We start from the raw sequence: 288,358 nt of genomic DNA on the forward strand, positions 1-288,358 counted from the left end.
TAGTTTTCAGATCGGCTGCTTCGCACTTATTGCGCGCGGATCCGCAGGTGTTGCCATTCGTTGCGCAATCCGGAGAGGAGAGGAGCGTCGGAGAGGAGAGGAGGAATGCCGAGAGGAGAGAGATTAGACAAAGGAGAGGAGGGGGAGGAGGATGCGCGTGCGCAGTGCGGGTGTGGGATGAGGGAGGGAGGGAGGGAGTGAGGGAGTGACATAGCCCCGACCATAAGCTGCTTCGCATCTAAAACTTCGCAGAACTAGAATTCCCGGTGTTCCAACACCAAAGAGCCGCGCAACATATGTGATGCCCCGATTTAGCCATCTTCGTCTAATGCTTGGTCGACCTGGCTTCCTGCGTCTCCCGTTCGTTGCACGCCTGATCAAGCTTCTCTGTCTTATATTTCCCATCTTCACACTTAGGACGACAACCGAAGCAGACGAGCAAGCGCGATCTGACTTCTGATATCGCTGAGTGAGTGGAAAGGGTGAGCAGAGGCAAGCTCGACGGACGCACGATAGCGACCACTTCCCGGGCTTCGCCCCATTTAAAATTCACAAAAAGAGAAATAAGAAAAATAACTTAGGATGTCCGGCAACCGCTAGGAGTGCGCAAGTTCCTTGAAGCCGAAACTAGCTTTACTTTCCGGGGGCTGACTGAAGTTCGCACCTGTGCTACCCTTACAGTTGCTTTTATATATATATATATATATATATATATATATATATATATATATATACTACAGCACTCGTCTTTGCAGCGGCGGGCATCGCAAGCTTGCTGATCTTACGAACAGTTTTAGCTTTGTGAATACGCTTTTTCGTAAGTTTTTTACTCACGCAAAAATTTGTTCGTAAGTTTGCTTAGTGAATTCTGAGCTCTTGAGGCAAAGAATTTGCACCTAGGCTGCACCTCTACTCTGTCAAGTTGCTTGTTTGCTCTTTCTCATAGAGATCTTCAAGCATGGCAAGACCTGTCAATACCCGTATGTCTGTGTTCGATGAGTTGTCTTTTTTTTTCGTGCGCTGCTGGTAATTCATGCCGTACAATATTTTCGACATAAGTACAGCATCTTCGCTTTTACAGCGTAAGCTGTTATCGGCTCACTCCGATAGCCGTTTCTGGTCGCGATGATGATGCCGCCGCCGCCCCATAGCCGCTATCGCCAGAAATGCGAAAATAATTACCCGCTCTCCGCCGGGATCGAACCCAGGCCCGCCGCGTGCGAGTCGGATACTTTGCCACTGTGCCACGCAAACGCGTGCTATCACGCAGAAGAAAAATTCTCTTTATACGCACATTGCGCCTCTGCGCCTGCGCGCATAGGCGGCACGCAGGTGCAGACGACCCGTGCCTCCGCAAGTATGGTGGCGCCATCTAGTTAACGTGCCTGCAATCGCTGCGTGCGACGAGATGCGATTCAGACGCGATGCGATTCAGACGACGCCCGCAATCAAGGCTATCCCGATGTTAAATGTGCGCCACGTATTCTGGGTAGCTATTCGGTACACGTTACGGCGTTTCCTCGCAAGGTACGAACCGCTGCTGAAGAAGCGAATAGTAGAGTTACGTGCGCGGCTACAACCAGGCATCATCGGGCTCAGCAGACTGCTGTGCAGAGAGCATTACAAGCCGCAGCTCGCCGTCGACGCCGGGCGGACAGTTCAGATCGTTCTCGTCAAAATCGAGGCGAAGACACTTTGCCGCGAAGACCTTGTTGTGCGTGATGCCGACATTGCAGCTACTCTTGCGCCGTTCAACCAGCTTACGCTGTGACTGCGCTGTGTGTGCCGTGCAGGCCTGTGACTTTTTCCACAGTGTCCGCTCGTCCACCCCCCATGATTGAGATTATTAAAGCGAAGCTCTCTATGTCTGACTGATTCGTCTATGAACGCCAAAAACGCACTGCAGGAAAGCCAACTTACACAATGAAACAATCTGCACATCTGCGCACACATAAAACAAAGGATGCGCATATGCGCACACAATAGAACAACGGTTCACGACATACGTATCGTAGAACACTACACTTTACATTCGCTGTTGTACCGATAAGAACAATGGGAAATGCAATGCCATGATACCCAGACGAGCTGCATATATCTTCATTGCATTACGCGCGTCACGCAGTATTTTTCCGGCCGTCACCATGGGTAGGCCGCGGGTGTAGCGTGCGGCAGAAGAGCCTGCCGTAGGCGAACGTAAGCGCGAGCGCGATCGTGCCCGTAAGACCAATCCCGTGTATCGGCAATGGCAGAGCCTCTGACCATCTACAACAGCGATCACAAGGCAATACTGTGCAAGTGTAGAGTCGTCCGTGAAAGTGTGAATGTGTGCGTGTAATAGACGTCTACATGATCTAAAATAAAGCTTATGCAACGTAACGAAATATGTCTTCATTTAAGTTCATCGTTCAAAAAACGCAAAAAAAATTAAATTATGGGGTTTTACGGGCCAAAACCAGTTCTGATTATGAGGCACGCCGTAGTGGGGGACACGGGAAATTTGGACCACCTGGGGGTTCTTTAACGTGCACCTAAATCTAAGTACACAGGTGCTTTCGCATTTCGCCCCCATCGAAATGCGCGTTCAAAAAATACAATCCTTAACAAGCAATCAAATCACATATGCATCGCATCGGGTCGCTCAGCATTTCTTGGGTTCGTTGCGTGGTCGTTGGCCTAGGACTTTGATTCAGTTGCATGGGAGAAAGCTTCGCGTTCAACCATGTTTCTTCAAGAAAGGGACTTTGATTTTTCGTTTCACCAGGTGTACAATTTGTGTCCAGGCGTGTCATAATTGTTTCACCCACGTGCTGGCTCTGTCGTCTTTGTCTTACACAAGCCGAGGATTCGGAGACGTTCACTTGCGGGTATACTTGTCCGGCTATGTGAAGGACAACGTGCAATCCAAGGTAGTTTTTCATTCCAGTCTTACTTCCGACGTCGATGTATGCTAACTTATCAAACTGGCTAGGAAAGCCTTCAAATTTGTCGATAGCTTGTTGCATTGTTTTTTATTTCTGTTTGAGATAGCTTTCCCATGCAGACTGTAGTACTTCATAGACTGTACTACTTCTTGTAGTATGTCTGTATTGTTGGTGTGGATGGACCAGACGTACCTCCAACTTTCACCTGTGATTTTCTCTCTTTTAAAAAAGTTACGGTTGAACTTAAGGGCTATACCACAAATTTTCTTTCTCATCGTTCCTCCTTTTAGAGTAGCATAAGGTAATGTATCAAAAGCCTTCGTCATGCCGATATCAATGGTTTGCAACATAATTGCATGTAGTGCATGAGCACATGCAAATTCAAGTTCACTAGCAACCTGGTGCTAGTAAGTTGGCCAGGGGCCTTGCATGGTTTCGGGATTGGTACTACTATACCTGTATTAATATACAGCCAGATCATTCTAACAAATATAAAGTTTGTAAGACCATTCTTGCAAACTATAATGTTGGAATGTACCTTTCACTCAAGTGTAGTGAATTATCATCTAATAATCACTTCTCTGTGGACCAGCATGGCTTCCGGTGAAACTTGCGAAACACAGTTAATCGATATTTTCACTGACTGACATTCAGTAAGTAAGGTTCACTTACTTGTGAGTAAGTACACATTCTATTGTAGACGTCTACACGCTGTATGTTTGTTGATTTTGTTAAAGCTTTCGGCAAGGCACCGCAGGAATGCTTCGTGTTTGAAAATGAAAGCAATGGTCATTGATTATTCTGTGATCACCTGGACAGTAGCGTTTCGAAGTCATACTGCGAAGTCATGAATCTAAGGAGTGGATAGCGATCAGAGACCGTGCGCGCGTCGAGCGCACGGTAGTCGCCGCACGGGCGCCTATCCCCTGGGTCACGCTTAGTTACCATGTGGAGAGCTGAAGACCAACTGCTCGACGAATGACGGATGATACCCAGTTGCCGCATGTGGTCTAATTCTCTCCTTGCGATGGCAAGGCAGTCACCAGCGAGGCGTCCGGGTCGCCAGAACACTGGAGGGCCTGTGATGACAACGTGATGCGTGACGTTGTGACATACTGGCAGATAAAGATTTAGAGGTTTGGTTATAGCTGGGAAGTCTGACAGAATTGAGGCGAACGCAGATGGTGGTATCTGTGGTACCGTTCTGGTGATTGGTATCATAGGCGCGAGGATGCCTTTTATAGGCATCCTACTCGTCTTGTCCACGAGGCGAAGAGCACGGAGGCCAGCACAAAGCGTGAAGTAGGTCAGAAAATCCGATCCCAACATGGTCATACGTACGTCTGCAACAATTAACACCGATCGGAAGGCGCGTCGGAGACCCAAGTCGATGGTAAGAGAGCGCTGGCCATATGTGTTGATAGAAGAGCTGTTGGTTGCTTGAAGGGGCGCAGTTTTTCTTATACGCGGCCGGTCTAGTCGCGCGGCCAGAACGACGCTGGCCTCAGCACCTGTGTTCACGGGAAATCGTGAACACAGGTCACGACGTCAGTGACGTGTGAAGAATCACCAGCCGCCATCACTGACTCTACGGCATGTTTCCCTGCCAGCTGCTACAGGAACGGCACTGACATGCACTGGCACCGAATTCGCTGTGATACCAGTAGTAGGCGCCAAGACGAGGTCCAGAGCGGGAGCTGGACCGAGAAGGGAATCTGGAACGGCAATCGTGGTCGTGCTGACGATGGTGGGGTGATGACTGTAGTGCAGTAATAGTCTCAGTAAGTTCGTGAATCATTTGCTCAAGACGAGACAGCCGGCCTTACAGAAACGACAGCGGAGTGGTGTGTGTGTTGCCACGGTAACTCTTGCCGAATACTCAGCGATACGGTCGGCCAGCTCTTTGTCGAGGGACATGTCTTCTGGTTCGGTAGCCAATGCTACCTACCACCAGATTCTGCGGCAGTTGCTGAAGGAACAGTTCATGCAGCAGCGGGCTGTTTGCGTTGAGCCTATATACAGTCAGTAAGAAACCACTGCAAACATAGTAGAAGTTCCGACGGTCGACGAGCTCCTCTTCGTTCAGAATCTGCTGGAGGCGCCTGTGTACAGACACGGACTTGCGTGGCATCACCGTCGTTTTGAAGTGGTCATGAGGGATGGTGTGGATCTTGACTGTTGGTTGTCGCCACGGGGTATTGCAACCTTCGAAGGGTTGCTCTGCGTGTTCTAGTGAGGTTGAGGCGTGTGATTTGCGCATGTCGGTGTGCATCAATCAGTTCTTCTAAGGTGTTGTGGGTGCCCAGGAATAGAAGTTTCGTTGTTCCCGTGCCTGGAGGAAGGCCGAGGGCATGTTTGTTCGCTTTTCGCAGTTACACGTTTATTTGGCCGTTTTCTGTTGATGTTAGGTTCAGATAAGGTGTCGTGTACGTGACTCTACTGACGATAAGGGCCTGAATCAAGCGTAGTAGGTCTTTTTCCTTCATGCCATGTCTCCGACTGGCGACTCTATTGATCATGCGAGCTACGCTGTAGGCAGTTTGTCTCAGTGCGTTTATATCGTGGTTATTGCGACCAGGTTTTTGATTGAGGTGTATTTCTATTACCTTTCTAGCTGTGATTTTTCTACTGGATTTCTAATAGAGGACGAGGAGCTCGGATTTTTCTGTGGAGCGTTCCAGGCTGCACTCTTTGACGTATTCGGTTGCAGCGTCTGCCACCACTTGTAGGGTGTCCTGCTGTTCTCCATCCAAGCCTCGAGTTGTCCAAATTGTGATGTTGTCCGCATGTATTGCGTGGCGAAGGTACGGAATCTTCTCTAGATGCTCTGGGAGGTTTTCATGGCGACATTGAAGAGAAAAGGTGATAAGACTTAAGGTGATAAGACCTAAGGAGTGCCTCTATTTGGAACTTTTTTTCTGTTTTGTTCTCAGAGCATCCACGCCTGCGGTTGCCGGGCGGTCCGTTAAGAATTCTCGAATGTAGTTGTAGATTCGTTCGCCGCAGCTCAGTTGCGATAATTGTTTTAGAATGGCCTCATGAGCTATGCTGTCGAATTCTCCTTTAAGGTCCAGCGCGAGTATGCGTCTTGCATGTGTAGTGACATGGTCAAGTACTTCTTCCTTCAATTGGAGTAGTACGTTTTGAGTCGACAAATGCGGCCTGAATGAAGCCGTACATCGTGTCAGGTAAGAAACCCGTGTCAACCACGTGAGGCTTAAGGTGATTACTTAAAGCGAAAAGTATCCCCAGGCACAACGTCAGGGATATGGGTCGCATGCTGGTGAGGCCTGGACGCCTGCCCGGTTTTGGTATAAGTACTATGTGCGCGTGCTTCCATTCCTTTGGTACTGTTTCCGCTTCCCAATGGGTATTAAAGAAAGTCGTTAGGGCTTATATTTAGTCGTTATCCAGATTTCTGAGAATTTCATTTGTGAGTCCGTCTTGTTCCAGTATTGTGTTTCGTGTTAGGGAGTGAAGCGCTGTCCAGACTTCCGGCGTTTCAAATGGCCGATGAAGGTCTTCATTTGGCTTCCCATTATAGTTTGGCATAGACGTTTGTTTCTGTGTTTGATCGCCGATGTATATTGCCTCTAGCCCTCACAGAATTTCTTCGTTCGACCCCGGTTGGTTGTGAAGTATGCGTCGGATTGTGTGCCAGGTTTGTTGCTTACTTTTGGTTGGGTCCAGTAGGTGCTTTAGGATTGCCCACGTTTTGGACGAGCAGAGCTTTCCGCTCAGGATGGTGCTCATTTGCTGCCACTTTTGGCGCACCAAGACAGTAGCGTATTCTACCGCCTGTTCTGTAAGGACTTCTGTCCGCAGTTTTAGTTTTCTATTATGTTTTTGTTTGTCCCACCTTTTCAAAAGGCCTCTACGAGCGTCCCACACACATCAGCACGATATGTGGTCCCACCCCCGGATTTTCCGTGGTTAGTTGCATCCGCTTCGAGTGTAGTCTCATCGACTCTTTGAGCTCACTCATCCATTGTTGTAGCAATGTGATATCCTCCTTCGCTTATTTTTGTTCACTGCCTCCACTGCCATGCATGGAGTTTTTGTGCATGATTATTGCGCTTACTCGCCATCGTGGGGTAATGGTGCATTCTCCATGGACCTATCCAGATCCTCAACGCTTCAGTTAACCGACGTTATGCCCACAACAACAATGTGTGGGTGTGCGAGCGAAAGATCTGAGAACCGTTCGGACCAGTAGTAGGAGCAGAAGCAGCTTTTTTCTTCTTTTTTGCTTCCCTCGTTTCTAACCTCGCAGAAAATAGCCAAAAGCAGCTCGCTGCCATGGCTTGCTTTCCGAGATAGAAGATACGAGATAGAATTTCTTTATTGGAAGGCAGAGATTTTTCCCCGCCATCATACGACTGGTGACGTGCTATTTTGCATAAGGAAGGTGGAAAGGGATTAAACTGAATCCAGAGTAGACTGGAAAAAAGTAAAATAAAGTCTGCCTGCGAGAATTGAGGCAAAGCTTCCTAGTTTCTGTTTTTTATTAGTTATTGCATAGATTAGTAGTTTCTGCGTTGACGTTATTTTTTTAGCAATAACTATCTTTCAGGATCTCTAGTTTGTTAGCTCAAAGAATAGATACCGAGAGTCGGCTGGTGTATAATTGTAAAAGATAACTGCAGGATTGCTGTCCATAAACACAGGGAACAATCCACTCGAAAATATTTTGTATTTCAGAGAAGTAAACGGATTTCTATGTTCTAACAGTTCTTCCAGGTTCCATCATTTGTTAACATAAACCGTATACCCTCAGGGCCGATAATCAACGCAGAAAAATGCAAAGATAACAAGCTCAGTGCCATCAGCCCCCACACCGTTTCAAGGAGGATGCTCGTTTAATTCATTCAATATGATTAATTACAGAGACTTTTCTTAGCAATAATTGTCTTCGGTAAGACCTCCTACGATAGGTTATATGTTACGGCACTGAAATATAATTTTGCTATACCATGTATACGATATCGACGCGCTTGCAAGGTTTCGAAGAGTTCGTTGAAGGAGTGTCACGCTCCGAAGATAAAGATCTTTGGGTTAATAGGGAGCTTGCATGTAGGCTCCCTATGGGCTATGGTCTGCTGTCGCCATCTGTCAACAGACGAGAGAACATCCTCGCTATACTTATGGATGCGCTGTGTTTCAGTACCTTTTAATGCGTAAGCATTCTTTGGCCAGTGCTCCGGCTCTGTCACGCGAAGTGTAATGCCTTGTGTCGGCACACAAATACGTAATTTGCAAAGTTAATACATTTAATTGTTATAATAGTGCAAAATTAGGTGATTGGTAGCCTTATAAGCGATAAGGAACAATCTAAACAAAAAGAAATAAATAAAAAGAGAATATCCATAGTGATACATAGGGCTCCCTTAGGAAATGCACGGGGAACCTTATACTAGGGGCTGGGCTATCCTGAAATTTGCAGTTTCTGCATTTTTTGGGGTTTTCAATTGTTTCTTATTGCTTATGAAGCTGCCAATCATCTACATTAGCATTGCAATAACGATGACATGTCTTAACTTCGCAAATTACACATTTTTGTGCAGATACAATGCGTTACACCTTTCATGTGACAGATGTTGCTGGGGTACTCGCGAAAGAATTGTTACGCATTAAAACATGTATGGCATACCGGTTTAAATCAAGCAGGCTAGCTGACAGCTTTGCACCGCCCCATTTCAAAGCATGTGCTAGTAAATCATCATCATCACAACGCATGTAATTGTTATCGCTCTAAAGTTAGCAGCAGCCTACAAACTTTTTACTGTGAAAGGCGCTGGTTGCACTGGCAGTATCCTCAGATTTAAAGTGGCAAAAGTGCGACAGCGTTTCAAAATCATATGAAGACTCCGAGAACACAAAGTGAAAGTTTAGTATGTGAGGATTGCTTGCTTACGTCATAGCGTTAACTTATCTTCGACCAAACCTTGCTGAGCTGTTATCGAATCCTCGAAATAAGGTTCGATGCACGTTTCGAAACGTAGTTCGTTGCTTTTAAAAATGCCGATATGCTCGCAGTTTAGACGGTTTGTTTTAAGAAAGTTTACAGAGAAGCTTTGTGTCACTGTAGATGCTACAAACAAACGAGTTCCACTATTAGAATGCATGTAAGATCGCCTCCAACCGCGCCATCGTGATCCGAGGAAAGTGATCTCAGTCGTTTCCTTCGGTGTCCAGAGGGAAAGCGCTAGCGAGGAGCCCCGTTGTCGCATGGCGCGTTTCTCGGCGTTCGCACGCACCAGCGCCCCCGCGCATTACGGAGGCAATGCGCAGGCCTCGCCGTGGCAGCGCTACATGACGTCGAGTGTTCTTAAGGAGGCGCGCTAGAGGAATCGTGCTGCAGTGCACGCTTCGTGCATAAATCGTTTAGACGGGGGCAATACGTCGTGTCGTTATGGTGCTTCAATGTTGCGCGCACTGCCGACGACAGTCATCGAGAGATGTCTTCTGCCACAATTTATTTTTTTAGGGGCGAAGCTCCTTATGGCGGCACCCGTTCCGTCCCCGTCGTAGTAGTAGTAGTAGTAGTAGTAGTGTGTAACCAGTCTGAGAAAAATGAGAAAAAAAAAATTCCGAAGTTGTGTCCGTAGCGCGGAATCGAACCAGGGACCCCTCGCTTCCGAGCGCGCGGCGTCAGCCCACTACGCCACGAAGCGGACATGGACAAACGCACCACGATGGCTATAAATACCCAACATTAACGAAAGGCCGCGTTTCTAGCGCGTTTCTAACGCGTTTGTGCTAGCGCGTTACGGCCCGTGTAAGAAGCTGGTGTAAGACGCTGTGGCCTCTCCACCTTCAACGCGTTTCGAACGCGCTGCCCAAAGCGGTGGCAAGTCAAGTTCAAGTCGAGGAGCGTTTATGAATACGGGGGGTATACTCTCTCAGCAGTCATGTGATGGCGTCGGCAAACGCGATGCACGTTCCGGCATGTGTAAATGGCTGCGTAAGACGCTGTGGCCGCTCCCCCTTACTAGAGAGTACTGCACGTTTCTAACGCGTTTGTGCTAGCGTCCCCTTAAGCGGGAGATCCGATGATTCCCTCCGGAGCTTCGCCCACTCATCATCATTCACCTCGTGGATCTGCTGTCATTTTTTTTTCATTTCGCCCCGATCAAAATGCGGCCGCCGTAGCCATATATCTAACCCACTATACGTTGTCCTTAGCAGCGCAATGCCTGAACAGCTAAGCCGCCCATGCCAGGTACGTCCAACTTCCTATACCAGCTCCTCTAAACGCGGGTGTCTGCTAACTGCATGCCTCAGAGAGTGGGCGTTCCTGCGTCTGACCCAATTCATCAACGCCCAGCTGGCTGTGCCATACACGCGCGCATACCGCGTTTCGCAAGCCCGATAAGCCTAAAGCCCCAGGGGCTTTAGATAAGAAGCTGGCGCCGCAGCGCTTTGCATTACAGATGGCGGCGCATGTTATCCGGAAACAAGTCTGTATTCAGATTGAGCGTACAGAAATGCAGAGAGATTAAACAAGTTGCGTATGAAATAAGAACGGGCGCTGCAGACGGATGCTTTTCTACCTTAATCCCTGCGTTCACATGCGCTGCACATGCGAGAAATACCAATGTTACCTCTGCAGGAAAGCACCTATCACGAAAATAACGAAGTTAAAAAAAGAAGGAAAGGAGCAACAGAAGGAAATCTATCGCGCGTGACAATAACACAAAAAGCTCAGCCATTGCATTTCGTAATTGCAGTCTGTCTATAGAAATGTGCGCGTTCGACGAAGGTATACCGGCGATAAAATAGTGCAGGAAAATAAGGTTCTTCTGCTCAATTAACACCGCAATGGAAAGTTATTCTGTGTCGCCCACGTGTTCAATCCCTCACGCCTTTAAATAGGGTCACTGAAACGCCAGCCCACACTTGTGCCATCCAGAAGGTGCGCCTCGCGGCTCTCGGAAAGCACGACTTAGTTGAGTCGTTCCTGAATACTGCTATTCTTCGGCACTCCGACGTACGTATTCGCAAAATTTCCTTCCTTGTTATATTCTCGCCGGTATTCCTGCATGCCTAGGAGATCCAAACTAGTTTCTGGCTGAATTCGTTTCAACGATTCTAAAGTTGTAATGCCACCAGGTCCATTTCGCACATGTGGGTATTGCCTTATATATGTGATCTGAAGATTCGTTTCTTTTTTTTTTTTCAAGCTATCGCTCAGTTAGGATCGTGATAGCATTCTTAGCGTCGATGTCTTAGTCTAGCGTCAATATCGATTCTTAATCTAGGGTCTGTAGACAAAAATGTTCTCATGCAAATAAGTGCGTTTTCGCCAACGGTTCTCACACCCACTACTATTAGATTTAGCTTGACAGGTAGCATACCGTTTGTGACGTACCGCGGAGAACCGGAAATGGACTGGCAGCGACGCCTTGTGACGCTTCATATCACCACAATGCCTTCTAGACATGTTTTATGTGCAACAAGTGTTCATGTCGGAAAAAAAAAATTAGAAAGGCAACGTGTTCACAAATCCCCGCTGCTGAAAATTTGCACCAGCAGACAAGTCCAACATACTTGATTACTGCTGTAATAGCACTGTCTTTGTCTGGTTGAGCTGTGCGCCACCAGTTGGAGCCACAAACCCGGCAGCTCACGTTTACGCCTCCGGTAACCGGGTGATCCGCAAAAGGTAAGATCATTGCGGACAAACTAAAATTGTCCCAGGACGGAGGACCGAAGAACACACTCCACAACTTGGGATGCAGCAGTTATCACGACGTTTAACTATTACGCGTCGGAGATGCGGCAAACCGACCACGCCCAAAGCGCAGATCACACTCGGGAGAAAGCTCCACAAGCGATGATGAAGAAGAACCCCAGGTGATGATGATCGTGTACAGAGGACCAATAATAGCTTAATAAAATGCCCACAATATAAATAAGATGTTGCGTTTTGTTGACTGAGGACAATGGGGACACCTACCGTGCATCTCCTAGAACGCATGAAGACAAACAGAAGTCAAGTATTCAGTAAATATTTTTTACTCTTATTATTAAACCAAAAACCTTTCACTTTCTTCACACATATCCCTAACATTGCCTTCATTGTCTGCGAATGTGAACTTGGTGTCATGTGCAATTTTAGTGGGACTCTGGTAAACATTGCTAACGACGCCTGTATAACCCTGTCAAGATCTTGGTAAAAGAATCGATCTCAAAGCGTGTATGTTACTGATGCTCCTAAAACTTTGCTCACACATATATCACTCTAAAATCGACCTTTTCTCACCTTAAAGATTCCCCCATATACCAAATATTTATCAACCTTCTGGTACAATAAGTTCTTCCAGGTCATTGCGTAAACTGGCTACGTCATTCGCAAAGTAGATTGTTAAAGCTCTGGAACGCTTTCGTAACTAACAGCCATACTCACGGACTCGCAAACCGCCTGTCGCCTGTATATCTCCGGGACGGCGCCGCGCTTAGTACTAAAAATTCTAGGGAGTCAAATTACCAGATTCCACAAGCTCACTTGGTGCCCCGCACACGAGGGCATGGAGGGCAACACAAGGGCGCACCGGCTACCTCGCATACTAAGCATCCGAGCTTCGGACCGACCCAGTGACGAGCCTCCCTCTACACCGCGCGACATCCTCGAACATCAAAGACAGGAGCGGAGGCAATATGGACGCCCTCGCCCTAAGTTAAACAGTCAATAGGCGAGGAATTGGCGCCGACTTCAAACACACACATACCCAAACCTACATACACTTAGCCGTATTCACCAAGCACGATACACTGACGAATGCCCGTGATGCGGGGACACGCCAACGTTACCGCACATCACGTGGATATGCCCAAACAGACCGAAACATATAAACTCCGCAATACTAAATACACAAGATTTTAACAGGCGGTGGGAGGCGCGGCTTGCGGACGAGGACCAGAACAGCCAACTGGCTCTCCTGGACCAAGCCCAGCGAACCGCTCGTGCCAGTGGAGCAGTGTACTAGGGGCCCCAACCATGGGACCTCAAATTTCATTTTATCCATTAAAGTTTCTCTCTCTCTCTCTCTTCCTGCAAATCTTGTAAGTAACTTACGCATTTTAGACATTTCCCGCATACATTGCCCACATGTTTCTTATTGTGACAAAATATAAATAGCGTACTCCATTAATTTCACCAAGAAGGCCAGTAACACCAAAATAATGCCTCGTACATGAGGCATGAAAGCAGAGCAAACGCGCATTCAGCGATTATAATTAAAGTGCATAGTTAACCTGCACACTTAGACCTTTTGATATGGGCCACCAAATTTAACCTGCACAGTTAGTTAACCTGGGCGCTTTAAACTTTCAGTACATGTCGCTCATAACATGGTCCCGTTTACTATAAAAAGTTGCACTTTCGCCTGAAAGGCGAATCATCATTTGCGATAGCAAATTAGTAGATAGCTATACGGAGTAAGGATAGTAGTTTTATTGGCTGTATAAACTTGGGCACATTAGCTTGCTAACGGAATTAACAAGCATGATGTCAGCGCGCACAAGCAAACGTGAATACATCACACTCGATGGCCGCACACAACCACTGTCAAAACACTTGCGTAAGCAAGCGCGCCAGCAGCAGCGTGCGCAGGTTCGTGTGGTCTATCGCTTCAACGGAAACTAAGAAGCGAAAGCACAGCGCATACAATGGTAGGAGCCGTGTTGCAGATCGCTTTCAATATACGGTGCGCGCGACCGCCCACCGCTGCGCAAAGTACGCAGTTGCTCGCAGAGCAGAAGCCGCACCTCCTCCCTCCCGCGCTGCCTTCCCGCTTTCCTCCTTTCGCCTGCGAGAATCCAGTTGCCCTTGCCCCGGTCGCAAGATACGCATTTGGTGCCGCAGCACAACGTCGCCCCCCTCCCTCCCATCCCCCCGTGGCCTTTCGCGCAACGGATGACGTCGCGTTTGCTCTCCCCCGTGCGTTCGCTTCCCGTGTACAGCGTACATACAACGCGCGGCGACGATTTCTTCGCCCTTAGACTTTATACGGAGCATCACGGTGACGACGACGACGACGACACTGACGGCAGAAATCTGCTTGGAGTGTCCATATAATTGCTATCGAAATAAAATAAAACTGCTATCATATTTGGTTATTTTAGGGCAGCAGGGGAAACTTTGTGAGCGTTTCATTTAAGTCAAATAAATTTTGGAACAGGGACCACCCTGAGTGTTTTCCCTTCAGTACCTATGAATAAATGCACGGTAGATGCAATGGCGTAAAATTTGCGCGATATTTAAGATGGCGTTCGAGGTGTACGATATATATGTTTATATGTCTTCCTTTACTTCCTACAATTACACTTGTATTATGCACTTTGGTTCACATACGGATTGTCTACTGAACAATTGTTCTTGCTTTCCCACGACGGCAGATGAGCGTAAGTGCATTGCACCTGGAAATTGTCCCAGTTGTGGCATCGGTACTAAACCAGTGCATGTGTGCCCAAGACTGCAAAAATGGCTGCAGTCATTTTATGGTGAGTACCTTTGCAGCCCTGCCGACGGTCTTATCGTTCGCTCAAGCCTTGGAGGCGCTAACGATCGATCTTAAAGAAAAGACGATGCACTTTGGGGGCACAAGGCAGATTAATTGTGAGGCAGAGAAGACGACGGGTGCAAAATGGTCCGCTCCACGAGCGGCGCAGAGCGCTGGCAGCTGTCTGTCTGTCTGTCTGTTTTTTTTTTTTTCTGTTCGTCTGTTCGTCTGTTTGTCTGTCTGTCTGTTTTTTTGTTTTTTGTTTTTTTTGTTCGTCTGTTTGTCTGTTTGTTTGTTTTTTTGTTCGTCTGTTTCTGTTTTTTTTTGTTCGTCTGTTTGTCTGTTTTTTTTTGTTTTTTTGTTCGTCTGTTTGTCTGTCTTTTTGTTTGTTTTTTTTGTTCGTCTGTTTGTCTGTTTGTCTGTTTTTCTTTGTTTTTTTTTTGTTTGTTTGTTTGTTTGTTTGTTTGTTTGTTTGTTTGTTTGTAAAGGCGTGTTCTTTAGTTTAGTTTCAGAGTTCTTGCCACCGGCTGCTGTTGGTCAGCGACTAGTACCTTCGGCTGCCGAACACGAGCTTACGGGTTTACTTTCCCGACACGCTGTCGGTGGCAGCTGCATTCCTATAGGGATGCATAGTGCAAAAAAATGATCATGTACCGGGCTTCGGGTGCACGCTTAAGATCCCCACGTAACTGAAATCAATTCGAAGTCGCTTCCTACTGTGACCGTCTTTCCCAAGCCGTGAGTTGGCCGGGGCAATGAGCCCCGCAATTTAAGTTTTGAAGCGAAGCATTCTTCTCGAACACTGCTGTTCCGAATAGTTTGCCACACTGGGGCTGCGTTCTGGGGGCGATCACTATCGTGGACAATTTCACTTCCGCAACATTTATCGGGAGTAGCTCCGGACGCATCAGCGTCTACGGGTTGCCGTGCTCCTGGCAGTGTACTAAGACAACGTGCATGGCAATGTGAGGGTAAGGCTGGTGCCTGTAACGCCTTCGTGTCCCGTGGTATACCGTTGGCACGTCATATCGTTGACATGTCTATCACATCTAAGCTAGCTCTCACACACTGTCGTAGACGTGCAAATCAAGGGAGCGCGTTTAGTTTTCTTCAAGGCAAATATTTACGAAATTTCAAGAACACGTACTTTATAAACAACGAGAGCATGGCTTGAAAGATCAGAAAATTAAATTTACAGTCAATTTGCTAGAATACCTTTTTTTCCGCACGCACTATATCTCTGTAACTATGTTCCTGACTAAGTTGAGCATTGAATCAAATTGAGTGTTCTACAATCGAACTTCATGTATGTAAGAATAGAAATGCATTGCAATTTTGTTGCTTCGTTATACCCTTTCACTTTTCTTCCTCTTTTAATGTAGTAGCTCTGTATCACTGTGTTTCAATATGCTCTGCTTTTGCGGACATTGTTCTTATTGCGTTATTTTCTCTTCTTTGCAATAGCCGTATGCGGTTCGCGTGTCACCGTGTAACACGTTGTTTAAGAAATCACAAATACAACCACCACCTTTCCCCGCCTGCTGAAATGGTTTTAGAGCAAATTCGGTATTTTGTAATAATAAAATTAATAAATAAATTCTTCGGCGTATTGGAAAATGCTACAAAATGCATCCATGAGGGAAGGCATCACACTCGATGTCTACCACTCCATCAGCCTCATTTCCTCCATTCGATTGACGCCCGCTTAAAAAGACGCCTAAACACAGGAGTTCCTATTTAAATGCGTTTAGTTAAAGATTAATTCGACGGCACCAAATTTGGTGACATTGTTTTCCATATAAAAGATTATGTTAAAATCTAGCGAATGACCAAGGTAAAAAAAAAAGAGTCATCACGCTTACAATTCTGTCACTCAGAAATAAACTCCGATAAAACAATTCCGTAAATAGAAATTATTGGTGCACATAAAGCGGAAAACAGTGAAATATTATAAAATACTCGGATAGGCTGCACTGAAATGTCAGTGGTGACTTTCTGGAAATACCCTTTAACGTTGTAGCAATGTCGGATAATCTGTCGGCTCATATATCAGGTTTGTCAGCTTCACATCCTTTAACAGATGCAATTTATGGAACTGCGATATCTGTTTTCAGCACAGAACGTACACGGCTTTGTAAACTTTCTTTTTTCAAAATTTGTTACTTCTTGATTTCTGGAACTTTAAAAGCTGCTTGTCCACGTACTAATATTCCTCTAACTGGTGGTACGAGTCAGCTTTATTTTATAGTAACTTCTGTGCTGTAATGAACCTCACTTATATAAGTTCAGCGGTTTTTCTAATGAGTGCATTTATGCGTTTCGGGTATACTCGGATTTGAAAAAATCACAGTTGGCCCTGAACTCCTCTTAAAGTAAGGACTTCTCTGGTGGGCTACCTCATCAGTGCTATATTGGTCAGAACGCCGCGTTCACCGACAGCTACTTCTGCCGCCTTGGACTTGCCATTAATACTCAGTGCGACAAATTTGGTGCCGTTTAAAATAAGGTCCACACGTGCGCTATTTATCATGCTATCGTTGTATAAAGACGAAGGCACATGGTATTTTCGTTTTATGAACCAATTTCCCGAGGAACCACTAGATCAATAACAAATACCACGTGACTTATACTTGAAAACAATGTGGAGCGTTAGGTTTATTAATTATCTTTCTTTCGCCCCATTGGCTTCACAAACCGGATCAAAAGGGTGAGTATATGTGCGTTGAATTAACTAGTTTGAATAATTAGAAATAATATTTATGTACTCTAATTTGTGATCCGCTAAAATTATATAAATATACTAGTATATTTGGGTTGTTTGCTGATGCTGTTACGCATACTTTATGTTCAACTAATTCCCCACTCCCCTCTGTAATTCCATTGGCACTGAGGGTATAATTAATTAATTAATTAATTAATTAATTAATTAATAAGATATCTCTGTCTATACCATAAAGTTTTTGGGGCTTTTTTTTCAGATACGTTGGTCATAACTTTTTTTTTTCTTTTAGCGCTCTCATACTCCTAGGGCATTTCTGCACCCTATCCATTTCCCACACTGTAAAATAATTTAGACCGTTAAAAGTGAAAAGGGTGTAAATGAGTCCATAACTCACACCCTTATACCTAAAAAACACCCTTACACCCCAAAAAAGGGTACAGGGTTGTTATAGGCACATTTACACCCATATTCGTTTTGAAGTGTGTAAAGTATTTGAGAGTACGCAGCGCACAATGTAGGCGACTACATAAGTTACAGCAGGATTCTCTTTACAATTACAACCTTTCTCTCACTCTCTGTTTCAAGTAACAAAACATCCATGACTTCTCCCCTCCACCTCCAGGCACTCGTGTTGTTCGATGTTTTTCGCCTGTAAGTCACCTCAATCCCGAATCCGAACATATTCTGCATGACGTTTTGGAGAGAAAGATATTACGAGGGGAGACGATATCCTTTACGGACACGCCTCTATCGCGCCATTTATGCGGCGAAGTACACCACGGCACAGCATGAAACAGGGTGAGTTTAAAGCGGACTTCACACAGCGTATTTTCATGCGCACCTGAAAACTGCCGGAAGGCATTCTATAAGATCTAGGAATAAGACATAATGACTTTAGTCGATAATATTCGATTAGCTTAGAGCAGACTCTTATACACCAGAGAATTCGATAACATACTTCTTTGCGCGCGTCGAAGCTACATACGGTTGCGTTCATTATAAGCGGAGAGGGTCATTATAAGCGGAGGACTCTTCACTCTGAACTGCTTGAAATTGCTGCGGGATTATGTTCGATGACGTAAGGTGAGTATAGAGCAGGTATTCATGAATTCGTTGAACTCTAGAATAACGTAGAATCAGCCCACGGAATAGAAGAGTAGCAACGATAACCCGGTAGGATTATGCGGAATTCCTCCAGGAATATGTTCAATAATGTAATATCTGGACAATAATGTATTATCTGGATATCTGGACTTTCATGAACTTTTTAAAGCTACGTTAGCGTCCCATAAGACTATAGGATAAGATTGTGGAAACGGTGACACAGCATGAATTGCGTGAAATTACTGTGCGACTACGTTCAGTAGCGTAGTTTAGAGCAAGCCTGAATGCACTTCATAAAATTGAATGATTCCATTCGCTCTGGCAAAGTTACCTTCAATTTTTAAGGCGGAGCTTTTCGTTAAGTCCGTTTCGTGCCGACAGAAAACTCGGCCCAGCTGTACGTCACCGAGCCACGCAACCTCCTCGCATCACAAACGTGCGTAGGGCGGAGTCTCGCCGCGGCATGCGTGTGCTTCGTCTTCCGTCTCCCCAGCCGAGGAGAAGCAAGTGTTCGCTTAGGCGTGACGTCACTGACATGCTAAAACGCTCTGAGCAGCCGGCGCGCCGACAGACGTGTCGCCTCTCTCGTCTAGTGAACACGCGTGCACAGCTACCATGTGGTGACCGAAGAAATGCAAGACTCCCGCGGAAGAAGTCGCCTACAAGGAAGCTCGGCGCGCGGCTCAGCGGGACGACGATGGACGAAAGAGAACCGATCCTGCCCATCGCACCGAGGCCGCCGCCGACAAACGGCGTCGCCGAGCTGAGGATCCCGAGTTTCGGGCCAGAGACGGCGAACGCTGCCGACTGAATGCTCGGCGCCGCCGGGAATCGGTTCTGGGCCTGCGCGTCACCGAGAACTTCCAACGCCAAGCGCGCAAATCTATGGGAGGGGCGAGCGGCCGGTTCCAGAGTGAATTCCTCATCATAGAGTTCGGGCACAGCTGCCGTGTCTGCGACCGGCTCTTGTTTGACATGAATCTCTCCACAGTGAGCTTGGTGCGGAACTTTGAACAGAAGAGCTCTGCCTTGCAGGTGCTTCGCGAAGCCTTCCCCGACGCCACCGACCACGACGAAATGAAGGTCTGCCGGACGTGCCGAGATTCGCTGCTGAAAGGCAAGTTACCGCAGTTCCGTATCACGAACAGTTTCGTGTACCCTCCCAAGTCTGCTTCTCCGCCGCTTCTTTTTCTTCGTGGACTACGTGAACAAGGCTGATCGCGGGATGCCCGTTCTGCACAAAGCCGTGAGCGACATGCTCGAAGAGAAGGGGGACATGACTTACCCGGACGTCGTGAAAACGCTTGGACTCAACATGCTCAAGGCGCTCCAGATGTCTTCTCATGAAGCGGCGTGGTTTCTCCTCCGAAAAGAGCCGCGGCGTGGTCTACATCCGCACGTGCGATCCCGAGGAGCGCGTTCTGGTTCGGGTTCATACGTGGCCTGGCCGTGTATGACCCCGCAAGAACTTATCGAAACTTAGCAAATATTGGCCACACTTAGTATGAGCATAGTCAAGCCATGCATAATCTCGTAAGACTTATCAAAACCTAGCAACGCTTACGAAAAGCCGGAACTAGCTCCGCTGTGACCCAGCCTTGCACTACTAGAGCAAACTGCCCACAATTTTGTTCTTAAACCTCGTTTCGTTTCCGCGGTATAATGTTTGCCCTATGGTATGTCAAAGGTATGAACAAATTTTGCAATATTCCATGGGCACTTTTTATCGCCACTGAATTTAGTACTTCTTCTTTCTGGGGGTTTACGTGCCAAAGCCAGTTCTCATTATGAGGCACGCCGTAGTGGAGCGCTCCGGATTAATTTTGACCACCTGGGGTTCTTTAACGTGCACTACAACGCAAGCACACGGGCGTTTTTGCATTTCGCCTCCATCGAAATGCGGCCGCCGCGGCCGGGATTCGATCCCGCGACCTTGTGCTCAGCAGCGCAACGCCTTAGCTGACTGAACCACCCCGGCAGGTCTGAATTTAGTATACGAAGTGTACATGTCTTCAGGGAAGGCATGCATCTTAGTTTTGCGATATGCGATGCGACTATATCGCAGAAAAATCCTTTCTCGGTGTTGGAAGAGAGCGGTGTGGTCCGCGATAAGTAAATTTTTACAATTTGAAGGACATGCAAAGATATATAACACAACGATTTCACTAACAAGATCAAAATATTGCCGGAGTTTCCCGAAAAAGTGAATAAATTTGGCAGGAACATTCGCATCACACTATAACCGAGATGCGCGCCTCCGAAAAACGCAAGGCAAGTCTGTTTTAGGTACCTAGTGGCGGCTCTCAGAGGTGCCACATGCACTTGTGCTTGAGATTTTAGACAATCCCGTGCGTTAGCTTTGAAAACGATGCGAAATACCACTTCCAGGTTTGTTTGCTAGTGTGCTTGTTTTTTTTTTTTTTATCATCGGCCCATTTGTTTTCTTTTTCTCAAAGATGAACCGTATAAGGTAGCATTCGTCTTTTTATGGGGATTCCTGAAAGAAGTACCGGCATAGTAAATCGGTGTTCAAGTCACTAATTAAAAAGATTCAGTGTAAAGCTTTTATCTAATTACTGAAAGACTCGTGTTGAAATATTGCGAACCTGAAATTGGAGTAGGGAAATGCTGTCTGCTGAGAAAAAATCCCGAGACAACCCACTTTCGAGATATCCGTTCGTCACAATTGCTAACAAATACATTAGTCTTCGACTTAATACAGGAGAGGGAAGGAGCGCATGCGCGCGCCGCGCGCATGCTCTCTTTCCCTCTCGTTAACGTCCCATGTCAAGGCAGCATGTGCAAATAGCGCGTCTTCCTCTTCACAACCACAATCTCTGTGCACGGCACGGAGAGGAGGCGAAGCACACGCCGCTCCGCGAGGTGGTTGCTAGGCAATGCAGGTGACGTCACCGCTCAGCGAGGTTTTGTTCGCTACACACGGACTGACGGTCGGCTTAAACAGCTCCGCTGTTAAAAAAAGCCTGTTTACTGACCCACAGCAGCGAAGCACAGCAGTTCACCGAACAGCTAGTTTCGCTGACCGCTTTCCGAGTCGCCCTCAGTTTTCTTGTGAACAGGCGAGAGGGACCGTTGTCGTAGCGTTTTCTATGTCGCTCAGAAGCAGTTTCTTCTTGACGCTTCTTGGGGAGACTGTGCTTTAATCATAAATCGACGCAGACCACAAACAAAAGTTTGCAAATTGGCAGCACGTGATACGGCGTCGTTTGCGAGGTTTTGGTTCTGCCTACATTTGAAAGCACACTCGGCCGTATCCGAACACAGTTATACTTTAAAGCAGCCTCATGTACTTAAAGTAGGGAATGCCATGTAGGCGGGGTTCTGCGCAATCGTGAGGGAGCATCTATGTGCAGTTGATCGCTTTGTTGAAACTCGGTGCCAGTGCAGGTGAGAGCTTGGTTTTCGAACGAGACAGACGTTTCCTATCGGTGAGTTGTCAATAAGCAAAAGAATAAGACGTCGATGGGACTAGCTATATAGGCCTGTTGGTGCGATATCTTCTACTCTGTTGTAGCGCATGCAGAATCATTCGCCTTGACACACGGAGAGACACATTGGCCAACACAAAGCGTTTTGTGTTATTTAATGTGCGTTATGTGTGTCCGGTCGTTCTGCCTGCTCTGCAACGAAGTAAAGGTTCGTCCAATCTTAGTACGAACACGGCACCGCGTGGCCGCGCTCCGCGTAGCGCATGCGCACATGGCGCGGCCGCGCATCGGAGCCGAGTGGCGCAGGCGCACAGGGGCTTGGAGGCGGGGCTTCGTGTCATCTGCTAAAGCACGGGAGCGCGCCGTGCTCCCGTGCTGACTGAAAACATATCAGCCCACGCTTTATCGTCCGCGGTCGACAAAGCGCGGACAGATATGTTTTCATGCGCTCGCCTTCCTCATTGGTCGAGGCGCCCGTAGATTTCACAGTACCGCGCGGAGCTCCTGAGAAAAAGTGTAGTTCTTTGAGACGCACGTGCCGTCGTGGGGCATCTTTTTGGTGTCTGAAGCTTTAGGGGGCTTCGATCGCAGCATGGCGCCGGGTTACTCCGGCGCTTGGGCTGACTGTTCAGCGCCGAGTTTGACGACGAAACCCGTATCGGGTCTCTTGTCGCCGAAATGTACTCTTCTTCCACTGGTAATGCACATTTCAATGAAAAGTAATTGCAAACCTATTTGGTACTACTTCCACCATTCCTAGTGGTCACTCAGTGGCCACAGCTGATGCAGTAACCTAGTTTGGTACGGAAATTTCATCGTCCTACTTTTCTTTTCCTCCTGACGTTAGAGAAGGGCCGCCACCCTTTACAGTTCAAGCTGCTTTTCTACTACGACGGTCATTGCTATGTTGTTCAGCAACTCACTGAAGGTAAATCCGGTGAGTGGTTTTATTTGGTAGTTCCTGCAAAAGAACGTGTTTGTAACATCTTGTGCAGACTGGCATGGCGTGGTACGTTATGAATCAGCTCATACGTTTTAACAGCGGCAAATAACTACCTATAGTAAAGCAACACGCTTTTCACATAACTCTCGGGTAATTTATATAAGGTGTATGTTCGAACATCGTTAGACAACGAGGTTGTAAACTATTTCTATTTCTCTCAGGCTGCGTTATTATGGGGGCTCTGGTATCGGTCACAAGCGCTTTAGGGGTTCTTCATGCAGGCTCTGGTGACTCCCTTAAGCAAGCCATCGGAGAGAGTACCTTCAAATTATCTTTGATCCTGTATTTCTGAATACTGCAAGGCATATCCCTTACAATATATTAACTAGTGTAACCCAACATCGTTTAATGAATCGGTTTTCCTCAATAGGCGCCTAATTGGGTATTTTAGTTGGGGCTTCACTTGGCATTTAATGATAGATGCAAGCACCTATAAGAGATGCGTTTTAAATGCGGTTTAAAACTAATAAAGGTACATGAATTAAATTTTGCATCCTAAACGGAAATTCCTTGAACTCTAATTTATCCAAAATTTAGCTTCCTTGAGCGTGTAGTTGCCGGGCCGTTTGCAACAGAAGTTTGCGATATTTGGCAATCTTCAAAAGCAAATTATCGGAAAAGTAGAAATTCAAGATTATTTTGCTGCGTCTAGGAAATAGATAAATATCTCCTAAAGCTACACAGCAAGCCGCAATGCAGTAAGTGCGGCAGTTTCTTCTAAATATGGTCACAACTGAGACACAGTTCGCAAAAACCATGTACCTCATGCTTGTTCTTGAACCTTTATTTCTAAATCGAATCAATCAATTTCTTTATATTACATATAGTTGTAATCTACAAGAATTAGGCCTTTTTTACGGTATATACGACAACTTTATATCCTAAGTAGAAGAGCCGCCACGGTCGCTCCAAAAGTACCGAAAACGGGGGGCTCGTGCCGCCGGAGTGGGACCGCCACTTAAACAGTTGACGAATGATAAACAGATGCGATCGCATTTCACGACGAACGCCTGCCAGGGGATTTCGGCTGGAACCATGCAGGAAGACATTTTCTGCGCACTTCCTTTGTAACCCGTGTGTTGTAAAAACTAGAATAACTTTTAGAGGAAAAGAGACAAGCTTGTTTCTCTTTCTGTTACAGAAACTGCAGCGAGAACAGCAGGAGTCTCACCGAGGCTCCCATTCCTTCGAGCAGTAGGCAGTAGCAATTGCGCTTACAGCTTACCATACTGTTCAGGATACTTGAGTGCAAACTGAAACAAAGAGTCCGTTTCTGTTAATCGTGCGTCAACTGCTGAGAAGACGCGACACTAATGTGTCAGGAGCACGCCTTCGAGCAATTTTCTGAGGTTTTGAAAGGTGGGCTGCCAGAAGTTCGAAAATCGACAGCCGTGTGAGCTAGCGCTTGTCGCTGGCTGGCATTTGGGCAGCCCGCCCTCGGAGACGCTAGTGACAGGAGTGCGGTCAACAGTGTCATTGACCCACAGAGCGCCCAATGATCCGCACTTAGTATTGCCCCCTGTCATATTTTTTTTTTCTTTTTTCTTAAATTTTTATTATTATTATTATTATTATTATTATTATTATTATTATTATTATTATTATTATTATTATTATTATTATTATTATTATTATTATTCTGTGACGTAACGGCTAGGGTGCAAAACTGGCGCCCCCCCCCCCCCCCGATACAAAGGGGAAAGCCACATCATCATCATCATTATCAGCAGCAGCAGCAGCAGCACGCGCTGCCGTGGTCCGCAATATTTTGTCCCCACTTGCACATCTCACTTCTGCAGACCATCCGCCTCGTGTGGTGTGTATTCAAGAAATAGACGCATTTTCGTGCTTGTAAATATGTGGCAATTTTTTTTTTCCTCCGCATGCCCTATATAGAGTACCACGTCTTCAGAAGCCCCATCTCGTCCAATAGTGGGTACAATCAATGTATCAAGAAGCTACAAGAATACTACGGTGGAACCGTGAGCTACGTTAACCGAGGTCAAAACTGTGATCAAGTAATAAAGATGGCGAAACCCATCCCATCAACTTGAATGGAACAACACGATTGGCATCCGTCGCACTTCGAGTAAACTTTCGACGGGAAAGCCACTAGCTACGTGTTAACAATTTATTTTCGAACGCGTCCACCATGAATAATGAATTTTCTGCGTTTCCTCTCATATACTTTGCGACCGTACAAGCAGTAGCATTCATTTGTATTACCGTCGAATAAATGATGTACTATTCATGCGTGTGCACGGGCAGGTCCTACTTTGCGGCGTGAAGTTGTGGAAAACAAACTCCAGTGCCGCCGAATTGGCGAAAGCGCCAATGTGTGGACGAACGACTTGAACAGCTTTTCTTTTTCTTGTGCTTCAGCAGGTGACACTGCAACAAATTCAGCCTTCGCGAATGTCAGGTCTCTCCATGTGGCGAGCCTAATCAGCCCTGCAGGCTGAGGGTTGGATGGTTTTGTTTTTCTTTTTTTTTTACGACACCCGAGTGTCGAACCGAAAGTTCAAAGCGAATCGTTTCTACCGAACTTTCCCGGGCTTCCTGGCCGTGGTTGCTGCGTTCCCGAATATATAGGGTGTTCCAACTATCATGCACTAAAATTTACAAATATGCAAATGCCACGTAGCTGGACAGAACTAAGGTAATGTTGTTTGCCATCGCTTGGAGACACTCAGATTATTTTTACGTTCCGCCTAATTACATAAGTAACCTACATAATTAATCAACTTCTTAAATATTATAATTGGATGAAAAGTGTGAATAAGAAAATTGTAGAGCAACATGAAAAAAAAATCACCACCCAAGCACTCTGTACAGATGGTTAACCAGCGAAGCTGAAACGTGCGGCCCCGGTGTTTATCACTGGGTTACTCTCGAGGGTTCATTAAAGTATTTCTCAATTATGAGGTTACATACACGTTCTCACGGAGAGAACGCGACGTCACTGAAAGCGCCCGCAGTCCGCCGTTGTCGCTCGCGTTCGGTGTCTCGAGTTTGCACGGCGGCGTGGTAAGCAGCATTCGCCTGCCATTGCTGCTTGCGATTCTTGCTTCAAAATTAAATCTGTCCGTTACGTAAGACAATGAATGGCTCATACCCCCGTAAACGCAGTCTCCCAATTACGACGACAGTAGAGAAGAGCGAGAGTAAAACATATTTATTATTAATATTTGAACGGAGCGAGAGGCGTGCGAGGAACCCGCAGTCCGGGGTTGAGATTCTACGCTGGAATGATGAGCGGCAACGCAGCCTTCTGCGGACAGGCGACGGGCAGACACTTTTTTCGTTTTGCCTAGCCATATAAAGCTTCGCTTTAAAACTCGCGATACAGCTTTCTGTTGCTCAATGTTTGCTACATAAAAGTGTTTTTCCGAGCTTGAAATAATTCCACAAATACACGCAAAGCGCCTCTAGCGGTCAGTCGCACGACAATAGCCGCATGGAGGGCTGCGAGTTCTGCCGACGTAGATGGAGTCATGTTTGACAATTTGAATTGAACTGTACCCTGCTCAGCTGCAACGATGAATGCGGCAGTTGAGCTGGTACGTCAGATTAAACCGTTGGTATACAGGGTGTCCCTGCTAAATGTAGTCCATGTTTTAAAAACGACGGAATGTGCTAGGAGGCTCAACCAACTCAGTGGTGTTGAGGATTGTGTGTCCTATTCTGCGGCAGTGGTTTTTTTTCGTTTTGCAAATTAATTAGTATAAACTAATTGCATAACTTTTTAAATATTGGCTTCACCAAGTAAGTGCCAACACGAAAGTTGTAGATCACATTTAAAGATGGCCGACTGAAGTGTTTGCAACTAAGTACTTACGAAAGCAAGTCGACGGTGGCGCCCCTAGAAAGAGTCCCCGTTGAAACTTTCAGGCCGGGCGCGCGCCGCCACCGGCGACTGCTGCTGCGCAGAGGGACTTTAACATGGCACTGAGGCGGAAAAAAAACAAAATATTAAGAAGTGAAAGTGCGCGCTATCATCGTCGAATCGGAGATATAGGACAGAGAGAAGCGGCGTTGATCAAAGGATGGCGGTACTTTTCCTATATAGGGACTGTTGATCCTTAGGGAGGTGTCGCTAAGGTCTGTTCAGCACCTGCCAAAATTATATATATATATATATATATATATATATATATATAATAGGCAGGTGTTTCAATCTTGTAACACAAGAAGGCGAAAAGCCTGCTGCCCATTTGGTAATACATGAAGCGATAGAATTGTGGTTAGACTTCTTTGTAAGACATATTAGTAATGCATAGGTTGCATTAATGCATTACACGTGCGGCACTAAAGCGACCGCCTAAACGCCACATACGAACACTTATCGTAGTGCCTAAAGTGCAGCATGTTAGTGCACGCACTAGGCCACACTTTTAGTCAGTGAGATGGCTGCGACGTGACCTGCGCAATCACGCACGCACTATAGACACACTATTATTCGTATTAAGCGAGAACCATAGAGCAACCGTGGTTTCAGGAAAGCGTGCTCGTCTCTGGGCCGTCCGGATGGCCGAAGACGCCGCCAGAAAGCAAGGCCTGGCCGCCGTCTGAGGAAGGGAAGGCCTGGGGGTTTAGTCTCCCAACCCCCGCCGCCCCCAGACCCCATCATGGACACAATAAAGTTTTATCTCTCTCTCTCTCTCTCTCTCTCTCTCTCTCACTCCGGTTGCCCGGGTTCGATTCCCACTCAGACCCAAATGTACCAATTTTTTTTTTCAAAGCCGTGAATTGACTTTGTTTACAGGAATCTCACTGAGAAATGTGACCTCAATGCGAGCATTTTTTTTTTTCGGTGTCGGCCGTTTTTCGTTACAGCGCATTTTCGCCAAGGGCACCGCCAACGTAGACACGTAAGGCTTTCACCTTAAAATGAAATAAATTCTGGAGCTTTACGCGCCAAAGCTATGATCTGATTAAGAGGCATGCCGCCGTGGAAGACTCCGGAATAATTTTGACCACCTGGGCTTTTGTGGCGTGCATCCTGTGCACAGTACGAGAGAATAAAGATCATTTGACTTGTGTACGGCTTTTAGTTTCCGAGCGATCTTGGATAAGAGCTCTCTTGCTCAACCTCTGAACAACCGGTGAAGCCTCTGGCATGACGTTGCAGCTAGACATCTCCAGTGCGACGTGTCGTCCTGGCCTGACGACAAGCGCCGGTTCGCGCAATTGACTTTTTCCGCATTTGGCGCCGGTTTTGCAGTCGGCATTATATTGGATGACTTATTATCGTCAAAAAAATATGATTGCGCCATGCGCGTAAGCGTTCCAGGAACCCGTTCAACTGGCGCCAAAGCGCCAAAGTGAGCTAGGAATCATGTTGCAGACAGCGGTGCATGTGAGACGGAAATAAGTCGTCCGCATTCAGATTACGCAACAACACAAACAAAAATTAGAAAAACGATACAGTCAACAGCTGCTTTTCTACCGTCAATTCCCGCGCTCGCGAACGTTGCAACAAGCTGCGCAGCTTTGCAACAAAGCTGCGCTCAATAAAAAGAAGTTGAAAAAAAAATCGAAAGAAAGGAAAATTGTCCAGAGAAGGTAAAACTAAAAAGGAAAAATACACAAAGTTCTTGCTTTCCATGCGTACTCGCGAATTCACTGAGATGTGGGTGGTGTAGCTAGATATGTCTGTCATAAAACTAACATAGCAAAACGACGCAATCAGCCTTTAAATAGCGCCGCTCGAACGCTGGCCACCACTTGAGCCGCCAGAATATCGTCTCCTTGCTGCTTCCTAAAGAACGACTTTCTTTGCGTCGTTCATCAAGACCGCTGTCCTGTGGAAGTCCAATGTAAGTGCTCGCACAATTTGCAAAGAAAAATTAATTTTACGGGTTTTACCGTACCAAAAGCACGATTAGATTATGAGGCACGCCGTAGTGAGGGGCTTCCGTATTTATATTTGACCCCCTGGGGTTCTTTTAAGTTTCACCCAGTGCACAATACGTACGGGCATTTTTGCATTTTACATTGACCGAAATGCGGCCGCCCCGGTCGGGATACGATCCCGCACCCTCGGGCAATGCCATAACCACTTCGTCACCACGACGGGTCCGACTATTTCATTCCTCGTTCTTTATTGTTTAGCATGTAACAGTGTGGACGCTGCTGAAATACGCAGGGTGTTTCATTTTAGCTGCACCAAATTTTCAAAAATTGCCTGTGGCCAGATAGCACAATGATAATCCCACATCTAAACTATACTCGATGAGGCGGCCATTACTTCCACGAGAAATCAAAACGCCTAATTGAATAATTATCATATTCATGTTAGTTAACTTTTTAATATAATTATTTTGCGGCACATCTTTCAATCTACGAATTATGGGCGCTGAAGCGTTAGCGTGGAACGAATTCTGAGGACTGAGCCAGTTTCGAGATGTTAATTTTCAATGTGTCCGACGAAACGCACGGGCGTTCCAGTTAACTTTTTGAGGAAAACCCTTTTTTTTTTTTTTGCATTGAAGCACAAAGTTAACTGGAACGCCCATGCATTTCTGGTCCGTCCGTCCGTCCGACCGTCTGTCCGTCTGACAGACGGACCGAATGAGCGTCTTTGACGCTAACTTGGGTAACTAAGTATGTGCCGCTGCAAATGTGCTGCTCAGCAATAACGAAAAAGATCGCTTAAATTTCTCCAAAGCGGAGCGCAATAGAGCCACGTCACAAGGTTTCCTCAAGAACAGCAACCCGACGCTTTGGCGCAGGCTGCGCCACAACTGCGCTGTGTTTGTCCCGCTCTTCAATGAACCTATCGCCATGTTGCTTCACCGAGTATGTTCCACTGAGTGTGCGGCAAGCTAGGGAAATTTTCTCAGTGTTCGCACGCACCCGGCGCGCCTCGCTTCTCGTCTCAGAGTGCACGCACGCGGACTTCTCGACAGTGCCGCTGGATGATGCTACGAGTCCAGAAATACGCGCGAAAGAGGAGCCCGATTTCCGCATGACGCGTTTCGCGGCCGCGGCGCTAGATGGCGCCTTGTGTTTGTTCTTAGAAAGAGAAATCCTGCAGCTGTGCACGCCTCATAAGTAACTCGCTTCGACGGTGGCAATACGCTATGTGGCTGTATTGATTCAATGCTCACGCATTAACCACCGACAGTCGTCATGAGATGGTTTCCACCGCATTTCTTGTGTTGCAGTAACGATCTTGAACGCTATTACGTTGGGCGAATAAAGCTTTTCTTACGTTGATGCTTTTTTTCTTGCCCCAATGGAGCACTGACGAAGGAATCATTGCTGCGTATACAGGATGAAGATGTGCGGAAGAGTACACCTTGTACTGGCCCTCACTGTGACAGCGGTACTGTACCGGTACACGGATGCGGGAGACTGTTCCACAGAAGACTGCAGTTATCTGCACGTGAGTATGCGTGCCAGCAATGTACAAAGTTATTCAAGCCACTCTCGGTGTGTGTTGTGGGCTCTCCCAGGACGACTCAGTGTGCTCATATAGAATTGTATAGCTGATGCTACGAGAACACTGTAGCTGTGGGCTACGAGTTAACGTATATAAGGCACTCGGTAATCTTGGAAGTATCTTAAGCCTTTGTGTTTAAATAGTTTGCCTTGCCATGTAAATTAACCCCCTGTTTTCATCCTCCATCCTCTCCTCCTCGTAACTCATCCACAAAAAATAAGCAACTCTCCTCTAGAAAGTTAGGAAGACGACGTGCACCAGCTTAGCCTAAGTGTGACGCCCCGGCGACGTAGGCCAGCTACCCATTTAAAGCCTCACCGGCGGCGTACGCTAGAGCCCGACTCTCTGTGTGACCCAAACTCCGAGGCTACGACACCCAAATCCAACAAGTCCTCCTACATGATGCAAATATATGGAACAAGGTGTGTTGCTTGAAGCCATCGGATTAAAGGGGGAACTTCTTCGTAATGCCAGCTATTAATGCGTTAGCTTTCTCAAGGTAGTTAATGCATTTTCCGGGGGTTATCTATGTCTGTATGTGTGTGTGTATTTTTGTATGTGCCGCTTTTCAATGAACGCCTTTCATGTCAACGCTTCAGCGATATGCGCCATCAATGCAATTGGTATGAGCCGTTCTTCAATGAGCCTCTCGCAAACTTGGGTCACGGAGGGTGTGCCACTGAGTAAGCGGCAAGCGAGGGTAGAATTCTCCAGCGTTTGCAGGCGCCGGCGCACCACGCTTCTAGTCTCAGAGGCCACGTGCGGACTTCTCGGCAGTGCTACTAGATGGCGCAGCGTGTCCAGATTGAAGCGCAAATCACAGGTGCCCGGTTGCCGCATGACGCGGTTTCTCAGCGTTCGCACGCATAGGTGCGTCATGCATTTCGGAGGCCACGCCTCATACATATCTCGTTTAGACGGTGGCAATACGTTGTGTCTCTATATTTATTGCTGAACGCATTATTGTAATCAGCCAACGTGAAACGCTTTCCGCCTCTTTTTTCAAGCCTTACTAAATTGTCACAGTGTTGTCCAGGGAGGTGTTTCGGAGATGTCGGTGGCCTGGAAGCTTGTGCCTATAACGCTTGCATGACATGCAACTGCTTTAGAGAACTCGCAGTCCGAGTTGATTCTCGGAAGTTGTTACGTAGGACGGTGTGAGTGCCTGGTCAGCAGGCGAAGATAAGTTCGCGCAGGTTCGCAGGACCTGTATACGCCTGTTAGGCAATCCCGTGTATCCACTACTGTGCGTTTAGTTAAGGTGCAGCATGACAAGCCAAGTCATATGCCCAGTGCTTGTGTCTCTCGGCGTCGTTGCATCAACGGCGCCGGAGAGGTCACCCAGCCACATGAGACGCACGCAAACAGCGCCAGTCCAGCGTCGCACAATGTGACCAGGCAGATTTAACCAGAAGCAGTGTGCAATGTCATTCAAGTGAACTATGAGTAATGTTCCCGATTAAGGTTTTTAAGCCCTGTTTATAGTTCTGCGGCACACACACACACACACGCACACACATTCACAGCAGCGCGCTCGATGGTACGAGCGGCTGCTTTCTCAGACGGCGCCGCCTCGCCGACGAGACACTGGCGCCACATGGTGGCACGCACGCGAAATGGTTGCTGCGGAAGTCGCTTGCAAAAGTTGCCAGCAGCGCGGCCGCAGCCATGCGCTGATTGGTCGGCGCCAAGTCGGCGCTCATCGATCCGCTTCCGGCGGCGGCGCCGGCGCCGAGATTTCTGGTGTGCCTTGAGTACGACGTTTCGGCTTGGCGCCTCCCTCAGCGTCGACGCTGAGCGGCGCCGGGTCACGAAACGCCAGGAAACGCCGGGAAAACGCCGAATGTGGTCGGGCCTTAAGGGCGCTTTAGCCACAAAACACCAATAGACATTATATATCAATGTGCAATAAACATTACACTACTTCTGTGAAGACACGTTTCACTTTCGTGTTCTATACCGATTCCTATATAAGAGGGATCAACCACATTTTTTTTCATGCCTCACTAAATTGCCACCGTGTTGTCCAGGGAGGTGTTTCGGAGATATCGGTTGCCTGGAAGCTTGCGCCTATAACGCTTGCGTGACATGCAACTGCTTTAGAGAACTCGCGGTCCAAGTTGATTCTTGGAAGTTATTATGTAGGATGGTGTGAGTGTTTGGTCAGCAGGCGAAGATAAGTTGGCGCAGGTTCGCAGGACCTGTATACGCCTGTTAGGCAATCCCGTATATCCACTACTGTGCGTTTAGTTGAGGTGCAGAATGACAAGCCAAGGCATATGCCCAGTGCTTGTGTCTGGAGGCTCCGCAGGGTGCGCAGACACGATGATCCCGTGTTCGATGGAACAGGCATGCTGTAACGTACGTAGCCTGCCAAAAAACGCCTGATGCCCTTGGAGCAGACTTGAATCAAAAGGACCCCAGTGCGCGCAAGATTCGGGTAAATACTGTTTTGTTAGAATCATGGGTCGCCAATATCTTACCGCGTTACCGTCACTCATGTGTAGCTTCAAGACCTCATCAGGTTTTCTTCTTCACTCTCTTCGCTTTTGCTAAGTCATTAACCTGTGATAAGTTACAGGGCGTCCACGTGATAGAAACATTTATGTTGATATTTATAGAAACAAACGGACTGCAGAATTGAGAAAGGCGAAGGCCTCGTATTATCGCAACATATTTTCTTATTCTATGGATGGCGCCCGAGGCAAGTTTGGAAAGCTTTCAGTCAGGCACTGAACCGCGAAACTATTCAGAATAATTTAATTGGAATAACCATTAACGGTGACAATATTTCCAGTGTACCGTTCGCCGAGCATTTCAGTGAGCACTTTTCTAATGTGGTGCAACCACTAGGAAACACTGCTTTTACTAAACTGAGTACCATAAAACTGATACGAATTTTCTCGTACCGACAGATAAACTGAAATAGCACGTACATTTCTTTCCTTAGAAAACAGTAAAGCTGTCGATGTCGATGGATGTCAGGTAGAACCGATCAATCATGTAAATGACATTCTTGCTCCTTGTCTAGCCTAAGTGTTTAACCGAATTCTTCAGTCAGGCTGTTCCCCATGTCTCATGAAAATTTGAAAAGGTTCTGTTATATTTAAAGGTGCAGACAAGAATGATGCTCATAATTATAGATCAATATCAATAATACCTATTTTCTTTAAGGGACTAGAGAAATTAATTTTCTACCGTGTAAGTAGTTTCCTTATCAAACACAATATACTTTCAGAGCATCAGCATGGCTTTCAGCGTGATAAGTCTACACCGACTGCACTGTTAGCTCGCATAGCATCGATAATTCAAGACATTAAAGGAAAAAAATGCTTGCGATTAGTGTTTTCATTCACTATAGCAAGGCATTCGATAACCTAGACCATCACATTTTACTCAGGAAGTAAAGCGCTTATGGTATACGTGGCGTGGCTAACACGCTGTTCTATTCATATTTGTTTGAGAGGAATTAATGTGTTTCAATTGCTGATTGTACTTCTTATTCTAAAACCATTTGCGGTGGTGTGCCTCAAGGAAGCATTTTGGGGCCAATGTGCTTCAATATCTACATCAATGATATTGTTAAGATAAATAATGATGCCTCATTTCTGCTGTATACGGATGACACCAGTCTTCTTGTTTCTGGACAAAATGCAACTGAAGTTGTTGCCACGACCCATAGCGTACTTCCAGATGTGCTGCAATGGTCTACTGCTGACGGCCTACGAATTATTGCGAAAAAAAAAACTGTCTTTTTTTTTCAGATCGAGAGGCACGGAGGTTAAGGTAGACCAATCATTACAGCTTGAGAGAACACCCGTTGAAATAGCGGACAGACATGAAATTCGGGGCGTAACTTCGTCTGCTGATATGACATGGACGTGTCATACTGAATCTTTCACAAAATCATTACCAGGCGCTGCTGGTTCTCTGTCACGATGTAGACACTTTCTTCCAGCACAAGCTAAGCTCCAGATTTACCACCCGCTGTTTTCTACCCATATATATTATTGACTATTAGGCTGGGGCACCACAACTGTACGTAACGTAAATACAATTCATCTATTGCAAAAGAGCGCTATATCTTCGGTATATTGCGAATGTCCTACAAACAGTAGTACGCATACATTGTTGTTTCGTTACAAAATAATTAGCATGAAATATGTGTTCGATTTTCGTTTAATGTATAGTTACTTCATTGCAAATGAATAATTTAGTGTGCCTATTCAAGATTTCTCTAACATACGCATCAACGCAGTGACCAACGCACCCGCAGCGCCGACTGGTGGCTTCTTCCTTGTCGGCGCACGGCCTATTTTCTGCAGTCGCTGAGGTTTACATCGCCGTCCTTGCTCAATAAACATGAACGAAGAGAGGTCGGCTTTGCTACGTTCACCAAAAAATAAATGCGTGAATGTTTGCTAACTCTTGCCTAAACGCTTTATAATATGATGTCCTATCACGATTAGAATGTTTATGAAATTTTAGCATTGAGTTGATTGTTATTTGCGGGGTGTGCACGCGTGTTGCTTTGCACGTTCTGACTAGGCCACTTAACTTCTATAATGCATGTTTGCATTGATTGCACTTGTTGTATTTGTACTACTCATTTCTTGTTTCCATTATTTCTTGCATTTGTTGTATTTGTACTGCTAATTTCTTTTAAGCATGAAATGTCTTTTAGCTCCCGCTGTCGGTGACCTTCAAGTGACCTTGATCCAAAAGTTAGAGCTGTTATCCGGGCACTCAACAACCGAGATCATATGGGCACTGAAACGAGAACATCCGCGCATCGTTGTGAAAACAAAACGAGATACCCGGGCAACCAGTCGAAAGTTTAAAAAAAAATGCGGTCTCTGGCCCCCATCCCTTTGTACAAGACCGCATTACAAGCGCTATTTACTGCCCAAACAGTTTACAAAAGATATTGCTTCCCATTTCTTCCTAATGGTTGTTCACAATATCACTCAAGATTTAACTTCTAGTACGCTGAATAGTTTCCATAGTATATGTCGCCCCGTTGAGGTCTGTGTGAGTATTTCGCATTGCGCGGTAGTGTGCGCCCCGATTAGTTCCTCAAGCGTGTTGTGTAGCCCCAACTCTAAGAGTTTGTCGTTGGATGTTGTGACTGGGACGCATATCGCCTGTTTTAAAGCTCGTCTAATGAAGCATTCCATCTTGGTTTTTTTTTTTCTGTCACTCCGAATGTTAGGTAAGGTGCCACATAGACGACGCGGTTGATGACGAGGGCCAGCACTAAACGAATTAGGCTGACATCCGTCATGCCGTAGTGTATATTGGCAATCCGTTTTATTAGCCTTAGTGCGCTGTGCGCTGTTCTCCAGCGCCTTGGTGGTACCGAGGTTTCTGCTTTCCACATGCAACCGGAGTCCTAGGACTTTGATCTGGTCGACGATAGGTATCGGACCCCCGTTCACCATGATGTTATTGCTCGGTGTTCCTCCGTATTGTTTCCTGGTCGTAGGGTACACCAGCAGGAGTCCGGACTTTTGCGAGGAGCAACTGAGCCCCTTCTCTGCCGCGTAGCGTTCGACGACCTCCGTGGCCTGCTGGAGGGTTTCCTCGATTTGACCTTCGCTGCCGCCTGTCACCCACAACGTTATGTCGTCGGCGTACAGGCTGTGGTTGAGGCCGCAGATCTTGCTGAGGATTTTCGGCAGGCCGATAATGGCCACGTTGAAGAGAAAGGGGGACAATACCGAGCCCTACGGCGTTCCCCTACTACTCAGTTCTATGTCATCCGACTTCATTTCTCCTATCTTGATTTGAGCTGTGCGGTTCGAGATAAAATCCCGGACGTAGGTGTAAGCCTTGCGACCTGCCCCCAGGTTCTGTAAGTTTCCTAGGACCGCCTTGTGCGTAATATTATCGAAGGCCTTGGTGAGGTCCAGCCCTAAGATGGCTTTTAGTCTCATTCCTCTGCCCCACGTGTCGAGGACTAGATGCTTGATTTGGAGCAGGACGTCCTGCGTGGACAGTTTCGGCCTGAACCCGATCATCGTGAGCTGATACAGGCCTCTGTTCTCCATGTAGTTGCTTAATCTAGAGAGAACGACGTGCTCCATCAGCTTCCCCACGCACGAGGTCAGAGAGATGGGCCTGAGGTTCTCAGTAAGTAATTTCTTACCGGGTTTGGGGATCATCATCACGTACGCAGTTTTCCACAGCCGCGGTATTGCGCCCCGCTCCCAGCACGCGTTCATGCACTTCGTGATTGTCGCGATGGATTCGTCACTTAGGTTTCGAAGAATCTTGTTCGTGATGCCATCCGGGCCCGGTGCCGACTTTGTGCGTAGCCTGAGTATTTCGGCCCTCACCTGGGCCTCCGTGACCTCCTCGTCCAATGCGGGGTTTTCCCTGCCCGTGTACGCATTCTGTGGTTCTCGCGTAATGCTTCCTATGTATATGTTCTGTATGTCGCAAATGAGTTCTTCGTCGGTGCCCGCTTAAGTGTGGGTGATCTTAATTGTTGAGGTTCTGTCTCGGTGTCGTTTTGCGGCCCTCGGGGTCTAAGAGACATCGGAGGAAGTTCCACGTTTTGCCCAGCCCGAGCTGGCCCTCCATGCTGTTGCATGTGACTCCCATTGCTGCCGGTCCCAGCGGTTCGCCTGATCCTCAATCTCCCTGTCTAAACGCTCTATTCGCCGCCGCAGGGCCCTATTCAGCAACCGGCGCCTCCGCCGTCTCTGTAGGCTGCTGCGCGATTCCCACAGGTGGAGGAGTTTCCTGTCGGCTGCTTCAAGCCCTACTGCCTCGGGAGTTTCTCGAGTAGCCTGCTTTACCGCCTTGTGTATCTGCTGTGTCCATTTATCAATGTCCGTAATAATGCTTGCAAAAACACTTTTCTGTAGCGCGTATTGAGCAACAGAAACCTGTATCGGGAGGTTTTCATGTTGCTCTGCAACTGTCTCGTTGACACTTATCATCTAATTAGAGTATTTGAGAATTTGATTATTTACTTAGGACGAATTCTGCAACTAGGCGGAATGCAAAAATAATCTGAGTATCTTCAAGCAACGGCAAACAACATTACCTTGGTTCTGTCCAGCTGCGTGGCATTTGCATATTTTTATTGCGATAGCAATTATATGGACACTCGAAGCGGATTTCTGCCGTCGCCGTCGCCGTGAGGTACCGTATAAAGTCCAAGGGCGATAAAGGTGTCGCCGCGCGCCGTATGCTGTATGTGCAAGTGAAAGCGCGCGAGGGACGTGTGGTTTCACGGAAACCGAACTCATGGCGGAGAGGGGCGATAACATTGTCGCCGCGCGCTGTATGATGTATGTGCGAGTGAAATCGCGCGAGGGACGCGTGCTTTCACGTATAGGGAACTTCCGGCGGAGAGAAAACTCGATGCCTTCCGTCATGCGAAAGGTCGTGGGGTGATGGGAGGGAGGGGAGGCGACGTTTAGCTGCGGCAACAAATCCGTATCTTGCGACCGGGCGCAAGGGGAACTGGCCACTCAATCTCCCACACGAAATGAGGAAAGTGGGAAGGCAGCGCGGGAGGGAGGGGGGGGGCGGCTTCTACTCTGCCAGCAACTGCGCACTTGTACTTTACGCGGCTCTGGGCTGTCGCGCGCACGGAGTCTCCACACGGCTCTTACCCTTGTATACGCTTTGCTTTCGCCGCTCAGTTTCCGTTGAAGCGATAGACCGCACGAACCTTCGATCGCTGCTGCTGCCGCGCTTGCTCACGCGAGCGTTCTGACAGCTCTTGTCTGCGGTCATCGAGTGGGATCTATTCATATTTCCTTGTGCGCGCTGACACCAAGCTTGTTAATTCAGTTAATAAACGAATGTGTCCAAGTTTATGCAGCCGATACAACTACTATCCTTACTCCGTATAGCTCTCTACGAATTTGCTGTCGCAATTTATGCGTCGCCTTTCGAGCGAGACTGCGACTTTTTGAAAGCTTGGCTCAAGTTACGTGGGGCAACCTACATATTTCTATCTACAGATTGTTCCTGAACTCTCTGTTTCTCTAAAAGATTAACATCTCCAAGTATATGCAATAACGTTGCAGTTATCTATGATGAAGTGTGTTCACACAGACTGAAAACGGTGCTCACGGGGCATCTGCGATGTCTTCAACTCTAGTTCCAGGTATTCGAGGATTTCAAGTTTATCATCTTGAATGCCACTTCCGACCAGCAGTTGGATCTACGCTGCTTGACTGTTAAAAAATTGCCACCAATAACGATTGATTACGAGTCCACAATTAGAAGTGCCTCCAACCCCTCCTACCAGGTCAAATACATGAAGAACGACGATGAGATACGGTGAGTTGAGGGCAAATTTTTGTGAACCTAAGCATAGTTTCTCAGATTCTTTTATTGCGATAGCAAACATAGGGACACTCCAAGCGCATTTCTGCCGTAGCCATCATCGTCTAAGTCGTCGTCGTCGTCGTCGTCGCCGCCGTGAGGTTCCCTATAAAGTCCAACGGCGATAAAATCGTCGCCGCGCGCCGTATGCTGTATGTGCGAGTGAAAGCGCGCGAGGGTCGCGCGCTTTCACGGAGAGCGAACGCCCTGCGGAGAGCAAACGCGACGTGTTCCGTCGTGCGAAAGGCCTTGGGGGGATGGGAGGGAGGGGAGGCGACGTTTAGCTGCTGCACCAAATGCGTATCTGGCGACTGGGCGCAAGGGAAACTTGTGACTGAATCTCCCACGCGAAAGGAGGAAAGCGGGAAGGCAGCGCGGGAGGGAGGGAGTGCGGCTTTTTCTCTGCGAGCAATTAACTGCGCACTTGTACTTCGCGCGGCGACGGGCGGTCGTGCGCACCGTACCTTGAAAGCGATCTTCACACGGCTCTTACCTTTGTATACGCTGTGCTTTCGCCGCTCAGTTTCCGTTGAAGCGATAGACCGCACGAACCTTCGCTCGCCGCTGCTGCCGCGCTTGCTCACGCCAGTGTTTTGACAGAGGTTGCTTGCGGTTATCGAGTGTGATCTATTCATGTTTGCTTGTGCGCGCTGGCACCATGCTTGTTAATTCAGTTAGTAAGCGAATGTGTCCAAGCTTATTCAGCCGACAAAACGTTTTACTATCCTTACGCCGTATAGCTCTCTACTAGTAAATTTGCTATCGCAATTGATGCTTCGCCTTTCGGGCGAAACTGCGACTTTATTGATAAATGGGTGATTCTGTTGGACAAGACTGTAAGAGCGATAAAGAATTGCGATGCCACACGGCCATGCAGCTGTACCCGGAGGCATGATGGAAATTGTCGTGCATTGCGAAAAATGTGACATAAGAATTCGTGCGAAATGCTTGAAGTGTTTCACTCTCAAGAATGCGTTCACTTGCCTAGCGTACTTGCTGCATGCAGGATGGCTAAAAACTCCATGTTTCAAAGCAGACCCAACCATAAACGTAATGTGCCTCATAACACACATATCCAGTAATACCACATGACATATGGAAACACACAAGTCCTTATATAAGATCTGATATGTTTCATATTGGGTTTCTTGGTAGGGAATTTTTTGTCAACGAAGTGTTCGTGTGCCTTTCTGAGCTCTCTGAAAGGTTTATTATTAAAAACGTTCTGCAGTTTGGAACTTGCCGACGTTTAGGCAGATGAGTTAAAGGCGAACTGCAGAAACATTTTGGGCCGCGAAGAAAGCCTACCTTCATACTGCATAGATATAGAGCAGCCTCGGTGCATAATTTTACGTTTGAAATGAAAGTTGATGCGTCAAATAAAATGTTGCAAAAAATGACGTTTTTCGTACGTAAATAGAAAAAAAAACGCCACGATTAAATAGATAACCGAAAATCACGCACGAACCAGACCGTTAAGAACCAGCGCAGATCGTCGGCGTGGCCTCAGAGATAAGTTGGCGACCATGGAGCACTGAAAATCCATGGGCCGTGCATCAATGGGTCGTGCATGAAATCTGAGAACCACCAGGTACGCGCGTCGTCGGCTTAGACGCTATTTGAAAGCCGGTAATAAGAAACCTTATTAGACTGGGAAGGCCTTGAATTGAGGATCAACGGCAACCTTCGGTTTGCAGGAAATATTGTCCTGTACAGCAACACTGGGGACGACTTACAACAGATGATTGAGGACCTTAAACGAAAACGTGTAACCAATGAAATGTTCAATAACCTGGCTAGGGAACAAAAATTCAGGTTCGCCAGTAGGCCTCTAGGGTCTGTACAGGAATGCGTTTATCTAGCTGGATTGCTCACAGGGTAACCTGATCATGAGAAGGAAACATACAGAATAAAATGGTTTGGAGTGCATACGGCAGGCATTGCCAAATCCAGACTAGGAGCTCACCACTGTCGTTGAAAAGAAACGTGTAGAATCATTGTATTCCAGCGGGGCTAACATATGAGGCAGAAACTTGGAGGTTAACAAAGAAGCTCTAGAACAAGTTAAGGACCGCGCAAAGAGCACTAGAACGAAAAATGTTACGCGTAACATTAAAGGACAGGAAGAGAGCTGTGTGGGTCACATCAAACTGGAATAGAAGATATTCTAGTTGACATTAAGAGAAAAAAAAAGTGGAGCTCGGCAGGCCATGTAATGCGTAGGGTAGATAACCGGTGGACCATTAGGGTTACAGAATGGATACCAAGGGAAGAGAAGCGCAGTCGAGTACGGTAGAAAACTAGGTGGGGTGATGAAGTTAGGAAATTTGCAGGCGCCAGTTGAAGTCAGCTAGCGCAAGAAAGGGGTAATTGGAGGTCGCGGGGAGAGGCCTTCATCCTGCAGTGAACTTTTTTTTTTTGAAATGTACTCATGATGGCGATAATGATGAATAGGAAACGTATACCCAATTACCATCTCTCCAGTTTTGCCAAGATTGCTTCAATAGTACATGATTATACGTATTACTCAATTACAACCAATATCGGCAAAGTAGAATCCTGTTGCATCTGGCCTTTCAAAACCTAAACCAGCGTGGCTCGTCGACATGACCTCTGAGACCAGTACACTCCCGCACCGCGCCGAGAATCCCGGAGGCGACGTTGTACTCGGAGTTGCGTCATAGCCTCTAACCATTGGCGCACGCGTCGTCTAGTTATTTCAATTAAAGGCTGGGAATTTTTTAAGAATTGATAATTACCAGCCATCTAGCTTTGACAAAATCGACTGAATAGTATGCACTATACTCATAATTATTAAAATTCGCGCAAGTGCAATTCTTGCAGTTGGTCGAAGTCTGGGAGACAGGAGGGGCTGCGTAATGCGGAAGCCGGTGGAGAAAAGAGCGCGGCGGCCCGCGCATGTTCTCCAGTATTACGGGCACCACGCTCCTACATCAAAAAGTAATATGATACCAGATAGTGGCAGCGCCATGAGCACTTGCACAATACGGCCATGGCTTAATTTTTAGAATACTCGGCTCAAAGCCAGAAGATCGCCGTTTACATTGCAGACACCTTGTTGAAACCTATTTATCACATTATATATGTAGGGCTGTGACGAATGAACGCACACGTTCGGTCCATTTCGTAGCTCAATACGGTCGTTTGCTCTATCAGAAGGCCTGGTAGCTAAGGTAGAATATCGACATCAAGAAACAACTAAGCAAGTACCTTCCCTTATTCAAAGTAAGGAAGACAACAAATTTAGACTGCGGCGAGTCAGTGCCAGTTCTCTGCCTTGACCGGCATGGTTATCCAATATAAACGCCCACGAGCTTGGTCAATCAGTTTTTATTCCTCGCGGTTTCAGATCCTCGCAAGTGCGGGTATCATTTCCTGAACGCAAGATTTCCGTAGCATGGGAAAGCGGTGAGTATTAAAACGCTCCCTGCGTTAAAGTTCATTGCGGTAGCAATTAAAGACACTCGAGAGACTTGTTCGGCGTTAGTGTCGTCATGCTGTCCCAAGAGTAAGTTGCATGAGCGCCTCTCGAGGCATGTCCTGCATGTACGCTAGCCCTGTGCACTATGATTGATGTCACGGGATCGGTGCGGGTGCGAGGGCAGCATGTGAGGGCGAGTCAAGAAGGCTCGTGGCTTGATGCGCACCACCTTCCCGCGGACTGCAATGTTGGAGGTAGAGAGAGTTATAACGGGATCTGTCCGCGCAAACCGTGCGCAGTATCTGGGAGTCACGTCATCAGCGGGTACAAGGCTCAAGGGTACGTATGCAAGAAGGAGCCCATAAGGCTCCTTCTTGAGTGGCTCAATGAAGAAGGTGGCAATGAAGGTGGCAATGAAGGTGGCAATGAAGGTGGCAATGAAGGTGGCAATGAAGGTGGCAATGAAGAAGGTGGCAATGAAGAAGGTGGCAATGAAGAAGGTGGCAATAAAGAAGGTGGCAATAAAGAAGGTGGCAATAAAGAAGGTGGCAATAAAGAAGGTGGCAATGAAGAAGGTGGCAATGAAGAAGGTGGCAATGAAGAAGGTGGCAATGAAGAAGGTGGCAATAAAGAAGGTGGCAATGAAGAAGGTGGCAATGAAGAGGGTGGCAATGAAGAAGGTGGCAATGAAGAAGGTGGCAATGAAGAAGGTGGCAATGAAGAAGGTGGCAATGAAGAAGGTGGCAATGAAGAAGGTGGCAATGAAGAAGGTGGCAATGAAGGTGGCAATGAAGAAAGTGGCAATGAAGAAAGTGGCAATGAAGAAGGTGGCTCAATGAACACGGTCTTCCCGTGAGCCCAATGTTGGATATACCGTGATTCTACCCCCATTTTCTCGACAGGGGAAGGGCTGGTTATTTTTTTTACCACTTCCTTATCCCGTCATATTTATCCACGCGTGGAAGGCAGGCAAGTATGCGCTTCCTTGTTTAAAGCGATAATTTGCCCATTACCATCACTGGTATTTGAACTGGATTTTCTACGGCAACCTTGCACTTCGAAGCCAGACGCGCTAACCAAAGCGCTATCGCGCAACATTTCCATTCGGTAAGTTGTGCAAGGTGTTGCAATCCACACAAGCTCTACGAGTGCTGGCGCCTTTGTATCTATTTCGGAGCCACAGCAGGCGATAACGTGAGGTACGAGCACCAAGTTCTGCGCAGCGCAATGTTTTCGTTCAGAAGATGCGGCTGTCACATGTGCGATCTTTTTTTTTTTTTTGACGCAGTATAGAGAGACAGAAGAAAGGGGAAAGGCAGGGAGGTTAACCAGAGGGGAACATCCGGTTTGCTACCCTACTCTGGGGAGAGAGGGGAGCGGGAGGTAAAGTGACAGGAAAGTTGAGAGAGAGAAAGAAAGAGAGGGACCCCAGATACACAATCACAATCGGTCAGTGTCACCGCATGCTATCACTGCACGGCATAGTAGCACTTGTAGCACTATAAGCATCAGTTCCAAGCTACAGCTGCTTGTCAAAGTATGCTGTCCTTAAAAACTGCAACAGTGTCCGTGTCGCCCTCCACTGCGATGGCTTGTGATGTCGGCATTCCAAAATGATCTCCTCTGTTAAAGCTATTTGGTCCAAGCGCGCTGTCGCGAAATTAGTTCAGTACCAGCCTAATCATTATGGTCTCCTAACTTTTTTTTTTCCTTTTCTATGTTTTACGACATTAGAAACGTTGCAGTTTGATCTGCGTTTCTACTACGAAAAGACCTGTTTTGTTCTTGAGAAAATCGCTCAAGGAGATTCCGGTGAGTATCCTCAATATTACTTGCACACCTCTCCCTCCCTGTCTTTCTTTCGCTCGCTGTGGAAGGCATTTTCAAGGGAAGGCAGGACAATCACGGAGTAATATTTGTAATTGTGTGTAGGCTCGTTAGCAGCAACAACAAAATTATATCTACTGCAACAGAAGGGCTACTACACAAATCTCGTATCACTCTTGCACGGCTTCAAAATGAGGTGCATTTTATACCGCATTTTTTTATATAATCATCGCCGTCGTAGCCGTCGTCATGGCTGACTGAGTCAATGAAACGAACAAATTGACTGGGTCCAGAAAAGGCGCAGGCACATAAGGCTATTCATTAGGCTCATAAGGTTCATTAGGCGAGGTTCTAAGTAGAAAAGGGTAAAAGAGACACGTAAGGTGCATCTATGGCTTAGCTGCTCTTGGAAAAAAAAAGACGTGACGTGGGAGGAACTTACTTACGGACAGGTAGTGATAGTAGAGATCGAAATAGATCATTGACAGGACTGCATTAGAAACGATTGTTGAGTTCAGAATATCAGCCCAAGTGATATTAGTAGGAGGCATTATATTCGCACATGGATGATGTTGACGGATATACTGGTTCCAACGGTTTTATAGTGCTGGATTTGTGCGAGTAGCAGAACCTTGTAGTAGTTAATAGAAGAATAAGTGTCATGGACAGGTAACGTGGCAGTGCGGAAACAGGCAGTCATTTATCAACCACGTCTATAGTCTCAGAAACGGCTTACGAATGACTAGACGAAAAGACGATATATGAACAAAGAGCAGATAGCCTAGGTAGCCATCATAAACGCATAACCTTAAAATTTGGGAGAGATAGCGACGAGGCAGCAGGTAAAAAAGAATCAGAGGCCAGTAAATTGGTTGCTACGGACGGAAACAAGTAAAAACGATGGTTATTTACAAGGATGGCAGAAAAAAAAATTAGTAAAATCTGTAGGATAAAGCAAATGGCAGCGCCTCACTATTTGAGGCCCGAGCAGGCTACCTAAGGACAAATACATAGGGGAGCAAATATTCGTAACAAGATGAGGCATGTGTCTGCTGCAGCGAAAATCCGGTTACAACTCCGCACATGCTAATGAAAGGCGAAGGTATTTACGCAGTGAGATCAGTAGGAAACGCACACCTTCCATAGACACTGTGATTTAAAGCGGCTGGAAGCATTAAGCATTCAGCAGCCGACATAAGCAAGAGACGCTTAAAGTATTAGTGGAAAAATGCAGGGAAGATTCGTAGGACCGGATCCGTTGAAGGCTTAGGTAGCAGTACAAGGTAGATTTAGATGTTTAAGGAAGAGACAAAAGATTAATAACATGTCGGCAAAAGGCTAGATTGATATGCACGTACAGCTCAAGCATTAGCTCAAGCAAGCTAGGTCACTACTTATCACCGGCCCGTTTCCAAGGGGCTTTCATTAAATAATAATAATAATAATAATAATAATAATAATAATAATAATAATAATAATAATAATAATAATAATAATAATAATAATAATAATAATAATAATAATAATCACTATCATATTCATGAACGACGGCAAGCATGGGGCGCCACCTTTTCGCCGTTTCTTTCCCCACTACTTCCTCGCGTCGCCTCACGTTTCGCGTGAAGAGTCCAATTACCAACAACTTATTTTTTTTTTCATATCCCTGTGCACCGATTCCTAAATGTAATTTCTGTGTACAACGAAGCACCACATGCGGGATGTATGTGTGTGTGTGTGTGTAAAAACTTTTTATTTACAAAAGTCCTTAGGCTCGACTATTTCAAGTCGAGGCGGGCCGCTCCCACGATGGCACCGTTAGGCCCAGCCCTTCAGCGACATCGTGGGCCCTCTGGACAGCCCGTAGCTGATCTTGAAAAGATGAACTCTCTAGCATCTTCTTCCAATGGAGCCATTCTTCTTTAGGGTTGGTGAGAGTCGCAGGGCATCCCGCGAGCATGTGTCTGATCCCGATGATGCCATTACTTATTATTACTTATTATTATATTATAGCTTGTGTATCCCTGATGTCCACTCTTCTGATGACCCCTTTGCACGTTGCATGTGGTGCCGTCTCGTATGCGTTCACCTCGTATTCCATTTCCACGATCTTGAAGGACTTGATTCTCACGTATTTCGCCGCATGTTCGGGCTTGGGTGTGCTGACTACAACGATATTCTGAGTGAAGTTAGGGCAAACAACGTCTTCGCGGGCTTGCTCCGCCGTTAGGCCTGACGCCTCAATAACTGCAGCACCAATGGCTGTGGTGCTCACCTTGTTCAAGTTAAGTCCTCCTCGTGGCCGTATGATGATTTTACTGTGCTCCTCCGGCAGCTGGGGCATCCTCGAGGCCTTGACAATCCGATTCTTGATCGCTCCGATTACGGATCCTCTGCCGCCGCCGGCGGCACTGCCATGCTCTTGCTGACTACGTGGCACTGCGCTTTTATCGTCAACGACTTTCTTGGTAGTACGGGATCTTCGGCTAGTTACAACTTGCCAGCCTAAATCCTCCTCATCATTCTCTTTGGATCCAGCAAAATCTTCGTCTTCCATGCGTATATCCGTCATGCTCATGGGGCAGGTAGGCCTACTAGGCCCAACGGGCCCTAGAGAATAAGTCCTGTATAATTGCGAAAATGCAAGTCCCACCTCGAATCTTCGTATCAGGCGATTCGCGGTGACTTCAAGGATCCGATGCAGTACTGCTTTCCGTTGTAATCACTAAATTAGCCAGCGCATGCGGGATGTAGCTCAAAATCTTTTGTCTCGTTTCTTTTTTTTTTCTCCAGGTTCAAAATACTACCTCTTCAGCAATGTTAATGCGAAGGACACCGGCTTCGAACAGTGCATGACGAAGCTGAAGGAATACTCCGGTGGAAACGTGACATTCCCGAACGAAGGTCAAAATTGCGATCGAGTGGTTGAGCAGTTTGGAAAGGACCCCCAATACTTTTGAATATCGTCTAATAAATTCTGCAGCACTCACGGACATCATCAGACTTGCCAAACGCGGATTTTAGGTTTGATCGGCTGAGAAAAAAAAAAGCGTCGGATGAAAGAGAAGGCCGATTTCTCGGAACTTCTCTAATTCCCAGTGTTCTCCGTATAGGAGTTCAGCTGGATGTCCAGGCGTGGTGATGAGTCCAGGGGCGGTATTCTGTAACAGTCCAATTAGTAGACTGTCTATTTCGGCTGTCGCTGATTGGCTGCTGCCGGATTTTCTGCGACACGGGGGGGGGGGGGGGGGGGGGGGGTGATGAAGGCACAAAAGGTTAATTCACAAGTATTCTGCTTTTTTTTACATGTTAATATACTTGTTTGGTGGTTAGTGGAATTGAATAAAAAATATACAATATTGTCTGTGAACCTCACTTTACATTCTTATCTATAAGATTTCCTTGCATATCGCCCCCAAACATTTCGTCAAAATATAAACTTCGAGAAAGATTAAGCTCGTTCAGGAAACCGTGCAAACAGGCACTTAATATTTTTAGTGCTTCTATTCGCATCAACAGCTTCACTGTAGGAACCGCAAGAAGGAGTTGTCTATTAGAGTGTTGTATGCGTAAGGCAAGCTTTATATAATTATAATCAATAACTATGTTTCAAAGCAACAGTTCGGGACTCTGACTCAGGTGCCATTGCCGGCAGTTTTTATACCGAGGACGAGTCTCCCGCCGGTCTTCACCCACCTCAATAAAATATTGGAGGACGCTTAACCTTCGCTTTTAAGAGTGGAACGCGATAGCATTCAAAGATCCCTGACTGCTTCTCACGCTTCCCGACAACTGCTGCTTAAGCAACCGTAACGGTTACCGGGAAACACTGGCGGCGAACGCTACATGCACGGAGGCGAGCTTTCTGGTATAAACGCGGCCTCTTGCGTGGGGCGATCCCGGAGATATTGCACAGCCGCGCCAAAAAAAAATTGCATAATTTTCAGGTTTGCGTTTTTGTTTCGTACTTTTAATATTTCAGCCTGAGAAGATTTAACATAAAATGCATGCGCTGTGGGTGTTTTGTTTCACGACATTTGTTCGTGGATTGTCATTCTCAAGATTACGAGGAATAGCTCTGCCAAGAATGCAAGACAAGGTATGAGCAACATTAATGATAGAATGGCGTGGCAATATAAACCGCATATACTGCAGGTCATATAAGAAGGCGTGGCATATACATGTACCTAAAAAAATTGGAGGACGCTTAAGCTTCTCCTCTAAGAGTAGAACGTGATAGCGTTATCGGGACCCGTTCGCATCGCATCGTTCGCATACGGCAAGTAGGCTTCATTCACGGCAACACGGAACGTGGGAAAGCCAGCTTACAAAGACCAAGCTTACACCGATCCCCTTAAAGTCGGCTTCACTTTTAAACTGAAATGCATTGATGGAAAGACGTTTTTCCATGGACAATATAAGTGGTCTTATATTAAAATGTGAAGGTCCCAGCACCTTTTTTTATTATTTTATTAATTGTTTGCTATTGCCCCGACGCGCGCAGGTCTGGTAGAAATGCTGGAAAAGGGGTTTGTGTTTGAGTTTCCTCGTAGCAGAATTAGGTTTTCTCGTACATTCAAATTACAATGCGACGCCGATTGGTAAACAATCCGACGGCGAATTCGACGCCGAATGGTAAAGTTGTACTTTACCACTTTTTCTTATGGATTTCACTGTGAGAAATTCAACTTTTGTTCACCAAAACCTTGCACCACGTGGAGGGCCTGCGCGGTCGCTGTGGTTGGATTATTTTCTCCGCCACCCGCGATCACACGCCGGTTGCCGACGCCGGATTTTCTGCGACACGCGGCCCTCAACGCTATCGCGTTAATATTTTCGTAGGGCCTGCTTGGTTGGGGATGAATTTTTGCGCCACCCGCCGACATCGCACGTCATCGCCGGTTGCCGACGCCGGATTTTCCGCGACACGGCGCCGGTTAAAACGACTGCGAAACTCCTCTAACACTGCCCGAACTTTTTGAGGCTTATCTGCACGTTCTTAAACGAGTCCCGACCTCGACATAACAGTACCGTTTTGCTGTGCCCATTAAAGGAAACATTTCAAGGTCAGTGTTTAAACAAATATGAATGGTATGAGCATTCCTGGCGGAACTTCACCCAGTTTGCAGTATGTTTGTCTGCCCTTTTTTTTTCACTTTGTCCGCATTTAATCTCTTTCACGTAAACTTGGATCATTGGGTATTCCGTGGCCTAATTGGTCGAGCATTGAACTGCTGTGCTGAGCAAACTGAGTCCGAAACCAACCGACTGTCCAACTTGTGCTACTTCGAATGTGACACTGGTTATGTGCCGCTCTTCAGTGAACCTATTTCACGCCAACGAGGGTTACTGCGTTTTGGACTCTTGGTATGTGAATTTCTTCAGCGAGCCTCGCTGACGTCTATCTTGGGTCACTGTGTGTGTGCAACATTGTATATCGCGCTCTTAAATTAATGTATTTGACGCTAACTTGGTTCGTTCGACGTGGGTTGTGCTAAGGGAACCGAGTTCAAAACCAACCGCCAGATCATTTTCAAAAAGTCTTGTCTGAATTTGTTTTAAAACACGCGTGACGCGCGGTTTTCGAAGTGGAGCCAATAGGTGGCGCTGCGCGTCCACGGGGAACTTAGAGAGAGGAGCCCTGAATCGCGTCACATCACCGAAGCCCGGAAACGCCGCTTATACACGATGCGGAGTTCCGCTGCATTGCTTGAAGCGTTATCGCCAGAAAGTGAATATTGATCGCGGGATTGATTCTGCTAGAATTTTTTTACGGCTTATGGTGCGGCGTTACCTTAAAGGACGCGAAGAAATTTTATTATGCCTAACCGTCGCAACTGAATTTTGCGGATACCCCGAAGGCTAATTATATAAAAGCAGACGATAACTCCAGCTTAGCCAGAGCATCCACGAAGGCTTTTTGAGATTGCGTATGCCAGCACAGCCAGTGTAGAAATGGCTCCAATGACAGTGCCGACTCGCAAGGTCACACGAATCTGACGAATCAGTGGCGGTCTACGTTCATGGAAAATGTGCAAGTTAGCGATGCCGTTCAATTTGCGTTATTCAATTTAATGGTCTGTGTGCTTTCGAGATACCAAGCGCCTAGGGTTAAGAAAACTTATGTTGCCCATAGTATGCCATGGCCGCTGGATAAAAAAAAAACGCATATCCACGGGGTGAATGATGATGAGTGGGCGAAGCTCCGGAGGGAATCATCGGTAAACCGTGAATCTTCCGTGTAATTCGCCCCGTCTCGCCGCACTAAATCGAACGATTGACTTCCGGAAACCAATGACACGCGCCATATGTGACTTCATTCCTATTTTATAACAGCGCTCTTCATTATAATTGCACCATCTCCCGCTTAAGGGGACGCTAGCACAAACGCGTTAGAAACGTGCAGTACTCTCCAGTAAGGGGGAGAGGCCACAGCGTCTTACGCAGCCGTTTACACATGCCGGAACGTGCACCGCGTTTGCCGACGCCATCACATGACTGCTGAGAGAGTATAAGCCCCGTATTCATAAACGCTCCTCGACTCGAACTTGACTTGCCACCGCCTTCAACGCGTTTCGAACGCGCTGCCCAAGGCGGTGGCAAGTCAAGTTCAAGTCGAGGAGCGTTTATGAATACGGGGGTAAGGCGGAGAGGCCACAGTGTCTTACACCAGCTTCTTACACGGGCCGTAACGCGCTAGCACAAACGCTTTAGAAACGCGCAGCCTTTCGTTAATGTTGGGTATTTATTGTCATCGTGGTGCGTGTGTCCATGTGCGCTTCGTGGCGTAGTGGTTAGCGCCGCGCGTCCCTGGTTCGATTCCGCGCTACGGACAGAACTTTTGGAACTTTTTTTTTTTCATAAAAGTAGACGTGGCTACCTACTACGACGACGACTTCTACTACTACTACTACTACTACTACAGAGGAGGGACAGACCCACACCCTAAGGAGCTTCGCCCCTAAAAGGGTGCGGCCCGTTGCGTGGCGCCGAACCGGCGACTAGTTCTCCTCGCGCCCGCTCTGGCGCCACTGCTCGGGTACAGCCGTTCACGGAGAAGCGCTTCCACAGCCGCGTTTGCACGCGCGACAGTGACTCTAATCAGGCCGTAAATAACGTTTTTTATAGTTGCACAACACAGGTTAAATATTAAAGCCGTCATTAGAAGTGCCGTTTACCCCACATATGTGAAAAGTCTGCCCTAGGAGTGCCAATCTTTTGTAGAGTGAACCTCAATGCTCTCCATGAAGGCTGCCCACTCGAGTCACATGAAATAAAAAGAAGTGCTCTATTACGAATAATCGGCAGTGTATTAACGTGTTTCTTCAAGACGACTCAAAACGATGGATCACGTTTATTTACAAGATGATGAATGCCAGCGTATCGCCCAGCGAAAACAGTGCTCGGCGCCGCACCCGATCCAGCCCAGCTTCGTTCTTCTCTTCAACCGAACTCCGCCCGCACGTTTCAATATTCTCTCGGGTGCTGGTAGTGGCACGGCCACTAGGTAGGTAGGTAGTCGGAAGAATCTTCACGCCGTATTTATAGGGGCAAGACTGCCGGCCGCTCCCATGTTGGGACGGGAAGGCCAAGCCTCACCGCCGCATCGTGGGCCTTCTGGACAGCCCGGAGTTGATCAATCCATTCGTGGCTCTGTTTACATAAAAAAATGTCACAGTTTCGCCCTAAGGGCGAAGCAATGAATGCGATAGCAACACAGCAATGTCATACGATGTAAGGTGAGCGGCTTTGGTAGCAATATAAATTGTAGTAAACATGAGCTGATTAAGTAGGCAGGTGTGCTGCGGCGTAAGTAGACCGACATGAAGAGAGACTCGATGACCACGAGAAGGCGCGTGTGAAACGGTGGTGTTGATGAGAAGCGCTTCCCGTGGGCAGCGCGTGCGCAGGGACACACCTGTAGCGCTGCACTGCCGATCCGGGCAGCATTAAATGTGTAGCGTGCGTTGGAAAATGTGGCCCGACTATTACTAACTGAATGAACAAGCGTGGTGTGAGCGTGCACAAACAAACATGAATAGATCACACTGAATGAGTGCAGACAACGACTGCCAAAACGCTGGCAGCAAGCCCATACTCTGCAGCGGGCGAAGGTACGTGCGGTCTATCGCTGCAACAGAAACTGAGCGGCGAATGCACAGTGCATAAAGGTCAGAGCCGTGTGGAGATAAGATACGGTGCGGTTGAGCGACGAGCGCGGTTGTTGGCAGAGTAGAAGTGCGCCCCCCCCCCCTCGCGCTCCCTCCGGCGCTGGCTTCCCGCTTCCTTGCTTGCGCGTGGGAAATTGAGTGCGTTCGCTCTCCGTGATAGCGCGCGTCCCCGCACGCTTCCGCTGGGGCATACGGCGCGCTGTGAAGATTTTATCTATACGGAACCTCACGGCGACGGCGACGGCGACGCCGACGGCAGAAATCCGGTTGAAGTGTCCATATAATTGCTATCGCAATAAAAAAAAGGTGCGGCCTGCTGCGTCACGTCGCTGCCAGTTGGCGAGCGCGTCTCGGTTGAGGTGACAGTAGCGCCCGTTGTTTTTCCTGGGCTTGAAAAAAAAAGTTTCCTGGGCTGCGCGTTCTTTTTTTGCATGTACGGCGGATAACCGGGAAACAAAGTCGGGACCGCAGTCGGAAGCACAAGCCCAATCTTCGTGTTCTTTTTATAGTCATTCTCAGTAAAATGTAATGAACATACCAGCGACCTGTCGCTTGGCTCTCACTTGCTTCCTTTCCCTGACGGCCCTTGGCGAGAAATATTCTTCAGCGACGCTTCCCGACGCTGTAGATCACAGAGGAATTCATGGTACTTCATAGTAGCATCTCTTCTCGCGTTCGAGTTGCACAGCGGCACACAACAGCTTCGCGGCATCACAGCGCTAAGAAAAAACCGTCTGCCACACACGCGCACACCAGAGAGCCGTACTCAAGCACAAGAAACATGAGGCCAGCTGCTCACACACATGATCACACAAAAAAAGTACACGAGAATGCGCACGAAAAAGCACATCAACACGCATAAATCCTGAGGCAACCACATTGTAGCACGAACCGGCGTCTGCCTTGCGTACCGTAGCAGTGGCGCCCTCACCAAAAAAGTTGTCGCAGTTTCACCTGAAAGGCGAAGCATCAATTGCGATAGCAAACTTGTAGAGAGCTATACGGAGTAATGATATTAGCTTTATCAGCTGTTTAAACTTGGACATGCAGCAGTATCGGCAACACGCAGAACTGTTGTCGACGCCATCGGCGTTTTGCCCGCGTTCGCTCAAAATGCGTGCGGCGTTGGTGACTGTTGCCGGAGCCTCTGATATAAATAGGCACTGCGTGCCGCAGCTAAACGTCGCCTCCCTTCACTCCCCCTCCCCCACGGCCTCTCGCTCGTCAGAGGAAGGCGCGTTTGCTCTACATACATGGTGATTGTGAAGGAGAACAGAGACGCCTACTTCTGCAGCCCTTAAGCGAGCACGGCGCAGAACGCGCGTTTGTTCTCCGCCGTGCGTTCACTCCCCGTGAAAGACGCGCCCCTCGCGCCCTTTCACTCGCACATCCAGCGTTCGGCATTTGGCGCTGAGCCGTGCTCCCTCAAGGGCTGCAGAAGATAGCGCCAACCTTTCCCTTTCCCTCAAGAACCACTTATCATCGACGATTTCTTCTCCAAATGACGTCATACGGAACCTCACGGTGACGGCGACGGCGACGGCTGCGGCGACGGCGACGCCGACGGCAGAAATCTGCTTTTGAGTGTCCATATAATTGCTATCGCAATAAAACAGCGGCCGCAACTGCCAACTTAGCCGAGACTAGGGAGCCTACCTGCAAAAACAGCGCTTGCAGGTAGGCTCCCTAGCTGAGACGCGCTCGCCCATTGGCGGCGACGCGACACAGCAGGCCGCACCTTTTTTTATTTTTATTTTCTTTAGGCTCACCGAAGCTGTATAAGCCAGCCTTAATGTGTGGTTCGTGGTGCATATCAAGAAACTATGACGAAAATAAACTTTCTTGCCGAGGCGGGATTCGGTGAGCGTTGTGTTGTAACCACTAGGCTATACAGTCACGGTGGCCTAAAGCCCGTTTCACATGGTGCGATTTTGTCTGCGAATTCGCACGTGCGAATTCGCAGCTGCGGAAAATAGGCCGCCGGACCCTTCGTGCGTGCGTTTTTATTGCGATAGCAATTATATGGACACTCAAAAGCAGATTTCTGCCGTCGGCGTCGCCGTCGCCGTCGGCGTGAGGTTCCGTATGACGTTATTTGGAGATGAAATCGTCGCCGCGCGCCGAACGCTGTATGTGCGAGTGAAAGGGCGCGAGGGGCGCGTCTTTCACGGGGAGTGAACGCACGGCGGAGAACAAACGCGCGTTCTGCGCCGTGCTCGCTTAAGGGCTGCAGAAGTAGGCGTCTCTTTTCTCCTTTACAATCACCATATATGTAGAGCAAACGCGCCTTCTTCGGACGCGCGAGAGGCCGTGGGGGAGGGGGAGGGAAGGGAGGCGACGTTTAGCTGCGGCACCAAGTGCCTATTTATATCAGAGGCTCCAGCAACAGTCACCAACGCCGCACGCATTTTGAGCTAACGCGGGCAAAACGCCGATGGCGTCGACAACAGTTCTGCGTGTTGTTGCTACCAAAGCCGCTCACCTTACTTCGTATGACATTGCTGTGTTGCTATCGCATTCATTGCTTCGCCCTTAGGGCGAAACTGTGACATTTTTTTCGATGTTCGGCGTGCTGAACTTCTCTGCGAAAAACGCAGATGCGTTGGTAGCCACTGTAGCGGTGGAAACAGACGACCAATAGGAGGCGGCTCGCTCATACGTTATCGCCAGTCAGAATGCTTAACGAGTATGCGAAAAAAAATTGTCGCAGTTTCAACCAAAAGGCGAAGCATCAATTGCGATAGCAAATTTGTAGAGAGATATACGGACTAAAGCCCGTTTCACATGGTGCGATTTTGCAGTGCGTTTTTCGCAGCTGCGATTTCCGCAGATGCGAAATTCGCAATCCCGTTTCACATGGATCTACGGCAGCTGCGTTTTTCGCATACTCGTTAAGCATTTTGACTGGCGATGACGTATGAGCGAGCCGCTTACTATTGGTCGTCTGTTTCCACCGCTACAGTGGCTACCACCGCATCTGCGTTTTTCGCAGAGAAGTTCAGCACGCCGAACATCGAAAAAACGCACGCACGAAGGGTCCGGCGGCCTATTTACCGCAGCTGCGAATTCGCACGTGCGAATTCGCAGACAAAATCGCACCATGTGAAACGGGCTTAATGATAGTAGCTTTATCAGCTGTATAAACTTGGACATGCAGCAGCACCGGCAACACGCAGAACTGTTGTCGACGCCGTCGGCGTTTTGCCCGCGTTCGCTCAAAATGCGTGCGGCGTTGGTGACTGTTGCCGGAGCCTCTGATATAAAAAGTTGTCGCAGTTTCACCTGAAAGGCGAAGCATCAATTGCGATAGCAAATTTGTAGAGAGCTATACGGAGTAATGATAGTAGCTTTATCAGGTGTATAAACTTGGACATGCAGCAGCACCGGCAACACGCACAACTGTTGTCAACGCCGTCGGCGTTTTGCCCGCGTTCGCTCAAAATGCGTGCGGCGTTGGTGACTGTTGCCGGAGCCTCTGATATAAATAGGCACTTGGTGCCGCAGCTAAACGCCGCATCCCTTCCCTCCCCCTCCCCCACAGACTCTCGCGCGTCGGAAGAAGGCGCGTTTGCTCTACATATATGGTGATTGTAAAGGAGGAAAGAGACGCCTACTTCTGCAGCCCTTAAGGGAGCACGGCGCAGAACGCGCGTTTTTTCTCCGCCATGGGTTCACTCCCCGTGAAAGCGCGCGCCCCTCGCGCCCTTTCACTCGCACATACAGCGTTCTGATACGTGCCGCCTATGCCTGCCGGTTTTGCTTCGCCCAGCCATGGCGACTCCACTCTATCCCTTCTTTCGCTCCCACTTACCCCTCCCCGTTGGCGCTGAGCCGTGCTCCCTCAAGGGCTGCAGAAGATAGCGCCAACCTTTCCCTTTCCCTCAAGAACCACTTATCATCATCATCATCGGCGACAATTTCATCACCATTGACGTCATACGGAACCTCACGGCAACGGCGACGGCGACGGCGACGCCGACGGCAGAAATCTGCTTTTGAGTGTCCATATAATTGCTATCGCAATAAAATGCAGTTCCACTCAACGTTAAAGCTGAAAAGAGTGGAGCGGTGATTCGCCGGTGTTTCCCTTGTGTTTTCTTTGTGTTTATGTTGTGTTTACTGTTCTTATCACGATGTTCGGATTAGCTTGCCTGCGCTGGCGAGCAACTTCAGCTTCTGGGGCGCGCACCGCTTGATCAGTCTTGCGTCGGCGCCATCTTTCACGGGCGAGCGCCCACTGTCGCTAAGGGCGTGCTGGCTACTCGGCGTCTATGGCGGGAAAAAGCGTCCCAGAGCACGGCAATGGCTAGACTTACTATATATGGCTCCCAGAGCATATACAGTAACTCTAGGAACGACCTTAGGAACGGCTAGGGAGCCTACATTCAAGCGCTGTCGTTGCATGTAGGCTCCCTAGGAACGGCTCTCTTTCAGCGCGCCCTAGCGGAATCTTTCCACCTGTGAGGCTGTGGAGCCCTCTCTTGACTATGTTCGGTATCAGCTTGGCGTTTTCGATCGAGTTTTCATTATTTTGGGTGATTGAATGCGTTAATTCATGATGAAGTGAAATTCTACGCTGGAATGATTAGTGGCAACGCAGCCAGCTGTAGAAGCAGACGACGACGACGAACGCTGGAGCAGGGGCACGAGCACATGCCGACCACCTGTGCATACAAAACCACGCTTTTAAAAGAGCGTATGATGAACCGACAGCGGCTGAATGGCTTTAAAAAATTACGCGTGGCTCTGCTACCGCAAACACCAGAGACCAGCGGAGCTGGGGAAATCCTAGTAAAGTAGTGGCAAACCACACACTTAGTTTCATGGCGCTCAGGATTTCTTCGCGGTGTTCCGCGTAGTATCGCGATGAATTCAACCGGCCACGTTGACAAGACTCCGGATCTTCATTTCTTCGCCCACGCGAGCTCTCGGCTTCCCTCAATCTAAACTCGGGATGTTCTCTTCTGCGACGCTTGGTTTCAGCTTCCCTAGCTCTCGCTTCACTCTTTCGGAAGGAGCTAGTGTCCAGTTGTCTGGTCGAAACCTGCCGAGCCGCCGCCAGAGGCATCGGCTGCAGTCACGTACGCCAGGCGCGTTCGGCGCGAACGCCGGGAAACGCGATCGGCGTCGGCAGCAAGCAGCTCTACGCGCCCCACTACCACATGTCTTCTCTCCTCCTCTCCACCTCGCATCTGCTATGCTGCGCGATGCTATTTTTATACCCTGCTTTCACTCCCTCTCAGCTCTCTCTCCCCAGCTCGTCGAAGCTATCGCACCGCTGGTAAGCAGTATGGAGTTTTGTGTTTACGCCAAGACATTTTCCGACCAACGAGGGGTACAGCGTCGCTGTAAAGCCGACAGCGGCTGAATCGGTTCACGTGGTGGTCTCGTAACCCTGAGGTCGGTGGTTCGAATCCGCAGCCCGACGAGCAATTTTTATTTTCGCGTGGCTTGAGAGTGAGAGTTTTTTTGCGGTCACACCTTGTGTTATGCGTGACACCCACCGACGAGTGACGTGACGACATCCCCGGCTCCTAAAGTGCTCCGCACTTACAATGTCCCACCTTTCGTTCAAGACGCAAGAGCGATGCCGATACGAAAGCAGCACAGGTTTCTTCCGCACGAGAGAGTGAAGTTAGCACGAGACCACGAGGTATTAAATTTCGCACGAGGCTTCACGGCTGCCGAAACGCACTGAAATGCAAATCGGTTGTGGCTGGGCAAGGCTTGCCCTTGCGTCGTGCATTAAAAAGCCACAGAAACATACAGTCACAACTATTCAACTTATTACATACGTAAATGTGTTTAGCCTTATTAGGAACATATTTTTAAAAGCCGAACATTGTGTGTCAACCTAATTTTTAACAAATGTTTACTACTCACGCCAGCAAGCGGCTGTGTGGAAGACTAGGCTTTCACGTGATAAGAACGCACTTCCTCAGGCCAGATTTGCCCGAGTACCCTCTCTTTTATTTTTCAATTTTTTTTCTTCTCGCTGTTACGCGAATATGATTCTCAGTGGAGCCAGATGCTTCAAACAGCTCCATAGCTCTCATTAAACAAATTCCTCCTAGCTTTCCAGGTGTGCAACCTAAAATTTCATTTATATTTTAATAAGACTTCGCGCAACCTTAACACGTAGGAACCTATGATGAGGAACTTCGTAGTTGGCGTATTCCTTTTATTCTATCATCTTGAACGCCGTCACTGTCAGACTTTGTTTTTGTTTAAACGTTGTAAGTTATAAGTTTTTGTGCTATATGTTAGGGTGCTTTTTTTTATAAGTGCGACTTCATTCCTTACTTCATATGTTCTATCTTTTTAACCTGAAAGTTTTTTATGTCGGGGTCCGCGATCAACTTGCTGTAACGCATGTGACGCGTAAAAAAATGCTCTGTCTTGACAGGGATGGCGCCACCATCTACGAGCGGTGAAGCGAAGTACTGCATCATGACAATAACGAGCGCCGTCAGAGAGCGCTTCGGTAGTGTCAGGGCAGCGGAGGCTCCAACCAGCGTTGCTCCAACGCGGTGTAAACAGTATTACAGGTGTTCTGTGGTGTGTCTTTCGCGTTGCAGAAAGCGGCGCACAAAGGCAATCACGTCGACGGGCGAATCTCGCTTTGGTCCGGCGAGAGACACGCCCGCGTGAAGCAGAACGCCTTCGCGCGTTCGCGGCGCGCGCTGCGAACTCGGCCGCTCGCATTCCTGAAGCTGAGCGCGTCGCAACTCACCTGGCTGCCCGAGACACTACGAAGCCGGACGAAGATGCTCGTACCTTCCCCGAAGCGACTTGACAGCAGGAAGCCGCTCGCCACGAAAACCTGCAACCCGGTCTCCGACCCGCAAACCGTGCGCTTTTCGCTGCAGCGGGCCGCGAGTTCACAAATCGATTTGCTAACAACCCGTTCGGTATCGCTTATACGGTTTGCGAACGCCTCTGGTTTATGGCGAGTTTGCGTAGTGCTCCGGCGCGTATACAATGCAGTGTCTCTAAGCCATGTTTCCCGGTCGCCAGTCGTTCGACACATTTCGCTTGTGTGGCAATTGAGGAGGATCCCTGTACAGTGGTAGGGTTCCGCTGGTGGCTACTTGCAACTTAATTTTTCACGTACAATGAACATGTAACAGCTTCTGTGATGACACGTTTCACTTTCGTGTTCTACCGATTGCTATGAAAGAGGGATCTGATGAAAACGCGTAACAGCGCTGAACAACGGGACGTGACTGAGACAGACCAAGCGCTGAATTTCAATAACCAATATTTTATTGTGCACACAGCAGTATATACAAAAGCTTGAATAGGCAGGGGGGCGAGAAGAACATATCATGGTAGTTATACATTGTCAGGAAGATAGTCACGTTGGAGAATCTAAAAAAAAATGCAGCCAGTTTCACGAAGTGAAATCTGTTGAAACAGCTGAACTGTGCTCGTTCTGTTTCTGCGATTTTCGTATATGTTTCTTGTTTTCGCTCTGGTAGTCTTCGTTTTAGACCGAAGGAACGACTGCATCTCTGCTGTTTCGGCCGATTTCACTTCGTGGAACTGGCTGCATTTTATTAGTGAGACATGAACTTCAAGGTAGGGTAGAAAACGCTTTTATTCGCTGTTTATTCCCTCCCATTGCTTAGGTTTTCGCAGGTGTCACGTCAGGTGTTTTTTTTTTTTTGTCCTTGAGAAGTGATCGCTGTGGTAGACGGTCAGTGGCGAGCGGCGTCCCTTGTGCGAAGAGCGCGCGGCGCAAACACCTGCTATTATACCCTGGCGCCTCTCCTCCTCCTGCCCGGCGCGTGCTCCGATTGGTCGGCTCGTCTCCTCCCGGCGACCGGGAGGAGAGGAGCTCTGCCGGGTCACGTGACATCTCCGGCTCTGCTCCTGCGTGACGGCGCCGTCATCGACGGCGCACGCTCGCCAAAGAACAGCGCCGCTGTTAAAACAGCACAACTAAATGGTCGCCATCATCCGCGAGCAATATACACGAGTTACTCCGTGAGGAGCGATATCGAAGGCACACTCACGCACATATCGCCTTTCTTGTCGGTGCCAAAGGCCTCATATATATATATATATATATATATATATATATATATATATATCACGAGCACGTGGGTCACCATAGCGCCGTAGTATTTTGCATTTGCCAAACAAGGCACGACAGCCACGGCGGCCGCATTTCGATGGGGGCGAAATGCGAAAACACCCGTGTGCTTAGATTTAGGTGCACGTTAAAGAACCCCAGGTGGTCGAAATTTCCGAAGTCCCCCACTACAGCGTGCCTCATAATCAAATCGTGGTTTTGGCACGTAATACCCCATAATCTATCTAACCACAACGGGAGCTATGCACGGCTGGGTGGCTGCCAACACACCCCTTCATTAAATTGGAATGTTCTCTGAGGTGGTCATCATTACGACGGCCAGGTTGGCCGATGTAGCATCGACCACATGAAAGGGGGATCTCGTACGCTACGTTGTGGCAGCCATCAACTGGCTATTTTTTGTGTGTTTCTTATCATACATGCGGGGTCACGTGTCTTCCCTATTCACTTTTTGGCACATATACGGGAGGATGTTTTTTGCCGAAAAAGCAACTGTAATGCCTGCTTTATGCCCCATTGTTTTCATACGATGAGACACTTAATGCAAATAAGGCATCGCCGCGGGTTTCATTGCGATAGCAATTATACGGACACACCAAGCGGATTTTTGCCGTCGGCGTCGCCATCACCTTGAGGTTCCGTATGACGTCCAACGACGATGAAATCGTCGCTGCGCGCCGTATGCTGTATGTGCGATTGAAAGCGCATGAGAGAGGGGGGGGGGGGGAGCTAAAGCACGGCGGAGAGCAAACGCGACTTCTTCCGTCGTGCGAAAGGCCGTGGGGGGACGGGAGGGAGGGAGGGGAGGCGACGTTTAGCTGCGGCACCAAATGCGTATTTATATAAAAAGGTTGCGAGGCGAGAAGGTGGTAAAGACTACCGACGCTGCTCGACATGTGTCCCGTTCTGATCTCGTCGAAAACCTCTGAGATGCCGCCAGAGGCATCGGTAACAGTCACTAACACCGCGCGCGTTCGGTGCGAACGCGGGCAAAACGCCGACGGCGTCGACACAGTTCTGCGCGTTGCTGGTTCTGCTACATGTACAAGTTTATACAGCTGATAAAACTACTATCCTTACTCCGTATAGCTATCTGCTAATTTGCTGTCGCAATTGAAGCTTCGGCTTTCGGGTGAAACTGCAACATTTCTTAATGCGAAATTTTCTCTTTTTGATTGTAGCGTTTGTCATATTTTGACTGTTTAATGTCTGCTAAAAGACATTCGGTGATGGTGAACAGTAAATTGTCCGAGTAGCCTGCCATTCGCACTCTGAACACTTGGGAATAAAAACTGCTGCGCATTGTGTGAAGGCACGACCGTGACAAGGTAGCCCCTAAACAAGATTTGGCAATCGCACACTTCGCAAATTTTGTATGCGCCGAGCTGTAAGGCAGGAAGCTCTTTTTGGAGCGGGGGGCCTACTGCCAGCACGCATGGTCTTATAAAAACAGTTCAAGGGCGAGGAACGTAACTTTGTCATTGTCGCGAAATTCAGTAGTTCTATTTTTTTCATGCAGGAATGAAACACGTCATCAATTTGTCCAGCAAAGGGCCGAGCGTCACAGGGGTCAGGTCTGTAAAAAAACTAAAAAGTTTTCTATAAATCTGAATTCTTTCACAGCGCTTGTCGGTTGCAGGCATTCCATGAAGCATCTGTCATGACCTGGTAAAAGAACGTCACTAAGGATCGGGGGGCAAGACACGAGCCTATGCATACTAGAGCACTGCACGGGCTCGGGCTTACCCGAAAGCCCGGGCCCGGCCCGGCCCGTGGGCCAGGTCGGGCCGGGTAGAGGAGTTTTTTCACGGGCCCGCGGGCCGGGCTCGGGCACGGCGTGTGCTTTTTGACCCGGTCCCGGGCCGGGCTCGGGTTTTTAGACGCGGGCCCGGGCCGGGCTCGGGCTTTCTGCGAGTTATTCTCGGGCTTGTCAACTCTGAAAAACATGTATTTTTCGGTCTCGGGCCGGGTTCGGGCCGGTTTCGAGTCGGGCTCGGGCCGGGCTCGGGCTTAAGGTAAAGGGGTGGCGGGCTTGTCGTCCGATTCTAGCGTGAGGGCTTTCGAAGTCCAGGCGAAACGTCAGCGAAGAGCCACGGACCTCGAGTTGCGGGAGCGCGATGTTGAGGCCAAACGTCAGCGAAGGGCCGCCGACCCAGAGTTTAGGGCAAACGAAGCGGAACGCCTGGCGACAGCGTCGTCTTGCCACAAGCTTCGCTTACCCCATTTTGTCGACAGGGAAGGGCTCTGATTTTGTTTGTTTGTTTTTGTGGCACACGATGTGAAAGAGCTGTTTCCTCTTATCGCGCACATGGCTGGTTCATACCTTGAGCTACCACCGCACACGGTGGACTGGGAAAGAGACGTCTCAGCTCTGAAACTTATTAAGATAAAGCTCAGAAATCGCTTCAAGGTGAAGTCATTTGGCTGCCTGATTCGTATTGCGTTTGATAGGCCTGATGTCGACAGCTACCCGTATGATACGGTAATGGAAAAGTGGGCCAAGCAGAAGAATCGGAGGTTGAACGTGTAGTATAGTATGTTCGGAATGCCGAAATAATGTCTCTTGCATTGTTGCGTTGTGCGATTGCCCTCGAACTTCTGTTGGGTTGTCATTATTCAGTGTGTGCCTGTGCCAACCCCCCCTCGTTACCGAGTCTGGGCCCGAATGGAAATTGGCGCGTGCTCTAGCTATAGTGCTATGCGCCGTGCTGCACGCGCCAGAGATCTGGCAGAGTTAGCTCGCGTTGGTGTGCGATTGTGACCTAACGGTTAGAACACAGTGCTGTTGTGCCTGGGGGTGCCGAGGCTTTATCCCTACCATCGGGCGCTTTTCTTAATAAATATTCCCATAACGAGGTGAGACAGGAATCTTCCTACCTATCGCAAAGTGCCTGGGACTAGCCAACTAAAGCTTCACATTAAAAACAAAAACTGTTTGAAATTTTATCCGAAATACTTTAGGAATTCTTCCGACTACTTATTGTCCGATTTATTTCAAATCCAATACGCGTATGGCCCACGAGTTATTTGAAATTTTCCAGAACGCTTGCACACCTCGGCAAGCTAACAGAATTGCACTTGTAAAGCTTGCTCTGTAGCAGGTCAGCAGCGTATGCGGTGGAGACTCCCTTCGTCTTCTTTGGACAGAACTTCCGTCGCAGTTCTGGGGGTGCTGCGTCATCTATCGGACGGTGGAAAAAGCGTGCTACCGAGCTTACGACCTTGTCGCAGTGAGGCGCTTTGCGCTGTTTTCTGAATTTTCTGGTAGAGATAGAGAGAATAGCTCTTCTTTATTGAAAAGCAGAGATATTTGCCGGCTGGCATACGAACTCTACATAGGGAGGGGGAGGTAATTAAACGATTCCAAAGTAGAGTGGGGAAAAAAAGAAATAAAAACTTATAGAGAGAATTGATGAAAATATTTCTAGTTTCTGCTTACTACCAGAATTACTGCATGGGATAATAGTTTCTGTAATGGAAATTACTTCATTTAGAGCAGTGTATTTCAGCACCTTGATTCGTGCTATGGTCGGGTGGATATCCGTCCCTGCATTTATGGCACTAATACTCCAGTTATCGTTATATTTGCTGAGTGTTCCCTGCATTTATGGCACCGAAACACCAGTCATCGTTTATTACTCAACACCGAACCTGGTCTGCAGTCGCCACCTGTCAACAAACACGAGAACATCCACGCTATACTTATGGCCTCGAAGATTAGTGCGCACCGGCTCGCGCAAATCCTGGAGGCCATGCTATACCCATCGTGAGACCGCGACCTACGAGCTGCGCACGCGGAAACCGGTGACGTCTTAGTACCTTATTTATTGTCTTGTGCATTCGTATTAAGGTATGCTCCTTGGCCAAACTCAGTCCATGGGACTGGATTGGAGTCTACAAAAGAAAGTCAGAGTGCCACCACAAATTTATTCATTTCCATCGCTGTTTCTGGCATAGCTTTGGATTAAACGGCTAAAAGCAGGCAGTGTGTGCCTCACAGTGACCCTGCAATATATAGATTGCTCAAATTGTTGTGGCCCTTATAAACTTTGGATATACAAGAATTAGTGACCAACACAACTGAAAGTCAAGAACAAAATGCGTTGTCCCGTAGGGTACACTGGAACAATTGCCTAATGAATGCTTTGAAAAAGCACATTCGTCTTCTATATTCTACGGCCGTAGTCGTGAGAGTCGAGTTCTATGCGCTTGTGAAGGCCGGCAAATTAGGTCCAGTACAGTGCGCTATAAAAGGCGACACCTTGCCGGTGATAAATTCAATATACCTGAAATATTCGTACTCTATAAAAAGGAAGCGATGGCTACGTATATACAGGGTGTTTCAGCGAACACTTTCAAAATTTATTTAAGGTTGCCTGTGGCAGAGAGCCCAATTCTAATTAATGAGCTGGTCTACTCGAAGAGGCGGACAACATTACTTGCACCAAAAATTGAAATGCATAATCGACTAATCAACAAAAGTTCACTAATTAAGTTTTTAGCTAATTACCTGATGGCCCATATTGCCATTTACAAATTGTAGCCGTGTAGTTCGCAGGGCGGATCCACTTGGAATTAATTCTCAGGATGACACCAGTTTCGAGATATTAATTCCCGATCTTTCCGGAGAAATGCCTTGGCGTTCCAGTTAATTTTGCGCTTCAATGCATAAAGCGACGTTTTCTTAAGATACTAACTTTGAAATAAGTCTGACTGAAATTAGCCTTTTTTTTTTTTTTAGAACTGCCAGTCCCGCCATGAACCGTAACAGGCCGGATACCTTCGTGAGACTGCAATGCACGCAACCAATATACTAACTAAAAACAAACATAAAAAATAAAATAATAAACAATAGAGGTAGGCGAATATCCACTTCTTCGAATACGAATCGAACACGAATAACAAGCATCAGGTATCGAATCGAATTGAAATCGAACGCCGAATAGTGAAACGCAGGCGTATATAGTTGAACCAGGAATACTTATTTCGGTATAATTGTGTACCACGTTTGTGCTGACTAGGGCTACAAAAAAACAGCTAACTATCGGGAAGCAAAATGTGAGTTTAAACGCAAAACCACTACAACATTGTGCTGAACTGGGCTTGTTGGTGCATTCTTAAAATGTAATCGAACAGCTTTTCAGACAAGGCCGGACTGAAGACGACGGCGCTGTGCCTGTCGTCTTTATTTCTTCCTTTCTGCTCGATTACCTTTTAACAAGACCGCGCATTATCATTAAATATACTGCACGAATAGCACATCACCATTTTTTGAGCCAGGTTGCGGACAAATTTTTCAAGAATGAATGGCTGCTCCCTGACTAGCTTTCCAAAAGCGCTAAACATATGGTTTGCCGAAAAAAAGACCAGACGTTGCGAAAATCAAGAAAAAGCAGGTAAAGGATTTGTTTGCTATATACACATGTTAAACGGCTCGTTGCCAGAAGAACATATCTGATTTCAGCACAGGAGATATATCTGCTGCATTTTTAGACTGCCAAAAGCACTGCATTATCGACTACAAAACAAAAAAATCGCAGGTTCTAATGTAGGATTCTGCTACGAAGCCATAAACAAAACTTGCATTACCCATTTTTCTTTCTGCATTGATTCGAAAACATTTGTCATTGTTTAACTCCTGATAATTTACGGTTCTTTGTTTAGAAAACGCAGAAGAGTAACCAGACTTTAAAAGTCTGCATTTGCGATGTAATTGGTTAGTTTCTATTATTCAAAAGTACCGAACAGTTCATTTTCAAATACCAATTCCAGCAATTACTGCGTAATATTGCATTCGCATTCAAAACTTCTAATATTCGCCCACCCATAAAACTATACATATATATATAATGTATGTACACAATATTAAACTTGGCACTAGCCACATAAACGTATACTGTGAACAGACAGAGAGAGAAACGTGGTGGGAAAGGCAGGGAGGTTAACCGGAAAAGATTCTGGATAGTTGGCATTATAAAATGATAGGATCAGTCGCGAGAACTATGTGATAATAATTACATTACTAATGATTATTCTTTAAAAAATACGTAGCATGTGGACGAGAACTCGATTGACAAGCCATATTGAATTATGTTGAATAATTATTCATTGTGAGGAAGCTTTAGCTTGAGATCAACTCAGACTTTCCTATTTAAATAGATGTTAAACGCAGGAATGCTGTAATGCGACGAACGCGGGTCCGATTTCAATAAAGCTTGATGTAATCGGGGGAAAACAGTAAATTCTAGTGCCATTAAGAGGCAGAATATTAATTTAGGGCTGGAATTCTTTTTAAATGAGTTCCCGAATGTCGGTAATATTAAAGATAATGAAGCACGACATTTTCAAATCCGTAACACCGCTGTGAAAACATATCTGACAGTTCTGTAAACAGCATCTGCTAGAGCATCTGAAGCGAAGAAATTTGGTAGATAATTATACAGCTGACACGAAATTATTCCAATGTTTACGAGGGTATTAATTTAAGCCTCAATTACAAATCACTCATATACGTCAAAAATGTCTATAGTACGTCAATTTTGTCCGCTTTAGATGTATTATTGGGAAGAGGTTGCAGACTTGTAATAGGTCTTTTTATTATTGAATTAGAGTTCTAAATTTCATACCGGCGTAATGTTTTTTTTTTTTCAAACCTGGCTAAAGTGAGTAGATTTCGACATTTTCTTTTAAATAGAACAAGCCTCATCAAATTCGGTGCCGTGGCTGCAGGGGAAAAAAACGAGTTCTGTGTTCTCAACGATTCTCGTGTTCTTTGTTCTCATACGATCGCCAGACGCCCGTTCGTCAGGAATATCTGGTCTGGCCAGATATTGGAGAATTTGAGCGATTCCGGTATTCTAGTATGTGCCGGCAGATTGGGCGCATTTCCGGGTGAGCGGAAGCCGTAAACGGGTAGCAGCGGGATCGGTGGCGCCACCTGGTACGCGCTCACAGTCGCGTCGGTACTCAAGGTCCTGAGCTCTGGGACGGAAGGGGATACCGGCAGGGTCGAAGCAAGAGGAAACTGGACGTTTATTAAGGCGAAAGCCGTATATATGTCTCATCGTTCAGTCGACCTTCAAAGTCATTGAGCGCAAACGCGTCGACGACACGAAAGGTACAAGAACGATCATCAGTGCACGGCCGCTGGATAAAAAAAAAAAGTACGGCCTGCTGCGTGCATCGAAAACGGTGTGATCCGCCGTAGCGCCACACGCCGGGGTCTGTTGTCTGGCATCGGCATAGCAAATGCGTCCGGAACGCGCTTGGAACGCCGTCGCGCGTGCAAGCCGACGCGTTCTATCCCCCTCAGCTAGCGCCGTTCGGCACAGCCAAGCGGCCGACAATGCAACTATGGCCGTCACGTTCGCTCCCATAGCAGCGCGCCCGACACAGCAGGCCGCACCTTTTTTTTTTTTTTTTTTTTTATCCAGCGGCCGTGATCAGTGGCTCATACGCCAGTCAGCACTCATACCCCTGTAAGCAAGCAAGATGGATGATAAAGCGAATGAAGTGGATGACTCAGGCGAGTTAAGGGCAATAGAATTAAGATTGATGACTAAGCGATTTAAGAAGATGACTAAGCGGCTTAGACTAATCTAAGATGATGAGTCAGCGAATGAAGAGGATGACTCAGCGAATGAAAATGACTAAGCGAAGTAGAGTATGCGAATTAAGGGGGATGACAAAGCGAATTAATGGATGGATGGATGGATGGATGGATGGATGGATGGATGGATGGATGGATGGATGGATGGATGGATGGATGGATGGATGGATGGACGGACGGACGGACGGACGGACGGACGGACGGACGGACGGACGGACGGACGGACGGACGGACGGACGGACGGACGGATTATTGGGAAGAGTTTGCAGACTTGTAATAGTACTTTTATTATTGAATTACAGTTCTAAATTTCATACTGACGTAATGTTTTTTTTTCAAACCTGGCTAAGGTTTGACGGACGGACGGACGGACGGACGGACGGACGGACGGACGGAAGGACTCACTAGTTTCCTAGCCCGAAGCGGGCCGCTCCCACGTTGGGACTGAAAGGCCTAGCCTTTCGGCTGCTTCGCGGGCCCGTTGGACTGCCAATAGCTGTTCATCTAATCTGAGACTGCGTATAGCTGCGTCCCACCGCTCTTCAGTGTTGTTCTTGTCGCTGGGTTGAGTAAGCGAATTAAGACAGATGACTAAGCGAAGTAGACTAAGCGAAATAAGGGGGTATGCATGTACGTCATGTGTCCGTCTTTTATGCATTGGCACTTGGGCCTTCAAGTCAAGTCGTCTTTGGGATAGCATAAGAGACCCTGGGAAACTTTGCGTGTCGAGAAAGAATGCCAGATGCGCCCGCCACCGGGACGCTGAGAGCAGAAAGAAAGTCTGGATGTGCGGGGACGACGCGTCCAAACATTCATACAGACATGTATCTGGCAGAGGAGAACCGAGCACGGGAGAGAGCACTGCAACGACAAGCTCCAGACAAATTCGAAGTTCCACTTTAAGGACAAGATGCGTCACATTCGAAATCGCACAGAACACAGCCCGGAGGAGTTCAGCGCCACATTTGAATCAGGCGCCTCCGCAGTACCCGTGCTGATGTCACGATTGTCTTAGCCAATCAGAGCCCGTTATCCACGCCGCGGCATCCCCCGCAGCCACTGCTGCTCATTTATCGCTCAAGTAAAGCCACTTGCGGTAATTTATGGTCAGTTAAACAGTTAATTTTGTATTCAGGAAGTGAATAATTATAATAACTCGCTACAAGCTAACTTTGAAAACTGCTTCAGCTTCCCTTAAAAGAAAATTTATGCTTCCAAATAAATATCGGTAAAATTTAGCTTTTAAAGCAAAGCTGTTAGCCTCTAGTTGGTCGGGGTCTTTCGCGGCGGGTCCTCGCGGAAAAAAAACAATTTTCAGCGATTAAAAAATAACCTTCAGCTACTGGAGCCAAAATTGCATACATCCTTTGGTATCACACATACAGCATAGAGCACAGCATTCGTTTCAATAAAAAACAAGCACTCAAACCACATCATTGATGATAAGGCGCTACTGATAACAATGCAAAGCACGGAGCAGCAGAAACGCCTACATTTCCCGGTAAAGATTACTGCTACGCAAGCTGCTGCAGCGACGGCAGCTTGCGACGTGGGGAGTGACGTCACTAGTCTTTCATATGTAAAAGAACTCGCGGAGCAACTGATTTCATTGTTGCTGCAGCACCGCCAAGGTCGATCCAAATTGGTTGCGAAGCTTCGGGCGAAAAGCGGTCCAGAACCAATTGTCACCGACATCAGCAGGGGTGGTTATGGGAATAGCGATTGAAGCGCGACTGTGTTAGAAGGGAACAAACATTCAGAAATAATGACCGTTTTTAATTAAAAACAGCGACAGTTCGATTTCATTTAACAGAAGTAAAATTCCTAATCAATGTTATTATATGTGTGGTGAGGACAGAAACGACAACTCTCTCTTACTTTACCATTTACAATAAATGCCGCCATAAGTACGACAATAATAAAATAAGGGGCGCGCGTGCACCTAAAGCTCATCTTTTTTATTCATTTTTGTTCTAGTTTCCTTACACAAGAAACCAAAGGGTCTGCTGGTATACGCCCTCCGCACACGTTTAGTTGTTTTGCTTGTTCACGCTAGTCTGAATTCCGGTGGCGCCGTGTCTGCGATGTTTGTTTCATCGTTGTCCAACGTGTTCAGTGAAAAGTAGTTAGCAACGACCACCAGATAATTGTTTACTTTAACTGCCTTTCTGTGGCTGTGCTGGCCGACGGGCCAGGCGTCCGACGATGCGACGAGCACTCAACACTCAAAGCCTTCTTCGGCCTGCAAAGAAATTACGTTCCTTGCACGGGTGTGGTTTTGCGGGTCATCAGAAAATACAGCTCCAACGGGAGGCCACCAAAACAAATTTGATGCCTTTGACAACAATAATGACGTCAATTTCTTCCGTTTCTAACGGTAATGGCGACACATTATTTTCTGTTCCGCCAGAAGTATTCCCTCGTCACGCAGATGGCACTAAGCCCCGTGAATTTCCGATGAGCTGCTATGTTTCGAACGTGTGGGCTTCTATGGAAGCTTCGCTACCAGATGTATTTTACCTCGGCACCGCTATGGCGGGGCACCGCATAGTTACGACTCCGACGGAGCAGCGTGAATACGAGATGCAGCAGAGGGACAAGAAACGGCAATACAGCCAACGGCGGCGTGCTGCCAAAATTACCATTACTTCCGTTACTAGCATTACTCAAAAGCAATAAAGCACTGCATACACCCACCCCCCTCTCATCAGTTCTAGTGGTGGTTTTCAACAGCTTCGCTGGACATACACTTTTGCTGGGTGGGGATGGGATGGCGACTGGGATGGCGAATCAATGTTTTCTATTAAAAGCAGCAAATTTCATTCGAATCAGTTTGAATATTGTACAATAAATTCAAGTTTCGACATGCAGCAGCTGTATGCAGCATTTGCATGTTTTATGTAGCTGGACGTGGTTAACTCAAGCAGGCTAGGTGACTACTTGTCAACACCCCCTTTCAAAGGGGATGCCAATTAATCATCATCATCGTATTGTGCCACGGACCAGGGATTGTGACATGTGCGCCGCGTAGTCTCGATACCTATGTTTACTCTTCGGTACACCTTGTGGTGCCTCCTCGCAAGGTACAAACCGCTGCTGAAGAAGCGAATCGTAGAGCTACGCCCGCGGCTGCAACCAGGCAACGTCGCGCTCAGCAGACCGCTGTGCAGAGAGCAGCACAAGCCGCAGCTCGCCGTCGAAGCCTGGTGGACAGTTCAGATCGTTCTTGTGGATACAAGGCAAAGAGACTTCGCCGCGAAGACCCTCTAGTGCGTGCCGCGGAAAATGGAGCTCCTATGGAGCCTCCAGCTTACGCTTTGACTGTGCTGCGTGTGCCGCGCAGGCCTGTGACTTTTTATTCTTCCCTTACACTTGTTTCTGAACGCATTCCGCTGCTTTCCTATGGCTTCTAGCATTCTCTTTTTTTTCTTTCATCGCATCATTACCATTGCAAAATTTGCCGTTTCTGCAGTACCGACACCAATTAAGACTCACGAGCAGCTTCTCAGTCAGGGATGCGCAGTTGAAGCTGACAAGCTCCCCGCTTCACTCTTTATTGAATTACGGGAGGGCGGGACGGAAAGAGGGGTTGCTGAATTGATGAACGGGGTCAGTGTTTTGTGCGTTTCGAATGCCAGTAAGCGCGAGCCCCAGCCTATAGTCGAGGTATACGAAAAAGAGCGTGCGCTTACGACATTTCCTGTTACCTGTACAAAGAAAAAAAACTTAGTTTCGATTATCACCGTCATTGTACGGGTATGGGCGCCGTCTCCTTTAAACCGAGTGGAAGATTTAATTACGTTCCCGTCTGTTGACTGGATCGTCTGTCGTTTTCACGCACGCTCAAGGTGTAGGAGTCATTTGTAACACAGCGAAGCTGTGAATTCTAGCGATACGATTAGTATTGACACTCGTACATTTTTCATCTTGTTTTTCGGTTACCGCCTTTTTACCGGCTAGCAACTGTTACAAACGTTAGCGCTTGGCGCAAGACGCCACTACGTGTATCTGAACTTTCCCGAATGGTTGTCTCCGATTCTATTGCAACAGAAGCTTGCCTAACCAGATTACAAGCGCGACGCGAATAAGGATGCATACTAAGGCATGCAGGTAAAGCGCAAGAAACACGGAGAGTGAAAAGAATGAGGACGTACAGAGTGCTACTTCCAACCGAATTTATTGCACAAGAAAACCCCGCATATAAGCGTTCATCATTCATAGCCACAGCGCATACTTCAGAAAACATTTCGTATCTAGATGTCTAACACCATGTTAGTCAACATGGTGTTGACTAACACCATGTCGCCGTACCAGCTAGCTCGGATACTGACCCTAGTTCAAGGGTGCATACGATCTGTAAATGCACAAGCGATTGCACTGGAATGCACGAGGAGCCAACGTGTAGGTAGCCGACGTATCTGACCCGTGAATCAGGATTGTCGGGTAACGACGGCTGCGCTCGCCGCTGTAATTGTGCCAGACTCTGCTTATGCTTTGAGGGTCAATTGTACATTTGGGCCAAAGGTCGCCTAATAAAAAATTAAATTTGTGACTCGCGGTTTCAGCACAGTCTGGTTCTTCGCTGTCATTACAACATGACTGTATCAACTTCTATCAACCGGTTTGTGTTGTCTTGTTGATTTTAGGTGTTGGAGGTAATTCGTGCATTGAATATCTGGTTGCATTCAGGCGCACGAATATTATTCTCGTTCATATTGCGTTGCGCAGTCCTTAACTGCTTCTCATAGGCTTATTTATTACCCTCCAAGTTACCGCTTAACGCACAATTAGTCACAAACATCCGACTACTTCACCATCACGCAACCGACAAGGGCACAACATTATCTACCAGTGGATACCGGGTCACTGCGGAATTTCGGGAAATCACAGTGCGGATTACGCTGCCCGATCGGCCCACGATGGTGCCCCTATTGTATCGCTACCACTGTCGAGAACAGACGCAGCCACAAAACTTCGTTCCCTCGCACACGAGCTTACGCAGACTCTGCGGAACACCAGTGACTTCAGCAACGCACGCCTCCACAGATTGGATCCACGTCTACAACTCCGTCTTCCACCAGGGTTACCACGAGCGGAAGCAACACTTCTGTGCCGCCTGTGGCTCGGCGTGGCATTCACGAACGCCTATTCCTTCCGCATTGGAATGGCTGACAGCCCTGCTTGCGAAAACTGTGGCTGCGCGGAGACAATCAAGCGCCTCCTCTGTGACTGTCCCCGCTACAATGTGGCAAGAAAAGTGCTCGCGACTGCGCTTGAAAAACTGGACAATCACCCCCTCACAGAGGAAAAAGTTTTAGGACACTAGTCTATAGACGGGCTTCGGCACTCAAGGCCTTAAGGGCTCTGCTGAAGTTCTTAAGGGCTTGTGAATTGTGCGACCGGCTTTGAACGTTGTAGCGCGTAGGGTCGCGTTATTGCGCGAATTTCTTATATCTTATATCACCTTTTATTCCCTTTACCCTTTTCCCCAGTACAGGGTAGCAAGCCGGTATTTACACTGGCTAACCCCCTTGTCTTTCTTTTCTTTTCTTTCTCTCTCTCTCCAAATTACCGCCTTATAGGTTAGTATCGGTAAAAAGTTGTGATTGAAGTCTTTTTTTTTTTACGAATACATAAGGGATAAGCTGACGGTTACAGCCCGGAAATGTTTGTCGTACGCGCCCCAACTCCATTTTTACTTCACGGAAGCTCATTCCGGATACTCCGATCCACTGCACATAATTTCTCCGGTATATTGCCACGTTATCCTGACGGTGCATGTTAAGACATTGCCAATGGCGTGAAGTAAGGAATTGACTCCTTATTCGGCAATCTTAGGCTCAGAAAAACAATTAACATCAGAACACGACAATAGCAGTGAGCATGATCGTTGGTCGCCGAAATCTGATCGATGGCTCAAGTGCGCCAGCTACTTATGCATGCCTTATTCAACTGAATTCAATTGAACTGAATTCACATGAATTCTGGGATTTTACGTGCCAAAACCACGATTTGATTATGAGTCAGGTCATATAGTGGTGGACTCCGGAATAATTTTGACCACTAGTGGATCTTTAATGTGCCTCCAATGCACAGGACACGGGTGCTTCTACATTTCACCCCTATCGAGTTACCGGTCCCTGCTGGGACCGGGATTCGATCCCGCGACCTCGTGTTTAGCAGCGCAACACCATAGCTGCTAAAGCACCGCGGCTGCTGATGACTTATCGTACATTCAAGCTTTGGTGCCCGCGTACGTTCTAGAATGTACACAAATATACAAGTCGCGCCACGCAATCCGATTACAGGCGCGATTGTCTCGCTATAGAATCACCAACAACATTCGGGAAAGTTTCGACGCATGTATGCGCTGTCTTGCGCCGAGAAATAACTTTGTAACAGATGTTAACCGGTGAAAAATGGTGCCTGGCAAAAAAATAAATAACAGTGGACGCGTGTTAATATGGGCTCTTGCACACCTACTGGAGGCTGAGTACCAATGAGAAATTCCGGTTGTCTAGCCAGGATATTGATGATGAATCAACTTTTATTGGGCCCAAAATAAATCGGTGGTGCACGCAGGCACCAGACGGGGTAGTTTCCTAGTTACGGGACCCAAATGTTCTCAGCAGCTCCTGGCCCCTGTCCGTCAGTGCGAGCTGAATCGGTTGGGCGGGGCTGGATAACAAGGTCTCCCATTGCTCAAGGGGTTGGGGATTGGAGGATATTGAACATTGACTCACCCCCGTAGGGCAGCTCAACTTGCAGCCACGATTTGAGTTGGTCAAGTCCGGCACAAGATAACGCCTCAAGTGGACGTGTCCAAGAGGTTCATTACGTTTCCTTCGACGCGATCACGTCAGGCGTTATCATGTGCCGAACTTGATCAAGACAAGTCGTGGCTTCACGTTAAGTCGCACTTCTGAATAGAGAGCTGAATGGAGAAGTCGCTTCTGAGTAGAGAAGTCGCTTCTGAATTTGCAAGCACAGGACGCTGTCAGCCGACGTAGTACAAGGATTTTCGGAGAAATTAGAACGAGTGGACATAAAATGGCATCTTGCAGTGGGCATAAAATGGCACGATGGTGATGATGACGATGATGACATTGAAGACAGAGTTCTGTAACGTAAAGTAGCTAAATACCCGCAAACTATCGCTATTATTATGTGGCCCTACAGCTCATATTTTGTACATACCAAACATTTTCGCCTTGAGACGAGTCTCCACTGCAATAAAGCAAAAAAAAAATAAAACTTAGTGCCCTTCCACTATGTGAAGGACGACCAGCGAAGCTGTTCTGCGTTGTTCTAAAATGACGGAACTATATATATGACTATATATGTGCAATAAAGCACCAAGACAAAGACACTCTAATCCGCCTTAATCCTCCTTCATCCACCTTATTCCACCTTATTACATCTTAATACACCTTAATCGACCTTAATCCGCCCTAATCCTCAATAATACATCTTAATACATCGTCAGATGCGCATACTTGAGTCAGGATGCGCACTCTCATAGTGGCAAATGTTCGGCAAGAAATGCTTCGCATTTAATATATCGTCCGTTCATACTTAGCGGCTGGACCACGCAGGCGAAATATAATTGAAAGTCGGTAGGTCATTCGAATAATATACCCATTAAGATACACGACTCGCAGTGGATTGCCGTCAGGATGCGAATAATTGAGTTAATAGCCATTTGCTCAAGCGGCAATGTCGGTCACGCGTCAAACTAACGTTACGGTTTCCGTGAGAAGTAACGACGCCATTGCGCTGCGTCACGGCGGACGTCACCGAATTCGAATAAAACGCTTGTTTGCAACGCCTGGGAGCGCTTCGAGACACCCCCGCTAGACTTCCGCCGACTAGTACCGGAAACCCGTCTGGAATCTAAAAGACGAATCATCTGTTCGTCAAAGGGGAATGGTTTGTTCATCAGTTTCGTCTGCTCTTCGTAGGTGCAGAAGAAACTGAGTTTCGTCTGCTCTTCGTAGGTCACAAATTTGCCACAAATTTGCCCCGTGCAGTTGGACAACGGTCCCAAGATTGCCGTCATCCAACATCCCAACATGACAGAAGCACGCCTCACGCACTCGTTTACAAAGAGCTAACTCAGGCTTTTTTTTATTTTTAGGTCATCATCTCTCGATGTGAATACACGGTTCGTGACTAGGATTTATAAGTCACCGTAGGTGGACGTATGACTTCAGTTTGACAAACGAGGGACTCCCAGGGTCACTCGTCGTACGGCGCGGTCTCTTGCTCTTGCCTCCGCCGCTGCAAGTGGACGGCCCGCTTGTCGGCTTCTTCCCGGCTTTCGGTGGATCCGTCTTCGGCTTCTTCTGCTGACCGTCTGACTGACGCTGCTTACCGCCTGCGCCTCTAGGTTTCTTCGTGGCTTCTTTTTCCTTCTGCGCACGCGCCATAACGGCGTCCGCCGACGACGCCCGCTTAACCTTCTTCTTCTGCCCTTTGGAACGTTTCTTCGACTCCTTCCCTTGCTCTGAAGCTGTCTGTCTCACCCCACCTTGACCAGACGTCCCTTCGGCGCTGTCTAGTTCCATCTTCAAAGCTCCTTTCCTAGTCCTAGCTCGCCCTGGTTTTTCCACAGCATCCGTAATGTTCAGGTGTTGAAGAGCCCTCACCAAGCGCTCGTACTGCCTCACTCGCTTCAGTGCCTTCTTCTTGGTCGGCGCGGCGCCGACGACGACTTGCCGATTCCCGACGACGTCCATAGGAAGAGCATCGTCGACTTCCGGTTCCGCCCAGTCCTTAGGAAACGATTTGGACAGCTTACGCTTCGGAGGATTATTCACGGCTCGCTCTGAAGTCCCGGCCCCCTTCGTCAGGTCTAAAGCTCCTGGGGAGCGTTGCAGGCTCTGGAACGACGACGACGCTGCCGCCTGGTGGCGCACTCCTTCGTCGCGTGTGTCGCGAAAGTCACGTGGGACGCTCCAGGACATCCAAGACGATGACGGCGCGCCCGCGGCTGGTCCTGAGAGCACATCGGGACCACCGTGTCGCAGTGCGACCGTACCTTGAGCTTGGTTATTTGTGTCTTTACGACTGTTAAAAGGATACAATGACGACGAATCGCCGGAAGCCATCGGCGCTTGATGAAGCGGTTGGCAGGCTTCTGCGACGATCCTGCCGCCACGCAGGACACGGGATGCCCGAGCGGGTCGCGCGAACGTGCGGCCAGCCTCGCTGCTGCTGCTGTTGTCGTCGTTTCGTCCCATGGTTAATACCCACTACGGGCAATTGGCAAAAAATCGAATGAGGAAGTGATGGGGAGACAGAAGATGATAATTAGCGTAGAGCGCGAAAGAAAGCAACAACCAACACGTAGAGTGCCGAACAGATAACTCAGCACGTGCCCCTGCCGACGCTTCTTCTTTTTCTTGGCTCGCTGTGAACGCCACCTGGCATCCAAGCAGAAGCGGGCGTCAGGATGAAATTTAAATTAGAATGGTCACCTAATTCTACCATTTATGATAATCAAGCGCCATGCGAAACGGCTAAATTGCATGTCACAGGTGATAGAAGAACGAGAACATAGCGCAACGAGTCATGGATCATGAATGGAAAACTAAAGAAAGAAAATTTTACCCGCCCGTTTCGGTTGGAATCGATAAGACTGGTACTGGACGGTGGAACAAAAACACACTGATGTTGAAACTCCTAAAGAAAAAAATTCCGAGCCCTTCCACTTCTGTAAGATGGAAGCAAGCGAAGCTGTGACTATGATGGGTGTGCCATAGTGAATATTGCTATAGTGAATTTATATATTATCATTATCGACTAAATTGAACGAATAAAAAGACATACGCTGAAATATCCCGGTGTCCATCATTTATTTTGTAACCATGGTAACCATCGCCTTGTGATCACTATGGCATACGGCGAGTGGTTTAACATAACCATCAAGCCCATACTGAGTCCAAGGGGCAACTAATGACGTCGCTGATGTCAAGAGAGAATAAGACACATCTATTCATTTGTAGACTATTACGTTTTATCACTGACGTTTCGACACGCATCGTCATCGACTAGCGTTTGGGCAGCAGCGTTCATCGCTGCGGCGCATTGGTTTTGTCTGTTTGGGTCCCACGTGTGACAAGGGTAGTTCAAGGGCGCGTTACAGGTCCCCGAGCCCACAGGGGTCTGTGCCATTGAGTTTGGACGCTTTCTGCACTATCACCAGGATCGGCCCACTTTGTTGTTCTACGCGTCGTTCTGTCTGCGGACGCGATCCGCCAGAACCTAGCCATATACAGCTTCGCTGTAAAAGAATAACATTGTAGGGACTGTCATATACAGGCAAATCAGCGAACCAGAATTGCCAATATTTCTTTTTTCTCTCGAAGCAATGAAGCGACGGCAAGACATTAAGAAGTCATACGTGTATGTTCCACATTACAAAAAAAAAGTCATGGCTTCTCCCGAAATGCGAAGCATTGATGACCCTAGCAAAGTATTACAGAACTACAAGAAGTAACGTTCGTAGTTTTATGAGCCGTATCAATCGCAGTAAACATTCGCCTGCTAAATGAATAAACAAGCAAGATGTCACGCTCGCACAGGCAAACATAAACAGATCTCATTTGATCACTGCGGACACTCGATGTCACAGCGCTGTAGCTATAAAGAGTGGCAATAGCGGCATCGATGCATCTGCTCTGTCGATTTTCGACTGCAACCGCGGACCTACAAGCTGAACCCCTGCAAAATTGGTGCTATCGGACGCCTAACATCACAAGGAATCTCTGGACACTGATTTTTCACAGGTGGGCTAATTTTCGTCACTTCCACACCAGCTTTAAGCTCCCGCCACGCCAGCGACTGAGCTAGCCCTAACGAGGGCTAAGCTCGGCGCAGCCGGCGCCGGGGATTCCCCGGGTATGGCGGCGACCAAGATCATTGGGTATGACCCGGCCGTCTTGCAATGAACTGAAATCGGCGCGAAGAACCAAAATGAAGATGTTCCACCCACCGAAAATTAGTGTTTGCAAGCCCTAGTGCGACTACGACAACGCAGGCAACAGGAGAATACGACAGCCAAGGGCCACGCCAAGGCGGCGTCGCTGACGCAGGCGGGGATTTCCAGCTCCGGGATTTCCAGCGGCGCTCGCGCTGCGCCGCAGAAGGGAAGTACGAAAACTGCACAGCTGTGGCGCCCGAAACAGACGCCACGCTTGCGCTCGCAAGACCTCATCATGGTCCTGAAGCCCCGAGGGACCCTGGATTTGAAGACGGTGTTCAAGCACGGGGATGTCGCCGCAGATGTGGGCTCCGCGGTAGCCAACTACGTGGATGACCTGGCAGACGGAGACCACAGCGTCTGGCCCGTCAGAACGTGATCGTCTGCAGCACGCAGACTGCACCCGTGGTGGACAAGCTTATTAAGGAATTGGACCTCGTGATTGAGGAACAGACCTACGCTACCCGTGGCCATCTGAAAATCAATGGTGATTGTTACAGAGGGGTCATCCGCATCCGCGAGGACGATAACCTCTGCTTCATTCAATCCCAAGCTCCGCTGGAGGGAGGCCGAAATGGCTTTCGTCAGCAAATTGGGCTCCTCAAATGTTACGGTGGTGACCTTTGTGGTCCGAAGATTACCCCTATACATCCAGTACAACTACGAGTGCGTCCCTGCGCGCGCCTACAAGTAGACAATCCCGGCGTGCTACAGATGCGGTACAATCGGCCACAGGGTGGACAACTGCCCCCACCGCGAAAGCGGACGCTGCGGATACTGCGACAAGCAAGTTGTGGTCACTACAGATGGCCTAACAGAACATGATCTGCGGAGGGGCCCACCTCACGGTTTCCATGGAGTGCACCGGAAAGTTCCGTAAGCCCCAGCGCCCGGGGGCAACGAACCAGGCAGGACGCCCAACAACACGGCGCAAGCAGCCACACCACACCACCTCCGAAGATAGGGGAGCAAAGGCAGCAACAGCGGAAACCGCTGCAACAGAAGTCTGGAGACAAGAACACGTCTCAGCATGTCTAGCCTAGACCAGGAAAGAAGCCCCCGACATTCCAGGCCGGGGTTTTCCCTCCACTTGGCAACGCTCTCAAAACAGCTGGTGAGCGGCTGGGCAGGGGTTGCCTCACAGTCCTCCTCAACCGGGCCCCCCCCCCCCTCCATATACAACATGACTGTATCAACTTTACTCAACCGCTTCCCTTTATTTCTCTTATTGCGATAGCAATTATATGGACACTCCAGGCGCATATCTGCAGTCGGCGTCGCCGTGAGGTTCGGTATAAAGTCCAAAGGCAATAAAATCGTCGCCGCGCCCCGTATGCTGGATGTGCGAATGAAAGCGTGCAAGGGTGAGCCGGTGATCGCGGCTCGATCTTGCACCCGCAAGGGAGGAAAATGGGAAGGAAGCGCGCCGCCTTCCGTCGCGCTCAAGGCTCCGAGGGGAGGATAGGGAGGGGAGGGGGCGTTCTACTACGGGCGGCGCAGGCGGTTGCGCACGCCAGCCCCAGCCACTGTATCTTGAAGCTTAATGCGACGGGGACACAGTCTGCTATGCACTGCGTTTTCGCGGCTTAGTTCGCGTTGATGCGAGAGGCAGCACGAAGATCAATTCGCTCGATGTTGCCGACGCGCTTCCTCACTCCAGCGTTTTCACAGCGAGTTTCCGCGGTCATCGTGTGAGATGTGTTCATGTTTGCTTGTGCGCCCGTGATACCATGCTTGTTAATATAGTCAGTATGCCTATGTTTACAAGTTTACACGGCTGATAGCTACTATCCACTAATTTGCTATCGCAATCCGATGCTTTGTTTTTTCTTTTGTTTTAAGTAATGGAGGTAATTCATGCACTGAATTTCTGGTTGCATTCAAGAGAGAGAACATTCTTCGTTGCGCAGTCCTTAGCTTCTTATAAGCTTATTTTTTACCCTCCAACTTACCTCCTTATAGGTTAGTATCGGTAATATGCAATGATTGCACCACTTCTTTTTTGCAAGGACATCAGGGTTAGGCTGAGGGTTACAATGTGGAAATGTTTGTGGTACGCGCCCCGACCCATTTTTACTTGCACGGAATCTCATTCCGAAGACTCTCAGGTCCCCAGTGCGTGAATTCCTCCGGCATATAACCGCATTGTCCTGACAGTGAAGATTAAGGCGCAGCCAACGGCGTGTAGTAAGGAGCTGACTCTCGATTCGGAAAGCTTGTGCCCAGCAAACCAAGTAACACTCAGAGCACGACAATAGCGGTGAGCACGATTGTCGGTCGTCGTCGAAATCTTATCGATGGGTCAAGTGCACCATCTACTTATGCCTGAATTATCGTACATTCCAGCTTTGGTGCTCGCTTACGTTCTAGAATGTACACAACTATTCAAGACGCGATATGCAATCTGATTAGAGGCACGATTCTCTCGCTATAGAATCGGCGACAACATTCGGCAAAGTTTCGATACATGCAGGCGCGTCTTGCGCCGAGCGATAACTTTGTAACAGATATTGACCGGTGAAAAACGGTACCTGGCAAAAAAAATTCAGAGTCCTTCCACTACTGTGAAGATGGAAGCCAGCCAAGCTGTGACTATGATGGATCTGCTCTAGTGAATATTGCCCCTCGAATGAGAATGGGGGTGTAGTCGTTGAGCATCACCCAACCGAACATGTCTATCATGAACGTTCCGGTTCAGAAACTCGCGTTGAAACCTGGCAGTCGCACCGTGGAAGTTGGCACTAGCGTTGCCGAGGCGTGCACCACCGTTGTCGGGTTCCTGGAGGGCAAGACGACGCTGACAGTTTGGCCTCAACATCGCGCTCCTGCAATTCGGGGTCGGCGGCTCTTCGCTGACGTTTCACCTGGGCTTCGGAAGCCCTCACGTTAAGATCGGCACGTCGATGACGAGCCCTTACCCATGCGCGTTCGCGGCGACGTTGCTCAAACGCGTTAGGACACGTCGTCACTTGCTCATGAATGGGTCATACCCCCTTAAGCAATGGCTCATACCCCCGTAAACGCGGCCTCCCCATTACGACGACAGAAGAGAAGTGGAAATGTTAGTCGCAACTGGCTTATTAATCTTCAAAACAACCGTTAGACATTGCACGTTAAATTCGTTGTTTTCAAGTCGTCACCAGCGTAGATGAACGGTAAAATGATTTTTGCGAAGCATGAATTGCTTAGGTGTTCACCGTTGTATGTAATGCACGGAGCAGATAACCGGTGGTCTGCTATTGCAGCAGAATGGGTGCCAATGCAAGGAAAATGAAGTGAAGACGAAAAAAGTCGCAGTTTCGCCCGAAAGGCGAAGCATCAATTGCGATAGAAAATAAGTAGAGAGCTATACGGGAGTAAGGATAATAGTTTTATCGGCTGCATAAAGTTGGACACATTCGCTTACTAACTTAATTAACAAGCCTGGTGTCAGCGCGCACAAGCAACCATGAATTGATCACCATCGATGACCACAGATAACCACTGTCAAAACACTGGCGTGAGCAAGCGCGGCGGCAGCAGTGAGCGAACGTTCGTGCGGTCTATCACTTCAACAAAAACTGAGCCCCGAAAGCACAGCGCATACAAAGGTAAGAGCCGTGTGGATATCACTGTCAAGATACGGTGCGCACGACAGCCCGGAGCCACGCAAAGTACAAGTACGCAGTTGCTGGCAGAGTAGAAGTCGCACCCCCTCCCTCCCGCGCTGCCTTTCCGCTTTGTTCTTTCGCGTGGGAGATTGAGTCGACCAGTTCCCCTTGCGCCCGGTCGCAAGATACGCATTTGGTGCCGCAGCTAAACGTCGCCTCCCCTCCCTCCCTCCAATCCCCCCACAGCCTTTCGTACGACGGAAGAAGCCATGTTTGCTCTCTACCGTGCGTTCGCTCTCCATGAAAGCACGCGTCCCTGGCGCGCTTTCACTCGCACCTACAGCATACGACGCTGCGGCGACGATTTTATCGCCCTTGGACTTTATAGGGAACCTCACAGCGACGGCGACGACGACGGCAGAAATCCGCTTGGAATGTCCATATAATTGCTATCGCAATAAAATGGTTAGGTTGCGCGATGAAATGAGGAAATTTGCAAGCACAGGACGCTGTCAGCCGACGCAGCACAAGCATTTTTCGGAGAGATTAGAGCGAGAAGACTTCATCTTACAATAGCTCTAAAGTGACACAATTGCTGTGATAATCACGATGACTGTAATAATAGACATTCTTCTATTTCGTGCTGTATCCTATATGACACTGTAAAAGTATAATTATTCATCACCATGCATTTAAAAGTCCTTATTTTGAGGACACAGTTATGTAACATAAAGTAGCTAAACGCCCGCAAACTATGGCAATCATTATGTGCCCCTATAGGTCAAATTTTATACATACCAAACATTTTGGCCTTTAAACGAGTCTCCGCTGCAATAAAGCAAAAAAGATGCAAACCAAGACGTCGCTGAACCATACAGAGTTTCTGCGACTGTCCTCGAATTAGAGTGGAACTCTTACCGTATTCTAGATTCTCTTAATGATTAAATGTCCTGTAACTTCTCTTTTTTTCTCTCTCTCTGCTTCTTCTCTTTAATATTCCCTGCCAGAACTTATATTTCCTTTGCTCAAGCCATGTTCATACAAAAGTATTGACATGCTGAAATGTATCGTCCGTTCATGCTTTGCGGCTGGACCACCAGGCGAGGTACAATTGAAAGTCGGTGGTCATTCGAATAATATACCCATTACGATACACAACTCGCATGTGGATTGCCGCCACGATGTGCATAATTGAGTTAATAGCCATTTGCTCAAGCAGCAATGTCGGTCGCTTGTTAGACTAACGTTAAGGTTTCCGTGAGAAGGTATGACGCCATTGCACTACGTCGAGGCTGACGTCACCGAATTCGAATAAAACGCTTCAGTTTACAACGCGTGGGAGTGCTTCGAGATATGCCCGCTTGACTTCCACCGACTATTGCCGGAACCCATCTTGAATCTAAGAGACGAATCATCTGTTCGTCAAAGCGCAATGGTTTGTTCATCAGTTTCGTCTGCTCATCGAAGCCTCCTGTCTAATTGGAAATGGTGAATTAGGCCAGCCACAAGATTGCCGTTATCCAACATCCCAGCACGACAGAAGCACGCCTCACGCACGCGCTTACAAAGCGCTAACTCAGGTTGTTGTTGTTGTTTTTTTCTAAGTCATCATCTCTCGGCGTGAATACACGTTTGGTGACTAAGGTTTATAAGTCACCGTAGGTGGACGTATGACTTCAGTTTGACAAACGAGGGACTTCCAGGGTCGCTCGACGTACGGCGCGGTCTCTTGCTCTTGCCTCCGCCGCTGCAAGTGGACGGCCCGCTTTTCTTCCCGGCTTTCGGTGGATCAGTCTTCGGCTTCTGCTGGCCGTCCGACTGACGCTGCTTACCGCCTGCGCCTCTAGGCTTCTTCTTGGCTTCTTTTTCCTTCAGCAAACGCGCCATGACGGCGTCCGCAGACGACGCCCGCTTGGCCTTCTTCTTCTGCCCTTTGGAACGTTTCTTCGACTCCTTCCCGTGTTCCGAAGCTGTCTGTCTCCCCCTGCCTTGACCAGACGGCCCTTCGGCGCAGTCCAGATCCATCTTTAAAACTCCTTTCTTTGTCCTAGCTCGCCCTGGTTCTTCTGCAGCATCCGTAATGTGCAGGCCTTGAAGAGCCCTCACCAAGCGCTCTAACTGCTTCGCTCGCTTCAACACCGTCTTCTTGGTCGGCGCGGCGCCCACGACAACTCGCCGATTCCCGACTTTCATCGGAAGAGCATCGTCCACTTCCGGTTCCGCCCAGTCCTTAGGAAACGACTTGGACAGCTTACGTTTCGGGGGATTCTTCACGGCTTGCTCGGAAGTCCCGGCTCCCATCGTCACGTCTAAAGCTCCTGGGGAGCGTTGCAGGCTCTGGGACGACGGCGACGACGCTGCCACCTGGTGGCGACCTCCTTCGTCGCGAAGGTCACGTGGGACGCCCCAGGACATCCAAGACGATGACGGTGCACCCGCGGCTGGTCCTGAGAGCACATCGGGACCACCGTGTCGCTGTGCGACCGTACCTTGATCTTGGTTATTTGTGTCTTTACATCTATTAAAAGGATACGATGACGACGAATCGCCGGAAGCCATCGGCGCTTGATGAAGCGGTTCGCAGGCTTCAGCGACGATCCTGCCGCCACGCAGGACACGGGATGCCCGAGCGGGTCGCGCGAACGTGCGGCCAGCCTCGCTGCTACTGCTGCTGTCGTCGTTTCGTCCCATGGTTAATACCCACTACGGGCAATTGGCAAAAATCTAATGAGGAAGGTATGGGGAGACACAAGATGATAATTAGCGTAGAGCACGAAAGAAAGCAACAACCAACACGTAGAGTGCCGAACAGATCACTCAGCACGTGCCCCTGCCGATGCTTCTTCTTTTTCTTGGCTCGCTGTGAACGCCACCTGGCATCCAAGCAGAAGCGGGCGTCAGGATGAAACTTAAATTAGAATGGTAACCTAATTCTACCATTTATGATAAGCAAGCGCCATGCGAAACGGCTAATTAAATGGCATGTTACATTGATAGAAGAACGAGAACAAAGTGCAGATAATCATGGATAATTAATGTCATACTAAAAAAAGAACAAATTCAATAACCCATTTGGTTGTAATCGATAAGAAGGTACTGGACGGCGGAACCGAACCTTTGATGTTGAACACGAGACTCGAAGCTCCCAAAGATAAAAAACAAAGATTGTAGGAACTGCCAGGTACAGGCCAAATCAGTGAGCGGGAATCGCCAATATTTTCTTTTTCTCTCTCAGAGCAGTGAAGCGACGGCAAGAGATAAAGAAGGCACAAGTTGTATGTTACTCATTATAAGGAAAGTCAAAATATCGCCCGGAATGCGAAGCATTGATGACCCTAGCAAAGTATTACAGATCTCCACGAAGTAAGGTTCCTAGTTTTATCGTCCGTATAAGTCGCAGTAAACATTCGCTTGCTAAATAAAGAAGCATGATATCACGCGAACACAGGCAAACATAAATAGATCTCGTTCGACGTCTTCGCACATTCGCTGTCACAGCGCTGAAGTTATGAAGAGCGGCAATAGCGGCGAGCGAACGCTTCGTTTAACCTCTTGCTTTAACGCGTCTACGAAACTTGGGAGTATACGCGAGCTACTACACTAGGCGCACGAGATCCCAGTGCACACAAAGCCAACAGCCATCTCGGCTTGCTTAAGCTTTGCACCCGCCACAGATTACGTCCAAGATACGGAGGAGGGCCACGTATGCGCTCAGTCACCCGGAATGGCTACACTGTAAAATAGTTTACACCCTTAAAAGTTATTAAGGGATGTAAATCGGTCTATAACTCACCTCCTTACTGCCAAAAAGGCAGCAAGGGTGTGAGTTATAGCCCCATTGGCACCCTTATTCACTTTTAAGGGAGAGAGAGAAATAAACCTTTTTGTTAGACCACGCTTTTTGAGCCAAAAGGTGTGGGACCTCCTCAGTCCAGGTAGCCATGGCTCGCTGCCGCATTAAATTATCTTACAGTGTAGATGAGTTGCGCACTCTCCTCTCATTGCATGAGCGGAAAGTCGGCGCGCATCAAGTCCACTACCCCCCGTCTTTCTCGGCTTTCTTAGCCCACTTTTTCGCGCCCCCACCGCACATACACATTGCACGGGGTGCTACCCTATCGCACATAGACTTTATACGGAACGTCACGGCGACGGCGGAAACTTGCCCGGAGTGTCCATATAAAGCAAAGGCACGGAAGGGAGGATACCAGAGCAGATATGCGGGCCAAATGTTCAGGGAACGAATTAGTGACGCCTACCTACTGCTGGTGTTGAAGTCGAGACAAAGCGTGCTATTCTGCACACTGAAAGTTTTTATCATATTGTCAATTTGTACTGAATCAAAGGGCAGCTACGCCCTCTCTACTTGGCTCAAAACCTCGAGATGTTGGATTCGAGAACCGTGCGAAATTTGACAGTGTCCAGAATTTTAGCCATAATGTCAGTTCTGATGGACTGACAGGGAAGTTACACCCTTTTTCGTTGGCTCAAAGCATCAGGATGTTGGAGTCAGCAACATTGCGCAATTTGAGTATCCACAATTTTTGCAATACCGTCATTTCTGATTGGCTAACAGGGCAGTTACGCCCTATCTCGTTGGCTGAAAGCGTCGAGATGTTGAATTCAACAACATTGCGCAATTACATTGCGCAATTTGAGTGAGTGAGTGAGTGAGTGAGTGAGTGAGTGAGTGAGTGAGTGAGTGAGTGAGTGAGTGAGTGAGTGAGTGAGTGAGTGAGTGAGTGAGTGAGTGAGTGAGTGAGTGAGTGAGTGAGTGAGTGAGTGAGTGAGTGAGTGAGTGAGTGAGTGAGTGAGTGAGTGAGTGAGTGAAATAACTTTATTAAGGTCCAGAGAAGATGCAGGGGACACCCCGCGCCACCCGGCTAGTCCCACGTAGGGACCGGCAAGCCGAGCTTGACGGCCCGATCGTGGGCACTCTGGGCGGCCAGGGTTTGGTCGGTCCCTAATTTTTGACATACTGTCAGTTCTCATTGGCTCACAGTGCAGCTACGCCCTCTCTGACTGATTCAAAGCGTCGATAACTTGGATTCAACAAAAATGTGAAATTTGACAGTGTCCAGAATTTTAGCCATACTGTCAGTTCTGACGGACTCACAGGGAAGTTACACCCTTTTTCGTTGGCTCAAAGCATCAAGATGTTGGAATCAGCAACATTGCGCAATTTGAGTATCCACAATTTTTGCAATACCGTCATTTCTGATTGGCTAACAGGGCAGTTACGCCCTCTCTCGTTGGCTGAAAGCGTCGAGATGGTGAATTCAACAACATTGCGCAATTTGAGTGAGTGAGTGAGTGAGTGAGTGAGTGAGTGAGTGAGTGAGTGAGTGAGTGAGTGAGTGAGTGAGTGAGTGAGTGAGTGAGTGAGTGAGTGAGTGAGTGAGTGAGTGAGTGAGTGAGTGAGTGAGTGAGTGAGTGAGTGAGTGAGTGAGTGAGTGAGTGAGTGAGTGAGTGAGTGAGTGAGTGAGTGAGTGAGTGAGTGAGTGAGTGAGTGAGTGAGTGAAATAACTTTATTAAGGTCCAGAGAAGATGCAGGGGACACCCCGCGCCACCCGGCTAGTCCCACGTAGGGACCGGCAAGCCGAGCTTGACGGCCCGATCGTGGGCACTCTGGACGGCCAGGGTTTGGTCGGTCCCTAATTTTTGACATACTGTCAGTTCTGATTGGCTCACAGTGCAGCTACGCCCTCTCTGACTGATTCAAAGCGTCGATACCTTGGATTCAACAAAAATGTGAAATTTGATAGTGTCCAGAATTTCTGCCATGCTGACAATTCGGATTGGCTGGCAGTGCAGCTCGCCCTCTCTGATTGGTTCAAAGCGCTGATGTGTTGGATTCAATAACGTTGCGAAATTTGACAGTGTCCACAATTTTGTGCATACTGTCAGTTTTGAATGGCTGACAGGGCAACCACACCCTATCTGATTGGCTCAAAAGATCAAGTCAGAATTCTACAACATTTCAGAATTCGACAGTGTCCATAATAGTACCTGCCCGTGATGGCGCCTCTACTTAAGAATACCCATAAGTCCGTATCATATGGATTTATATGGGAACATACTGGTTTTCATACAGGATCCTTGTGACCATATAGGGTTATGGATAAAGTACATGTGGGGCATGGGTTTCTTTCAATAAGGAAGATGGTGATCGATGATTATGATGATAATGGGCGTTCCCGTGACGGATACAAGTCCCATTGTCGGAACATTGGCTGCAACCTGAGACAACCGTTATTCGACCACTGTAGATTATTAATGTTCACGTGAAGTACTTCTTGTCGATGAAACAAACAGACGCCACAACAAGGTGATAAAGTGAAAACTTCAAAATGCTTTCTCTTTATTACTTTGCGTTGATACAGGTCCACTCACGCTGGCTTATTTTCCAGACAAGCTGTGCGCTCTCAAGCGACCGTCACTCCTGGCTTGCAAGTAAAACCATTCATAAGCAGTATAGCAGGGAAGCCTTTGACATGCATCCGTTTACGTTTGGCTTTCTTCAAAAACATTTCAACACTGTGTTCCCGCCTCAACCAACATAAACAACAGAAAACAAAAAATAAGTGCGTCAAACATCATAAACAGACACAAAAAATTGTACATTGTGACTCTACATAGAGCATGCAATGACACTTCGCATTGTTTGTTTTAAATTGTACTTGTGCCAGCAAGCGTTTACTAACATTCTTTAGTGTACAAATTAATAACGAAAGTACAGCTACCTAGGCAGTACTTTTGCATCATAAATGCCGTGTATGTATAACACTCTCGGATGAATGTTCAGCACTTTTAACATAGAACACGATTCATTCGATTCAGTTCAGTTCTTTATGCATGACATCAAAGACAGAGTGCGTCAGCTCCTTCGTTACGCTCTGATAATCAACAAATTTTGCATCGACAATGTTGGTCCGAAACGATCCACACTCAAGCAGATTGCATAAAAATGCGATAATGAAACGGCATTCACTAAGATCGAAGCTTTACTGATCTGCGTGTAGGCCTTAGAACTAAAGCTGCAGCGTTTTCTTTCTTTATCAGTAACGTCTTGCACTGCCTTCTTAGCCAAACACAGTGACCAAGCACCTCAGTACTAACACTTCTTCACCTGCCCGACCACATTTTGATATATACGGACCTATCCAAAGCGAGTGACATCGTTATTGCTAATTATCGTGAAAGATGAACACTTCTTCAGGGCCGGTTCGTACACACTTGTGCGAAGAAACAGCGACCAACATGAGCGCTGAAACAACCCGTGTATGTTCGCTACTCGTGTTCGGTTCGAAATCGCTGTTTCTTCGCCCAACGTCTTTAGCAATGTCGTGCAGCCCTCTTTTCTTCTTCAACCTTATCCTGGAAGCAAATAATGACTTTCATATGTTCCTCGCAACTTGCTATGGAATAGGCACCACTGTTCGTTTTAAACCTTTGCGTTGTTGAAAATTACATGGAGTGCAACAAATCCACTCGTGCAGTACTCTTCATTGAATAATTGTAGTGCTGTTTAGTCTGGTTGAAGAAGAGCACGTCTGTCCATCTTCACTGAGATTCTGTAACGTTCTGACTGCGATCGTTACTGTGGGAAAGGAAAGGTTTCTCGTAATAAGCAATGTACGATTCCTGTTTTTGTAGGCTTTTTTTTTTCATTTGATGACGCAATTGCACGTGACTCTGCTTCGCAGCCCACGCAAGTGAACCTCGCGCTTCTGTCTCGATATGACGTCACGCCTTCTCGTTACGTGTCGCTTCGGCTATACCACAGCGTGGTGATTCGGGAGCATGCCATGGCAAGAGACCTTAAGAATGCACATGGGCTTTAAAACTACGCAGAGCTCAATAAATTGCAGTTGCGCACTTAAGATATTCACCGTCATAAAGCTGTTACGCTGTCACGTATTTCACTTGTCACGTGCTATTCTTCGTACACCAACAGACTACCTTGAAAACCTTGCGCTAAATACGATAGAGTTTCATATTATGGTCACTAGAGGGAATTCCGGCGCTGCAATCACTCAGTCACTCCGGGAATTGTGGGTAGTGAATGGATTCCTCTACGATTTGGCACGTATTTGTTTATATAGCACCCTGCAACTTCTTTTATTCTTTTTGTGGTGCTGAATGCTTGTGCTGAATGCTAGCTTCACAACGTGTCTCAAAGGAGTCCTTCTGGAATTTAAGAGGTTTTACATTCTCATTTAGTCTACTTCGTTGTGTGATTTGCCCCACTTAAATCAACCACGACGCTTTTGACTATGTGTCGTTAACCTGGATGATGTCTGGCAAGTAGCACTTGCCTTAAATGAATATTTTTTAAACGTTCCAAACGATTATTCTTACTTGTAGCGCTCAGCGCTCTGATAACCGCCGAGATTAGATGCGTGAGGATAAATAAGACAAATTTATTGCACGCGTTGGATGCGATATCAAAATTAGCCTCAAGGACCTGAGTGTAACTTTTTTCACAAAGGTTGTTCGAAGCCAGATTGAAGATGTATGGGCAAGTTCATTCGCTGTCCATCATTCCCATATTGACCGAACGACTGTTTTCATTGCACACGCTGGACAAAAGCGCCAGATTTACCCCTAGTGTTCGCAATATGAAATTCTATGCTAAAGACAGGGCCTCCGAAACCAGACGACGCACACGGTGTACCATGCACGCCGCCTGATCCCGCGGGCTATTATAAAAACGAATTTACCGCAGTTTTGGCAAAAATAAGAGACAAATATCATACATTTTGAGGCAACCTTTTTGATCTTTGCTTCACAGCACATCCCGAGCCTTGACATTATTTGTTCCATTATCCGAGCCTTAATTCTTCTCCGCCACGCATTGCTCGTGGCCCGCGCACCATTCAGCGTGTCACAGTTACTACGCATGCGCAACCTGGCGCGACACGACTCGCCCCTGAGCACCCGATTGTTCGAAGCAATCAAACGTACACTCCCTACAGTGCAAAAAAAATGAATAACCGTCTCGATATACACCCCAAATACTTCGCACACTCCGGACACTGCAGTTCTAAGAAGGAACAGATTCGCAGGATCTGGTTTGTGGACAACCGAGGTTTGTGCTTACTTGAAAAGCACCTATTTGTATACCCACAACTGCTTGTATAGCCTGTCGGGTTATCTTGCTCAACAAACGGATATCCCAACCCAAGAACCACGCCGTCTGGTGTGCCAAGAGTAAGGCACGTAACACCTGGTGGCTACGAACACCTACACGGAACATGGATGAGAGACAAAAGGAACAGATTCTCGTCGTCAACAGCGCCCGACTTGTTTACACAACAGTGAGAAAGAACGCACACAAGCCGGCACGACTAGTAAAAAATTCAACAGCGACGTATCCAAACAGCAATGCGGTAGCAGAATGTAGCGGGTCACTGTAGAGGCAGCAGTGTGATTCGAGTCAAAAAGAAAAAAAAAGAGCGAACATGCAACCGTCAGCAATCGACAAAACATGAGCCAACACGTGAAGTGAGGTTTCTTGACGCGCGAGTAGAGTTTATGACGTCCATTGTACTAAAGGAACGCTATATACTGAGACAGAGAGAGATAGAAGCAGTCTTGTGGGGGCTCGGAACGAGGGTAGATGATCAAGCAGGCACTCGCTCCGTTTGGTACAGTCTTCGCCAGAAGTTTGCAGCCCCCTTTGCTCACGCCAGCTGGACACACGGCGAGGCGTGTTGCAAATAGCTCGCCTTTCTGGGACCTTCAGAAGAACAGGCGTGTGCACAGGGGGCGCATGTACTTTTTGATAATGACTGTTGTCGCATTGATGTAGGTTAGTGCGGCGAGTAGTATTATTCAAGCACCGAGTTTGGGACGCTTCTCGACACCTCAATGCACGTGATTGTGAGAGTGGTCACTGAACGCCACATATATGCAAGTGGTCAAGACAGCCTCAGTCCAGCAGGCATTGCTAGGCGGTCAGAACCGTGACCACATGTTCAGGTATGGACACAGTGAATGTTTTTCATAACGATCATCAGGTTTTCTAGATTTTTTTTTTGCTGTGTGTTTGTGTTTCCCAGTAGAACTGTTAGGGTGAACTTCAAGCCCATATCGGGGCTCAGTACCAGAAGTCCAGAATTCCGTGGGAACACCAGGAACACCACAGAAGACGTGATTATTATTACTAGCTGGGGCTTGGCTGTCTTAAAGCTCCTGTGTCGATTTCCACTCGCATGAGAGAGCCACGCAAACCGATGCCTTTTTGTACTGTGAACGGAACACGAACAACTTCTGGCAACTCGTAGCCAAGAATCGTGCGATGTTACATCGGCAGCCCTCCGGAAGGCACTGCTCTGAGGTACTTTTCAACGATTCGGGTTAACAGCATGCGTGACGTTTCACGTCACGCTGCAGCCCTGATGTGTCAAGAGTTTCTGCTTCGATTTTGAAAGCATTCGGCAGTGATGTAACGTAGATTGCGGCGCAGACCATTAGAAGCATCTGCAACAAGCTCACTTTCTGTGAGGCACGCACTCATGTAGCCCACACGATACGGTCAGGTTTGTCATAAAACTTGATTTAGCACTCTATAGACTGCCTATAGACCTCTCGCAGACCACTTTGCCTGCCGATGCGGCTGTCCTTTTTGGTGTATAAAGTATATTAGCTGTCTATAGAGAACAGTCGTTCACGAGTCAAGTTCCTTTCGAGTTGTAACGTCCACAGACGTCTGAGCAGGTTGTCTGCTGTAAGTCCTAGAAAATTGTCCACAGGAACTGCAAGGACATAAGTCCATAGGCTGTCTATAGACAATCAATAGCCTTCACAAAAACACGTCTGCGCCCTTTCTATAAACTGCCCAAATAGTTTTTTTTTTTTTTTGTGATGGATGATTCACATCCGATGCCAGAATAATTTTTCTTGTGAGAGAAACCTGCAGTTGCACGAAGTCCAGCTGGCATGCACAGCTGTAATCACTATATTTCAGTGAAGATAGCCGCACTCAGCTTTCTCACCTCCATTGCAAACGAATTCGGATAGTCTATAGATTATCTTTAAACTTCAAATTGACTGTCTGGCTTTCTCAGTGTGCTTGACCTTTGTACCTTACAAACGCAGACATTCTAAAGACAAAAAAAACATTATATCCAGTTCACTTGTTCCGATTGCGGTCCATACACTTCCAGACTGGTAGTCTTTAGGGATCCCACGAACAGCTATTCAACGAAAAGTGGGAAGTCATAACCCTAAAGGCAGTCTGTATACATCCATGGCTTCACTGCAAAACATTCGTAGACTTTCTGTAGAGTGTCGAAATAATATTTATGCGAAAGAAGGCCCAACGATTTAGCGGCGATTGTACGGCACAGCGCACGCAATGTAACGTGGCTTAGGATTGGTGCCCAATGCTCTAAACTTAAACTTCTTCTGCACCTTCTATACACATGAAACTATGATTAATACAAAGCCTTTGTTAGAGTTGAGAAGCACTGTAAGAGTGATAAGAACCATGCCGAACGGTTCATTTGCGTATTCGCTTTCGATACCTTCTTCATAGGACGCTTTAGAGCACGTGGCTAGAGAGGCCGTCTTTGTGTTCTTACTCTTGAGAATGCCGAGGATGCGTGCTCACGATTACTGACCTGCCAGTCGTGGTGCTTCATATCGCGTTTATTTGCAGCGAGGCCAGCACTAAGGTAACACGTGAGTCGGCACGCACAACAACGAGAGCACTGCGCATGTGCGGACTTGCTGCTTATTTTTCGTAAATAGGAGGTTGGATCACATCGTTTCCAAAGCGCCGCATTAGCCAGCCTTACATGTGCAGCTGCAAACTTTTCTAGCAAAGAGCAAAAGACCACGTGTGGCATAGTCGGAAGGTACTTGTACACGCAGTGCTGCATTTTCTTTTCAGGAGCTGAGACTTCGGGAAGTTTACGGTCGACAAGACAACCTGATGTGTTCACGCGAACTTGTTTTTTTTTCTCTCCCTTTCTCCTAACGCAGAGCTAACAGGTCGATGCGTTTAATCATCGCGTGCACCGAGTCGAACACAACGCATACATAAAGAGGAAGTGAAGTGCAGGCAATTAACATCAGCCCTCGTAATGGGGCTGTTTCAAACAGACGGTGGTCCCTATATAGAAGACTAGCGGAATGCTTATGTTCCACCTCGGTAATTCCGTGCACCGTTATATGCAAGCTGAACTTGTGACTGAATCGACCAGCAGCGTTCGAAGGCCCAGTCACATTTACAAAGCGTTTCGCCACAGCCTGCGCCGTCAAAATTCTTATTGCATCTCCTAACCGCGTCCTTTCCAATTTGTGTATAGAGCGAATAGGTCACATGGTCAAAGCAGCAATAAAATTTTGGGATATAGCCCGATGAACAAGACGTAACACGGGTGTGAAGATAGACTCTGAAGAGTTCGTCTTTAACTATCTCTCTCTCTCTCTCTCTCTCTCTCTGTTAGTGCCTCCTGCGTCCTTTTGGTGAAGCCTTTTAATCCGGTTGCATGTTAAACATGGTCTGTTAGTTTTATGTTAACCACGCTTCTTATTTCTAAGCTGGAGGTAAGTTTGGCAACCTCCGTTTCCTGCTCACTTCGTTAGGCGATGCAGAGAAAGCGCAATCATTTCAAAGGAAACGGCAAGAATTTCAGCAGGGCTCCGTTGCTCAACTGTACTGAGCATTCACTGTCCTTTCACCAATATTTACATTAGCACACGACCCCCTTATCACCTATTTTTCTCATATTTCGTCCTTCCTGCCTTTTTTTTTCCTTCCATATTTCAAACGATATATCCTTGAATGCCGCAGTTACGATATCTAGTTGGTTGCTTGGATTGCGAAACTTATCTAACCAGCACATTTTAACTAGCTAGTAGACGCAAACGATTGCTGGACACAGACATTGGGCGTTGGCGATGCCAATATCCGTCCAATGTGTCCAATTCAATTGTGTCGGTACATGTTTCATCACACGGTAGTTATCCTGAGGCGACTGCAATATATTGCATACAGTACGTGAGAGACAGAGAAAGAGAGAGAATGAAGCGATAAGGGAAATCAGGAAACTTAGCCAAGCTTAGTCCCATTGGCTACCTTACACTGGGAAAGGACGACTGCGAAGACATCCAGAATTCTTCAGCATTGCCCACCTTCAACTTCCAGTAACAGCAGAGCCCGGAATTAGCGAGGCGAAAGTGTGTACTGATACTCTAAGCAACAACCGCGACTCAGAGCATGTAGTCGGTGGCGGCGGAGGAGGAGGCGGCAGCGGCGCCGTCACGATGCGTCATCTGCGCCGGTCTGCGGCCGTGGTGCACGGCGGCCTCCTGCTTGGACGGTGACGACCTGTGCGACGACTGGGTCAAGCCGGCGCCGGCGCCTCCGCCCTTTCTCCGGCTTCGGGCGCAAGCGTGGCAGCTGCTGTGGTGGTGCTTCAGCGTGGCGTCCGAGTCCGTGGACGTGGTCGTGTCCGCCCTGGTGCGGGCGGCGATCTGCTGAGCGCGCTCCTTTCGCAGCTGGCGACGCGTCTTCTTCGCCCTCTGAGCCGCGCCGACGGTCGTTCCGGCAGGCGTTGTCGTCCCCGGGAAATATCTCGTACTCCTTGGTGACGAACTCGAGGTCCAAGTCGAGGATGCCTCCTCCCCGAGCGCCCCTGTCACCGTAGCACTCGGCCTCGAAGACCGGTTGAAGCCTGCTGCTGGACTTGGCGCTTTGCCTCTGGGGGCTGTAGAAGGAACATAGCTGAGCGGGATCGTGGACCTGGTAGGCGGACGGGTCCTGCTGCTGGAGGATGCTGTCGAACCACCGCCGAGGCTTGTCCTCGCTGACCGACGGTCTTGACTGCCGGGACGCACCTCCACAGGGCGACGCGAGGGATGGACTCCCTCCAGTTTCGTGCTGGAACCTCACGGGAGACGCCGCCGGCGAGCGGTCGCTATAAGTCACGACCGGTATCGGACTGGAACTGGTGCTGTGAAGCGCCAGCGGACTCTCCGGGATGCTCTGGGTCGGGAAACAGGAGGTGATGTGTTCCTGGCGCCTGTACAGGTCGCTGATCTGGCCCGCCGTCCGAGACGTCGCCATCGGAATGACGGCCGGTGTCACTGCGTGTGGTACCGGGTTCGAGCTGCATCGGGGTCGAAAGCCCGCGCTGTGTCTGACGGGAGAACAGCTGGGCGACCGCGAGCTGCTCCGAGCCGCCGCAGACGCTGGAGACTGCGGCGATTCGTTAATGGTGCACGAGAACCGGTAAGTTCGAACGGGACTCAGCACGGCGGGCAGAGGTGCGGCGGCCTGCAGTTTCCGGCGCACAGGACTCGCCGACGAACACCTCTTGTGCTCCGGGGACAGGACACGACCCGTCGGTCCGCTCGGCGTGTTGTTGTTGTTCAGGGTCATGCTCTGAGAGCGCACGTGGGGCGACGACGTCACCCCGGTCAGGGGCGACGGGCTCCTGGCCACGGACTCGTAGATGTGCTGCTGGATCACGGGTGACTCCGGGGCTCCACCCAGGCAAGACGGCGGCGGAGTCCGGCTGCAGAGGGCTTCGACGGAAGACGTCGGGCTCGGGCTCGCCTCACGGCGGTCTTCGGAGTTGGAGGAGAGCGTGGAAGGGTCGTACGAGGTGTCGCTGCTGTCGTGCCGCTGCATCCAGTCCAGGACGCGGCGGCGCCTGGACCACGAACCCAGCAGGTCCTGGTCGCGGCGCCTCTTCTGGCGGATGATGCTTTCGCACTCCCAGCGCACGATCTCGAGCTCGACACGCAGAAGTGCCATCTCGTGCGCCAGGCCGTCGTCCAGGACAGCATCCGGACCGCCTCCGAGAGTCGCGGCGGTTGCACCTCCGGGCGCATGCGCTGCCGCGGCGCTCGCCCGGTAGATGCCGTTGCAGACGTTACCCCCGCAAAGACGGTGAGGCGGTGGTGGCGGCGCCTGGGGAGCGGCGACGGCTCCAGCGAAGCTTTCTTCGCTAGTCTCGGCTGTGATAGTGCGGCCGAGACCGGAGTCCGTGTCCGACACCTGCAAACCATGAGACGTCAACCAAACAGTCAGTGTCCCTGAACGCCCTGTGAATGACATCGGTATTCTATACCATGCAGCGAAAGACTCCTTATGTTGCCTATGAACGAAAGAAATTTCGTGAACGCCATAAGTGATTCGATCAATGGGGACACCGAGCTACAGTGGCTCTCACCGAGCTGTTCCACGGCGCTATAGGAACGACCAGCACTCGACCTTCCCACGTGGCCTTCGTCACAGCGATAGCTCAACCGGTCCCAATTTTGCCTAGCTTCGATGATATGGCGAGAACTTGCATGTCCTGCCTCATTTGACCAGTAGGCAACAGAAAAAAAAACTTTACTTGTCGAGTTCAAGAAGCCCAGGCGAGCATTGGGCGTTGCACATTGATTCACGTACAGAGTTCTGCCTCGACGTGTGCGCACAGTTTGATTAGTTTTGCAGCGGTGTTGTTACTTCACACGACTGAAAAGAGCTCTTTCCATTTTGTCCGCTCCAAAAACGTACCCTCCGAACGTGCACCGAATATCGACGGAAATGTAGCGCGAGATCGGTTACGATCAGGTACGACCTGCCCGATTCCACCATCTTGCTTTGGTCCCATCACCAACTTCTTGCAGTGCAGGGAATTCAGGGGCTCGTATCAACAAATCAGAAGCGAGCGCCAGCTGCGTCGGCGGAAACGTGTATGAATGTGTTTCACGCGCTATCAGAGATGGGAGGAGCAGTGACTCACTCGCTCATTGCGCGATATACTATAGTCAGTGACAAAATTTGCTTTTCTTTTTTTTTCCTGTGCCACAGCAACGTCAGAAAGAGCTCTGGCTGCCAGTACAGTTATTAGACGTCTCGGTGCTCGTACTTTCACCGGAGACGAAGTGTGTATAATTAAGGAGCACGTACTATGTGCCGTGATAGTCGCCCATTTCCACTCCTAATTTACTCCGCCGCAGAAGAGGAATGTAGAGTGACGAAACTAACTTAATGGAACCGACTATTAAGTAAAGCAAATTAGACCGTTGTCTCACGCGCACTCATTAACGCATGTGTCAATATGCGGTGAACTGTCCTAGCGGTTTTTTTTTTTCGTTTTTTTTTTTCGCGGTGGATTTAAGAAAAAGCTTTAGCTCGGGTCCAACTTCGATCCCGCCTATACAAATACATGTAAAATGATGAAATGCTTCTCTGAGATAACTCCTAGACCGGTTTGAATGAAATGCGTCGTATTTAAGAGAACACGTTACATTCTAATGACTGTAGGAAGCGAACTTTTGATTTACAGCCAGAATTATTTCGCAAAAATTCACGAAAATTCGTAAGCCTGAAAAAAAAACATAAAAGCACGAAGTTTACAAATTCTCAGCTCTGCACCAAAAAGAAATATTACATTCGTTCATTCATTCATTCGTTAAAGAGTCCAAAACATACAAAGTTGGTATAATAATTTACAGTTTACGTGGATTCGTTACAATGTTTACAAGGCTATCGCAAAAGTTGTTTTCGCAAGTTAGTAATATACTTCACAGGTGCGTACAATAAATCAGTTTGGTCCGCCGTTTTAGATGTAATATTAGGAGCAGTTTACAGAATTTTGATATTGGTTTCTTTATTACTGAGTTACAGAATTGTAAAAGTGATAGTTTCGTTTTTAAAATATGGCGATATTCAAGAATTGTTATGAAGAAATGGACTACCTAAATTGAAATTTCGCTTCCTCCAGTCACTAGAATTTTACTTTTGTCTTTTTTTAATCGCAACAAACCTCGTCAAATTCTGTGCAGTGGTTGCCAAGAAAAACTATTTCTCCGTTCTCATGTATTTAGATGAGAGACCCCTCGCTAAATCTTCCTTTTAAGGCAATTTACGGAAGATTTATGGCCGCGTCCACACAATCGGGAGGATTGGTCGGAATTCGGGAGTCTCCCGGACAAAGCGGGAGGGTTGGCAGCTATGTTTAAATCTTCACGTGATGAAGCTTTCTTCCCGGTTGGCTTACACGACCGATAACTTTCGCTCTTCCACACGGAGTTGGTGACAGATATACTAAGGAGCGAGGCTCTTCAATCAAAACTGCACGGAGAGGCTTGCCTGGCCGCCCGCCTAACGTGCTACACCCAATTAGTACCACCTGCGCAAGTAGTTACGCATCTTTCATTACGTCGATACGGTTATCAAGTAGTCATATTTAATTTCGCGGCTCCTTGTTGGGTTCTACAAATGCAACAGACATCATTTTCTACACCCTCGTGGCGTTGAATAAGCGAGGCTTTCATCGGGCTCACCTGGCACGGAGGAAACGACTTCCTGTTGTCTGTGCTCGTCGTACTGCAAAGAAGGGAGAAAAAGATATTCAGCGGTGATTTAACAGATTTCGCGGTTAGTGTGAGAGAAAGGCGTCGGCATCTCGTCGCACCTCTCTGAGGCCCCGGATGCATGGTTTTAAACCGCGTTCACCACATTGCAAAGCGTTGTTCGGGAGCTCACTGGGCGCACGTCCCGCCTTTTCGAGGAGAGCAGTGCAGCTGACGGTATTCCGGAGCAGATCAGCGTCAGTTGCACTATATGTACCACGTGACCGGCTCCGCACACTTCCCCACGGAAGCCGACTTCCGCTTCCGGTTCCACTACCGGTTCCGCTTCCACTCCCGGTTCCGCTTCCGGTTCCGGAAGCCAGCTTCCGGCTTCCGGAGAACGCTTTGTTTTATGAAAAAAAATTCCGAAAGTTGTGTCCGTAGCGCGGAATCAAACCAGGGACCCCTCGCTTCCGAACGCGCGGCGCTAACCACTACGCCACGAAGCGCACATAGACACATGCACCACGATGGCAATAAATACCCAACATTAACGAAAGGCCGCGTTTCTAGCGCGTTTCTAACGCGTTTGTGGTAGCGCGTCACGGCTCGTGTAAGAAGCTGGTGTAAGACGCTGTGGCCTCTCCGCCTTACCTTCAACGTGTTTCGAACGCGCTGCCCAAGGCGGTGGCAAGTCAAGTTCAAGTCGAGGAGCGTTTATGAATACGGGGGGTATACTCTCTCAGCAGTCATGTGATGGCGTCGGCAAACGCGGTGCACGTTCCGGCATGTGTAAATGGCTGCGTAAGACGCTGTGGCCACTCCCCCTTACTAGAGAGTACTGCACGTTTCTAACGCGTTTGTGCTAGCGTCCCCTTAAGCGGGAGATCCGATGATTCCCTCCGGAGCTTCGCCCACTCATCATCATTCACCCCGTGGATATGCTGTGATTTTTTCCACTTTGCCATTCCTTATACTAACGCATTAAAAAAGAAATGGCAAGAGTACGCTTTAGTCACGAACGACGCGAAGTCATTTCACCAGCTCTGGAAGTGCGAACTACTGTGACGTCATCCAGAGAGTCGGCGCTCATCGCCTCGTCCTGCTGAAGCAACAACGCACTTCGCTACAGTTCTTTACCGTTTCGTTCTGGAAATTGGCGATGCAGGCTGGCTGAAACGCCATGCCTACAGCTCCCCCAGACACTAGCGCCAGTGTTTCCCCTAGTGAGTTTTGTAGGACTTAGAGTGACGTGGATGGTGTGTCTCACCTGTGCAATCGTGCCAGGTGCCTCTCGATGCCGCTGGGTGGGAAGGAGAGCCTGTGCACGGACCCCGGTTGGCTGCTGGGACCCGGCGCCTGGCTCGTGGGCTGCTCCAGCTGGGGGCGCTCCGGGAACGGGTGGTGGCCCCTGGGCTGGAAGTCGCCCCCGAGCTGAGGGCCCTGTCCACGCTGCTGCTGCTGCTGCTGGTGGCGGTGATTGTACGCGACACCGTGGCTGGGACGGAAGCTCAGGGTTGACTCGCGCGAACTGCGTTCCTGCGGGATTGCCGAGGGAGAGATAGAGGAATGTGAATGGGAATTCAATCGATTTACCGATTCACTCGGTCAATAATGAATCGATCGACTGAGTGATCGATTGCTGATTGATTGTAACTTATCCACTGACTAGTTTTTGGACTGGTTTCTTTCATCGACGGTCTGATTGATTCATAAAATCATTCGTTCATCGACCGACTCACTCAGTGTGGAGTATCGCATCTGTATGCCTGGCTTTGATTGGTTCAAACTGAGCCACTCGTTTACTCTATGATTCATTGACTTATAATCAGTTCATGATTAAATTTAATGGCTGATCTATTACTGATTATCTATTTATTAATGTATCCATTCGTTGGTTAATTAACTGGCTGGCCTGGTTGATTGGTTATTTGATTCATGCATTCATTCGCTGGCTAATTCACTGACCGACCGACCGACCGACCGACCGACTGACTGACAGTATGCAATTTCCTTTTTGTATGTTTGAACTTGCATCTGAAAGAGTCTTTGATCTAGAAACGTTATTGCGTTTACCAGTGAGATCATAAAGCTCTGAGCATGACTTTGCCGAGGGACTTGGGACCTCTGTCAGGCTTTCTTCGCTTTCATTCGCAAGCTCCATTTGATTTATCAAGGGATCAATAAATTTCAAAATTTAACCTAAAATTTAACAACCCCGTAGCAACGCAGAAGCTTTCGAGATCGACACGCCGTAGTGGTGAGCTACGGGTTCACTTTGGTCTCCTGGTGTTGTTTGTCGTGCACGTGTGTCATAGCCCTCGACTACTTCGCTTTCGGTCGGAACACAGCAGTTACGGCCCAGGAATCGTACCCACGACCTCGTATTCAGCGGCAGAATGCCATGATGTTGTGTAATTTTATTGAAAATATTTATACATGTTATCTACAGGCAACCAGTGGAATTTCCAACACCGGTTACACGGGTTAAAGAACGGTCAGCGAAAAAAGATGAGCAACGCACACGTGTCAATGTGGTATTACGTTTCTTATCGAGGGATGTTTGCAGCCTTATCTAACGATTGTGAGCAGCCCGCGTTTCTATGGGACGCAATTGGAACAATGGAAATTGACTTATGAACATCCATCTATATACATACATATATACCTTCTCTGACAAATTGACGTTTATAAAAAAGCAGTGCAGTCTAGCTGGAGTTTTTAAGTAGCTTAGAGGCTGTCTAACTACATTTTATAAGGAACGTAACTGCCTGTAGTGGGGCAACAGACTAAATGATCTTAACCACCACACACATGGCCTCCAAGATCTGGCATCATGCGTCGCCTGATTTCGGAGGCCATGTCTGCGGTAGTTTAGATTATTTGGCCAGATCTCGGGGGCAATGCTGCACGGCTCTCGGTTCTGGTGTGCATGGAGGAAGGACATAACGTAGAGATAGCATTACGTCATGCAGCAAGCCTTGGCAAGCGAACTCTCTCTGAAGCTATTCCCTTCGCCTTTTCTCTCGCAGTATCAGCCTAACACGTGACCTCTGAGGCTCCGCGTATTGGCCGACAATCTTTGGTTCACGGTAGTTTTTAATCAATGCGCACTGACTGCTGAGTGGCAACACTAAAATCTACCGCACGCTTCTGACGTGATGATCACGTAATGGACCGATACGTTTGGCTTCGATCGTGTTGCGTAATGCTCTCTATATATATAATGCGTTCGCTCCTCCGTGCTCGTGTGCGGCCCCCGGCAGCCACTTGCTTCTTCGCTTTCCTGCCGAGAGAAAGCCGGGGGCGCGCGGTACGCTGCCACGTCGCGTCGATATAAATGACACGGCCACTCGGAAACATTTCGACGTCGTTTGTATGCACCGCCAGTATGCCGAGAAACAAATTGCTCGCGCGGATGGCCACGGACAGATAGACCGAGGCAGCCAAGCTGCTCGCTTACACATCTATAGGCCTGCAGATCTCTCACGAGTCCCAGAGGAAGCCACTCTTTCTCACACTATACCAAAGATCCGCAGTGGAGGTCTCAGCGATATCTATAGACAGCGACGTGACCAGAAACGTAATGTCCACTTGGCGTGCTCGCGGTCTCTTCCCTCGATGTATATCAATTTTATAAGCCTGTTTTCTTTATTTATTTCTTTCCTGCTTGCCGAGTCGATCGCTTCCGTTTCCTTATATATCGCGCACTCGCGATCGAATCTTCACTGTATATAAATGTGCACGGGGGTAAGAAATATTGAGCGCTTGAACGGGCAGAAAGCGGCCGTGAATGAATGAATGTTCGAGGTATCGGTCTTTCGTTTTCACCACTCGTAGCTAATTCCGAACTGAACCAGTCTATAGTAGGCTGCACTTTCTGACGTCAGTGGCTATTCCATTCCAGAGTCTGACGTCTAAGTACTTCGATTAGCGCGCGCTAAAGAAGGAAACTAAGTGCGCCTGCGTTTAGAACAATTACAGAAGGCAGTTAAATGATCCGTATATGTTGAATCGTATCTGTGGAATACTGCATTCGTGTTGGAAGGGTTCGGAAGTATGCTTGAACAAGGTTGGGGGGAGGGCGTGGATTGTCTAATGAAGGGCGGACGGGACATTTGCTGAGAGCAAGCGGGCGCAGAGCAGCCGATCCATTTATTCATTTATTGACTGACCGACCGACCGATGGATCGATCGACTGATAGATTTCATCTGGCTTGGCTTAAAGGTCAAGAGCTACGCGGGTTCTATTGGAAGTCACTGTATTGGAGGGCTCCGGTTTAATGGAGGGCTCTGCTAACAATGGGTGTGTAGCTCCTAAACGTGCATTTCAATCACCAAGTACACGAGCATGTCTGCATTCGGCTCCTATTCCAATGAGTTCACCCTGGACGGGAGTCGAGCAGCTACATTATGCTCAGCACTGTGGAGAAAAGAAAAAAAAAAGAAATTCGAGGACACATAAGCACTTCTTATGAGTTGTGAATGCGAAAGCATTACTGTCCAATTGAACGTCTCTGAGCGGTCTTTTGAATGATGCGCTGGCGAGTAACGTTTTCTCGTTTTTTCTAGCTGCGGGGTATATTTTATCCAAGTTTTGCGATTAAATTGGTGCGGGTTACTTTTTTCTTGTACAGCTTCTACGTTAGCAAGTTGGCTATATACCGGAATTATTTGGACGATATTGCTCGGAAATTCAAGGACGCCGCATGCCACCTGCGCGACGAGAGAACGAGGGAGTAGCAGCGGCCACAAGGCCTGCAGGAGCGCGCAGCAGCTAAGCCCAGTGGGGGTGAAAAAAAGAGGGAGAGATACGGAATGCGCACCGGCTTTCGAGAGCGAACGGCGCCACCCGCACCTCGCCTAGCCTCGCCGACGACAACCCGTCATGCTCCGCGGGGTAGCGCCGCCGTAACTGCTCCGTCGAGGCGCACTGGTGACGTGGCGTCGCGGCAATGCCCTCTCCTCTAACGCAACACCTGGCGCGCTATCGCCCAGCAGGTGTTCCAATTCGCCCGTTCTGCTGCGCCGAGGCGCACTCGTGGCGTGGCGTCGAGGCAAATGGGAATTTAGGTGCCGTTACGTTGCTACTGCCGGCTTTTTCGCTCGATGGGCCATTCGATGCTTTCGCATCAATAACTTGAGTGGAAGAATGACGTCATCACGTACTCAGTTATTGCGAGGCAGCCTCCTCTGATGCCGTTCTCTCCCGGCTTTCTTTTTTTTTTTTTTGGGTAATCATGGGAATCGTGCGCATCGCGCAGTGAATCATGGGAACGTGGCTTGGTTCGTGGTAGGTTTGAGTTCTCGCTTGCCGCCGAAGTTGCCGCCGCTTTTTCCACCACGTGCCGCTCGCTTTCTACTCGCCGCCATTAGAACGCCTTTAGATTTTAGCATCCATACCAGGAAACACCACTAGAGCCTTCGGTGTGTCCGCACGATTAGCCTTGCGTTACAACTTCCGAGCGGCGCAGCAGACAAGCGGGCGACGAGCCCATCCGCGCCGGCACACTGAGAGGAAACTAAAGACCACCGCCTGCCATGACGTGATTGGGTGTTTTACCCATGATTTCTCGTTTAATTCTTCGTGACAAGATTGACACGCTCCTAGCTTCCTTTTTCTCTTCCTGCTCAACACCATGTGGAACCCCGTTGCCACCACGGCTGGTGGCGCGTCCTCCAAAACACACGTCTCTCGACTTGCCTGCTGCTGTGGACGCTAGAATGTGCAGTTCGTGGCACAAGAAAATGTGCGCCGCGCGCGTCTAACAGCGTGAGTGAGGCGCAATCAATGTGCCCGCGACGATATATGGAGCCGTGTTAGGGCCCGTCACGCAGAACATGTAGAGTGTCTTTCGCGAACGCCCTCTCGCGCAGCTTGCTGCAGCTCGTGCGGCAACCAGCGCCGAGCTAATCTCGTGCCACCCGTAATGAACACTACATCTCACACGGGACAAAAGTACATGTCATTAAGGACGAGGGAGCGAAAAAAGTGGAAGAGAGAAACATCCGGTCGTTCGCACCCCCAGGCCCACACTGGTTCTCTTGCCAAGAGGAAAACAGCGAACGCGCGGGACACGCCGTGGGGAAAAGAATTAAGAGAAATGATGCCGAGAACGAAGATAAACTAACTGCTCCGTAAAGGGGAGAAAAGGGAAGGAGAACGAGGGGGAAATGAGAGAACAGAGGAAACGTATAAAAGGGCTAACACAGCGGGGAGGAAACAGGAGCCAGAAAGATAGCGGTGCTTTTTGAAAGGATCGATGAGAAAGGCGTGGGTCGCTAAAGTCTCTTTGTTTGCGCTGTCTCTGTTCCCGATTCCTTTTTTTCCCCGACGACTACGGACCCTCTCAACTGAGTTTCACTCCAGGACGAGGCCGTTTCCTCACTGTCCTTCTTTCCCCCTATCCTCCATCACTCCTCAAACACGTCTTTCCTCTTTTCCAGCCAATGCTCACTCTTTCCTAAAGCGTTTCCTCCTATTGCACCCCTTCTTTTTTCTACTGTAATATACCTTTTCCCGCCTTTCCCGTCATATTCTAGGCAAGCTTCGCTTCCCTGTGTTCCATAGTTTCCATATTTCCTAATTTCCTCCTCCCATTTCTACTTTTTCTCTTCCTGACTGCCCCTTCCCTCATTTCCTGCCGGTGTTCTCTCCCTAATCACCATCTCTCGTTCGTTCCGTTCCTCCTGTTTTCGCACACTCATCCCTTAGCTTCCAGTTACCACTTCCAAAACCACATTCCCAATTCCTTCCCTTTTTCTCGTCGCTTCCGCCTACCACTTCCCTATCTTATTTATTTTCTATGGCAACCCTGTGCGCCGGATCCGGGGCGCGCGACCATGGCGCTCATCCCCCTCCCCCCAAAAAAACCGTTTCGTTCTCCCCAAAACTCGTTTCTCCTTCCTCTCATCCCATCGTTCCGGGCTCTCCCTTTCTACCCAACGACCCCGCCTGCTCGAGGCCATATAGAGAGAGGGCGGAGACACCGAGAAAGCGCACCCAATTGCTGCGTCCTGAAATTAATCACCACCGCCAGCCCGTGCCTCGCGCGCTTCTTTGAGCGATGACCATGTCGCCGGCGTCCCGTTCGCGGGACGACGGCGTGCCTTCTCTCTCCCCCCCCTACCCCCTTTTTTTTCTTTGTTCTATCTCGCACGTCTCTCGAGATGGCTTTTTGAAACTGTGTACTACAAGAGCTCTCCACCAATCCTTCCTCCTCCCTATTTTGTTCTTCTGGTCAGCATGCCCTCACCCCCTTCCCCGTCTTTCTCTCCCTCTTCTTTTGCTGACATCCTCCAGGATGTCCTCGCTTACACTACGTCCATTGTTTTCTCTCCAGTCCAAGAGCTCCCTGCGCTCCCGTTTCATCCCGCGACTCGCTGCAGTTGGCGCGGGGAAATAGGGAAGAGAGCGGCTAGATTCATCGCATTTGTTCCGTTTTTTTTTTCGACTTGTCCCTGGTTGTCCCTGTCTTTTTCTTGCCACTTACATTTCTAGAGACGCCTTCGGTTCTGATTCGTCCCCATTGTTTTCCCGTCTAAGGAGATACGAGATCCCCTCTCGCTGCTTCTCGTGTAAGGGAAGAAGGGAATTAAGGAAGGGTTGCCTCGATTGTGGTGCTGGAGTACTAGGGAAGGAAGTGAGGGAAAGCGTGGGTCGGCCAGCGTCTTGCTGGAATTGTCCGCGTCGCTTCTGCGCCTGAACGCCTCACGGCCCCGTCTCTTTAGTGGTCGTTGCCTTACCACTGATCCGTCTATCGCACGTCGGCGTGTCCCCCCGGAAAACCCACAAGCGAGATCGCGAGAGTGCACGATTGCTTGCACTCACTCGTTGTCCTTCCTTTTTGTCCCCGTTTTCTTGCTCTCTTTTTTTTTTCCTCTTTATTTGTATCTCAAGGAAGAGCTGCACCAACGTCACGCACGCCATGGACGTTCTTATATTTACTTCCCCGTTCGCAATACGAAAGGCATTCGAAGGCATGGCTTTAGACGTAGAGGTCACAGCAAGGAAACGGGATATGGCGGAAACGTCGATCGCAATACACGGTAATAAATCCTGACCCTCCAGAGGTCAGAGGTCGCGGTTATGCGAGGCTTGAAAAAACTCTAGCTGCATATGAGCGCATATATATATACATCTGAGAGCCAAGTCGCTTTCGACTACTCCAAATTTTGGATATTTTCACAGTATGCTGCATTATCACGTTTGAACGCTACTGATAGCAGGGCAGAAAGGGAGGAGATGTATGTTTTAAGTTCAACAGAAAAAAAAAGTTGTGAGAAGGTCGGAGTGTCCAGAAAAGGGCACCGACTATACTTCACGCATATGGAGAAAATAAAGCATGCGGAATAGTGACAAAGAACGGTGCTTCAAAAAGTAAAGACGAAAAAAATGTAAATATCTATTGAGAACGCCTGCTTTTATACCATGCTTTCAGGATTTACGTCAACGTCAACGTTTGCGCATACACCCACGAGCAGCATGAGCTGGGAACACCGAGTTTGTTCTCAAGCAACGATTTCTCGAGACCTGTCGATTCGCACCTGACTTGCGAATATATGTATATCAAGTAGCTTTCTCGGTGGATACATTTGCCCGGTGCGTATCTTTTTTTTTTTATTGTGTTCAGCCTAGGTTCCAGGCCGCAATACGGCCTCTCCAGTGCAAATTTTCGCCCTACCGTCTTGTATGCTATATCGTGCAGGTATACGCATTGTTTACTCGTATGCGCATTTCTGCTTCCGCATGCGGATCGTGTGAGATTTGTCTGTGATATATCTATTTGTGGGTGCCCTCGTTTTTCACCATGCCAGTAGGCTCGTACTGTTCCCTCCGCTTCGGAACAACAGGAATTTTAAACTTGTCAAGAACAAAGAGACAACTTGTCTTCAGCAAAGAGAAATGACAAATAAATTGCCACTGCGCCTTTGATGTGGGGCTCAGCTTGCACGGGCTGTTTTCTCCGCAAACCATCGCCTCAGTTTCAATGCAGCTGATGGTGATCCACGAAAAAAAAAGAAATAAAGAAAACGACGTCCTCCCATGGAGACGGCGGTCTGTTTGAGCCTTTGTACTCGAGAATCAGTAATGCAGGTCAAAGTGTTTGCTGTTGGGGCTATACCTTACTCCACCCAGAACACGCAAAAGGACGCTAGCGAAGGACTGAAAAAGGTTGATAACGTTCTTTTTTTTTAACACGAAAGTGTTTTATGCCGGGGTCCACCAAGACTTCACTGACGTATTTCCGTCACGGAAATACGTCACACGAACATACACGAACATAATACAAAGAAAGAAACCAGAAGAAAAAGTTCCACAAACATGCAAAATTTGGAAATCGAACCCACGACCTCTCGGTCCGCGACGATAGATCGCCGAGCGTTTAACCCATTGCGCCACAAACGCATTTGCAGAGAGCTACACAGACGCGCCTTATATATCTAACACTCCTCCGTGTACCCGCGCTCTTGCTCGGGGCGGTGCCGCCGCCTACGAGCAGAAAAGAGAAGTACTGCATTATGACACTAACGCGCACCGACAGTGAACGCTTCGGTGGTCTCAGCACTACGACGCCTCGATGCCAGCATTCGAAGGGACGCTGGCATCAAGAAGCACTACCAACGCCAGGTGGCGTTCACCGTACTCAGCAGAGCGGAGCGTGGCCTCCGCAATTAGCTCTGAAAATGTTTCTGAAGTTGATCGCGGAGGCTGCAATTACGACGCGCTGTACGCGCTGATTTGACTCGGTGACGATTCAGTTACGTGCTTTGTCTTGCGCGTTGTATTAGTGTGTCAGTTACGTGCTTCGTCTTTCGCGTTGTGCTAGCGTGTGCAGCGTAGTGCAGCTTCCATATGCACGACGGTTGCTCATGGTCATCGACGTTGGTAGTCGTGATGGAGGAGACGTGCCACCAGGCGTCAGCGTGGGTGCATCAACGCCTAAGGGCGCTTTAGCCACAAAACACCAATAGACATTATATATCAATGTGCAATAAACATTACACTACTTCTGTGAAGACACGTTTCACTTTCGTGTTCTATACCGATTCCTATATAAGAGGGATCAACCACATTTTTTCTTTTTTTCGTGTTTCGTGTCATTCCACCTGTTCACATAGCAATCAAGCGTTATAGAAAAACCGCTCACCAGGATTCGCACCTTAAATACCACAGAAATCATGTATCTACCAATTAGTGAATTATCCAATACGTCACAATGCGTCAAGTTTTTTTTCTTTTCTGCTCCGTCTTTTCTCTTCAGTGCCTTCTGCCAGGCGTCAGCACTATGTCAGAAATTTATTTTATTCTATTTACTCGATGCTGCGGACCACAATAGATCCAAGCAGGACCCACTTCCATTCTTGCAATGCAATTCTTGGACATCTAACTTAGTTTCGCACGCGGCACCGCCGTGGCTCCGCCTACCTACCTGTCTACTTCTCTAGGTATCTATCGGTCTTAATATTTATCTATCCACCTGCCTAGCTGTCTTCCTATCTGTCTACTTCTCTGCCTCTCTATTCGTATATCTATTCATCTATCTACCTACCTGTCTACCTATCTATGCGTGTATCTGTCACTTCGCATATGTCTGTTAACCTATCTAGCGAGAGAAGCTAAAGCAGGGAGGTCAACAATATTTTGCCCAGTTCGCTACCCTACAGGTTGAGAGGGGGAGAGAAATACAGAAGACAGCAGTTCAATCACTCGCGCTATACGAAGCAGAGCGTGTCTACAGTCTGAGCACTCAGGTCCGTTGCCTTCTGGTACTTGTTCATTATACCCGAAGGCAGCAGACTTGAGAACAGACGTGTGATCTATCTACATACCTGTCCACCTACCTTTATACTTTCTCTGTATATTTATCCATCTACCTACTTGCCCGTTTATATATCTATATGTATATGTCGGGATTTATGCAAGTGACGGTCGTCTACGAAAGGCGCGCTCGGAATTCGATTTCGCAGCGCGTGAGCTCGCGCAGGTATGCAAGAACAGGATCGATGATTCGCCTCGTTCCAAGTATGGCGGGGCCACTGCGATCCGGGATCACGTAGTCCTCCTCACTCCCTGCCACAGCGAAGGGTCAAAATTACCTGGGAGCCAGTACCTTGCGCGCGCCACGTGAAACTGCCTTCCAGGTGGTCACATGTGCTTCAGCAACGGCGAGAAAGAAAGAAAGAAAGAAAGAAAGAAAGAAAGAAAGAAAGAAAGAAAGAAAGAAAGAAAGAAAGAAAGAAAGAAAGAAAGAAAGAAAGAAAGAAAGAAAGAAAGAAAGAAAGAAAGAAAGAAAGAAAGAAAGAAAGAATCTCGAAAGGCAGAAGCCATTTGCTAAAACGAGCAGACGAGAATCACTCGATCGTGATTGGGAAGGTGGGAAAGGCTCGTAGCCTGCTGTTCGCCCCTCTGTTCGACGGTTCTCTAATTAAACCCGCGGGGTGATCTGGAAAGGTAATCAACGCGGCGCGCTTTGAATGGAGGCTTTGAGAACGTCGATCGGAGATCGTAAAAGCCGGGACAACGCGGCGAACGCGTTTCACTGCACACGAATAGAAGGATTCTTTCACCAGGTGGCAGCGGAGTCGGAACGAGGTTCTTATACGCACAGTAATCCTTAGTTGTATCGAAATCGCTTTTACTCGAATATCCCTTTATTCGAAGCTTCTTGTGATCCCTACCGCAGTGCATGCATTTCAGACCAGACTGTTCGAAGTGCAGTAGTAAGTGACTCCGCTTAGCACGAAACGGGAAATCCCCACGGGACCGCTTTGTGCGTGGCACACACGATGACACTTTGCGTTCCTTAGTAATGCCAACCTGGTCCCGTGCAAAGAGGGCAGCGAATGTCACTCCGCCACGTGGCGACAGCTTATTGGTACTAACAGTGTCACGTGACGACAATCCGACAGACGCGGTAGCTGTTCGCGGGCGTGAACAGAGTTTGACAACTGTCAAGCACGGCTTTGTTGTTAATTACGCATTTGTACGAGCTCCGCGTGCTCTTTTGAGTGCACGTCTCAAGTTTCTACGAGTTCCTTATAGTCACTCCGCTTTTAACGAAATGCTGCTTATATCGAAGACACTCGCCTGTCTCGATGACTTTGCTTTTGCCGAGGTTTACTGTAAATTATTACGACCACTTCGGGGCGCCGCGCCTGCAATTCTGTACGCCATTGTAACACTTAAAGGAACGCCGATGAGGTGTAGTAATTACGCTTATGCAACAGCAGCACAGCCGCTCTGCTACCGCGAAAGCACGCTCGGCACGTGACCAAAGACGCAGAACCGAAACACAAGTGGCGACCCCACCGTAAAGTTCGCGCACCAGCTCGCAATGACTTCATAAATTTTTGAAGTCTGTCCGAGTCTAATTGATTCGTTATAGATAAAAAAAGGAACTGCATGACAAAGCGAATGACGAACAAAAGAGATATTCAAGCACTTTTATAAATGTTTGGTGGCGGAAAAACTACCCAAATAGAATAAAATACCTTGAAATTCGTGATGTCACACTGCACACGTCGGCGCTGTGGTTGCGGCGCGAAATTCGAGAAATGTGAAGTTCGGTCTTAATTTTCTCGGGAACTGCTATTCTTGAGATTTCTAAACAGTTTTGACTTCCCCTGTGGTCGACTTCAATTTCGAAGTCGCATTATTTGTGCTAAATTTAGTAATGAAACGGTGAATCAGCGAATATTTCCTTAGGTATGTACCTGGACATTGTAATTTGTCGTGCAAGCAATGTCTTCGTCTTCAGGTTTTCCGCCTGAACAGGCTGAATTGGGCTATATACTCCGTGTGTTCTCTATTTAATTATTTTTGAGAATTTGTTCGAACAAAAAGACAAATACATATACCTCAAGTATTTCGAGAAGTAGGAGAATCAGAATGAAGGTCGAGAACTTGCTGCAGAGAATAAGACATCATTCATGATAGCAGAGCACGGCAGAACGATGAGTTGCCAAAGTCTTCTTACGTACATTTAATAAAAGAAAAGCACAGAAAGAGTAAGCTCGCTCGATTCGCCTTCCTTGTGCAATAAGACGACATATTTCTTCAAATTCGTGCTTGATTACGCAGCGTTTCCCATGTGGATTGGTCAAGAAGTTTTGCCTAGCTCCTTGTCCATTTCCTGCTGCGATTTCGTAGCCGTGACTACAGAATGTAAAGCAAACGCATAAAAGCGAAGCCGCGCCAATGGTTACGCACAAGGCTACGTTAGAATTCGAAGGATTTATTCTCACAGGCAGGCTGTCGCAGGTCATTACGCCACTACGAAATTTAAAAAAAAAAAACTTACCGCATCCATCCATTCAGCACCCCATTTACCAACAGCTCAATTTTACGATCCGTGGGTCCACCCATCCATCTATTCCACCTATATCAAGCTTACATCTTTCTTTCTCATCGGAAGCTTGTGTTTTCACTCCCATCCCATGACGCCATTTTTTTTTTTCGCAATCCAGCCCTGTACTCCAACTGACTGCAATCTAGCCAGCGCTGCAAGTGGCTATCCGCCGTGTTTCACAATTTCTCGAAAACCGCAACTCCACGCCATCTTTTTTTTTTCTCTTGCCCTTGCTTTTATACTGCCTCTCAGCAACTGCGTGCAGTGTAGTGAAAGTTACGGATCGCATCGTCGAACCAGAAAACAGAACCACAAGAACATCTCCGTTGTCTGCCTCACCCTCAGTGCGAACTCAGTTTAAACGGAAGCTTCGTCACGGAGTGGATAAATAGCTCCCATTGGGTGAGTCCCTTCTTGATTCTTTGAGACAAGCAGCTGGCTCTCTTTACTGATTGGCTGAAACGAATCATATAACCTTCGTTTCACTGCACGCGATTGGTCAGAGACGCAGTGAAATTCTGGGTGGAACGCCCCGAAGGCTACTTTAGCTTTCGCAATTCAACATAGGAAGGCAGCTCACGTTTAAAAGCCACAATCAACCGGTATCATTTCGCAACGCACGCACCGGTTACGTCTGGGCGGCGCACATTGTCTACGGGCAAAGCCCTATAGCTCTCGGAAATCTTGTCTGGCAATTCTGAAAGACTCAGCAGAGTTAGGCAAGCTCGCCGGCAAAGAAAAGCCTGCAACAATTAGAAAGAAAGCCTGAAACAATTATGTTTCTCAAAGTCCGCGCCATCGAGGATTTTCGGGAATTATTGCTCGTTATCTTCTTCTGTGGGAAAGAAATTATGGTCTCAGCTGGTGGTTTTGTTGCCTCTGTAGAATATTCTTTTTTTTAGTGTGTTATGACGAAGCTCACTTTCGCGAACGACGGAATTGTGAAATCGCCAAGGTCGATAACCTCCAGCAGGCGCATCCACGTTTTCGGAGTCTCGCCGGTCCTGTCTCCCTGCGGGAGTCTGTCTTGTGCAATATCACGTGGTTTGCGCAATTGGCACTGCTTCGTTACGCAAACTCCCACTTCCTTTGAGAGTTACACCTCTCCTTCGACTGAATCGTGCAAACTTTGCAACTTTGTTACGAAAACTTAATTTAACATCGGGGGTCCTCGCTATATATGCTCGACATATTCCGGGCCTGCTGACTACGATACACGAATATGCATAGCGTGCGTCTGAATTTCATCCACCGCTTTTCTCTCATATTCCGTTCTCTTTATATTCTAATTTTGTTTCGACTCAGTCTACTGGCGTAATTTACATATCAGGGTCTTTCCCCCGTGAAAATATGGAGTTTGTTCACACCTTTAGATTGCAGAAACACCTTATTCACCGTGCAGTGCTCTTTGATAAACTGCGCTTCTTCTTATTTCTGGCGTTTTAGGTGCCGAAACCAGTTCTGTTTTTGAGGCACGCCGTAGTGGAGGGCTCCGGATTAATTTTGACCACCTGGGGTTCTTTAACGTGCACTACAACGCAAGCACACGGGCGTTTTTGATAAACTGCGCAATCAGACTGCCGATAGAAGTTTTCAGTCTGATCAACCGCTTCGTTCGTTCTGCAAATCATTCTCATTGCGTCTTTTCGGCCGTACACTGCTGCGCGAATTACTCGCTTATCTGTCAGTTTAACGCTGGTGAAGGAGACCTACCGGTAATTCTTCAGATTTCTGTGAAGTCTTCGGTCATCAGCATTTGACCACTACTTCGTTTTTACTTCGCTTGATGAGACCAAATAAATCACGTAAATCACCACCGGAGTCTCCAGTTTCAAAGCGTGGTTTCAAAAAAAAAAGCTTAATTGTGTCCATCTATCTATCTATCTATCTATCTATCTATCTATCTATCTATCTATCTATCTATCTATCTATCTATCTATCTATCTATCTATCTATCTATCTATAATATATCAATCAATTTTTATGTTCTAGAAGGCTAGTCTAAAGCATTCTCAAATTCTGCTATATTGGGGAATTCGCCATCTTCTCTGACCAGCTCACTGAACTGCTCCGGCCTCTCCAATTGGCTCAAAACAATCGACAACATGGCACAAAATGAGTCTCCGGAGTATCACCACTGGAGCGGTTATTCCCGACGTGGTTCCAGTAAGGAAATTTCACGTCTGCCAACCCAATTCTGTCGTTCAATGGACAGCTTTAGCTTTTGATTTCGAAAACATTCCTAAAACGTTATCCATGGCCCACAGCGCAGATCTGCATCTGCAGTTCGGTTGTATTGTACATAGACAAACATACACAGTTTTCATTACAAAGCGCAGCGATCATTTTCCTAATTATCAAGTTTTCAGAAGTTCACTTTTCACCAGTTGATTTAAGGGTATGTATCTGATAAATCTCTGCTGAAGAAAGTCACTCTCGAAGGTGATTGCGTGTCACTATCTACGGCATGCAACTATCAAAGATCATTGTGAAAACGTTCCTTGCGAACAGAATGTCCTCCAGCATATCAGCTGTTAAATTGCGACTGAGAACTTCGCCTTAAATTAGCATATAAAAACAAATGCGTGCATTCTCTCCAATACCACTTCGCGCTTTCGATACACTGGCTAGTCAAGTTTATTCTTTCATCCGTGCAGCTGATAAGCCGCTATGAGATCCGTTGAGACAAGTAACACGACTTGTATTAACAGATCGCCTTCCTACGTCATGCTTGCGTCAAACGCGTGGCAAGTGCGTTTTCGTGAAATGGTCAAAGCATACAAAACTTTTGCAATAATTTTTTCACAACGGATATCCTGAAGAAAGATTGCATAACAGCGAATTAGCAGAATTCAAAGCTTCTAGGTAGTAACAAACTACAGCGCTGAAGTATACGCGTAGATGCTTTACTATTCGTAATTGAAGAAACAAAAACTACCTTGCGAGTTGTTTTTTTTATTTTTAGCTATCTAAACCGATTAGTGCGATTTGCCGCAAAAAGTTCGTTCATCTGTGAATTTCACAGAGCCGCGAAATCAGTGTGCGTGTGCGTGTACGTCGTGGACGATTTCACAACTTTCTGTACCCCTTTGCGTCTTATGTCTGCGTATTTGGCGTTCCTTTTTCGCGTGATTAGCCGGATGACATATAACAGGCTTAAGACAACATGACACGAACCAGTGCAATCACTAAGTATGACTACGCAATATCCCAGAATTTAATTAAGTGTAAGAGAATATAATTTGCTACTGGAAGCAAAATTTTGCGTGGTTATAAATCGCGGAAGGGGGGGCACACATGACACGCGAGAGGTTTCAGACAAGAGGCTTAACGCACCCCCGCAAACACCAAGTTTCGCTTGCTATCGCAAGTAAAAGATTACTGCGGTGTGCTCACCGGGTAGAACGTTTAGGAACACAAACTACAGTCAGTAACGTACACACGAAAGAAACTACGCGAGCCAAGCTTCGTCAAAGGGAGTGCCCGATCATTAAAGGGAGTCCCGAATGTCGAAAACAGGAAACGCGCAAATAAACCTCGAAACCAGCGAACGAAAAGCGAGAGGCACTTGGGAACCAACGACCATCGACGAGACACAAGCAACAAACTACGCTTCGTCGAAAGGCACGGCTTCGGGCGTCGTCGAAGCCCACTTGCGCGTAAAGCACCGTAATGCGAGGTCCATCAAAACAAACAGCCTCTCGCTACGCTGCGCCTGTTACGCTGGTGAATGCACGCAGCGCGCATCGCGAGAGATGCAGAGACGCAATATAGCGCGTATTCCAAATGGACCCCATCTGTATGCTTCCCCACCATTCGGGGCTTCCCCGCCTGTCCTCAGTGGGTCGTTCTCAATAGCACGGAAAATTTGATTTCCTGGATGGCGATACGATCGGAGACAAGGAAACCCCATGTTTGCTTGCCTCGGAAGCAGTTTAGACTATTTATTTATTTATTTATTTATTTATTTATTTATTTATTTATTTATTTATTTATTATTATTTATTTATTTATTTATTGAGTGAGTGAGTGAGTGAGTGAGTGAGTGAGTGAGTGAGTGAGTGAGTGAGTGAGTGAGTGAGTGAGTGAGTGAGTGAGTGAGTGAGTGAGTGAGTGAGTGAGTGAGTGAGTGAGTGAGTGAGTGAGTGAGTGAGTGAGTGAGTGAGTGAGTGAGTGAGTGAGTGAGTGAGTGAGTGAGTGAGTGAGTGAGTGAGTGAGTGAGTGAGTGAGTGAGTGATCGATCGATCGATCGATCGATCGATCGATCTCATGGTCGGTCGGGTGCGTAAGTGAAAACCTCGCCCAGCCAGCATTAGGGAATATTTACAGTAAACTTGACCGAGTGATATATACTGAGTTTTATTTGTTTGCGCTAAAGCCCCTATAGGTGGATATCTGAAAAGTAAAAGCATAGGTAATCAAACTGGGGTTATAGAAACCTGTCAAGGCTGGAATAATTGTAACCTTAAGAGGAAAATTAACTTCATAAATTTTAATCTAAATGCACTGGAATAGAGAAATCGTATTGCCGGATATCCGGTGAACCGCATTTGATGGCGTCGCTTACATTTATAAGACAAAAAGAAATCTACTGACTATAAGGTGCAATTTTTTTGTACTCTCGCTTGAACTTTGGTTAGTAATCATGTCGAAAATCACGCTATTTGAAACACCAAAGCGTATCGCAGTCTTATCAACAGCACCTACTAAGACATCTCAAGTAGACAAATTTGATATATTTTACTCCGCTCTGAAATACACCACTGATTTCTTGGTATGACATTTACAAAACCATCGTAAACAGGTAAAAGTTACACGTAATGTATAAATCCATGTGTCAGGTTTGTCCGCTTAGGTATCGAACCGACGCAGCTTACGGAACTGCGATATCTGTTTTTGGTGAAGAGCTAGGAATTCGCAAGCTTGTGCATAGATTCCTGTTTGTTTTGTTTATTTACTAACTTTCGGTAATATTGCGAAGCATTAGATGCACTAAATAAAAATTCGGTATCCTGCAGGCAGCAGAATTCAGCCTTCTCTCTTAAACCCAACCAATTTCATTGGTCAATGCCACTGGTAGAAACATGCAACTCTGTTTCTTAGTTAACAATATTTCATGGTCTGTCTGGCATTAACGCAAACAACGTGCGCAGACAGAGTATAAAAGCGTAATTTGAGAGAAACGTTGGTGCAGGCGTCGTAGCCTACTATCTTCGGGACATCGACGTCGTCAAAGTAGATATACAAAAATTAAGGAGGCAGCATAAAATTATTACTACTCTTCACTGTAACTTCGTTGAAATGTACACAGCGTTCTTTATTCGTCGTGAAAATTCGTCGAATGTAGCCACCGAGATACGTACGGTAAGCGAAAGAGCAAATTTTACGGGCAGCGTGTCAAAGGAAGCGGTCTTTTGTCATTGCGCAAAAACAAAAGGGAAAAACAAAACCTGTTCCGCTTCGTGCAGTTTCCTTATTACGGCGCCCCGCCCATCTCGCCGCTCGCTTCTTTCTAGAAGTCGGCCGCTCATATTTCGTCTCGGTATACACAAATACGTCGGGGCGGCCAGGCCGAGTACCGCTCCCTACACGCCCTATTGATCCCTTACTATTTCAGGCGCGCCGTAACTTCGCTTTTGTTTTTCCGTGTCCCCTTTTCATTCCCATCTGTCCCCTTCCGCAAGCCGGTTTCGCTCCGTCCCGTCCCAGGCCGTGACGGAGTCGCAGAGAGAGAAAGAAAAAAAAAAAAAAGAGCAAACGAATGAAGTTTGTAAAGCGTGCTTTGCCACTGAGCGAGTAATGTAGAGGTGAAGGCTTCTTTACGTAGGCAAGGTCTCGCACTATTGGGTTTGCGGTTTTAGTTAGTTAGTTAGTTAGTTAGTTAGTTAGTTAGTTAGTTAGTTAGTTAGTTAGTTAGTTAGTTAGTTAGTTAGTTAGTTAGTTAGTTAGTTAGTTAGTTAGTTAGTTAGTTAGTTAGTTAGTTAGTTAGTTAGTTAGTTAGTTAGTTAGTTAGTTTTGTTTGTTTGTTTGTTTGTTTGTTTGTTTGTTTCTTTGTTTGTTTGTTTGTTTGTTTGTTTGTTTGTTTGTTTGTTTGTTTGTTTGTTTGTTTGTTTGTTTGTTTGTTTGTTTGTTTGTTTGTTTGTTTGTTTGTTTGTTTGTTTGTTTTCACACTGCATTATACAAAAGGCATAAATAATGCTGCTACTGCTTATGGGAAGAGACAGAACGCAGAGAATGTGTGCATGTGTGGACGTGTAAAGCGTGCTTTGCCACTGAGTGACAAATGTAACGGAGAAGCCTTCTGTAAGAGCGCATGGTTTGGCAATTGCAGTTTTGTTAGTTTTTTCGCGTTCTAATGGAGGTCAAATAAATCCTGAACCATCCACTACGGCATCTCCCTTAGACCGAGTGTCGCTTTGAGATGGTGAAACTCATAAATCAAACTCATGCAAAGTCTTCAAGGTGGAGGAAGATTCTTGAAAAGGAAAACTGTCATTCACCCGACAGTATCACGAAGCTGCTAAGGAAACCCGTAAGGGATTCTCAGAAAAGAAAGCTTTGACGTTTAGGACGAATCATTCTTCACAATTGTCGATTAATTAGGCCTCGCGTTGGCGGCCTGCTAGCCTCCTGGTTAGCTCAGATGGGAGAGCGACCACCCCAGTAAAGGTGTCGGTGATTCCGGGTTCGATCCTCCGGACGAGGAAGAATTTCTCTTCAGCTTCGAAGTTTGTTTGTTTTTTTTTTTTTTTGAGAAATGCGTATAGGTTGCCTTTACAGATTTGTGTTACTGTCGGGAGGACGACAATTTCCCTTCTCATCCATAAATTAATAACAAATTTTCAAAATCTATTTTTAGTACTACATAACTTACTCCTTGCTTCCTAAAAATTTATCATCTTGTGGTTATTATTACGTGTCTAATGTTATACCGAATGCACGTGTTCACATTTTTTTTGTGTGTGTGTGCAGAAAATGGCTTGTGCTCTTTCTCCCTCCAAATACTATAAATATATATGCATGTATATGAACATGTAAAGCCAACAGACAATGAAGCCAAGGAAAGCGTCGGGGAAATTAACTGTCGTTGCCATTGAAGTGTAGAAAATAATAAAGAAAAGAGAAAATTAAACTGGACGAAAAGATATCGTGTCGCCCGTGGGAGCCGAACCCACAACCTCCGTTACGCGTGCATTGCATTGTTTGGCGCCAGGTCGAAGCCGACGCCGCGTAATGACGCCCCAGAAACAGCTCCATGGCAATCCAAATCGCAACAAGGAAGACGTCTTCCTTGTTGCGCCGTTCTGAAGCCATGCATCCGCACCAACTAGCCCAATTGTCAGTGCTAATCCAAATCGCCACAGCGTGATAGCAAAGGCGACCTTTGCTATCGCGCTGTTCACACGCCGTTTTCAAACCCGGACGAACGGGATGACTGTAGCGTGTAGTGCAGCTTGTGAACTTGTTGAACACATTGTTTCACTTGTTCAACACATTGAGCTAACTTTTTGAACACAGTGCGAAGTAGTGGAATACTACTGGAAACCCTTAGCATTCGAGATATTAAAAACGCATTCTTACAGTAACTCCTTTCTATTTCTGTTTTTGTTTTTGTTTTCGACCCTAAGGAGAGAGTTCGGAGCCATTGTCATAGTTTAATTAGACAAACACAAACGTGCTGTAACGCTTACTTCAAAGCGAACGCTTTTCCGTGCTCCTTGATATATTGACATCGATGACTTAGTTGTCTCAAATTAGAAAACACAAGTTTAGGCATTGTACACTTTATAGACTTTATTGACCCATTGTAACGTGTTTTTGTAACGTTCTCAAACTATTAATTAGGACACATGCGCTTTACCATTTTATTCCATTTATGTAATATGCTTGTATGCTTCTATTGTATGCCTTGTACACCCGGCCACAAAATATTATGGACCATGAAATCTGTGAAAAAGCTGAATATCTCCGCATCCTCACAAAGCAGCCTCAGAATGCAGCCTGGTATTTGTATTTCGGGCCTCGACTAGAATATGCTAGCAACATTGTCGTACACAGTTTTACTGGCTACTGCTACAGGCTGCTTGGGAAGTGAACGTTTTCTGAGATCACGTGGTCCGTAAACTTTTTGTGGCCGCGTGTACGTGAGGGCCTGGGCTTTCCTCAAGCGAATTGTGTCGCTTTTTGCCCAAGCTTGCCCACATCCACGCGATGTGAATAAAATGAGTTGAACCGAATCGAATCGAATCCCAATTATAACTTCGCCAGATAAAGCGAAATACTCTATGTATCGAACACACGAAACCTACTGGCCGATACTCGGTCAAGATAACCTACTCATGGTGAAGGGCAGCAGACGTTGGATATATCGCACTCGGAAAGCCTGCTGCCAGCGCCATAAGGGTGCTTGCACTTTTTGAACAAAGCTTTCGGAATAGTTATTTTTATAGTGTTTCTTTTTTTTTTTTTTGAGTATGCGAGCGTGCGTGCGTGCAACGTCGAGAAGCAATTTAAAGACAAAGATAATAATTACTGCCCACTACGCGTAGTTTTGTTTTTCAACAAATGAATTCTTTCCTTGCTTGTTTTCTGTTGCTACATATACCCTCGGCAGACTTCTTGTACATTATAGTGCACAATGCTCTTTTTTTTTTAAGTTAACTTGGACGCGAGTGCGTAAAATATTCATCCCGGATATAAAACAGATGCGTGAGGAACCGAGCGGAAGTGGTTCAATCATATTCAATAGCCGCCGGCTTTCGGGGTAATTGACACCAATTCGATAGAGGTGTGCGAATATTCGAAACTTCCGAGTAACTAAATCAATGATTACCCTATTCGATTCCGAAGACCGAATCGAATTGGCACTATTCGTAAACACGAATGTGTTTCGAATATGTTTCGAATATTTTCAAAATCGCCAACTGTGCGCGATCAAGCATAAAATTGGGGCATATCAGCGGAAAATTGAATTCCGGCTGCCATGGGACGTGAAACACGAGAATTTGCGTACTGGACCCCGCTACGATCGCTTTCCGGTTAAACCTCCATCACGAGTACTCAGTGAGTCCTGAGTATGCGAGTAAAAACTTATTTGCTTCTAACGCTTCATTTGCTCTCTTATTAAACAACACTTCATACCGTGCAATTTAATGGCAGAAAGTTGCTAACGGTTGGAATGTACTAGGATGTGAATATCTTTTTACAGTAATGGTGAAAACGGCTGCTCACTATTCGAAAACTATTCGAAAATTATTCTACATTCGGTTCTATTCGGTTCTGGCACGACTCGATTCGTATGCGATTCGGTGCCGAAAACTACTTGTATTCGTACACACCTACGAATCTGACCTAACCCGCCTTTTCTCGTTTTTTTTTTTTTTTTCACTCAGGTGATGAAAAGCACAAGTGAAAAGCGTTTGGAATACCATATACCGCGAGCTGACGTGAAAATTCAGGATGCATCACCAACATGCCAACCCCTCACACGACGTTACACCTCTATCTCTGTGTTTATGTAAAGAAAAAAACGTGTGTGTATTGTTTCTTTTTTTTTTTTTCATTTTTTGCGACAAGGAACCTAACGGCCCTTCAGCGTCTAAGCGTGCTATTTAAATGATCAATGGTTTCGCATTAGTAACGTACTGTCAATAATGAAAAACCGACTTGAAAAGCGCTTATGTCTTCCCTGAGCTACATGTCTTCGGGTCTGAATTGGTCTGAAACGGGTCTGAATACAGGCTATAGAGTTTGGTGTGATCGTGAAACATGCGCCACGTTCCGTAGTCACCAAAAAGTAATATTCGTCGAGCCACTCTCAGTACAGCTTCGCTCTTCTTTTGGACAGAATATAGCGATTCTAATCGTCCTCTGTTACGCCGAAGCTCGTCCCGCAAAGTGATAAGAGAGACAACGTTGTCCCCCGTAGTGAAAGAGACCGGATATTTCACGCATCACGTAACACCAGTAACAGTTTAGACTGATGATTCTCCCTTAACTTTCTTTTTTTTTTCGGTGTCATAGTCTTATCGTTGTTCGTGTCGATACAAAGTAAAACAGGCCGATTACTCAGATAGCGTAATCAGAGGAGGCGTTAGGGTCGATGTTTGGTAGCAGTTCACGGTACGTGGCTTCGCGAATGTTCTTTTCTCCAATATGGTTTCTAATGCCGACCAATCCTCCTAGAAGTGGGATAATCGAATGCATGAATGACCCGATCTTGATAACGCTACCAGGTGCAGCATGGGCACCTATGATTCTTTTTTTTCTTATTCTTTTTTTTTACTAAAGCGTTTAGGTTACCGCAGTGCTAAATCGGCATTCGTTGTAAAATACGCACGCAGGACACCCAGAGCAAGCCCTACACAGAAGCGGCCGTGCTTGCAACAGCAGAACGCACGGGATACTGGACTACTCGCATCGTACGTGCTTTCCCGTCCTCGGAGAGCGAAGCGATCTACTTACTGCGCGATCGAACGAAGAGACGAATTTCGCGTCCCGTACCGGGACGATTTAGGGACGCGTATACGCCGCGTTTCATTTAGCTCCCGAAAAATGGGTTTCGCTCGAGAGCTACTTCGGTTTCGTGACTTTCGCAGCGTGTATAAGTGCACATTACAGGTCCGCGGACGGGGACACGAGAAGACCAGTCTTGTTTCTCTTTTGAGCCGCGCGTATACGTAATCCTAGACTGTAAGCCGAGATAGTGTTTAGGGAAGCACGGCTGACGTTGTTGTTTTTTAAAGAAGGAAAAGGGGCGAACCTAACGGGGGTTCTTCTTTCGTTCTCACCTGCTGCAGTTGGCGCCATCGGAAGCATCCCCAGCAGCTGGTGGTAGTTGGCGTAGCCGCCATCGCCGGAGGCAGCCGTCGTTCCGGCGTCGTTGCAGACGGGTCCGGGCACCACCAAACACACCACCCAGCGAACCCGACGCTCTCCCCTTACCTGCGCGCCGTAGTCGCCGCCGCTGGCCGGCGGCGGAATCTAGACGTCGCCATTCTGGCTGGCGCCCGCCTGGCCCCGATCGATTTGCCGGCGGGACGTCGCAGACGACGCGCGCGCTCGTCGCCGCTGCCGCCAGGTGGCGGCACGTGACCTCGATTTGCTTTATGCGACCTCTCTGCGCTATAGCTTATTCGTCTGCTGCTGCTACAGACGATTGGTCTGCTGCTACTATACAGAAGATTCGTCTGCTGCTGCTACTACAGACGATTCGTCTGCTGCTACTACTACAGATGATTCGTCTGCTGCTGCTACAAACGATTCGTCTGCTGCTACTATACAGACGATTCGTATGCTGCTACTACAGGCGATTCGTCTGCTGCTACTATCCAGACTATTCGTCTGCTGCTACTACACAGACGATTCGTCTGCTGCTACTACAGATGATTCGTCTGCTGATGCTACTGCAGACGATTCGTCTGCTGCTGCGACTACAGACGATTCGTCTGCTGCGACTACAGACGAATCGTGGCGGAATGTACTGAAGTGCAATAGTTCGAGTGCGCCGTAAGATGGCACTGCTTACCCTCTTTTCTCATGGGGGGTCTGATTGAGAGACTGACCACGTTTATGTGATCACGCGGTTGGTCTCTGGACACAGAAACGGAAACTATGTCGTCACTCTCCACCATGGCCTACTGTTTAAAGTTAGTAAGTAGAGAAGAACCGTAGTGACGTTAAATGAAAGGTGGTACATGGCCGCAGGATGGTGCAATCATGGCTGATGGCATATGTGGTGCAACCTGCCACCACACCACGTTCCGAAGGAGAATTCGCGTATTTATTTATTTATTTATTTATTTATTTATTTATTTATTTATTTATTTATTTATTTATTTATTTATTTATTTATTTATTTGAATAATGAATTAATATCGATAATCTTTATTTCTCATTGAACAGTACAGGAAGGTGAGAGAAAATCCTCAAAGAGACGGCTTGAGAACCCTCAACCCCCTGACAGCATATGACAGAGAAACAGCGCAGCAAAACATACACACGCAATAAAAAAGTAACAATAGAAAAAGGACAAGACAATGAAGGCGTAAATAAAACACAGCATGTGAACACATACAATAAACATGCGATAAACACCGCAGACACGTATGCATTGATAAACGTGTAAACTTATACGGTACGCTGTGCAAGTTTATCAACAAGAACCAAGCATTGGCAGTCACATCAGGTTACAAGTTTAAGAATGCTTTAACGCTTTAAACCAAAAAATAATAGTAATAATATGGTTTGCGCCATAAACGCACCTTGATAAAGTACTCAAAGCAATTTAGTATAAAATAAGTAAATAAAATACATAACAAACAATGCAGCCAAATCAGATAGTTTAAATAGTGAAATACATCTACCCAATTTACAAAATGCATTTAATAAGCGCGGGAAATTATTGTTCAGTGATTGTAATCCATACAGTGGAACGGCAAGTCAGAACTTTCCTAATGTTCGGTCCACCGTGTCTCACAGGTGGAAGTACTTGCTAAATTCGCAATTTACGTAAACAATAAGTTCATTTGCTTCACACCTAAAAGAATACCTTCGCGCTAGCCTATACCGGTACAGATAACTAAACGTTAATATGTTCTTTCCCTTGAACAAGCGTGATGTAGGCTCGCAATAAGCGAGGTTTGCAATTACCCACAACATTCTTTTTCGAGCTTTTATGCGCCTCATAACATTTACCTGTGTGGTCGTGCCCAATGATTTAAATAGGAAAGAAACATAATTTAAATAGCAATGAGAAAGAGAAGGTTGCGTTAATAGTTTCACGAACTGTGGTAGTAAATAGGTGACTTCTGTTTAATATGCCAGTATATTATGGCCTAATTTTTGTAATATGTATTTCACACGACTTTCCCACACTAACGTCTCAGAAAAGTAAACACCAAGAACCTTTACAGATTTAACAATCTCAGTTTTCGATGAACGAAAAGTGATGATTATATCCTGCGGGAATTCGCATGTTTTTAGCTCTAAAAATGGCTACTTATTTATTTATTCGCAATACTTTACAGGCTCCTCATTTGAGCATACATGACTAACAATGCAAGTGGTGGCAAATTACAGAAAAAAAAATACATATATAAAGGGACAGTCGTTGCAACATAATGAGCATACAATACCAACACCCGCGAAAACACTGCGTAATGTAAAAAGCTGATTATATACACAATGTCCACATTCATACAATACAAATAAAGATTTCGAAACAAAGTAAAATTGAACAGGAAACTAAATACAACAAGGATAACATCATGAAGATCAAACACAAAAGAACATCATGAATAAATAAATTCGGGGAGCGACGGTACTGATTATTTAGGCGTGAAATGCGCTTGCAGACGGTCACGAAATGCCTCGCGAACGAACTGTAATAGAAAAGATATCGTCAGGAAAATATTGTTCCAGAGTGAAATTAGCTGTGGCAACGCGGACGAGTTAAAGACCTGCGTCTTTCCGGAGATACGCTTGATGACATCCTGAAGGGTGCAAACGCATGCGTAGAAAAAAAAAAAGGATGCAGACAAACAGAGCGCGGAGTTTGTATGTCTCATTTTATTTCGATAGCAATTATACGGACACTCCAAGCGCATTTCCGCCGTCATCGTTGTCGTCGCCGTGATGTTCCGTATAAAGTTCAAGTGCGATAACATCGTGGCCCTGCGCCGTATGCTGTGGGTGCGAGGGACAGTGTGCATAGGTGAGCCGAGAAGGATGGTGGCTCAATCTCGCGCGCACAAGGGAGGAAGGCAACGGAGGAAGCGTTAGGCACCGGTGGGGCCCAAGGGGATTGTACTCCGGCGGCTGCTGCCTGCATATGGCGCGGCTTTGAAAGCGATCTGCGATCGGTACAGTGTCTAGGCGCGCCGAAAGTTGATAGCCTAATTCGTGTGCGCTGTGATCTAGCCGCTTAGTTCGCACTGAAGCGACAGGCAGCACGAAGGTCAATTATACCTCGCTGGTGCTGGGGCTCCTCCTCATGCCAGCGTTTTGACAGCGAGTGTCCACGGTCATCGAGTGAGATGTGTTTATGCTTGCTTGTGCGCGCGTGACACAATACTTGTTAATTTGTTTAGTAAGCGAATGTTTACAAGTTTATGCGGCCGATAAAACTAATATTGTTACTTTGTATTCCTGTCTAATGACTTCCTATCGCAATGCTTCGCCTTCAGGCGAAATGGCGGCTTTTTTTTTTTTTTTTTAGGCTATACATTGCGTGAGTTTGCACCATTAATTAGGGCTAGCATAAAGCTCTCCCAGCAACAAGTTCTGACACCTTTGATGTTTAGGTGATTATGGAGCCGTGGAGACATCATGCACAGTGGTGTTTCTAAAGGGTGACCATCATACCGAAGTGTATACCTATATTTTGCTGGAAAGAGAAACGCCCCCGCCGCGGGTGATATGGCTACGGTGTTCTGCTGCTCGGCACTTGGTGGCGGAGGCATTGAGCTGAAACTATGTACACGGAACCCATCGCACTGAGCCAACTGAGCCGTGAATGCGACAAAGCCACACAGGGATGTTAAGGGTCAATAAGCAACGAAGTCAAGCAAGCTCACGTGCTACGGCGTAACGCTTTTGACAACAGCAGAAAAAGAAAATAGACGTCACGTGTTGAAATCGATGTTTCAAGACACTTAAATAATGGCACCAATCCAATGGCACATCCGACTGGTCGAAATCGAGCGCTCAGGACACATTCGCCCAATTCATTCAGAGCGCCGTGCTCAAGCTCAGAGCGCTCGAAGGCGCTCTCACCTTCGACCTGGGAGCGCGACTGAGATCCGAAAGCACGGCCGAAAGGAACTCCATCCCATGGCTTCTCCGATTGCTGCGTTGCACGTTCGGCTGGGACAGTCTTTTTCTGGCTCACATGCCGAGAGGGCTGCGCATTGCTGCAACACCACGATGTAATGCTGCAAACCGAGTTGGAGCGTGGTAGGAACCAGTCGAATGTACCATAATATTAGAATTCGACTGTCTGAAAAAAAATATTTCATATCTGGCGCGTGGTAGTGCTTTGAGTCAACTGCATCCAGCAATCCAGCATCAACAGACGTGGTTTTATCCCTCCATCTGTCTATCTAGTTTCATCCATTCACTTATCCCATTTATTCATCCACCTCTCCATCTATCTGCTTAATGTTAGCATAGCCTTTGAGATTCCTCCATCTATCCGTTCATAATGTTAGAATAGCCTTTGAGATAGTCGTATAAATTGATGATCTCAAAGGCTCTAAATGTGTTTACGTCTGCCGCTGTGGTGGTGCGTAGAGTCAACCACGGCTAAAATCATGGTTCTTTAATTCATGTTTGATATCAACAAGTTATTACAACATAGCACGTTTTCTATTAAGACGGCCGCTAATAATTTGCGCTGAACGACGAGTTATTGTTTCTGCGCAAAGTGTCACTTGGCCTCGGCCAAAACCTTGCAGACGACAGTTCTCACGGCCTCCTTTTCATACAGTAGGGCTCACGGTGGTTGTGTCAGTGTGTAACGCACGTACTTAGAGATTATTTTGTTTAATAAGGTTGAAGCATGAGTTGTAACGTCACCGCAACTCCAAGAAAGCCTTCCAATACAAAAACTTCGAAAGTCACGACCTCGTCCTCATCTCTGAACTTGAATGCGATATTCGACACCACCAGCACGAGCGGGTGAGACCTCTTTACAGCGCGGCTCAAGCGTTTATTTTTTTATTATTATTAATATTTATGACGATACACTACAGCACCACAGCAGTCACGAAGCCTCGTGATTTGAAACTCGCGCGTTTGCGCGAAGTAGGATTGGAAATTCATCAGGTTGCATATGCATAAGCTGCAAAATATTGTGCATAATTACCCTGCAATTATATATATGCGCATTGTGTTCTGTGAACAATCATCACAGCAAAGCGCGAGAAAAAAAAATAATAATGAAAAGACGTCCAGAACGAAAAACGGACTTGCATGGTGCACGAAAAGTGCTGTTTGCGGCCTGTACTTGCTGTTCTGTCAGGTTAGAGACTGCTGAATTCCAAGCTTCGCAGAATTAATGAATAAAACTTTATTTGGCTGTGTACAATGAAAGGGGTTGCCGCTGGAGTTTAAGACAAGCGCGAGACGGCGCTACGTACGCTTGCACGATAAAGGGGCTTTACGGGCTTTACCGTAGTTTCCCTTCTCTACTCTACCACTTGGTTCTGTATTCTATAACTCTACTACGAACTCTACTGGCTCTACTATCTACCGTGCGTCTGCCTGTACTTCGTTGCGCGTCTCTTCGACCAGCGGCTTTTAGTTCGTGGTAGGGTGAGTGCAATATCACTTACATTATGCGTGTGTAATACCGTTACCAACGAAAACCGTTGCATGTTGTCATGAATCTCAACGTCGCACCCCATCGGCCTGCCTGCGTGTTCTGTGTGCTTACAAGCATCCCTACAGGAGATTTCAAATTTGCCGCAAGTTTGTAGACGCGCTATTTTCGGATTGCATACCTTCGCGCAGGTGTCAGCTAGATTTACGTGACGTGTTGTCAGGGCTATTTATGTTCATCCTCACCATCTCGTCATGGTCGTGTGCAACGACAGACGAGAGCTCGCCTCGATAATATTACAGGCCGATAAACACTGGCCATATTTCACATAACATATACGCTGCAAAGATAAATGTGCTTCATTTCTATATATATAATTCATAAGCCCGTGTGTCATTGTAGTTTATCTCTTGTAAGCGTCCTTGTACTCAGGTGATCAGGTAATCAATCTATCTTCGCGTAAAACCATACATTTTTTTTACAATTTTCACTGCCCGAACCCTTCTTTGGGGTTTTGTTGTTGTTGTCGTTGTTGTCGGTATGCTGGAGTTTCAAAAGTCACTTAACCGAAATTTTGCTCAACTGGTAGAACTACACAAGCCTCTGCAATCTCAACAGAGTACCTATATTTAAGGGATGTGCTACAGCAGTTCTAGCAAGTACGACCAGTAAAGTTTATAAGAAGAGTATACCTGTCAAAAACGAGCCTCCAGGAGCCTATTTGAGGCTTTATTATGTCCGTCATTTCATCCGGGTTCGGTCAGTGCATTATTGGCATTACTGTACTCTAACACAAAATCTGTATCTCATTCCGAAGTGTGATACCCGCCCATTAAAACTTGGTCATAGACCTGCAGTTATAAACATTTATCAAGTATGGATTTATTGTCCTAATGGCATAACTGCATTGCAGGCTAGATGTCGAACAGTTTTGAGGCTGTTATGGCATTACGAGAGGCAACCCCAAAGTTCAAATTTTGTTCCCACTGTTAAAAATGTACGGACACACAGGTATAGCAGGAACACTGAAATGCTGCCAATGCAGGTGCTTGTAATTCGCACAATAACAGAATGAGGTATGTGCAGGAAAAGAAATATGGGAGAGTTAATGTGTTCCGTACTACAGGAAATTACATAACTTGTACCAAATTTCCCTGAAATGCAGTGCACATGCAACCATATCTTCAATGTAAGCATTCAAGCAGCACATAGTAAATAGAAAAACTACACAAAATGCTACTAACGTTGACAAGTGCTGCCATTCAGTGTCAAAAACTGAGAAGCAAGCTGATGGATGTAGTTGTCTTGAGTTCACACTGTGACATACCTTTCTTCGTGAAAAACCAATATTCGTCATTGGCTATATAGGTACAAATTCTGGTCATGGCTCTATACTCACCATCGCTAGAGTGCTTATCTGACCTTGCCCCGAACCACAGTCACTATCTGGATGTTTGCTTTGGCAATGCTTGCTGAAATGCAACCATGGTTCTACCTTCAGCTGCACGTTTTCATTTCTGCAGCGGTTCTGGCGCAGCGCTGGTAACACCTGCACTGCCGAGACAACTCCTTCGCAATGGACACACCACAAGCTCTTCTTCGGCGGCTAGGCGCAGGCCAACACCCGGCACGGCCAGTACTGACCCGCTCGCCAAATCCATGGTTGTCGGTGAGCCCTTGTCTAATCTTTGACTGATGTGCATATAGGCACGCAGTGACATGGTGAAATTTTTATCACTCTGACTGCTCAAGAAAAATGCAGAAAATTTTGTAGCACCTTGCCCTCCAAGATGTAATCTCAAGTTTTTGGGGTTTGAAAGCCAGTCTCGAACCACTTAAAACATTGCACCGGTAGAATCTTGCAATGTAAATGCAAGTCTTTGCACTTCATGTGCTGCACAGTAGTAGCCATTCCTTGTGCATTCTAATTGATGTGGTACGATGCAGTCCTTATCTGCTAACGAATAAATGGTTCCTTATTGCATCATGAAGTTAAGTGTCATCATTGTTGAATGAAGCAAATATCGCAGACTATTCCAAAGGTCTGCAGTTTGCAAATGTGTAGGTTGTGAATAGTTATCATTTAATAGACAAGCTATGTGATAGTAAAGGAAGGGGCAAGGTGCAGGCAACGAGAGTAGATAACAACAGTTGATGCTTCTATTTGTCTTTGCTGTTCAGTACTGCGAACAAATACCTTTGCCAAGTACTCCTGATAACTTCATCATGTATATTCATCATGTCACATCAATCTTACTGTGAGAGGAGGTTTGGTAAGCCAGGACAGACGCAGAAACGAAGGGCATGTGGTGGTGCTGCATTGAAGCTCCTGCATCAACTCGCTGTGGCATCATGGATTTTGATGGCATGTGTTTAGGGCGTAGGTGACTTTTTTTATCGGTAATGATGTACTGCATTGTATTTCTAAAAAAGCCAAATACTGAACTCAGAAACGTTGAAGAACTTTTGCCCAAAATGTGAAGAATCACTTCGAAAAGTGCTGTTCTTTCGATGTGAAGTTCTAAAAATGAAACTGATAGTAATCGATGTGTTCCTGCAAAAGTAACCAAAAAAAATTGTCTCGAAAGAATACTTTACCAGTCTAAGCGGATTTAGGGTTTCTTTTTAGTGACTTTTTTAGTCTTGCTTTCCGAGAAAATTTGGGCCAGGAGAGTCTGTCAAGTTCTTTCCTGCCTGCGCAGCTTGTGTAACATATTATGAAAATCAGAGCTGTGCATCAACATTGTTTTTTTGTCGCTTAAGCGTGCGACTTTGTGGCACATGCAGCACTTGTCGAGGGACGTGGACTGGCCAGAGGCGAGATCGGCATGGCATCGTTTGACATCAAAAACCCGGAGTTGGTCTTGGCGCAGTTCCCGGACAACAGGATGTACACCAACACCCTCATGAGGCTCCAGGTGCTCGACCCTCACGAGGTAGCAGACTGAACAGAAGCAGTCATTCGTCCATTTCACTTTGTTCCTCATGATATCAGTGTTTCATTATCAGGGGGGGGAACTTCATTTTTTCAGACTATTATCGCACCGCTAGTGTTACCACTATGAGGGACACCCTTTCCTTAACCAGCCTTTCTCATCATAAAAAACTTTTCTGCCTTTGTTTATTTCATGACATTTATTATTACAATTAATTCATGTGGACTACTAACAAAACCATCCTACACTTTCTCGCTCATTGATCACCATCATAAAGTAGGTAATTCATTTTCAAACACTAAACATTATCATGACTCATTTGTTCCCAGTGCAGGTTTGTGTTGGAATTGCCTTTCACACAAGTGTTGCAGCAATTAGAGACATTAATGCTTTTAGAAATGCTGCTACGAACCTGGTTTTTAAGATAGCTGCATAACTGTTGTATCGCTCCTGTTGTGTTTGTTAATTGTATTGCTTCTATTGTTGCTGCTGTTGGTATTTTATTTATCAACATTGTACCCACTCCCTTCTCTAATGCCCTAAGGGCCTTGAAGGTGACTAAATAAATAAATATGTGCACATGAAACTTGTCATGGTGGCTCAGTGGTTATGGCATTCTGCTTAGCCCGAGGTTATGGGTTAGACTCCTGGCTGCATTTCGACGGGGGGGAAAAAAACTAAAAAATGCTCGTGCGCATAGATTTAGGCGCGCTCGTTAAAGAACACCAGGTGGCTGAAATTAACCGGAGCCCCAGCGAACTACAGTGCCCCTCTCATAGCCTGCTCTGCATTACCGGAATGTTAACCTCTGCAATTAAAGTAGGCTAATGATAAGACTAGCCAAGGTGAAAAACCACACTGCAACGACTGGAAGTATCCTGGGCCAGCAGTTATTGTCATTAATAATGGCAGGAGTACAGTTTTACAAAGGGCACGAAAAACCTTGACAGAAATGCTGGTATGAAAGGACACTTAGCCCTTCTGTACCTGTGTTTCTGTCGCAGCTCTTGGTGTTGGGCTGTTAGATTCAGAACACTTTAAAAAGCCAGATGAGGCAACTAGCCATATTTATTGCTCAGCTATACTGCTTGCCCTTCTTTTTCTTTTCTTTCTTTTTTTTATTCTTGTTCTACTGTGACAGCTCATGAAAGCTTGAAGCTGGGCTTGCTGTGCCCATCTGTCCTTGCCATTATACTGACATCATTATCTTGTCGTCACCAGGCTATTTCTTCATTCTCAGCTTAAGCCTCACCATATAGGATGGAAAAAGAAAAAAAGCAAACATTTACCCACCATCGACTTGACTCAAAACTCATGCCCCTGTGGCAATGTGTAGTTCACAGTCAGACGCACTAACCAGTGCCGCTATCGCCCAATTTTGGTGCTTGATAATTTGTACAGGGTATTTCGTGCCCTGAGAGTGGTGTTGTGTCTGCTCATGTGTATTTCAGAGGCCGCAACATGCAGTATTGTAGCGAACGAGGATGATGATGATGTGTGCATTGCAAACAAGGAAGCTGTACTCACACCTGCCAGCTCTCCCGAATTTTCCGTGGCATTTGCGACTTTGGGATGCTCTTACTCTTTTTCAAATGTTGTGTCAAAACTTGAAATCAAGTTCCACAAATTGCAAACTTATAAACTTTCATTGCTTTTGTTGAACGAACCAAAGTGCGACAAACTGTGGGAACAAGTAGGAAACATTCTATCGTAGACGGATTGCTGGTGTTCCTCAGGATTGCAGTGATAATGCTGGAGATCCTGTCAATTCCTGTCAGTAATGCTGAATGCGAACGGATATTTAGCACTGCGAACACGACCCAAACAGGGGTTTCGCTTGCTGGTCTCCGACCATACCCTTGGAAGTATGCATTCTGATGCTGAAACGGCATCAGAGAGGCTCTTACTTCGAGCAGAATTATTCGGACAAGTTCCTAAAGCAGCTGAAATCGGCGGCAGCAGGGTTGCGCAAGAAGTCACTGTGATATAAAACAGTGTGCTGCTTGCCAGTCACTGCTCTTTTGTAAGTTTGCTGCTGCCTGTGTGCTGTGTCAAAGGTAAAGGTAAATCATCATTGATAAAGTGCATATATATCTCGCGAAATGTGCTTGCTCAGGCTCAGAGCAAACTTTAAAAAAGCACGCCCCCGATTACCCTTCACATTAATCTTCATTGTCACGTCTGGGAGATAATTGCGAATTAAGTTGACGGTTGGTAGGCATGTGGTTTTGATACGATGGCAGTGTTTTGCTGTGAAAGCCTGCCCCTGGTCACAGTAAATTATTTCAGAGCTGAAAGGATTGCTGAAATCGGACATTTCCCCCCCCCCCCCCCTGCACTTCTCACATGCTCCTGTTTGCATTCTCGCACCATTGTAATTTCACAATGCAATCCATCCATCTTCAGATCCTCCTGCCCAAGACGGTGTTTGAGGCCAACTCCATGCCCCAGCTCATGAGTCAGCTGAAGCTGGAGATGCCATCCATCACCGTCACCAGCCTGGCTCGCAAGCTGTTCAACGAAAACCTGGGCATCCAATACGTCAGGCAGCTCTGCGTGCCCGAGTACAGTTCAGTCGAGACTGAAGTCGTCAACAAGTGAGTCGGCACATGCATGCTGTACTATCTGTGTTGCCTTGGCTGTCTTCGGCTGGGTAACCGTAATGATTTCCTTTGCTAATGCTTTAGTTTTGTTTAAGAACTAGAAGGAGACAATGTGTAAATGACATCTGGGCATACAGTTTAGCTCATTCTGTACAACACACTTTGTCGATTTAAAAGCATCAGCTAGTTAGCTATCCACTTTCAGGCAAAAACAGTGCTAAGAACAAGGACAAGGTAATGGCACATAAAGGCACACAGCACAGCACGTTGTCTTATGTGCTTTTACTTCGTCCTTGTCCTTAGAGGTCACGGTCGACCTCAAGACTTACCCCCCCCCCACAACCGTTACTTAACAAATACCAACTTCTCACAGCCATTCAGGCATTTACTTTTCATTTACTGCAGTGCATACTATACACCAAAATCAATTACATCTTGCAATTCCTAGTCGTTCTACTCACAAAACACCAATTACAGACACAGAGAAATCTAGTTCCTAAAGCATCCACAAATTATAGTAAACAACATATAAGTTTCTTGGCTTGCACAATTCTAAATAACCCTAGTCTCAACTGCAATTTTGAGCTTTTCATGCGAAGATTTAAAAAAGGATATTAGAAAATAATTCACAGTGGCTTAGTGCAGCTATAATTACAGCTATATAGCATTGAGTAGCTATGGGTATAGTATTTCGTACCTTGAATTGATTGCGGTGCTCTGAAAGTAAATGTCGCAACTATTTCATTCCTTTGTCCATTACCCAATTTCCACTTGTGTTTCCTGATGCTGGTGTACTGTTATTATTATTGTGTTATTTTGCTTGTCCTAATATTTGCCCTCCCTATGTTGTTCATTAACCAATATTATGTGCAATGTAATAGGCTTTAACACCTCACATAATGTGTACTGCCATGTTTCAAAATCTTGTTTTGTGAATCATTGTCAACTGTATTGTAGGGGAGCCCATGACCTGTCAGGCCCATCTGCCTTTTGCTTTGGTTCTCTCTTTCTTTCAACAATGAACACTTTAGTTCACTTTGCTTCAAAAAAAAAAAAAATAAAAGAAAGAAATTCAGTTCTTTCGCATCAGTAGCATGCTAATCTGTAGAGAGAACCAACTTGAAAAGTGTTTATATCCCTAGTCTGTCTTCAGGTCTCAGCAGGATATGCTCGTGTCGCTTTCCGTGAGTTCTCAGAGTTGTGCATTTTTGCTTCATTTAAAAGAGAGTTTTAGCATGTCTATTATTCCGGTAAACGCAAGCGGAATGGCCGTTTTATCGAATGAGCAGAGGCGCAAACCTGGACGGCCTGCAAGGTGCAGCCACCTGTTGGCACAGAGCTGAACCAGACAAACGCAAAGCTAACATTGCAGTAACCAAGTGTATCTTAGTTTGCTGCTGGTGTAAATTTTTGGCAGCGGCGTAATCGGTGTGGCTGCTGCAAATTTACACCAGCGCCAAAGTAAAATACACTTGGTTACCGCAATGTTAGCTTTGTGTTTGTCTGGTTGAGCTCTGCGCCACCAGGTGGCTGCACCGTGCAGGCCGTTCACGTCTGCGCCTCCGCTTATCTAGTAAAACACCTAGCCTGCTTGCATTTACCGGAATAACGGACATGCTAAAACTCTAGTGTCTGGCATGAATTCACACTTTGCGCGCAATTACGCAGGTACTATGCCCTGTCTGCCACGGCTGCGCTTATCCACTACGTGGAAGTGATGCAGAATGTTGCTTGCACGGCTCACTCCATCAAAGTCATCTTCAGTACCGGCGAGGGAGTCGCTAGAATCGGTGGGGGCATTGCATTTCCTCTCACCATGCAGTTGAAACTCATAACAAAGTCATATACAATGTAAAAACACCTTCATTATATAACTGATATTCATTATACACTGATATCAACAAGAGGCACTGTACACTTACTTTGTTTTATCTGATAGTTGATTATACAGTCAACCCTCGATATAATCAAACATGGCCATAATTAATTACCTGATCTGACAAAGTGAACCTAAAACGTTTTTGCAGATATCAGCATACAACGGATGTATGCTCATAACGGATATCATATACAGTTAAACATCGGTACAAAGAAGTCAGTAAAATCAGCACTTCACCTCGTTATAATGAAATCTCGTTATTTATTGAAATTTGACGTTTAAGGCAAGCAAGTACAGTCGCCGACAGATTTTTCTTACACTGAAGGGGCTGTAATATTTTCCTAATTATCCGGCGATTAGAAACAACAAATTTCAATTAGAAAAAGAATTAATTTTGACGAATTTAAGAGTTGGTGATCAAATATACGGTTTCATGCGGTTTCAACAATATCTTCATGTCAGCGGTACAAATCGAAGCCTAGCTGCGTCCCACGCCTAGTGGGATGACACTATGTATCATGAAGAGCACAGGTAGAGGGGAGCGAACACTTCGTCTGCCTCTCACTTCAATGCGCCTCCGAAACTTGTGATTACGCGAACTCCATCACTAAACGTGCTGGAAGACAACACACATGAAGCTACGGCCATCTTGGCTTGCCCAGTCTTTGCAACTGCCACAGATTACCTACAAGACAGGCACATGCTGTTTATGTGCTTAGCCGCGCTGGACTAGAGTCATTCTGTGCACTCATGAGTCATTCTGTCCACTTTGCAGAAACTGTAGTAACAAGCTGTATTTAAAGTAGGACAACAAACTACAAATATAGAATCTCACTCAACCAAGGGTAACAACTAAGATCAGCATGTCAGTATATACCACTCTTGTCCTGCTGCCTGTTCTTCATTATTAACAACAGCATGATAAACTGTGATGGCAATAGACGCAAGAACAATGCGAACAAAGTGCTGATTTTGCCTATTCATGGTGATAGCATGCTGACCCTTGCATTGCAGCAGTCAGATATTGCATCCTCCTTCAATAAAACATATGCACTTGTTGACGCAGAATATCGCCTCCATCTTTTGCGACCTCTGAAAACAAAAACAATGCAATGCAGACTCAACCACAATGCACGACCTGGAGCTACTGACCAACACCGTGGATCCCAGGAGCTCGGTGTCGTTGTTTGGTGTGCTGAACCACGCCAAGACACCAGGCGGGTCGCGGCTGATGCGGGTGAACATGCTGCAACCTCCACGCGACCTGGACACCATCGTGCAGCGCCAGAAAGCCGTGCAGCAGATTCTTGACAGCGAGGAGTTTTTCTACAGCTTCCAGGTGTGTGTGTGTGTGGTGTGTGTGTGTTGTGCGCGTGCGTGCGTGCGTGCCGTGCGTGCGTGCGTGCGTGCAAGGTGTGTGTGTGTGTGTGTGTGTGGCTACAACATTGCACTGTACTGGGAAGTTATACTCCCTGCTCTTCTTAAAGTGAAGCTTTCTAGGCAAACTGTCCCAGACTTTGCTGACCGTGGCTGCTGCTGCTGTCTGGCAAGTACCTCGAACACAAGACAGCTCACTCAAATAACAAATCGGCTTACATGCAGCCCCATCTGTACTACTCCTACAGATGTGCCGGTGGCCGTACCAAGCATATAATTCCTTTAACAGAGCGAATCTTTCTATGCCTTCTGTGTCGAGGTTTGGTGCATCTTCTCGGTTGGATTCTTGCTCAGTGAGGTGGACCAGTCCTGTAAATGGTACAATAGTAAACTGGATTGATCCAGAGGTGGCATGGTAAAAAGTAGGTCGATCCTGGAGACGGTGTAATCTGTGGGCCACGTGGGGGGTATCCACATCTTGCTGAACCTCAACTCTCTGGCAGAACTATTTTATTTTCGACAGAGGATTGTGTTGACAGCACTGAGCATGCTCAAGTGCTGTCAATCCATAATCCTCTATCCAAAATAAATGATTTTACGGTAGACTTCCATTAATTAGGCTCTGGTTAATTCAATCTTTTGGTTAATTTGATCCCGACCGAAGGTCCCGGCTGGCGCACATACATTTCTATGGGCCCAAACCTCCATTATTTCGATCTCTAAATTGGCTTTCGCCAGATAGTTCAATCTTGGCTGGTCAGCTTCGCCGCAATACAGGCGTGTTATGCGGTGAAACACACGCAGTGCGGTGAAGCATACACAATTATTGCATTGAAGCAAACCAAGAATGTAAAGGGGTCACTGTCACGGGATGTGTTCCTTAATTACAAAGGAGCGCATGCACCATCTCTGGTCATGTTCGACCCGCCTATTAAGCATACTGGCATCCATTCGGAGCTGTTTCTGATGTTGCTGTGGCGATTTGAGCATTCGTTTTGCCCGTCATGCGTGTCTCGTCTACGAGACCGTTAACAATGGCCTAGTACGCAGGTCGTTAATTATACGCATGCGCACGCCCTGTGCACCGAGAAGTGGAGGAAAACCATCTCTGTTTGGGAAGGCTAGCAAAAAAGAAGGTGGTAAGATGAAAAAAACCTCTAGAAGTCCAGGGGACATTTAAATGCAACAAAAGAGCGGGGGTCTATCTAAAACTCTGAATGCCTGCTAGTAAACTAATTCAGGCGTCTAGGTGCTCGTACTGTGACCGGAGACGGCGCATGTGCGTGTGTAAATTGAGGAGCACGTGTTGTGTCCCTTAACAGTGGCACCTTTCCCCCGCATGGTATGCTTCACCTTATAAACCTGTATTGCAGCAAAGCTAACTTAAAAAGCAAATGCTGCTAAGTGAATCAAGAGTGTTTTTTCTGTCATTTGTTTAATTCAACCCGCCGGATAATTTGACCAGTTTCCTTGGTCCCGTGAGGATCGAAGTAACGGAAGTCTACTGTGCTATTATTCTACAAGGCCTCACTGTGACAGAACAGTGCTAGCGGAGATTCACTGTTGTGGTCACTAGAATGCAGAAAGGGTTATATCTAGTTTTATCATTTCCTGCCTAAGGATTGTGCATCGAGGTGTATTGAGAATGGTATATCATGTAAAGTATAGCCTGCTCTTGAAGAGCACACCTAATTAGTACATTTGAACATCATAATAAAGTCACATCCGGGAGTGAATCGGGAGACCTTCACTCTGTTGCCTCTCATAGCGCCTGTGTTTCTTTCGAACATCAAACCCAATCAGTCAATGAATTATTGAGTCAGTCAGCCAATAAAGCAATCAATCAATCAAACTCTATTGTCTTTTTGCTCTGAAGCTCCTTTCTCAGCATTCTGTGCACATCAACAATCTGGCAATGTTCCCTGAGCCCCGACTACCTCTTTCAAGAAATCTGTCAGCAATCAACCAATCAGTTGGATTGACAGTCAATCAGTCAATTAATTCAGCTATCAGTTAATTTGTCCATCAGCCATCAATAAAACAAAACACAGTCAATCAATCAAACTGTTATATAACATGCAATTCCTATGGACAGCTACTGACATCCCGCTATGCAAGTACAGTTAAACCTCGCTATAACGAACTTCAATATAATGAAGTTCTCGATATAATGAAGCATTTTAACTTTTTATAACTTGTCCATGAAGCACCATGTATTTTGAACCTTAATATAATGAAGTGTGTTTATACACGCTTTCAATGTAGCAACGAAATTTCGCTGCTTCCGCAAGGAATACCGAGGCAATAAATGGAAACTTCTGCGGACACAGATGATAAAATGGTTGAGTTACATGTGCCTCTGAAATCTTACATGTGCTTGCTGTTACTTACATGTGCTTGCGAATGTGCCTCTGAAATCATGACTGCCAAAGCACAGCAGCGTAATGTTCCATATAAAGTCCAAGTGCGATAAGATCCTATCACGTGCTGTATGCTTTAGGTGCGAATGAAAGCATTCGCATGTTTTCGGGTGAGCCGAGAAGGATGGTGGCTTGGTGAGTGCCGTCTTCCCGCATGAGCAAGGGGAAAGGGGGAGGGAAGTGAGCTTGCAGTAACGCGATCAAGAGCGCACAAGGGCGGGGGAAGGGAGTAGGGGACAGGTCGTTGCATGTCTACATTTCTAGCACGACCGTGGCTGCACATGGCTGGCAGCGTGCAGTCCATGGGCCATGTTTTAAAGGTAGCCTGCCACATGTGCAAAGACGGCAAGCTGAGATGGCGTGGCTGTCTTCCTGCGCATTTAGCGCTGGAGGTTGCATGATCTCAAGTTCCGGAGACGCGTTGAAGCGAGACGCAGACAAAGCGTTCACTCTCCGCGCTGCCGACGCTTTTCATGATAGCCGTGTCCCACTGCGGATGACCCTATCAGCCGCGGGGGCGGAGTGGACACGAAAGTATGGCTGGTTTCAGTTTGTACCATCGATGTAAAAATATTGTGACACAGCACAAACCGTATGTTTCATTGCCGACTCAAATTCAACAAAAAAAAAAAATTTTTTCTCGTTCAAATTTGCTTTTTCCGATTGCCCGATAATTCGAGCATTTTTACAGCTCCTTCCGTGTAAGAAAGTTCCATCAGTGGCTGTACTTATTTGCATAAAAGATCAAATTTCAATATAATGAAGCAAATTGCCGATTGTAACGACTTTGTTATGTCAAGGTTTAACTGTAGATGAGTCCTGTGCACGGGGCACCGGGGACAAGGCTACATCAGTGCACACCCAGACATGGACGAGAGCAATAATGCCGAGCTAATCTCTGTTAACCTATACAAACCAATTAGTTTGTTCACTTACCTATAACAGCTCTCCTTCTGTAAAGAAAACATTGAACCACCCTGGAAAGCACTGGCGACGATGATGGGATCTCAGTGCACAGAATTCATGTAGTTGTACAGTGCACCACAGGATGTCAGTAGCTGTCTGTGGGAATTGCATGTTACATGACACAAACTCTGCAGTATTTTTTGCTCTGAAGCTCAGTGCATTCAGTGAGCGTCAACTACACTTTGTCTGACAGTCTTCTCTGAGCTTTTGACTGCCTCTGCCAATCAGTGACTCTGTCAATTAATCTAACAATCAATAAATCAATCAGCCAATCAAACTCTATTGTCTTTTTGCTCTGAAGCTCATATCTGTGCATAACGTGAGCCTCAACTACATTATCTGGCTGCACAAACGCCCGTGTACTGTGCATTGGGTGCACGTTAAAGAACCTTAGGTGGTCAAAATTAATCCTGAGTCCCTCACTACGATGTGCCTCACAATCAAATAGTAGTTTTGGCACGTAAAACCCCAGAATTTAATTAATTAATTTTTTTTGTACTTTATCTGGCGATCCTCTCCGAGCCTTGACTGACGTGTGCCCCTTTCCCGCCCAGTTTTTGCTGGCCAAGTTTGCGGACATGGAGACGCTCCTGGCAGCTCTGGTGCAGGTGCCGCGTGTCGAGACCCTGCGCACCATGGAGGCGGCCGTGCACAACTGCGTCTGCATCAAGCACATCCTCGAGCATGTCGAGCCACTGCGCATCGTGCTGGAAAAGTGCCAGGACACCCTGCTGGGGACGTATGCATCGGTGAGAAGCACAGCCCAGCGATTACAGCGTCTTGCTTTCACACGATTCGAGTAGAACCTGAAACCGTACACCTTTAAAGACAAGAAAAGACAACATGACAGGGAGGACGCCGGTCTTGCAACTGATTTTACTGCCCGAAAGATACACTCAGTTGAAGTAAAATCAGTTGAAGACCAGCGTCCTCCCTGTCATGCTGTCTTTTCATCTCTTTAGAGCTGTACGAAGTTGAGATTTTCTACTTGGCATTTTTTTTTTTTGGCATTAGGTGAAGGCCCAAACCCTTTAAACCCTAGAAGAGAACACCAGCAAGCCATCAGAGCACCCTAAATAATTGACATCTTTGAAAAGGCGCTTAGGATGAGGGACAAAGCCAATAAGGACACTGTGAGCATTCACTGAAAAAAATGAAAAGCAGCAGATCCAACGACTTGGGATCTACATACAGCGAAGCTTTGTGTGAGTGCATAAAGAATCGAAGCGCGAGTTCATGCTTATTCTTTCCCCCGCACAGCTGCTGCAGCGGATGCACTAAGGCGAGCGCCTTCTGGTGGTGGTACAATGATTGAAGTTAAAGATTGTGGAACATCCTGGCGTTCTGCTGGCTCTTTTTTTTTTTTTTCTTTCTTTCTTTCTTTCTTTCTTTCCACCGTACAGCCACCGCCGCGGAGGCGAGTACCATCTGGTGGTGGTGCGAGGAACCCAGGGGGGGTGACATCGCGCACGTCCTTTGCTGTGATTTGTTGGCCTATTCGGCAAGGGAACAGCCACGCAGCACCCACGATCACGAAAACCCAGCGAGGTTCGCAAAGAAAAGCTTCGCTTTAAAAAGAAAGAAAAAAACGAGGCACAAAAGAAGGCGCATGTGTCCTGTCTTTCTTTGCCTTTTCTTGTTTTAAGCGTCTTTTCAAAGAAACTAGTTCTAACTCGCCCAGTTTGCCGCTATTATCGAGTGATTTACTATAATGCCTGTTTCTTTGAACCAGTTTTGGTTTGAGCACCCAGGAGGTGGATGCATCATGACATCATGATACATTAGCTCATTCCCTTCCTATGCTCGCTAAGGATGCCACAAACACACTAAGGTTGACACAATCGCAAAAAATTGCAAAAACCGAAGAAACGAGGGTGGAAACGAGGCCCATTTTTCTATGATCAGTGTTATCATACCGCCATACTGCTTCATAACGTCAGCAAATTTAGCTCTCTATCATGATATCCCGATGAAGTTGATAACGCCAGGTCCGGCATTTAAGTGCAAGAGGCATATGGTAGAGTTTCTACTACCTATGCTAACCTAACCTAAAGCATGACTTTGCAAAAGACAAGCTAACCTTGGTGAAGTTGGCTAGCCTATCCTAACCTATACTAAAGCATGACTTGGCTAATGCCAACATGACCCAACCTAGGTTAGGTTATTAACTATGCATGACTTGGTAAGTGCCAAGCTGTCCTAACCTAGGTTAGGTTAGCTACCCAATTCCTAAATGAATCTAGAGCACCGCATGGCACATTCCAAGCCAACATAACCTTACCTAACCTGAATCTTGACTTAGCATTTGTCTCTGATGCCCCTTTAAAGTGTTTTCAGCTTGTTGTAGTGTGAGTGTCAGACAACACTGTTTGCACACCAGAAAACACTTGCTCACACCTCAGCTTTTGTTGGATTTCCCGACGCAGTACATCACCGACGTCCGGTATGGCCAAATGCATGAAAGCATCTGCACAGTGATAAGGGAAGACGTCGTTTACCAGAAGGGCATATGGAACAGGGTCCTCCAGCTCTGCTTCAGCATAAAGGTTGGTCTAACAAGGTTGTTGTACTCTGGTTACTGTATCCTGTTTATATCAGCGAGTGCAGTCAGAGCTGTAGCCATAAATAGCTGAGTAAAACAAAATTATGCTCAACCCATGCACCGTGAGAATCGGACCACTTGCAAGCATTGACCACACGGAAAAGTTGGGCACATTTTTCACCAGGAAATGCCTCGCTCAATGTAAACTTGTGGTGCCTCAGCATCACGGACATGTTCGACAAAAACCAGAGTCTATTATACAGCGCACACTACACACCAAGCCGAAGTCTTCCTGCACGAAATTTTTTTTCAAAGTACTAGTACTTGTTTTCACCTGTAAATGATACGGTCCTGCTTAACTTCTTTCTCATCACTGCATATCAGTGCCATTTGACTTCATGTGTGTGAGCAAATATGCACTCACATTCCAAGCCATCCTTTGCAGCATATCAATGCTGCTTGCTTCACTTTGCATTTCTGGGCGGAATGTTCACCACACTCCTCGGTGCTCATCGTAGCCACTCGACTACTCCATTCTGCATTTGCGAGCTAGTATGCACTGACGTTCTAAAGCCCTGTGTTGAACCACGCCCACCAGCCAACCACCATTACCACGTAAAATAAATTCTGGGCTTTTATGTGCCAAAGCCACAATCTAATCATGAGGCGCACCATAGTGAGGTACTCGGGAATAATTTTGACCACCTGGGGTTCTTAATGTGCACCTAAATCTAAGTACACAGGCATTCTTGTATTGGGCGCCCCCCGGCCACTGCAACTGGAATTCTAACTTACGACCTCATGCTTAGCAATGCAATGCCATTGCCACTAAGCCACGGCTGCAGATCATTACAACATAACAAATGGAGATAGTTTGAGCCCTGATTCTTCATAACCCATTGTGCGAGAAGACAACTGCCAAAGCCCGCAAAGTGGGAGCAGAGGCAAATTAAGGTTCACTTTAAAAAAGCATTTGGCACTGAATTTAAGAAGGTCACTCATGCACGAGCACTCAAAGGCAATTTCCTTCAAAGAGTCAACTCCCCCCAACCCCTCTTTATTTCACTGAATGTAACCTCACTCGCATGCTGTACATGCCTATCACTGAGTGGTAGTGCCAGTGTTTAAAAATAGGTAAAATTTCCTGGCAGGTATTGTAGCCTAAAGAAAATCTAAGGGCCGATCTCCATTGATCATATCAATATACAAAGGTCTCTCATTGGAGGATGTGACTTTTAATTTTGCCATCAGTGTTTTTGCTGACAATTTTACTGTTTCACTGCATCGCTCATCCATGTGGCTTCTAATTGAGACCAGTTGGCATGTAGAGTCCCACAAAAACCGACTGGCATTTAGGGTGCCAGACCATTTGGCATGTACAGATACCAAGTGGTGCCTCTGAAAACCGCTGAATAATCATTTATTTATTCCAATTGCCCTCAAGGTCTAGTGACATTACAGAGGAGAGTGGTTACTATCAATGAGTGGCGTGAGAACAGTCGATACTTCCTGTTCATACAGTATTAGCTAAAAGAAGAAAGCAAAGGTACTTATTCATGATTTCACGGCAGTCGGCAACTACAACAGAAAATATAAAACAAACAGAAATTGACCAACGTGCATCTAAGCAGGGATCTCTTGATTCCAAGTATGTGGGCATGTTCTTCTTTCTGGGGTTTTACATGCCAAAACCAGTTCTGATAATGAGGCATGCCGTAGTGGAGGGCTCCGGATTAATTTTGGCCACCTAGGGTTCTTTAACGTGCACTACAACGCAAGCACACGGGCGTTTTTGCATTTCGCCATCATCGAAATGCGGCCGGCGCAGCTGGGATTCGATCCTGCGACCTCGTGCTCAGCAGCGCAATGCCTTAGCTAACTGAGCCACCACGGCGGGTATGTGGGTATGCAAAGAGGCCCAATTAGCACTGTCTTAAAACCAATTGGACCCACAGTGATGTTCATTTGGAACCATTTTGACACAAGAAGTGTCTGGCAATGCAATAGGGTCCAGTTGTGTCTTTATAAAAAATCTCGTCGGACTCAATGTATATGTGTGTGTGCGTCTGTGTATTTTGACTGGGATGGTTATTTGTTAACAGGGTGTGACCACTAAGATACAAATGCCGAATTCGATGTCACATTTATCGTTTCGTTACACCTGGTTTCCGCTTCAGCCCGATGTCAACGGCCTTCTCGACATCGCCCGGAGAACGTACTCAGAAGTGCAAGATGATATTCATGGCAAGTACATGCTTCATCCACATTTGCACCGTAACATGGAATATCACAGTTCATGTATTCCTGTGCATGACTATGTGCATTCTAACACAGTCGCGCATCGGGCAAGGCTTCGCTTAACAGCTTCGAGCAAGCCATGTAACAGGTGCGCATCTCTTGCTGTTCGGAGTGTCGTCTCATTTCTGTCATGGTCAAAAACTAAGAAAAGTGTTCAGTGTTGCTCATCTTTTGCGTAGAGAAATGACTGACCAGGCAATGAAGAAAGTAGGTTGTGGGGTCTCACACGTGCTCTTGCGACAAAGGAACGACACCACAGTAGTGCAAACAATCAAAAGGACGTTTATTGCACCTTTCATACACTAATGCACGCTAGCCGAATTACTACCCATAGAACATTCACATGGGCGCGCGACAAATCAAGGAAGTCCGACTCACCACGACCGGATAGCGAGCGAATATGTTCGCCCGCATGCTAAACACCAATGCCTAATTGTTCACGTGTACGGTCACGCGAACAGTGGCGTGTTCGAACGATCCGTGTTCGTCCATACCGGTGTCCTGCTCCTAGCTTCGCGAGACGATCTCGCGAAGCGGTGATCGGCGCACACGCGGAACGTCCGCATCACTCACCGGCCCCACCTCCAAGAAGGAAGCGCCATCTCCCTTTTGCGCCAAGGGAACCCCGCTGTTAGGTGGCGTTAGCCGCGCAACACTAGCGCCATCTCTCGCAATACACCGCCGCGGTAAAGCCACGCGGCGAAGCCGGATTACAGGAGACGGGAGCCATGCGGGGAAAACCACATCAGGGGACGCGACCCCCACAAGGTAGAAATGTGGGCACACAAAACAGATTTAATGGGATGTTCAACACTAAGATTTGAAGCAAACATCAACCGCAAATATATCTGCGAGGTGCAGTCGAAGAACTTTCATGTGTACGATGCAGTGTATCCTTCCAGAGGTAATGCGTCGGGCAACTGTTACAGTCAACAGCTATCTTGCTAATGTATGTATAAGGGCTGTCCAATAATAAACTAACCTTTTTTTGCATAAAATTGATGGCAAATGTCTCAGGCGGTGAAGCAAGCGGATTTTCCCTGTCAAACAGACTTCCAAATAGCGTTGCGTGTCATGAGGACAGTAGTGTAAGACGAGACGAGGACAAAAAAGGAAATGGGATGGGCACTGAATCTGAGCCTGTTTCCTTCTTTCTTAGTTCCTGTCCTGTTTCGTTCCTTGCCTTGTCTCATGCTACTGTCCTCATAATGAATCATTCTACAAACTATCCCTGGTGTCAGTTCTGTGTTACATGTATCTAAGGAAATAGATGCAATTTTTTATTGTTGTACCTCTTTCCTGTTTTCTTTTTTCCTTTTTTCTTTTTTTCTTTTGGAGGGGGGTGCACTTGGAAATGTCCAGTACTTGATTTGATAAAGTGCCTTGGCTGTCTGGTTGGATATATCATGATAGGAAAGAACAGTCTTTTCTGAAAGAACAGTATCCAGATGTGGTTTGAGGTTACTGTTAAATTTGATTTGATTAGAAAACTTGACTATTTGAAGACCTCCAGCTGTTACAAAAGTAGCTGCCTTCCTTCAGTACAAAGCTCTCTTTTCTACAGTCTCAGTGGTACGTTGATACAGAGTTGGCCAATCATTTCCAACATTGCATTCTTGAAAAACTGCGCAGGTAAAGACGGGACAAGCATAAGAAATTTGACTAGGATGGGTGCAGTCAAATTTCTTATGCTTGTCCCATCTTTAAAGAGGTCCTGAACCACCTCTCGGGCATAGGTGAAAAAACAGTATGCGGGTAGCATACGCAGCTGTGGACATCTCAACCAAATTTTGCAGTTATGCAAAACTTCAAATATTTATTGATGCAGCTTAATAAACAGTCTGAAGTAAGCGAAAATCTGCTTTATAATTTCGATAATAATTACGTACTTTCGGAAGAAGCCGACTATCGTCTGCTCACGGTCAGCCGCAACTGCCTATATTGGAATTAAACTTTGACCACTCTGCTTATTGGCATCGTAGCCGTCGGGTCTCGCTAATTCTGACTAGTTTTGAACACTCAACTAGCCTCGAACCACCGAAACTTATGAGGAAGCTTTAGCTCGGGCCCAACTCTGATGCCGCCTATTCAAATATACATGTAAAACACAGAAACAGTTTTCTGAGATAACGACTGGGCCGACTTTAATTAAATTTGTTGCACTTGAGAGAGAAAGTTAATTTCTAGTGACTGTTGGAAGCGGAATTTCGATTGAGGACCTGCATTTTTTTGATGGAATTTTCAAATAATGGTAAGTTTTAAAAAAATGGAAGCACGAAGTTTACAAATTTGTAGCTATGCACCTAGAGCAGATATCGCAGTTCTGTCAACTGCATCCATTAGAGCATCCAAAGCAGACAAATTTGATATGTCAATTTATATCTTACATGAATTCGTCACATTGTTTATAAGGGTTTTGCAGATGTTGTACTCATAAATTAGTGGTCTGTTTGAGAGCTATGTATAATATATCTATTTTGTTCGCTTCAGATATACTATTAGGTGCAATTTACAGAATTGTGATATCATTTTTCATTGCTGAGTTACAGAGTTGTAAACTTGATTGTTTCAATTTCTGAAAATGTGCAACTTTGGCAACATTTATTAAAAATTGATGACCCAAATCAAAAGGTCGCAACCAATAGTCACTAGACTTTAACTTTTTCTTTTAAATGCAACAAACCTCATCAAATTTGGTGCTGTGGTCGCCGAGAAAAACGATTTATCCTTTCCCACGGAAACAAGGAAATTTCCCAAGAAATTTCTCAGGAGGCCCCAAACTAGAACTTCCTCTTAAGGTCAGGCCACACACACGCTTCTGAGCACACGTGCGCTCCTGGTTGCTCCTGTCTAGATGCCTTGGCAGACTTCGCTTCGTACAGACGTATTGCCAGCGCAAAATGTGCAAGTTGGATGTCGCCACTATCCGTCGGTCAAGCTGGTGCTGGACAGAGCCGATCTGCACCACGTAGCATGGCCAGACTAGTGCATATGAGAGTGAGCGCACACTCAAGCCCTGTCGTGCACAAGGCAAACGTGGCGCATACAAACTACAATTACATGTAGCTGGGGTCTGCTACATAGCGTAGGTACCACGGCCACTGTGGGGTGCCGTGATGAGTTCACTGGCTGAGTGCACTGCGGCTCGCTGAAGACAACCGCGTTTGGTACGTCGCAGGTGCCAAAATCGGTAATAGTGGCGCATACGTGAACACCCAAAATCAGATTTGAACTGTGTGCCACGGTGACGTTCAGTAGGCGGAGCCTTGTGGGCATACCCCGCTCCGCCGTAGCCTTCGCAATGCAAAGCATTGAAGAAGGAGCGGAGGCTCCGCGGAGGGGCTTGTACACGACCTTTGAATGCCAATAACTCCACTTCTGCTGAACACATTGAAATACTTTTTGCGGCAAATTGTTTCTGAAATTGTCTATTCTAACTTCAAATTCCATTCTCGACTTCTATAAAAAGTAGTTCAGGGCCCCTGTAATTGCATATTTTTTTAACGAATGCAATTATACCAACTTGCCCAGCTGTCCATACTTTCAATGCTTATTTCCAATGTCTTGAATGCAGAGATGGTCGAGAAAGACATGGCGCTGGAATGCGCGCTGCCGCTCAGGGTGGCCTACTCCCAGCTTCGTGGCTTCTACATCCAGATGAACTACACTGGGAGCATTCCCGAGCTGCCCGACAAGTTCATCAAGGTTTCACTCACAAAGACGACCATCTCGTTCACCACCGACAGTCTGGTGGGTTTGAAAACATGGACAGTGTCCATTTTCAAAGTGTAGTGCAATAGGTATCACTTAGATCACAAGGTTCTAAGTTTACTGTTATCCTTGAAAAGAAAAACTGTACGATCATTGCGTTTGAGCAGTTCTAACATTTGGGGTGCAAACTTGGGAGTTTAACTAGAACATCTCAGAAAAAAGCTGAAGTTTGTGCAAAGAGAGAAGGGATGAAAAATTGTAGGTGTTAAGTTAAGGGACGGGAAGAGAGCAGTCTGGATTGCAGAGCAAATGGCGGTAGCCAATATTCTAGTTGACATCAAGGGTAATAAATTGAGTTTGGCAGTCCATGTAATGCATAAGGCCTATTAGAGTTACAGAATGCATGCCAAGGGAAAGAAAGGGCAGTCGAGGACAGCAGAGAACTAGGTAGTGTGAAGAAATTATTGAACTTGCAGGCACTGTAGATTTAAATTACCTGCTGTGCTGGTGAGTCAGTGGTCGAAATGGGAAAGGTAAAATAACCCGCGCTTTCCAAAAAGCAGTATCGCATCTCAAGATTGCGCTTAGGCCAGAAGAGCCAATTTGATGCACCCACACGGCTCACTAATAAGCTCTTAGGTATGCCTTTAGAAGTAGTGATAAAAGGAGGTGCGTATACCAACTTGGGTATAAAATGGAGACAAGGTACTGAACTTGTCCAAAGTCCATTGAGGAATTCTGCCAGGACAATTTACAGGCTATTTACGCCCCTAAGAAAGTCACTAGAAAATGTTGCTAGGACCTCAAAAAGCCAAAGTTGGCATTAAGATGACTAAGAGAAATAGTTTCCTAATCAAGTTACTACAGGGAACTCTGTCGCTAGTCTCTAAGGGACCTACAAGCATGGCTGTTCGGCCAATATGGAAAGTGATGGTTAGTACAATAGATTTTCTTAACTTCATCCTTCTGGCTACAAACGGCTCTTTAACTTTGTTCATTGGTCATTTCCAATAAAGATATTGTGTTACAAATGCAACAATTCACAATGATGACCCGTTTGGGCAGAGACTAATCGCCTTGCTCAATTTGGTTTGCCATGTTTAGAAAACTGTGAGCGCTAGGAAATTTAGGAATAGATACCGTAAATCAACAACACCAAAAGAACATTTGATGCGACAAGCACTAAGATTAGACAGATTCATGCATTCTACTGCATCACCACCATGGTAGCGGACCATCGCAGCGCCCGAGTTCCCTCTAGTAAATTTTTTGTTGGAAACTCAGCAACTAAAAACATGCTTAAATATATAGCAACTTTCTCACTGAGTTACCAACACTGCAGCCGGTGCATTGCGTTATCTGTTGGTGCTAATAAATGGGGACAAAGAAAGCACAATAAAAGCCTGCACTTGCAGAGATGCACATGTCTTCTGTGTGTCTCACAAAATGGAAAGGTGAAAAACTGAGGGGCGATATTCTTGATCCCTTCTCAGTCACTCGGAGAATGTGACATTTATGTTACATAACATATAGCTCCAAACGAGACAGAGGTTCACAGGAAGAATAGATCAACAGTGATAAACAAGCAATGTTTCTGAAGCCCACGTTTGAATAAGGGGATGTGGCTTCATATAACTACTGCTGCCGCCACCTATACTATCACTACAGATATGCTGCTTAATGGCTTTGGTCTCTATGGAATTACACAATGAAACAACTAATGTAAACCTGAATATCCTCACTGCAACAAATATATTCCTCCAAGGGCAGCTTTTTGCAAACGTTCGGCCTTTCGCTTTCGATGATGATCGTCAATGATGGTTCTTGCGCAATTTTTTTGGCAGTAACAGAACTGAAGCCAAGAAAAGCTTGGGAAATTAACTGTGTTTCTTGAATTAAATGCAGACATTGTAATGAAAAGGGGAAGTGAAAGTGAACGTAAAGACATCTGCTGGCGGCAAGTCGTCTTTTCTTACAACTCGCAAGCTAGCTTGTTAGCTCACCAGCCACCAGCTTGCTTACCTACATAACACATCTGGCTGCATAGTCAAATTTCGTGGTAATGAAGTTGCATTCGACACCAAGATGCCTTTGTTACATATGATATTTGTTATCAGCATACGTATGTTCATTGAATGCTGGTATTGGCGGGAGACATATTGCCTAGATTTGCTTTGTTGTATCCATGTTCATTACATTCAGCAGCCTGCTACTGTCACGATAAATGTTTTCTCAACTGAAAAAAAGTTGCTGAAGTCTGCAAATTTTTTGTTCTTTCTTTTCGTGCCTTGCTGTTGCTGCAAATTCCTGTGACCAAGATCAAGATGAATGGTAAGAATTATACTGTACTTTCCCTTGTCCATGAACCTCTAGAAAGCCTTACTACTCTTTACGGAGTTAATCTCTTTTTTTTTTCTATTTCTTCTTTATTTCGCAGACAGAGCTAGAGAGGCCATGCACGAAATTGCCCGCCTAAGCTCGAGGTATGCCCTGTTTCTTTCACTCGAAATGAGTTTGATGTGTCTGAAAACAGCACCTAGCTGCAAAGGTTTCTGGAAGTCTACTGTGATGTGTCGAAGTGCAGGGCCTGTTGGTGTTGCATTGTCAAGGATAAAATAGCGCAATGAGCAAGATGGGGAGAGCAAGATGAAACAATATGAGCACTAAGTGATGTCATGTGATGTTATAGCGGTCTTGATGAAGCACATCTTGTCTTGCTGGAACACCCATAACTTGCCAGTTGAGCCCTGCCTTTTTTTTTCATTTTCGTATCGCATGCCTTCATGCAAATAAGCATAGCCCTCTGTAAACATGTGACAGCTTCCTTCTTATGTATGTATTGTAAAGAAACAGACAGCCGGCCCACTTCTTCTCTCACGCCCGCCATGGAAGCGCCCGAGCCCAACTGCCGCTTCTTTTCCTCATTACACTCGGTCATGCTACCAAAGGTGGCTCTGAGCATGGGAAGTTGCCGAAGATGGCTCTGGCGGGCGGCATTGGCTGTTTCGGGATGGTCGCATTTTCGGGAAGCACCCGAGCCCAAGTGCTGCTTCTGTTCTTCTTTACAGTATGCATGTATGCACGTGTATACGTTTTTATGTCTGTATGTGAGTGTGTTTATGTATATGCGTGCGCATGTTACATGCGTGTGTTTTTGCCACGCTTGCCAATTTCGCAGTGTCCTGAGCTCTGTCCTCCACAATGTTGTCTTGAACATTGGCTGTCTCTACAAGCTTGCCGAGGTGGTCTCCAATGTCGACTTCCTCCTTTCGCTGGCAGAAGCCTGCACACTGTCGGACTACGGTGAGCATTTTTGCTGCGGCTATAGGTCTCGAGAGAAGCTTTTCATGAGCTCGCAAGCCAACAGCTTACCTACGCACCACTTCCTGCAATATTACAGCACTGCAGCACATGCAATAAAGTGTACTAAAGCACAGACTGGGAAACTGTAAACTAGAACACATTTTGTGCATCGTTATAGGTATATAGTCATGTTGTGACACTGAGGAACCACACTGTGGCACAACTGGGAGTCATAAAACTAACTCTTTATTGCACGAACTTGTGCCCACAAAACAAGTTACACTCGACACAGGCATCGATCGTCAGAATCTGATCCGTGGGTCTAGCGTGTTGGCTATTTATACAGGACTTGCAGAAGGTTCCAGCATTATCGCTGGTTGGATACGTGCGTTCTATAATGTATAACAATATTCGCGTCGGGCAAACACAACATATACAACAAATAGAATCTGCGACAACGTCTAAGAATGTTCCCATACAGAAATGCGCGTCTTGCGCTGAGCGACAACTTTGCAACATTTGTTAGCCGGTGATAAGTGGTTACCGGAAAACGACAAGCAAGTAGGAGCGCGATCGGTTACTCCGTGCACGGTTGACCGAGGCCGCACCGACATCGTCAGCCGTGGGGTGTGGGCACATTTTTGGCGACATAAAAGTGATGACGCGCTCCTGTCAATCATTTTGAAACCGATCACGTCATCTGCTAGGAGCAGAATGCAACGAAAGGTGTGAAGTTCAAAAGGTCATGCGCTCGTTATGAGACCGGCTTCGCATGGCTTGTCCGGTGGATTGGATTGGATCCAAATTGCAGTTGCGGCTACAGAATGGCACGTTCGGATCCAATCCATGATCTAATTCAAGAAAATGGCAGTTGCAATGGCAGCTTCGGTTGTTGCGTTGGCGTTGCTCGAGGAGGAAGCAGAGTGGTTGGAGGTGTGAAATGCGTTTGAAGGAATGGGAGAAAGCGAATTCCGGTGTTGCTTTCGTTTCTAGAAACGAACAGTGCGTTGGTTGTGCTGCGAACTCAACCCCATCATCGGGTGCTAACGAGCCATGGAATGTTGTTGTTGCCTCTTGAAGAGCACGCCACTGTTCCCCCCTTTTTTGTGTGTGTGTGCGTACGATGCCACCTAGCAACCATGCAGAAAACTAATAGTTATAAATTGTAGTAGTCATACGTATTACTATTTGAGAACATTTTTAAGCTTGAGAAGAAAAACTACATTATATAAAGATTTTATTCATTGGAAGGCAAGAAACACTTCTTTCTGTAGTATATTGTCTGAAAACAGACGGTAAACGAGGCACTTAAGCTTCCGGGGAGTTCACCGCCTGCCGATTTGCTGCTCTCTCCCTCCCGTTCTCACAAATTTGCATACTGCCCACTTTGTGACATTGCAGCAACTGAACAGAACGTCTTTCGAACAAAGATCTCCGATCGCGCCCTAGGGGTGTCAATACAAAAGTGTTGTTTTAGAGGACAGCTCTTAGGCGCCCGTTCCTGCGACGAGCGTCAGCGTCCTCGGCATAACCGAGCGAATGAGCACAGTGAAGGATGAAAGAGTGAATGCAGAGCACAACTGAGGATGAAAGGCAACGAGAGCGAAGATAGCACGAGGAGGAAAGCGTGAAGGAGGAGGGTGCAGCGGAAGCATAAGGCAGAAAGCAGAGGAGAGGGATATGGCAAAAGCGTGAGAAGAAAAGTGTAGTGCCACGTAAGATGGGCTCTGTGGCAACGATGGCTACAAGTTGGCGCCAGAGTAGCGCACGTTGTCTGTTCACCAATGATGCCAACAATTAGGCACGTGGCGAGCGCGTCCACCGATACCATATATGAGAACCAAAGCGCTGCATGAGCAAAGTTCTGTCTGCGGCGGCTGCTGTGAATCGCACCCACGCGTCACCCACGAGGTTCCTCTCGCGATCTCCCGATTAGCAAGGCAGTCGCGCCACACTTCGCTCTGTTTGCAACGTGCCACACGAGACAGATTGTCCGTGCCAACCAATATATAGAAAAATGAAAACACGTATAGAGCTGCGCTCAAATTTCGCATTACGAATTATTGTAATTGTCGGTGAATTTTTTTTTATGGCATATCCACTCACTAAACACCTGTTTCCCCAAGGCTGTGCATTATTAAAACAAATAATTTCAATTTCACACGCACTGATGAATGTAGGAACAAAAAGTTGCATTCTTGTTTGCTTCAACTTGATTGTATTTCAGCTTATGTTGATATCCACCTCTCTTCATGTTATCCAGTGTCAGTAAGTTAGAGCTTTATTACCAATTCTTCTGCTGCATCAGTACCTCTCCCCTTGATTGCTCGGGTTTCCTAAATGTCTTCTCCGAGAATGGAGTTGCAGTTTCTTGTTGTCACTTTGGCTCTACTGTATGTATATTGTGCATTTGCTTTAATTTTGTCAATGCGGTGTGCCAGCACAAATGAATAAATGTGTGTTCATATAAACCAATCTGGACTGTGTGTTTACAGCAGCTGAAGGCCTCAATTCTTCTAGAAGTATGTTATCGTCAATGCTATTTCAGGCTATGGCATAGGCTGTAGTACTACCTGCACCCGTCACTGCAATGTTTGTAAGAGGACACTATACTAAAGATGCCAACCAGTATTGGTAACTCAAGAGAAAGTCGCTAAATTTGTGTGCTTTCCATTCCCTCACTTCTTATTCCTATGTTTTGTGCACTACCCACAGTGTGAATTGCTAAATTTAGCGAGTGTTTTGTAACATTAACTGCGTGCTTTCTTGGTCTTAGTGACATTTCTGGTGACTTTTTTTTAGTGGTGTAAATGGCCTGTAAATTGTTCTAGCAAAATTCCTCAAGGGACATTGGCTAATTTTAGAGCCTCACCATCATTTTATCCCAAGATTGATATATGCACCTCCATTTGTCACTAATCTTAGACATACCTAAGAGCTTATTAGTGAGCCATCTGGGTGCATCAAAGCTGCTTTTCTAGGCAAAGCACCAATTTCAGATCTGATAGCGTTTTAGAAAACTGCTGGTTGTTTTTGCGTTTTCATATTCCAACCATTGACTTATGACCGCTGTATGTGATTTTAGGGTATAGTTTAAAAGATAACGAGGAAGATGTCTAGAAACAATCAAAACAATAAGAAGACTGAATTCCGAGCAAGCCATTATCAGCACCATCAGTTAGCAACTTTGATAATTATGGGATGTTTGGGGTCATGATTTGGCGACTTTGTCCAAAAGAAAGTCACCAACACTGATGCCAACAGCGCTGTTCATTCCGTTGTACAACTTGCAAGCATAGTGGCACACACTGGAGCCGGCTATACTATCGTTATCTTAATCTATGTTTTACCGACATTCCGTAACTCTGATAGACGACTGCTTATCTGCCCAACGCATGACATGGCCTGCTCGACTCCATTTTTCCCCTTAATGTCAAGCAGAGTGTCAGCTACCCCCATTTGCTTTCTAACCCACACGGCTGCTGCCCGTTTTTTAAACATGCTTTAAACACACATGCCTAACATACTTCGTTCCATCGCTCATTGCACGGTCCTTAAGCTTCTTTGTTAACTTCCAAGTTTCTGTTCCTAATGATAGTGCAGGTAGGATGCAATGATTGTATGCTTTTCTTTTCAAGGATAGCAGCTATGACTTGGTAATACCTACCATATGCGCTCCAACCAATTTTTATTCTTATGTAAGTATCCTTATCATATGCACAAAAGTCATATACAAGAACACTAAGAACATGGAAGTAGTGAGAATACTGGGCTTTTCCCATGTTCACAGTGAGGGGGAAGTCGGACAGTTATCTATAGCAGGGTTCAAGATATAATGAATCTGTGTTGCTACCTTTCCATCTTGTATTCGTATTCTTGCCAGCCGCCAAGATGGAAAATAATTTTTTTCCCGATGCTTAACTGCCTACCCAACTACTCTAGTGTGAGGCGTAGGAACAGCCCACTGCTCTTGCTATCAGCTGCAGCACCCTGTATTGCAATTTCAATGCTGCGAACACCAGTCACTTGCACTTTTGTTTTTCCATTGAGACTGTACACGAAGCTACTGATACTTTCCCGTGTGCGAGCACTGCAGTAGCCTACGTTTTCTTCTACCATGACAACAGGGTGTTAGTGGTAATGCCAACCATGGCAACGACATTATTGTTTCAAGTGGAAGAATAGCCCTTAAGAGGCTGTTGCCTTAAAGCATTAGCGAAGACAGTTTGTACCACAGATGAGTTCCCAGTGCCAGTCATGTAGTGAGCCTGCACGGTGCGAATGTTTGTGTGAAGACTTCATGTGCAAAATGTGAGGCAACATTGTTCTTATGGTGTAAAAGACACGGAACCATGCGAAGAAACAACTGGACGAGAAAGGAGTGTCACCACTGACTTCCTTTTCTGTCTGGTTGTTTCTTCACTTGGGTTCGCCTCTTTTCTGCCGTGGGAAGTAGGAACCAACCGGCCCAGTAGCAAGTAGTGAGACAACGCGGTTCATAACAGTGCATTCGTTTTGTTGTCATCTGCAGTTCGCCCGGAGTTCACTGACACCCTGTGCATTGTTGAGGGTCGTCACCCTGTGCTGGAGAAAGTGGGCATGCGTACTTTCATCCCAAATGACTCAGTAAGAATGTTTTGGTATTGTACCGCTACATGGCATGACATTATTACAAAGCTCTCGGTTCTGACCTTACTCAGCCTTGTCTTGGAGGGCATCCTAGGCAGAAATATGCGTGTTGCGACTCTTCTAGAGTTGTGCAGTTCTTCCATGTCATTTCTAAACATCTCTGGCTTCAAATTCTTCCCTCTAGTTCGCAAGCTCACACCACAACTGCAATGTCATCACCGGGCCAAACATGGTGAGTTCCAAAAATGTGTTGATGTTTACAACTGTTCATCCTACCTGCACGCATAATGAGCATAATGAAAACAAAACTGATAAAGAAATTGCACATCAGTTTATATCTGCAAGAGTTTGTGTACGTGCCATCTTCCTACAGTACGTACTGTGAATTTGCTGGTGTGCTGTCATGTATGGTGCCAGAGCCCTCTATCTGCTGCTGTAAGCATGCCAAGACTTTCAACCCACAACAAAGCTTGTCGCTGACAACAATTATATTACTGCATATGTCCTTGTGCATATTATCAGTTTGTGTTACTACTTTCATGACCCTCATAATTTTCCTATCTCTTGTGCTTTCACCTTCACCATTATCGCCGATATTAGTAGGGCTGGTCATCTGTTAGAAAGTTTAGCGTGATTAAACAAAACATTTGAATCAATTAATTAATCAGATTAGAACTTATTATTCTTGCATGTAAACTTCGATGATCATTCATTAAAATGGGCATCTGCCTTTAATGTCGCATCAGGGACACTTTGCTGCTCATCCAGTACAGTACAGTAATGATACAGTACAGTAAAGTAGGGATATTACAGTAATGACACTCACTTGTCCATTTGTCTCACTGGCTTGCACTGTAGCATGCATGAGTGGCTTTTGCCCTTAGAGACATAAAGTTGGGACTGTAAGATGGCACGACTTATAATCTCAACGTTGTGGTTTGTAGATCAGTCTATTTTATTCATTTGTTTTACCCTCAGGGACCTCATCATAAGATAGGGGAGTGGATTACAGAAGAAACAATGGTGGCTCACAGACAACACATTTTATGAGTCACTCTTGCTGTATCTGCAAGAAATTGGCATACATGCTTATATTTATTTGATTCCGATGCTGCACCACATGGCAACCCAAATGAATCTAAGGAATAATAAAAAAATGAAATAAAATGTGAGATTTACATAGCATTTGCTAATCATACAATGTTGCATGAGCATACAGCATTGTAATACAGCGTAATGTAAGTAGCATAAAAACAACTAATGATACTTCATACAAGTTCTTGTTGCTTAAAGTATTAGCGCATGCATTTTTTGAAAATTATCGCTATTATTAATGGATACAATTTCATCAGGAAGTTCATTTCATTCTTTCTATATACATGACAAAAATGATTGTAAGAAACATGTTGTGTTACATGCACAAATTTTAACTTTATGCTGTTGATCAAGGCAGTGAGGTAAGTAATGTTGTCATGACATGAATTTCGATTGAAAAATAGGGTGGTGATATATGTTTAGCTTATGAAAAAAATTGATATTCAATATATCACCTGAGAAGTCTCACGCTATCTTCCTTCCTGTCAAGCAGGTGAAACGAAGACTGTCAGTTCCGACGCTTGCCGATTTTCCTCACAGGGCCTCAATCTATTAACTGGCATTAGAAAAAATTAGTCACGAATAAAGCAGTTCATTTATTAAGGTTAATCGATCAATTGCCCAACCCTAATCATTAGCCTATTTTATGTCCACTGCAAGGTGACAGCCTCTGCCAGTGATCACTGCCAGTCATCACTGGCAGTTACCGTGCCTCTGCCAATTACCACTGTCTTTTATCAGCTGATCCTTGTCTTTTGCCTAATTATTTTCCAGTCTCATCACGTCACTGAATTCTCTCCCATCCTCACTGTGTTTCCCTTGCCTTGGCACCTATTATGTTACTCTGATAGGCCACCATTTATCTTTTGTCACCGGTTGATGTTATCTATCACCTGTTACACGATCTGCCCAGCTCCACTTCTTAATCTCAACCAGAATATGTATCAGCAAGTCAAAAAGTTTAAGCCAGTTGGTGTGTCATCCTAAATATGCTCACAGCGCAAGGCTAAACGTCGATAGAGACAAGAGTAAAAAAATAACTTTTATACCTTGTTTTTAGAAACCCTATATGTATACCTTCAGATCTTATGACTTGCTTGTCTCAAGGTGTTATGAAAAGCTGTGCTGCATGGTTAAAGGGCCATCTTCAATTGATAAACACCACTTCGTGTACTTTTCTTGTCACATAGCACATTAAATAACGAGCAATACTGAATAACGAGAAATTTCCCTCTTTGCCAAAAATCTGACCTCTGCATTTTTTTATATTTGTTTTTCACCACGTTTATTACGTATTATAGTTTCAAAGTCGCTTCCGAATTTGTCAAGTGCACCCATGCTATGCAATTACGGAAATAAAAAAATGTGAATAAAGCTAAATCTGTATTCTTGTCCTCGTCACCATCACACAGAGCGGAAAGTCGACCTACCTGAAGCAGGTGGCAGCTCTGCAAGTGATGGCCCAGCTGGGATCCTTTGTGCCGGCCAAGTACGCATCGTTTCGTATCGCTGACCAAATCTTCGCGCGCACAGGACACCGAGACGACATCGAGACCAACTGCTCCACTTTCCTTATGGAGGTATCTACAATCTTATCCATCTCTGCGACAGGCTCAATGAGAGATATCTGTCACGGCAAATGTCGTGGCACCCTATGCAAGCATGAATATTTCCAAGTTGTAGGGAGCTTATTTTCGACAAATCTGCACAACTTCATTGATCAGGCAGCGTCTAGATCACATGGTCATCATGCCATAGTGTTGCTCTGCTACCAGACCACAAAGGAGCTTCCACATTTGAACAAAATCTCGTTCACCGACGTCACCAGCATAGGCCTCTTTGTGCAGTATGGGTAATGTCAACGGTGGTTCTCGTGTGATGCTAGAAGTGGCAGCATCGGCATTGGTTAAGTTTTATTGGACGTGGGCAACACCATCAAATTTGATGTTATTTATTTGAAGTACCGACAATGGCCCTTAGCATTATTGTAGTAGGAAAACAACAATGTAACACATTTTTAGACATATGTAAAGCAAATGCAAGCAAGGACAAACACTTTACTGAAATTTCTGTTTATTTAAATTCAAAAACAAGAAAGCCGTGCAAAAAATCAAGAAAATTTGAGTCACCCGTACACTGCGGATACATTCGAAATGTCATCTACTGTGGCAGTAACTTTTGCAGAACACTAGGAAAAATGACAGAGATACAAAGACATCATGTGGCGGGCTTTTCAGGTCGTGTGTGGCATGCAGGAAAAAATGCGTGCTTGAAAACTTTGACTCTTGAAGCATATTTGCCTACTATCAAGGGGTGATCTGTGCAAGGAGACGCACAACTTGGTTCTTTTATGTACTTTTCTTTCCAAATTCCAGTTCTTGAGGGAGCCTTGAGGGAGCCTTGAGGGATTACTTGTCAAATAAGGAAAGATGTAAAAACATTCATCTAATAGCGAGGCACTACATCAGGCACGAATAAAGGTTTTGAATGGTTTAAAAGAACAAAACAAAGAAAGCTACAGGGGTCTTCATGACAAAGGGGGAAGATCATCTGTTCATATATCATGATGAGCAAATGTTGCAGGCGATAGCTCGTAACGTCTCGTTCACATTCACATTGCGTTTGCAAATTTGTCACGGCATCAACTTAATATCCTCATCCGCCTGTGTCTGCCAATTTGTGTTGAGTGCAACTAGCTTCAGATGAAAACTTAGAAATCTTTCATAGGACATAAGTTGTGCTTATAGTAGCTAACTTGCAATGGTTACCTATTTTAGCCCATTTTACAAGCTCTGGACATGTTTGTGTATGAATGGTCAATATAACACCATTGGCATTTTTTTTTATGTAGAGAACATTGTTGCCAACAGCTGTCTGCTATTTCTGTACCCACTCCAGATGCGGGAAATCAACTACATTCTGCAGAACTTCACCGACGCATCTCTCATCATCATTGACGAGCTCGGACGAGGTTGGTTTGCAATGCGCATGCGATACCGCAACCAACGGATGTTAAACTTTAATTTTGCTGCACTTATTTTTTTCTTAATACGGCAAACTCAATCATAACGACGTGTTCTTGAGAGAGACTTCTTCACAAATCACTAATGCTTTCGAGAAGCCGTACATGCAACCTGTCAATCAGCGCCTTCCCTAGAACATTCAGTGATAAAAAGAAAAGGAGAGAAAATGAAATTAAGACAGTTCTCTTCACTACATCGAAGGGCACTAGAAAAATCTACATTGAGCTGTATTAGTAAATTGTCTTTGTATAATACAAAAAAGTCACTCTTACCTCTAGAGGAGGCCTATAATAGGCCAGAAAAGATGCAAGAACTTTAGGAGGGGGGCGATGCTGCCTTGAGGTTTGTTTCCACACCAGCTTGCAGTGATGTCATGGGTTTGGACGGCGTCAGGTCAGGCATGTCCAATCTATTTTGACGTTCTGGAGAGTTACCTCTTTGGCCCCCTGCTAGGGGGCCTACAGACTCCATTCGAGGCAGAGTCTGTGGCGGCTGCCATTGGCATGTTGCCACATCCGTTGCGATAGCGCGGCTTTCATTTGATTGAGTCGTGAAGCTCCAAGGATGATTTGATTTTGCATGAAAGCATTGGCAGTGATGGCAAAGTTTTAGACACATCCAGTGATTTTAATGTCGTCGACTGTGACAATAGTTTTGATATGACACGACACTGGACAAAGAGATGGACAAAACCTGGTTCTTGTTATTTCGTATTTTCAGACACAAGTTGTGAATTTGCTATCGCCATATTATACATATTTCGAATCTGCAAAACATTTGCTATCCAGTTGCGCAATAAAAAAAAAAAAGACATCATTTTCTTAATGGTTTTTAAGATTTTTTGCCAGCACTTAGAGGGTTAAACCTTGTCAGGCGCTTCCACCAGCTTTGACAAAGTTGGAGGGCTACACAGATGAGTTCTTTAAGCAAATATAAAATTTGTTATATTATCACAGATTTACTATATTTTACTGACTACTAAATGGGGCATTACATATCATGGGAGCTGGTGCCAAATATTCACATTGGTGGCTCCATTCCTGTCCTGTGTTTGCTCCATCTTGCTTACATCCATATTACACCATCCGTATTGCTTTGATCCTTTGCGTATTTGATCATTCGCCAAAGCAGTGTTGCCACCCTTGAAGTCTCGGGTGGCAAGCTTTGGGGATAACGCATGCTGGGAAATTCAGAGCTGTTAACCTGCAGAGGTGATCTACAAGACGTCCTTTTGTTTGTTTGTTTCACGAAAATCAATAAATCAAGATTGTGCACTTGGGTTCAATTATGTTTGGTTGAGTACAGCATTGTTTCATGCTTGCTTATTGTTTTCTCCTTAGGTACCAGCGAAGAGGAAGGTTCGGCGATGTGCGTTGCAATAACTGAGAAGCTGATCAACTCCGATGTAAGTAGACTGAATTGGCAGCACTTATCAACAAACAACAGGATGGCAATGAATTGCACAACGTGTAGCATACTTCACAAGAGAGAGAGGTGTGATAACTGAAAGGCAAGGAGGTCAACCAGGCTGAGGCAAGTTGGCTACCTTGCTCTGGGAAGGGGAGTTAAGACTAGAAGAAAAGTTCACGTTAAGCACGCACACACATGCACAAGTGTCCTTCATTTAGTGTGTCACAGGGCAGCCATATAAGCTGGTGGACCTCAAGAAGCACAGCAGCGCTTCGCGGCCTTTTCATATCGCAGATGCACAGGGCCACCCCAGATCTTATATTCTGTAAAGGGCCTGTCGTCTAGTTTTCCCTAAAGCAGTTCGAAGGGCATGCCTCTGATCTTCATATGATACGCAGTCACGCGTCAGGTGCTTGAGGGTTTCTTCTGTGCCACAAGTGTCACAATTGGCACTGTCCGCCATTCCCATTGGAAGTGAATTAGGCGTTTGTAATAGCAATGCCTACTCTCAGGCAACAAAGTAATGTATCTTCAGATTGAGTAAGACCGAGTAAGAGTCGCAATTTCAAATGTGGATCAATTTTGTGTAGCCAGCGATTAGTGAAATCTGGCAAATCTTTATCAGAGTGACCCTGAATGCCTGTAACTCTGAAGGGCACAGCTTAGAACAGCAAGTTCTTGTGTTTATTGCAGTGTGCAGTAAATACATGGCCTGTCGCTCATGTTTGCAAAATTTATTGGGAACATTTACGAGTATACCTGAGATTAGCAATTTGGCATCGTCCAAAGATAGAAGTTGGTAGAAATAATTCACTAGCACTGCAATCAGCATTACTGCATTAGCAAAAGTGAACTACTTGTACACCTCACAGACATGATCTGTCTTATATATGCAGGGCCACCATCTTCTGCCTCAATTATTGACTGAATTTCGCTTCGATAATGGCTATATACTCGGATCAGATAATGCGTGTTGATGTTGTGCACTGCTTCCACAATAGCAGCCTTGAGCGAGTTATTATCGCTGTGTGGCTGTTTGTTAGTCTTTTCTCTCAGTGACGCCTGCTATACATAGTGGTGTACAGGTTTAGATCTTTGAAACGAGGATGCTACACTGAGGGCGACATGGCCGCAGAAGCTCACGGCCAGAAATTCTTGGGTTGCGCAGGGCCTTAGAAGTGGTGCCTTATGAAATCATGCTCAGGAAGCTTGAATTTTGACTCTGCCACCTGAAGCTACTCAGAAATAGTCGTAATCAGCGTTTCGGGGCTCTCATTCATCATGGCCTCCACCTGCTGAAGAAACTCACCCACCTGAACGACATCTGACCACTGGCAGCACCTATTTGTTTTTATTGTCACAGATGATAATTGGCCTACAAACTCTTGTCTCGCCCCAAAAACAAAGGACTTTGCGACATTCAAGAAGGTGGTGATCTCGAGTTGCTGTGGTTGACATGTAAAGCGAATAGGACACCATGTGGTTTCATATCCTGCATCGGACTGAAAGCTGATACTCTGGAATAAATTTGCCAGATAGGTGAGCTGATAAAAAGAGTTGTTTGTGTGGACAGAATTAAGCGTTCAGACAGATAGAACGAGAATGTTAATGTGTATGGCGATTCGAAGCCATGTCCTCAAACACCTCGCACACCCAGTACGCTGAAGGCGTTAAACTGTTGTAGAAAGCGTTCAGTAATAAATATTTTTACACCCTTGGGGCTTAACTTGTCCCTAAACAATAACTGTCATCTATTTTGCATGTCCTTAACGCTGCGCGCCTGGTACTTTCACATCAGGAACGGCATACACAAATCGGCGTGGCATTGCGTTCCTGACAGGAAAGTGGTGAGCGCAGAGTGTTAAAGGAAATGCGTACATGAGCGATGATGATTATTGTTTAGGAACGAGATAAGCCCCAATGGGTGTAAACATTTGGAGCTGTATGATTTGAACAAAAGCCACTGATTACCGCACGCGTGTCGCATTTTACTGTATCGCCAAGCTGTCGCCTGAGTGCCTTAGCACCACATAAGGGCACACTCTTCAATAAAGTTCTACCAAATAAGCTTGTCTCGAGTGGTAATTACCCCTAAGAGACACAAAATTCAAATGTTTAGTCAAGCTAAAGTGATGCCTTAGCATTCCAAAGTCAAAGCATCACTTTTACCCAAGAATGGAGCTTTTGTATTTGTAAGAAGATCGTAAACATATAAAGCAGTACTGCTGCCACCGGTGTGGAAGTACGGTAAGAGTGAAACCAGCTCCCATAATGGTACATATATCCTGTTTATAACTGGTAGATGATGGTCGACCATTTATAACAAAAAAAAAACATTATAGCTACATGGTTTTTCAACGTAAAAGAAAATGCAGTTTAGCAATCTTCATCAGGTTTCCGCGTGGAAGAACTCACTGGTGGTTGATCTTCAAGCTGTTGTGTCGGCACTATCTGCTACTGTGTGCTGGCTGCGGCATCGTCTGTGTATGGGCATCTCACTCGAAGCATGCAGTATAGCACAGAAAAGAGTATGACCTCCGAGATCGCCGGCGCAGCTTAGGACTCCTACACCCGCCATAGTTGCTTAGTGGCTATGGTGTTTCACTGCTAAGTAAGCAAGAGGTTGCGGAATCAAATCCTGGCCACGGCGAGCGCGCTTCGATGGGGCACATGTACTTATATTTAGGTGCACATTAAAGAAGCCCCAGTGGTCAAAATTAATCCGATGACGTGCCTCATAATCGGGTCATGGTTTTTGTACGTAAAACCCCATAATTTAATTTTAAATTTGGGCATCTTACGTAAGTGGTCCCATTTATCACCAGTTAATCACATGGCCCCTTTAGTCACTATTTTCTCAAATTTCTCTGCAATTAAGTAATCTCGGCATAAAACTAAGGCTTCCTTGTTTCCAGAAATGTAATACACCACAATCTAAGTTTATTTCATTCCTGCCTTTAGTGCGCCTTTAAAATGTGTGAATGCCTGCCGCAACTGCCATGGCATTCTGCATCTGGCCGCAAGGTCGTGGGTTCGATTTTCTGCCACGGTGGCTGCGTTCAGATGGGGGCGTTGTATTTATAGATTTATGTGCATGTGAAAGAACCCCAGGTTGTCAAAATTAATTTGGAGCCCCCACTAAGCATCTCTTGACCCGTGTGACATTAGACCCCATAAATTGATTCGATTTATTTCATTTGCCTGAATATATGACTGGGCACGGCACGCTCCTTTCACTCGCTTGTGTATGGCCTCTGTGATACTTTGTTCCTTCCTGATCCTGCAGGCTTTTGTGATTATCGCCACTCACTTTGACCTGATGACCCAGCTGGAGTCCATGTACCCGAACGTCATAAAGCAAGTACCACATGCCTTCTAATCTCTTGTGCATTCCGCCTCTTCTTGCAACGCGATGAAGCCAAACTACGCTACCGCTTCTCAGCTTGACTGCAGTGCTTGTAAGATTACTAACTGCACATGCCGCCTAACGCTTGGAAACAGCAAAGTAACCATGGGCCTTTACAGCATTTGTGCTTTATAGAAATGCACCTGTAGTACTTCGTGGGCTGGCAGTGTTAATAAGAGCAAAGAAATAGCTCACGTAGAGAGAAAGAAAATGGAGTGCAGCGATCAAGGGCACGTGACACGACGGGAGTTCTTGGTCGTCTTGCTGGAATAAATGGCAGCAAAAGACTCGCTGCTCTCAGCTGAGCATATTGTCCTTCATTGTACTTGAAACCTGGTCTACCAGACAATGAGGCCTTCGGACTTCATAGCAAAGACATTTATTTATATTGGTGTTATATGTACGGGGATATATAAGTATCACGACGCAGCCGCGCCATGCTGGTGGCGACACCATGTGGCACTGTAATCAACCGCATTGTACAAGGAACGTTTGATTATCACACAACTCCTCTTGGAGAAAAAGAAATGCACAAAAGCACATTCATGGCCATTAGTGTTGCACTAACAACACACTTGTGTCAGCCAGATGAGTAAAGAATACAACAGATATAGTTTGATGTTCATAGGTGCATCACGACTGTCGCAGTACGAAAGGATAAAATCCAGGCACAAAGATGTGGTCAAAAGGCGCTCTCTGACACCCCCCCCCCCTTCCCCCATTAAAAAAAGAAAGAAAAGAAAATAAACATTCCATGGAGCATATGCATGAACAGGCAGCATGTGAATAACAAATGTTCAATAAATGCTCAGCACGCTTTGGTTAAACACAGCGTCACGAAATGTTGCTACCAGCACTGCTGCGTAGATACTAAAGCTAGAGTTCTTGCAGATTCTATAGTTATTTTGCTGCGAATCTCGCTATACATCTCAAGAGTTAAGAGGAAATGCAGAGGAAATATTTTAAAAAAATACCTTAATTTGCTATTACCCTGCGTCACAGGAGATTGCTCATGTCATCCACCCTCATGACCATGGCTTTCGGTATTCCAGTATATGTCTGTGTTAGTATCTTTGTTTTCCTAAAACTCTCTAATAGGGAATTTTAGAAATAGTGTGCCCAAGAGGCCTAGCATATACCGTCATCAATACTGCGCATGCACAGAACCCGAACTTCGCTTAGATTCTCTTGCACTTTTGCACGTCATTTCGTTGGCCCAGACGATAGTGATTCCCTCACTTCGTGTCCACTGTTTCTAAAGCTCCCTAATTTACATGCAGCCTACACCTTCTTTTCAGTGTTAGTCGAAAGTCCGCCATTTTAGCTAGCTCAGACGAGATGTGTGGAAGAGTATGAGCTTGAGAAATTTTGCATATTTCTATGCCTGCGCGCCCAGCCAGTGGTATTAAAGTTCTGATCCCACAGCTACCACATGGAAGTGGAGACTGAGGCAGAAGGCGAGGACAGTTCCGACGCCAGCGCCAGGAGACTGCGGTACACGCACAGGCTGGCCAGGGGAACGTGCTCCGAGCCTAACTACGGTTAGTGCATGGCCATGTTGGTGCATAGCCAAATGTCAGCCCTTCTCAAGCACTGACATCTATTTTCAAAGTTGTCAAAACTCTACCACATGCGTTTGTGTAGTAGCGTGTAGCCTAATCTTTCCTTTCTGTTGTTGCACTTATTTCACAGGTCTGAAGCTGGCTGAGATCTCCCATACGCCCAGCGATGTCCTGACAAGAGCCTACGAAGTGTCCAACCAAATTTCAGCCAGTCTCTCTGAGAACGAAAACGTAATTAGCGCCATGCATTGTATATGTACGTTGGTCTTTATTTCAGCTCTTGCAACCCGCTGGGCTGACGGTGCCTTAGAAGGCTTAAATTCCGGTATTAGAAGGACACTAGAGGAATTTTCATTTGTATTAGTACTCTTATATGCTTCTGTAATAGAAAAGCTGCCACGCTTAGCAGGAGAAGAGGCTTTGGCAAGTCGGAAAAGACGCAAGAACAAAGGACTTGTGGCAACCCCACCCTGAAGTTTCTGCACTTGCTTGCTGTGATGTCATGTCTTTCAACTGCGTCTGCGAAGGTCGAGTTAATTGTTCTTTGGTAAATAACAACTGCATTGTATTCTATAGGAACCAAAGGGCCAACTTATAGCAAGTGCCCAGAACATCTTCCTGCACCAAAATGGCTGGAATGCGAGGAGATATCTTGAAATCAGTGACTGCGACATAGCCGCGCATTCACCGAGGTTTAGGTGCGAAATTCAGAAAGAGCAAAGCGTGGCCTTCGCTTTCTCCAGTAATAATCAACCTCTTATTTTGCTCCAGATAGGCGAATATATAGTTTTGAAAGAATACTTCGCCATTTTAAACTCATTAATCTTGGTTTTTGGAATAATTTTAAGAACCCTTTAACCATAGTGTTAAAGGCCTGTATTAAGCCGGTTCAACCTCGTCACTCACCGATCTCATTTTCTATTCAGTGAGTACTGACACACATCTTCAAAGTCGCAGAAACAACCACATCCTTCTCACGCATGAAAAAATTACACTTAGCAAGTGTGGAGGTCAGGAACTATTTTTCTAAGCTATCTTAACTTGAAGCTAAGGTTGGTCTCAAAACACCAGACATGCCGTCATGACAAAAATAGTAACCTTTGCCATCGTTGTGTAGTAATACGGCTAGGTATGATGACATTGATTATAAAAAAAAGATACCAAGGAGTTGTGCGAACTTGTTCTGGCTGGCATGTGGCGGTCGCAGCAATCACGGGAACAAACCGAGCCGATGTGTATCAAGGTCATGAGACACAACTACTTCCTGGGTAATGAAACACCAAAACTGGTTTATAGAAACAAGTATTATAAATTTAGTGTGTGCTGATGCTTGGCAGTATCTTTTCTAGTGTTTAGAGGGTTTGAAACTTCATACAATTCAAAAAGTAATCTTAGGACTGTTTCATTGCTGAACCAACAAAGGTTACTGCAAAAGCTACGAACTCTTGAATTATTTGGCGAGGAAGCAGCCATTGTTCCTAATAGACGGATGCTCACGCATGTATAATTGGGTACAACTTAAGAAGGCACGAAAGGCCCCGCCCAGATGACCAAAGCGCGGCAGTCGATTGCCTCCGCGACTAAAGAAATAGTCCCGCTAACACAACTCTTCCCTGTTCAAAGGGCAGTCTGCCATGCTCTCCGTCAGCGGGGTTACCGGCTAGCCATCTCATGACGTCAGTCTAGAGTGCGCACTCATTGGTTGAGGCTCGTGCACATCCTCCTTTGAGGGGCAAGTGCCGCTGCCTTTTAAAGTTGCATTTGACTACCGGGTGCGTTAAGGAGTCATGAAATGTCTATAAAACTGATTTGACGCATCCGAGCGTTGATGCACGGATGAAGGGATTAAGCATACAAGCTTGCATATGCTGCCTGAAGCAAGGCCAATCGAAGGCGCAAGTGCGTGTCATCTGTAGCGACACTGTTAAAAAGATGCCGATTTCTCTGCGATTGAACGATGGCGCCTGGCGTGTTTCATCGTGTTTCTCTATAGAGGTGACAGACAGATGGCGCCAATTTGCAGAATTTGCAGGCGCAAGTTGGAATAGGCTAGCGCAAGACGGGTAATTGGAGATCGCAGGGAGAGGCCTTCGTCCTACAGTGGACATAAATATAGGCTGATGATGATGATGTTATTATTTCACTGCAGTCAGTGCATTTTATTACCAAGCAATCGGCCCAAATTGCTCACAGCGAAACGCCGCCGTGTATATTTCAATGCATGCTGCCAATCACCCATCCACACTAATGTAGCGATGGTGCTGCCATCTATAGCCCGATCTCGCGGCCAATAGCCTATGGTCATGCACAGGCAGCTCACGATGTCGCTGAAATGGAATAGTGGCGCCATCTGTCACCTCTACAGAGAAACACAATGAAACATGCCATGACGCTTGGTGCTGTTGTTGCGCAGCTCAACTTTCTGCTATTCTTGCACTGGTTATAAAAAAGCCTGTATTCCTGTACAATGAAGTTAAAGTAGCTAGTTATTGTGACTCTACTTCACCGCCTGTACGCACACATAACTTCACTTAACTTCTTTTTCGCTTCTCTGTCAAATACAAGATGCTAGTTACAAAGTTTAGTTAAACAATGTACAGCACTATGAGTGACAACGCAGTGGTAGGATCGCCAGTTGCATGCTTTACATGCACTTTTTTTTCGCGGTAACAGTAAAAATGTAGCATTTTAGCACGATGCGAATAATTTTGAAGTATTTGGAGAGACAACCTTGTTACATTGTATTCTTTCTTTGTGAAAATAATGGCCGCTACCTTCTGTACATCATTCTGCTAACATCATGCTAAAGAGCACATTATATTAGCCGCCAGCAACTCAGTTTTTGACATCTTGTGCCTAGCAACTGCAATGCTACACATGATTCTCTTGTAATACTCTATTTCCGCTTCACATTATAGCAGATAAAGCACCAAAGCGCAAGAACTCACTTGCGAGGCAAAATTATTTCTATGTGATGGGATATCCATATAATAAAAGGGCATCTAAGCTACAGTCATGCAATTGTATGCCTAAGATTAATTGTATTCTGAGACATCACATGAGCGCTTAAGATTTTCTTTCCTACTGCTGAGTGATCTCACGCCACCTCATCCATGTTTCGTGATATCACCAAGGTTGCGCGGAATGACCAACACATCGCTCTACTACAAGTGATCGCTAAAACGCTGCATTCAGGTATCGCTGCGACCACTTCATTTGTTTAAAACGGCGCCAATTGTTTAAGTTTCTTTTTTTTTTTTTTACAGCGGAGCTATTATATGCTAGTTTCCAGCGGATCACTGCATAGACCGAGCGCATAGACCACAAACTATATCATCATCAGCAATGGCTCGAGCATAGCGCGGTTCGAACGCGCTCGTGCCACTGCTCGCAGCGTTCGTCATCTTCCACAGTTGGCTCCGCTGTACAAAAAAACTGAAAATAGCCAATGAGTGTATCTCTTTGGCTGGTGATGTCACGCACTGCATAGGCATGTTATGTCAGTTGCGTTTCGGCCGTGTGATGGGTAGGCCACGTATTGTGTGGACCGAGGAAGAACAGCATGCCTACGAAAAACGACGGCGCGAGCAGAAGCGGGAATGGGTGCGAAGGCAGCGGGAGGCTGCTAACGCCGAGTCCATGTCCATGATTTCAACGTAGACCTGTCTCGGCCAGAGGGAAAGTGGTTATTGGCATTTCTGATGGTATTATGTAGGTTCGGCATTCAGTGCTATACAAACATAAGTGGGCCTACCACACGGCATCGGGCCTGCATAGACTTGAGGTTCGCGAAGAACCTTTCCAGCGTCTTTACAGAACCCATGGCCGTCTACCATAGTGACCACAAAGCTATAGTCACCTTTTTAGTGACGAAATAATAAAGACGGTAGAAAATGACTGTTCATGTGGTATGTAGCTTTATTTAAATTAGTATAGTTTATCACCATATACACAGATCCGCTGGTCATCCACCTTCAGAGTGGAATTGCACTGCATGTTTTTGTTTTTTTTCTGTGCGCTGCTTGAATCAATGCTGCAATGAAATTTGTGACGAACGGATGAACATTGCACGCTATATGCATGCAGTCATTGATTTCATTGCAGCGCAAGCACACAGCGCAAAGCCGAATGAGTCCGTCTTGCATACCGCCATTTACGACTGCACTACAACCACAGAACAGACTTTAAGGGATATGTGCGCAATACGCACACATGTAAAAAAGCAGCGGCAAGCAGACATCGCGACGCGCCATCCACACTATTGTAGTTCAGCCAGTATCTGCCAGGCGGAGACTCTGCTCGATCTCGCGGTCAATAGGTCTTTATCCTTCGATGTCGAGAACCAATCTCAAGAAGACTGCTAAGATAACGGCCTAACTGGCAGCCAAGGTGAGATAAAGCGTACCGAAAGTACATCATGCACTTCCCATGAAAGGAGCAAACGGGTTAGATATGGGTAGGGGTACCGGTTCAGCCTGAAGCGGGCAGGCCTGGTGCTGGTACATCAGGCGATGACGTAATTTCCTTTGCATCCGTGCAAGGGAAGTCTGTGGGACAGCTCGACAAAAACCGCTTTTGCAGTAACAAAAGATAAGTTGGTGTCTAGCCACTCAGATGTCAAGTCAGTCTGATAGACGTCGAGGGGCAATAAAGGGAAACACCGAATCAATTTAGATTAAGGAAGTATTCCTGAAAAACCTCTGGTATTTTCGCGATAATATGTTGATTATCAGAAGAGAAAATGACGACCAAAGTTTTGTTTTTTGAATTTCGCACTGAAACCCTAGGGCCGGTACGTTATCGTCACAGATTTGCAAAGTATTTTTTTCGCAGTTCGTTTCGGCCGCAGTGGTTTAGTGAAGGTTCTTAAAAATTCCCAAGTTCAATGTTTGGCTTTTTTTAGAATACGATATCGTTCATTCCTACCGATAAAAAGTTTAACTAAGCCCGAGCAGATGGCATCAAAATCTGTGACGTTGCCATGAGCTAATGAGGGAATTTCAAGCTGGTGTCGCCCCCTGCCTTTCCTCATTGCGTCTTCTTTGGTTTACCAAGCATCTCCTCGGTGGTAAGGGCAAATTTTTTGTATTGTGGAAAGTTGGTTGACTGATTAACACAGCTATAGTTTGGGTACAACTTAATAAGGAAGGAGAGGCCTCGCCCAGATTACCGAAGTAGAGTGTACTAGAACTAGGTAGTCAGAAGTAGTCCCGCTGACGCGACTCCGCACAGTTCGAAGCGCGGGCTGCCATGTTCTCCATCGGGGGGGTCACCGGCCGTCTGGCTCATGACGTCAGTCTAGAGTGAGCGCCCATTGGTGGAGGCTCAGTGTGCACCTGCCTTTGAAGGGGCAAATATCGCTGTCTTCTAAGTTTGTACCGGACTATGGAATGATTTTTACAGCGAAGCTGTATACCTCTACCAGCCAAGGAAATGTTTGTGTTGTCGTAAGCAAAAAACGCCAGGCTAAAAATTTAATACAAACAGCATATCTCCTTTGAAATCAGGCATACAGCTCAGCACTCGTTTTCAAAAGAAAAACCACAAAACAGGCATCAAAACCACATGATGGATGATAAGGCACTTGTGAACAGTGAGAACACCCTCGGACACGTTCCAGTAAAGATTAGGTTTGAAGCTGCTTCGAAAGGGGTTGACGTCATTCAAAACCCTCGTGAAACCAGTGTCTCTGGTTTCACTCTTTGTAGAGCCACGTGTGTGAATTCAAGTGACGTCACAATGGGTAATCGTTGTGGGTGTCGTTTACAGCGTTCCTTCTTCCACATGTGTTTCCCGGTAAATATTACGGTTGCGTAAGGTATTTCGAGTGGAAAAGTACCCAGCAGCATAGAAATCGCGTAGTGACGTCACCACAGTCTAGCAACTCATTTAGTTCATTCCAAGCTACCATGAGTAGACCACGGAAAGTAAAGACGCCAGAAGAACAGCGTGAATATAATGTCGTGAAGTAATAAAGGGTGTGGTTAAGTACATTTCACTTGTCTCTGGTTTCACTCTTTGTAGAGCCACGTGTGTGAATTCAGGTGACGTCACAATGGGTAATTGTTGTGGGTGTCGTTTGCAGCATTCCTTCTCTGGCGTGTGTTTCCCGGTAAAGATTACGGTTATGTAAGGTATTCGAGTGGAAAAGTACACAGCAGCATAGAAATCACGTAGTGACGTCACCACGGTCTAGCAACTCATTCAGTTCATTCCAGGCTACCATGAGTAGACCACGGAATGTAGACGCCAGAAGAACAGCATGAATATAATGTCGTTGTGAAGTAATAAAGGGTGTGGTTAAGTACATTTCACTTGTGTCTGGTTTCACTCTTTGTAGAACCACGTGTGTGAATTCAAGTGACGTCACAATGGGTAATTGTTGTGGGTGTCTTTTACAGCTTCGCTGTCCAACCACCTTCACAGCGTAGACTGGAGCCACAGCTTTTTCACTTTAGTGTCCCCTCTAAACTTTGCAGAGTCCACTTTTCGAAGACGACGTGGAGAGGAAGCTGCGCAGAGCTGAGATCGAGCTCGCCGGCACGCTGAGGGTCCTCGCGCTGCACTCGAAGATGGAAGGCGAAGAGTTGAGGCTTCGACTCCTCGAGGAACAGCGGAAGGCACGGGCTCTGGCAGACTACCGCCGGTCCCTAGCCGAAGTGGACCAAGAATGACTCGCACTTCTAAACATCCAAGTCATTATTTTTCCGTTTTAACTGTTGCTCAGCTGCCATAATAAAACTTGTGGTACGCATTTTTAAAGCGAAAGCTTTACTAACGTAGTCGAGCCGAGTTTCGCTGTCGCCAGCAATTTGACCGCAGTTGCGCCGTAGCCTTGGCAACGCATCACGTGACTCGCCGCGCCGAGCTCCGCCGCCGCCGTCAGCTTGGCGCATGCGCTCTCCGTAGCTGGGTCCCCGCCTGACCACGTGACTCGCCGCGCGGCTGGCTAAAGTCCGCCCCACATTCAGCGCTTTTACCGGTGAGTCTTGCCCCTGCGTCTCTCGGCGTCGTCGGTGACGGCGGCGAGATCTGGTGTGTCTTGAGCACGGCGTTTCGCCTTGGCACCTCCCTCAGCGTCGACGCTAAGCGCCGCCGGGTGACGAAACGCCAGAAAACGCTGAATGGGGGGCGGCCTTAAGAGGAGCGCCGCGCTCGCCTAATCAGTGCGAGCTTTGGCCATGGATGAGAGCGAGGCCCGACCGTCTTCTCTGAGAGTTGCGCGGGAGCGGGAGGCTTTGAGCCGTCGTCGGCAAGCAGCGTCTGACCACCCCACGGATATCGCCCGGCGAACTGCTTCACTGGATAAGCGCGCGAAGCTAGCGTCGGAGACTGAGGAAGAGCCAGCCGTTCGGCTTGCATAACGCTTGAAGCGGGACCACAACCGTAGACAAAGGTAGGCTTCGGACGAAAAATAAAAATAAAAAAAGCTTTCGCTTTGCATATATAGAGTTAGCGGAGCTAAGCCGCAGCAATTTTTAAATGCGAAGCATTTCTTGCCGGCAGCTCTGTCCGTCCCTCCCGCGGCGTCCCACACCCCCACAGCGCATGCGCGTCCTCTCCCCCTCTCTCCTATCTTACGCTCCCCCCCCTTTCCTCTGGAAATCCTGTACGGAGCCATTCCTGTACAGAATCCATTCTGTAACTCTAATAGTTCACCGTTATCCTTATCCTACGCGCATTACATGGCCTGCCCAGCTCCATTTTTTCCGCTTAATGTCAACTAGAATATCGGCTATCCCTGTTTGTTCTCTGATCCACACCGCTCTCTTCCTGTGATCAAATGCTTCGAATGGTAACTGGATGTGTGCCATGCACTACGTATGTACGTAATCGTTTACTAGCAAAAAAAAAAAATTCTCCCGCATTCGAGAGTAGATGCAAGCATGAAATGGCCACCAGCAAAGCAGATTGGTGCCGCGACGCAGGCCTGAAAGCTGAGCCGAAATGAACCTGTTTTGAACTGAACCTCATTGCAAGTCTCGTCTCGGCCAAACAACCATCCGCGGCGCGCCGGACGCTGCCGGCCTAAACTATGCCGCCCTGGTCACGCAGCGTATCGCCCTCTCTCAAAGGAGGCGGCGCAAAACCCGCGCCGCGGAACTCACGGACCGCTGGCGTTGCAAAGAGCACAGGCAACCCTATCTCATTGCCAAAGATGACAATCAAATGTATGGTGCACTGTATCTGCCTTTTAAATGTCGCCATTGGAGACGACAAATTAAACTTCAGCGTACTAGGAGTTACAGCTGAAGCGATATTGTGAACAATCATTAAAAAATGTCACAGTTTCGCCCTATGGGCGAAGCAATTAATGAATGCGATAGCAACACAGCAATGTCATACGAAGTAAGGTGAGCGGCTTTGGTAGCAATATGAATTGTAGTAAACATGAGCTGATTAAGTAAGCAGGTGTGCTGCGGCGTAAGTAGACCGACATGAAGAGAGACTCGACGACCACGAGAAGGCGGTGTTGTTCTCATCAACACCACGGTGGTGTTGATGAGAAGCGCTTCCCGTGGGCAACGCGTGCGAAGGGACACACCTGTAGCGCTGCACTGCCGATCCGGGCAGCATTGCGTGTGTAGCGTGCGTTGGAAAATGTGGCCCGACTATTACGAACTGAATGAACAAGCGTGGTGTGAGCGCGCACAAACACGAAGAGATCACACTGAATGACAGCAGACAACGACTGTCAAAACGCTGGCAGCAAGCATACGCCGCAGCGGGCGAAGGTACGTGCGGTCTATCGCTTCAACGGAAACTGAGCGGCGAATGCCGTGTGGAGATAAGAGACGGTGCGAGCGAGCGACGAGCGCGGTTGTTGGCAGAGAAGTGCGCCCCCCCCCCCCCCTTGCTCCCTCCGGCGCTGGCTTCCTGCTTCCTTGCTTGCGCGTGGGAGATTGAGTGCGTTCGCTCTCCGTGATAGCGCGCGTCCCCGTGCACGCTTCCTCTCGGGCATACGGCGCGCGGCGAAGATTTTATCTATAGGGAACCTCACGGCGACGGCGACGCCGACGGCAGAAATCCGGTTCAAGTGTCCATATAATTGCTATCGCAATAAAAGAAATCGGAAGCGTATGTAATGCGGTCCTGTACAAAGGGTTGGGGGCCACAGACCGCGTTTGCGTAACTTTTGACTGGTTGCCCGGATGATCTCGTTTTGCTCTCGCAACGATGCCCATATGTTCTCGCTTCGTTCTCGCCCCATTCTCGTCTTGAGTGCCCGGATAACGGCTCTGCATTTTGGCTCAAGGTCTCTTGAAGGTCGCCGGCAAGGGCAGTTAAAAGCCATTTCATGCTTAATAACGGACTACATATACGTATATAGCATTGAGGAACCGAGTAGTGAACCTACAGTATGTTTTTTTTTTTTTTTTAGAAACCTTCCTCCGCAAAAAACGGCGCGAATGCTGCTTTGCAGTGTGTAACGTCACAACCCACGGAACACAAAACGTCTTGAAAACTTCTCGGAACGGCTACAAACGGCTATAGACGTCTTAGTCTACGCGAAGACGTTAAACAGATGTTGTTGGAAACATTATGTAGCAGGAAGTACGGTTAATCAAATATGCTATTGTGTTTCAGCTGTGGTAACAGCCCACCTCTGGCGTCACCGGAGCATACTTTGATGGACGCCTTGAGAGCGTATAACTCAAGAACCTTTTTAGATGGTTTTGTCGGAAAATGTGCGACATGCTTGGGCGTGCGCTTGAAAGTGAAAAAGATTTAAAATGCGCGTGCCTGACGCGCAGCGTTACATTCCGTGCGACTTTAACAAGCCATATGCAATCAGTTTTTCGCTGCTATCCCCCTTTGGGTGAACAAGCAGAAAAAGCCTGCGGGGTTATTTGATTCCTTTCCGATTTTTTCAAACTCGATGAGTGTGTCACGACAGTCAAAGTTTAGAGAAAAAGAAAACGGCCGGGCGCACACGTGCGCGCCCGTTCAGCGTCCTTATCAGAGCCGTGCCTTCCTTTCCCTTTGCGTGAACAAGCGGTGAAGAAGCCGGAATTGCGATATCACCAAACAGATCTGGCCGCGCGCAGTTGCAAACGTGCGCTCCGTTTGAGCGAACTGCTATCTGCTCTTGGACCACGTGCCTTGGACCGCACCAGTGGGGCGCGCTGAAGTTTCCGCTCGCGATTCAAAGGGGCCGTGCTCATGCTTGCAAGCGTTCGGTCGCCAGTGTTCATGCTTCTCTTCCCAAGCCTTTCGCTCACGTTCAAGCCTTGTCCAGCGCCTGCAGATACGGTGCAGTTCCTTACGGTACGTATACATTTACCTGCTACAACTTGCACGCCACTTTTGTTTTGGCGGGCCCGTGCTGGCGCGAAGTTTAGACTCGAATGTATTTGCATGCACGGTATGTAGCAGAACGTTCTTTTGTGATCTGGGATAAAGCCGGAGTTTCACATAATTGGTTGAATGATTACAGAAATTCTAGCTGCGTGTGGCCTTTAAGATGGCAGCAGCGTGCTGCATTGCGTAGTATACCGGGACTTTGCTCTCTTGGCTTCTCCTCTGCGTAGCTTCCAGCACGCTAGCAGGCAGGAAAATAGTCTTGCATTGCTGTGGTAACTTCACTTATAGTTGTAGGATTGGGAAAGCTTTTTGCGGCATGAGATTCGTGAGGCGACGTCCTTTAATATAGTGAGCTAGGCCATTCTATGATTAGTTAAGTGTTTAGGGTCCCTTTAGGAAGAGAATGGTTTTATTGACATGTGGTAGAATACCGCAGGGATATTGTAAGAGACACTCGGAAGGAGCAGTTGCCGGCCTTGATTGTCAGGCTAAGCCCACCTGTTGCTACAACTCGCCAACACCACTACTTAAATAAAAGTAGCATACTCTTGTAAGAGATTTGTTTGCAAACCGTCCAACTGCTAATGACCTACTGCAAGTAGTGTGTGGATCAAACCATTTGCCAGTTTAATTTCACTCCACAGTAGCTTTTTCATATCATATCTGCAACATAATTCTGAACGTCATCGTACAGCATAAGATTTTGAGAGAAAGTATTGCTTAAATTTATAAAGTAAATGTGACCGAGGTAAAACAACGGCACATATGTCGCTATTTGAAATACCGAATCGCACATCTTTATTGTAAATCAAGTTTGGCTTACTCACTTTTCTTCACTGTTGTATTACAGAGCAAACTTCTGTGGGCAGCCAGCGGTATCCAAGAGGGAAGGGACCTGGATTGCTGTGGTTACTGCAGCTATGTCTTATTTTCTGTGGTCACTTTTTCTACTGTATTAAAAAAAATTTAAATAATTCTGCATGTCCTTTAATTTATTAGTCAATAAAGCCACTTTCTCACAAGGTCAGGCAATGTTTTTCTGCATGTTGTTATGCTCATTTGCTTTGGATGTGTATTGCACATTTGATATATGTTAAACAATTTTATGCAAGTTATTATAAATAATATAATGTAATGCTTCAATTTAATTTTCACTTCTATATAGTAACATGTGTACTATGAAGCTAGCATACGGATGCATGGTATGCGGAAGAAGTGGCCAATAATTTTGCTTACCACGTCACTGTAGAATGGCAATCTATAAATGCTGCTTTAAAGACAGCTATAAAAGCCTGCATATTGTTTCTGAAGCCATTATATGTTATGACTTCGGAAACAATATGCAGGCTTTTATAGCTTAAGAATTTTGTTAGACGTCCCCAGAATTCTGTTATAATTTATAACAGAATTCTGGGAACGTCTAATAAAATTCTTGAAGTTGTTCTTGTCGAGATGTTTATTAGCCAACTTTTAGCGCAACGTTAGCAGGGCTTACTGTAGTACCTGTAGACGTCCACGGCTAGAAAATGTCTTGACCAGGACAGCTATTAGACTTTTGAATTATCCGTTCAAGACATCTTTTAGACATCAAATAGCTGCTTGTGTGTTTCGTGGTAATGTCGCAGCAGCGCTTGATTTAGGGCGCGAAGTTCAATAAAATGAGAGAATCGCTTGCATTTGTCTCCCGTAATAAATGTTTCATTTCCCTCCAATATAGGAGTGATATTTAAGCATACAAAAGATACACCAGTCTAAATTGACTTGGTGAATAAGTCATGCAGTTGACATGGCTTAGTCAAGAAAGAACTGCTATATGTATATATATATATATATATATATATATTCAATAAAAATGTAGAGAGGTTAAAAAGAACTTGTCAAGATGTTTCTAGGTTTATTGTGCATTATCCGTCCAGACGCGACGTGCAAGCAAGGAAATCTGTATATATTGATTTAATTGGGGGAGGAAGGAAGACAATAACGACAAAGACGCTACGGAGAAGTCTTCGTGGCCGTGGAGATGCCTTTATCGACGAGACTGCTGCTTGAATCAGTGCACATATGCAGAAGACACCACAAGCGATAAAACCATTCACTTGGTAGTCTCGAGACCCGACATATCTACACAGTGAGTCATTTAATCTGTGTTTAAGCAAGATACATTTTCTTTCCGATTTTATCATGAACAAAGGGTCCTTATAGGCCCATGACACACTTGTATTTTCATTTATTTTGCAATGGGGGTGCTTGCCTAGCTGCACTTGATCTAGCGTTTCACCGGTAGAACTAAAATAAACAAGTCAGTGGGAGCTATGACGAAGCGGGCGAGCAAGCGCTGCCTGTCGTCTTCTTCTATCTTCACCAGCACCGTGGCCAGTGCCTTCGGTACAATTTATTTATTGTAATTGTTTCTAGCTCTGGTTTTAATTTGATCGGTCGATCCTTTGGTGTTACGCCTATTCGCGACTCCAAGTAAACGTTCGCCACCTGGCGGCCGTGCCGAGAAACAGCCGATCCAGGTTCAAGCTAGAAGCGAAAGAGGGTCTGCTATCACGGCACGCGCTGAATGCCTCGTAGTTCTCAAACCGTCGTGATGCCGCCGTGCACAAGCCTGGAAAAAAATGGATGTGGAAAGATTTTATCGTGTGCCATTATGCGTGTCATAGCGGTGGAAAGACAGAGATGTACGATTTCATCTTTTCCCGAAAGCAGTAGACGGCGCGCATTGGAAGATAAGAAACTTCCGCTTTGGGAAAGGGGATTGATACTATACCTGTTTATTCCCAACACTTCGCTCTGGACTTCTTACCTCCCGGCGAGTAGAGCATTGATTTATTTTTTCCCTTGTCTTGCCATCACAAGTGTCGGCGGTGGTGGTGGTGTCAAGCTAAAGCCCTATTGAAAACCTGTAAAAAACTCGCGTCTCGTTGACTTGGTATATACCGAAATTGGCATGGAAGAGTACGAATGTGTGACTAACATGACTGATAGGTCATGACATCAATAACACCACATGCTCGTCAGTTACGTGACGATTAACGATAATAAAACCACGTGTGGCGCATACCCGCATTGAATAAGCGGGTATGAGCCAGGAACAAGAAAGAAGGAAGAAAGAAAAGAGTGAAGGAAAGAAATCACGTGTGGCGCATACCCGCATTGGATATGCGGGTATGAGCCAGGGACAAGAAAGAAAGAAGGAAATAAAGAAAACTCGGCTTTTCCCAGAGTAGAGCAGGTGCGGGGAAAGCTGCACCGGCGCCGGATCACGTGACGCGCGCGACCAATCAGGGTCGTTTGGTGTGTCGCGGGGAGAGAAATGGAAGGAAAGGGGGCTGACGAGCGCTGGGCCGGGGTTCCCTTGCCTTAGAGGCTCAGATCAATTTCAGCGGCGGATAGGAAGGCCAAGCGTGGTGCGTTCCGCCGAGGAGCAGGCTGCGTTTGAGCAACGGCGCCGCAAACTCGCTCGTGAAAGGGCTCGTCGTCGACGTGATGATTCTAGCGTGAGGGCTTCCGAAGACCAGGCGAAACGTCAGCGAAGAGCCGCCGACCCTGAGTTCAGGGCAATTGAAGTCCGCCTGCGTCAGCGTCGTCTTGCCACAAGCTTCGCTTACCCCCATTTTCTCGACAGGGAAGGACTGAAAATTTTTATGTCAAATATCTTCTTGGCGCTTCAAATCGCGGAGTGTACTCTGTTTAGGCGGCCCTTTAATAAATTATAGTGATGACGCTTAAGCTTCATTTGGTACGCATTGTTCATTTATATAGTTTCCTATCCCAGCATTAGTGTTATTTTCGCTAATCTAATTTTGTCAGCAGGCACGCTAGCAGGGATCATAACTACCTCGGAGGGTCTGAAATATAGATCATAACACATGTTATGCCACGAGTCGACATATATATCGTTTTCATAGCATGCTTTTGTTTAGCGGTACAAGCAGAAGATGCTGTTTCCTCATTTTAACGCGTTGAGTTGTCAGTTTATTTGCTCGCAACTGCAAACAGCGCTCGTTCCAGCTTTGGAGTGTTCGACCTCCGCACAGCGCCGCTAGTTTGCTTTCCGACACTGCACACAGCTAAATTCCACTACAACTGGTTCAATTCGTTTCCAAGTCATGCATTTACACTAACACAAGTGACTGCGCCAAAAAAAAAGTACCCTCACTAAATTTTGGAAACCTGTTGGAAGAAACTCAACTTGGTCCGATTGGTTATTCACTTCTCAGGTTTCACCGGGGTTTAGGAATTCCTACGGGTGGCAGGTGTCTGCTGTGTTCCCAAGCCCCGGTCCTACCTCCAACACTCATACTGCGAGCATGAACAAGCGCCAGTCATCGGACGCAGACGACCTTATCACACGTATCGCCTAACTATAAAAAGAAAGGTGCTCCACGTCTCACGAACGGAACTCTCATTTGTTTTTATCCCCATACACACTGACCAGGTAATTTTACAGTTTTTAGCCTCGTTCTACCAGTGCAGAATATCCGTATTTAGCTTCTGAAAGCGTGCACAACAGACGTTACTGCCGATATATTGTGAGATGCTATATGTACTACAACACGAGTCGCAGGGCGGATCGAGTTGCTTATATGAAAGTCGAAAACAGTCAAGTATCGTACCTGTACCAGTAGAGCAACGCACCGAACAAGTGTTTGCACCTTTTAGAGGCCCGCTACGCACAAACACCTCCCCCCCCCCCCCCTTTTTTTTTTAACTCCGGACTCAACTCAAAGGACCTTCGCCTTTTAAAAATTCGTATAATTTGCACACACAGCGCAACTATTTCCGCAGTTTCATCGCTGAAATCCTTCAGACGGACCTAACTAAGGCAATCGGCAGCAAGGACTTTTTCGGCTTCGACGAAACACCCCGATTCTACACCACAAACGAGAAACTTCAGCACAGCACCAAACGAAAGAGCCGCATGATCCTGGATGTCGTAGCCATCTTTGTTTATTTGGTGAGTGTTGCCAGCACAAGTAACGGATTCATAGTGAAATCATTTAGCGCGCACAATCGACACGGACAGAGTGAAGGGGGACACACGAGCGCTTTCTCACAACTCGTACCAACTATCAGTTCTGCCACAAGTAACGGATTCTGGAGTTGCCAACAGAACTAATGCCTACGGGCTTTGTACAGTACATTGTTACGGGTATTACTGTACATTCCTGTACGTGCTGTTTATACTAGCTGCTTTTGCGAGACTGTACGCTGCGTCCTTGTCGTTCGTTGCATGTTTCCTAGTAATATAACGCATCGTTTATTAATCCATTCCGACTTGGACACTGTCAGTCGTTGTACATCATAGGCGCGTGGTCTGCACCGAGCTCGAGAGTGAATTCTTTGCAATTCAGTTTTGAGGGCTTCAGAGATGTGATTTGACGGTTGTTCTGGGATTTTTTGGCTGGTGGCACGTAGAATGGCTTGGAGCGAGTGTCAACGGTAATTTCTTGAATGGAATCCGGAATGATAATTTGATCAGCTTCACGATTGTCACAGATTTCGCTGGAGCGTGCTCCAGTAAAACGCTGGTAGCATCTCGTGTGAACGGCAGCCCTCTTCGGGAAAAAAAGGTGGTCATGTACGTTGTCCAATTGATTTTATTAATTGGGGTCGCGGATGAACTTTAAACCTAAAAAAAAACTGCCGGAAAGCAGCGACAAATTAACTTTATTGAATAATTTGAGCATCAGAAACTTTCAGGCAGTTGGCGCCGGAAGTTTCGGATAGCCTTCAAGGGTTGAGGTTCTCATGGGTAGAGATTGCACGGACAGTAGTTATAAAAATACAATGATGCGCTTTAGTTACGAATTGGCTTCGTCCACGCGTCTTGTAGCTTTGCGATAGACACAACCTGTTCCACTAACGTGGACAGCACGGTGGAACTCATTGACAGTTTTCCGTAAGAGCTTCCCGCTACGCCATATAACAGGCACGTGCTAAGCTTTTCGAAGCGGTGCATGCGAGCTAGTGTCAGCACCCCCACAGCTAAAACAGAACAGTAAGCCGCCTTCTTGGACAACGGCAGTGTGAAATTAGTCGCACTCGTCCTACGCGTATAGCGCGCGGTAAACGCAATAGGCGCGCGCGCACTTTGCATAAATCGATAAGAGCCCAGGGCTTCGCAACACCTTCTCCTAAAGCGCGCGACTCGCTCATGCTGCTGCGCGCCGTCTTAATGAAACGACACAAACGCAAACAAAGAAACAAAACTGTCAAACTACCGCAACCGTCGCGCGTTTCGCTCCCACCGGAGCCCACGAAAACAGTTTTACAGGAGCGGCGTTCGATGTCGCGGCCTTCGCGGCGCTCTAGCAATGGTAACGCGCGATTGTGGTAGTACACACGTTTAGCTTTAATTCCCGTCTTTTTGTGCGCGTCTTGGCAAAGCTATAAAAAAAGAAAAGAGCTACACACCCACCGCCTGCCGGCTTTCCTCCCGTGTCTGTCCGATATTCGCTTGAATGCCTTCTCTGCTTCGCAACTAGGGCAGCTACACGCTTCGCACCGCGTCGGCTAATGGCTTGAAGCGAAGGTCCGCGCGCATCTCCGAAACCGTTTTTTTTGCCGGGGTGGGCAGGAAAAGGAGCGAAAAAAACTGCTCCTCTCCAAGTAAAGAAAAGAAGGTACCGAACAGCCAAACACAGCGAGCAGCCTTTTTGCCTTGGACCTGCATCTCCACGGACTCTTCTTTCTACGGAGATGTGGAGGGGGTGAGCAGCCGCTCGACTCGCTGCCCGCTTCTCCCGTACGCAACTCCGGAACCGGAAACAGCGTGAACCCCACCGTGTCGCCATTTCGTCCGTGTCTTGTGGATGTTTTGTCAACAGTGTCGGAATCCCGAGCGTTTTTTGACGTCGTTCGGCGCGTCGGAGAACGCCAGAGAGCCTCGAAATGCCCGGCCCAGGCACCAGCACGTAAGTACGGGCCTAACCCGCGGGCCCGCAGCGCGCCGTGCGTACAGCAACCCCCCGACCGGCCCAACCGTAGGGTTAGTGCGGTCTCTCTCTCGGCTGGCTGGGCCTCTGCTTTTCACAATGGGGGTCTATACTACACTGCCTGTGCTGGTGCGTGCGTGTGTGTGCGGCTTTCGTGATTGACGGTTAACCTCGCCTCGCGATCTTGCGGCCCCGTAATACGCCGACGATGGACGTGTCCCTTATAGCAGGTGAGTCCGTGTTCGAGACCCCAGGATTAGAGGCGCTTTTTTTTTTTTTTTTTTCTTTCCTCTTTCTCTCTCGGCGTTTGACCGGGAACCGTCTTGCTATGGGGGAGACCCCGCTGCTCGCTCACTTGTCATTCGGTGCGACGAGATCGTCACGTCGTTGCGGGACACATTCGCGAGATAGTGCGGCCTTTTGGTGACTCCTTCGACTACCTCGTTTTGCCCTCGCCTAAAATCCGTGCCCGAATCGTGACGGAAAGTTGAGTGTTCCGACTTACAATACGCGTCAAGGCCGCCCTAAAAGGTGGCGGGCTTTGAAACCACGGTTGTACGATTTGTTTTACCTGCTTTTAACAACTTCACACCTCGTGGATTCTCGAGCCTGATGACGGGCAGCTGCTCTTGTTCGCTTTTATTGCGCCTTATTTTGTCTTCAGAGCGACGGGCCGCAGCTCTTTTCTTTCTCTTCGTTTCCTCGTAGTTGCGTTCGTTCCTCGTGTTACGCGCTCCGCGATATTGCCAATGTCGGGGAAGGCGAGCAACTATAGTACTTCTGTCACCCAGTAGAACGCGCTTTCAGTAACACTTGACAACGGATGGTGCCCTTCGACCATGTTTCTAACGCGAGCTCAAGCGTCGGCTGTGTGGCGCGACAGCGTTCCGGGCACCGCGATCGCTTCGCCGGTGTTTCGGGGTCGAGCAGCAGCGTTTCCTTGGCCTTTGGCGAGCGTTGTAAGACGCTGTGGTACGCCTGCCACGAGAGGCGATCGCCACTGACTTGCGCCAGGCGTGTTCGACATCGCGGTTCCAGATCTCCCGCCTCGCTTGACCGCAGGTTCCTACGATGGCGTTGAGGGGTGATGGACATCAAAGACCTGGTGTTTCCGGACCCGCGCTTGGACACCATGAAGGCATGGACCGGAGGGTTAGGGCAGTTAGAAAGTGAGTACCACCGCGCTGTGCGGCATCGTTACTTTTTCGTTTCAAGAGTGCCGAGTTGCTGTGTCATTGCAACGTAACTACCTGTACTCGTTAAGGAAGAACTAACTATTGTGTGTGTCTGCGCGCTTATTATATAGGTTGGATTTCACAACACCTAATAATGACCTTTATCATGTTTGTCTTTGGTTCAGATTTGATTTTAACGGTGAACCATCACTCTTATTTTCGTGGCACTGGGTTGATTTGCAGGTGGTTGCTGCGTTTTCGCTTGCAGACCACAAGCAAGTTCTGACGTGATGTGATATTGCAACTTGGTCGAGTCGCTGCTTTTCCTGCATGCTGTACAGTTTCATGTGTGCCACAAAGATTATGCTCCGCACTTCCTGTTTCGTTGGAAACCGATCAAAACTTGTTAAGTTTGCCGTGGAAGTGATTGGCTGTCACATCTCTGCGGCACACTTAACACAATTCATCCATGTTACCAAATTGCGCAGTATCATGCAAGCTTGCATCAACTTCAGGCATGTATCAGTCTACTGCAAGGGACTTCAGTTTGATCATGAAGCCTGGTCATTCTGACCTTTATTGTGCACTGTTGTGCCTCTTTGAGTAACCCACACAGAATGAAAAGGACACTAAAGATAAAGATAAATTTGAGCTGCATTGTTAAATAACCCTTCCACAATCACGCAAAAACAAAAGATAGCATGTGGCAACACCACCTTAAGGTTCCCGTACCAGCTCGCTGCGACGTCATTTGATTTCGATGGTGGCTGTTCTGGCCTAGTTAATTATTTACTATGTTGTCTTCTAGAAGAGCCGTCGGCAGGGCTTAGCAATTTTCTTTAACTTTTGCTACGCCAACAACAACACAAATACAAATACCGTGAAATCCGTGACTACCCACTAGGTACTGGCACTGCGGTTTTGGCCCAAAGTTAAAGAAACAGAACTGCTACCTTCACTTTCTCTACTAGTAATCAGACTATTACCATGAATTTAGCGAACATATAGTTTTGAAATAATACTTTTATCGTTCTGGACTAAGTGTTCCTCTAAGTTGTATTACGTTGAGCTGTGTTAGAATATTACATTTATACATTGTGAAAGGCCACTGTTAGCCTGAGAGGAGGAGGCTTAGTAAACACAAGATCAGTTGCCCTGATGTTTGCCCAGCTTGCTGACAGCACCACAGGTTTTGACAGAGTCAGTCCCCAGATTTGGGAGTAGGGTCTAGCTAGTTGTTTACCTGTACAGAAGGATTACATTGCATTTTGAAGGAACCAGAAGCCAAAACTAGCAAGTTTGAAAACTTTAAATGCTTTGAAATCCACATTGTCACCCAGTTTTCTAAACAATATTACCAGGGGGGGGAACTGTGCCGCTAGTATCGAAGCTGCATGTATGGCCATCCAGTCGGCATCAGACTGATGAGTATGACATGGACGTGCTTAAACTCAATACTTCTGGCTTGTGACAGCTTCGCAAGTTGATCATTTTCAACATTATAATGTGTTGTAAACGTGGCAATTTGCAATGGTTATGGGCATGTGTGCATAGCCTTGCCTTGCCATTTTTAGAAAAGTGTGATTGCTTGGAAATGTTCAAACATGATAACGTAAAAATTAACACCTTCAATAGCCACAAGCACAAAGACCAAACAAATCCATACACTAGCACCCTGGGCCAAAGAAAGTGCTTGCGCAGACTATAGCTGTCAAAGGACTCAAGATATATCATGGCTGTGCTTAGTTTGGCTGCCAGAATTTGTAGTTCTTGCATGCATGTGATAAGATTGTAAGGTGTTTGTACCTACTTTGAGTAACCTGTGGTAATTAGTGTCATTGCCATGGTAACTGAAAGATTGCAGCGCGAGAGTTCCCTCTAGTAAAATTTTGTCGTAAACTTTATGGTCACACTGACATACTGGCACCGAGATTGCAGTGCAAAATTTTTAAGTACAGCCCTCCTTCTTTTTCTTGATGTAATAATTAACGTTTCCTCTGCTAGATGAATGAACATAAGAGTTTTGGATGAATGCTTTACCAGCCTAAACTGACTTAGTGTGCCCCTTGTTTGTCCCTTTGACACATTCACTGTGGCAGCAGGCAGCACTCGTGTAAGTCTCAATTACTGTGCGTGATGACCCCATCGATGAGTCACAGGGGGTTGTGTTTCTATGAAACTTACTCAAAGTGCAGAGAGATGGCGCCACAACGCGTCAAATCAGAAGCAACAAGAATGTTTCTTCTCCATTGATTTCTAGTAAAGATGTCGCCTGTGCACTGCAGGAAAGCCCTGCACAACCGCACAGGGGGAAAAAGTGGCATGACCCACCCGTGACCCACATAGCAGTAACGCATTAAATTCTGAAAATGTCAAATGAGTAATGCATGGTGGGCAGGGAAGTAAAGTCTGTTTAAATAATAAAATTGCCTTCCATGTTCTCAGGTTTGTACAATGATTGGCATTATATCACAGCAGAGAAATGTGTCCTTTAATTTCTGTTTGGTTGCAAGCACCGCTTAGTTTGTGTTTTTAATCGAATACGGACACATATTTTTGATGTAAAAACTCTGCCGCGCACTTCTCGTACTTGAAAGGCCGACACGTGGCAGTTGTGAAGGTTTTGAAACTCTTGTAAGACATTTCAATATGATAGTAAAGTTGGTCTCAAAGTTTGTATCACTGACCTTGTGATGTCATGACCAAGATAAAAATTAACTGATGTTGTGTAGTGATAAGGTTATGTATGACAACGTTGTCCATAACAAAATAAAAAATAGTGCTGCGCGCATTTTTTCTGCCGTCTGGACATTTTAAATCCACAACGACCACAGAAATGAAGCGAGCCAATGTATTGTGACACCATGAAGTTCACATCTTGATGGACATGATCATGATGTACATTGGAACCAATAGTGATTCAAAATAACAAGTACTGTATTTACTAGTGTAAGGCTTGACCTCGTGTAAGGCCCGCACTTCCATTTTGGAGCACTGACATATTGGAAAAAAAGTTTCTCTAAGTGGTTACGCACATACTCTCGTACTGGTTGATTCCCACAAGTCACTAGACAATGGCACTAGCCCACGTCTGAAAGATCAGTTGGCATCTGTAAATGTGTTCATAGGCCGCCAGCGGTAGCATTTATTTGCATAGCAGTCTGAACGTAGTTCGACACTTCAGTGAGTAGCCATAAGCCTGCCTCGTGTAAGGCCCGCACTCGGTAAAAATAAAAAAAACAAAAGTGGTTTACACGAGTAAAAACAGTTGTATAGTAAATTGTGTAGGGTACTCTGACAAGTGACAGTATTCTTGCTTGGGTTTAGAGTGCTTGGACCTTATTTCAATGCAAAAAAAAAAAGGAAAAGACAAATTGAATATGTCAGTAATACAGGTGTCACATGGTGCACTTTCGATCACGATCACGCCTGATGGAATTCGAATTTGTCAGTCATGATTGGCTTCCTTGCGCAAGGTGCGAGAGGGAGCTTAACCTGGTCGAGAATTTCAATCCAGATTGCGCTCTATAACGATGGAAATCATTTAAGGCTTGTGTCATCAGGAATTTTCTTCCACCCCTCAAATAAATTTGCCAGTGTTTCTTGTACTTCTTTTCCTTCACTACTAGGAATTGAGTCATCACTAATTTTGATTAGTCTTAGACAGTAATGCGAACTATAGATGTTTCCGTTGGGGAAAGAGAGAGCATCTCTTCTCTGGATGGTTGCGCGGGGGGTTCAAAGGCACTAGGCTGCAGCTTCTGCCGTGCTTTTGCCAGGAGTACACATAATTACAGCAGTCCAGAGGGCATTATGGCCACACCTAGGCAGCTGTCGGAAAGTTTTAGAGAAAGCAATAAATGGGGCTAATTCATGTTAATCTTGAGAATGCACAGGCTCGAAAGCACTTCGTTCTGTAAACCTGTGTTGTGTGTCTGTCTCTGTTATTCAGTTTATGCTTTCAGGTCAGCCCATTCTCAAAATTAACCATGCAGGATGCTGTAGTAAAGCTTTCAGACTAGTGATGGCTGCTTAAATTTGGTGTGACTAGCATTACAGGATGAAAAGAAAAATAGAGAGAAAGACATTACTTATTTGCCAACCTTCTTATTTATTAAACAAAATGACTTTTCTCAATGAGTTGCTCATGACATGATTTCAGTGTTTGTAATTCAATTGTTCTCCTTTCATTGTAACATAAATGTTGTGTCGCTACCGTATACACTCGTGTAAGGGCCGCACTTTTTTTTTTTTTTTTCACAATTGTGACGAGGTGTGGCCCTCACACGAGATGGAACCTTTTGGTCAAAATAGTGCTGGTGCCGCCGGCCACTTGTGCACACCCTGGCTCTCGTCGTTTAGTAGCGGCACGTTAAAGTACGCAGCGCGCGAGAATTCGCCTATCTACGTGTGCGGCATCCGGGCACCGAATGCTATTGCTTCTCCGTTGGAAATTTTTCTCCTCAAAATGAGGGTGTGGCCCTTACACGAGTCTTTACGGTAACTTTCCTGTAAACCTGCAGTCAAGAAGTCTTCTGTTGCAAAGCTTTAACAAAGGACTCCCTCTTTCCGAGTTCTGTAAGGAGACCAGTGGTAGTAAATCGGATTTTGTGACATGCTCCTACTCATTCTTCGTTTCTTCTTTTTTTTCCTCAATCTGTGCACTTGCTTCAGTACTAACTGCAAACTGTACTGTGTGCATTTTGAAATGCCATTAGTCTGTCCAGGTGCCATACTTAACTGTTTACTTGTTTTGGCTGTACATAAAGCAGCTAGATATACCAGCTTGCCTGTTTTTGTTTTCTTTTACATCTGTTGTGATGCAAGAGCATTCACAACAGCACTTGTTTTCAATGGGAAAACTTTGTTTTTGTGCCATGCGCAGGATTCCTTGAGAGCAGCTGCAGCAGGAGCACCGAACCGGCGCCTTCCGACATGTTCCCGGGTTTTCCGAGCTCCGGCTCATCCCAGGCCATGCCGGGATCCGCCCCTTTGAACCCCAGCACAGCCACCAACCCCTGGTTCCACCAGTCGGCTTTCTCGATGGCTGACCTTCACTCGGGTGCCTCGGGGACCGCCTCCTCCTCGATGGCCGGGTCGCCTTACTGGCTTCCACACCAGTACACGGCCACGCCCACTGCCGATCCGCACCAGTCGCGCTATGGCACGAGCAACGACCTGTACTCTGCCTCAACCTCTGCGACCCCATGGTGGTTTGGACACGGCACGTCAGCTGCAGGAAGCGGGCTCCACTCGTCGCAGTATTTCCAGCAGCACATGGCACGCAACGACCACATGTCGAACCCTTTCCAAGCGTCAGGCGCCACCCAATCGAAGACTCCGAGCTACCTCCAGCACGGGCTAGCGACCCAGCAGCACCTGCAGCAGCAGCAGCAGCAGCAGCCCGCCGCGCCGTCCCCCGCCACTCAACAGCAGCACCTTCATCAGTCATCGGTCCAGCAGCAGCAGCAGCAGACATACCATCACTCACCGGCCACGTCCCAGCATGAGGCCATGTCATCCCCTGCCACCACCCCCATCCAGCCCATTCCATCGAGTCAGCACCAGTCTGTCGGCATCTCCAGCCAGCATCAGCGCTCGCTGATGTCCTCATCATCGCAGCAGCTGGCCTCGTCGACCTCAATGATGGCCCGGCAGCATGATGGCATGGGTGGCCAGACGAGTCGATCTCATCAACAGCATCAACAACAACAACAACACCAGCAGCATCAACAGCAACAACAACACCAGCAGCATCAACAACACCAGCAGCACCAGCAGCAGCAGCACCAACAGCAGCAGCATCAACAGCATCATCAGCATCACCAAATTCAAAGGCCTGTGGTACCGAGAGCACAGCAACAACAGCAGACGCAGCAGCAGAAGGGCAGTTATGGCAGCATGGCGCAGCAGCACGTTCAGTCCACCTCGTCGCAGCGCATGAACCACCAGAGCATGATGCCCCCAATGTCCTCAAGCTCCCAGATGATGGCGCCACAGTCGCACCTGAACAGCATAGCCTCCGGCGGACTCGACGCCAACATCCAGCCCATCTTCGAGCTGTACGGGCACGACCCGCTAGCTGCGGTGCAGAATTCGCAGCTCCACCATCAGCAGCCAACGTTCGACATGTCCGCAAACTCTGTGAACCAGCAGGGCTTCGCGCAGCTGCAGCAGCAGACAACGTGGATACCTCCCGAGGCGAGCACTGAGGTGTCCAAGGCCAAGTGGGCCAAGCCTGAGGCCGGCGCCGAGGCAGCAGCCGAGAATGACACCAAAGATGATGCAGCTAGGCCTGATGCGGCGGCTAGTTCACCCACCAAGAAAGGCAAAGGGAGACGTAAAAAGGAGGAAGGGTCTAAGAAGAAGCAGAAACAACAGGAGATTCTCGCCGAAGCGAAGAAGGGGCTCCAGAGAAAGAACATTCGGTGAGTCAGATATCGAAAATTTCTCTTTCCCCACCCCCGCTTGGGTTAGAGTAATGATTTTTAGAGTGTAGGTTGGCAGGTTTGACTCCTGGCCACGTTGGAATGGGGGTGGAATGCAAAAACACTCATGTGCGTATGGTGCACTGAACTGATCCTTTGAGTCGGAGCCACCTGGTAGTAGTGTGGAAGTGATGGTAGTGTAAAACGACGACGCAGAAGGGGGTCACATGGGAGCAGAACATCATGACATACATATTGGCACTCGCTTCAGCTCACTTGGTCGTCTGCAGTGCTGCTACTCCTTCTGCAGCTTGATGTACTAGCATAGGAGGAGACCAAGTGAGCAGGAGCAAGGGCTCAGAACGCCACAATGTCCTACTCCCAAGTCACCACCTTCTGAATCATGACACCTATACCTCCCTGGGAAACAGAAGTCGAAACTGGTTCGTAAAAAAACCTATTATAGTACGTTATTTAGGGTACCTTGAGGCTTCCCAGTGCTTTCTTCTGGTGTTTAATATTCCCAGCTCACCCAGTGCACATCTCATTTTTGTGGTCAGAAACAGTGAAAAAGCAGAACTTGCACAAAATGAATGAAAGGGACAGAAACAAGGTGCTGTGTTTCTTGGCCTTTTGTTTTGTCCATGTTCTATCTTAGTGCTGTCATTTTGAAATTAGAGCTGTAATTATAAATTTCCCTTTTACAATACCAAAAAAAGCGGCCCTTAACATTCGAAAAGGCTTCTATTGAAAAAGACACAAAAATAAACATCGAGTGGTGATTCCACCTTGAAGTTGCCAGACCAGCTAACCGTGACGCCATGGATTTTGAAGCGGCCCGTTAAAGCCGCTTCAAAATCCATGGCGTTAATTTTTAATTCAGTTATTTTAATTTTAATTCAGTTAATTTTTTTATTGATAAAGCTGGACCACATGGTATTTTAAAGGAGCCAGAGATTGAACTTGGGGAACTTTTACTTTACTATGATGGCTGAAATACAAGAAGTTACTTTAAAATTCGTGACGTCACACTTACAGTACAAGCGCTGCGATTTCGGTAGAAGCCTTTAATAATTATGGAAGTTTGGAAGCGAAAAATCAACAAAAATAAATATTTGAAAGAATGCTTTATAAGTCAAAGCTGATTTAGTGTTTTAAGTCTATTTAACCCTTTACAGACGGTGTTACCTACAGGCAACAGGCCAGAAAAATATTTGTTTCTTGCCAAGTTTCGATTTTGAGTACAGAGCTTCTGGTTAATTTTCTTTGGCCAACACTGACTGACAGGCAGCAGTCGTCATGTGTTAGATAACAGCTGGAACACAGGATGAGGAAGTGCAGCGCGCAATTCGCTTTGTTTTAGAGCATGGAAAGAGGGGAAAAAAAACTCATGCAAGATCCCAGGCTGCACTGGTATCACACGGGTAATGTAGTAGAGGGAATTCAGTGTACACCACTGTTACTTTTTTCCGCATCCGAGGAGGACTGTTTGTGCAATTTCCACACAGCCATGGACGGCCTGGCACAAACCTCACTTTCGTTGTTCTGCCTCACCACAGGCAAGAAAAGTATTGCTGAAAAAGGATCTACGAGATTTCTTTTTGTTGAATATCCTTATTCTTTTGTCTATTTTGCAAATTTTGACAATAAAAGTAGTCATTTCCTTTGAGGCATTTTTTATGTCTTGTCTATGTCAGCTTGTCAAGTGACAACTTGCCAAAAAGACAGACAAGACTGGCTCGTCCAGTGCTTTTTCTGTTTATTATGCAAGCCTGAAGACGATTTGAGCTCCTGTGTTGCTCTGCGCTTCTTCCAAATGGCTTGCTTTTATTTTGGGCTTGTAAATAACATCAGATGGCGCAAAGAGCTGCTGTGTGAAGTTGGGAGCATAGACGAGCTTGTATGCAGTGAAGCCCACCTTCGTTACAATGTAAACTTAATTTTTTTTTTGCTTTGTAAACTTTCTCGTTTTGACAAATTTATCAGAATTGTTTGCATGTGATGTTGGAAACATAACTTGGGTTGGGTCCAGTGAAGCCCACTTTTGTTAAAGTCTAGTGATAGACTTAAAGCCTAGTGATATTTGCATTTCTGACAAATGTTTTGTGTGGTCTTCTTGCTTCATGTGATCATCAGACTCATTTGCACGCAAAATAAATTCCTTCTTTTTAGCAAGCTTTTCTTTCATTTTTTACCTTTCTTAAGGGGTCATAAGCATAACCAGTCCTTAAATAAACCTTTCATAAACATAACCAGTCTTTAAATTCAAATGCTATTTATTGGTAACATGTTGCTAAACATTTCACCGATTCTTTAATCTGGAAACATACACAAAAATAAGACATGCTAGTTAATGATTTTAATTAGAATAGAAAGTTCTTAGAATTTCTGCAGCATTCAAAAAAACATACAGGCCTTTCGGCCGACCCTCCATGTAGAAAAATGAGAGATGTGAGCAACACCGACACAGTCTGTACGGTTTGTCATACCATCTGTCATATAAAAACAAAGCCTACCATCAATTTATAGTTTAACGAACTTCTGGATAGATTGCGCAACGAGGGGACGTATTCTTGGACGGTCATTTTTGGAGATATCATTTTCAGTGTGCGCTGATTGCCTATTGAGCAAAACCGCTCGAATTGTACAACACGCCCTGTACTACATCACGGGAAAGTGATAGCATTGCCGAAAGTGATCGTCTGCGAAGACACCCTCAGTCTATAGATGTTTCACGTAAATGAATTGTCTTGGCGTGGCCAATGGGCATGCACCAGGTGAGTACACTTGCATGTGGTGCTGAAAGGGTAATTTAATAGCCCTGCTCTGTAGCCTTGGGATGGTAATACATAATCGGCTACCTTGTCCCACACATGCAGAGACATCAAGAACGAGTCAGACCTGGACGAGGTGACGCTGAACGCCCAGAAAGAGGAGCAGGAGCGCATGAAGCGTCTGCAAGAGGCACGGCTCCGTGCGCTGCAAAGCCAGGGCATATCGCCCGCCCCTCCCTCTGCAATCGCCCCGATTGCCCTGGAGAGCAGTAGCAGCAGCAGCAGCGACGACGACGACAGCGAATCGCAGTCTGAGGACGAGGCAATGCCTGCCGCCACACCACGCAGGACAGGTAAATGGACCACTACACCTTGTGTGGGGCCAGTTACAGGCCAATCTGCAGCAAAATTTCACCTTGCTAAAATGATTATAAATGAGTACTTTTATGTACCATTGAAGCAGTATGATTGGTTAAAACTATCTGCGGGGCTACTTGGTACATAGTTCTAAGTTGAGAATGGCAGGACACAAAATGCACTGACATTACACACCTGTCACTTAATGTCCGTCACACGGCAAAATTTGTCACGTCTTCGTCACATGGCACTCGTCCTGTCACTTCATGTCCATGTATTTTGTGTCGTGCCATTCTTAACATTGAAGCAAGTTTGGCAAAGATGCATGCACTTGGTGGTTAGCAGATATGAAGGGGGTCCCAGCATGTCACCAGGGAGATGTTTCAGCCCACAGGCGTCACCTAATCTAGAAGGTCGTGCCGAGGAGCAACGCCGTGCGTTCCGAGTCATGCATTATTTCTGGCGAGTAGTAATGGGAGCGGTCTTTTAATGTGTTAGTGCTAGGAGTGTCAAAGTGGGGAAAGCGTGTGTGTGGGGAAACTGGTCACATTGTAGAGGTGTGTATACAGTATTCATTTGTGACACACCTTGCCTATCCATTGCTGCCTACATATCCTATATAAATATATACGTATAATGATACTGATGGTGGTCTGCTCTGGGACGACCGTCAGTTGCTCTTCGCTTCGTGAAGAGCCAGGACGTGTGTCGAGTGAGCTCCTGAACAACACTTTGCAATCTGGTGAATGCGGTTTACAGGATGGATTGCGCGTGCAGGCAATTCGGTGTAACGCTAACGCATTTCTCTCGCATTTACTGCTTAATTGACCATGCTGAATTTATTTTCTTTCATTTTGTTTGCTTAGTTTTGGTGGGAAAAACGTCACCTTTTTTGCAAGCCTTCTTGCGACACATCCACACGTATTTGAACGGTAAACTTTTTCCCAGAGGCCACTGTAAATATACAGTTATTTGAAACTGCACATTTTAGTGTGTGGCCTGAAATTTTGTTGCAGTTGGCTTTTTTAAAGCTTGTACTCAAATCCTAGAGGTCTCTTAGTCCGGCCTCTGATGGAATTCCGTCCGGTCAGGAGTATATGTCGCTAAGAAGGTGGAATTGCAGCCTGTGACCAAGCTAAGCATTAAGATGACATCCTGGGACCATTTTGTTGTTTATTTCTCAATACTGCTGGCCATCTACAGCCCAAGAAAGAGTAGAACAACACTTAATAAATATGGGAATTCCTGCCACGTTAGATAGGGGAGGGGCTATGGCATTGCGCTCCCAAGCACGAGGCCATGGGTTCAATTTCAGGCCACCACATCTGCATTCTGACGTGGGCCAAATTAAAAAAAGCTCATGTACTATGCCTTAGTTGCACAGTAAATAACTCCAAGCGGTCAAAATAAATCCAGTATGGTATCTGTCTTGGCTCACTGGGCAGCTTCGGGTCATTAAACTTCACAATTTTTTTCAGCTGTGTAATATGCACAAGGTGCTCGCACTTGGGGGAAAAATTGAAATGGTAAAAACATTCGGCAGTACCCTGCAACAGTAACTCAAGCTGTAAAAAAAATTGTTTACGAAGATTAACGCGATTCAACGGCTTCATCGAAGTTAGCCACCTCAAATAAACGCTCGGGAGGAAAGCTCCAGCCTAATGGTTAAAACTGTGTATCAGCTGTAGTGACATTTCTGAGTGTGACAACTTTTTCTTGGGAGTCAAAAATGCGAAGCGGAGTGGCATTGATTCGCAGCGAAGAATGGCTTGGAACACGAGTGCATGCATACGCAAAGCCGAGAATCATCCATGTGCAGTGATGAGAGTGCAATAGAACCTGACTGTGTCTTTCATGGGTGCAAAAAAAGTACTTAGGGTAACACTCTGTACGAGACCATTTTCGTTTGGTGTGTACTGTGTGTTTGTGTAGACTCTGGTTTCGGTCGGACTTGTCTTGTGTGTTGGAGCATCACAAGCTTATGTTGAGCAAAGCACTTTCCATTGAATATGTGTCTTGTCTTCATCATGTCGTCTGTGCTTGCAAATTGTCGCTTGACAAGAATGGTGTTCCTCGCAATTGCCATTGAAAGTTTTGCTCTGACTTATTCGCAGAACATGTAGGATCCATATAACTTTTTAAACTTCAGTATGTATGTGAACAAGGTTTGCAAAAACGTATGTGGTTTGGATTTAGTTGACATGTGGATTGTGTGTTTAGTTTGGCAGCCCAAGCCTTTGATTATTGTTAAAATCTGTTGCTTTGGAAGCAGATTGTTTGCTTTCTTTAAAAGATGGAGGGCCGGGAACAAGTTAAGCCTTGTTGTAGAGATGTATTCTTTGTTTTGCTTCTTGTGCGATGGCTTGTCCATAAAACGAAATCCCCAGGAAAGGCTTAAGAATATCGAAACGTTTAGAAAGGAAGACACTTGCTTTACTCGCGATGGAATTGTAAATGTGTCGCCTTATTACAAACGTCCCAGGCCGCTATAAAATCAACAAGAAAACCTTTATGCTTTTTAAACTTGAAGCACGTGATAGACACATGATCTTCCACTTGTACCACTTAGTTCTTACCAATGTTCATCATCATCATTTATTATTCCTTTAAAGGCCCCTGCTTGGGGTATTACATAAGGGGGGGTGGGGGGGTACATAGGCAAATACACCAAAACTAGTCAGTGATCAAAATAAAGATAAAAAAGTGGGTAATTCAATCAATGAATAAAAAGCACTTTAAAAAAAACAACGCAATAACTTTCCTCACTTCAGGTGGAGATGTGATAGATATCTCGTCATCAGATGAAGCCAAGATTCCAGAGGAAGAGGACGATGACGTGGTCATGGTAGTGAGCGACGGCGATGACGCGGAGGACGAAAAGGGCGACGACCTGAATGACGGTGCACACATCAACGATGCAGTCAATCTACCAGACTCTATGGGTCGTGTCCTGGTCAATGTGGGACATCCACCCGAAGATCCGGATGTCTTCTTGGCACCGCAGTTGGCGCCCATCGTCAAGCCTCATCAGGTTTGTTTCCGAGCGTCTTGTGAACGTGGTGCCTTGGCCACATTCGTTTGGGATTGTTGTTCGGGCTAGGCCGTTTTCAGATTTCATTTAGCATTGTCACGGTTAATAGTGTCTGAGATTGACACCTGTACGTAGTATGTGCACATTATGACCACTCCGTTAATGATCGTGATCATCCTCTTCACTGCAGTGTAAATGTGTCTCCCAGCAATCCCGATTTATTCGTTCCCTGTACCGCCAGACTCCATTGTACGCCTGCAAATTTTCAAATCTCGTCAGTTGATCCTTATTTGCCATTAATTCCATTTCCCTGCCCTTCACGACCATTTTGCTACTTTTAATAGACCACCTGTTGTCTATTCTGCGCTATAACATGACCCATGCAACTCCACCGCTTCCTCTTTATCTCAGCTATGACATCAGACATTCGTACTTGCTGTCTGGTCTATAAATCAGAATTCTTATTCGTGTACCGACCTTGAGAACAAACATACTTAATCTAAACTCCAGTCACTGTCTGGCAGTTCAGCCCACACAGGATCTGTGGGCTCACTGACGGGGACAACTGAGGACAAAGCTATACCAAGTGAGCACTGGTAACAAGCATGCTGGAAGAAAAGGCTGTTCATTCCGCCAGTTCCCGTAGTCCTTGGCAAAAAGATGGCTGCCACCTACAAGTGATGCAAGTTCTAATCTGTAGTCCTGTCTCTGCAGCATAAAACCAGAGTATTTAAGATAACAAACTTTTTAAAGAGATCTTGTTCGGAAAAGAAATGTTTCTATGCTTAGCTGCCAACTGTTAAAGCTGAAGGCTTGCTACAGATGCGCATTCTATGCTGACAACCATTCCCCTTCCTCCTTTTTCTTTTTTTTGCTTCATCCACTACATGTGCTCATAATGTGCAATCACTGTTCCCTTTATCACGACTGTGCCCTGCACGACGCGAAACAGATTGGTGGCATTCGGTTCCTGTTCGACAACGTGGTGGAGTGCGTGAGCCGCTTCGACACCTCGAGTGGCTTCGGCTGCATCCTGGCTCACAGCATGGGCCTGGGGAAAACCATCCAGGTGATCTCCTTTGTGGACGTCCTGCTGCGGCACACGGCAGCACGCAAGGTCCTCTGCATCACCCCGATCAACACCATCCAGGTGTGTGACCATTGTAAACGACGAGTGTGAGCTGTCAGAGAATTGGCTGTGAGACATTAGTTGCATAGTTCATCTCGCATAGAAAGAAAGAATTAATCTCATGAGTCAAAACCGCAGGTTAATTGCATTGTAGGTCAGCTCTGAAGCGAAACTTTCCCTCCTTCGCACGTGATAATCTCATTACTCTTAATTCAGGACAGTGGTAACTAACTAAGTAGGTCTGCCCTGAGGTCCCACTCCTCAATTTCAGTTGCCATTACTTCTGTATTAGATGGCAGCGCCGCAGGGACGTTTCAATAATCGTGCAGACCCAAAAAAATCAGTCGGCGACTTTCTTTCATATACAAAACACATTATGATAGACAATAAATTATGTGGGCCTGCGTGCATTTCTGCCACGACTCGCCAAAAATCGCTTGAAACTTGCTCACCAGTTCCGCACTTCATTGTATACCGCACTCCTACGGAGGCCTACACACACCATCACCGTGTTGCCAGAACTGCACCGCCGACTATGCTAATAGACTCCGAGAGCTGAAGGTGGCTATGTGATCGGTTGCCATGGTTACTTGCAGCCATTGCAGCTGGCAGCAGCTGCCAGCGAGGGTGGTTTGAGGTGCAGTCTGTTCGAATTAATCGGAGCTGGTGCTAATGACTTGGATTACCAGGTATTCTCGCATATTGAGCTACGCATGAATAGGACAGGATCACAGTGTCAGTTCAAACTACAGGGGAGCCCACTTATAACTATATTCAAGTGCCAACAAAATTTTATTGTTTAACCGGGTTGTGCAAAAAGAAAGTATAGGAGGGGACGGCCATCGAAACATTTCAATTATACGGAAAGAAGTACAGTCGAAGTATACCCGCACGTAACGATGAGCAGACGCAGCACCGTGAACTTTTGTTTGTGTGGCCTATGGTAAAATAAACCGCTTACTACAATGTTCCTGTGCTGTGTTACCGATTGTAACAATAAAGTCTGGCTTCTGGGTGTCTGCACAAAAAGGGAAATGCAAAATCCCTGAAAAGAAAAAGAAACGATGTCAGCTGCCACGCTGCACTGTTCATTGAGTGTCTACTGCCATCTTTGTCTGGAAATAATAAAAAAGGCTTTTTAATATACTCTGCTTGCAAGAAACCATTCATAAAGTGGCGAAATAGTCATGGCAAGGAGTGCCTCTCATAGGTCAAAAAAGTGATGATCACTCAGGACAGTTTGAGATTGTCGAGATCCCTTACAGGGTTAACAACTGAACAGTACGTTCACTGAACTAATTAGTGTACCATGTAGGTGTATCATCCAAGGCTGCGAGCAAGAGTGTTGACGGAAGATGCGCATTGCTCTCTGCGGTGCAGAACTGGCTCGCGGAATTTGACAAGTGGGTGCCGGCGCCCGAAGCTGTTCCGCAGAACCTGGTGGATTCGGGCCAAGTGAGGCCCCGGTCGTACCGTGTCTACCTCCTCAACGACATATACCGTTCCACTCCAGCCAGGGCCGAGTTGATCTGTAAGTACAGCAGCAACGTTTCCAATGAACCTTTTTGGAGCAGTAGCTTTCTTAGATTGAAGCATAAGGTTTAATTCTCCTCATTGTTAGCATAATTAGCATAATTTAGGTCCACTGCACACTGAAGGCCTGTGTCAGCGGTTTCCAATTACCTCCGTCTTGCATCAGGTGTCTGTCTTTCACACTGTGCCTGCAGATTTCATAATCTCGTTGCATCACTTAATAAGCTGCTGGCCTCGACTGCGTTTCTCTCCCTACAACCCCACTACAGTGGCAGACAGGTGCCAACTACGAACTTGGTTGGTACTGCCAACTTCGTAATTGACACTTGCTACCACTTTAGTACTTAGCTTGCAGTTGGTACTTGGTACCACCTTGGTACATTTGGTAGCTGGTGTCAAGGGATCAAATCCAGGCCACAGCGGGCCGCATTTCGATGGGGTTGAAATGCAGAAAACACCTGTGTACTTAGATTTAGGTGCACGTTAAAGAACCCCAGGTGGTCCAAATTCATCCGGGGCCCCCCACTACGGCGTGCCTTATAATGAGATGGTGGTTTTGACACGTAAAACCCCATAATTAAATTTTTTAATTAGCTGGTGCTTGTCTGTCTGTACTCTTTCTCCATTTTGCGTTGCTTATATTGTGCTGAGCAGGACAGCATATAGCAAATCTCCAGGAAGCCTTTTGACTTTGTCTGAGTGAAAGTGTGCCCAACGCTTGCCTGACGACTTTCTCAGTGGACTGGCACAAGAAGGGTGGTGTCCTGCTGATGGGCTATGAGATGTACAGGATGCTGGCGCTAAAGAAGGTGGTGCGTCCCAACAAGCGCCGGAGAAGTCCTAAGAAGGAGGACCTCTCTGTGCCGGAGGACGAATCTCGCCATTCACAGCTCCTGGATGGTACGTCCCTTGCATTTATATCCTGAATGGAGGGGGGGGCTAAATATTTAAACCCTGTTCTTTAACTGCCTTGTTTGCAAATGTATTTCGATGAATGTTGCCCTGTTTATGTATTTTGATGTGCTGAATCCACGTGAATTAAAATAGACTCGTTATAGTGAAATTGCTTTATTCAAAATGTTGCTTTATCTGGAGTTTTTCAAGTTGTTGCGTTGCTGTGAACTCTTCAGCTCTTTTGCTTTTAACGAAATACTGCTTATAAAGAATTCAACTTTATGTGTCACAGTTCACCTTTTCCTCATCGACTATAGTGCGATGACTTGTCAGAGCATTGGATAACATATCATTAAATAACATGAACATACTGTGTCGTGCCAAACATGGGTATAAAATAAGTTAAGCTGAAATGGTTTCAGAAAGAACGCAATACGTTAAGTCGGTGAGCTGTAGGTTGCTGTTTCAGCATCTTTTGTGAGGTTGCTAGCAGCTACCTGGCAAGGGCAGGCAACTCTCAGTAATCTGGATTTGTAGCTTCCCCGTAGTGTGTAGTGTTATAGTGTCTGTGACGAGCACAATGGTGTGAGCCTACGGGGAATAGCTGGTGATTTGTTTGGTGCTTTTCTTTTCCCCCGGTGTTACCAGACATCCACCAGGCCATCGTTAACCCGGGCCCCGACCTTGTCATCTGCGACGAGGGACACCGCATCAAGAACTGCAATGCAAGCACTTCCACTGCACTCAAGAGCATACGAACTAAGTGAGTCAGCATGCGAATTCAAGTTGGTCCTTGTGGGCAAGTTTTTTGTGTGCTGAAGCATCTGCTTGTGCCATAAGTTATGCTTTAGTATTGAAGGCCTTTTGGTTGAAGAGGACTTCTGATATCTCTCTTTATCATTATATTAATCTCTAATTCGCTGAAAATTCTCTGGGATGTATTGCAATTACAGAGTGTTGTACAGTACATCAGTTTTTGTCAGCTTAAGATGCCTCCATGTATGCAGTTTATAGATTTGTGATATTGTTTGTTGCTGTGTTATTAGTTGAACCCCGCAACAATGAAATCAGCAGGCAAAGAGAAAAGATTCGCTTTCACAAGAATTTTGTTGCAAAATGAGGCAGCCCAGACGGGAAATGCGCTGCAAAACTAAACTTCACTGCCAGAATGGCAAGTTTTGCTCAAGGCTATCCGGAATTGCATTGCCATAGTATCCAAAATAGTGCCACTGCACCAAGGGCAGTGGCACTATTCTGGACATGATTTGAGTCTTCGGGCAAACCTTTCCATGTCATGCCGAATCTGCACGTTCGGCATGACACGTTCAAATGCAGAAAATGCATTTGAGCACATTTTTGAGTGCATTAGCATTACACGGCTGGATAATATGGGGTCTAATGTTCCTGCAGCTTTCGAGCGTTCACCAGAGATATGAAAACATTCCATTCTGACAAGAATATTGTATCGCAAGGTTCGACTGTATGACACAGCATTGTACTGTTTACAGCACTGCAGCTTACAGTGCTGTGATCTTTATGCTTCACTGTTTTGAAATTGTGCAATTTTGAACAAGTTTTCTAAAAAAGTTGATGGTCTGAATAAAACATGTACTCGATCCATTTGGTACATTCTAGCTCATTCTTTTAAATGCAAGAAACCTTAAGTTTGGTGATGCCAAGCAAGACAATTTCCCGATTCCCATGTACTTACATGGTAGCTCCCAGGGTTAAGCTTCTCCTTAAGGCTCAGTGCAGCTGTGCAGCTGCCTTTCTGCTCGCACAGCAAACGTGTGCTCAAGGCAAGGCCCTGCTGTCGTGTTCCCTCACGCAGGCGGCGCATCGTGCTGACGGGCTACCCGCTGCAGAACAACCTGCTCGAGTACTGGTGCATGGTGGACTTTGTGCGGCCCTCGTACCTGGGCACGCGCTCCGAGTTCTGCAACATGTTTGAACGGCCCATCCAGAACGGACAGTGCCTGGACAGCACACCCAAGGACCGGCAGCTCATGCGCTTCCGCGCTCACGTGTTGCACAGCCTGCTGCAGGGATTTGTACAGAGGTCGGTCGCACCCTGCTGTTTGTTTCATTCCGTCATGGTGATTCCGTTAATTCGGCGTTCTGCATCTCGGTTGTATTCTCATAGCTCGAGGGTGATAGCGGGTCTGAGCACTCGAAGTTAGAGCATGACGCTCAGAATGACTCAGGCAAAAGTGTTCTGAGTAGGGGGTGGCGAGAAGTAATCTTTGAGACCGGATCGAATAGGAATTGAATTCTTTCTGAATAGTTTTCGAAATTGAACAATTAACGGTTCTTTTCACCATTAATATAAAACTATATTTATATCCTAGTGTAATCACAACGTTAGCCAGCTTTTGTCATTACGTTGCACGTTATGAAGTTTTGTTTATTAAAGGAGAAAATGGAACATTAGGAAAACATGAGCAGTTTATTTGCATACTCAAGACCCTTCAGTGAGTGCAAAATGATAGGGGTTTAGCCGGAAACATCTGGCTCCCTGAACGTATAGCATTCTCCTTTAGGTAACTTCTTGTGTGTTTTATGCCTACTATGGCTGCTGAGATTACATTTATTGCCCTTTTGCTCCAATTTTATGTTGAGTCATCCACAGTTGGCAATTTGTAATGTTTTTAAAATATTTGTATTTAGTGGCATAGTGACTATTCAATTTGAAGACTGAGATGTATTGGACAACAGTTGATTCTTTATACGAGAGTTTCGAATATTCACGCACTCCTAGTTCTGAGCACTATACTTTGACGAGCTGTACGTACTACAGTCGAACCCGGATATATCGAATCTGAAGGGATTCACAAAAAAAGTTTAATATATAGGTCATTCGGGATTTTACTGCTGTTCGTTATACAGGATAATTCGTTATATGTAGGTTCGATATATCCGGGTTCAACTGTAGTGCTGCTAGAGCATTTGAAAACCACCAGCCAAATGTGCTATCAGAGCTTCAGCTTTTCCTCCTTAGGGCTCATTCACACCAGCGACTCCCAAGTTAGTCGCAAGGCGACCTGTCACAAATGGTCACTTTGGTCACAAAGCTTCCTCTGATGTCAAGGACATCAGTATATGGTGGCGCTTATTTTACATGGAGACAGCGGTACGAGCAGATGTGGTCATGAACGGAACCACTTGTGCAGGTCAATAGCCGATGTGAATGAGCCCTCAGGTTAGGTAGGAACTCAGCAACAAGGAGATACTGATGTTTTCTCGGGTTGCTCTTCTCCAGGCGAGGCCATGCGGTGCTTCGGGATGCCCTGCCACGGAAGGAAGAGCATGTGCTGCTCATTCGGATGACGCCCATCCAGCGGACGCTGTATCGGGAGTTTGTCAAGGAGTTTCTTCACAACTACAGGGTCACCAACCCCCTCAAATTCTTTGCGGTCTGCTGCAAGGTCAGTGTCACCCAACAAAACCGTCAAGTTAAAGGAAACATATGAGCTCCATTTTTCAAATCGGGCAGTTTGAAAAAATAAATGCATGTCTTTTACTGGCCCCCAAGGGCTCAAATCGCCATAGGCATGCCCGAAATAGTTTTGAAGGCCTGCCAGTACACTTAGGCATATCGGTGCTCGTACTGCGATAGGAGACGACGGGTGCATGCGCGTTCATCCGCTGGAATACGTACAGTGTCCCATGACAATTGCCCCTTCCCACTCTTGGTATGCTTCACCGCAATACTTCGTGTATGCTTCACTGCGTAACACTGCTGTATTGAGGCGAAGCTGACTTTTGGGAACTGGCATTATGCAACGCATTGTGCTTTCTAAGACATTGACGAGGATTACAGAGGCGGAGTTGTAACAGCGGCGAATGGTTTCAATGAAAAACACGGCACGGAACACCAAGAAGCTTGGTAGCGAACGTCAGAAGTAGCTAGGCCTAGCGTTGCCATGGTGGTGGCTAGGGTTGCCAGTGAATCTGTGTGCGAGAGTGCCGGTAGCGAGATAATCAGAATGGCGGCAGTGGTGGCTACTATTAATGCCGTTTCAGACCCGCCGTCATGTCAAAAAGTCCATAAAACCAGACGGCGAAGGTTTTTTGTGTCGAAATTTCAGACATTCTTGTACATTGACTTTATGGGGTATGTGGCGGTGCTATGAGAGAGTCCGAATTATCGGGCGTGTTCGAAAAAGCGGGCGTCCGGAAAATCGGTTGTTGACAGTTACTACTTTCCTGTCTGAGCGTATTTCCATCGATAGCCTGCTATCGATGCTTGAAATTTTGTATTGTGCCACCCTTCGATCGTTGTCGGAACTGCTGACACCATCTAATGGGTTATTGTCTTATTGAGAAACTATTTATTCAGTTTCGCTTCGCGATTTCTTTTTTCCGCCATGCTCGGATTTATATTTACAGTGCCTCGTGAGTAGGGGCGTGGTCAGCGCGATGAGCGCTCGTAGTTCCCATAATGGCATTGATGTTGCACGCCACCTATTCACAGAAATGTCGCATTTTTACCTATTCTGATTCATTATCGAGCAAGGTTTTGGACGTAAGCACTGAAGGCAAATTTGGCTCGTCAGATTTCAACGCGGAGTTTTGCTTTCTTCAAACCATTTCGTTGCTGCCATGTGCCAATCTAAAGATATCCTCTGTGTTCAAAAGCTCGCAGCTCTTATTTACAAGCGAGGCACTGCTTCCACGGCTGTGCACTGTGCCTTTTTGGCCTCGACATGAGCAGCTGATAAGCACACTCCCGCGTTACATTTGACTGGTTCCTATCGCACCCAACTCACTTTGTAGCGATGCGGAGCCCTCTCAAGATTGGAGTCAGAAAGAGGCTATCCCATCCAAACATGCTAGCTGCCCCCAGAGCAATAGGAGTAGCCACGTGATCGAGCATCTGTCAAGTATCATTTGTGCTTCAAGGTTGAAGGTGGGAGCACCTCTGAGCGCTCGTGAGCTGGAGCACGGCGCTCTGAATGAACGAGGTGCAAGTAAACCGCACAGCAGGAGCGCTCTAGAGCACCTCTAAGCACTAGAAAGCAACAGGTTGAATGTACCATCAGGTTGGCTGGGGTTTCTGTCTCGGCAGCAAAAAAGATGAGTATGCCTTCATAGGGCAGGCCCCACCCATATGGATTGGGGATGAGCCATTTTGATTTATCATGAAGGGCTAATGGCATATTTGGAATGAAAACAGATTGGAATAGTTCTATGTTATATCGGACCAGCCTATTGTACTCTGTTAGGACTTGTCACTCTGTAATCACACACCTTCTAAACCCAGAAAACATAACAGCAAGGGTCATAGTGTTTGAGTTGAGCCACAAGGTTTTGGGCAGCAGCTCCACCATTGATTACTTACCACCTATGTTGGTAGGGGACATTGACCCCCAATATTTATAACTGGCCCTTTCAAGCTCCGTATTGCGCCCATTGGGCATCGTTAGCGCTCTATCGATGGTTTGAAACTCCGCTTTTGAGACCTTCCACACCGCTCACGGACACACTGCACCATCGGATATGAAAGAGGAGAAACTATATTTTTGTTTTCTAAGCAATTCGCTTTTTTCCCGCCAGGCGGTGATTTCTAAACGTGCTCCGAAGTTTGGCGATCATCAAAGCAGAACGCAAAAATGCCCGGCTCCGGAAAAGGCGCACGCGCTTCAGGAGATTGCAGATATCACGATTCCGCTGCCTCTGTCGCTGATCTTATTGATACATCGAATAGCAGCGAGTCAGAGGACGCTGACTTTTCGTCGGTGTCTTTTTTTATGACATAACATCCCATTAATAACCTTTATGCATGAAAAGTGCATTCATTTTGCTTTCTGTTTATGTATTACATTAAATATTGAGTGGAGTAGTTCCTTGAGAAAAAGCATCTGCCGTAACATACAAAAAAACACCTATTTTCCCCTGGTAGGGAAAGAGTTAACGAGACTAATACGGGGACTATATATCTGCAGGTGTGGAACCACCCAGACATCCTGTTCCACCTGGTGCAAGATAAGAAGCATGAAGAGGGCCTAGACATCGACTTGGACATCGACTTGATAGGCCCCACAGTCAAGGAGACACAACCCAAGAAGCACCACCACCATCACCACCACCACCACACCAACTCAGCAGGTCAGGGGAGGCCACCCTTTTTTTGTTGCCATTCTCTTTCGTTGCTGAACAGGCACGTCAAGTTTGACTTCAAGGTTGAGTGCCACAGATTGTCTTTATAGCTTCAGCTTGATCATGTAATGAGCAGTCATAAGGGCGAATTCATGCTGGCAGAGCTCACGTGGCCGGCCACAACTGGGGACCAAGGAGCGACGCGCGATGATTGATGTTCGCATTGCAAGTGTATCCCGCTCGTTGCCACCCCTTAACGTCGTAAGATAGGTGCCATTCGCACCTGCTTTCACACCATGCAAGTTTTGGTCTTTATGATTACGCAGTATAAGAGACGAGAAGTCTCATTAACATCGAGTTGGAGAATATTTCTGTCATTCAGACAGAACGGCCACACGCAAACGCGAGCTTGCCTGTCGGTGCTTTGCACTGGTGTTATTTCACTGAATCTTGTCGCCTACTTTGAATGACGAGCTTGTTATAAGCGCCTTATATATAATAGCATTGACGCCAACTGCGCTTGTGCAATCCCGCCTACCCTCATCCCTCCAACAAATATTGAAGAAAGAAAAGTGCAGCAGAGGTGTATGCCTTCGGTCGCGCTGCTGTCACCACAAAAAAAGTGTCGGTGTATTTTGACACCTATGCTGCTGCTCCTATGTGCCACCTATTCATTCAGCAGCAAGTGATTGCTTGTGACCAAATCAGTTCAACCACCTCGGCCTACCTGGTGTGAATGCTCCTCCAAAATTGACAGTCACAAGAAACATGTTGTCTTCTGTCACTGTTTGCGTGAGCTCTGCCAGCATCGCAAAGGTGGTTCACTGAATTCACTCACTCCTGCATTCTAATCCCCACATTTGCTTCTTGGAATTCAATGAAAGTTCGAGCACTTATCACATGACAGTTTGTGCTTAATCAACTCCCAGCTGTCGTGTGCAATGTAGAGTGCTCACAGAATGAAACGCGACAAGAAATCTTATAAGTAGAACACTCGAACTGTTCACTAAAGGTAACGTGGACTCTGCTCTAACTGTACGAGCCAAAATTGCGTCTATGTCACACGAATTACAGACGGCTGCAACGAAAGCATGCCTATTAGTTAGCCCAAAATTGATATGTTTCTTCCGTGAGCACTGTGCCTGTCTTGGGAGAATCTTACTACCGTATAGACTCGTGTAAGGGCTGCCCCCCGAACTTGGAAACGCAAAATTCTCAAAGAAATTTCCAAAGGAAAAGCAATCGTGTTCGGTGCCTCGATGCTGCACGCACGCACTTTTGAAAAGCTGCGGGCGCACACAAATGACCTTGCGTGCGCCTGCGTACTGCGCATGCGCACTGTTGCCTCCGCGGGTTTCCTGCGTACGCAGAGCTGTTGCGGACGCCCAACTAAAACTCTCTAATGGTTTTAGTCGGCCGCACGCGCTCGTGCTTAAAAAAACTGCTTAGTCACCATTTAGATCGCATCGATGGCGACCATGGCTTCGGCCGCAGTTGTTGCAGTGAGCGGTAGTTCCGTGCTCACTTGATGGGTACATCGGCCACGTGCCTTCAGCACCGCAACGTTGTCGTTCATAATGACGTCGATAGTGGCTGCAGTTTTCTCTGCAGCAGTTGCGGCAAACAGTTGCTTCGTTTTGACTTGCAAAGCTTTCGAGGATGAAGAGCACCAGCTACATCGCAATGGACGGACGATCAACAGTGTTAGCGATCACCGGACTAGCGAAAAAATAATTGGGATGTGCGCACTGTAATACAATTTTGACCAAAAGGTTCGGACCCGTGAAGGCATCATGTCAAAATTTAGAAAAAAACATTGTGGCCTTACACGAGTCTGTCTGGTAATCTTAGGAGAATAAATTTCGATTCTGATGTCCTTTTTTTTTTTTCTTTTCTTTTCTGCTCGCATGTGTTTGTGCAGGCCTCCCAGACTCCGTAGTTGCGGAAAACAGCTGTGTGGGGCCGGACGGCAGCCTGGCCGGTTGTGTGGACCCTCTGGGTCAGCCACAGGACTCCCCTTACTCTGCCTATGGGCTCAACTGCGATGGCGTCTCAACGCCAGTGTCCGGCATGGGTGTGAACAAGCCCAAGTACACGCAGGAGCAAGGCGTTGTTGCACCTTTCCGGGAGAAGTCGGACAATAACATCAGCTACGAGTGGGTGAGTGGAAAGCATGGCACCACTTAGAGCGTGTCACTAAAAAAAAAAACCTTGTAAAGCCCTAAAAACTCTTCTGTTCTCTGCCACTGCCGAAGCTAAACATGAGCTATGAAAGTCGGTGAGTGAAGCTGGCCAGTCAGTGGCGTAGTAGTGCAAAACTTGGGACCTTACAAACTGCCCTGCTCTTTGCTACTTCCAAAAGCTTTACTCAATCAATCAATAAATCAGTCAACGGTTATTTCCAATTTGTAGAAAAACTAGGTTCACTTGATTACAGTTGCGTCGACGAGTGCTGGGGAATAGAAGATGTTGACGTACAAGAGTGCAAGTAGGTAAAAGGGGCATTTATTGCTCCTTGATTACAGTAATGCCAGCTAGACACTGTGAGGAAACAAAATTCGACTTGCCACATGGAAGCACGAAGTGTATCTCCAGCCGTGTTGGACTCTGAGGGCTAAGTCTTATGTGGGTGCAGTCCCACTAAAAGAAGTATGTACGAGTATAAGTGCGTGAGTAATCAAATATCTGCTATTCAGTTTCTAAAATGCGATGCTAAAAATGAGATTAGAAGCGAAATGAACCTGTAATCCCAGAAACAGTAGCTGTTCTTGTCATGCCTCTTGAAATTTCGCCGTCGGAGGGTTTGCTGAAGTCTGTCGTTCTTGTTGCTGTGTTTTTTTTTTTTTGAACTTTGTGAGCTTGACCTCCTCACCATATTTTTTCTGGAGAACATTGTTTTGTTCTTTTCGCAATTTGTACATAGCACTGCACAAACTTACTACAGTAGACTTCCGTTAATTTTACTCCGGTTTGTCCGATTTTGTTTGTCAATTTGTTTCCGGCCGAAGGTCCCAGCCAAGGCCCATGAATTTATATGGTCCCAAGCTTTTGTTATTTTGATCCTAAAATTGGCCTTTGCCGGATAATGCATAACTTGCATACTTAACCAGTCAGCACGCAAGTACCTGACTATACCTATGGTGACACCAATAGCGCCCCCATTGTGACATCAGTCTTGGCGAAACTGAGGGGACAGTGAATGCTCTGAACACACATTATGTCTTCTCTAAAATGCTGATTTTCAGCCTGCCCTCGGAAGATTTTCATGCAATAATCGTAGCTCACCATGTCTGATTACAGTATTTACCACATTCTAACGCATCATCGTCATCTTTACTCCCCCCTCCCCCCCCCCCTCCTTCCCAAGAAAATTGAGCCGAAGATTGCCGCACGAAACTAAGCCGCCTTCACGGTTTTTGTATGTTTTACAGCATAACATTTGTTTATTGCGGCGAAGCTTACTTTAGGAAACCGGCCGCCATTGTGCAACACATATCAGACCCTTGCCCATTTCTAACAAAAAGAAAAAAAAAAGTCGGGTGTGCATCGACTTCTACTTCGTTTAGGAGCTTTAATGTCATTTCTATGTTAGTTTTCTACTTGGAACACATAAGCCGCATTTACATGAATGCGACAGTAGAGCATAGAGCATCAGATTTCCAAGCGCATTTGGCAAGTAGAAGTGCTCTAAAAAATTTGTTGTATCAGCCAAGGTGCCGAAAAATTGCGCGGAAATCGCGAAAGAACGGCGTTTTTCAAGCCACGATATCTCCGGAACGGCGCAGCCGAGCGCCGCCATCTTGGTCTCGTTGGAAAGCGCATTTCTCCGTCTTCAAATCTGCCGCTTCAGCTATCTCCTCCATACAGAAACAAGCACACAAAAAGCAAATGATTGAAGGTCGTGCCGGAGCCACCGATTGGCCGCGCCCACCACGTGACTCCAGCGCCGTTCGCCATTGGTCCGATGCTCGCTCCGTGATGGCGTCGTCTGCTCCGCTTGTTGCGGTCTCCTCGCGAGCTCCGGACCAGTAGGTCGTGCTCCGGACAGTTTCCGTAATCTCGACGAGTGTTAAAGCGGGCGCTACGCGGACATCGCAGTAGCGTGGCCGATCCCGCTTTTTGTGGACGTCTCAGACCCGTGGCTAAGCATTCCGAGCATCGGTGACGCGGACTTCGCGACCAAGCTTCGGGCACGGAATGCTCGGACACGCGGCCAAGCCTTTCGCGCGTAGGCGTCTCCGACTCAGCGATGAAGCACATAGCGCGCGGACTTCTTGGATCCTTGCCTAAGCATTTCGTGCGTTGGCGCCTCCGACTGCGCGACTAAGCAAATCGAGCGTTGACTCCTCAAGCCCGCGGCTACGCATTTCGCGCGTCTGCACATCGCTCAACAAGGATCGACTCCTCGGACCCGCGGCTACGCACTTCGCGCGTCGGCACCGCAAGCGTCGACTCCTCGAGTCCGCGGTTAGGCATTTCGCGCGTCGGCATATCGCTCATCGAATGTCGTCTCCTCGCACCCGCGGCCTAGGCACTTTGCGCGTCGGCACCTCGAGCGTCGACTCCTCGAGCCCGCGGCTAGGCATTTCGCGTGTCGGCACATCGCTCATGGAGTGTCGACACCTCGAGCGTCTATTCCTCGGACCCGCGGCTAGGCATTTCGCGCATCGGCACCTTGGACTGCGCGATTGAGCTTACCGAGCGTTTGGACCCGCGACCAGGCATTTCGCGCATCAGCACCTCGGACTGCGCGACTAAGCTCGTCGAGCGTCTATTCCGCGGACCCGCGACCAGGCATTTCGCACATCGGTACCTCGGACCCGCGACTTAGCACATCGCGCGCCGACTCTGTTATCGTAATGCTACGATATCTCGTAACAGTACCTATCATACCACCCCTTTAATTCATAAAGAGAACCTCATCATGAGCTCTATTCACTAGGCCACTTGGGCTGGCACAGACACCTGGCTGCAGAAGTGAGGCATGATACAAAAGTACAGGCTGGAAAGCACCTAGCAGCTGCATTGCTGCCTATCTATCAGTGGCTCTCCTAACATCCATAGCTATTGTCACTGGAAGATGATCCAGAACGCTGCTGAGAGCCTTCATTCAGTAACATGGTCGATTCTACCAAAAGAAAACAATGCCTCACTGACTGTACTAGAGACTGCTATCAATGAGGCAGTCTGCAGGTAAAACGCTAGAACTACTGTATATTTATGCCCACATAGTTCTGCACCTCACTTAGTAAAGTAAAGAATGCCATACAAACATGAAAAACGCAGAACAAAGGCACAGCAGACCAGAGGCCACATGTCCAAGAAGCCCCACATCACAAAACACATCAAAGATTACAAATTTGGTGCGTTGTAGAGAACTGAAGAGAAGGTGAAACTTTGAGAGCCGTTTTCTCAAAACTGTTTTTTCGCCTTTCTGCTCAGTTTCTGGAGCTGATTTCTTCGTTACCGTTTAGCCTATTTTGATTCTGTTTTTTTTTTTCTTTTGTCACGTTCCTTGGACTACAGTGCAGGTCGAGACAGTCTCGCATTTTTATCTTGACTTTTTATAAATTTATGGTGTGGCTATTCGTTCACCCCGAAAGTGTACTTGGTGCAAAGGTAACTTGAAAAATGACTATCTAAAAAATTTGTGTTGCGAAAAAAAAAAGTAAGACTGTCACGACCTTCAGCACGCATTGAGCTATGCAGTCAATACTCAACGAGCCTTTCATCATGTTTTTTAAGCTCCAGGCCCTCCAGAAAGTTCAAGAGAGAAAAATTTTGCTCAATAAAATGTTCTCAAGGTATCACTCTGAAACTTTTATGGAAGTATCAGGGAGACATTCTAAACATTTGTGCCAATTTTCATCAAAATTCATGAAGAAATCAGGAAGTTGATTTTCAAAGCCACGTCCCCCCTTAACTCTCCCGAGAACGTAGCTCCCCATGCGTGAGTCGAATTAACGGGAGTCGGCTGTACTAAAAAAGGGGGATTGTGTCAATGTGGTCTCCCCATGTCCGTGGCAGGCGTACCCCCTGATGGAGAAATACATGCCGGACATGCTGGAGAACAGCTACAAATTCCTGGTGCTCATGACCATCGTGGAGCAGACGCTGGGCGTCGGGGACAAGTTGCTCGTGTTCAGCCAGTCCCTGTCCACGCTGGATCTTGTCGAGCGCTTCCTCAGCCGCCGGGAGGTGCCTCTCAGGCCGGGCCTCCCTCATGGCGAGAAGTGGACGCGCGGCAAGAACTACTTCCGTGAGTACACAGAGGGAAAACCAAGAATCCCTCTGAATGAATAAGTTCAGTTTCATGTGTAGGGGTGTGCGGATATTCAAAGTATCAAGTACAAATTGAATCAATCGTTTATTCATGCAGCGTATACAAATACTGCATGGAATTGTGAGTGTGCAGAAGGAGATCCTATAGCAGAAGGCTGCTAGGGAAATTGAATAGATTTTGCTGTTTGAGTCATATTCGACTCAGAAAATTGCCCATTTGAAATTTATTTTGCTTCACAAGGAGGAGGGCTGGCCACAGCGGCAAGGATATCATTTGAACCCATTTTTCTCGCGATAGAAAAACCTTGCTGTTTGCGAGGAAACTGGCGAAACTGCCATTTCTAGGCAGCCAACGTCCGTAAAACAGAAGACAGTGCACCATGCTTCTATGGTGTGTTGGTATGGTTATGTTCAAAACTATTCTTTGTTAAATTTATTTTGCATTTTATTTTGTTTTTGTAATCAGCCAGGGCACCAATAATCACACTAGAGGGTGATGCATGTGAAGTTCTGTCTTTTCAGGACATGTCACAGATCTAATTTTCAGTAAGACAGACTTCGGATTAGCAGAGCTTCCTTGCTGGATTATCATTGTTCGTTGTAACGGGTGTTTACTGTATTCCTTTAAGCTACCAAAGAGATCAGCAGTCATTGAAATTAGAAAAAGCACAGGGGTAATTACAATGTCTTTAGAGTGGGCCTGCAACACAACCGTAAGCCCTTTCCAGCATTTCATTTTCTATTGGAAGCTTTCGTCTTCTATATGCCTCCACACTATACCTCATCATTTAGTGTTGCAGCCGCTACTAACTTTAAAATGTGGAAGGAAAAACCAAAGAACAGCCCGCAGAGACAAGTAATAGTTACGCTCGGCTGACGAAGCACAGCAATCGTCGCATGCTGAGCCCTGAACCTTGCATGTGTCTTCTGTCACCTGCAGGCTTGGACGGGAGCACGTCGGCGCAGGAGCGTGAGAAGCTCATCAACGAGTACAACTGCAACCAATCAGTGAGCCTGTTCCTGCTGTCGACACGGGCTGGCTGCCTGGGCATCAACCTGACGGGCGCCAACCGCATCGTGGTGCTGGACGCCTCGTGGAACCCCTGCCACGACGCCCAGGCCGTGTGCCGCATCTACCGATACGGCCAGGCCAAGCCGTGCCACATCTACCGCCTGGTGTGCGACAACTGCCTCGAGAAGCGCATCTACGACCGGCAGGTCAACAAGCAGGGCATGTCAGGTCAGTTTTGGCGCAAGCATTTCCTGCTTCTTTCACTGCAGCATACCCGCCAGCTCTCCGAGTGACATCGTTCCAGGCACATGAGCAAGTCTTCCTGGCGCCAAGACAGTATACTTATTGCTGCAGAAACATTGTGCTTGTAGACTCGACATCTAGTTCGGAGCCATCCGAACTCTCGCAAAAGTGGTCAAGATAACTGCTCCATGGGGGGGGGGGGGGGGGCACACTGTGTGCTGTTGGCAATGCGCTCTGGACGACCTCAAGTAAGGCTCGCCTAAGTAGGCCAATGGTATTTTGACCGTAAAATTTTGTTTTTCATCACATTACCCTGTCTGTGCTGTCTCATTTTGCAGGAACTAAATTCTCTCAAAAGCTAATTTTTTTCACTTTTCCTGCTAACTTAATCGTTGCGTGGTTCACTGTATTATTGGGATACACGTGGCTGCTTAGTCAACATGTTTTGTATGTGCGCAGGCTTCGAAAATTGTGTTGGCTACAGTACGAATATTCGCAACTCTACCAACTTGCGTATAAGCAGTCTACACGGTAATAGATAGTATATGATGTTGTACACTAGGAGTTTCGACATACAGAACAGTGGTCACTTTCATTGCTCTCTAATTGGCGCAAGTTCGGCCTTCTTAGCTAAAGAAAATTCAGCGCCCACAATGTGGACGAGCGACAAAAGGGGAAAATGAGGACTCCATCTGTCATCTTTTCTCTTGTGTGCAGTTCAGCTACTGAACTCGCTTTTATTTGTGAGACATCTAATTCATTTTGGTACCGTCATGTTTATTTTCTTTTACTTTCCCTTCTCAATAAAGGCCGCTTTCATAGATGAGGCCATTGTGCAATGTCAGTTTTAACCACAGTATTGAGGACGGAAAGCACCTAAATGTGGTGCCAAGCACTTGCTGTCTTCCAGAATGACAGTGGAATGATTTCTGCTCCAACAGTTTAATGCTAATTCATTCGTTAGGCTAATCAGCAGTGTTTGTGGCGTAATGACAAACCGGCCTTCCTGCGCACGCAGATCGCGTGGTGGACGAGATGAACCCGGAGGCCAACCTGACCTGGAAGGACGTCAGCACCCTCGTGCAGGACAACGAGGACGACCCTCCTGTGCAGGACCTCTCTGCCGTCGCCAGCGGGTTCTCGGACTCGGTGCTGCGTACGCTCACCATGGAGTACTCGCAGTGCCTCACCAAGGCAAGTTGTGTGCAGGCACTTTTGTCATAGTACTATCGCATCTTAACGATGTGCAGATGGGAAAAAAATTACACCATCTTCCCATAGGGGAACCCTGAGTAGTATGCGAAGCAGCCATGGGGTCGACTCAAGGTAGTTTTATCAGCTGTATAAACTTGGACATGCAGCAGCACCAGCAACGCGCAGAACTGTTGTCGACGCCGTCGGCATTTTGCCCACGTTCGCACCGAACGCGCGCGGCGTTGGTGACTGTTGTTGGTGCCTCTGGGGCGCCTACCGTCGAGCCTGCTTCGCATTATCACACGTGGAGCCGCAGGTGTTGCCATTCGTTGCGCAATCCGGAGAGGAGAGGAGTGGGAGGAGGATGCACATGCGCAGTAGGGGTGTGGACACCGCATGGCGGATGGATGGATGGATGGAGGGAGGGAGTGACATAGCCCCGACCATAAGCTGCTTCGCATCTAAAACAGAAATAAAAGATGCCTCTGGTGCTTAATTGCTTGACATTTCCATGCATGATCATTGTGTAACTAGGAATACGTGCTCCAGCTTACATTGCTAAGCATCTGTGGATGAATCGCACCAGTGTCATTCGCACACTGCGGATTATGGAAAGCAGCTTTTGAGTTCATTTGCTCATGTCCTCTCGTAACACTTTGTAACACACATATGAAGTCTGTTAGAAAGGTAACGACTAGAGCTATTGTGTGTGCTATGGGCAAAATAGGGATAAGCTTATTATGTGATCAAGTAATATCATGTCTTGGTAGTATATGACCGTAACCTGAGCTTTCTGGAAACATTAGCTTTTTTTTTTAAACACACTTTTCTTTGCGCCTTTGTCTTTGCACATCGTTCAGCTGTGAGAGCATAGGAAATAACCATGAGCATGGAGCAGCGAGTCTGCCAGAAATTTCTGGCCCGGTTGGGGAAAACTTCAGAAGTACTTCATATGTTTCAGCAAATGTAAGTAGCTAACACACTATTGTGCATACATGTGTTTGGGTGGCACAAGAGGTTCAAGGAGGGCTGTGAGGAGGGGGAAAGACGACTCCAACAAGAGGAGGCCTTCAGTACGGAAGACTGGCGGTAGCGTCAAGCGTGTTAGGCATACTTTGGATGCTTATCGCCGCAGACTCTTCAAATGATCGCCAGCACACTGGAAACGTACAAGGACAGTGTTGGGGATATTGTCAAAGAACATTTGGGCATACAAAAACTGCGCAAAAGTGGTGCCAAGGCTGCTTAAATCTGATTGGCGGGAGAATCTGCATGAAGGTGTGTCAAGACATGACCTCACGTCTTCAAACAGAACCAACCAGACTTGCTTCGGAGTGTCATCACTGGTGGTCAGCCATGGATTTTTCACTACGACCTAAAATCCTAATGACAGAGTTGCCAGTGGAAGTCTCTTTTCATCTTTGACGCTGGAGAAAATGGCTTTTTCCTCCACCTCCTTTTGCACTGTACTGTGACGAAGCAAATAAAGCAATCAATCAAGGCAGGCGTTTCAGTGGCTGGTTGAAGAAAAAGAATTTATGAAAGAGACAAAGACGTGAAATTTTTCTTCTTAAGAGCAAGTTCGGAAGGCCAAGATTAGATTTCATCAGCGAAACACTGGCAGTACGGGAGTAGATTGATACGATAAAGCGAGCTGCGCGATTCTGAACAGACTCCTATTGCATATGCAACTCGCATACTCGAGTTTAGGTCTAATTAGCGTTTGATATGGTAATAATTTTAAATGGCTTGGTGCTTCAGCAAAATTGTGGCGTAGGTATCCAAGTGCACTAAGCACTAGAAGAGATGTCGTACCAACAAGGCCAGAGCTCAACCTTTGCATAGAGGCAGAAAGTTGGGGGCAGGACAAATCGTGGCTACTGCATCAGGACAATGCATTCAAGTTGCAACATCGTCGGCATCCAGCAGTTTCTGGTCGAAGGGTACATCACCGCTGTGGAACAACCTCCCTATTCCTCAGATATTACCCCCTGCAAGTTTTTTTTTTTTTTTTAATACCCAAGCTGAAAAGGACTATCAAGAGTACCCATTTCGAATGCATGGAGTCCATCAAGAAGGCCTTAATGATGGACCTGCGGAACATCCCGGAATTCTTCCAGGAGTGCATGGAGGCATGGCAGCGGACAGTGTGAAAGTGTGTTAGACTGGAGGGGGATAACGTTGAACGAGGCGCCGTGTAGTTTGCCATTTGGCATAGAAGCGAATTGTTAGTGACACCAGTTCCGGTTGATTTGTTGCTCCATGTTCGTGGTTATTTGCTATGCTCTCACAGCTGAACGGTGTGCATACCCGTCTTTTTCAGTTGGCCTTGAAACAGTGGGGTATGATATGTAAAAAGCTTCACTCTACTTATTTGCTTCCCTTTTTATGCAAAAATGCCAGTCTCCTGCATTCGTGGCTGTTTCATTGAATCAGTTTATTTTCAATTTTGTACTGCCAGCATTACCATCTTGTCTGCACCTGCTGCTAGTGATTTGTTGTACACACCCTCTCTCCTTAAGAGCATGGTGTCACCATTTTTCTCATTTTTATTGTATTTTTCTCCCCGCCTGTGTGTGCAGGAACCGTTTGAGCATGAGTCTCTCCTGCTAGACCGCAAGGACCTGAAGCTGACCAAATTCGAAAAGCGCCTGGCCAAGCAAAGCTACGAGCTGGAAAAGAGGGCCACCCTCCACGGAGGTCGCACATACATGCACGCCGCCGCCTACTCCAACGGGTGAGCCTTCAAATGCTTCCCGCACCTTTTGCTAGCTCGTGGGCTGCTCAGAGTTATACTGTGAGAGCAGCTAGGAACTCGAAAGTGGGTTGGCTATGTCCGTCCATCTCTCTGTTCCTTTTCCATTGCACCCTCGTCGTAGCCATGTCGTTCTTCGAGTTTCCTACACAGATCACCAGGGGGAACTCCGGCGCTAGTGTCTAGGGAGCTGCGGGCACGCCAGTTCAACCAGCATGGGAATTAGAGGCAGTGCCCGTATTTGCCCGAACTTTGTTCCTTTGGCTTTGAACGACTTTTAGACTTGCTGTTTGACTTGTTGATGTAGAAGTCAATCATTTTCAGCAAGATACAGCGTAGACTCGTGTAAGGGCCATGTAAGGGCCCGCACCTCGTCAAAATTGGGGAAGAAAAGTGCGCCCTTACACCAATCTATATGGTACTTGCGTTAGGAGCACGATTAGCAATGATTACACGTGTTGGCAGAGATTGATTGCCTCACTGTGCTTGGAAAGTTACGAGTGCTTGCAAATTTACAAACGTGAAGCCTAATAAATAGGGTTGTGCGAATAGTGGACTTTGAGTTCATATCGAATAGTTGCCATTAAAAAATCTTGGCCGCAAAGTGGCATGCAAGATAATTATTGAATACATGCAATGATTAAGTGGACTAATTTGTGAAAATGAGACCACAATTAATTCAAGTATGGCTTATTTATTGGAATACATTTGACAGTGTTGGATGTCATTCACTCACCTTAGCGCTTTCTTTTGGAATATTATAGTTCAAATGATTTGAAATGGTGTTTTCTCACAAATAAACGTTTCTGAGCAATTATGAAGATTATCAGAAATGTTTAAAGGTATTTATTTTTATCCAAAACTTGTTTTTCTAACTTAGTGTTTGCACGCGGCAGTGGTGAGAAAATAGTGCTGGCAACCAGGGCGCCAAGATTGGCAAAGATGGTGCCAGCGTTCTCTGGAGCTTGTTGCTCAGTTTCTTTTGCCCATTGTTAAAGTTGATGAAATGATTACAAATATACAGTCAATGTCCGGTTTTTCGGACTCCCTAGGAGCCATGAAAATGCCCGAAAAAAAATGAATGTATGCCTTTTACTCTCCCAAGGGCTCAGATCGCCACAGGCACATCCGAAATAGCTCTAAAGCCCTGCCAGTACATTTATTAGGCGTGTCGGTGCTTGTACTGAGATAGGAGACGGGCGCACTTGTGTATAATTAAGGAATACATACCGTGTCCCGTGACAGCAGATTGCCCCTTCCCACTCTTGGTATGCTTCACCGCGTAACACTGCTGTAGTGAGGCGAAGCTGACTTTTGGAAACCGGCAATGCACAATGCGTCATACTTTCCGAGGTTCGAAGCCATTGGCGAGAATCACAAAGGCGGAGTCGGCGCCATTGCTAACGGCAGCGAACTGTTTCAATGAAAAACACGGCACCGAACAGCAAGACGCTTGGTAGCGAACATCGAAGTAGCCAGGCCTAGCGTTGCCGTGGCTACAGCTGCCAACGGATCTGCGTGCGAGAGCGCCAGTTCGAGGCAGCGAGATAACAAAAATGACAGCATTGGTGGCTTCGATTAATGCCGTTTCACACCTGCGGTCATTGCAAAAGTCAGGAAAATCGGACGGCGAAGGTTTCTTGCATCCGAAATTTTAGAAGTTCTGATACATTGACTCGATGTGGTAAGTGGCGGTACCGCTTAGGCGTCCGAAATATCGGGCACAACGAAAAATCGGTCGTCTCCCTCAACCCTCAAATTTTTGCTAATCTCTTCCGACTTAGTGCATCGCGGGTGTTGACAATGGTGTTGCACTCTCTCACAAAACAGGTACCAGACATGGCAGAACCGGCAAGGCACAGTGACATTCCTCGGGCCAGGCCCGACACAAACCACGCCTTCGCCGATGCAGCCCGGCTCGCAGAACGGGGACATGCCCGTCTGGGGCACACCAAACGTCATGCAGTCCCTGCTGCGGCAAGGCATGACAGTACAGAGAATGCGGGTCCCTGCGAGTAAGTTCTTTGGCGCATGGCATGTTAGGGCTCGAGTTCTGCTTCAGGCAGCGCAAGTAAATGCGGGTAACTAGAGATAATGCAAATTTCAATACGAAATTTTTGCATGGACAGCTTGCTGCGTGCAGTACATAACTCGCACTGCCGGTTATGCAGCCCTGAAGCTAGAAAATTTAATTGTGCATATTGTCACATGGAAGCAATGAGTGCAGGCAGACAGCTAGGCAGGTGATGGTGAACTTCAAAAATGAAAACTGCTTACTTGGCAAACTTCTGTTTGCAAAAAATAAAGAGAAAGTAATTAATACATATTGGCCACTGTTAAAAGAAGCATCTGACTAATACTGAACAGAATATGACATCTTCATTTCTTCATCTTTTTAGAAAAGTTAGGTGATGCAAAGCGTAAACCAAGCATCCATTAATAAGATACTAAAATTTCATTGACGAAAGTGCATTATCTTTTATGGTTAAATGTAGCATATCTGAAAATTATTACTGTTATTATTATAAGCAGCTGACTACAGCATACCAATGATTATACATGAGACACCTTACGTCATGACGTCATGGCAGCTGACAATGTATTTTCACAGTGGAGGTGTCAGTTATGTCTGGGTGTTTACATTGTTTTATTGCTTGGGAAAGCTCTGTTCTCACTAAAAGTGGCGTTTTGGACACCCTTGAGGCACCCTTTTTTTTTTTTTGGAATAAAGCTTGACTTGTTGTATACACCTCCGGATCTAATGCACACCTGATCAGATTTTATAACAGGTGAAAAGTAACATGCCTCTTATTTTTGCAATCAGAAAAACAAAATGAAACCTGCATAGTTTACCATCACAGAATGTAAATATATTCACACTTAATGCCTATCATTTTCAGTCTCGAAGAACCATTTATTGCCATCCATGGCCCACTAGACGACATACTTTGTGCAGCTCATTAACGTTCACTGCACTGCATTTCTTGTATGAAGATGCAGCATTTGTAAATGGCATGGTGGCCAATGCCTTGACTAACTACTTTGGCAGTTTGTCCTGCGACTCATGCAGGTTTCTGGAATGACAAAAAGCAATAACTTAGCATCTAAAACAATTAATCTTTAATGATGCTTTCATAGTAAAGGTGATGGGAAAGCAGTTGCTTTGTTGTCGCGAGCATTCGCGAGAACTTGTTCTGTCACCATTTTGTGATGACAGTGAGGCTGTCTTTGAAGACAGTTTCGGTTTCGTATTCGATTGTAAAACTCGTTATTTTTTTACCCATTTCTGGGAAAAAAATTATGTGCATGTTAGAATAGGACCAACACAGTAGTGTTTGCCTTAGGTATCCCTCTAAGCATGCTGTGTGAAATTTACCTACGTGCAGAGGTGACCATACCACTGAACAATTCGGCGGACCCTCCGGTGGAGATCCCGCCGGGAACCGAGATTCTGGTTATGAAGACACCGAAGGGCGTGTACCTTCGGATTCCAGATGGCCGCATCATTGCGGTACGCCTTCCCACGACTGGAGAGATGGCTGTGGCAGGACAATCGGGTCAGTCCCCATCGTATTGTTGTCATTCTGCTTCGTACGATTGCACCGTCGTTGCAACTTACTGAGCTGCAATTTTGTAGCAACACATCTTCTGCTCGATTCGATGCCACTCTTATCATCCACTGTTCATGGCTGGCTGGTTCCATCGTTAATGTGGCCGGAGCAATGCTATGACCACTGACAAAAGTGCGAAAAGGAATAGCATTGGAAAAGCCATTGCTACAAAATGGCAGCTCGAGTTTATGAAATGGCTACTGTACCATTCCGCTACACCTGACCTGCCCTCTCAAAACTTTTCTGTTCTGGCATTGCACCGTAACACAGGAGTGCAGTGAAGTGGCTACAGTACTTGTACTGTGGTACAAAGTTGGGAATGCCCATTCACATTCAACTGCGAAAGCTAATTTCTTCAACCTGGGGTTTTGCCGTCTGCTATTTCATGCCAAATGTGCTGGTTCTTGTGAGACGAGCACTGTAGCTAAGCAGCATCGCGCTGGCTTCAAATATTAGAGGTGAGTTTTGATGGCTTCTCTACTGCCACAGATGGTGTCCGCGTTGAGCAACACCGTTACAATGTCTGCGGCATCACTGGCAACTCATCCATGGCAGCCAAGTTGAGTTGGTATTGGCATGTACAGACACAGCCACTGCTTGTGGGAACACAGCAGCCTGTGGCATCGCTCCACGGATTGCCCCACCATCGGCGCCTCATGAAGTCTTACGGTGCAGGTGCAGTCGGAACGATTGACCCAAAGCCTGGCGAGTCGTCTGCTATGATTAGTTGTATGCCAAGACTTCATGAGGTGTCGGTGCGGGCACTTCGCAGAGCACTGCCACAGGCTCCCGTATTCCCTCTATCAGTATCCACACCTGCACATCATGGACAAAGCGCAGTAGCCAATCTGCATTGTGGACCCATCAGTTTCAACTTGGCCGAGACGTCATTAGCTTCGGTGAAAGCACCGAAGCCTCACTGAGAAGCATCATTGGCTCGGTCATGTAGCTGGGTCATTTATTGCTCCGCACTGTGGCATACTTTTTAAACATGGAGGGTGGTTTTACAAAGGATGGCGCTCTTTTGCCACACTCCGCAATGATCCTGTTTGCTTTCTTGTCTTCTTGTCATGCCTCTGTACGACCTTCACTTCAAGCCATGTCATGCAGTTGTAAACCAAGGGAGGTCAAAGAATTTTGGAGTTATGTGATACAGGGCAACTGTTCTGTGTGTATGATGTGGATGAAAAGATATGGTAGGGATGAAAAGAGAGAAAAGTGTGAGCATATGTCTGGCTTCCAAAAGTTGCTCGAATCTACTTCAAAAACATACCAACTACGGACGGCGGACGTACAACTACGTCGGGAACTTCCTGACGGGTAGAACGGTGACCATAGTTATAGGCCTGTGAAACCTCAGAACCGACAAGATCCAAATATTGCAGAAAGGAACCCCCCAGGGGTCGGTGATCTCCCCATTGCTGTTCAATATAGCAATGAGGGGATTGCCAAACCTCTTGGAGAACATCAGGGGTATCTGTTACGCAATGTGTGCAGACGACCTGACAGTGTAGACGGGCACGGGATCGGCAGGCGAACAACAAGATGCCCTGCAGGAAGCCATCGAGAGGACGGACCGTTATCTACACCGCTGCGGCCTTTCATGCGCCCCAGAAAAGGTGGAGCTCCTAATCCTCAAAAAGAGGACGAGAGGGTGGCCTCCCCAGGAGACACTGGACCCAACATTGACCCTTCACGGAGTCAACATTCCCAAGGTGGAAGTACTCCGTATCCTGGGCCTCAGTTTTCAAAAGGACGGTGCCGGTCTCGCTGCCATTAAAGAGCTGCAAGCGACAGTTACCCAAGTCACACACTTGGTGCGAAGAGTGAGTAACAGAAAGCATGGCCTGAAAGAGCAGGACACAATCAGATTAATACAAGCCCTGATAATCAGCAGTGTAACTTACGGCACCCCGTACCTGGATCTCAAGAACAGCTAGAGAGACAAACTGAACACTCTAATACGAAATACCCACAAGCTGGCACTGGGGCTTCCACCGACGTCGTCCACGGAGAAGCTACTCAGCCTGGGCATCCACAATAATTGGGAAGAAATAGCAAAGGCCCACAAGACAAGTCAGATAGAGCCACTCGAGCTCACCAGCACCGGCAAGGACACGCTAAGCAGACTGGCTACCCAGTCGAATATGAATCTAGAATACAGTGGGTCCTTCTTCCCCTGAGGGAGAAGATCACGGTGGCCAGCATCCCAAGAAACATGCACTCTGAATACAACAGAGAAAGGAGGCAAGCAAGAGTGCGAGCTCTACGTAAGGCCTACAAAAGACCAAAAAAAGGAGAAGTCAGATACACCGACGCGGCAAAGTACAAGAACCAAGCAGCCCACGCTATCAGCGTGATAAACGGCCGAGCAGAAGAGGTAGCAGTGGCCTCGGTAAATACTCCAGACATCGACTGCACGGAAGAAACGGCAATACCCTTGGCGGCCACTACGGGCAAGCGAGAGGAAGATCATATCACAGTCATCACGGACTCACAAGAAGCATGTAGAAATTGCCAAAAGGGCCGCATTTCCAAACAAGCTTTGAGCATCCTCGAGAATCTATACAATTTTCAAGAATTATGCATTATCTGGGCCCGGGGACACGAGTTCCTGGTGGGTAATGTAGCGGCTAACACCGCTGCCCAAGATCACATTCTCCGGGCTATCCCACCGGGTTCACGATCCCCAGTAGACCAACACGAAAGCATCTTGAAAAGATACGCCGATATCCTGAACCACTACAGATTGGGTAGGAGGATCTACCCACCCCCGCATCCCAAGTGAACAAGAGAAGAGGCAGTGATATTCCGCAAACTACAGACCGGCACTTTCCTGCAGGCACCCTCCTACACGCCATGTATCCTACTAGCTATACTAACAAATGTGCTTTCTGCTCTGCGCCCAATACCCTCTACCACATGGTATGGGAATGTAGGCAAAACCCATCGACACCATGCATCACCAGACCAACCGTCAAGCAGTGGGAGGCCCAGCTGACAAGCCCGAGCCCTGAAGACCAGCATCGCCTGGTGAGCAGGGCCAAGCTATTGGCTCAGGCCGACGGCATCCTGGACTAGGGACACCGCCCATCTCGGACACTTTCACTGTCAGCTGATTTCTGTAGATAAAGTTTATTCCTCCTCCTCTTCCCCAGTGGTATCATTATTTCATTCAAATTTCATTAAGCTGAAGTGACAAGAAACGCGTTCTGCTCTTCACAGGTGAATCTGTGGGCAGTAACGCCGCCACAACAAGCGCAGGGAACAAGCAGTCCTTTGGCGTGAGTACTGGCGCTGTCTTTTTGATGCGTATGAGAATGTTTCACATGCCGCGATTTTCCCATGCGAGCTAGCCTATCTAGAAGCTCGGTCAGATGGCCGGGTCACTGCCAAGATCAGACAAAGACTAGACAAAGCAGTCATCTCAATGACAAAGGTGCACGACAGTGTTTATTGCGGGTTCCACGGAAAGTCTGTCTCATATACATATGTCACTCAATCATTATGTGAATCTGCTAAATGCCGATCCTTTGCCGTTTTATGCCTACCTGATATAGTTCGGAAAGTAGGCATAGAAAGGTTAGACAGGTTTGCTTTATTAAGGAATTTACAACTAATATTTGTTGCAATGAGAATATTTAGGTGTCATTTGTTTTGTCACTGAATTCTGCAGAAAATATGGCCGGCAGCACGGACACCTATAAGGGTAGTAAAGATGCTAGTTCTGTGGAGTCTCATTGATACGATTTTGCATAATACGTTTTTCTGGATATGTTTCTTTTTCTTTTCCTGATAATACGATTTGGTTGGATAATGCAATTTTCGGATGGCATGCTTTATTTTCTGGTTCCTGTGAAGATCGTATCAAAGAGATTCCACTGTACTTAAGTGTCGTTGGCGTCTACGGGTGACGGTGTTTCTGGCGCTTTTTCAAAGCCGGGTTCCCTGTCACCACTCAAGGGCGCTGCAGCTGCACGCCTTTAATTAAACATGTGTACGGGCGCACAGCGCTGCCGGAGCTGTAACGTCAGATGTACCTATGCCACTTGGTAGCCTCCGCGTTGCTGTTTATGCTGCACTGCAGCACAGGCCGCGTACGCTTGCTATCACTGTCACTGTTTTGCCCTTCAAGCAAGACTGTAATTAATAAATGACTGTGTACATTTATGGACTTGTATTTGTGAATGTGCAACAAAGCTGCCACCGCTTCTGAGAATACACGTTTCAATTTCGTGATACGATCAATGTCTGTGAAAGAGGGGTGAACTCATTTTTTTTTCTTTTTTTGAATTAGGTTCGGCTTACTCATTCACTGTGGCACTCAGACATGTATTGTAGTGGTTGCATTGAAACAAGACACTGCAGCAGCTTTCTGTCTCAGAATAAATGCATTGGCAGCAGTCTGTCTCTCAAATTTCATGCCCCGGAAACTTCCTTGGTTAGGTATACATTGCATCACTTCAGAGCTTCGATCGCTTGCTGTAACTTCTTTCTTCCGCACAGATCGTTCAGCCGTCACTGCAGTGTGGAGGCCGGGTCCAACTGTCGGGAGTCGCGGGGCGTCAGATCAGCAAGGGGCCACCAGAAGTCATCAATCTCGACGACGACAGTGACCTGCCTGACGAGAGCAGTGACGACGAAGACGGCGCTGGGCGCAAGAACGGTGCCATCGTTCCCATGTCGGCAGTCAAGGGCGCGACGGCCATCATCGAAAAGCCCAAGGATGGAAGCGGCGGTGGTGGCGAGTCAGTCGCGGTGTGACAACGGCATCACCCTAAGAGCAACGCCGCCTCGTTGCGGATCTCTCGTCTGCCTGTGTGTGCGCGTGCGTGTAGGTGAGATCGGCTCGTCGACGGGTCTCCGCACGCTGCCGAGAGGCCACGGCATTGTGTGCGCGCACCACGTCGAAACCAAGAGAATGCTGTGTTCCTCGGACAATGTGTTCCCCGAAAGAACAACAGCCTTTGTCCAGCGCCTGGTCGCAAGCTGGAACAAGGGAACAGCGGCACCACTGAAGAAGAGCATTCCAAAAAGAAAAAAGAAACAACTAACGAGAGACGCGCGACACCTTCTACACCTCAATGAGTTTTTATCCCCCCTTCGTTCTTCAAGCGGCCGCTACGAAGTCTCTTGATTTTTAAATTTCTTTTGCCCCGAGCATTCTGATTTCGAGAATCGGAAGAAACAGTGAACTCGCTGCACGCAAACTCCATGGACGGCTGCTGTGTGTATGTGTGTGTGCGCGTGTGTGTGTGTATGTCGCACCAAGAGAAGAAAACAAGATGCGTGTTAGAAAATTTGAAAGTTATTTATTTAAAATTTAAACAATAATGAACTGTCGGAGCAACGCCGCCGCGGATCCGGACATGCTGAGCTGCGACAAAGGGCGTGACAACCACCAGCTCCAAGCGTGGACGGAGTGTCGGCACGTTTTTCAGGAAACCAGGACAGGAGGCGAGGGGGGGGGGGCTTGCCAATGCAGTATTTAAAGACCTAGTTATTTTTTCCCTTCTGTTCCATTTGGCCTAGAAGTCTCGAGGTGCGTGTGTGCGCGCAGTTTGCATCATTCAATCTAGTGCAGTCCTCTGTCGCGTCTCTCTCACGGATTTATTTTCTGGTGGCGTCGCAGTTTGTACAGAAGCATTTCCGACGTCAACATTCCTGGCCTCAACCCCCCACAACCTCCCTCGATGTGGTGCAAGCAACAGACTGTTTACGTTTCTTGCCTCGACCTCCCGCGTCATCGAGTCCTGCAAGTGTGTGCGTGTGTGTGTCGTTTCCTGTGACTTCCGCATTAAATTTTATCATTTCAGTGCATCTAGCCAAGGGAGAAAAAAAAAGGATGTTTCCTGAATGCTGTTTGGTCATCGCCTTATTCATTGCACGTCGCCGCCACTGTCCTCGTTCCTGTCTTGGGCTGATTGGTGGCAACAAACTGCGCTCTGTATAAGTTAAGCCATTGCCCTGCAATTTTCTGGACGTAGTGTAATGCAAGCAGATATGCCTTTGAGCATGGGCTCTCTGGGATCGCCAATGTGTGCAAACACACATCCACTGTGGTGTCCTGGTCTTCCACTTTTTTTGTGCTTTAGTCGTAACAGTGCATTACCAATAAGACCAATCCTCTACTCTTGTGAGGTAGAGTCTGCAACTAGTTATGATTATTAACAAATATTTCCCGATTTTTTATGCGTGCCGCTGCTACGAGTTCTGGCCAGCAAAGATTTCTTGAATCTCGTGCTTTGGACACTAAAGAAAAGTGCGAAATCGGTGCATACTGGTGTAATAGTCTTTCAAAAGCTTATTTCTCAATTTTTCACTAAGAGATTGACCGATAAAGAAGAAAGTGAAAGTCAAAGAATTTTTTTTTTATTTTGCACCCATAACCATAGCTCCGGTATGCCAGTGTGAAATCGTGGATTTCAAAGTATTTTCTCGTATTGGGCCATTGTGGCTCCCAAGTTCATGAAACTTACCAAGTTCACTATTTGGCTCCTTTGGAGTTTTGGAGCGGGAACCGCGAGGCAGTGTAGCCACTAGTCTTTAGTTCTTGCATATTTTCTGGCTTTTGAAGCCTGCTCTCATGGCTAGAGTTGCTTTTTTCGGTATTTTTGAAGGGGCCCTGAAGCACCTTTTATCAAAGTGGAGAAATGCATTTGAAGTGAAAATAGGCTATTCCAGAAATACTTTGCCGCAAAAAGTATGTCAATGCGTTCAGCAGAAGCGGAGTTATTGGCAATCAAATACGGCCTCCGTGGTGCTGCCACTACTACCACAATGCCTTACACTGTGAAGGCTATGGCGCAATGGGGCGTGCCCACAATGCTCCGCCTTTTCAATTTCACCGTGGCGCGCAGTTAAAATTTGAGATGTTAACGTAGACGCCAGTACTTCAGACTTTGGTGCCTACGACATGCTAAACGTAAGTCAAACAGGGTTGTCCTAAGCGAGCCGCAGTGCGCTTAGCCAGTGGACTTGTGGCGGCACCCTGCGGTGGCGGCGGTATCTACACTGCGTAGCCGACTGCAGCTACCAATAGCAGCCGCGTATGGGAATCCGCTTTATTACGAAATAAAGCGTCCAGAAGAGAGAGAGGAGCAGGCTTCAAAAGAGGGCGTTTGAGAGAAAGGTGACTTCATGCTCTGCTTGCGGGCTCCACGCACTTTGTTATTTCATCAAGCCTGAGGGGTGGTTCAAGGCCCCTTTAAAGGGTGGGGTCTTGTGCAGATCAACCTATTTTTATTGCCCCTTTAATACTTTGAAATGGCTGTTGGAAGAGTGCATGGTAAACGTATCCATGACAAGCAGAAGTGTGTTGTACTAGTGCTAACCTGAAACTTATCTTTCTAGCTAGAACAAAATGTAAGGAGTTGGAGAATCGTAGCAAGTGTCTTGTTTTCTGGTGCTGATTGCAGCGAGCGATGTGAAAATTCGTGCTATCTCCTTGCATCCGCAAGTTGCAATATGTGAAGTAGTAGTTCCGTAGAAAGCATCGCAGATCGGAAACCGCAAAGAACACTGAACATTTTGTTTGGGCAGAAAGTACAGGAATGGTCTAACCTCCTAGTTGTTTCAACATTTTTCATCGCTTTGTTGCTTTTAAAGGCAGGCACTCTGTGTAGCAAATATGATTGGCATGTCTTTATAACAGTGTTGTACGTATATTATAGAAAGAACATTAGTGGCTAGTTCACATGAAAGTGGTGACGGGCAGGCAACATTATGCATAAAACAGATAAAGGAATGTTGTGATGTTCTTTGAACGAAGCAGACGAATCTGTTACAGCTAAAGAATGGGTGCCAGGAGAATGGAAATGAATGGAGCAGGCATGTAAATGGAGATCCGAGAGGCATCGTTCCTGATGAGGCTGATGATGACCAGAAGTACTAGCTGTGTCAACTGAAGAGAGACTGGAAAACCTGTTGCTGCACGACATTGTGTGATTGTGTAATGTTGCAGCCAGTTTTAGACTATAGGGGCCTCTGGAATGTTTTTACAGTGGAGGACGTTGGAAAGCAAAGTGTTTCGCTAGTGCCCAGTTCGCTGAATGCACATGGCAGTTTATTGTGGATTGCAGTGTAAGCAGCAGCTAACAACTGCCATCCTCTACTTGGAAGAGGTAAAACTTGCAACTCAACATAACTGAGGTTCAGGGAGATGATTTTTTCATACATGTAAATTCTTGGGCACTACTTTTCCAACAGCGATTCGCTCTGGAGTGTTATTGAGGGTGTAAAACGGGTATTGGCCCTACACCTCAGAAAACAGTTTACCACCTTCAGGCTGTATCTTTGTCCCACAACAATCTTGGTCTGCTTGCATTTTCTTTCTTGAGCACCGTGTTTGCTGCTGTCAAGAATGCTGTGTCACACTGGTAATGCACATGCTGTTAATGCCCTGGAGGTACCTGGTGTGAAGTTGTCAAGGAAAGGCATGCAAGATGATAATTGTGGGACAAAGAAGCGCCTCGAAGTTTGTGAACTGTTGTATGATAATGTTATGATCTAAGCAGTAGCGCACCCAGGATCTCTGCCAGGGAGGGTGGACAGTTTGCCAATACCATCTAAACAGCACTAATTTGAATTCCTTAACAAGAAATTGTCCAAAAATGAGTTTTTTGCGCAAGTTTGCGAGTGAGCAGACGATTGCGCGTCTTGCATTTTAGTTGCAGTACTCAAAGGCGCAAGGAAAGAAAAGGGGTTAAACAAAAAGGGGGGGGGGGGGGGTTTAACTCGGCCTCAGGGAGGGGTTACAACCCCCGAACCCCCGCCCGTCGGTGCGCCACTGGATCTAAGGCTACTAGAGGTGCTCCTCCAAGCCTGCTGGGCTGGCCACCTCTACCCGCCTTAAGATTTTCCTAGCACCACTATTAATTCAGCATCACTTGACTGTAGATCTGGCTGACTGGAGTTAACGTAAGAAAACAGGAGTTTTAAGAAAGGTGGTAGTTAGGGGCTCTGCATTAATTCTGACCAGCTGGGGTTCTTCAGCAGGCACCTAAATCTAAGTACACTGGCATTTTCAGATTCAACCTGCATTGAAATGCGGCCACCGCAGCTAGGAGTAAGTCAAATATGCCAAATCTTTCATTTAATGAAACGTGATAAAAGTGAAAACACGAACTGCCTGCAAAACTTTCACTTCACTGTTATTTTAACACAGCAGCTTGACTTCAAAACCAAGGGTGATGAGAACTTGTGATAACAGTCATGGGCACACACCAGAGACCTGAGTGAGGTCACTTTGTCCGCACATAAGCACGCACTATCTTCACGTCTTCAAGCGGGAGGTCGTTGTTGTCAGTAGGGACTCGTCCCATGCGATGGACGACGGTCATGCCTGACTGTACACGACCAAAGATGGCGTGCTTCCCATCCAGCCACTGTGTTGGGCTCAGGGTTATGAAGAACTGGCTGCCGTTCGTGTCCGGACCGGAATTGGCCATGGACAGTATTCCAGCTCCTGTTTGAGAGTACCAAATTTGAGCCCCGCATTACTGCACTGTTTGCAATTTCATGCATGCACATATTATGCAACTAGAAGTTTCCATTACCAGGTGCCAAATCTCGAGTACTATTACTGCACTGTTTGCAATTTCATGCATGCACATATTATGCAACTAGAAGTTTCCATTACCAGGTGCCAAATCTCGAGTACTATTGGGGGTACTATAATTAAATTACTATTGATCACCGACTTCTAACTATGGATGTCGCAGTTGCCGTCAGGAATCAATTTCACAAGTCGCTGGCAGCGCTGCCGAAGGTACGCGGCGTGCGCAGCGGTATATAGTTCCAGGCATAACTGACTGATTTTTGGTAGTATTGGAGAGTTTTGTGTTTGCTTGTCATGTTAGACACTTTGCGCATGCGCGTCGTATACCGCGAATTTAGACGCCGGGCCGTTGCCAGGAGGAGGACGGGCTCGAACAGGCGACCTCGTGCTCGGCAGCAGCCAGTCCTAAGAAAGTTTTACTGGTTTCCATCCAATCTAGAGGCGCGAAGTACATTTGCAAGACTATGTTGTGTTTGTTTTTACTCGTCGTGCATACCAGCGCGCTAGTTTACAGAACGTTGCTGGCTGTCCGCGACCAATAATCGAATAGTACGTTGTACTGTCCGTACGCAATTGAAAGGAGAAATACCCACCGGTGTGTTTCAGCTCCGGGTGTATCTCGTCATCAAACGTCTTGCCGTAGATCGACGCGCCGCCTCTACCTGAAATGGCATAAAAAAAAAAAAATATATCTGAATGCTGTAAAGCGTGGCTACATTTAAAGCGCGCGCGCGCGCACACACACACAAGAACGAAAACGAAAAGTTGTAGACAATCCAGCATCTGGAAAGGGTAGTTAGGCAAACGACGTCTGGCGGCGCAGGAGTGCCCGGCTACAAAAATTTTCTGAAAACATGTCAACACGAGTTCTACCCCTGTCACACGAGCAGATTAACGGACATTCATGGTAAAAATGGACGCTATGGTTACCTGTGGCCGTGGGATCCCCGCCTTGAATCATGAAGTCCGGTATGATTCTGTGAAACTTGACGTTGTTGTAGTAGCCACGGCGCGCCAGTTCGGCGAAGTTTCGGCACGTGTTGGGGGCATGCTTCCAGTAAAGCTCCACTGTTATGTCGCCCATGCTGCAGTACACAAGAGAACACCGCACCGGCGTCACCGTTATGTCTTCCAAACAAGGTAAGTAGCATTTCAAATAACCTGGTAACGCTGTCAACATGATGTTATGATCATGCTTTGCATGTATCGAATAAACGCAACAGTTTGAGCAACGGGGTGAAAACTTACGTTGTTTCTAGAGTCACGTACGGTGGCTGCCACGATTTATCCGGGATGCCCGTCATTTTATTACGGTGGCTAGATGGGTAGGTGTGCCGACCGCCGCTTCTGGAGCGTAGTTCACCGCTTCTCCGCATCATGACGCAAAATTGGCGCTGCGGACAGTAGAAAGGTTCAGCGGCGCGCGTCGTCTGCTACAGGGGGCTGGCGGACTGGCGGCGAGCAAAAAAAATAAAGCCCGTATTGGAATAGTTGTATGTCATCTGTTCGTGTCAGTTTCAAAGGTGAAGAGCTCCGCATCTCTCGTACTGTTTGTAAGTTCCTAAGCGATGTGGAATGTTCCAGGTAGGAAAGATGACCGGCGAGATTAGCGGCGGCGTTGCTCCACCAAAGAAGACCACCAAGGAGACCCACTGCTTCGCTCCAAACTGCAAGTCGGGCTCTAAATTTGTGAGAAAGACAGCGGAATTGTTCCGCTGTCTGACAGCGGAAATGTTCGCCCCGGGCTGCTCAGTAGCTTGCTCAGTATCGGCGAAGTTTATGAGCAAGCCGTACACCGAAAAGCGTACGTCGATGAGCTCCTCGACATTGGAAATTTGCAAGCCGCACATGAGGTGCTCAGCGCCTGCGACATCGAGCAGCGCTGCGCTGCTACAGGGAAAAGAAAAGTGACTCGATGCTTATATTCTATAGCAGGCTATGTAGCAAGAAAGTTCCTGCAAAGAACCAAGTGCTGCGATTGCTCAGGGACATTACTGAATTCAACAGAATGAGTAGGTCAGGGCTGTTGCTCCCTTCTGAAGCACTAAAAAACTGGTAGCATCGCTCGAAAACGCCTTCAAGCTGTGCTTCAGTTTAAATATGAGTTACGAAGGAACAGTATCGCCGACTTTGCATCCTTTCTGCAGCTGAATCCTCCAAATATCGGCTGTGAGCGGCACAAGAAAGAGCTAACAAAAGATGTTGTGAAATTCTATTCAATTATGCTCCTTTACTTTCTTGTCAAGGACAAGAACATGGGGCGCGAAAGCAACAGGGAGAAGAGGAATCACCTGAAGCGGAGGCGTGTGCTGTGAATAATGTTATGATGTGGTGGACCAACGTTGAGACGTTGCTGGCGCGCTAGGCTATTTATGTTGGTGCATCTGCTGACTAAAGTTATGAGAGCGTTTCTTGTATTTTAAATATATTCTTGAATGTAGCCCAAGACGTATTGCTTTATTTTATTGGAACCAAACAGTGAACCATGTGCACTTACCAACACAATTCGTCTCGTAACAACTTAAATACCGTAACTGAGGCAGCAATAAACATAATAGCTAGATTTCTCGAAATTGAAACATAAGAAATTACTAAATTTCACGTAAACACGTTTCCATATACCGTATAAAACCACTGCAGTATTGTGTTATGCATGGAAAGAAATGCATCTACGTATTTAATGCAATGGGCTGGAGCGCCGCATTTGTACCAATAAATGTGACCAATCGCCAAGCTAGAAAATTTACTTCAGCATTTCGTTTTTTCTGACTAGACGACAACAACAAGTTCCTCATTCTGGCTTGGCCTACACTGCTCAGAACGGTATTATAACGCGCACTTCAAAGATACAATCAGAGGCAAGCGATACTATCAGACACGCAGCTCGTCTACACAGCGCAGCCACCGTTGCGCGCCGCTGAACCTTTCTACTGTCCGCAGCGCCAATTTTGCGTCATGATGCGGAGAAGTGGTGAACTACGCTCGGTCGGCACACCTACCCATCTAGCCACCGTAATTTTATTTTGCGTCCTTCGATCGGATCTGGCCTTGGATTGCCTTGGATTCGCGCAGCCATATTGGTGATCACGTATTGGTGATTAGGCGCGCGTTTTGAATACCATGGCATATTTTTTACCTCCATGTTGAAAACCCAGAGCCACTGTAACCCAGATTTCACCAAAGCAAGTCATCCGACGATCGCGTTTGTTATCGAGGGCGGCGATTGTTGCATCGACTAAACACAGCCATAATTAGTAGTGTACATGCTTTGCAACAAACACTGTCATTTTGTTGTGACAACGACAATTCATTTTAGATTTTGTTTTGCGCATTACGTTTATTTCCACGACGAATATCCATTTTACGGTTTGATGCCTTATTTTGGCAGTTTGGAACGTCGATGCACACAACGCCACACGGTTATAACAACAAGGCGACGCCGTCACCCACGGTGCCGCGCAGCCTGCAGCCACATTTAGAGGTCGGAACAGGAGGCAAAATTTCTTATGCCGTCCTACTGCGAGAACTCAAGGTACGTCGAACTGCTCTCAGCGCGCATTTTAAGCGAATCTTTATTGGCTCACTTGTGGCGGGGTCGGTGTACACGGAAAACTACCATCATCAGCATTGGCTCGAGCATCGTCGTATTCTTCCGCAGCTGACTCGTTGGTGCCCCTCGGGTCGCGCTCAGCACGCGCTCGTGCCACTGCTCCCGCGTTCGTCGTCGTCGTCTTCCACAGCTGGCTCCGTTGCCGCTCATCATTCCAGCGTAGAATTTCACTTTTCTGTCATCGTAACCCATGGGGAGGCCGCGTTTACGGGGGTATGAGCCATTCATTCTCACGTGACGGACAGATTTAATTTTGAAGCAATTTAATTTCGAAAAACCGCAAGCGGCAAATTAGGGTTGGCGATTTTTTTCGCTACCTGACATGCCTCGCGCCGCGACCACACTGAAGCAGGATACATCAGGCTTTATAGGCATGTGCTTGATCGAATAAAGGAACTTACTTTTTTTTTCTCTCTCTCTCTGAAGGGGCCCGAAATATGTTGCATAATATGTCGATGTCGCCTACCGCGCCATTAGGTGGCACGTGCTGGGCAAGCGTCAAATGAATAAAGTAAAGCAGGCTTAAAACATGGCGTCTCCTGCATTTATATCATCTTAACTAACATGCATGATACAACACTAGGGCTGGCATACACGTGCCTCACAGGCGCTCTGCCCCTGTCCTGACGTCTTTGCCTGCCGCGAGAGCGTCGAGGATCCTGCCGAGCGAAAACGTTCCGTTGGTAGCCGCGTCGCCGGTGTACTCGCGATTCGACGCCATCTTGGCATCTTCGGTGGAGAGCGGGTGCGGCGCACGTTCTTCGAGACGAGGCGGCAGCAACCCCTGTTGCTGCAGCTGCTCGGACCCCGGTTGCAGCTCGGGCTGCTGGGCCTGCAGCGTTTCGTTCGGCGCGAACTGGATAAACTCTACCAAGGGCACCGAGTGGTTGTGGTTTCTCGCGTCCTTGGCCTGCGTCTCGACGAACGTCACGGCGGCGCCGACGACGCTGACCACCAGGAAGGCGCCCAGCACCACGAACACGCTGATGATGGTCTTGGCCGAGACGTCGCTGGATCCGGCCGCCGCAGCGTTGGCTGCGGATCGTGCTGCCGCTGCCGCTTTGAATACGGCCGCCGCCTTGCGAGAGGCCGAGGAAGAAGCGGCGGAGGAGTTTGTGCCGGGCAGGGCGTCCAGCGAGGCCATCTCGATGACCCCCAGGTGCATGTTTTGTGCGGGCACGGCCGGATTCAGGCGCAATTTTGCAGTCGACGATCGAGGAGGATGCGGAGACGACACCGCCGAGGAATGTGGGAAAGCGCGCCCGCCGGCCACACCACGGACCGTGGCTCGCACCTGGGTGGCTGCCCCGGCGCGCGCATGGTGTCGTTTTCTTCTTCTCCACCGCGAACACTCCTAAACAACATAAAGGCCGTACCAAAGACGCCCGTCTGGGTTTCCCCAAGGAAGGATCTAAATTCCTACAACACGGCAAATAAACTTCCCGAGTCGCTTAAAGTCTGCTTTCGCCAACATCTCAGCCAAACATTATTACTTTAGAGAGAGATAACATTTATTGCTTCAGAACCAAAGTCTGAGGGTAAATTTGTGACAGAAGGTACTTTTCCGGACTTGCCAAATTCGCCATCTTGTCAGTTAATCTGATTGGTCCAGAAGGCTGCTGCGTCTTCTCCGATTGGCTCAAAACGGCGCCATTACAGAATTCGACAATATGGTAGAATTTGACGATGTCCCGAATATCACCTCGGGGAAGGGAAGAAGAGATGTGGACCGGGGGGGGGGGGGGCTATTCTGTAAGAATCCACCTAGTGGACTGTCCACTTCAGCTGTCGCCATTGGTTCCAGCATCACGAGCGCGAAGGTGCCAGCCAGTCTCCTTCGCGCTCGTGGTGCTGGACAGTCCACAAGGTGGATTCTTACAGAGTACCCCCCCAGAAGGGCCCGCATGGCATCAAGGCAGGAGTCTGCCAACCACTCCTCTAGGTTACGTCGCAGGTAGTCTAAGTAAGACTGTCTCGCACGTTCGCGTAGACTCCTGCACAGTCCCATACGACAAGAGAATTGCCAGGAAAGCCGCTGTAGCCAGTGCAGGAGAGACACACGTTTTGCTTGCAGCAGGGAGCTTGCTCAAGGATGCAATCTTTTCTTAATCTTCTGGCAACCTACATCTGACCTACTATCAAGTACATTGACAGAGGTGGCCTGGACCGGGGCCACCTGCTTATGAATCTGCTGAACGCTCCACAATAAAATGTTTTTTTCCCTTTCTCTGAAACCCCCCTCACTCGTTATTGACGCATGTTCTTTCTTACACATTTATACAGACGATGACCATTGGCCGGATTTCTTCAGAAGTTGCTCCAAGCAGGGCTTCTATGCAATAAATCTCATAATGGAGGATTGAATGGCTATTATGAGAATTGATCCCTCTAAAACAGAGTGATGGCTTTTAACTTCACTTATTGATGCTTTCTATTTATGATATGAGCATCCCCTTTGAAATGTAATGATGATGGGCGATTTCCCCTTTGAAACGGGGCGATGGCATGGTGCCCACACCGCAGCATATTATTTAAGTTCATATGCAAATTTCATGTTTTACCTATTTCCACTCTTTTTCCTCTATAAAAAGTGCATGATTATGCACCATCCTGCAGTCATGTACCAATTTTTATTCTACATCGCTTTCATTCCTCTCTACTTATCTGCCACCCTTATCCTTATCGATGACGATGATTTATTGGCATCCCCTTTGAAATGGGGCGGTGACAAATAGTCACCTAGCCTGCTTGATTTAACCACATATGCTATACTGTACGTTTTTTATTGTAGCATTTTTGTACACATCTCATTAATCATTATTTTTTCCTCAAAACTTCTATATCTACCTTGTACCGCTACCTATGCCTGTAACAGATCCAGTTGTATCAATCTCTTTCCTGCTTTTTTTCCACCAATACCCAAAACATCTCTTGCTTATCTAAATTGCTATTATCCTACGATGATGGCTTGCCCATCTGGTGGTGGATAACAATGTCATTGCGCAATATTTTAAGATGAGGCGGCGTGAGGGAGGCATATCGAGGTCTAGACAACTGTTCACAGAGGGTTGCACCATGTGATCTCGAGAGCATGCCGAAAGTCCCATCACTAGAGCTCATTGTGACGATGGGCAGAACATGGCGGGCATCGTTCGCCGTGGCAGAAACCCTTGTGAGAAACAAGAAGCACACATCACACCAGAACACTTTTGTACATTGCTAAACGACACTTGTTTATTTCGCTCAAGAAGCCTTTTTCTTAATTTTTTTATTAAATACACATCTCTCTGTACACGATGGGATTCCAAAGCACCTGTAAAGGCAGTCTGTGCAGCATTAACACGTGCGCTCCTTCGCACGCATCCTAAAAGAAAGACGAGAAAGAACAATTGTTTATTTCATGCACACACATGCACGCACACACACCAAAGCCATTTTCATTAATTACAGAGTATCTCTTCTGTACAGAGCTCCCATCTTCAGCTGGTAGGTGAAGGGTATAGGAATGAGGTGCAACCCTTTCCTTATAGTATCAACATTTTCTTCTTTTTTTTTTCACTGTTTCTTTTTCTTTTTTTTTACGTTGACAGTCTATGTACAAATGTGTGACTATGGAGTGCCATCTTGCTCATCCGTCTCCAGTCTTTCGGATGGGCTGAAAGAAAAAAAAAAGAAGAGAGTAAAAGAAAAATATGCATGACAAGGATTAGAAAGCAACCGAAATCGGGTAGCTAATGAAGTTTCATGCTTAAATTACAAGAGAAAAATTTGGCACTGTGCTGAATCGGACACCTTAGAAATCACAGGTAGTAGACAGATCTTTCCATGACATGGCTCAGCTTTGCTGAGGAAGTACACTGCGACTAAATTATACAGCATGCTTGTCTTGCACACATTTTGTTAGAGTAGTGAAACATTCCGTAGTCACAACTAACTGCTTTTAAGACGTAACTTCAGTAACTAGACAAATGGCATCGTGAAAACTGCACTAAGTACTGTTACTAGAAGGCACACATGCAGACCATACGAGCACACACGTATGCAACAAGCGTAGACGTGCTCCTTTGTCTTTCTGTGTGCCGTTTCATAATATAGTACACTTCCGTTAATTCGACTATGCTTAATTGGATTTTTCGGTTAATTTGGTCCCAACAGAAGGTCCTGGCCGGCACCCATGCACTTCTATAAAGTAGCATATTTCTGTTTTATCAAGGGCTCAGGCACGCGAGAGATGCACCGCCTTTGCCCGACCCTTGTGCTCATGTGTGCGTTGTGAGAGAAAAATTGAGGGAAATCAGCCTCCACTGAATAATCAAACTTGGCTGGTCATCATGCACACGCCTGACCCCAATGGTGACCGCAGTGGTGGCTCTACTAACGGCAGCTCTTGGGGCACACGCGTCATCTTTCAGTCTGATTATGACGGCACATTCAAACGTCAAGTTAAACTAGCAACAAGTTGCATCATGGAACGAATTAGCAAAGTGGTTAGTCTTGGCATGGGCCACTTCCTCGTATGCAACTGTTGCGGAGTCATTTGATAAATCAAGTGCGCTATGGACCCTACGGAGGACGACATGTTGCGATTCTTCATAGACAGCGATAAAGTGGCATATTTCCGTTTTATCAAGGGCTCAGACACGTGAGAGATGCACTGCCTTTGCTTGACCCTTGTGCTCATGTGTGCATTGTGAGAGCAAAATTGAGGGAATTTCGCTTGAAATTTGCCTTTGCCTAGGTACTTAGGAGGAGGGCACGCTTCACTCAGTCTGTTCCTAGCCGATGGCAATGCACACTAGGCGAGAACTGCCGCTTAACTTCCGGGATCACAACGGCCGGTACAGAGTCCGTAATGGCGAAGCATAGAATGCAACAAATTTGCAGTTACAACATGTCATTATTCATTGGTCTGTGGCTGCTAAAGCGGCATCTAACTAACCCGCCCCACCACGCTGTGCACCGGGTCGCTCCGCTCCTCCTGGCAGAGAACCCTCCACGTTAGGCCTGGTGGTGAAACATAGGAAAAAAGAACATGAACTGCAAAAGTCAAAGGGAAAATGCCACGCCTGACACAGAGCAACCTGGTGCACCGTGAGGCAAAGGGGGGCGGGGAATGCGGATTAGGTAGGTGCCGCTTTAGCGGCCGCAGACCAATGAATAATGACACATTGGTATTGTGAAACCGATGACCTCACAGTCATGAGCGCAATGCTTTTTGCGCAGTGCCACGGAAACACGAAAGAAAACGAGTCTATTTAAGGAGTATATTTATCCACCACCATACGCAGAGTGCGCACAGCAGCTCGGATTGGGAGAAAATGGAGCAAAACATGTCCTCCTCAATAGTACTTCGACACAGTCCCCAGATCATTCACTTGAAACTCGCGGAAGGTCAAGCAAACACCGCGTATCTCTCGCATGTCTCGGCCCTTGAGAAAACGGCCCTTGAGAAATGTGACAAAGTGCTGTGTGAGAGTGCTGACGATGGACAGCAGATAAATAAATTTCCATTCTGTGAAGGTAAAGTTCACTGGTTTCATGTTTTTCCCATAGCCAAAATCGGGAGGCATGGTACAGTTTTCTTGCTAAAAAATTGGGAGCGCATTCGATTTCTACTTTGTTTAGGAGCTCTAATGTCATTTCTGCATTATTACCTACTTTGAACCCATGAAAAGTGGGTGCATGTATGATTCGGGGGCGTGATGAAATAGGGTCAAATATTGCCAGGTGCATCAGCAGTGTGTTTCGAAGTGTCAATCCGTCTCTTCTTAAATTCGGCCAAATTCGGCGGTCTCGTCACAGTCGAATGAATGGAAGTCGACTGTACTTCGCGCAGTTTCCATGATGTCATAACAACTAGACTCGTTCTTCACTCGGCTAGATCATGGCAATTCAGCAAATGTATGCTTGTGTGAATCTTGATGTTTTGACAGCGACATTCACCACTGGTAAATCAGTTCTGGCATTCTGAATGATTATCTTTCTTAGTACTGTTCTGAAGAACAGCACCGAGATGTTGAACAAATGGCATCAAATGCAGTCAAACCCTGTTATAACGAATCGCATCCGACATGAAAATACCTTTGTCATAACTGTCTTCGTTATCCTGTCTGACACTGTTCGGATTAATACAGACCAACAGGGGTTCTTTCCACACACATGTAAATCTAATTTAAATGAAAGTTTTTTGCATCATGACCACACCGGAACGTGGCTGCCAAGAGCGGAAATCAAACCTGCAACGTCGTGCAGAACACAATGGCCACTGAGAAACATTGCAGTGGGTCTTTGAGCAGGTTGGTGCCATCAGTGTGCAATGGGAGACAAAGCACACAAAAAGAGTAGGACAGGCACTGTCCTCATCGTCTTGTATGTTTTATGTATGTTTTACAACCATTACGTGCTGGTTGTAATGGATGCCCAACCAAGTCGCACCAAAGCCACACCTTTAAGTAGGTGCTTCAAGCATCCAGCTGGCCCAAGTTAGCAGCAACTAAGCAGAACAGCAAGGGTTGACCACTCACAGATGCATGATTCCACTCGATCGCCCACACGGACGCCGCTCAGTTATTCGTCAAGGGTCACGCATCCAACGAAGACTGCGCCTTGGCGGAGCTGTCGTGTGGCGACTCCCGGCTGGCGGGCATCTCCCGTGCAGACGGCGGCGGTAGGCTGGGAATGGTGATGGCCACCTGAGATGACGCGGACCCTTCGCCCGAAGGGCCCCCCTGTTTCTGATGGTGCAGCGGGGTGCCCAGAGAAGGCGCTGCTGTCGTGCTGCTGCTAGCTGTCGAGGACTGGTCCTCGTCGGAGAGCAGCGGCCACTGCTGTTCCACCTTTGTGAGACGCTCACTCAGGGCACGCAGCGCTATCTGCCTGCATGTTTGGATTCGCCAGTTGCTCGTTGGATCAAATCTGAGATGCTGGTAAACCAAATGGCATTTTAAACTTGTAATATTTTCTTGCATTAGATGCAGGTCCAAGTCCTCTAAACCTTAGACCTTGTTAGAGTGAACTCGCACATGAAACAAAAATACCTTCATTATATATGATATTTGTTATAAGCATATATTCGTTACATGCTAATACTGGCATGAAAAATTTTAGATTTACTTTGTTATATCCTATAAGTTGTTATATTGAACTTTGATTGTACTGACAAGCTTCAGAGTACCCTAATTACTACAATATTAGTTCGTATTACTATCTGGTTATAGGATTTCGGCGAAGATCACGTAAACAACTTCATGTAAAGCAGTAAACTAATACATTACCGTATAGGCTTGTGTAAGGGCCGCACCCCCAACTTGGCAGCCCAAAATTTGTGAAAAAAGTTTCCAGTGGAGAAGCAATGGTGTTCGATGCACCGATGCTGTGTGCACGCATTGGCAAATTTTCATGCGTGCCACTACGAGATGGCGAGAGGCAGCTAGTATCAGCATGTAGTATCTAGAGCTATCTAGTAGTGGCCCTTAGACGACCATGTAAGGGCCGCACCTCATCACAATTGTGAAAAAAAGTGCGGCCTTTACATGAGTCTATACGGTATATATATTTGTCTGCTCCAGACATTCTGATAGAATTTGCATAATTTTGATATCCATTCTTTGTGCGGAGTTAGTAAGTTGCAAACTTTATGCTTCCAATAGTTTTTACTTGCCAAATTATGGCAATTGTCATTAAAAATTGGAGGCATTCAATCAAAATATTGCTTTTAACGGCAAGTATAATCTAATCTCAAAACTCAGCAATTCTGGGGCTTTACGTGCCAAAACCACAATTTGATTATGAGGCACGCTGTAGTGGGGGACTCCAGATAAATTTTGGCCACCAGGGGATATTTAACATGCACCTAATGCACAGGACACGGGCGTTTTTGCTATCGAAATGCGGCCGCTGCAGCCGGGATTCACTCCCGCGACCTCTTGCTTAGCAGCGCAATACCATAGCCCCTAAGCCACCATGGCGGGTTCAAAACCCTACAAACCCCACTTAAATCACCATAGCAGTTGCCCCAATTTTTGCATTTTGCACACATCTGATTAGAGAAATCAGAGTTGGTCTGGAGTTACAGCTTCCTCTTAAGGCCACATTGAATGTTTTCCTTGGTTGCATAGCACCACAAGCAAGCAATTAGTGAGCAACAGCAGATCGAAGTGATATAATGAACAGGTAGCCATCTGTTCCATAATGCAAGCTCATGCGCACTGCCATCTTGCTTGTCTTTACGGCAGCTAATCAACGTCAGCCTGAATCTAGTCAATGTCACTGACCAGAATGACAACATTAAACTAATTACTTGTTCCAGAACAGAGGCAGCTCTGCCTCTGCAAGCATAGAAACAGCTGCTCCGTTTAAATTGATGCGAGAGGCAAGACAGCAAAGAAAGAATGCACCATTAGTTTTAAGAGTTTCCAGGTAGTGGTACTAGAGGTGAAGCAACGGCGGCACAGCTGCTTCCAGGATACTGCTCTGTTATTGCATGCACTCGTTCTGCCATTACCTTTGAGGCCAGCGCTGCACACTGACTTCAATGGCACAATGCCAACATCACTGTAGGCAACAGTAGAGCAGCAGTTTGGCAGCAGCTGTGCCGAGCATCACAGTATCGCATACTCTGACAGTATTGTTCCAAAGCCAGTGCCTGTAGATTAGCTTAAGCGCAAGCACTTTACAAGCCTAACATAACTCTTTGCCTGGTTAGTTCGCTCATTTGTAGGCAAGGCATATTGACGCAAACTAGCACGATCACACAGAGAGAACGCATGGTTGAGCACTACTCACAACTAGTTTATTCATCACCTGAAGCCAAGGATATATACATATGTAAGCACACACACACTGACTGCTGGTGCATCACGGAAAGAAATCACAACGATAAAAACTGGGGTGGCGATAATGTAACAATTCTATTCTGTTTATTTTCACGCTTCATCAGTGGTTCAAATGGGGCTTCGCCCATGTTGTCACCGAAAGAAAAAAAATTGTCATCCACCCGACTACAGCACAAAGCTACAAAGGAAACCCCCATACAGGTTTCTCAGAAAGAAAAAACCCCAGACCACGATGAATTTTTCTTCAACTGCGAAGCTTTCTTTCTGGCAAACCCACATGGGCTTCCTTTGTAGCTTTGTTCTACAGTCGGGTGGATGACCATTTTTTCCCCCTCTCATGAACTTTTCTCCACCTAATAGATCTCCAGTGGATGGATGACATTTCCCCCCTCTTATGTCCTTGGGTTAATTTCGAGTTTGTTATCCTAAAACCTTTTGACCCCCACAGGTTATTACTATGACACTATTGAAACTCCAGGACATACCTCCTTCGCTCTGCATCCTGAGGATCGGTGCCCGGGAGGTTGATGGTGACGGTGGACGCAGACCCGCTGGACAGGTTGTACTTTCGCGGTGGCTTCCTACACAGCTTGATTTTCACGAAGAAGTTGAAGATGAGGTTGCTGACCAGAGCGATCGGAGGCTGGAGCACATTGGGAAAGAAACTGGCGGAGAAAAGAAAAAGGAGGGGCAGGGAGAACACATTGAAAATGCGGTTGTTCTCAGCGAGCCGAAGTGCGCTCAGTCAGCGGACTCGTAGCAGAACCCCGCGGCATCCGCGGTATCTACGATGCATAGCAGACTTTAGCTACATGCAACTGTAGTGTATATGTGCAATGTGTGCTTTGTGCATGCTCTCGCTCATATGCTCCAGTCTGGCCATGCTACACAGTGCGGACCGGCTTTGTCCTGCACCAGCTTGACCGACGGATAGTAGCCACACCCAACTTTCACACTTCGAAGCGCTATCAATAGCTCAATACGAAACGAAGTCTGCCAAGGCGCGTAACCAGGAGTGGCCAGGAGTGAGCTAGTGCTTGCAAGCGTGCGTGTGGTCTGACTAAGTTTCAAGTGGTTCGGAGATAGTCGAGTGTTAAAAACTAATCGAAATCAGCGAGACCCAATGGCTACAATGAAATAAAGCGTTCAGAAAAAGAGAGGGGAACAGGCTTCTGTTGAAACGAAAGCGCTCGACAGAAAGGCGACTTCGTGCTCTGCTTGCGAGCTCCACGTGCCGGGCACGACTGCAAAATTTAGCCGAGATGTTGACTACAGCGTATGCTATTCGTGGACTGTGTTTTTTCACCAAGCCGGAGGGGTGGTTCAGGTACCCTTTAAGTATAACGTTGACTAATATCACCCCCTACTCCCTCGAGAAAAACAACCACAAATATTTTTGTCGTAGTTTAAATGGTTGCAAGGCACATAATAATGGGCACCTAGAAGACACGAGTGTTCAATTCTAAATGAATGTAGGTTTAAATTCAGTGTAGCATTGTGACTGTTGCCTCTCTACTTATTAGTAAATTGAAGCACATTATTCTTTCATACAAGAATATGTGCACTGACTCAGACCATAAGACCAGTTTTTTTTTTTGTTTTTTTTTCTATTAGCAACAGCACACAGCATTTCAGTGTAATAGTCTTGAGGTACATATACTCATTTTTTTAAAATAGAAGGTAACACTCTGAAGTCTAGAGAGAATTCCCTTGCTGCTAGCATTCGCGAACCAAAACAGCATGCAACGTATGAATGAAAGACAAAAGTCTCACATTTTTTATGTTGCAAAAGATGGCGCAATTATTACATGGCAGCATTGCAGATCTGAACCTATTTATCACAGAGCAAGCGGAGTGATGCATTTCTGCGGCCACTGCACACTGCTTGCGCTTGCGACCAAAACATAAGTTGCGTACCGGGAGCAAAAAAGTGAACAAATAACAAGTGATTTGATGTAAGCTTGCATCATCAAGTTGTAGTTGTAATATGTGAAGTAATACAATACCATGGAACGTGAAGCAGGTAAAGAACAACTACTGTAAATTGCACGGAGTGAGATGCTTGGTTAGCTTCGACAGCGTTGGCTGCTCAGTAAAAAATGGAATATAGGCAGTTATGAAACATGAGTAAAAATGAAGCAAGATGGAATTTTTTTTTTTTCTTCTGTGCTTGTCAACGAGTGTGACAACAGTGTGTTTGTAGAGTTTTGGGGCGACAGGATGTCTTGACGCTGCTATGTTATGAAACCATGTCGTGGTTCTAAATGACTGTGCATAAGAGGCGTTTTGAACTTTTGATAAGTCTCCTTTCCTATTCACATTACGTTCCAGCCCAAGAGTAGATTTGCTTGTATCTAGAAATCGCCAGAGCGTTTCACAAACAAATACATGCCAAAACTATGGTCCACCGATAACTGAGCTAAACCCCTTGAAAATAAACAAACTATGCGTATTGCCAATGCTTGGAATGTTGCCCACGATGCACATGCAATTGGTTGTCTCAAACATGGAAATGTAGTGGGAATCAGTTTCTTGGAGTTGCCTATGTTACCATGCCAATGTGAAATGCAGCACTGCGAGATGGGGAAAGACTGCATGCTCAGCATTTAGTCTGCGTTTACACATATGCTGCCACTTACGTTAAGATAAACACATCTAAGACAGAAAAGGCAGGATTGCTAATCAGATCTGTGCATTCTTTGACCCTACACAGCAGCAATGGAGATATGAGAAGATAGAAGGCAAAGAAGAGATAGCATAATCACCTCATACACACAAACAGTCAACAGCATGACTAAAGGCTGCATAGGCATGCCTTCCTGCATACTATCTCCTTTGCTTACACAGTGAAGCTAACGAAACCGTGGGAGACCCCTAAGCAATCCTATCAACTTCCTCCGCATGGGATTTCTTTATAAGCGAGACTGTAAATGTAGCAGCTGTTGTTATAATATGTCACAATCGACTCAATATTGACATTAACATGTGTACGCAGGTGAAACGCTCTTTAGATTGTTTATATATGCAAGCTGAGTAAACAGTTTCCGCTTAACCTCCTACTAGAGATCCGCAGATAAGCGTACGTTCGGCTCCGCTCAGCGTCAAGATTTCCTACACGTCTCAGATATATCTGTGCGACACAGGCTTTGGCGCATCTAAACAGACGCTGCGTTCAGTCAAGCGCGTCGTCTTGTAGCCGCGTTTCAGTTCCCGAGCCCCGGCAAAAGAAAATGCATCCGTTAGACAAGACGGCTAACAAACGTCGATGCTTTTACCTGCTTACAGGCAGATAAGACGCGAACGGCGCTCGCCTACCACACCCCCCTAGTCGTGTCATCACCACGCACCGTCATATGTCACAAGCCCGCATATTTCGGAAGGCCAACCGCGGGCTTCGCGAAAGAAACGCACCTAGCAAACGTGAAGTGGTCCGCCATGTCACCCTTGCTGCCGTTGCTGTGGTGTTGGTAGAAGCGCAGGTAGACCCACGACGACAGCACGCCAGAGGCAAACATCACCGGGTAGGTGCCTCGAAGCACCTGGCATGCCCACAGTATGACCGATGCCAGGAGTACCGTGAGGGGAACGTTCCGGTTGCGGATCTTGCCGAACGGCAGCGGTACCAGTACGTGGTCGGGCATGATCTGCTTGACCGCGACCATGACAGCGGCGCAGTAACCGGCCAGTCCGTGGATTCGCACGGCGAACAGGTAGTCCGGGTTCCAGGTGATGGAGTAAAGAACAATGTAGTAGGCGACCGAGAGGAACGCGACGCTCGTGTTGACGATGGCGAAGAAAGTGAGCATCTCGATGGCGCCCCAGAGGGGCTCGATGAGCTTGCCGCACAGTCCGACGGTCACGATGTCGGCGATCACCATCCAGACGCTGTTCTCGAAGAACGCGTGCGTGAACGCGGTCCATATCCAGAAGCTGGGCGGTATGATGTAGCCCGGCGTGACGCACACGGCCCGCGACGCGACCTGGCTGTAGGAGAGGAAGTAGCAGAGGAACACGGCCAGGCTCAGCACTTTGACGACCGCGCTGCACGTCTGCAGCGCGGCCAAGAACTGCTGTCGCAGGTACGGCAGGTTTCGCTGCACCACCGTGGAAGCGGCCATCTCCTGGCTGCCATGTCTGTTTTCCCCCCCACAAGTTGCGGAAGGCAACCGGAAGCCGCGTGAGAAAAGCAGCAGAAACCGGATGTGACGCTTGCTGAGTTTGAATCATTCCTCCATGCATGGAGGAACTATCACCATAGAGGAACGAAAGTTTTTTCCTTCCTCCATGCCTCCTTGTCGACCTCCGTGGTATTCACGGCCAGTGAAGATGGTAATGGAGGGCTTTTACCTACGAGTCTCTGGCAAAGCATTGATGTAGAGTACTACCACATCGACAACCGTGTTACAGAACTACTGCTAAGAGTGCTACATTGAACGCTTTCGTGATGTCATGCAATGGTTATTTATGGTCATACCAGCAAGCCCTTTGTCGATTCTAAAAATCCGGTCACATTTCGTGTGTTAATCATATAGTGGCTCCCTTCTAGACGAAGCCTATAAAGTAACTATTCACCAAAAACTTAAGCTTCCTCTATGCAAAGAAAAATAGAATGCGCGTTTTATTAGCGATTTAATCCGTCTTTTTTTAATTCTCTGAGGGCAATGCAACACTTTGAAAGTTACTAATCCATTTACTGAAAGCGTTGCCATTTTTTTGTTCTTTGACGTTAGTAACCAATTTCATGGACCATCCTTTTTGTCGTTTTATGCCTTCAACTGCAGTAAGGCACAGTGTTGTACGTGAAGCCGTATTACTGACAGCAGCATTTATTGCGAGACATCCAAGGCTGTTTGTGCCTCGACAGCATCATTTCAGGGATGTGCATGATTGCTATTCGTGAGCAATGTCACTTTTGATGGTGATCGAGCATGGTAAATTGAGCCGACCTAATGCAGTATGTGTTATGTTATTGTGTTCTACGTAGTCCTATTCCAAGTTCCATTGCTTTTCTTTTTTTTAATCCTTCGCGCATCAAATGAGAATCTGGTCTATGCGAGTGACAACAGAAATTACCACACACACAACACCAAGAAAACAATCAACATTATTTTATTTACAATGTTACGAGGCAGGACGATGTCGAGTCCCCAATGACAAACTTGTCTGTTTGCACACAACAATGCATGCCAACTGACAGAGGCTTGCAGGCTGACTAGCGAAGCATGAGTGAAATAATATACAGCTAAAAGCTTGCAGAGAACAAATGTAACATATCTGTACTAGGCAGGCTGCCCCACTACATAACAAAATTACGACGGAGTTGTGTGGAAGTAAGTACGTACGTCGATCGCGGTTGTGAAAATGTGCATAATTGACAAGTCAGGGTAGCACCATAGTGGCGCTGTAGGTGGTACTCGATCAATTATTTGTACGAAGGGTTATCATACAAGCTGCGTACTGTAATACGCCAACAATAATTTCCATAGGTAACCACGCACGCATCCAATACATTCATCTTAAGAAGTCAAGGAGAAATATTTCCTCAAATCACTTGCCTAACCTTTACAATAAACACTCCTAGCTTTTTAAAATACCGTAGTAAAAAAGGAACAAATTGCGTTGCTTGCCAAATGCAAGAGAGACCATTCGCTCCCGCTATATTCCTTTGTTCTAAAGTTCTTACTTTTTATAAGTGCTGAATGCCCGTAACGTTCGACTATCACCACTTAATAGTCAGCTGCATCCTTAACCAGTCGTTGACCCTCTGCATGGCCCTCGCTTCGTTAGCAGACTTTTGACAGCGGAGTCGAACTTTTCGGAGTTGCGCCTCAGGTACATCTGGGCGTCCTGCTTGAGTTGGTCTAACTTTTCAGCACGGTTTTCATCCAGAGTGATCCATTCTGAGAGGTATGGGTTGAAACGGAAGTAGGCGTTTGGAGGCAGGAGATCTTGACTGTAGTGTGAACCGCTGAAAAAAAAAAAAAAAAAAAAAGGTCAATTTTCAGACTAAGAACAACCCTTCAGCAGACCTTGCATTGGGCATGACGTCTACATGGTGCCTCTTAAGTTAAATGATTACAGTGGATGCAACCAAAACTTTTTTTTTTTTTCACACAGTAGCTTAGGTTACTGCTTGGAGAAGATGGCCACACACAAAGTGGGAGATGCAGGCCTCACACAAGTAAATACTGTATTTTTAAATATATAAAATTTTGTTGCATAGTCGATTATGCATTTCAATTTCTCATGTGAGTAATATGCACTGCTTTGAGTAATTCAGCTAAAGCACTTCAATTACGCTGTTATATTAGTTAAACACTGTTATATTAGAAAAATTTAAGATTTACTTTGTTATACAGTAAAATCTCATTAATTTACAACTCGTTGATTCGAAATTTCGGATAATTTGAATTAGCCGCCGCAGTCCGCCCAACAATGTATAGAAAGCAATGTGTAACGCATCCCACTAATTCACACTGAAATCCGCATTGTCACCGATCGATAATTTGAACTCCACGCGATTGTGGATGAAGAAAGTGCTAGTGGGTGGCAGCACGTTAGCCACGCTGGTGTCGCCGCGCGGTCCGCGCAGCTTGGCTCTTTGCACATGTTCCTGCAGCGAGCGGTGGCGGTGGCGTGTGCTTTAAAATGCACCCAGGCCGCTTCGCTGACGGTGCCAGACAGTCGTTCAAAGTGGCACGCGGGTTGGGGATCGTTCTGTGCATGCTCCGAAGAGGGCAGCCAAAGGAACGCGCGTCGAAATAAAGGGAACGGCATTTCGGCTGGCGCAGCGAGACTGAACACAACGACGCTCACCCACGCGCTGAAAACGTCAGACTATAAACGCGCCTTAACTGAGTGACTCTTTCTCAGATTTTCATTAGTTCAAATTTTGTACAATTCAACTTTTCGTAGCATCCCCATGAAATTCGAATTAACGAGCTTTTACTGTATCCATGTTTGTTATATCGAGGTTTCACTGCATTGGTACAGGCTGAAAATTCAAATATACCCGGCTGCGTTCCGAGGCTACAGAGATAATCAGCTATTTCTCAGGTCACACGGTCCATGAACTTTTGTGGTCGAGTGTACAACCTTTACCCTCTGTATTGCAGAATGCTTTTCTGCTTGAGCCTCCACCTCAACTAAAGAAAGTGAATGGTAATGCTGCAGCTGAACCACAACAGTTGTTGCTATTCAGTGACGCTGCACAAAGGTTTAGCAGTGATCTTGTAACAAGGCACTTCTCGGCAACTTGTCAAATGCAGTCAAACGATGGTTCATTTCTCAAGCAGCTTCTCATTGTAGACATCAAAACCATTTTGGACAGAATCTTGTACACCTCTGACCTTTGTGCCTTGGCAGACTATTGCCAGGAGCCGTCACCCTTTGCCGGGTCTCTGACCATCACTTCTCCTTTCACTACTCTGTTGCCACTACTCTATTGCCTGTCATAGGAATCACCAACTAGCGATAAGTGCTGTTCACTATTCATTCAAGAGGCTCTACAATCTAAGAAAAGTTTGCACTCTTTGGCGTGTATCTTTGTTCCCGAACAATAATCGTCATCTATGTTGCGTGTCTTTCTTTTCTTTAATGCGGCGTACCCAGGACTTTCAAACCGCAAACAGCATACCGTACGTGTTATTAGTGTGACATAGCATTCTTGACAGGAAAGTAGCAAGCACACAGTTTTCAAGAAAGGAAATGCAAGCAGCACAGATGACAATTACTGTTTGGAGAAAAGATCCACCCCAATGGGAGCAAACTTTTTTGGAGTAAACACTTCACTCAGTGGGACCGAAGAAGGCTTAAAGTCGAGGTCCATTCGTAAATATGGCCGTTAATTTGCACTCTGTGGTACGTTCAGTCATCCGAGCTGCTCCAAGGAAACACACCTTCAGTGTCAGTGGCACTGTCGATGACCTTGAGGATCTTTTTCTTGAGCGACGTGAACCCCTGGTTCTGCTCCGTCACCTCCGGAATGAAGCGGCCTCCACCTAACGACACAACGCACTGGATTGGCTCGTTGGGCCACAGAAGCTTGGCTTCGTGGATCGCCACGGCCGTTGGGTTGTTGCACATCAGGCCACCGTCCTGCGAGACGTGAAATGGCGGGCGACATTGACACTCTGCGTTGATGGCGTGGCTACATGCAATCTGACTGATGGGTTTATCGATTGAATGATTGCGCTTCACTTTTCAAAGCAGCGCAGGGACTATGGCAGACATTACGGTGAAGGGCTCCAGATGAAATTTGACTATTTTAGGTTATCTTGCATGCGCGCAAAGCTTGGCACAAGAGCGTTCTTGTATTACTCTTCTGTTGGAATGTGGCCATGGTACATAATCAGATGCGCAATGCAAAGCAAGTGAGACAGGTTAATGAGACGTGTGCAACAAGAGGTTTGGATGTAGACAGGCAGTGACTCGGGAAGCACAGACCTGGTGGACGAAGCCGTCGAGGTCGTACTCCTCGAAGTACCCCGGTGCAGCACCTGAGGCCCGGATAGCTTGCCACATCTTGTACTTGCAGCTGCCGTAGTAGTGCGACTCGACCCGGTGTGGGAGGTTGTAGTTGCGGAAGACGTACGGCTTCAGAGTCGGCTGATTCACTGCCACCGATATGGCTCCCACCTGCGAAATCAATGTAGTTCCAAACTTGTTTTAACTAGCTTGTTTCATTTCCCCAAAGCACAGCCCGGAAAGGAGCTGGGCTGAGAGAATGTAATGTTTCCATTTCAATTATTTTGCTTCTCGTGTTTTGTCAGTTGCTACATTATACTGGTCCTGAATGGACAGCTTGAGCAGTCCCTAATGTATAACAAGGTAACAGACTGGCAAATGTTGCAAGGCTCACAATGCACGAAAAAAAAAAAAAATGAACTACCACAACACTAAATATTATGCTGGCAACAAGCTGTTTCATTAACTGCATTATACAGTTCATCTCCAAAAGTGCAATCATGGACAGTTCAATTGCAACCAAACTATAGCCAGCTACAATGAGTTCTTTTGTTTTCACTTTCACCCCTTCATCTGAGGTTGGCATGATTTTGGCTAGCACGTTCAGTCTGGGATTACACTATTTTTGGTGACCGGACACATGGTGACTAGATGTAGCCCTGTAAAGTTACTACTGATAAGAAATTTCATATTTTGTACTTTCACATTCGCATTTAATTTGTTGATGATGATACATACAATACTGCACGAAACTCAAAACTTGAGTTCTGTAATCTGCTTCTGTTAAGACTAACTTCTGACAAGACGGATCAGATTTTCACGGCCCTTCAAGTTGTCTTTACGGCTGTCTACTGTACTTACATTGTACAAGTTATACACAGCACATAACATGTGTAGAGCTATACAGCTCAACTTAATACATTAAACAGCAGTAAGAAAATTTGGCTTTCAGCTCTCTGACTGTATTTTGCTTTGCAGAAACAGTGACGTTCAGAACCCTACCAGACAAGTGAGGCCTAGTTGGAGGCATTTCACGACCTCTGCAAGTCATGCGAGAGTTGGGGTAGGCTAGCCTAATTGAACATAAAATAAATTTCCAGTGTGCAGAAAAAAACTCTGCAAATGCAAAGGCGATGCAATGCCATTAGTGCTGCCACCTCTAATACAATATCAGAAATTCAATACGTTTTGTTTTGCATATAGCTACCTTTGGACTGCACGAATTTCTTGTCGTTTCCAATAGCGTTTGTCTTCAAAGACCCGCCTGGTAGAACAAGGGAACAAAAAAAGAATCATGATATATATATATATATATATATATATATATATACAGAGAGAGAGAGAGAGACAGGCTGCACAGCACGGTGTAATGAAGATGACAGCAATTAACTACTGGGTGTTCTTTTTTTTTTTAGGCCATAACGGAATTTTTTGTAATTGTCTGTGGCAGATAGCACAATTCTAGTCATTGTGCTGAATTACTCAGAGGCAGACATTACTTACACAAGAAATCTAAAAGAATAATTGACTATGAAAAATTCACAAATCAACATTTTCATTAATTACTTTACAGTATATATTGCAATTTACTAATTGCAACCGGTGAGTTCACAAGGCAATATCACTTTGAACGACCACTGGGACGACCAGTTTCGACATATTCATTTCCAAGGTGTGCAACAAAATACATAAGTGTTCCATTTCTTTGTGCTTCAATGCATAAAACTTCAGTTCGTTACAAAAATAAGTGGAATACGTGTTGCCCGCATTTTTATCGTGAATTTCATGGCGATAAATTTCGTTCCATCTTGAAACCCGTGCCTTGCAAAACTCACCGGCTACAATTAGTAAATTGCAATATGTGCCATAAAGTAACTAAAAAGTTAATTCGTGAATTTAAGTGTTTTAGTTTATTATGACTTCAATTTCTCATCACCAGGTGGGACAGCATAGCATTGGCTCCCACTTGCACCATCAACTATAATAATGCGATGCTACTGCACGCACCTGATGGCATCAGTCCAGTACGAGGTGTCGTAGTAGGCATGACTCCAGACCAGGCGCCCCGTGCCCCACCAAGCGTTCTGGGTGAACACCTCGAGGCTCCTGTTGCGGTACAGGGACTCGCACCGGTCCAGGGAAGTGTGCAGGCCGCCAAGCAGGTAGCCCAAGATGGCGCCCGTGCTCACGCCAGCCACGTAGTCGAACAGCTCGAACACCCGTCGTCCCGTGCAGAGCTCCAGCGTCGTAGGAACTCGAATGGCCAGAATGCCCCGCAATGGAACGGGGATGACAACCAAATACGATCATTTCCACTCGGCAATCCACAAGAAGTTCGGAGAAGACGAATCTTCTCACACGTGTAGTGCATCGAGAGTTTCTGACAGAAAATATGCAGAAACCAGTTGCAGATTGTTGTCGAAGCAAGGAAAGCGTCAAGTTAACAAAACTTGTTTATTGAGCAGTGCCAGCACACTGACCGCACCGACCACGCCGATTGCACAGCACTGTGCGAGACGGCTACTGGTGGTGGCACCTGCCGTGGCGCTCCGGAACTGATGGCGCTTCTGATGATCGCCAGCAGATGACTGATACGGCAATGGAATTAAGTTGCTGTGTCACGACATGACGCATCACTCTGCACTGATTTGACATGAGCCATCTCTGAAGAGTTCAGACCGCGACCGATTGCAGCTGTGCATTCGCAACGGCGGGGACGACGTCATCACTGACGCAGCTGATCAATTGGCACCCACCCTACACATTACTTCTTCCTCTCCACATACCCTCCTCTGCACTGTCCAATCACTGCAGCGTCAAAACCCGTCCAGGTCCGCAAAGGAAGCTTTACATTTAACAATGTGCATGCCTGTGGTTCCACGACCCCTTCTGCTATGTTGGCCCAGCTGCATGCGAAGGAGAATGTCAAGTAATTCAATGAATGTCCCGCGAGCACGCAGGCTTCTCCTTCTCCTCTTTAGCGTATGCAAAAGTGACTGTAAACTTTTTGTGTTTCTGTGGAAAAATTCATTACCTACGCTTCTAAGCTATCAGATGCCAGTTTTTTTAGAAAAATTATATTCTCAAATGAAATGTGCCACCAGGGGGACAGAGATGGATAATATGTTGTTCACTGCCGGTCCTATAGCTCCACTTTCCACGTGTTCATTTGATGGTGCTCACTGTTGCACACATTTCCCGAGCTTGCGTACGAGTACATGCTTGTGTGTGTAAGTATATTTCTTCCTTCTCTCTCCCTCCTTATTTCATCCCTTGTCACACATTAAACCTGCAGTAGCATACTTACCCTCCTGTTATCATTAAACTTACTCTGACTAGTGTGTGCATATTTCAGACACACTGGCTGATGTAAACTGTTTCCTTGTGATACGTTTTAGGATTACACAAGCAGTACGTCCGATGGGTAGGCTACATGGTGTGAACAATGTGGAAGTGAATATTCAAGAGTGAGCATTCAAGTGAGCATTCGAATCCGGGACTAACGGTCTGGCATGCCGCCGCATTAGCTCGCTGAACAGTTCAGCTCAGAAGAACCAAAATCGAAGATATCGCACCTTGTTTACTATGGTACATGTGGTACTAGCAGCATAACACCACTAGCCTAGCTCAGCTTTGCATTTTCCTCCAGTGTACCTTCGACCAAAATTTCTAGACCACAGGAGAAAGGCTTACCTCGTTCCTCCGCCGTCGATGGAGAGGATACGCAGGCCCCTTCCCCTCGGCGGATCAACATAGCCCAGTAGGGCCAGAGTCTCCCGTGCCGTGGACACGACGGAACTGTTGTTGGAGTACTCCCGCATTCGGAGAATGTGAGCGATGGCCCGTTCCTGGGGAAACGTCGAGCATAGATTAGCGCGATGAAAGGAAAGTGAGGCGCAGGTTTGGGCTAGTTGGCTGGGTGTAAAAGTAAATTAAATTAAATTCTGTGGTTTGACGTGCCAAAAGCACAATCTGATTATGAGGCACGCCTTTAATTTTGACCCATCAGGGTATCTTTAACGTGCACCTAAATCTAAGTACGCGACAAATGTTTTCATTTCAACCTCCATCGAAATGTGGCTGCCGCGACTGAGATCAAACCTGCAAACTCGAGCTCAGCAGTGCAACACTACAGGGCTACCGCTACAGGTAAGTGTGGAAGTAGAACACGGAGACGAGAAGAGAAGGGCCTTGTTTTGTCGTTTGTGTCCAAGTTCTGCTTTCGTGCTGTTAGTTCAATAATGAAAGGAAGTCACAAACGCACAGTGCACAAATTGGCCTGGTCCAAGTAGTCTTCGTGGTATATAAGAGGACATTTACGGGGTTAGCGAAGTCACTGCTTCATGCTAGTCATCATTCATGCCGCGTAAAATCAGTGAATGAATTCAAGCTTAGTGCTAATTTAGTGATTGCCACAAGGTTCGATGTAACAAAATTTGAAGAACTGCTATGTGCTGTCAGCAATGGGTGACTTGATCTGCAGTCTAGTTTCTTTCTGCACTCACTATATTGCTTTGTGTAATCTTTCTTTACAACGTTTTGTGAATGCATATGAATAAAGACTCTGCTCCGAATGGTCACTAAGATTTAAACTTTTTTTTTTTTAACAGTGGTCACCGGGATTTAACAAGTTTAATATAAATCAGTTTGGTGGTTGCTAAGTGACAATTCCAGCAGTAAGGTATACAAGTGAGCACATGTAAGAATGAAACGCTCCTGCATTTTAGATTTTCATAGGACGCTTTCTTTTTCTTTTAATGTGCAGCTACCAAGTTCAGAATTGGAGCTCACGCATGAAATTGGAGACCAGAAACAGACGAAAGGTTGCAATATGGACCTGTTGTTTCGTCTTGTCGAAAGCAAGTTATAGCGCAAGAAAACCACGAGGACACTAGAAAACACACTGTGAATAAGGCTCACAAAGCGCAGTGCGTTCAATTTATCTACTATCTAGTGTCCTTGCCGGTTTTTGTTCTGTAACTCACTTTTGATCAAAGATTTGGCTCACCTTAACAAGTATGCACAGACTGCTGGGATAGCTCAGAATGTGGTTGTTGAGTTCCTCCAGTCGTGCCACTTGGGACGGGTGATGAGGCTGCCACAACTGTTTTCAGAAGGGCGCGTGACGTTCGATCTATTTCCACCTAACAGAGAGCAACGCGTATGATTGAAATTTTTTGTTTATACGTGAATCACAAACAAAACAAAAGCAAACAACAGAAGCCACTGATCAAGGTGAAGTAGGTGACAGGCTCTGGGAAATAACTAATTAAATTGAGTGAATCAACACACTTGGCTCTGACTCTCTCAGTAGTTGCTTGGCCTACACTAACCGCTGCTGTAGCCTAAATGCCTAACCTCAGCAGACCTCGTGTCTGTTAACCCAGCACACATCTTCACTCTCATTAACAGCTTTGAACAATTACATTGCTTGCTACTAATATTCCAGGTGGGATGGAGTAAAAACATTTGTTAATGATAAAGCATCAACATTTTGCGAACAATTCTGTGGTTTGTACAATATAGTGGCTTGAAACAAGCAGCGACAATTAGTGTGAAACAGCAAGCACACTCTTTTGAGTTTAAGTTCACTCATGAAAGCAAATTTTATTACTCAGCCCAAAATGAGTGCTCATCTATAATGCCACATTCAGCAATAGTTTACATATCAATACCAAATTGCAAACTCAAGTAGTAACATTGCACTTCATTCCGTTATGTTTCAAGTTGATTTCACAGTGTATAAAATGCTGCAGACTGTACCTGTACATCTCCAAAACAACAATGTGCACTGCGAAACTAAGCAATGATGTCATGCATGAACCTTATGATATACAAACATTGCGTGTACTTATGAGCAAATGGCAAACATGGTTGGCAATGCCACAATTTTATTCCAATTCTTCTACTTTGCTTTGTCAGTGAACTGAGCGGCGCTCCGTCTATGCTATCAACAGTATTGGCTGCTGTTAAAGCCAAGAGTCGATTACAGTTACAGATAAAGAGATGCACATACTTGTGACAGAGCAGGAACCTTGCTTTTAGCGTCTGCAGCAGCTACATCCTCCTTCTGCGGCTTGGGCTTCTGGTCTTCCCCCAGCTCCAATTCGGACAGAATCTTGTTCACCTCGGACTCCTGTGCCTTCGCAAACTCCTGCCAGGAGCTGTCATCCTTCGGGGTCTCTAACTATTATCTCTCCTTTCACCACGCTGTCGCCAGATGACAGGTCCTTGTTCGTCATCTGCTGCACACCCAGCCGTACTGTTCGGTGGTCTTCAGCTACTGGCGCCGGTGTGATGGCCTTGCGAAGAAGCTCTCGCCACGAACCAAGAGTCTCAGAGGGCGTCTGCTTCAGATCCTCAATGTCTGTTCTTTGGTTGTCTGCAGAGCTCTGCAATGCCTCTTGCGTTTCGAGACCGGTACTTGCCCTGTTTTGCAACCTAGGTTGTATCGACGCACTGCTGCGCAACAGTAAAACCATCCTTTGAAAGTGAGTATCCCTGAATGCAGCTATGCTGTCGAACACGCGGGCGTTCAACTTGAGGCGCGTCTTACTCTGAAGACGCTCCAGCGAGTTGGTGAGCTTGGACATCCAGTATGGGTTTGGCATGGACTTGGAAGTGCTGTTCTGGCGGGCCAGCGTTAAGCCAGGCTTTCTTTTCAACCTGAAATGCGCGAAATTTGAAAATAAGCAGGGTGATATAACTCACAGTGATCGAGGCGGTTGTAACGCTTTCGTACTGCAACAGTTGGAACTTGACGGTATCATAGCGTAATTTCGCAACACTGAACGCAGCTCGACAACTCTGACGCTATACCTGCGGACACGTACGATATATGCACAGCTGCGATTGCAGCTGTTTTGCTTACATAGACGAGCGCCAGATTTGATCGCGAGGATCGCGGCTTAACGTCGAGCAAGAAACTGGACTTCCTCGAAACACCGTAGCCGTCAGGGCAGGCTGACTTTCCGTCACGTACGCCAAGCGCCATCGTGAAGCATTCCTCTAGATCAGATCCTCGAAGTTACGCACCTTCAGCTCTTGTGTTTGACACAGAACGTGCGCGGCAGCCGCGCGATAGCTCAAGATAAGGTAACAGCTACGTGACGAACGCACGCAACACATATGCCCTTCCTTTCCTCACTAAAACTATCCGAAACCAACGGCAATTTGCAGCCACTCGTCGCGTCAGCTGTGCGCGAATTGCAGCTCACGACTACGGACGCTCGCCTGCGCAACAACTACCGCTGGTTTCCTGCGTCTTAGTGTACGAAGAAATCAAATACGTAGGACAAACGTTGCTCACCTGCTTGACGGCCTACGCCAGCAGTAACCGTTGGGTCGGGCGATCCAATGTGTCCTTCGGGCCAACATAATCGCGAATCTCACCGTTCGCGCAGGCGAACGACGTCTCCGAATCCACACCGCGTTGAGTTCGTCAGCTCGGTCGAGTCGGGCGGGATATTTTATTCCCCATGATTAGCTAATAATTGCGTACGCACCTCAGGGAGCTAGCAGCTCCCCATATCAACAACGCATCCTACACATGACGAGCGAGAGGGTGGGGGGGCTCGTCTCTGGTACGAGCGGATGACGTCACGGCTATCGCCTGATCCTTTAGCACGTGACCACAACAACAACAAAAAAAAAAAGAATGATGCAGACGGCGGCGGTATTGTCGTTGGGCGGCAGTTGACGGTCGTAAAGCGCGATTACGCTCTTCTAGGACCTCTCGCGCAAAGCATGACTCGTTTGTAAGCAGTCGTGTGAGAAATGTTTAGCAACGCATTGGCGCAGCGGAAGCGTTCAGCCGCGATCCAGCGGCGATATGATGCGAGAAAAGTTTCGCAAGTTAGAAACAGCCAGAAATATGCAAATATTTCATCACAAATATTCCTGCAGTGACAGTCCTCACGTATTCTATGCTTTTTAAAACACAATAGAAAAATAACATCATGATTTAGTTCATTAAAAACTCCTTTATTTGAATTTTTTCGCAAATTGTCGCGTCACCTGGTGTCACGAAATCAACTATACAACTCGTTTAAAGTGCAGTTTCTGTCACGGCTTAAGAAGTAGGGTTTCTGTGAAACTTAATAATTTTGTTTTACATAGCAAGCGTCGCCTAAGTCAGCTAAGCATAAAAGTTTTTTTTTTTTTTTTGTTTCAGTGAATGAGTGCATTTTGATGTGGAGAAAGTGTGTACGTCCAGCCAGCCGCAGCCGCGCAACCTTTCGGCTTTGTGACGTCAACGAGAGTTCCCTTGAATTTCATCACGTCGAAGAAGCTTCCGGAGTAACGCGCACCAATATAGCGGTGCCAAAAATGCGAAGTAAGGAATAAGACAGATTGCTTGCAAGGTTCCGGCATGTCACAAGATCGGAAATTTGGAAACCTGCAAGCTTTAATAAGGCTGAGAATCTCTTCCGTTGTAGACGACCGAACGTTCATGCGGAGTCAACGCTATTTATATTTGAGATAGTCACCTGAACTCCTACATTGTAGTGTAGTACTACCTATACAACTATGTCAACTACGTTTGTTCGATAAAGCCCAGCGTTTGTCTAAAATACGCACTAAATTTCGTAAAACTGTTGTGTGTAAAGTGGGCTTCGCCACTAGGCTTTCAAGCACTGCAAGAAAATCGACTGAGGTCTGTCGTGATAGGAATGACCTATTCGTTAAGCTCGTCAGACTATGCTCTTTCTCAGCATCCCTTCGATAAAAAGCGACCGACACTTAGTTTATTCGTAGATATAACAAAGTGAATTTTAAAAACGAAACCGAAACTGTTTATCCACTTTTTGCTGTTTCAGTTGTTCTCGGGCATAAGAAAAAGTGGGAGCCCTATGTGAACAAGCGCGGTATAGACACGCGTCCTTGCTCACTGCGTCGAAACTCTAATCACGTGAGAAACTTAGCAAGTGACAGCTGCCGCGCGGTCTGAGCGAAGCAAGAAAAAATAGCTACGAAAAACTCCAAGACCCCCCCCCCCCCCCACCCTGCAATCGCCATCTTGTGTCACGTGATGCATGACGTCTTTATGCGGCGGACAGCAGCCATCAAGCAAAAAAAGATGGCGCGAGTGAAAGCCATCCGTAGCGAGCAAAGAGCGAGCGATGTTACGCGAAGCTCTTCGCTGATCCGTATCACCTGGCCCGCTTGGATGCCGCTCCTGGGCAGCGACTGTCGGCAATTCCGTGGTGCCACATCGGCCGGCGCAGTCGGTCGGCGAGTCGTCTCCGGATTCGCGGAAACAGCGGCCGTCGCCAGCAGCGTCGGCGAGTAATAAAAATAACAAGCCGAGGCGCTTTGTATCCCCCTTCCGCGACGACATGGCGGGTCGCGGAGCGCTCAAGTCCCAGCCCGGCTCGGCCGCCTGCTCCTACGAGGGATTTGACAAGCTGACCAGCAGCACGCTCAAGGTAAATCGGTTCAACGATCGCCCCCCTTTTCATCCGTTCCTATCCCGAGCGCATCCTTCTCCGCTCTACGCTTCGCGCGGACCCATGAGTAGTATGCAGTGTCATGCGCTATAGCAGCACAGAGACTTTGTATGCATTGCCTCGCTATGAATAAGAAATCGCGCCTCCCTAGGAGAAGATTAAAAAAAAAAAAAATGGGGGGGGGGGGGGGGGGCAGGGGGCGAAGCGCTAGAAAACGGCACCCACGTTTTTTTGGCGACCCTGCGTGACAGCGCGGTTCGCATCGTGAGCGTTCGAGCAACGCCAGTAGCCTTGGGCCGCCTCGTTTCGGTGATTCCACCCGTGGTCGAATCGAAACGCGCGTGCATATTCTTTCTTCTCAGTCGGCACGCGCGATGGAATGGAGACCGTCGCGTGTTGATGTCTCCGTGTTTGCGCGTGCCTTGGAAAAACAAGAAAACAAAATGCGTTCGAAACCGCGCGTTCGGTCGCGGGGGCAAGCGGTTTTTTTTTTTCGGGGGGGGGGCCTTGCTTCGTCGGCGCATGTGGAAAATAGTGTCACGGCTAGCCGCGGCAGGCAACGCCAATTTGCCCGTAAATGAACGCACCCGCGCGTGCGGGCGTGAGTGAGCGCTCTTTTGTGAGCGTGTTTGGGTTGACCGAATTTTTCTTCTTTTGTTTTTTTCTTCTCGAGTTCCCGGAGCTATATCGACGACACGACCCGGAACGGTCTATTTCTTTTTCTATCGAGTCCCTTCGACTCTCGCGCCATCGGAGCTCTCCGTCTATCTATCGCAGCAGGGCATATCGCCTTCGCTTTTATGAGCGGCGGCCACGGTACCGGAGTTGCGTTCATCTCTGTGTGTGTGTCCGTTTTCGGATGCCAGCGAATCGCACACCATTGGGAAATGTCTCGTCCGGTGCCGGTGAATATGCATTGACTCTCTTTGATGCGAGTTTAACCGAGACGTAAAGCTCTGTGACAGTCGTTGTTTCGAATATGCTATTGCTTCATCTATCAATCTAAGTTTATCTCGCTCCTTGATTCCTACAAACGCCTAAAAAAGTAGCTGCTGTCACTATAAGGACTTGCCAGCGCTCGTGGTCATGTTCTCTCTCCGTGTACACCGTGTTCATTATTTCTGTTCACCGCGGGAGATGTGAGGCTGTTTTGATATGCGGATTGATTTGTTCAAGCTACTGATTCTGTTTCTTTCTTCAGGGAATGATATTAGGTGGTTTGGTCCATACATTAGCATGTAGACTTGATTATTACTTCTTGTGTGTATTCAGGAAATAATTCTTTTCATTCTTTGTTTTTCCAGAGGCACCCCAAGATGGAACTAAGTAAAACCGACCTCCTCAAGCTACTCAGCGTGCTTGAGGGTGAACTTCAGGCTCGAGAAATTGTGATCGCTGTACTGAAGGCAAGTTCTGTTTCGTATTATTGGCAGTTGAAACTGCTATGAGCAAAGAAGTGCGCGAGAAATCCTGACAGTTATCACTTTCAGTGTTTCTGCTGCACTCTCTTTTGTTTACTTAAACGTCAAGAGTTAATAATTGATATCAGTGACTTATTCTTCTAACCCAGTCACACTGTCACTTCCGATCCTTATTGAGCCCGATCGGGATTCAATTTCCGTGATTCATTCCCTTCCAGAGCTTGGCAAATGAGCCAATCGCAGTCGAGAAATTCAATCCCGATTATGCTCGATCGTGATCGAAAGTGCCCGTGCGACACTGGTATTAATGGTGCAGTTGAAATTTTCCAACCACGTGTGTCTCTGTAAACAGTTGAAGTGGAAACGCAACACTGTCCTTTTGCATGTGTAACAGATGATACAACAGTTACATGTAGATTACATGCAATGCTGTCCTTTTTACATACGTAACATGTGACGTAGCAGTCACGCACAGATTGCTGGCATATATCCTTTTGATCAGCTCGTGCTAGGCATGCTATGTTTATATGAATGGATACCAGATTCTTTTCCTCTGCTTTTATAACCGGATTGTCTTAGTCAGTAGTGTGATCATGCTTTTGAACAGTCCTCGGGCATAGTTTCAAGTGCCAGTTATGGGGCCCTTCTTGGCCACATGCTTTTGCTCTAGTCATGTTAAAGTTTCTTACTTTGCAAATATAACACGAGGCCAGTCAGCGCAATTTTGTTGCCCACACTAAGACCTTGTAATCTACATGAGTATGCCAACTCTTTAAATTTTTTTCATTGTGTATGAAAAAAAAAAAAAAATTATTTGTTTGTTCAACACCATCATCATCCTAAACCAAATCCAAGCAGCTGTAGGATAAAGACCTTTTCATATACTTTGCTGTTATCATTGCCTTGTTCTAATCTTGCCTACCAATTATGCTTACCCAGATTTCATAATATAATATTCACTCCATTTGATTCTAGGCCACTTGTTTCCCACCAATTTATTCAGTTACTCTGGTAGACTGCATATCAGCTTAATGTGCTTGTCGTATGTCATGGCCACGTCCTCTTGTTACTTCCTATCATCAATGTGGATGCCATCAATATACGTTTAGTTTCCAATACATGTTCTCCTCTAATCACTCATCATTCCATTGTCATCTTCTGTTTCACTTGTTGCCACTATGATTTACATGCGTAGTGTTCATTCCTGAGGAAAAAAAGTATTGGGTGGTATTTTAGCCTAAGGACTATGCAAATAGCTTGAGGATGCCCGACGTATGACGTGGCTGTAGCATACATACACTACGAGGTTAGGAGGAATCGACCACAGAGTATCGAAAACACAGGGAGAGTGTTCTGGCTGTTGGTTGTTGGGTTATGCTGTGGTGTGGTCCCTTGGGCTGGTTGAGATGTGTTGGTTTGGCCTTGGAGCCACAAGTTTCCTCATATTTAGCTGATATTTCTTTCCTGTTTAACTTATTTTATTTCGGGTAGCTGCGCAATGTATGTGTGTGTCCACTTGAAGGCTTTTGTAGCAAATGGATATCTGAGAGAGAGAGAGAGTGGTTCTTCTGGTACATCTACTTGGCCATCCATTAGGGATACTTAGCAGTAGGGCAATTTTTTTTACCTTCACTTCGTGCAGGCTCGTGCAGATGAGTATAGTGTCGGGCAGAGGCTATGATGTCGTGTGCTACACTGGGCTGTAGCCAAGTGGAGTAGACTGCGCATTGTCTTCTCCATAAGCAGATGAAACGCACCTGACTTTGCACTTAATGGCTGCGTATATGTCCTTCCCTGAAACTAAAAGCCAATGTGCGAGTTTCCTTTCAGCAACAAATCTAGACAAGCTGTAGCTAAATACACCGTGAATGTGCAGCACACGAAGACAACTTATAATAGAGCGTGGAGTCTGAAACAGCCTGCACCATCCGTGAGTAAGAGTATTTTGTCTTCTTGGAGGATTAGCTCACCTTCCTCTGTGACCGTCTGCGACACGTGGTCACGCCAGCACTTCACTGCCCATCCTTGTGGTGAACCTTCACTATCGTCGCCATATCAGCGCCGACAGTCACAGACAAAAATGACACCACGCGATTGCAATGCCATCCTGTTTGTCATCTGTTACCTACACTCATCGAAACTGCAGTGTAGAAAGTGTAGTTTTCATGCTACACTACTGCTATAAAAAATGACTTCGCGTTGGTGGGCAGAGCTACACTTTTTCTACACCAGCTTAAAAAAATGGCGACTTCCTACGCTACCTACACTTGTGTAGCCAGTGTAGGTAAAAAATATAGCCCTGCTAAGTCACACATATTAATGTTATAGATGTAGTAACAGGTGAAAACGGAAATGCGTGGGGCGACATCTTGTGGCAGTGAGTGCAACTACAATGTGTGGGAAAATTCTTCTATTGCATCATGGCTTCTTGATGGGGAAAAGCACAGGAACATCAAGGAGTTTACATTTCTGCAGAAACATTTATATGTCAGCTGACAAGGTTGGTTATTTGCTCTTACAATGTCAGAAGGAAAGAAAGCAAAGAAAAACAGAAGGATTGCAGAAGAGAAAGGGGTATGAAGAAAAAGCAGGTGCACAATGCGAAAAAAAAAAGTCCACACACTTCAGTTCAACACATTGGCACAAGGTGGTACCACCAGCGTTGCTGTTTGCAGCTGTACCCCTGAAATCCAGTTGAACAGGTTAATGCTAATACATGTATGTTCACACTAAATCTGTTTTCTCAGCTTCAAGGTGTTTAGAGAGCTGCTTCAGTGTCTTGACCCCACTTTTCTTTAGCAGACAATGTTTTCTCTTTTACCACTAACATTTAGCCTTTGTGGTCATCTTGCTGGCACAGTTATTGGCTTTACTCATTGCTTCGACAAGCTACCTCACACTATTGAAGTTCACCTTAGCCATTCTATTTGCACCTTTGGCATAAATTGAATGTGGTTCTTCCAAACTCACCCTCTCGTGCTATGCATTATCTCTGCACCCTTGCTTCAGCTCTGTATAACTTACGAATACTAGAATTTGTTGTTGCTCCAAGTGTTTCGGTTCATTACATCATTATTTGTACCATAGTCTTGTACACTGAGTCCTTCAGTTAGACTGGTTAACTTCTTTTGTTCTTTTTGGAGGCAATGCTTTCTCGTCTGGGGACGAACTCAAAAAAAGGTGGAAATATGGGCATGTTGGTAGTACATGACGTTTGATGCTTGTGCAGGGTTAACACGTCAATAGAAGGATGAAACAGAAGGTGCAACTGCTGCCAGCAAGGCTTTATTGCCACAAGCGCACATTTACACATTCACTAAACAACCACGTGACATGCGGAATACCATCACCACAGTTCCTTCTCTGTGAGATGGACAGAGGGGTTGCTAACACCATCTGCGCCTAGTCACAATATCGTTTCAGCTTCAATTAACTCTTTCTTGTACTGATGACAAGTATTTTCATGGGAATTTGTACTAATATAGCTTTAATTACTAGTATAGTCATCAAGATGAAAAATACCTCACAGTGTGAACCGATGACAACCACATCCACTGCTTGTTTCTAGTTGTTTTCGGTACTAGATGGTGGCAGTTATCAATGTTAGTGGTATTCTGTATACGCATTATCATACGTTGCTAGAATGCTTGCATTGGAAGCATTCCTGCATGCACGACACATTTTGGAAAATTTGGAACAATTTGTGTCATTTCTTGCAGTATGGAAATGGTTAAGAACCGTTGCACTGTTCTAAACATGCAGGCCGAGCAGGTGAAGCAGCTACTGTACCCGCGAAAGGCGGGGGCCAACGGGGCATCGGGCAGCGACCCCTGGGCAGCCCTGCAGCGGGACGTGCTCAATGCCTACGATGGGCGATTCGACATGACCTCGGTGCGAGCTCTACACGGTCTTCAACTGCACCACTTGGAGCAACTCATCGCGTTGCACCGTCGGGTCCAGGCGCGCAACAGAGACGAGCTCCGAGCATTGGAGCAGCGCTGTGCAAAGGTTGGTACCCAAGAGTGGCGCATGGTGCGCTTCTGTCACTGCTAAAGCGGGGGACAAGTCTCTTCAAGTGATACTGTAGTTTCACTTTTGCGCGATATAAATCCAGCGTGGCACCCTGCGGCAGTGGTCGTTGTTCAGTGATGTCGCTGCACCACCTTTCTTTTAGCTCATAACAAAATGGCAGATGTAATGGTGTGACATCACATGTCCTAGAAAAAGGGGTTGAGGATATGCAGCTATTATGAAAAAATAAAAAAGGTCTCTTCGAATTGGCTGCACTTCCTGAACTAGTTCTTGAGAGGGCTGTGTGTGGTGCCGCGCAAATTTACGTTGTGCAAGAGCAGCATGGCACCATGTGACTCTTGCAAATTGAACGGGAAAGTGCAGCAACAAACTAGCCCTTTTGCCTGCTGCAGGCAGTTAAAGCCTTTTCGACAAATGCGCACTTAACAAAAGGAGGGTGCTTTTTTTTTTTCGTTATTGCAGTAATCGCTGTCGTGAGAGTACTACATCGTGCGAACGGAACGCTGGCTGTGTAGGCCGTTTCTTTTGTCAGAAAACGCGTGCCAAGAGGAAAGCTCACACAATCGATAGCATTTAACACATCACAAATCTTTACTAACGTGCCCTGACATCTACTCGGGCCTCGAACTTGCATGTCACATTCTTGTGCCAGCTAGAGTAACTGTTGTAACCAAAGTGGGAGATATTGATGTCTGCACATCATGAATCAACTGGTGCTGCGCCACATATTTTGCCACAGAGAGCGTGCGCGACACCTGAACTTCCAATGTAGCGAGCGGAGGAGAGCCGTGAAACCCTGCTGAATTCGCCTTGCACGAAGTCAAATCGAAGAGGGTGGTGCAGGTGGTGCGCGCTGAATTCTTAAATCGAGGACATCAGTGCTGCACTCCGTGAACTAGCACAGAAATTGCAGCCAAATCGAAGAGACCTTATAACAAGTGCCTGTCATTTTCTTTTGCAGTGGTCAGCTGGTACTAGCTTTTTCTTTTTTTCCCACTCTTGACGTGTTTGCTTCCATGTTGTGCAAAAAAAAAAAACACTCGTTTTGTCAACATATTTTGTCATATTTGTCAAGTCTCTTTACTTGTGAAAGATTTCTTCCTTCTTTGCAATTTTCCTGGAACTTCGCCGCATTGTGTGTCGCACTTCTCAGGCAACGGTCCATTAGACAGGTGAGCATGATATCATTAGTTGGCAATGAGATTGTTTTTGTGTTTTGTGTGGCCCTGCCCCCTTCCATTGCACTGCTGTGTTCTGTTGAGAATGCAAGAATGCTGGAAGTTTTGACTTGGGTGTCTAAAGCGGCAATGGGATGTTCGTGTAGTTGTTTCAAACTGCCTACAGCAGCAGCAAACATGTTGTGTGCATGGAAGGATCGGGTATTTGGAGAAAGGCCATCAATTTGTCTATTCACATGGCAACTCATCTGGTGCTGCATTTTACTAGAGAGCTGACATCAAATTTTTGTGCTTTAGATGAAGGTCCTGGACCTCGAAAGACTAGAAAAAAAAAAAATACTGGCAATCCTAAGTAATCTACTATATAACTGCTTTTCAATGACCGTTTTCATTTTCCAGGAGGTTTATGTGTAGTGGCATCACATTTTAGCAACTCGCTCGGTCGTCTGCAACGCTGCTATTGTTTTGTGCACCTCCTTCTCCTACGTGACCACTTTCTGTCTCGTGACGTCACAACCCGTACTCCTCCTAGAAAATTAGACCTAAAGTGGCCATAGAAAAGCAGTTATAGTAAGTCATTTAGGTTGCTTTGAGGCTTACCAGGGTGTTTCTAGGGTTTTCGAGGTCCTAGAACCTTCACTTAAAGCAAAAACAAGAAGTCCAAAATGTCCTGTTAATATATCCTTTGACGGGTGTCCTGTGTGCTCTTCATTGTGCAGCTGTGCCGAGAGCTGGAAGAGGAGAAAGGGAAGCGGGCGCAAGACACGGCCAGGGCGACAACGTGACCTTTCTGCTAGGAAAAGGAACGGGAGCACCTTCGCCACGAGGTGGACCTCGTAGAGGCAGGAGAACCGGAGGCTCGAGAAGGACCTCCAGCAGGTGAGACAGATTGTTGTTATCATTGTAGTAGCAGTAGTAGTAGCAATGGTAGCAGTACTGATTGTTATTATCTTCGTTGTTTGTAAATGCAAACGAACGATTTGGAGGTAGGCCTGAAACTGTCTCCCGGATGGGCTGTCTCCCGAATCAGCACAACGCCACCAATTTGAAAGAAGAGGGAACTGAGCAGGCATAGGGAAGTATGACAGGGGAAAGGAGGATGACTAGGAGCGAAGGAAAGTTGGTCCGAGTGGAGCAGAGTGCAGCTGCAGAGCACCGTATTTTTAAAGCTAGGTTGAAAGGCGGCCTAGCTGGCTGGCTGATATGATAAATTGCAGATAGTGTGACGACACACTTAAGAGCATAATTCATCATAGCCTACACGAGTGCAAAAGGTGTAGTTCAATCAATGAAGAAAACACAGGTTAACTTTCGTGTAAACATATTTAGCTAGAAATGCTTAAATGAAACTGACAGCAATTTTTATGGTGCCCGTTTTTTTAGTGCAATGAAAAGCTTACCGGTCAGAATGTTGAATCATGCAGGGGTAACGTGGAAAACATCGTGGAACAATTTTTTATCAATTTTTCGATCTGCAGTGAAGATGTAGTCGTTCATTGGAAGCATGCTGGAAACAGTGATAGGTGAGTGTGATAGGGATTATACGCTGGCATTGGTGGGAGGTAGATGACAAGCGCGGTCGTAGCTGTGAGAAAGTATTCAAGTCGGTGTTCCAGCTATCCATGCTTTCCAAAGTTTTAAATTATTTCTACGACAATAGCTACATGTTCTTGTGGTTTCCTGTCCAACAAATGTGGTCATTAACAAGTTAAGGGTGTTTTTTTTAGCCAAGCCAACTTAAGTTCTCTAAAGGGAAAGGCCGCTTTACATGTGATACATAGTTCAGTGTGTTGCTGCCGCCATGTATGCACTTTTGATTTCTGAAGCACGTAGTCTTCGAAGACTTGAGTTAGCTGGAACAAAGGATTTTAGCTTGCATGCATGCTCAGAATCTCGCCAGCATAGAACAGCAATCAAGTGCGCCGCCATGCATTGAGGGACGTGAGCGCCGCTCGTTAGCATGGACGTTTCTTTACTTTGTAATACGCGTAGAATAAAGCGCTGAAGTCTAATAATATATGAACAGCAATTTTAAGCAGTAAGTATGCTGTACTTATAATAGCCGACTTACGTACAGTAATCTCGTACACTACATTCGAAGTGCCAAGGCTTTACCGCCAGTTTGCGCCACTTACTGGGTTTTGAGCCTTTCCGTGCCAATTTAAAGTATAAGTCCTACTTAAATCGTGAACAGTGTGCTAGATTCTATCACTATAAATCTTGGTCATTATCTCATTTCCACCAACGTCTCGCAACACATTCTGACCAGTTGTAGTCCATTTAATGTTTTCATTCGTGCACCAACCATAGCTGGACTTCTTCCTGTAAGTCTTGATTAAGAAACAAAAAGAAACACTCTCATGTTACCTCAGCTTGGACAATGTTTGCCAAGTCTCTCTGCTCAATTTGTTGCTAAGCTCTCCGGAATCCACGATGCAGGCAACGAGGCGCTCGAAATGGAGCGAAATCGACAGAAACAGATGGTCTTGCTTCTCCTGGCCGAACGAAAGCGGTTAATCGTGCGGCTAATCCAGGAACGGCAACGGGGAGACCAACTTCTTCAGGTGAGCGCATATTTTTTGAGCACTCATAGTCTTGTCACACTTCCACTCCCTGTACACACTCCCACTTGTTACATTGTCTTCCTCATAATTAGGATCTTCTTCTGTCAGAAATGTCTTATGCTGCATCAGTTTGTCGTTATTGCCAAGTCCCTGCGGCCCTTTTCATTAGTAGCCACTCCTTGCATTTTTACTGTTGAACCCAATTATATGACAATACAGTAGAACCCCGCTGTTACGTTCCCGGGTGCTGCGTTTTCCCGGCTCTTACGTCGTTTCGGCCGGTCCCGGCACAGCTCCCATAGAACACAATGCACTGGTAACCCCGCTGTTACGTCGCAACTGTGGGACCGTTCCCGCATCATACGTTGCGAACTGCCACACCGCGCCGGCCCGAGCGGCCATTTTGACTTTTCATGTTGCTTGGCTTGGTTGCTTGACGATGGCATTGGCCGCCCAAAGTGTGGGGGGCAACAGTTATTACGTATTTTCGGTTTCCGCCAGCAAAAGTATGGCCTTTGAGATCCGCATTTGCTATCTAAAGATGGTGTCTATGACACGTTGCGGCCCTAAAGTTGGTTTTGGCTCATAGATGTTCCGTATAAAGTCCAAGGGCGATAACGCCGTCGACGCGCGCCGCATGCTTTCTTTCGTGCGCGAGACGCGGTCATCAGCTCCCCTCGCACGCTTTCACTCGCCCATGCAGCATACGGTGCGCGCCGTATGCTGTATGTGCGAGTGAAAGCGTGCGAGGGGAGCCAACGACCGCGTCTCGCGCACGAAAGAAAGAAAAGCAGGGAGGAAGCGCGGCTTTATCCTACTTTATCCGTTGCGCTCGAGGCACCGGCGAGGGAGCGAGGGGGGCGGGATAGCGGGCAGCGTTTGTGCTCTGGCATCGTACTGCGCGGCGGCGCACGGTCTTTATTCTATGGCACGGTCGCGCGGGCCGTATCTTAGAAGCGATCTGCGTGGGGGCAGAGTCTACGCAGTGCAGGTGCGTCGCGGCTCGTAGCTTTTGTGCGTGCTGCGTGTTCTCGGGCGCTCAGCTTGCATTGAAGCAATAAACAGCACGAAGGTCACTTCGCTCGCTTCTGCAGCGGCGCTTAACTGCGTGTGTCCGCGCTCATCGAGTGAGATGTGTTCATGTTTGCCTGTGGGCGCTGACACCATGTTTGCTAATTAGTTAACAAGCGAATGTTTACAAGTTTATACGGACGATAAAACTACTATTCTTACTTTGTATAGCTCATCGCAATCGATACTTCGGCTGTCGGGCGAAACTACTTTTTCTCACACGTAAGAATTAAAATAATATTCTGTGTAGTTCAACACTACTCCCATTTCTCAATTTTTCCTGTTTCCCGGCGCTTGCGTTTCCCGGCTCATACGTTCTTTTTTTACGGTCCCGTGAAACGTAACAGCGGGGTTCTACTGTACTAGTTTTATGAGTATATCAGATACAGTCGAAACCCGCGATAACGAAATCCCGAGGGAACGAAATTCTCACCGCAACGAAATATTTTCGGAGCACCGGCGAACGCCCATAGGAGTCAATGCATTTCGTAACTCGCGACTACGAAAGATATTCGTACCGCAGTCCCTCATAACGAAATTTTTGAAACACGAGTGCGCAAATAATTTACTCTCGCAACATTAACTACATTCGAAAACTGCTGAAATGCATTCATGCTACACTTAAACTGTGCAAAACTATCGCTACAGCGCACTTGAGAAGCAGCCGCCATCATTGTTTACAAAAAAAAAACAAAGCTGGCGACAATGATGATGATGATAGCTTGCCGAAACACCTGCTCGTTATCGTGGACTACGTAGCCAAATCGAGGGGAAAATCCACATTCCTTGGCTTGGCTCTGTGCTTGGCTTTGTCGGCTTTGCGCGCACATGGTCGCGTGTGTGGAGCCATTTGTCGAGCGTTTGCTTGGTCGCTTGGTGGCTTGGTGCAACGTGAACTGTGTGTTGCGATTGCTTTGTCCGATTTCGCTGCCTGCGAAGATGGCCGCCTCCAACGAAAAAGCGGAAGTTCATCACGCTGGAAGATAAGGCTGCAATCATCGGTGAGGTGGAAAAGGGCAGGAAAAAAAATGGACATCGCCGAAGAATTCGGCATTGCTTGCAGCTCGCTGTCCACGATTCTCAAGAACAAGGCCTCCATTCTTGGTGCGCTTGAAAACGGCGCGAGTGCAAGAAACAAAACCGTGGCGGCTGCAGCGTTCCCGGACGTGGACAAGGCGGTGTTCGCGTGGTTTTGTGAACAGCGTGCCAACAAGGTGCCTTTATCTGGCAGGATCCTGCAACAGAAGGCGCTGGACTTCGCTTGTATGCTCAGCCACGACAACTTTAAGGCGAGTCCCCGGCTGGCTGAGCCGTTTCAAAGCTCGCCACGACATCGTAGCCAAAGTCATCTCCGGGGATGGCAGCAGCCGTCGACTCGGTGACAACGTCGTCGTGGCTGCTGAGCAACAAGGAACTGCTCAGCCAGTACAAGCCCTCAGGACATCTATAATGCCGATGAAACGGCACTATTTTATGAAATGCTACCATCCAAGACCTTGGACTTCAAAGGCCAGAAGTGCCATGGTGGCAAACACAGCAAGCGGCGCGTGACGATTTTATTGTGCGCCAATATGGATGGCACAGATAAACGGCCGCTGCTCGGTTATTGGCAGAAGCAAGAAGCCCCGCTGTTTCAAGGGGAATCGCAGGCTGCCAGTAAGCTACACCGCGAACTTGAAGTCATGGATGACGCGGGCCATTTTTAGCAGCTGGCTCCAGTCCTTCGATGCCGACATGCGGAAGGCAAACAGGTCGGTCCTGCCTTCTTCTCGACAACTGTAGCGCCCATCACGTCGACGTGCAGCTCGGAAACGTGCGCCTCGTTTTCTTTCCACCAAACTGCACTTCGGTGTTGCAGCCCCTCGATCAGGGTGTTATTCGCAGCGTGAAGTGCGCTTACAGAGAGAGGCTGATTCAGCGTTTGCTGCTAAATCTACAGATGAAGCGCCCCACTGACGTGGACATGTTCATGGCGCTAGAGCTGATCGCCGCCGCATGGATTGCGACGAGTCCAGCCGTGATAACAATTGCTTCACACACGCGGCCTTGTCACACCGCAGGCATCGTGCGCTGATCCAGCGGAGCCGGAAGAAGGTTCGCCTGTAGGCGCACTTGATGACGGTGACAGCGCAGTGCCGCCGTCACTGACCAGTGCATGGGGCGAACTTTGTGCCGTGGCAAACGAGATTCCCGATGGCCTCAGCGTCCATGAGTTCGTTTTACGCGGACGAAGGCGTCGTCGTGCCCGAGGAAGTGACTGATGAAGCCATCGTCAGTAGCGTGTGCGAGGCGGGCGATTCCCGATGAGCAACGACCGGAGCAGCCAGAGCAAACAACAAGCCCGCAGGATGTGCTGAATGCCTTCGACACAATTCGCTCGTTTTTCGTTATTTCGTTTTTCGTTATTTCGATTTCGTTATTGCGGGTTTCAACTGTATAACATTGAGCAGCCACCCGGTGAACTTTTGTATGGGTTTTATGGTAAATAAACCGCTTACTACACTGTTCCCATGCTGCGTTATTGGTTTTACTAACAAGGAAATCTGGCTTGTAGGTGTCTGCGCCGAAAGGAAAAGAAATGTGAAATCATGGGGGGGTGAGAAAGGAACACCGAGCCGCCCCTCCATCGCATTGCCAACATTGTGTGCCCCGCTTGTCATCCCTCCGAAACAATAGTTGAGAGCGCTGACGAAGGGCGCCAGTGCTTTCAATTTGTGTTTCAGAGCGGTGGAAGGAAGACGGGAGAGGACGTGTTAGGCTGGCAGTGCAATGGGAGTGGCGGCTTGCATTTTTTTTCCCCCTTGATTCCGTGTTTTTCGTTTCGGCGATTGAATTGTTATGGCCAATACGCATTATGGGAACATTGTACAGTATAGACCACTTATAACGCAACCACTTATAGTGCAGGACCAGATATAGTACGGTCTTTTCAGACTCCCGTTAATTTTCCCATAGCACTCCATGTATACGCATTCCGCTTACAGTGCAGCCGCGTGAGACGAAATACCGGTTATAATGCAGCTTCCGCTGGAAAATCTCGCCGACAAGGGCGTGGGTAGCGAGCACGCTTGACAAGGGCGGTAGCGAGCACGCCTCTCAATGAGGTGCATCCACCGATGGGAGAGGAGATCAACGAGGGTGATGCGGAGGAGGAGCATGAGACGTGGAGCATGAGTCCAAGGGCGATAAAATAGTCGCCGCACGCTATCACAGAGAGCGAACGCACGGCGGAAAGCAAAACGCGACCGTCGCGCAAGAGGCCGTGGGAGGGGGGGGGGGGACGACGCTGTGCTGCTGCACCAGATGCATCTTGCAACCGGGCACAAGGGAAACTGGCGACGCAAACTCCCACGCGACAGGAGCAAATCGGGAAGGCAGCATGGGAGGGAGGGGGGGGGGGGCTTTTACTCTGCCAACAAATGCGTTAGCGCCTGTTCCAGCTGTCGGTGTTGTCACGCGCACCGTATCTTGAAAGCCATCTCCACACGGCTCGACCTTTGTATGCGCTGTGCTTACGCCGATCAGTTTTCCGTTGAAGCGATAGACCGCAGGAAGCTTCGCTCGCTGCGGTGACCGCGTTTCCCCACGCCCGCGTTTTGACTGTGGTTGTCTGCGATCATCGAGTCTATTCATGTTTGCTTGTGCGCGTTGACACCACGCTTGTTAATTCAGTTAGTAAGTGAATGTGTCAAGTTCATGCAGCCGATAGAACTACTATCCTACTCCTTATAGCTCTCTACTAATTTGCTATAGCAATTGATGCTTCACCTTTCGGGCGAAACTGAGACATTTTTTTTTTAATTATTACTTTATCCACTTCATGCGAAGATTGTGGGTACTTGGACATTAACCTTTCAACGTTCGTAAATTTTAACTGATGCAAAACTCCCAGTCGCACACTTCCATTCTCGGATACGCGTGGCTGCTTGGTCTACATGTTTTGCATACGTGCAGGACTTGAAAATTGTTGTTTTGGTTATAGTGTGGTACCGTTTATAGTGCAGATATTCACGACTCCGGCGACTTACGTTATAAGCGGTCTACACTGTAGTAAGTGCTTTTTTTTCCGTAAAACAAATGCCAAAGTTCGACACCGTGAACCTTGTGTGTTGCTGAACACAAGGTTGCGGGCTCATGTTCGGCCGTGACTGCCGCATTGCAATAAAGTGGAAATGCAAAAACACTTCTGTACTGTGCTTTGGGAGCACGTTAAAGAACCCAGGGGCTAAAATAATATGGACTCTTCGACACATCATAGCCCACTGCGCACCTTTGAGACGTTAAACCCCGCAATTTAACTTAATTCTTTGGGTTCACATCTTGCTCCTGTATATCATTACAGTGGAATCTCGATGATACGATCACGGCTAATACGAATTTCCAGATGATACGAATTTTTCTGTGGTCCCGGCTGAGCCCCATTACTTTGCAACGTGCTAGAGAACGGTTGTTACGAATCGATTTTCGACCCGCGTCGGTTGATACGAATAAATGGCGCCCCACCGACGGCCGCGAAAAAGAACAGCGCGCAGTCACGCGCTTTCTCCCTTTCTCTTTTGGTGCGGAGGCACGGATGCGGCGCCGGACAGCGCGGAGGCCGCGACTGGGCCTGAAGAGTTTGACGCGGTGGCGCTTTTCTTGCTTTTGCGCGCGGCCGCCGCAGCGATCGAAGGTTCGTGCGGTCTATCGCTTCAACGGAAACTGAGCGGCGTAAGCACAGCGCATACAAAGGTCAGAGCCGTGTGGAGATCGCTTTCAAGATACGTGCGTGCGTGCTACAACCCCGACAGCCGGCACAGGCGCAAAGTACACGAACACATTTGTTGGCAGAGTAGAAGCCCCAGTCCCGCTTTGCTCCTTTCGGTGGGAGATTGCGTCGCCAGTTACGCTTGCACCCGGTTGCAAGATACGCATTTGGTGCCCGCAGCACAGCGTCGCCACCCCCCCCTCCCTCCCTCCCATACCCCTGGCCTTTCGCACGATAGAAGCAGGGCCGGGCTAGGCCGAGCTCGACTGGCTGCGCCTGGCCGTGACGGAAGTCGCGTTTGCTCTCCGCTGTGCTTTCGCTGTCAGTGCGTGAAGGCACGCGTCCCCCGCGCGAAAGGCGCGCTTTCACTCGCACATACGGCGCGCGGTGACGATTTTATCGCCCTTGGACTCATGCTCCACGTCTCATGCTCCTCCTCCGCATCGCCTTCGTTGATCTCCTTTCCTGTCGGTGGGCGCACCTCGTTGAGAAGCGTGCTCGCTACCGCCCTTGTCGGCGAGATTTTCCAGCGGAAGCGCGTTATAACCGGTATTTCGTCTCATGCGGCTGCACTGTAAGCGGTATGCGTATGCATGGAGTTCTATGGGAGGGTAAACGGGAGTCGGAAAAGGCCGCGTTGTGGCCACTTCTGCACTATAAACAGTTGCGTTATAAGTTATCTATACTGTAAATGCTTTTACGTGCGCGTGCCTGAGTGAGTTCACCTCCGACTCTTTAATTTAGCTAGTTTTCATTGTGTTTTGATGATACGAATTTCGGCTAATACGAATATTTTTCGTGACCCCGTGAGATTCGTATCATCGAGATTTCACTGTATATTGTAAATTACATACCTTTTGCCTTAATAGCCTGATTCATTCAGTACTAACTGCGCCCCATCCTAGACTGACCTCATCTGCCCTTCACTTGAAACTATGAAAGGCAGTGAAAGAAGATGCAAAAAGCACTGCATCTTTTCTCATTGTACTGCTTCTTTTTATTAATTTTTTTATTCTAGCACTTCGGAGCACCTAATGAAGCCTTTGTGAACCTCTTTGCAGGGCTTAAAGGACGAAAAGGCGCGGTCGTCTGAGATGGTGGAAGGCCTGGAAGAGGAGAGTAAACGGTCGCTCCAGATGGAGGAAGAATTGGAGCGGCAAGCAGCGGAGTTCGAGCTGGAGCGAGAACGCTTCCAGACGCAGGTGAGCAAAGAAATCTCACTCGTCTTCCGTTTGTGTTTTTTTGTTGTACACTGCTCCTGTTGAGGCAGAGAGGAAAGGAAAGGCATGGAGGTTGAGCGAAGCTTGTGCCCGATTGGCTGCCCTGCACTCGGGGAAAGGGAAAGAAAGGGAGAAAATAGCAAAGAAAAAAGAGTCGGCGTTCCCATTCTTGCAGTGGGATTGTTCACTCCCATAGTCACATGCAGTTGCCCACTGATAATTTGGACTCGGAGGAGACCGCCTGAAAGTCTTAACAATCGGTAAACAGAAGTAAGGGATCCGCCTAAAGATGAGTGTCTTTATTCCGCAAGTAACCAAAAAAGGCTGCCATTGTGTTGCTGCGTGCCTATGCAAGGGTTCACCAGAAAATAAGCATCTTTATTCCACAAGTGGCCAAAAAAAAGTTTGTGAATGCAGCGCTGCATGTACAGTGCTCAGATGATTGAAACGTGATATTCGGATGGCATGGCGGCTGGTGCTTTTTGTGTCACCAGAGAGCTCTGGGTGAACATGTCAGGTCAGTGTCTACAGTGCTTACTGGTGGCGCAAAAAAACGCCTGCAACCATGTGTTCCGAGTATGGCATTTGAATCGCTGAGCACTGTAGCACTGAGTATGACCTGTTCAGTCTGTATTTCAACTTGTGTCATTTCGTTGTCACATTTGGTTGAAAGTACAGTTGTGAATGCACACTGCACCAAATGTCCATCCTCTGTCCACCTGAACAGAGGTCAACAGCACTTTGAAGCAAGCGGAGTGCTGGACAGTGACTGTTTCTTCACAACAGCCACTGCCTGCTATTTCACCTTGCTTCGTTGCTGCCCTCATAGGTGCAAATATCAAGGTTGTAGTTGGCACCATTTCAACCTTGTTAACTGCCTCAGTGGCTGAATGGCTATGACGTTGCACTGCTGAGCACCACATTGCAGGCTCAATTCCCAGCCGTATAGACATATTTCGATGGGGAAGCGGAATGTAAAAACGTTCGTGCACCATGTTGTGGGTGCACATTAAACAACTCCAGATGGTCAGAAATAATTCGTAGCCCTCTACTACGGTGTCCCTCATGACCTATTGGGCAGTTTCGGTACGTCAACCTTTCAGTGTCACTGACGTGCCGGTACGTTTTCTGCCATTTCGGTCCCACCATGTCTGTGACGTACGTTCTCCACTCTCCAGTGAGAAGCATGCTAAGAGTGCATTTGTTTTTTCTTCTTCCTTCTCGGGTTCTACGTGCCAAAACCAGTTCTTATTATGAGGCACGCCGTAGTGGAGGGCTCCGGATTAATTTAGACCACCTGAGGTTCTTTAATACCCTGTCAAGCGGGCAAGTTAAGTGCACTTACGGGGAGTGCACTTCGGGACCTTGAGTGAACTTTAGGCTACGCGGTGCTAAACGGGAAAACGGAGTGCACTCGCCGTAAAGAAACATGGCGACAGACACGAGCGCGTTTTTTTGAATATGTAGATAAAAAAGAAGAAAACTTCTAAAAAGTGATTGTTTACGTGGTATTATAAATAAAAACAAACTTAATCTATTTTTTGTCAACAAAAACGTCATTTCTTTTACTATGAGGTGTTGCAAAGTCAATGCCGGCCAAGACGAATACCTAGCCAATACAGAACAACATGGCGGCGTGCGACGATGCTGCGTATACGATAATTTGTTCATTAGTGTGCTGTTTCGCTTCTCGCTAAACACAAATTATTTTGTGTTAGCTGTTCAACAACTAAAACGAACTTCTGTGTCCTTTTTTTATGCATTGCATTCTGTACCATTCAAACCGCTGGCGGCGAGGCTACGCACTCGACCAGCAAAGTGCGTTTCGTGAACGCCCTCCGACCGGAGTGCACTCTTCTGCGAGTGACACTCCGCTTGCGCCGTTTAGATTTGGCAAAGTGCACTTAAACCGAGTGACACTCTCCGTAAGTGCACTTAACTTTCCCGCTTGACAGGGGTATAAACGTGCACTACAACGCAAGCACACGGGCGTTTTTACATTTCGCCTCCATTGAAAATACGGCCGCCGTGGCCGCCGAGATTCGATCCCGCGACCTTGTGCACAGCAGCACAACGCCTTGCTCAGGGGTTCTAAAACATGTTGGTCCGAGGGAACCCTGCTAAGCTCCATGAAAGGCCAAGAAACCCCCTCCCCCCCCCCCCCCCCCTTCATAATACAGAGAGGCTAGGCTTAGCGCGCACCATGTTTGGGGCCAACGGTAGCATTTGGCAGGCTACTTTGACGGACGACGTGCAACGCACATGGTCCAAACTGGGTGCAATAGTTATGAGCCAAGACAAGACAGCATTGCAATCAAGATATATGCCAAGAAAGAATGACAGTTTTCAGTGCTTATCGCATGGGGTCACTTAATTATAGTAGTTCAGCACGAGAGGTCTTAGAATTAGTGCCGACTCTGCTTTGAGTAGTAAAACCTCGTTAATTCGGATTGCACAGGACCGAAAAGAAGTGCCCAAATTAACCGAATGTCGAATTATCGGGGGTATCAAGGAAACAATAAACAAATGCTTACGACGTCAACATGCTTTTATTCACTGAATGAATCAGGACATCATGTTTCTATTTTGCACAAAAGCAGTGCGGAAGCTGAAATTCTCGTCATCTCGTGACTGGTTATATAGCGCTCGCAGTGAGGCCACGCCACGCGTTAGTTATCATGTCAGTAGTTAACGATAGTTATCATGACAGCAATGCCGAAGCATTCCGGCATTGCTGTCAGACACGTTTCACGTACAATTTCCGCTGACGACAAATGGCGATGCGGATTCCGCCGCCTTCATTTCGGTTGGACGCTAGCGCCGTTCTTGCTCTTTTGCGTTGTGCATTTGTAGTGCTGTACGCATTAATTTTTGTAATCTTCCGACGTATACATCAACGCGCACGCTATCGGCCCTGATCTACAAACGCGAGAAATGAGCATGGTGGTAAGTTACGGCCTCCGAGATTCAAGGGCAAAAACTTAGGCGCGCTGCCCGTTTTCGGAGGCTGGGTGGCTACAAGCTGCTGCGGATTATTGCGCAGTTCGTGCGTTCCTGTTACGCAATGCGATGGTGCTTTTTGACACTCGGGAATGGGCAATGGAGGTTCTTTGGATCGAGCACACCTTGCGTTCGCCGTCTTATATCCACTTGGCAGTGGCTCAGTAGCCACTAAAATTTATCAGTGGCTCGCGGAACCCGCTTTGAGAACCCATGCCTTAGCTAACTGAACCACCGTGGTAGGTCTCTATTATCCGTGTCACCTTTTCCTCCTGAATAACAGAAAGTAAGCCATTGTGTTCATTTTATAGTATCGGAGAAAAATACCCGACACTGAAAGGGTTAAGCCCTATAACTTAATTTTTACAGCTGCTTGGTGATTCTGAGAAAGTATATAAATTAGTAACAGCAACCAAAGAAGTAGCCTGAGACAGCGCCTCTGTTTAACAGTAAACCTTTTAGTAATTCAGACTATGCTTACATGACCATGTGCTAATTGAGTCACCAAGTTGATCAGAACCGGCAATACTTTTGTTTTGACTCTTCACTTTCATGGTCACCGGTCATATCGCTGATACTAGAACCTCTAAAACCTCTACTAGAACGTGTACTAGAACCTCTTTTGAGTGGCGTGACTGCGCATCTCTACCAGATGCATTTGTGTTGCCTGTAGTGGCGGCGCTGAAGTCGCTATCTATTAAAGGTGCATTGCAGTGAAGCGCGTCGTGCACTGGAACATGGCCATTCTGAACCACGCACTCCAGAATGGTTGAGGTAGAGCTGCGGTTCACTAGACGCATTCAGTAGTTAGCAACAACACCGTCCCTATGAGCACCATCTTTGTACGACAAGGCGCAGCGTGCTTGGTCGGCATGCTGCCCGTAAATTCTAGTTCTATCGCTGGTGCCTCCTTGCAACTGATCAACTAGGCTTTGCGTAGTTGTACTAATAGTCATTAGCTGCGCGTCAATTGCTGCACAAGCCAAGCCACTAACCACTGTAACGACTGCACTTGCGGTTTATCATGTGAGCAATGTAAGTTCTGCGCTTCGAGCCTTTTGTTCCTCATCTTAACAAGTGACATTGTCCTGGCAACTGATTTTGTTGCTCAGAATCAACTTCAAGTGGCACCAACGCTATGCCTGGTGACTGCGTTGATGACGATAAGGGTGGGGAGTGCTATATGACTAATGACTGTTGTACCTTATTAAACAATGACTGTTGCAAAGAACCCACAGTTTTTAAGCTATCACACTGCAGTCAACCTCTGTTTGCCAGGGGATGTAGATGTAGATGTAGCAACAGCATGAAAATGGTCCAAATATATATCGATCATGTCACAGGCAAGCATATGTGCGTGCAGGAACGCATTGACAAGCATATTTGGCTTCTTGTGGAATAAAGGCACTTATTTTCTGGTGAATCCAACATTTAGGACTTCCAACTATTCGGACATTTAGGCGGTCCTCGTCATGTCCAAATTATTGGTCGGTGACTGTATTAGGGCCTTGCTGCCAGTTCCATCCTAGTTGGCCATTCTCAACTTCACTTTACCCTACATAAAACTCTATGAGATTAATGTCGCCATGGGAAATTAAGCCCCGTGAATCGAACAAACAAACAATGCTTTATGAGCTTGATTGTGCTGGAATGGGTTGCACACATGGGACAATAAAGGGCCCTGAAACACTTTTTGAACATAGTAAGAAAAAGTTGCCGATCTGTAGACGAGGCTCCTGTCAACATGTGAGCCAAGTATTATTGCACTGAATGCAGCAGGGAATGTACAAATTTGGCTCCAATCCACGCTGTGAAGGTGGTTGGCCAACGAAGCTGTGGTATCACCTGATCCGATAGACCAATGTGACGTAGCCTTGAACTGGGTCCTGCTGAGCCTGAGCGCGACGCCGTTGTGCACATTGCCGTTGCTGTTCCTTTTGTCACTTATCATATTCACACTGCTCTTCGGGCATCCTAACTGTGCCTGACTTACTTTGGGCAGGAACTGCTGCGTCCTGCCTAGTCTGAGCATGACGTCATTGTGCATATTGACATTGCTGTTCCTGTCACCGCTCATCGTGTTCACGCGGTTCTTTGGGAACCCTAACTATGCGTGGCCTTTCCATAGCACTATCAGAACACAAATGAAATCGGTTGCTAGGCGGTTTCTTCTTTTACATATGAAAGTGTAGTGACGTCACTCCCTGCTTCGGGTGCTACAGTTGCCTCTTCCCGGCAACTGCAACTTATGCAACCGTAATATTTGCCGGGAAATGCTTGTGGCGAACGCTATGCTCAAAGGCCAGCTTTCTGGTTCTTTTTCTTGCTTTCCTCCGTCGCACAGCTGGCGCCACACAGAGATGTGTGGAGGTGAGCGCCATCTGGTGGTGCTGCAAGGAACCCAGCGGCACGCGCCTTCTGCTGTGATTGGTGGAGTTTTAGGCTGCGGAGACCAAGAAATCCCGGGATCCTAGTCACATACAGCTTCGTAATACACATGTCTGTGATCTCAAAAAGACCAAAAAAGTTCACTCCTGGCTAGACGCCTTGGTAGACATTGCTTCGTATTACGCTGTTGATAGCACTTCTAAATGTGCAATCTGAATTTGGCAACTATCCATTGTTCAAGCTGGTACAGGACAAAGTCGGTCCACACCACGTAGTACAGCCAGACTAGAGCATGCACTCCAGCTCTGTCGTGCACATAGCAAACATTCTGCGGTCTGCTATAGTATGCACATGGTTTGTGCGTAACTGCCTCTGCTGCATAGCGCAAATACTGCGGCCGCCATGGGGTGCCCCGACAAGACCTCTCGCCGGGGAAACGCTCTGACAATCACGTGCTCTCATTTGGTCTGGCAACGCATACTCTGATTTGATTTGGCAATGGAGATGAGTGGCCTCAAGCGCCCATATCACGTCAAGAGAGTGCCGTGCACACCTGGACTGGAAGTAATGTTGTAACAGAAAAAAAAAAAAAATGCCCACCATCTAGGCGGGGTCTTGACTCCTTGCCGTGCACCCTGTGTGTCTTCCAGCGGGCTGGTGGAGAGGAAAGGAGAGAGAAAGCCACACGTCAAGTGTGATAACTACCCCTAACTCTGCTGATAATTGAAGGATTTGAAAAAAAATTTCTGCCAGGAGATTCGTGAAGTGATGCCCTTTAATAGTGAGGCCATTCTATGATTAGTCAGAAAAGTGTCTCAGGGCCCCTTTAAGGCCCCATGAACCAATAAAACATGCAACACTTGGGAGTTTCAATGAGCTTAGAGTGGGTTGCACACACGTCTACAGGTGGCTGAGCTGAAGGCACAGAATGCCCAGCAGCAGGTGGAGCTGGAGCGGCTACGGCAGGAGGCGGAGCGCTTGGTTCCACCCCCCGCACCCGCACCTCCGCCCCTCGGAGAGGGGGTCCGCAGTGCCACCATCATTACCCCTGCCAGCGCACCTGCACCCACTGTCAGGGCGGCTGTTCCCACTCCGACCCCACCCCGGGGCGTGGCAGTCGGCCCCAAGCTCCCACCCTCCGCAACCAAGGCTCCACCCCCGACCGTGCCACAGGTATGTAGGCTTGGCATTTCAGAGTTTTTGTCTACTTCCTTTGCATGTGTTCCTGAAGCAATTTGTGCCTCCGTTCATGTTTTGTGCACGACTCTAAGCTTAGGCTCCTTTGATTGGCGAAGGAGAAAAGTCCTCTTATCGAAACATCAAACCAGCGAGGCCTCTCTAACTCCCCAATGTTTTTATCAAGGGGAGTTGTCTTTGTCAGGGCCCAGCAAGGTCAAGTCCCCTTGTCGAGACGTTGGCTACAGGCTTTGGCTTCCCTTGGTCATTCAACCATTGTTGATAGATGCAATCACTTGGGTGTCTTATCGTATGGAAGTTACAATTTGAAATGGAAGAGCTTAAGAAGCTAGCACAGACAGGTCCTTTTATTAGGACCTTGGCAGAGCTCTTATATTGTTCCCCCTCCCCGCTCTTATTGTAAGAATTTTGCAACCAAGTTGTCACTTCAATCCTTGCTGGCAGCTTTCAACTCCACGTTACCTTTCTCGGCTCATTGCTCCTAGAGATGAGTTGTGTTTATTGTGAATACGTGTATACTTTCAATCTCTAGACATTACAATGCTGAAAATGCTACGTGCCATTTCCTCACGACAGGTGCCGCCAAAGCCGACTCCCGACCGAACTCTGGTCAAAAAGCCAGTAGGCCCGACGACGCCAGGCACTGCCGGCATAGCGTCGGCGACCGGGACCATTCTGAGGCCCACCCCGCCCCCTGTGCCACCAAACAAGCCTGTACTACAGCGCAAGGACCTGGGACCGAAACCTCCCGTGCCACCTCGTACGGTGCCAGACACAGCACAGGTGGGTGGTGGCTTCACTTCGAGCCCCGCCCGTTACATTCGCTGCATGATGACGTCGGCAACAGAGAGGGTGGGGCCTGCAACAGCTTCTGCATCGGGCCTGGATCTGATTGGACCCGAACTAGCCGACTTTCAGAGCCTTCTGGTCTCCATGGCAATGGATAAGCCGAACAGTCCACTGCGCGGTGGTTCCTAGAGGGCTGTAGATGTCCCTCAGTTTCTTTCCTATTCAATCATCAGCCCTCGATAGGGTGGAGAGCAGAACCATCAACATTAATAGCTGTGGATTGTGAGGAAGCATTAGGATAACAGCTAGCTGCTGACTGGGCATCCTAACTTTCAGAATATGATGAAGTCGGTAAGTTTTAGGGGCATTTTTTCGTGTCTGTTTTCGAAAGGCGGGGAGGGGGGGGGGGGGTGCTGTTAGATCTTCTGTGTTGGGCAGTTCATAGAGAATCGCGGATGTCTTGCATCTTGCTTTGGCCCTACAAATTGTCATCCTCAGCGTGTAGAAACATTTGCTGTAGTCTCTTCTAATTAACTTTGGCTGACATTGGAAGAGAATTCGTCATTGATCACGTTAGTTACAGGGTATGTTAAGAGTCAGTACCTTTTTTACCTTTCATATTAGTCATGAAAAATGAGCAGAGGTAGCATGACCCCTCACTAGGAATTCTGTCTTCCGGCTCTTGTTCCCACTGTGCTGAGGGCCTG

The 288,358-nt window shown here is 46.8% G+C and overlaps 6 protein-coding genes and 2 pseudogenes across 6 annotated transcripts; 4 read left to right on the top strand and 4 right to left on the bottom strand.

Moving 5' to 3' along the window:
• The first annotated feature begins 29,989 nt into the window (after positions 1 to 29,989).
• Positions 29,990 to 46,789, top strand: LOC125940774 (uncharacterized). Its single transcript, XM_049657333.1, has 5 exons — positions 29,990 to 30,096; positions 38,276 to 38,457; positions 41,873 to 41,931; positions 43,679 to 43,756; positions 46,562 to 46,789. Exons 1-5 carry the CDS (start codon positions 29,992 to 29,994, stop codon positions 46,726 to 46,728), a joined length of 591 nt encoding a protein of 196 aa, XP_049513290.1. The 5' UTR covers positions 29,990 to 29,991; the 3' UTR covers positions 46,729 to 46,789.
• A 48,495-nt stretch (positions 46,790 to 95,284) lies between these two features.
• On the bottom strand, positions 95,285 to 130,861 carry LOC119431282 (uncharacterized). Its single transcript, XM_049657902.1, has 4 exons — positions 130,787 to 130,861; positions 100,798 to 101,066; positions 99,519 to 99,561; positions 95,285 to 97,236 (listed from the first exon to the last, which is right to left on the bottom strand). The coding sequence occupies exons 1-4, from the start codon at positions 130,859 to 130,861 to the stop codon at positions 95,494 to 95,496; spliced, it is 2,130 nt and encodes a 709-aa protein (XP_049513859.1). The 3' UTR covers positions 95,285 to 95,493.
• LOC119431284 (mutS protein homolog 4) lies at positions 129,070 to 175,116 on the top strand. The gene is made up of 23 exons (XM_049657904.1): positions 129,070 to 129,193; positions 130,724 to 130,869; positions 131,988 to 132,136; positions 134,543 to 134,733; positions 136,408 to 136,529; positions 137,737 to 137,957; positions 141,936 to 142,130; positions 143,808 to 143,927; positions 146,101 to 146,167; positions 149,796 to 149,992; positions 150,496 to 150,571; positions 152,180 to 152,263; positions 152,370 to 152,415; positions 153,111 to 153,235; positions 157,767 to 157,861; positions 158,049 to 158,096; positions 160,372 to 160,539; positions 161,858 to 161,930; positions 163,323 to 163,387; positions 166,679 to 166,749; positions 168,224 to 168,339; positions 168,491 to 168,591; positions 174,840 to 175,116. The coding sequence occupies exons 2-23, from the start codon at positions 130,860 to 130,862 to the stop codon at positions 175,032 to 175,034; spliced, it is 2,535 nt and encodes an 844-aa protein (XP_049513861.1). The 5' UTR covers positions 129,070 to 129,193; positions 130,724 to 130,859; the 3' UTR covers positions 175,035 to 175,116.
• A 10,317-nt stretch (positions 175,117 to 185,433) lies between these two features.
• LOC119431287 (helicase ARIP4) lies at positions 185,434 to 229,983 on the top strand. Its single transcript, XM_037698753.2, has 21 exons — positions 185,434 to 185,588; positions 186,672 to 186,778; positions 191,670 to 193,212; positions 196,092 to 196,339; positions 199,115 to 199,374; positions 200,327 to 200,524; positions 201,884 to 202,034; positions 202,775 to 202,936; positions 203,579 to 203,693; positions 204,762 to 204,989; positions 206,190 to 206,355; positions 208,876 to 209,038; positions 210,951 to 211,189; positions 215,057 to 215,288; positions 216,252 to 216,551; positions 217,585 to 217,760; positions 220,343 to 220,497; positions 222,346 to 222,530; positions 223,902 to 224,072; positions 227,352 to 227,410; positions 228,633 to 229,983. Exons 2-21 carry the CDS (start codon positions 186,697 to 186,699, stop codon positions 228,888 to 228,890), a joined length of 5,091 nt encoding a protein of 1,696 aa, XP_037554681.1. The 5' UTR covers positions 185,434 to 185,588; positions 186,672 to 186,696; the 3' UTR covers positions 228,891 to 229,983.
• Positions 229,984 to 233,197: 3,214 nt separating this feature from the next.
• LOC119431291 (peptidyl-prolyl cis-trans isomerase-like 1) lies at positions 233,198 to 235,033 on the bottom strand. Its single transcript, XM_037698761.2, has 4 exons — positions 234,934 to 235,033; positions 234,616 to 234,770; positions 234,279 to 234,347; positions 233,198 to 233,592 (listed from the first exon to the last, which is right to left on the bottom strand). Exons 1-4 carry the CDS (start codon positions 234,987 to 234,989, stop codon positions 233,369 to 233,371), a joined length of 504 nt encoding a protein of 167 aa, XP_037554689.1. The 5' UTR covers positions 234,990 to 235,033; the 3' UTR covers positions 233,198 to 233,368.
• A 5,827-nt stretch (positions 235,034 to 240,860) lies between these two features.
• Positions 240,861 to 250,250, bottom strand: LOC119431292 (transmembrane protein 115). The gene is made up of 4 exons (XM_037698762.2): positions 249,541 to 250,250; positions 246,615 to 246,794; positions 243,820 to 244,171; positions 240,861 to 240,950 (listed from the first exon to the last, which is right to left on the bottom strand). Exons 1-3 carry the CDS (start codon positions 250,245 to 250,247, stop codon positions 243,877 to 243,879), a joined length of 1,182 nt encoding a protein of 393 aa, XP_037554690.1. The 5' UTR covers positions 250,248 to 250,250; the 3' UTR covers positions 240,861 to 240,950; positions 243,820 to 243,876.
• A 970-nt stretch (positions 250,251 to 251,220) lies between these two features.
• Positions 251,221 to 262,327, bottom strand: LOC119431531 (calcium-independent phospholipase A2-gamma-like; annotated as a pseudogene).
• A 1,388-nt stretch (positions 262,328 to 263,715) lies between these two features.
• LOC119431298 (CTTNBP2 N-terminal-like protein) overlaps positions 263,716 to 288,358 on the top strand; it is a 33,951-nt pseudogene continuing 9,308 nt past the window's right edge.

The sequence above is a fragment of the Dermacentor silvarum genome, chromosome 10 (genome assembly GCF_013339745.2).
Source record: "Dermacentor silvarum isolate Dsil-2018 chromosome 10, BIME_Dsil_1.4, whole genome shotgun sequence".
Taxonomy (NCBI): domain Eukaryota; kingdom Metazoa; phylum Arthropoda; class Arachnida; order Ixodida; family Ixodidae; genus Dermacentor; species Dermacentor silvarum.

Bases quoted from the DNA above. Each gene is read 5' to 3' on its own strand.
- LOC125940774 (XM_049657333.1), top strand. From the start codon at position 29,992: ATGTGCGGAAGAGTACACCTTGTACTGGCCCTCACTGTGACAGCGGTA. The intron at 30,097-38,275 runs GTGAGTATGCGT...CTTCAACTCTAG, and splicing joins AAGACTGCAGTTATCTGCAC to TTCCAGGTATTCGAGGATTT. The intron at 41,932-43,678 runs GTGAGTATTAAA...TTACGACATTAG, and splicing joins TTCCGTAGCATGGGAAAGCG to AAACGTTGCAGTTTGATCTG.
- LOC119431284 (XM_049657904.1), top strand. The intron at 134,734-136,407 runs GTGAGTCGGCAC...GCAATTACGCAG, and splicing joins GAGACTGAAGTCGTCAACAA to GTACTATGCCCTGTCTGCCA. The intron at 137,958-141,935 runs GTGTGTGTGTGT...TTTCCCGCCCAG, and splicing joins AGTTTTTCTACAGCTTCCAG to TTTTTGCTGGCCAAGTTTGC.
- LOC119431282 (XM_049657902.1), bottom strand. From the start codon at position 130,861: ATGGATTTGGCGAGCGGGTCAGTACTGGCCGTGCCGGGTGTTGGCCTG. The intron at 99,562-100,797 runs GTGAGACACACC...CCTTCTTTGCAG, and splicing joins CACCTGGCACGATTGCACAG to TACGACGAGCACAGACAACA. The intron at 97,237-99,518 runs GTGAGCCCGATG...CATGGTTTGCAG, and splicing joins AGTCGTTTCCTCCGTGCCAG to GTGTCGGACACGGACTCCGG.
- LOC119431287 (XM_037698753.2), top strand. From the start codon at position 186,697: ATGGACATCAAAGACCTGGTGTTTCCGGACCCGCGCTTGGACACCATG. The intron at 209,039-210,950 runs GTCAGGGGAGGC...GTGTTTGTGCAG, and splicing joins CCACCACACCAACTCAGCAG to GCCTCCCAGACTCCGTAGTT. The intron at 224,073-227,351 runs GTCAGTCCCCAT...TGCTCTTCACAG, and splicing joins GGCTGTGGCAGGACAATCGG to GTGAATCTGTGGGCAGTAAC.
- LOC119431291 (XM_037698761.2), bottom strand. From the start codon at position 234,989: ATGACGGGCATCCCGGATAAATCGTGGCAGCCACCGTACGTGACTCTA. The intron at 234,771-234,933 runs GTAAGTTTTCAC...TGTGTACTGCAG, and splicing joins TACGTGACTCTAGAAACAAC to CATGGGCGACATAACAGTGG. The intron at 234,348-234,615 runs GTAACCATAGCG...ATGCCATTTCAG, and splicing joins CGGGGATCCCACGGCCACAG to GTAGAGGCGGCGCGTCGATC.
- LOC119431292 (XM_037698762.2), bottom strand. From the start codon at position 250,247: ATGGCCGCTTCCACGGTGGTGCAGCGAAACCTGCCGTACCTGCGACAG. The intron at 246,795-249,540 runs GTGCGTTTCTTT...TTTCTCCGCCAG, and splicing joins GACCACTTCACGTTTGCTAG to TTTCTTTCCCAATGTGCTCC. The intron at 244,172-246,614 runs GTATGTCCTGGA...CCAAACATGCAG, and splicing joins CAGGATGCAGAGCGAAGGAG to GCAGATAGCGCTGCGTGCCC.